This window comes from Apodemus sylvaticus, chromosome 16 (assembly GCF_947179515.1).
Source record: "Apodemus sylvaticus chromosome 16, mApoSyl1.1, whole genome shotgun sequence".
In the NCBI taxonomy this organism is placed as follows: Eukaryota; Metazoa; Chordata; class Mammalia; order Rodentia; family Muridae; genus Apodemus; species Apodemus sylvaticus.
In genome coordinates this window covers 56,886,824-57,175,181 of record NC_067487.1, presented here as the reverse complement: position 1 = coordinate 57,175,181, position 288,358 = coordinate 56,886,824, and the positions used below count along the sequence as shown (strand labels likewise).

The following is a 288,358-nucleotide window of genomic DNA, read 5'->3' as shown; positions in this document are numbered from 1 at the left end:
AGAGACTGTGAGTGCCAAGTGTTTTTAGTATCCATTGTCTCTTGGCATCCGTGTTGAGAGAATTCTGCTGTCTACCTAAACGCCATCATCTTGTAGGCAATTCCAGGGTTTTACCTTATTATTTTTGGCTCTTTTGAGAATAGTATTACTCTACTGTCAATGCTAGCTTAGAACTCATTAGGTAGCCTTAGCTAGACTGAAACTCATAGTGATCCTCCAGTCTCATCCTCTTGTATGCTGGGATTATAGGTATAAGAAACTACATTGGCCTATCTGAGGGTGTATGTTATACATTTTACCATAATGGAATTACTCAAATGATTTTTTTCCAGTCCTTTTTGACTCTCAGTTCTTTCTTCCAAATTACTAATTCTTTCCTTATCTGTATCTAAATTACACTACCACCCATCTCTGAGATTTTTAATTCAGTGATCCTACTTTCCCTTCTTTAACTTTTCTACATGAATTTTTTTTACTTTAATTAAATAATTTTTTTTCTTTTGGTATTCCTACATGACTAGGAGAGTGGCAGAGTCTCTTAGCACGTAATCAGTCTGACCTTGTGACCTGGAAGTCATCACTTTAATCTTTCACAGTAACTAAAAATAGGATTCAAGGCAGCTTGATTTGTAAAATACAGACTGGTAGAAACATAACGGAGGCACCCAGAACCTATTTATTGTTAGAATCGCCATGGAGCTAGAGAGATGGCAAAATGGTTAAGAGCACTGGCAGTTCTTCCAGAGGACCTGGGTTCAATTCCCAGCATCCACATGGCAGACAACAGTTATAACTATATCTATAACTACAGTCCAAGGGGATTCAACACCGTTTTCTGTCATCCCTGGTCATCATGCACACTGACATATGAAACACCATACAGGCAAAACACCATACATGTGAAGCAAATAAATAAATCCCAATTGAAAAGCAAAACAGAAAAGAAAGAGAAAGGCCATAACTGGGAGAGGAACAATAGGAAGCAAAAATTTGAGAAACTTCGCATGCAACAGAAACCACAATTACACTGCACTCTCTAGTCACGGGGAGAACTTGGCTTTGAAGCTCTACACTCTCAGAGAAACCTTTGCCCAGAAGGCAGAGTGTTCAATCTTGTACATAACAGTTCTGAAGGAACTATTTGAAGCAATTAAGTCAGCATACACTAAACAGCTGGATGCACAGCGGCCTGGCAAGCTCGGGACTGGCTGGCATGGAAACTGCTAATTGGAAATAGAGGACCCGTGTGGTCCTCCAGACCGGAGATGTTGAGCTGCTATTCTATTTCTCTTTCTGTTTTGTGATTTGCAGTGGAATCAAGAGAAGAGACGTTTCAGCTGGTCAGCAATGGGAAAAGGCTAACAAGATTGGCTCTCTCAGTAGCCAACAGGCCACAAAGAGAAACACGCATGGTCAGATGGCGACGTGACCGAAGGCCGCAGGCTACAAATTTGCTCATTACAAAAATAAGAGAGAGAAACCCCACTGGGATAGGTCCGCTAACATCCTAGTCTAGAGTGGCCTAGGCACTTACTCCCCGAGACGCTCTACAGCAGCTGTCAGCATGAGAATCCACCAGCATGCAGCAAACTGGCCCGTCGACGCTGGCTCCAGAGCCTCCATGTTGGCGGGCATGGAGAACATCCTATATATAAATTATAAAAAGAGGAGCCCTCTAGGGACTCAGCTCAGTTGGCAGGTCGCTCACTTAGCCTGCCAGGCCCTGGGTCTGACCCCCAGCACTGCTGAGAATCTAGCCTGCTGATGTGTTGTATTCCGTAGCTCCCTGCAGCTACTACGAACTGGTTTCCTGGAACAGAAGCTGAGGGATGGATGGGAAGCAGCGAAAAGAACGAGGCCAGGACGATAGTTTACCGATCGATCGAGGCCCCAACTTTAATCGAGGTCAGACCGTTTAACAGTTTGGGCAAATCCCTCCCCCCAGACTCCGGGCTGAGTTCTGGGGAAGTCTTCTGGTGGTCCTTGGCTCTACTGCTCAGGCAGCTGGGTGGGTCACCTGCTTAATTCAGGAATTCATAGACCTGGAGGAACAATGAACTTAACCTTCACTCTGAGCTTCTCCACCCAAGGTGGGACAGGATCCTGACTAGCAAAGGAATCCATGCTCAACGTAGGCTGGGAGAAGTTCATCTTGACCAATGTCAAGTACACTCTGAGCACTCCACCCTAGGATAAAAATTCCTGCTGTAACCTATTTCCCTATTATGCCCTAATGTCAGACTCCAGCCCAAAGCCAGGAATTTGTCCTTGGCCAATGTCAAGTTCCTACCATGTGGCATGACACCCCAATTTGGCTCTGTACACTGATGTAGAGCTATAATCCTCGCACTTGAGAGTTGGAAGCCGGAAGATTGGGAGTTCACGGAGTACATAGTTGTCCTCGGCTACATATAGAGCTCAAAGGCCAGCCTAGCATATAGCAGACCCTGTCTTGAATAATAAATAAATTATCAAAAGAATATTCTGATATTCTCAATAAATAAATATATATTTATTGAGAAATACTGCATTGTACTGTAGTACAAGTTATGTCTAAATTTATAATGGATATTTCAACTTAGCATTCAAATGAAATAATTACTGACTAGTGGAGGTTTCTCATTTCAATACATATATTACATTTCTACCACTGGGGGAAAACAAATGGAAAATGAAGCAAGGCTGGATTCCGAATTACGCACGCATGGGAAGAACTGACTAGATAAGCAACTACCTCTAAGGCTCTCAACCTTGGCCACATAGTCTGTCAACTGAGGCACTTAAAAAATACCAGTGTCTGGGCACTACCCCCAACCAATTAAACTCAAACATCCAGAGGGGGAGCTCTGGTATCAGCAAATTTTTAAACGCTTGCCAAGCAATTCTTATGTGCAGTCAAGGTCAAAACCCACCCGCTCTGATGAAAACTGAGGGGTTAGTCCTGAGAATCCACTGTCCGCCCTCAAATGGCATTCAGGCTAGACCTCAGAAGCAGTTAGGCATCTGACACAAAAACAAGGATCGAACCAAGCACCAGGAAAGCAAACTCCTCTGGGGCCCACACAGACTCTGCAGGTAGGCCTTCCTGCAGAAGCCAGAGTGGAGACATAGTTGCAGGGAAGTCCCATTCCATTCTCAGTCAAATACTGGCTAAAGCAGAAAATTAGCTTTGTCGTCATCATTGATTAGGCAGTATTTTTCAAAGCCTCCATTCATCAGAAAAGGAGTCCTACTCAACAGATTAACAGATTATTTTAGTGATTAGCTAGTGTTTTTCATTGGGTTAGCAAAGTGCCTTATAGATGCAGTGTACCCAGGCGTGAGCTGCGGCTATGACAGAGGCAATATCTCCATGCCTCTCCCTGACCTGTGCCCGATAACTCCAGGACCAGGAAGAGGATCCACAGCGCCTTCTCTCTCTCTCTCTCTCTCTCTCTCTCTCTCTCTCTCTCTCTCTCCTTTCACAAAAGAAATGAGCACAATATCGTGTAATTTGTCTTCTCTAAATCCTCTGTGGTTGGTGAAGCATTTCCCCATCTTCCTCTATACACCCCTTTTCCCATCACCGACAACAGCTTCAGCAAGCTGTACTGGCCAGGCAATTTTTCAGGTGCCAGCATTGCCTTGAATAGATGCCTTGGTGAAGTAGGTGACAGGCAGCCAAAGGACCAGGTAGGGACACTTCATTCTTGCCCTGAATTCTCTAGCACCAAATCTCTTGCCAGCCCTGCTTTAAAAAAAAAAAACAAAATCCACTCCTTGTAGCCCTTAACAATTCCCTCTGCAGGTAGCAGCTGGAGATCATGAAAGGCAGAGAGCTCAGCTCCAGGAAGCTGGAGCTGCGGGTTTTCATAGCCGGGAGACCTTGAGCGAGCCAGTTAACCTGTCTGACCTTCTGTTTTCTCTTCTGTAAAATGGAAATAAAAATATCCATCCTGTCTTCCTTAACAGATTGCAGAGAGACCGAGAGACCGGGGTGACAGGATAGATGTAGGGGCTCTGTAAAATGTTAAGTCCCAAGTTTTATCTTTCCAGCATATGATCCAGGCTCCCCTAAACACCATTCTTCATGACAAAGAGAGCCGTCAACATCAAACACACACTTGAAGGGCCCCTCTGGGGACGAAAGTTCTCCTTCCTATTGTCTGACTTACTGATGGGGATGGATATTCCCAAGGCACAGAAAATTCTGCTGGCCTTGGTCCCCTGAGAGCTGTCACAGAAAATATGACAAGAAAGCCGGCAAAAGATAAAGGGATTAAAGGGCTTCAAAGGAAGAGGTTTTGTTTTAGCAGAGGCCTTTTCCATAGAGGTTATTAGAGAGGACAGGCTTTCCTCTCACCCCAGATGTCACATGGAGGTCCCATGTGAAGGCCCATGCAGCCAGAATGACCTCTATGAAGACATCACACATCCTGAAGAGCCTAGCTACCCAGACTTCGGTTTGTCATGTTGTACTTGGACGGGCAAAACAGGCCAGAGAACATGAATTTGACTGATGTGGGAAGCAGAGTCAGGGGAGAGGGAGATGGCCTGTTAGTGACTTACCTGCTGAGCAAGCCAAAGGACCTGAGTTCAGAAACCATGTCAAAAGCCAATCAAGGTACCTGTGCCCATGATCACAGTGCGGGGGCGGGAGGGATTCTTGAAGGTTTGCTGCTCAACCTGTCTAGCCAAGCAGCAAATTCCAGTCAGCGAGAGACCCTATCTCAAAAAGTAAGAGCACAGAGGAAGATATAATAAACATTGCCCTCTGACCTGTCCCTAACTGGAGAAAGAGGGGAGAGAGAAAGAAGTAATGGGAGGGGAAATGAAGAGAGAGAGGGAAGGGGGAGGGGAAGGGGAAAGAGAGGAAAAGAGAAAGGAAGGAGAGGGAGGGGGAGAGGGAGAGGGAGATGGAGGGGATAGGGGAGGGGGAAGAGAAAGGGGAGGGGAGAGGGAGGGGAGGGAAGGGGAGAGGGAGGGGAGGGAAGAGGGAGGAGGAGGGAGAGGGGGAGGGAAGGAGGAAGATGTTGGGGGAGAGGGAGAGGGGGAGGGAAGGGGGAAGATTTGGGGGGAGGGGGAGAGGGAGAGAAAGAGGGGAGGGAAGGGGGAGGAGGTTGAGGGAGGGGGAGAGGGAGAGGGAGAGGCAGAGGCAGAGGCAGAGGCAGAGGGAGAGGATGGTCATAGGAAGGAGACAGAACCACTAGAGGAGTTATCCCAGCCAAGGGATGACTGACTTACAGTTAAAGAGTATGCAGCCGTGCTCCTAGGAATGAGTGTCGCATTAAACATAAAAGATTCAATGTGGACTCCGTAGCCAGTACAACTGCAGCTTTTAAACATTAATGGAAGGAGAGGTGCAGTGGCTGGACAAGCCTCCCACTGGTTGTTTCAAGAAGCTTGATGTGTAGTGACATCTAGTGGCATCGCACATGAAAGGCTTCTGGGTATTTTTTAAGAGGAGAAACTTGGGATTAATCAAACTTTGTCTACATCTCCAGGATGGAGTGCAGGCTTTTGTAATTCTTGGCCTCACTTGCCCATGCCCCAGGGTCCAGAACCTTGAGAAACCCCATTCAGTTTCCATCAGTAATATATGGCGGTGGAAACAAGAAAGGAACGCAGCATCTTTGGGCTTGCTGTATGTCTATTTGTATTCAGATCGGGGCTTATCATGAGTTGCATTCTTGAGACCATGAACATAGCTGCAAGAATGAGTGGCAGGTGGGCCGATGACAATCTAAGACATCATTTGGATGGAGAGAGAAAAGCACAAAAGGATGATGTCATGTGGAGAACAAGCCCCCTTTGAAATAACTCTTTTAAAATACATCTCATCTCAAACTAGCTGCCATTCTTCCTTTTACCCGTGAACTTGCAATATTTTCTTTAAAATTGTGCCATCCCAAGATGGCCAGTACACACTAAGCATTACTGTTACACGTACCATCAGCCACGAGGGTTGGCGGGAGCAAGCTAACGCTTGTCCGGGTGTCTCAGAAAGCTCAGGCTGTTCCAGCAGATAATAGTCTGCATTTCTGAGACACCCTCTCCAATCAAGAAATTAGTGAAACTGTCTGCATGAGCCAGCAGTGCCAGGATCAAGTGGACGGAGAGAAAAGCTCCCTGGAGCCTCCCTGAGGCGCAGGGAAAGAGCAACCGAACCGCTTCGGGTTCTCGTCCCTGGTTAGGCACGGTTCTCCAAAGGAATGGAACTAACAGACTATGAATGCATTATTAAAGAATTACTAGCTTGGCTTACAAACAATCTGAAGAGGAATCCGAGCCATATATGGAACCCACCATATGTTATCTTTCTCCGAGCTCTCCAACAACGGCAGCCTACATGCCAGCGAGGCTGAGATGCCCGGAGCGGTTAGGTCCATAAAGCTGGATGCCTCCATTCAAAATGAGTTCCAAATACCTACCAAGTCCCTCAAGAGCTGCGAGTACTCAGTCCACGTGGAAAAACGAAACAGCTGGAGCGTGTTGGCATCGGAAGATGGCAGCAGCAATGATAGGCAGACTCCTGACACTTTTTTTCTTGGAGGGCATGGGATGGCCCCACCCACTCCCTCTAAGACTGGGTCTTCCCCACTCAGTCCTCTCTGAAATCCTCACAAACACACCATGTCTCCTACATTGGTTCTAAGACCCATTAAATTGGCCATTAGGACCAACACACCATACCTCCCTTACTGAAAAGGCTTCCTGGGGTTTTGAAAAAGTGTATGCTCACCTATTTGTTCAACAAACAGTTCAAGACCAAGATTATTAGTACATAAAAATCGAACAAAATCTTCTCTGCAATGTTTCCTTGTCTTGGTCATTGCATTTGTCACACAATGTGGCTTTTGAGCTCAAGTTAGAAATAAAATTGGAGCTTGGTTAAGACTTCAAATCCGGGCTGGTGAGATGGCTCAGCTGGTAAGAGTTCTGACTGCTCTTTCAAAGGTCCTGAGTTCAAATCCCAGCAACCACATGTTGGCTCACAACCATCTGTAATAAGATCCGATGCCCTCTACTGGTGTGTCTGAAGACAGCTACAGTGTACTCACATATATAAAATAAATAAATCTTTGGGCTGGAGCAAGCAGGGCTGGAGCTGGAGTGAGCAGTGGTCCTGAGTTCAATTCCCAGCATCCACATGAATACTCACAACCATCTGTACAGCTATAGTTTACTCATAGACATAAAATAAATAAATAAATCTTAAAAAATACTTCAAATCTTGTGTCACATTAATGCATGAAAATATGCTTGCAGATCATCTATTCTTGGAGGCAGGATGTGGGAGGATGGGTTGAGGGTTTTGGGGGAGGGGGAACCTTTGAAATGTAAATGAAGAATAAATTCAATTAAAAAAGAAAAAAAAAGAAAAGAAAATATGGTTGCAGATCACCTTTTAGTGCTCCTAGTTCATCCAGGCTGAGCTGAGTGCCCGGGAGCGCCTCCTAGTGCTCGGTAGCAATATCTGCACCAAGGATGACCTCAGGGGCTAAACCATATAGCTACCACCCAACGTGTCTACCTGGAATGTCTCAGAACCTGATGGATTGGGGGAAGGGATAGGAGGGAGCTGGAGGCTGAAGAATCCTGTCACTGTTGCCATAAGCACACTTAACCTCAAGGCCAAAAACCCATCAGACAGACCCACCCTATAAACTCCCCCAGAAAGAGGTGTTATTCCCCTAATTGATGAGTGAGCATATTCCTCCCATGCTCAGATGCAGAGTGCTACAGCTACTAGGAAAGGCACCCCGAAGAACTGGACAACTGTATGAAGTGTGCATGAGTGGATGCATGCTGTCATGCATGCACGTATGTGAAAGTTTCCTCTTCCGAAGTAAGACATCTTAGACATCTTTCCTAGATGTCTCCTTCAAGCATCCCATCTGCCCTGCTCACCACCAGAGACCTTTCCTAACCTCTAGATCTGATCTCCAGTCCTCGACACTGCCCGACATAACATCAGATGGCCCACAAGTACTTCACCCTTGTGTACAGAACTGAATCGCCCTCCTCCCTCAGATCTACTCTACCCTCCTCCCAGACTCTCCATCGCAGTTACTGACATGCCATCACAGTTACTGCACATTTAAGCAGCCATTCTCCCACGCCTCTCTCCATCCCAGTTCTAACTAGTCCTGACCCTGCTTAGCTTAGCTTCCGGGATCTGACATGCTCAGAATGACATGGCTGTACACATGTCCTTAACCCTTGCTTCCCTCCCACCTCCCCTAACCCAGACAGTTACCAGGCCCCAATGATTCTTCCCTCCAAGTCCCCCTCTGCTGAGGCTTCCATCCTGTCTCTGTTCGAGTCCTAAGTCCCTTCCCCCTCCCCTTGGCTATAGAACAGCCACCCAGCCTTCAAACTCAACCTCTCTAATTCTCTCCCTCACAAAGCCACAGCAGCCTTTCCAATCCTGCCTTTGGCCGTCCTCCTGACTGAATTCCTCCTCCCAACAATCCCAAATCTTTCCCTAACTTGAATCCTAGGGATCGTCTCTAAACAACCCTCACACGTCCTTCATGTGCGTTACCCATGCAGATAGACTCTTGGAAGCAGGTCATCTTCCTCTCTTCTTCTGTATCCTTGTGCACGCTGCTCCCTCTGGGTGGGGTGCCCTTCCCTAGATCCCCAGATGTCCACTCACTCCCTGCTCGACCAGTGGGTCTCAACCTGTGGGTCTCAATCCCTTTGGTCACTTCAAAAGACCCTTTCATAGGAAGTCACATATCAGACATCCTGCAGATCAGACATTTACATTACAATTCATAACAATAGAAAGATGAACAGTTATGGAGTAGCAATAAAATAATTTTATGGTTGGGGGTCACCACAACATGAGGAATTGTGTTAAAGGGTTGCAGCATTAGGAAGGTTGAAAACCACAGTTCTGTACAGATTTGGTTGCTCCTTCCTCTGTGTTTAGGAAACTTTCCTTTTTATTCTGTTCACTAACTTTTTGTATTTCTCATCTTGTGTTTGCCTATTCTTCTCCACTAGAGTGTAAAATCCTTAAAGGATATGTCAGTATCTTTAATATTCGTTTTAACCTCTGGCATTTGGCATAAATTTGGCATTGATTTAATGGTTCAATAAACATTTATTGAAAGGCTGGGGAGAAAACTTTCAACTTTTAGTTGGTAAAGCGCTAGACATACAGTCATGAGAATCTGAGTTTGATCCCCAGAACCCATGTGAGAAGTCAGACTTGATGGTTCACACTTGTAACCCCGCACTGCCTGAGACAGGCAGATCCATACAGATCACGGGCCCAGCAGCCTGACCTGACCGGCTTGGTGAGCTTAAGAACAAGAGTCCCTGCCTTATCAACAAGCAGACAGCACTTTCAGAACACCCAAGCTGGACCTCTGCCCTACACACCCAGACGAATAAAATAAGCATTTGTTGAATGAGTCAAAATGATAAACAGCCAATTGCCTGGACATGGCGGAGGGCTTCTGAGTCAGAACTTGGACTTGTGAGTCCTACTGTGTGTTCCACACTTTCCTTCCTCCTCCTTCTTCCCTGATGACTGCATCCTCATTTCCCTCTGGGAAAAACCCTTCTCCATGAACCCCATATGGGAAAGTGGACTTTGTTTCCAGTTCTAGAATGTTCCAAAGGTGACAGACATATTTCTATCTTAGTGATTGGCTCCAGGAGGGCATGGCTGATTTTGGTCCCATAAGTCGTACAAAAAAAAAAAAAAAAAGATTCTCCAAGGGGCTTCTCAAAGACCCAGGAGTAACCCCCACTGCCTCTTCTGGACTCAGCAGACACAGACTGTGGTCAACTTTCAGCCTAAGAAGAAAGTAAATACCAACAGAGCTGAAAGGGTCCTGTAGTGGTGGGGTAGGAGCCTCTGCATTCAGGTATCACTTAAGTCCACACTTGATCTGGACTTCCAGTCTCATGTATCCAATAAACCTCTGATTAAATCCTTTGGTTTTATACTAATGTTATTAATAATAATGAAATGTGTCCCCTGAAACATATATCCAAGATAACATGTGTGTGCGCATGCATCTGAAAAATAAGTAACCATCACTCGTGCCCTGCTTGATTCTCTGAAAACAAACCATCTTCCCGGCGACCACTCCCTTTGCTTTTGAAATATAGTACAGATGAAGGGAAATTGGAAGCACTGCCACAGTCAGCTCAAGTTCGAGATGCATCAACAGGCAGCGTGGTCACATTTTGACAAGCTTGTCTAGAAGCTAACACTCCGATAAATAAGTTGACACGGGACTGTCAGAACTAAGTTCAGGGTCAAATTTTAACCGCTCTTTATAGCCCCACACTTTTTCCCCTGGCCTTAATCACTCCAGTTTATTGATAGACCCATCAACTTCCTAGTTGATTGTCTTTTAAAAAAAAATAAAAATAAAAAAGCTGTCAAATCCAAGTTGAAAGTTAAGGGAACATGGATGAACCCAGGCCCCATGACCGTGGCTGTGGAGCTGGCTGGAAACATCCTGCATAGATTGGTTTTTCACTCAGGGAAACAAAATTCTTGGGGACTTTTGTGGGGAGATGCAGGCAGAGTTTTAGGGTGTAGCCTAGGCTAGCCCTGAATTCCTGATCCTCCCGGGCACTAGACTGCAGGCAAGAGCTTCTTGGGGACTTTTGGAATAGGAAAGAATCAACTGAGGAGGCAGTTGTAGAAGTGACAGTGGGGTGGAGGGCACACCTGTCACAGGTGCGATTAGGCCAACGGAGCCTCCAAGGCAGGGTCAGAAAGCGAACAGGAACTGTTCATTCAGTTCTGCGGCCAGAGGAGTGATCCTGCCAATAACCAGAAGGCCACCCAGCCCAGGCCTGGCACTGGGAACCGCAGCAGCCTGTCTGACAAGGCTGCCAGCAGTTGAAATACAATAGCTCTTTACCCGATCCTAGTGTTCGTCTCCTTCCATGGAGCCCCAGGCAAACACACAGACAAAGTGCTTCTGGGCCTTTCCTTCCCTTGTCTCTAAGGCTGAGTGACACAGAAAAAGTCAATCCATTTTCTCTTGCTATAATGAAAGACCTGAGGCTGGATACCTTAAAGAAATTCATTTTATCTATTTGTTCTTAAACATCAAATAAAGGCCCGGCAGCAATGCCAAACCAAACTTGAAAAATAAGAGAGCAAAGTCATAGTTCTAGAGGTCTAAAAACATGGTGCTGGCCTCGGGTCAGCTATGGGTCTCGTGATGGATGGTGTCATGCCATGAGTACATATAGAAGAGATCATATAATAAGACTGTAGTTAGAGAGAGAGCCACAGGTCAAACTGTTATTTTGTATCCTGGAAACTAACCAGGATCCCACAAGAACTGTATTAACCCAATCCAAAGGCAATAACCTCAGTGTTTCTCTCTAGGTCCCACCTCTTAAGGTCCCAACATCATATTAGGGGCCAAGCTTCCACCAGAGGAACACATCAGGGACAAAGCACATACAAGCCACAGCAAGGGACTAGCCATGACTGTGAGAGTTTAAAGGGATATTGAATATTTAAGGTCCTTTCATGTGTCTATGCGACATCCTTGCATCTATCCATGGAAAGGAGTTCAGAGGCATGTAAGAAGGCAAGAGCTAGCTTCTGTAGGCACCCCCTAGAGCAGTGGTTCTCAACCTGAGGATTGTAACCCGTCTGGGGGTTGAATGACCTTTTCACCAGAGTGTCATATCAGATACCCTTCATGTCAGATATTTACATGACAATTCATAACAGTAGTAAATTTACAGTCATGAAGTAGCAACAAAATAATCTTATGGTCGGGGCCACCACAGCATGAGGAACTCTAGTAAAGGCTCACAACAGTAGGAAGGCAGAAAACCACTGACCTAGAGGCTGGGAAGCCATATTCCAACACTTACTCTCTGATGGCCACTCATACCCATGGGCTCCAAAGAATTTCCCACTTTTCTCCTCATATCATCGGCAAATCTACACATGTTCCTTCATTTTCTCTTAGCCTTCTCTTCTCAACATATATTATCCCAACTCCCATTGCCTACCCTATGAAACTTTTCTAGAGAACCCCTTGATGAAGCAAAGAGAAGGACAGGTCTAAGTCTTTTGAATCTCCCTAGCAAGGAAATTTGTAAAAACAAAACAACCTCTCTCCAGCTACTAGTGACCATCCTTAGAACAAAATCTAAACTAAGCTAAAACCATTTCTGCTTATTCAGGGAACAAGAGGAAGCATCCTAGAGTTTAGCAAGCCTGATTGGGAAAGATGTCAAGTGTGTACAGGATAGGTGCCACACACCGTGCATGTGTTTCTGAATGGGGTGAGTCCCCCTTCTGATCCCTTCCTACTATTGCCATGTTTGTGGACAATGGCCAGTTCCAAGCAAACACTTTCGTCATGATTCCTGTGAGAATGCTTGGTAAGTGAAGGAGAAGGCTGAGACATGCTGCTTAGGAATCCACTGCATGGGGGAGGGGGGGCTGCAGCGCTGAGATGTGGGAAATTGCATGTATTCCACTCACAGATCTTTCCCACAGGCCAACAATGGAAAAGATGACAGTAACTTACCTCTGAGAACTGGGAAATAATGCACTATCAACCTGGTGCCTTGGCTTGCTAACTATTACTATGATAAACATCATACCAAAAACAGCTTGGTGATGGATACATCTATATAAGCATACAGTTCATACTCCATCAGAATGGGAACTTGGGGCAGGAATCCAAGTCACAAGCTGAGGCAGAGGCCATGGAGGCACGCTATTTGTTGTCTTGTTCCTTCGTGACTCACTCAGCTTCCTTATTTATACAGCTTAGGACCACCTGCCCAGGGGTGGCACTAGGCACAATGGGATTGGCTCTCCTACAACAATCATTTGTCTGGAAAATCCCCCACAGCCCTGCCTAAGATCATTCTGATGAAGAAATTTTCCAAGTTGAGGTGCCCTCTCCCCCAGATAACTTTATCTTGTATCAATTTGACAACAATCATTCAATAAGTCAATAAATAAATAAATAAATAAATAAATGTATATATACATACATACACACATACATACATACATCTATACTAACCAGAACATCTAGCATCCCTCAGGATCTGGGGTCCAGACCCTCCCATCAGAATGAGCTTGGAAGTATCCATAATGGAACATAGCTTTCTAACCTTAGTTTTAACCCCAAGAGACCCAGGACAAAGAACTCAGCCATGCCAGATCCAGGCTTCTAAGCCACAGAAGCAAAACTAGCAAACAGGTGGATCTCAAGCCGTGAAACTTGTAGAAATATCACGCAATAAGAGGAACCTCAGACAAACACCAACTTTGGAAGGTCTTGTCAAGGAAGAATACAGGAGAAAGTGTTCAGCAGAGTTACTGGTTCACAACAACTGCTCGGTGAATATGCTTACCATTGGCAATGGGTCAATAGCAGACGCTGAGGGCAAAGACAATCCTTTACTGCTTTCAGTTCTTACCCTGGAGAAACTTACTTGGCCTCTAGTCTCAGCTTCTCCGCTCGTGAAATAAAGTGGTAGAGTTCAATAATGCTCAAAGCATTAGTGGGGCCTGCCACCCACGGAAGTAGCTCCATTATTAGCCCTCTGTAGAAGTCACACCAGTCATGAGAAACCAACTGACCAAATACCATCACCTGTATAGTGGCAGACTAGGGCCTTGGGCTCATCTTTCAGCCTTCCAGACTCTTGCAACCATACCTATTCCCTCAGAGAGCCCTTGTGATTTGGCAAATGTGAGATGCATACATGTTTGCAGCTGGCTGTTGCTGCCTGTGTTTGGATTTATCGAAATAACCAGCTCTGCTCCGTTCTCGTGTTGCTATCTACCTGACTGTGGCCACTGTCCTTTGCGTATCCCACGGGCCTGGCTGACTTTTCCAGGTGTGTTACAGGGTCTTCGTCACCCAGCATCCCAACACGAAGCAAGAAGAAATGAGGCTTAGGATGCCAACATGACAGCAGACAGGACTTGGGCCATTGTCTGAGAATGGTCACATTGACTGGGACAGAGGCTTCCAGAACTTTATACTCATTGGATCTCAAAAGCCAGTTTCTAACAAAACAGTGACTGTGGAGTCTTGGAAAAACAGGAACCCTGAGAGTGTAATTTTTCAGTTTATTGTCATGGCTTATCCTTTCTCCTTGGTGAAAAGGATATAGAGGTGGAAGAAGGCAGAATGAACGGTCAAGATGATCATGGTTAACAATTTGTCTTCCTGGTCCATTTAGAGATGCCATTATTCTTCAAAATGCTTTATATTTATCATTTAATTCAAAAGTAATCTCTGTAATGAAGTTCTCCCAGAAGGAACAGCTCAATTGTATTATTGCCCGGGTAACAAAAGTTACCTTCCCCTTAATAACACCACCACATCCCCACACTGGGTGTGAAACAGAAGACCCCAAAGCCTCCCTCCAGCCACTGTGCCTGAGTTAGACCCTCACACAGCCCAGGAGTGGACTGAACCAAGAACACATCGGAATAGAATACTTGTTCAGTGCCTCTAACTAAATACTCATGATGGTAGCTCAGCCATGGTGGTACCCAGGCATTATCAAATAATGTTGATAATTGGTCAACATTATTCTGGGTGCATACATGTGAGTTTGGAGTGATCAACATTCACATCAGTAGACTAAGTCCAGCAGATTGTTTTTCATAATGTAGCTGAGCCTCACCCATCAGCTGAAGGCCACCTTTGAGCAAGAAGGAATTCATTAGAAAATGCCTCTGGGTTTAAACATCAACACCAGATCTTTCCCATCTTCTGCCATTGGCCAATGCCCCAGATATGGCCTTGCCAGCCTATGGAATCAAGCAAGCAGCCAAGTTCCTTTAATAAACCCTCTCCCTTTCCTTATCACCATCTCCTACCCTTCAGCCCTGCAAACACACACACACACACACACACACACACACACACAGAGAGAGAGAGAGAGAGAGAGAGAGAGCACCCATTTCTCTGGAGAACTCTGACAATTACAATTCTCAAGATGCTGTCTTAGTTACTTTTCTATTGCTGTGAAGAGACATGACTGTACTGGCTGGTTTTGAGTGTCAGCTTGACACAGGCTGGAGTTATCACAGAGAAAGGAGCTTCAGTTGGGGAAGTGCCTCCATGAGATCCAGCTGTGAGGCATTTTCTCAATTAGTGATGGGGGGGAGGGCCCCTTGTGAGTGGTACCACCTTTGGGCTGGTGTTCTTGAGTTCTATAAGAGAACAGGCTGAGCAAGCCAGGGGAAGCAAGCCAGTAAGAAACATCCCTCCATGGCCTCTGCATCAGCTCCTGCTTCCTGACCTGCTTGAGTTCCAGTCCTGACTTCCTTTAGTGATGAACTGCAACGTGGACGTGTAAGCTCAATAAACCCTTTCCTCCCCAACTTGCTTCTTGGTCATGATGTTTGGGCAGGAATAGAAACCCTGACTAAGACAATAACCAAGGCAACTTATAAAAGAAAGCAATTAATTGGAGGCTTGCTTACAGTTTCAGAGGGTGAGTCGATGTTCTTCGTGGTAGGGAGCACAGCAGCTGGCAGGCACTGGAGCAGCAGCTGAGACTTGCCATCTTCTCTGTAAGTCGGAGGCAGATAAAGAGAGCAAGACTTGGCTTGGTATAGGCTTTTGAAACTTCAAAATCCATCCCCAGTGACATACCCCCTCCAACAAAGTCACACCAACTCCAACAAAGCCATGCCTCCTAAACCTTCCCAAAACAGTTCCACCAACTGGAAACAAAGCATTCAAACACAGGAGTCTGTGGGTACCAAGTTGACAGTTTAAGTTAACTGGGACCCCCATTTTTCCCACAGTTTTTTTTTGGGGGGGGGAGGAGGCTCTGCTATGGGTACTGAGTCAAAATATTTTAGGGAGGAAAAAGGAAGGAATGTGCTATCACACAATGGATCCTATCCCATTTGCCATGTGACCAAAGGACTCCTGTGCATATTAGAAGAAAAGATTCCAGTCAAAGAAGCCAGCTACTATATGGTTCCAACTAAATAACATTCCAGAAGGGACAAACAGAGAGACATTAAGAAGATCATTAGGAGTCTTGTGGAAGGGGGAAGGGTAAAGAGTAGGGGCTCAGGGGACTTGTGTGATAGTGAAATTTTTCTGACAGGGTGTGGGCAGCACCTGGATAATGGAACTTAAAACACAATGTAGGGATGGACAGGTGTACATGAGGGCTCCTATGTATTTTCTGTATATTTTCATAAACCTAATAAAGCTCTAAGAACAGTGTATTAATAAATATTTTTAAAGACTTGTAAGATGACTCCTATCCCATTTCCCATGTGACGAAATAGGGGTTTGGAGACATGAAAGGAAGGAAAAAAAGAGAGAAGGGGAGAGGGGGAGGGAGGGAGGGAAGGAGGGAGGGAGGGAGGGAAGGAAAGAGGGAGGGAGGGGAAGAAGGGGAAGGAAAGGGGGAAGAAACACAAGCTAACTGAGCAGTAGAAGGCCCAGGAAGCTATCTGAGGAGTTTATGAGACCTCAGCTTCTTCCTGTTCCCTTCCTGCAGGAGGCAAGTCAGTCACACAGCCCTGTCATGTCTGACACCTGCCCACATTAAACACATTCTGCTCATCATTCTTGGCCTTGTCTTTTTCTCTCTTCAGTAACTCAACTATTTCTTGCTCTTGCTCTCAATTCCTGACACCATCAGAAGACCAATAAAGGCCTGACAACTACTTGAATTCATTCAGAGGTCTAACCTGGTCAAGCTCAGACTCACAAACCTCCCCCTCACAGGGGCTGAGGAGCCGCTCACTCACAGGGCTCCGTTAGGTCTTGAAACATCAGGCATCCTGGCTGACTTTCTCATTGCCTCTTAGTTCAAGTTATCCCAAGGGACTCTGAAACAGAGGGCGCAGTCGTCAACTTTCCTGGAGTCTACAGAAACTATACTAAACTATTCACAAACAGTACAATGGGAACGACTTGGATCTCACATGCCACTGTGAAGCCACCAACATAGCCAAGATAACAACCATTTCCATGACCCCACAAATTCCCCTGTGTGCCCCATCCGCCCCTCATCCCTACCATAGGCAACCACTCCTTTGCTTTCTGCAGATTGCTTCTAGTTGCCCAGAATTCCTATACCTGGTAACTTTCACTCAGCATAATAACTCAGACACATCCATGTGCAGATTATCAGTGTATTTTCTTACACAGACGTACAGTCTCCCCATGTTTGGCTCTCTGATATTTATCCATCCATGTGCCTATTGATGGACTGTGCTTCCATCTGAAGGTTATTACCAGAAAAGCTGATATAAATAGCTCTGTTTAAATTTGATTGTAAGTGTTTCATTTATTGGGTTAAACACAGGAGTGGAGGGGGGCTCTGTCACACGGTAAGTGTACATTTAACATAAGAAACTGAGAAGCTATTTTCCCAAGTGATTGTATATTTTACATTTCCACCAGCAATGTGTAAATGCCAGGTGCCTCACATCCTTGCCAGTGCTTGGTATGGCTAATATTCTCTTGTCTGTCAGTCATTCGAAGGAGTGGGGTACAGCATATCTCATTGTTATTCTACTGTTCCCACACTGGCTTCTGGAGTAACAATACTGAATGCATTTTCATTTGTTTTCTTTGTATCTTTTTAATCTGTGCTTATGCATCTGGGTGCTTGCTGCCTTTCTGCGTGCTCAGAAGGGTGGAGATCTGCTGAACATTTTAGAAGATGGGTGGCCCCAGGCTGGGAAATGTGCGTGGAGAAGAAAGTGTGTGTCCCTGCTGCATGGCACTCAGAGGCGCTCACAGATCCATTTTGACCACGGTCATTGCCTGCCTCCTTCCAGACCCCAATGGTGCACATAGAGGGTATTCTCCTGCCTCAACTCCCTAGGACTAGGACTTGAGCAGGAGCTCTGTGATGTGGCTAAAGTCTGCAGATATCTAAAGCAGTGCTCTCAGCTGTCATGTTCATCCAAGCTCACCAGGGAGTGTACAGAGAGAGAGTCGGCGGCAAGCATGTGGGAGAGAGCCTTTCTAAGCAGCTCCCAGGGGACAGGCCGCTGTGGTCCTGGGACACAGAGATGAGAAAGGAGGATCCAATGCAATGAGTTTCAAAGTATGCCCAACTGAGCATCAGCCCCTGGAACTTTCCGGAAACACTAGCTCCTGGGTCTGACACAGGTATGACTTAGCAGGAGCTGCAGAGGTGGTCTCAGAAAATTGCAGTTCAAACTCTGCAGTGAGTGCAGGTGGGCAACACTGGAAAGGCACTTCTCTGCAGGACAAAACGGACAACAGGCTGTCTTCCTTCAGGAGGGTCTGAGCATGCTCAATGTGGGGACAGATATATTTATCTGTTGTTCCTAAGTTCTCAGTCACAGCTGCATGCCAGAGAAAATCTGTACAACTCTTGACTTGCTGGCAGCCATGGTCATCCCCACCCTGCTCTTTGACATCACCACTGAGGGTGAGCCCTTGAGCCACATCTCCTTCAAGCTGTTTGCAGACGGCGCTCCAAAAGCAGCAGAAAATGTTCATGTTTTCACTAAACAGAAAGGATTTGGATATAAGAATTTCTCCTTTCACAAAATTATTCCAGGGTTCATATGCCAGGGTAGAGACTTCACAATTATTCTTCACATACCATAGCGGCACTGTCTCCACCTACAGGGAGAAACTTGAGGGTGAGAAGGTCCTCCTAAAGCATCCAGCATCCAGGTCCTGACACCTTGTCTATGGCAAACGCTGGGCTGAACACAAATGGCTCCCAGATCTACATCTACAATGCGGGAACTGAGTGGCTACATGGCATGCATGGGGTCCCTGGAAAGGGGAGGGAAGGCATGGGTGCTGTGGAAACCACGGACGGTTTGGGGTCCAGGAATGGCAAGAGCATCAATAAGACAACCATCACCACCTGTGCACAATTCTAATTCTTTTGACTCCCATGCATCTTACCCACCAGACCATTTTCCTCTAACTCAGGAGAACGCCCCACCCCTCTCTACCCCATGTATTCACACTACCCCATAACCTTTGCTCTCACTGAAGTTCTTTGGGTTCCACAATGTCCTCATTTCCCCCTCCAAGTCTGGCTGGGTTGCAGAGCTAAGTGGATGATTATGAATAAGAACTAAAGAGAGTAACAGTGTGTGCCTCTCATCCCAGCACTCAGAAAGGCAGAAGCAGGCAGATCTCTGTGAGCTCCAGGCCAGACTGGCTTGTAAAATGGGTTCCAGGACAGTCATGGATGCACAAAGAAACCCCGTCTCAAAAACAACAAAACAGGAGAAAAAAATCTATACAACTGAGAAGTGTCAAAGTAAAAAAAAGGGGGGGGGGGGGAGAAACAGGTAAGGTGGCTCTGTGGGTAATGATGTCTACAGCCAAGCTTGGAAATCCTTGTTTGATCTCAAGGTAGGAAGAGAGAACCAGCTCCCACGAGTTGTCCTCTGAATATGCAGTACACACATTCTCAATCCCTCCCTCTCCCTCTCCTCCCTCCCCTTCCTCTTCCCTCCCCCCCCCCTTCTCTGTGTCTCAATAAATGTAACGTGTGTCTAAATGTTAGGAAAATGAGGAAAGAACTCTTAACTAGCACACTTAGGCCCAATCCCCAAAACTGCTGGAAAGAAAGAAAAAAGAGAAGCAGAAACAGCCCAGCTCCTGCTTCCTGCCTGTTGCCAGACTCTGCCCCTTCCTTTTTCTGACCTGCTTCCCCTAGGATAAAACAGTGGTTCCTGATAAACACTGCCACAACTGCCCTCTTGCTTCCAGGCCTCTTCAGAGACAGGCTTTGCCCACCCTCTGGGTCTTAGTTTAGGTTCTATTGCTGTGAGGAGATACCATGACCAGGGCAACTCTTTTTTTTTTTAAATATTTTTATTTTCTATATTCTTTGTTTACATTCCAAATGATTTCCCCTTTCCTGGATCCCCCCTCCCCATATGTCCCATAAACCTTCTTCTCTCCATCCATTCTCCAATCACCTCCCTCCTTTTTCTCTGTCCTTATATTCTCCTCCAATGCTAGATCAATCCTTTCCAAGATTAGGACCCTCTCCATACTTCTTCATGGGAGTCATTTGTTATGCGATTTGTGGGTATTCAGGGCTTCTGGGCTAATTAATATCCACTTATCAGAGATTGCATTCCATGTGTATTCTTTTGTGATTGGATTACCTCACTTAGGATGATATTTTCCAGATCAAACCATTGCCTAAAAATTTTGTGAATTCATTGTTTCTAATTGCTGAGTAGTATTCCATTGTGTAAATATACCATATTTTCGGTACCCATTCCTCCTTTGAGGGGCATCTGGGTTCTTTCCAGCTTCTGGCTATTATAAATAAGGCTGCTATGGACAAAATGGAGCATGTGTCTTTATTGCATGCCGGGGAATCCTTTGGGTATATGCCCAGGAGAGGTATAGCAGGGTCCTCCGGAAGTGTCATGTCCAGTTTTCTGAGGAACCGCCAGACTGATTTCCAAAGTGGTTGTACCATCTTACAGCCCCACCAGCAGTAGAGGAGTGTTCCTCTTTCTCCACATCCTCACCAATACCTGCTGTCTCCTGAGTTTTTGACCTTAGCCACTCTGACTGGTGTGAGGTGAAATCTCAGGGTTGTTTTGATTTGCATTTCCCTAATGACTAATGATGTTGAGCACTTAAGGTGCCTCTCGGCCAACCAAATTTCTTCAGGTGAAAATTCTTTGTTTAGATCTGTACCCCATTTTTAATAGGGTTATTTGGTTCGACCAGGGCAACTCTTACAAAGGGAAACATTTCAATGCGGCTGGCTTACAGGTTCAGAGGTTCAGTCCATTATCATCAAGGTGGGAGCATGGCAGTGTGCAGGCAGACATGGTGCTGGAGAGGTAGCTGAGAGGTCTACATCTTGATCCATAGGCAGCAAGGAAAAGACTGGGTTCCCACACTGGGCAAGGTTTGAGTGTAGATGTCAAAGCCCAACCTTATAGTGACACATTTCCTTCAAGATCACACCCATCCAACAAGTCCACTCCTCCTAATAGTGCCTCTCTCTCGAGCATTCAAGCTCATGGATCCATGGGGGCCACGCCTATTCAAACCACCACATTCTGCCTACAAAAAAATCCTAGACTACTGTAAACGTTTATCCCTCTCTTCAGTTGTAGCCACATGGAAGGGGACAAGGCCTGTTTTGCCCCACCCCAGTGTTTCACAACAGTTCAGTGCCCTGTACATATTTGTTCAAATAATGAATGGGGAGTAGCCAAGGGGTTAAATCTCTATGAAAAAGTAAAGTCATGGAGTTCTCTGCCCTTACAGAATAAGAAATTTAGATTTAGAGACACACTTAGAAAACACAGCTTTGTCTCTCCCTCCCAGGGCCAAGAGGCTTGTACCAATCAATACTAGCCTGGCCTCTCATGCCCACATGGAAGCTATACAGCCCTCACCGTCATCCAGGTGTGGTGCTTTCAAACAATGCCATAGCTCCTAAGGCTATAAACACGCTGCTGATTCCTTCAATGCCACACCTGAGGCAGCCACCCACACTGGTCCCAGCCTTTAGTCCTCTAAGGTCCTTCTAAGCCCACAATTGTAGACACTGTTCTATGCAAGCCACAATGATAACTGTTTAGCCTACTTCTAGATAGATAAGAGATGATGTAATTCTAATATAGTCCACTCAGTAAATAAGTAAGCACTTATAAATAACAGTTATGGAGTTACCAGAACTGTGGGGAATATAAAGTATATGACATAACTGATGTACACACACACACACACACACACTCACCACTCACACGCTCATACACAAACACATGTGTGTGCACACACACAGAGGGACAGAAAGACAGAGATGGAGAGGGAGAGAGGGAGGAAGGTCATCTCAGTATTCAAACTGCTGCAGAAAGGATTTTCCATGCACTAACTTCTGCAGGATTCATCAGTCACCTAATCCAGATGTCCATCCAGGCGTTAAATGGAGTTGGAGTTCTTTTAACCTAAAACCATCTGCCACATCATTCATTATACCTAGAAACCAAACACAAAGCAGGGCTTAATAAATATTTGTCATGGGCAATGAAGACTTCAATCCGAATAGCTGAGAGGTCATAGGATAATTACACAGCTTTCTCAGGCGCTGCCTCACTGTTCCTTCCTCTGCTGCCCTCCCTGCCCAGCAGGACTCCTGGCCTCTGACTTAGTGAGGAAGTTGAAGGCAGGATGCATGCAGCAGCCAGCTCTGGTTAGCAATTATTGTTTTCTGCTCTTTGTATTGGAATATCACGTGCTCAGACGGAGGGCCGGACCTTAGACCTGCAGAATAAAAAGCAGGTGTGGCAAGTGACTCAGCCTCCGACCCCATGACGGCCAGCCTACGGTGGCGGCAATCATTCCTGCCAATGATGAAGGGGAAGCATGCTGAGCAGCCAGCAACATATTAGTCGTTTTAGTTTATCTATTTATATAAATGATTTTTCACAAAGAAAATACAGGAAGCATACCCTAGAGCAGTGCTTCTCAACCTTCCGAACACTGAGATCCTTGATACAGTTGCTCATGTCGTAGTGACACCCCCAGCCATAAAATTATTTTCATAACTATAAGTTTGCTATTGTTATAAATAATAATGCAAATATCTGTGTTATCCAATGGTCTTAGGTGACCCCTGTGAAAGAATTTTTCAGTGCCCCCTCCCAAGAGGTCACGACCCAAAGAGTAAGAACCACTGACCTAGCAACACAAATAATTTTTGCATGCAAGAATTTGGAGATGAGAACTTATGTTTACAGAATCTTCCCCTGGAGCATCAAGGGCTGTAATAGAACCTCATACAGTCTGGCTCTTCAGCCTTCACAAAGTGAACTAATGATAGCTAGAAACTGGCCTTGTAGAAGCTGGAGACTAATTAAAAGGCCGCAGAAAAGAAGCCAGGATATGGTTGATATGGTCAACTCGCATCACTTAAAGGTCCAGCAATAGTTTCATGGGGTCTTGAAGTAGTCGGAGTTTTCAAAAGACTCAGGCACATATGCATAATCAAAACACTTTAAAAGACCAGGAAGGATCATGGAGACCTATATTAATTAATATGACATCTTGATACGCTGCCACATCTATGACACTTGGGCTTACATCTTACAAACAGCATCATAGAATCCCAACTTTTCTTTTGCAAAACCCAAGCACACTTATATGTGAACATATAGATGTATATCTTTCATTCCCCAATATTCTTAGGCGATTGGGTCCAGAACCTTTGAAGGATTTCAGTATTCTGGATGTCCAAGGCCTTCATATAAAATGACACAGTATTTGTATATAGCCTGCACACATGCTCCACATACTAATAATCTTTTGATTACTTATGATACCTTAACTATGTAAATAGTTATATACTGTACTGCCTGGCATACTGGCAAAAATAGCTTGGGCATAGAAATGCAATTCTTTCTGGATTTTTTTTTCAGTGCTTCAGATCTACCGGGTTCTCATTCATGCTAAACATGTTCTCTGCCCTTGGTATAGATAAATAAGCCCTAAGAATTTTCAAATAGATGTGAGGAGAATCTGCATATATGGAACCCATAGCCACAGAGAGCCAGGTATATATGTGTGTGGGGTGTGTATGTGTGTGTGTGTATGTGTGTATCAACATGTCTAAACCTGACTGTCAAAAAATATAAGCCAATGATATGAGTGTTCTTTCTCTCTACAAAGAGATTGTAAATTATCTCTAAATTTTTCATAATATTCTCTAACTTTTAAAAACAGAGACAGCTCCGTTGGTAAAATAATTGACATATAACACAAAGATCTAAGTTTAATACCTAGCACCCATTTAAAAAGTCTGGCATGATGATAATCCCAGCACCAAGGAAATGGAGACCGAGAGATCCCTGTGGTTCAGTGACCAGCTAACTTAACCTACTCGGAGAGTTGGAGGCAAGGGAAAGACTCTACCTCAAAAAGCAAGGCAAATGGTTCCTGAGGAATGACATGCAAAGTGAGCCTCTGGCATATGGGGGGGAGGGAGGAGGAGAGAAAATAGGCATAAATTTCAATTAGAGTTATCATGTTTAAAATGTAATTTTTTTTAAAAGAAAGCAAGTCAGGACAATGGGCTGGCATTGCCCTTGATGAGTTTGCTTCTAGTTTTTTTTAAAAGAATTTGCAATCTAATCTTCAGAGAATTCATTTCTTCATTTACTCACTCAGCCAGCCAGTATTTGCAGAGTGATAAACTAAATATTAAAGTGTCTTCCTGCATGGGGGACTCTGTCCTTCTGGATCACAGGGAGAAATAAAAGAGCTACAGTTATTGCTTGTGTTGTGCTGTATATAAAGTAATAAATTGGAAGCATTAACCTGAGGGCACAGTAAAAATAAAATGCAGATACTAGGGAAGATGTTAAATATTGGATTTGAATAAAACGAGTGAGAACTTTAAATAAGTCTTAAATTTCCTTCTGTGATATCACAACCATAAATTCACTGTGTCAGATTTTTAAAGCAGAAATGGCCACACATGCTTCTTGGCCAAGTGATTCTACTATGACCCTTCAAATCCATGAGAGTCACATCAGGGAGAGGGTTTTATTCAAATAATTATATTACACAAATTTTAAAACCATTCTTTGTCTTTGAAAGTTCGACAAATGCTTAAAATTCTGTTTTTAAAAGATGTAACTACTATTTCTACTCACCCACCAATATAATATTGAATTGTACAGTTTTTATAAACAATAACACTCTACTCTGCCATCCTTCAAAGGCGATCAGTGGCAAAACATACAGCGGCAGCCACCCCATTGCTGATAAATGACGCATCAAAAGCATCCGTATTGTAGTTCCTGGACATGGTATGTTTCTTCTCAGGACAAAGAGGGAACCCCACAAATGTAATTATACTAAGGGTCTTGAGATCAGGAGAAGATCCTGGTCATCCACACGGACCCAACATAATCACAAAGGTCTTGATGAGGAAAAGCGTCAGTTAGGAGGGTTGGAGAGAGAGTTGAAGATGTTCTGCTATTGCTATGCTGCCAAAAGAAGGGTTCATGAGCCAGTAAGTGCAAGTGGTCTCGAGACTCCAAAATACAACGGAACAGACTCTCCCTAGAAGCTCCAATGGAGAAGGAGCCCAGGCCAGCTGATAACTAGAACCATCAGATATTAAATCTATATTCTACTCAGATGCTAAACTTTTCGTAGTTTGTTAACATTAACTGTGTGTGTGTGTGTGTGTGTGTGTATACATATATATGCATGTGTGCATATAATTATGTGGTTATACCCTATAGACTTAAATTATGCACATATAAACATGTGTAGAACACGTATATATTTAGACAAGATCTATATATGCTAAGACAAGATCTTGAGCTTGGCCCAAAAGAAACCATATACCACATCTACTCCTTAGGCACCCAAACCACAAACTCTCCAATATTCCTGGGTACCTTGTACACAACAGGCAACATCAATGTACTTTACAGGAAGCTACTAAACTAGGTGTCCAAGTGATAGAGCTCCCTGTCTTCACACAGCCCCTCAGTCAGGCCATGAGTTTGGTGTATGTCACTGAACAAACTCAAGAGTACAGGGCACCTATGATACGAGTCTTTGCTTCCCTGAGTCGTCCGTCAAGGAGTCCATCTGAGGCTGCCTAGGAGCTCTGGCTCTGCTAGCCTCGCTCAACCTTCTTAAAGATTGAGAAAAACAATGGCATATCAATGTTTTGTGCCATCAATGACACTCTACATTTTAGTGACAAGCTACTAGAGACCTCTGGCTTCTAAGGCCACAGTCCTCAAGTCTAGGACAAAGCGATCCCTAAAGGTTTCTGGTTTCTCAACAGAATCCCACTGAAGTGAAAAAGAAGAGGGGGGTGCCCAACCTTTTTATACTGCAACATAACATTGTGATCCACAAACATGGTAGGCCACATAAGCAGCTGTTCTAGTGTGGTTCCTATTTCTGTGGCAAAACAACCTGGGGAAGCAAGCATTGGTTTGGTTTACACTTCCGGATCACAGGGCCATCACTGAAGGACATCAGGGCAGGAACGGAAGCAGGAGCTTGAAGCAGAAATCATTGAGGATCACTGTTTTCTGTCTTGCCTCCAGGATCATGCTTAGCTAGAGGTCTTATACAGCTCATGACTATCTACCTAAGCAATAGTGCCACCCACAGTGAGCTAGGCCCACCTACATAGTTAATAATCAAGATAATTCCCCAAAGACATACTCACGGCAAGCTGATTTGGACCACTCCTCAATTGAGACTCCCATCTCAGATAACTTTAGGCTTTGTCAAATTGACAGTTAACACTAATTAGGATAGTAGCTATCTAGCTAGGTGTGGTGGTGCCTGCCTTTTATCCCAGCAGTCAGGAGGGAGGGGCAGGCAGATCTCTGTGAGTTTGAGGCCAGTCTGGTCTATATAGTATGTTCTAGGACAGTCAGAACTATTACACAAAGAGACCCTGTCTCAAAAACAAAACAAAACAAAAAGATAGTAGCTATCCTGGGGGACATATGTGGTCCAAGAGAAGGTTTGACATACCCAGTACCGAAGCCTTTAGGCAGGTGTCACCTTCAGTGCCACATTCCCCACTGGACCATGAATCTAGACCTGTGCAAATGCCAATAGACTCATGCCTTCTCTTTCCTCTTTTGGATGCTATTTATTTCAAAACACAGAAAGAGTTTCCCATTTCATTGTTCTATAAGATGGCCGGGTTAATTGCATTTTTCTTTTACTTCAATATTTCAGTGCCTGTGGTGTTTCATACAAAAAAAAAAATGGCCTTTTCAAGCTGATGTATTTGCATGCTTAGACCCTAGTTGATGAACTATTTGGAAAGATTAGGTGTGGCCTTGTTGGAGGAAGAGTGTCCCTGGGGGTCAGGTTTCAGGTTTCAAAAGCCCATATCAGTTCACTCATTCTCTCTCTCTCTCTCTCTCTCTCTCTCTCTCTCTCTCTCTCTCTCTCTCTCTCTCTCTCTCTCTTTCTCTCTCTCATTTTTAGCTGTGGACAAGGATAGAAAGCTGTCAGCTACTGTATCTCCCGCCATGCCATACCTGTCTGCTTCCTCCTGTCATGATAATGGACTAACCCTCTAAAACTGTAAGCAAGTTCCCAGTTTAATGCTTTCTTCTCTAAGACTTGCCTTGGTCATGGTGGCTCTCCGCAGCAATAGAACAGTCACAAAGATGGTGCCTTTTACAGATGTTGTCTTGATGAAACTGACTGGTAATCTGGTTCTCATAAACTTTGTGTCTTTCTTATTAGAGAAAATAGCAGAAACAAACCCAGGAAAAGGCAGAAAGATAGACATAGTGTCTTCATATCTTCTCGGGAAGAAGACAAGCTAATGAAAACATCCTGAAGTTTCCAAGGTCAGCTCTGCCCTGTTATCCTCGAGTTGCCACTCAGCCAGGAGGTCCTGACACAGCCATGCCTCTGCACTGGCTCACAGGGACTCCATTTGACAAGGGGCATTGCATTGCCAGTTGTTAAATGGTTTCTCTATAACCCCTGCTGTGCCGTTTCCTCGCCATTTGGCTGTGGGCTAACACTGGGGAATCAACTTTTCAAGGGCTCTGACGTGGGTATTCAGGAAAAGGATAACCAAAGGAAAAAAAAGTTGTGAATTTGAATATATATATATGCTTAAACATACCTAGTCGTATTCATGATCACCCCCAAGGAGGTGTTTAAAAACCTCTGGATGAGTTTCTCCTTCAAATGATCAGCCATTTCTACACCCTAACATCAACCTTTGTGAGCCTTCTATAACTTGTCAAAGTCACTCCTCTACAAGGTATAAAATGACCACTTTTTATGCCTTTTTTTCCCTCTCAAAGGATAAAGAAGGAAGCAGAACATCTGTGAAACAGAAGACTGTAGCCCCATCTGTCTCCTGTCTCAGATGAGTCGTCCTTATAACAGTCTGTTGATGATTTCCAAAGCCTTTTGAGCGACTTGTTCAGGTTATGCATTAATCAGCCACCATGCCTAGAGAGGAGTCATTATTCTTGGTAACTGAGCCATAGACTGAAATTGTCTTGAGAAGTTAAGATGTCTCTGTGGCTCAAACTAAAGATGAGGCTAGCGCATAAAATACACTGTTTTGTAGAAATTTTCATGTATTCAGCTAACTGCTTTCCAAAGAATGATCAAGAGTGTAATATCCTAAGACAGTCATGCAGACAAGTTTGCAATATGATTGATCCTTGAGCAGTATAGGATTTAGAAACTCCAATTCCCAAATACTAAAAAGTCCATATATAACTTTCAACTTAACTACTAAGTACCCTATTTCTCTTCAGAAAACATTTATTTATTTTACAGTTTTGTATCTATTTGGTTTCTATGTATTAACCCATATTTGTTTTAGTTGCTCTTCTATTACTGTGATGAGACACATTACAAAGACAACTAATGAAGGAAGGTTTACTGGGGCTCGCAGCTACAGAGGGAGAAATGTCTGTCATGCAAGAAGCTGCAGGTGCGGCACCTGTGAGAGCTCACATTGTGAACAGCAAGTAGGAAGTAGAGAGACTATCCTAGGACAGACACAAGTCTTTAAATGATAAAAGCATACCTCCAGTGACGTACTTCCTTCAGCCACACAACTTACGGGAAAGATAAATGATACGCACAGTAACCATCAGCATCATGCAGAATTTCAGATGGAAACAGAGTGCCTGAGTGCTCAGTATCACCAACCAGAGGGAGCTGTGCAAGCCTCACAGGACAGGCTGGGGACGTAACTCAATGGTAGGAAAAGCACTTATCTAACATGGGGAAGACTCAGAGTTCTATTTCTAAGAAAGGAAGAAGGGAGAGAGTGGAGGACAGAGAAGAGGAAGGAAACCCGTGATGTATTATGACAGTGTGTTCCATTACGGTTTACTACTGTGAACATTGTTCATGAGTGATGCTTTATGCAGTCTCTGCATGTGTGTGCCCATGTTTCGGTGAATATTAACTCTTTATAATAGGCTTGCTTGTACTTATGGTACTAAGTAAGAAAACATGCTACTTTTTACACATGAATTTATAACATACCTGACTCTTAACTCTTTTTCAATATTTCTATATTATGCAATTCATCTGTGAGTTTTTACAAATTCTCACACATATGTATTTTTTTACTACGTGCATGGGCTCCACATAGAAGGAGCCCATGCAGTTCGCAGGGACAGGGACTCTGCTTGCTTGCCCTATCGTGCTTGCTTGCCCACCCGTGAGAACCCTGTCAGTAATCCCAGCACTCAGGAAGGAGCCGTGCAAGGAGGAGAGTTCAGGTCATCCTTAACTATACAGGAAATTCAAGGCCAGCTGAGATGCATACATATGATCCAATACATGGAATTGGCTTGAGGCCAATTAAGGTGGACTATATGCATATAGACATAAGCTAGACATATGTGTGTGATGCATGTATATATACATATTATATGTATGTATATATGTATACACACATACACACCATTATAGGAGACTATCTACCAAGCAAATAAAGAATAAAATTAGAATTTAAATAGAGCCAGGCAGTGGTGGCCCACATCTTTAATCCAATACAATGCTGATCAGTATTGGCTGCACAGAACCCTTTTTTTGGCTAAGGAAATAAATGTGACTTTCCTGCCCTGTCTGTTCTGCAACACAGCAGATCTCAGAATTTCTATTTTCTTTCCCTAGCTCCTAAATCTTAAATCAAGCAACTGAGACTAGGCTAACCATGGTGAGGGCTGACCCATGTCCTTAAGGAAAAGGAAATGTATCTCCCTAAGCCACCAGCTGAGCCCCATGGCAACCTGGCTCAGTATGTTTAAGGTCTGTCACATACTTTTTCACTGAAAACAAAATTCTATTACAAATGAAGCATTGCCTTCATTTATTCCAATGTGCATAAAATGATAAGTGAAGCATATATTTGAAACAAACTCAAATACTTCTTATAAATAGATACAAAGACCCTATTTAAAATGAGGGTGTGGCCCATTTTGAAGGAACTATTTTCCTCTGACATTCTATAAAATTTCCAAGTGATACAGTAAAAGAACACTATCTTGGATCCAGTTCCATTACTGACCTGCTAGTTCTTGGGGAGGAAAATTCTGCATTCCCAGGCATGCTGCAGTCATAGTAACTGTCTCAACTTCTTAGAATGAAGCCAACCAATGGAAATGATCACTGATGTACCTAGGAACTATATACACCTAGGATACATATAGGAACCTCAGAATTCCATCAGGAAGTGTACTGAAATCAATGAATAGTGATAATCATTGCTGGTTCTTCTTTCCATCTCTGGATTTTGCTTTAAAGGAATTTAAGAAATGTCCCTCCCAATCAAGAATCAAACAGTAATCCTTCACAAGAGTGTGGCAGGAACCTGGCAGTGGTGGCTCATGTCTTTAATCCCAGCACTTGGGAGGCAGAGGCAATGGGATCTCTGAGTTCAACCAAGAAACCCTGTCTTGAAACAAAGTTTGGCAGGTACCTATGGCAGCCTTTCCAACAAAGACTCTTTCTCTTCTTACTTCACACTATCACTGACAGCCAGCCCTGGCCCTGATGACTCTGAAAGCCAAGTTTTATGTAATGCTTCCAAAACAAAATAAAATATTAAGAATTTTTTTCTTTTGAGACAGGGTTTATCTGTGTAGCCCTGGCTGTCCTGGAACGCACTCTGTAGACCAGGCTGGCCTTGAACTCACAAATCTGCCTGCCTCTGCCTCCCAAGTGCTGGGATTAAAGGCATGCACCACCACTGCCTGGCAAATACTAAGATTCTTCATTCTTAAGCCCTGCCCTTGTTGCGGGTGGGGAGGGGACACTTGGGCATGGCTTGCCAAGGAGGTCAGGTAAATAAATAAGACATTCAACTAGTGGCAGGACCATGGCAGACTATAGATCGGGACAGGCTGTGAATTTGAAAATCATGATCTTTGCTTGGCGAGATGGGTGTTTATGTGTGTGTCTCTAAGTACATTGCATGCAGAAGCTTACAGCTGACATCAGAAGGCTCCCTCAACAACTCTCCACCTTGTTCTTAAAAGACAGAGTCTCGGAGCTGAACCCAGAGCTCAAGACTATTACTAGTCTTGCTCAGGGCCCCGTTGCTGCCATTCCTGGTGGCCTGCCCTGGCCATCCAACATTTACATGGGATCTGGGGATCTGAACTATAACCCTCCCACTGAAAGAATAGAAAACCCAGCCTGACTCCAGCCTTCTAAGGAGCCCCAAACACTTCACATTCCAGAGCCCGCTCTTTGTGCTCTTTGTTAGAAACTAGGTAAAAGGTCACATTCCAGAGTCTGCCCTTTAAGACCTAAGCAAAAAGGCCTTGAATAAATAGGTAATCCTGGCCCCACAAGGTTACTGGAAATGAGCTAAGCTTATCTTGCTTCTGTAAACTGCTTCTGCCATTACCTATCCAGGAGTTTACGCAGCTATAGACTCCAAGAAAATAGGAAACTAATTGGTCCACTGAGCATGGGCTCCGATAATTTAAACTGATTGGCCTAAAAACTATGGAGTGGTACAAATCGATTGGCTCGCATTTCGCGGGCTCTCCATGCTAAGGAATGATTGGTTTATGATTCTTGGGCTTTGTTGTAAACTTATAAAAGCTGTCCCAATTCTGCACTAGTTCTCTAGCCCTGTGCGGTGTATGGTTGTGGAACCCAGGATTCTGGAATAAAGAAATCCTCATGCTATTGCATCGAGACCGTTTCTCGCGAGTGATTTGGGTGTCGCCTTCCGGGATGTGGGTTGCTGGGGCACCCCCGGTTTTTGGGGTCTTACAGTTGGTTGGTTGAATGGGTGGGTAGACGTCTTGTTTGGTTTTGCTTCTGTTTTGCAAACTATTTTTATTTTGCTTTGTTTTCCAATTAAAAGAAGTAATATTCTTTCAATTACTTGAGGAAGGGACATATCTGTGCCCTTGTAAATGCAGGATATAGCGAGAAACCTCAGAACACTCTTCTATAAAACAATCTTAGAAAAACCATTCTCAGACTGATTGCTCAAGTGGTTTCTTTATAGTTTATCATATATTTATATTTTATTATACATTTAATGATATCTGGAGAACAGACACCACAGTTTTCTACACTGAGCATGCTAAAGCTGTGCTGGGGCTTCAGGGAGAGGCTTCTTTTGAACTTATAGTGTTCATTTTCACTTGGACTCAGAAACTATTTAGGGAAGTATTTTTATAATACTGATAATTAGTTGAATTGTGTTTTATTAATTTTATTTTCTTTTAGATGTATTTAAAGCCATTTTAGTGATAATTTTATAGCTGTTGAAGACAACTTTTTTCACTAACATATATATATATATATATATACATCTAGCAGAATTAATTATAAACTTAACAAATTATACTGATATGCATTTCAAAGCACCGGGTTTTTGTTGCTGTTGTTGGTTTTTGGTTTTTTGCTGATGTTGTTTGGGTTCTCTTTCTACATCCAACTATATTTTCTGTGTACAGATTGAAGTAATATTTAGTTTATAAGGATTAATGACAGTTACCGTATCCTGACAATTTTAACAATATAAAAATTTCCGGAATCCCATTTAAATTCTGTTTGGTCATGCTCACACTGAAGTTCTGCTTAGTCATGCTCACACTGAAGTTCTGCTTGGTCATGCTCACACTGAAGTTCTGCTTAGTCATGCTCACACTGAAGTTCTGCTTGGTCATGCTCACACTGAAGTTCTGCTTGGTCATGCTCACACTGAAGTTCTGCTTGGTCATGCTCGCACTGAAGTTCTGCTTGGTCATGCTCGCACTGAAGTTCTGCTTGGTCATGCTCGCACTGAAGTTCTGCTTGGTCATGCTCACACTGAAGTTCTGCTTGGTCATGCTCACACTGAAGTTCTGCTTGGTCATGCTCACACTGAAGTTCTGCTTGGTCATGTTCACACTGCACCTCCCTTGCTGTTGCTTTGTTTCTTCTGTTTATTTGTCTCTCCATTTACATTTAAATACCCACCTCACTTTGTTTTGGGTCAACTCTTTTTCAACAGCATGAATGTCAGATCCCCGGTTTTCTTGGTTGGTTGGTTTTTGTTTGTTTTTACCTGTTGTGAGTTGATTTCTCATAGTTTAATCTGTATTCTATGTTTTCTCAATGGTAATTTTACATCTTACTATTCGATTGGTTGGCTTTGATTTACCCTGCATGGTACCCACCCTTCTCCATGGGGGATGTGTCCCAAGACCCCCATGGAGATGCCTGTGGTGATGGGCTTTCTCCTTTTTATTGGAAAAAGCCTCTCTGTGACATATGCCAACTGCCAGAGTGGCTACTCTTGCATGGGTGGGGAACATATTATTAAATAAAATAAAGATTATCTGAACACAGGCAGTGTGTTACCGGGACAGTTAATCTAAATGTAAATGTATGTGCCCCTTAGTATCATTTTTCTCTTCCTACAGTGAAGTGTCCATCTAGACACTGTGGGAACTGCCTATCTTCCTTCACAAGGCAGTATGCCAGTCTCTCCTGTTGCTTCTAAGTTTCATGTGGGGTTTTGTCTAAGTGTCTTCTAATTTATTTACTATTTCCTTCATACATTCTCTTCCTTGTTTCCTTTACTTGAACTAATGAAGCACACCAGAGACTCCCAGCATGCACTGCTGCTAAGGTCTGTAAGTCTCTGCTCCTAACCTGGGCCTTTAGACATGGGAATTATAACTTCCTTGCTGTGCCATCATAAGGACTGGAGTCTGGATTCCTATAACCCATATCAAGGAAGCAGTGGCTCTGGAAGCAGAGATGGGGTCTGAAGCAAGCAGACTACAAGGTTAGACATGTCTACATACTGTGGGTTCAGTTGTAAGATTCTTCCTACAAGAACAAGATAGAAAACAATGGCTGGGTATATTGTACTTATATACATAATGCACACATGGATACACACACTCAGAAACTTGATCAGGTGATTGCTTTATACATATTGTCAGTCGTTGCCTAGATGGATAAAGGCTGGAAAGGGAGACACCTGAGAAATATTAATGTACTTTTGCAATCTCAAACACAGGTTATAAATCAGAGGTTCTCAACCTGTGGTTGTGACCCCTTTTGGGGTTGAATGACCCTTTTGCAGGGGTCACCTAAGACCATTGGAAAACACAGATATTTATACTGCAATTCAGAACACTAGCAAAATTACAGATATGAATAGTAATAAGATCATTTCCCTGTAACATGAGGAATTGTATTAAAGGGTCTCATTTTACCTAATCTTTCTCAAATTATACAGAACTTAGGTTCTCTTGGTGGGAGGAGCGGTGTTGGGATGCTGCGTGGTGTCTTAGTGTTTCTTTTCTGGCCATCTGCTTTGAAAACAAAGCTAAAGCTTTCCTACATTTTCCTTCCTGCCCCAGTTCCATCTGTTTTTAACTAGTCAGTCACTCTCAGATTCTTTGTTTGGATGGTACAGCGGAGTCAGTGTTTATGTCCTGCTCCAATGTAGATGATGCTGAAATTGCAACCTCCCAAGATGATGGTACCATGAAATTGGGGCCTTTTGGAAGTCACAAGGGCAAAGTACCACCTAAGGGGCCTAGTGCTCTAAGACTCCCACCAGCCAGCTCTCACCCCATCCCTGCTTATACCTTCCACCTATGAGAAGTCACCATTTAAGAACCAGGAAACGGGCCCTAGCCAGACCCTGAGTCTGCCAGTATTTTGATCTTGGGTTTTCAACTACCCTAACCTGTAAGATGTACATTTGTTTATAAGTCATCCAATCTCTGTGTTTTATTATAGCAGCCTATATGGACTAAGACAGACTGTCTAGTTGGAGATATGCTGTGAGTGTTTGATGTACTAGGCCTTAGTTTTTCAGAAAGAAATAAACCATGAGTCACCTTATCTACACGTAGTCCTTCTCCAACCACTGCTCCTCCAGGCCATACAGTTGTCTTCATTTCACTTCATAATCAAAGGCTTTACAACACATACACACACACACACACACACACACACAAATATACCACATCACACCACACCATACACACACATATCACACCACCCCACACATACCACACCACACACACACACACACACACACATCACATCATACCACACCACACCACACACCACACACACCACACATACCACACACACCACACATACCGCACACCACACACCACACACACACACACAAATACACCACATCACACCACACCACACCACACAACACATACACACACATCACATCATACCACACCACACACACACACACACCATACATACCACATATATCACACACAACACACACAACATACATGACAGATAGATAGATAGATAGATAGATAATAAACCCAATAGATAGATAGATAGATAGATAGATAGATAGATAGATAGAGTTATAATTTTTTTACATACAAATATCCCCAGGACTGGAAAGACAGCCCCATGATGAAGAGCATTGTCTGCAACTCTGCCAGACCTGAGCTCAGTTCCCAGGACCCACATTAAGCAGCTCAAAATCACCTATAAGTCGAGCTCCAGGGGGCCCAACATTCTCTCTGACCTTCATGGGCACTTGTACACGTAGTACACACGCCCACACACATACACATAAGCAACAATTTAAAAAATTGCCAATGCCATTTGAGTAACAAAGGCACCACCCACTATTGGGCACTCCTACAGTTGCCACCGTTGTGTGGTCACAGTCTTAACCTAGCCAGAAATCACTAGCTGCCCCCCCACCCCCGCCCCCAGAGAACAGGCAGTAGAGACAATACACTCAAATGTCATCTGACCTTCCAGATGCCAGGGGAAATGGTGTCTCTGAGGAGCCTGCATCATGATCCATTCAAGACATCAGTTACAGTTACACAGGTCCATGTAGCCTTATAGAAAACTGAGGAAAAGCCAGGCAGGGGGAGGGGAGCAGGTGCTGCTACAACTCAGCCACACCCCTTCCTCTTCCTCTTCTTTTTTTCTTTTGACTGCATGACAAGCAGAACAACCTGGGTTGCTGCAGATCATTCATTATTTCCAATAAAACAGAATCCAAACGGGCCAGCCTCTGTTGGGAGAAGCTGTGTTAAACTACCTGGGTGTGGCTGGTGTCTACAAAAGAGGAAAAGATTAAACCATCATCTTTATCATCATTCAACAAAGAAGAAGAAAAGCCCTTCTGTGCATTTTGAAAGCTGGACCTAGGCTCAGAGCTAAAGACCACATATGGCCGGTTCCGCTGATCAAGTGGCAGACATCAGAACATCTGGGAAGTGATGTTTATACCAGAAAAGGAGGCAGTTTACGTTAACGTGAGCAGCGAAGCTAGAGATCTCTACCACGTGGTGAAGCTTCTAAAATGGGGGTGGGAAACCCATGGAAATCCTCCTGTAACGTGGGGACAGATCACCAGCACTGTTCTGGCTCTCACCGTCTTCAACTCAACCTCATCAATCACTGCATCCCAGAGCATGAAGTCCGTATCCACCTGACTTTTTCACAGCACAAAGGTGCTTTTTTTTATCTTATTTACCTTTTTCCTTATTCACTTTACATTCTCCTCACTGACCCACCTCCCTCCAGACAGGAGCCTAGCACGGCTGTCCTCTGAGAGGCCCCATCTACCAACTGACTTAGACAGATGCAGACACCCACAGCCAAACAGTAGATGGAGCTTGGGGGCTCTTATGGAAAAAATAGGAGAAAGGATTTCAACCTCTTAAGAGGATAGGAACACCATAGGAAGACCAACAGAGTCAACTAACCTGGACCCATGGAGCTCTTAGAGACAAAAGTGTTTCTTTACCCCAATCTACCCCTTCCTCTAGGCCTCGATGTGCTCCCCTTGAAAAGGGACTTTCTCAGCAGCCAGTGAGTAGTTCAAAGGGTTTCTCCCAAGGGTTTAGTGACAGAGCAACTAGGAAACTCAGAAAGTGCTCAGGGCTTAGCTGCAGAGGAATCTTGTTGCATATTTAAATGCATGCAAGATACTCCCCCTTCCCTGAGAGGCTGGTGTGAACCCATGTCTCTGATTTATGGTCAATACTGTTGAAGAATGGTGACGTCAGCTATAAGTCACACTGAGAAAGAAAAAAGCAAGTAATCTGTTTGATAGGTGAGGGAACATGTCTTCAAATCCTCCAGACCTGATCCTCCTTTAAGGATACAGTGACCTTTGTCAGAAGAGAACTCCAGGATGACAAAAGAGATGTGACACCTGGTGTCATTTTTTTAAAAGGCCACCGAGCATGCTAGGCGTGCTTCGTGTTTTAGCACCGGAACACTGTGGCTGCTGCTACCTCTCAAAGTTTATTTTCCTTTTTATCACTTATATTTTATGGCATTTAATTTCTTCAATTTTCCAGCTTGGCTCAGGTGCGGTAATGAAATTCTGGGTCAGGGGCAATTTTCACACATGAACAGGGCCTTTTCAGAAAAGAATTGTTCACCTGAAGTAATTAGCCAGCGGTTCCTCGTATCCATTCTCATTACCACATATCTCTTCCTGCCAAAATCAGGCTAGTTCTGGAATCTGGACCTTTCCGTGGGCTCCGTTCCTGTTTGTGGGTCTGGGGACCAGCAGAGGGGCCGCTGCCTTTCATGCGCTGTGAATGAGCACTCCACAGCTGGAGTGACGCTTTCATCAGCCGGCCTCACTGGAAACCTTTCAGTGCGCACGGGTCTAGCAGACATTCATATCAAAACTCCACAGGCTTTATTTAACTCTCCCTGGAAGGAGGGATAAAGGTTACAAAATAATGAGGAAGCGCTCTGTTGAGCAGGAACCCGGGAGTCACAACCTCTTTGTTAAAACTGACAAAAAGAGTTGGAAGATAAACTCTACACGGAGCAGAATCGGGGCTATTTAACCTGCCGAAGGGGAAGCCGGGAGGGAACAAAAATCGCAGGTCTCATGCAGATGAAGGTCCATTATAATAAAGGATGTGCATCCCAGATCCTCTAAGGACAGGTAAGAAATGGGTTTTAATAGCAACAGAAAGGCGCGTGGGCATTTGAGTATCTTAGAAAGAGTGAGCATTTAGACTTGGGAAATGGGAGCTCTTTTTTTTTTTAATTGAATATATTCTTCATTTACATTTCAAATGTTATACCCTTTCACGGTTTCTCCCCTCCCCGAAAACCCCCAACCCATCCTCCCACCCCCTGCCTCCAAGAATATGCCCCTCCACCCAACCCTATTCCCACCAATCCCCCCCCCCCAATTTCCCCACGCTGGGGCATCTATGGAGCCTTCAAAGTACCAAGGATCTCTCCTCCCACTGATGCCCGACAAGGCATTCCTCTGCCACATTTTTGGCTGGAACCATGTGTACCCCTTAGTTGATGGTTTAGTCCCTGGGAGCCCTGGGGCGTCTGGTTGGCCGACATCGTTGTTCTTCCCATGGGGCTTCAAACCCCTTCAGCTCCTCCAGTTCACCCTCCAACTCTTCCATTGGGGACCCCACACTCAGTCCAATGGTTGGCTGCTAGCATCTGCCTCTGTGTCTGTCAGGCTCTGGCAGGACCCCTCCGGAGACGACCATGACAGGCTTCTTTTGGCGCGTACTTCTTGCCATCTATAATAGTGTTGGGGTTTGGTGACTGTTTATAGGATGAATCCCCAGGGATCAGAGCTCCCATTTCCATGTGCCCCTCCCTCGGCCAGCTGACAGGCCCTGCCTTGTTTCCCTGGAAAGTGGAGTAGAATGGCTACAAGAGTAAAAGGCACAAGACTGCATCTCAAGGCACAAGACTGCATCTCAGATGTAAACAGCATTTTCAAAAATGTAAGGTATTGTGACCTCTGCCTCAGCAAATGATGGGTAACAAACTCGATGTTATCTTCAAACATCTGCACTCACTCATCAGTAATCTTATTGGAGAAAACATATCCAGCTGGAAGATAATACTATTTTTCAAAAGGAAATCATGAGAGCTCAAGAGAATGCATGTGTGTGTGTGTGTGTGTGTGTGTGTGTGTGTGTGTATGAAAGAGAGTATATGTGTGTAAGAAAAAATATATGTGTATGTACATGTGTATGAGCACATGTGTGCACATGTGTGAGTATGTATGAGTATGTATATGCAAATGTGTGAGTGTGTATGCCTGTGAGTAGTGTGCACAGTGTATGTATATGAGGTTTGCATACAAGTGTACAAATGCACACACCCAGGGCTTCATGCTTGTCAGGCAAGTGATTGTCCACTGGACCACACCCCCAGCCAGTTAATAAAGTCATTGTATTAGAGCCAGAGAGAAGGCTTGGTGGGTAAAAACTACTTGCCACCAAGCCTGATGATCTGAGTTTGGTCATCAGAATCCACACAGTGGAAGGAAAGAAGCAAATCCATAGTTGTCCTCTGACTCCTGAATATACACTGCGACAGCCCACACAAAATAAATAAAGGTCATTTTAAAAATTTAAGAATATGTATATCAGTGTATTTAATGTTAACTAAGTGGCAATGCCTGTCCAGCTAAGAAAACCCTGATGCCTGTTGAAGGTGAGAAACCCTGAAGAAATCCACGAAAGCAGGGTTTCTGGAAACAGTCAATACCGAGAGCTATAAATATATGCCAAATAGACTTGATGATTGAGTTTTGCCCCTGGTGTTTTCTCCAGATGACAACAAAATCAACAAGTTCCCAGGCATGGTCTCACAAGGCTGAAATCCCAGCACTAATGTAGCTGAAGCCATCAGGCCACAAGTTCAAGGTCAGTCTGAATTACCCAGCAAGATCTGTCTCAAAAGGAACTGACAAACTACCACATCCGGGGAAACAATTATCCTGGGGCTTGGTGTCCTTAGGAGTCTTTCCTGGGACCAGCACCACAGGCAAGAACCAGGGGGTAGATGGGGAGACCACCGTGCTCCAGCCTTCATGCCTTGCAACTTTGACTTTCTGGTGGAGGGTAGAGACTGGAGATCTTCGGGTGGGAAGGCTTGGTCAGCCACATACAGGGAGCTCAGATGCCTGGTGATTGATAGCAGTCTCCACCCTTGAGTCTTCACTCCCCTGTGGATGAAGGAACTTTGCTGACTACCAGTTACAATTTAAAGCAACTCTTGGTAGACTTTTTTTTCCTTGAGCATTAAGAGGAGGGTGCTGCTTTAAATCAACAATCAAGAGCACTTGTCATACGATATTTATTCCTTCTTCGCTAGAAGCTCGCTCGGTAAGCATGGGTAAGAAGGCCTTCTATGAACTCACTGTTCCCTGGCTATGAACTCCGACTCCCTCCCCATTAAATATGGATAGTGTTGATCTCTGCCTGCTGACTCTCCAACTTTGTGCTGCTGTTTTATATTCATGGAAGCTAAGCAAGGAGTAAAATATAGAATTCAGTACCGAGCTTCTAGCCATTGGTTTTTCATTCAAAATTCAACAGGTAGACAGAACACCTGCATAAGGGAAGGATGAGGCGACTCAGGGGAGGTAAGTGGAGCTACACAGAAATGGTGCCTGATGCAGACCACCAGGGCTCTGAGAGGCAGAGATGATTTTCTCACAGAAAGTGAGTCCAGAGATGTGGCTGCACGGTGAGTTAGGCAGTGGCATGTGAGCCAGGCAAACAAAGTGTCGTCCACCACCTGGAGCCAGACTAGTATCTTGGCACTGCTTTTCTGAGATGGGGTCAAGGTGCCATGTTACCAACCGCATGTGGGTAATTTGTCCACAAAGCAGCTAGATCTAATGCATAAAAGTAAGTAGCTGGTGTGGGAAGTCAGAAAGGTTCCTAGCCTCATGGCTGACCATGCTATTGGTGAAATGGGTGTCTGTGGTTTGGATGCATCTCTCTCTCTCTCTTTCTCTCTCTCTCTCAACCTCCTGTGTTGGAAACTATCCCAAATTCATTGTGCCAATGGTATTTGAAGGTTGTTGTTTATAAGGCTGTCAGGATTAGATAAAGTCATGGTGTAGCCCCCTCCCCCACCTCTATTTATAAGATGACCTCTTATAAGACACCTGGCATGCTTGCTCTGTCCCACCCACCACATGATGCCAACACCACATTGCAATTCAGCAAAGAAGCCTCAGAAGATGCTCACATCAGACTCTTAGGCCTCTGAGGTTCTGGAACCATGAGAATTTCTATTCTCCTTAAATTATACAGTCTTAAGCTTTTGTTACATGGATGAAGACATGGTGCACTAAAACTGAAAGGCAGCATTGAGCAGCCACAAGAAAATAAACACCCCAATCAAAAACTGGCTAGGGAACTAAACAGAGTGAGAAGAAATACAAATGGCCAATAGATATTTTTCACCTTGTTCAACATCCGTAGTCATTGGGGAAATGCAGATTAGAACTACATTACCATTCTATCTCACCAGAGTCTGAATGACTATCATCAAGTAAAGAAATAACAAGGTGATGGTGAAGATGTGGGGAGAGCATCTTCGTTCACTGCTGGTAGAAGTACAAATTAGTGTACCCGTTGTGGAAATCAATGTAGAGGTTTCTCAAAAGCTGAAAAACAGAGCTACAATGGGACCTAGCCAAACCACTGCTGGGCATATACCCAAGGGACTCCATATACATACATATATACATATACATACACATATACATGTATATATATATATGTATATATATATATATATGTATATATATCACAGGATTTCACTCACATGTAACAAAAATAAAATAAAATTATGCAGGAAAGTAGATAGAACTGGAAATTATTATATTAAAGTTGTATTCCAGGCTTAGAAAGACGCTGTGCACTGGAGCACGTAGGCTAAGAGCAGGGAGAGAGTGGTCCTAGCTCCTCCCGATCTCAGGATGGGATGATTTTCAAGGTTTTCTGCGGCTCTCACTCTCCCCCTGGCTCCCCCGTGGCACGTGCCCACACGGCCTATATTCCTCTGTTACCCATCCTGGGTGCTTCACCTGCTGGATGCCTGTAGTGCAGGTATAAGAGGGTCCTCTACATGCCACGTCTTGCTTTCACGCCAGGATTAGTCACACAGCAGAAATCTGCTATAATGCAGACCTGAGCATCGCTTTCTAGGGGTGAATGCAAGGAAGAGGTGGACAGGTATTAATGATGAAGATCAGGTTTTAAAATGTCACGGTGTGGTGTGCTGGTAATTGTTATATGTCAATGATTTCCTCCCCTCACCCCATAGAAGTTTTTTTCTACCACTTGAAAATTTCTAATTCAGCAAACAAGTTGCATTTATGGCTTGTAAACAATGGCACTCTAACATGTTTATTAATGTAACTGTCCCTCAAACCATTCGTAAATGGTGGTGCTCTAGCATGCTCATTAATATAAATAAAAGCCTCTGAAATAATTTGGAAACAGTGGTACTCTAGCATCTTCATTAATGCAAATAGAAGCCAACCAATATGTAAGCCAGAACTACAGCGAGAAAGACAGTCACTGAGGAAGGGAACATCACTAAAAGCAGGCAGAGCAGAGCACTAAAATCCAAACACTCAGGAGGCTGAGGCAGGGGAATAACAAGGTGAAAGCCAGCCTGGACTGCATAACATGGCCCTGTCTCATGGGGATATCTGGGGCATTCATGGGAGGAAGAGAAAGAAAAGCCAAAAATGGCTAAGATGCTCTCAGGGGAGGGTAGAGTCCAGTGAGGATGCCATGGGCCTCAGTCCTGAGCAAAATTCCATGAGAAAATTCTACTGTGAAAACTGTTACTTTGACTTATTAGAGGTGAAAAGTTAAGCAAACTAGAAATCATTACTGAGCGTAAGTTTTTCACACATCAGATCGATGACAAAGACAAGCATACTGTGTTGTTATGGGAGCTAAAAATAAATAAATGAATGAATGAATAAATGAATGAATGAATGAATGAATGAATAAATAAATAAATAAATAAATAAATGATAGTCTTAAGTGCCCAGGACAGTGTCTGGTGCATACCAGGGCCAGGACTGATTCTGTCATTACAGCAAAATGGTTTAAACCCACAGAGAATAAACTGACTGATCAGGGACAAGCTAGGGGGTGAACAGAGCATTGGGTCTTGTGTACCAAGCAAGGTACACAGAAATTATTGAATGATTGGAGTGGGTGGTTACAGACTCCTGAGCAGGACATGAACATGGCTGAAATGGCTGGACCTGAAATGGTCCACACTTAGCATAAGAGAAGGTCAGGCTCTGATCTGCAGAGTTAGCAGTTTCCTGTAGTGTGACAACTGCTCTCGGGAAACCATGAGGCACAGAGCACCCACACAGCAGTCCAAAGGACAAACTCTTCCACTTGCGACAGCTAGTGTAGGGCTTAGCAATTGGCCCCACTATGGCTGATCCCAAATGCCTCCTGTATCAAAAAAAGATTTCATTCTATAAATGATATGCTATATTTATAGAATGTAGTTATATTACATTCTATAAATTATAAATTATGTAAGTTTGGGTTTTAAGTACACCTAAAAATATTTTGATTCTTTAGAAATTTATAACTTGTATTTAGCTATAGCAGATACTCTAGATGTATCCCATTCTTTTATGATGAAAGAAACAAACAAAAACAAAGGAGGAGGCAAGGAGGGAAGAAAGGGAGGAAGGAACGAAGGAAGGAAGGAAAGAAGGAAGGAAGGAAGAAAGAAGAAAGAAGAAAGAAGAAAAATTAATATATTTGCAAGTCAGTTATTCAAAACTGACCCCAAGTTCGGTCACACAGGAACTTTAATAAAAGCATACCCCTAGAGACTGTGGTGTAATTGATATGAACTGGAACCTGAACTCTGGGGTTCTGTAAAGTCCCAAGGGCTCACCAGGTTGTCGGCCTGATGACCTACCCCGGCCTCCCCTCCCAGGTTCAGCTCTGTAGCTCTCTTCCTTAGCCTTGAACCACCGTGATCCTATCATGCCTGTCCTGCTTAAAACCCCTCAGTAAGAGATTCTGCTGAGCCCTTTAATCCTGCCCAACCTTCTTCTCCATACACACTTGTATCCAACCCGCAGTGAGACAGGGTGTCGGGAAGTCACACATTAGACAGACATTCTGAACCAGGGAAGAAGCCTGGAAGGAGAAACCAGGCCAGGTATAAACAGCAGCAATCAACACCGTAGCCTCCTGGACTGGTATACAGCAACGGGGAATGACCACACCGTGCCACCCTCATGGGCACCATGAGTTCTGATACTCCTCCCACTTGGGAGACAATTTTAATTCACAAAAAAAAAAAAAAATCTTATCTGTAGCCGCCCTTGGCCACTGCTAATTTTTAATACGACTCATTCGCCTACAGGTTTATTATGGCAAAACTTATCCCCAAGTACCTCTGCATGCACTGAGAGGTGGCAGTTCCCAGAGGTAGTCAAGTCAAGATGACATCAGCACAGTGTCTTTTGGATACACACTTAAAGAAACAACCATGTGAAGACAACAGCAGTGATGGGGGTGGTGTCCAGAGACAGAGAGTACCCTCAGAAGCTGGAGGGGAGGCTTACAGAGCTCCTGCCTTCCCCAGAAGGGCCTGCTGACCCGTGTGGGCTTCTCATCTGGAATCTGTGAACAAACCCGTGTCCACTGTTTAAGCTACCCAGTTTGGAGTACTTTAATCTCAGAGGTTCAGAGAGGTAGCTTACCTCTGGCTTCTTGACCTGACCAGTCTGCTGCTCCTGCTATCCCTGCTTCCTCCCCAGACGCTCCTTCTAACCACACAAGCCTGCTTCAACTTCCTCAGTGTCCCAGGTCACCATGTTTGTTTCCTGCTGCCTCCTCTCACTACAGAGTCCACTCCCAGTCCCCCTCCTACTGGTCTCAGGAAGAAGCCACCATGTCTATAACAGCTGGGCTCCTAGCTCCCTATTTCCAGGTAAATTTCCACAGTTAACCATTCCTCCTGAGACATACCACCATTGGAGTCTGGGCCCAGCCTGATTCTCCACATCCTCGCAGCCTGTCTCTCAATCCCAGCCCCTGCCGCTGTGACTACTGCAACCCACCGTCACCAGCTTCAGGCAGCTGGAGCTCTCCTGAGCCCACAACCCTTTGCTTCTCTTTTTCTGCTTCCATACAGATGTGCTGGACACACCCATGGGCCACCCTCACCGCTACAAGTAAGAAACTCCTCCCCCTCTTCACCCATGCCAACTGCTCCCAATCAGATGCCATACAACAGCCTCCACAGTCCCAGCAAACTGAGAACCAAAAAAAACGATCACCCTGTGGTGGCCAGCTCCAGAAGCTTCTTAGTCACTGGTGTTCTTGCTGCCTGATTTACACCGCAGCCCCTCCCTTTACTATCGCTCCTTACACCGCGGCCCCTCCCTTACTATCGCTCTATGTATGCTCCCACATCATCATCATCATCATCATCCTAGTAACTGCTTCACCATCTTGACAGGGTACCCAAGGAAAATTAACGGAGATTGGTGATTCTTTTGCAGTAACATTAGGATAGTAAAATCAAATCGCCACCTTACGCCAAGTAGAAATGAATTAAAGATACAAACCAAAATAAAAGATGTTTTTAACAAATGAGAGAAATATTCATGTTCTGGTCCGAGAGGCAGTTACAAACCAAATGGAGTAGGAAATGTTCTGCTAGCAGAACCAGGGGCAGAGAAGAGGAATGACACTTGGGTCAGAGTAGGGCTCAGCAGCTAGCCAGGAGAGGTGATATCTAAGTTCTAGAAGATATATAGAAAGAAGCCACAAGAACTCTGAGGGCAAGGGTGTTCCAAGCAATAGGAGAAGCCTGCAGAAAGGTACAGAGTCAAAGTGGGATCAGTGACAACAGTGGCCCTGCAGTGCTCCCCAGTGACCCTTCAGTGCTTCCCAATGACCCTTCAATGCTCCCTAATGACCCTGCGGTGTTCCACAATGACCCTGAGGTGCTCCACAATGACTCTGCAGTGCTCCACATACATAATAAGCATCCATAGGAGAGTAACATTTGGTTTTCAGAAGACATGTCAAATCTGTTTGAATAGCAACTGTGATTCAGATGGAGTCCAGAAATGTCTTGGGCTGAGCTGGAATGTCGGGGCAGGGCATAGTGGTCACCTCCCTGGAGTATCAGTGGCCCTAGTCTGTGTGTGGACAATGGTTTTTGGCAAAGTTCATCAAAACTGAACTGGCCAGCCAATTAAGGGTCATCCAGATTCCAGAGGCCATGCAAAAACACTGTCCATTCTCTGATGGCATCAGAGAGAGAGAGAGAGAGAGAGATTTCAAAACTCCAGGAACACTTTGGGCTGCCTCAAACCAGCATGGATGACCCATTACTCTGCAGCCAGAGTCAGAGTGAGGGCCTCCACTGGGGCTCCAGCCGAGGGGGAGGGGGCGGGAAAGGGGGTAACCAGACGTGCCCAATGTTTTTCAGTCTTAATATCATTGTGGGCTCTGGGTACTATACATTAGGGCCTGTGACAATTGCAACATCTTTATCTGTACAAAATCTGTGTGTGTATATGTGTGTGTGTATGTGTGTGTGTGTGTGTTCTTTAGCATAGTGAATTGTTCTGAGTAATAAAAACATCCTTCTCCTCAATTCAAACTGATAGCCTAAGATAACTATGGAAACTTTCCTATTCCAAGAATCAGGCAAATTGAATCAGATGTCTTGTAACAGTCATGCAGAGTTCCACCGTGCGGTGTCCTTAACGTGCACTTATGGTCATCAAGTGCATGTTGTCATAAAATCCTTTACAACCAGAGAGGTGTAACCAGCAGGGCACACAATGCTACTCCACAGCAACAGTGACAGAGTGGACACTGAGGGGACATTTTGCTGCATCCACCATTTGTCCTGAACAGACATGTGGTAAGGCTATGTGGCTTCTGTAACTTACTGCCACTGCAGGGTCGGTACAGATACCTGTATTTTTTAAATCATCTATTTTTAAATACCTGCCTTTGGTCACCTGTCTACTTTTCCCCTCACATATCTGATAAGACAAATTTGGAGGAAGCTGATCAAATAGTATCACTGGGAACATACTCAAAGGATTTTATAGTCATATATTCTCTGCATTACAGTTTTGTTTTATTTATGACTCGTGTCATCAAAAAAAAAAGGGGGGGGGGGAATCACGCCATGGGGCTTCTGCTCTCCAGATCTCCAGCCAGTTTATCCCCCCCACCCAAATTATGCTCGGGTTTTACAGCAATAGCCATAGCAATGAAGCGAGAAATCAGAAAAATCAGCATTGGGTGGCAACAGTTTAGCGTCTTCACCACCTGGGACAACCCAGAGGCAATCAGCGAGAGGCTTTCGGTGACCTTGCCAGAGCTGCAAATCACTGTGATCTGAATGAGAATGGTCTCTTCTTCAATAATACATTACAGACTTGAGTGCATTCGCGCAGCCTCCTCCGGGGGTTCCGCAGTAGGAACTAAGATTATTCTGGCACAAACTTCATTCTTTTTATCACACAGCTTCCATCAATACATTCACAATCCCTTTGAAGCACACAACAGAGGGGGCACCCACACTTCGTGCCCACATTTATCTCTGAGCTCTCAGATAGATACATAAGCCAATAAGTTATAAAGAACTAAATAGAGGTACTAAAAAAAAAACCTCCTGCCCAGGGTGTGCATGCATGGGTAGTCACATTCAAGAACTGTCATGGTAGAATTTAACTGAGAACTGCAGACACATGCAAGCTATGCGAGGTGAATGGTCAAGCCAAGGGAGCAGAGAGGTGGCCGCCATAGGTGGTGTCAGCAGGAGACCAGAGATGACTCTTGGCATTAGCTGAGAATGACTCTCAGGTCATTCATGAAGTTTCCACAGGAGAAATCTCCAATAAAAAGCAACAAAATACAAAGAGAAGTGGCAGTGTGTCCCCTTCAGATCCAGAGAGAGCACAAGAAAGCCACACTAAAATGTCACTGCGTATTTGATACCCAGAGTCCTGCTGAGTCCTCCAGCTAGATGCCACCACCCCCATGCTACCCGGAAAACACACTTTATCCCTGGCATCCTCTTGAGCCAATTGAGTCCCACTCCATAGAAACAACTCAAATCTTCTCCCCTCCCCCCACCATGAGATGGCAAATGACTGGGCATTGTGATTGCACACATAAAGCTATAGCGAGGATTCCATGCCCTTGGTACCAAGGGTCATGCTCAGTGTGATTCACGGGCTTGTCACTTCATTTCCTCCTCAACTGAATAAAGCAAATATTGCTACCAGCACCCATCTTAAAGATGAGATGCTCAAGTTTAACACACTTGACACTGCACAGTATCTACCCGATCTACAATCATTACCCATCACTCAGCCTTTCCACGCAATGCTGGTATTAGCAATGAATGATATGGACAAGACCATAGGGGTGAGAGGCCAAGGGTAATATCTTAGCAACCAAGAAAGACTGTTTAGTAGACAGGACTTTCTGGAGAAACAGGGCCTACAGAGCATCCGTTGCTAATACCAGCATTGCAGGAAGCAGTTATATAAAACCAAGTATGCCCACTTGACTTTGCCCAGTTAGTTCTGGATTCCAGTTCTAGCCTGGACTTCTGTTGGCTGTGACATGAGGTCACTTACTCAACTTCTTTGAAACACAGCCTGCTCGGCTCTCAAAAAGGGGGACACCTGAACAGGTTGTTACAAAGTGGAGGTGCCCCTCTGAATCCCCGCTGGATGGTTCAGCCCCTGGAGTCCAGGACTCTTTTCCACGTGGAAGTGTCCTTAGGATCTACTTCTGGCATGGACATGTCAGTGTGAGCATTTCAGGATGAAATGAAAGATGTCTCCTTTCAGATAAAGCCCGGGATGTTTATGAATGCAGGATGCAGTGCAGATGTTTACACGTGACGTTTGGAGGAAGGGCATGGAAGTACTCGCTTTCATAAGCATGACCCTACCTGCCCCATGTAGAGATCCAGCCCAGTCATAAACTCTGGGCACAGCAGCATGCAACTATAATTCCAGCACTGCGGAGACAGAGACAGGCAGGTCCCAGGGGCTCACTAGCCAGCCGATCCGGCTAAATTGGTGAGCTCCACGTTTAAGGAGGCGCAGCCTCAAAAAAAAAAAAAACTAAGTGGACAGCAACTGAGGAAAACATACAACATCTATGGCCTCCACACACACACACACACAAGCACCTACACACATGTGTACACACAAACAGACCTCCGTGAACATCTGTAATACACACTCAAGTTCTAGAAGTGTTTGAATTCAAAAGACTTAAGACCATGGCGGCCTTAAAATCATGTGATATTTAGTCAACCTCCTTATTCTTGTTTTATTGATTCTTCCATGGCTCTCGGGTAGACACTGCCAACTGTCTCATGTGTTTCCATCTGAGCCACATGCAAGTCAAGCTATTTGCACGGAAGGAGACAGGTTGGATTGGGTGCCTTCTGATGGCCCAGAATTCAGACTGTACCCGGCAACCAACTCCCCCAGAGTAGAGCCACCAAACAGGTCCACAGAACTCCTGCATGGTGACTCTTCTGCTGGGGGGGTATGGGGGCATTTTTCAGATTTGGGTGCTGCTGAAGTCATGGTATGCTGACATTGAGGTGACAGTTTCCCGGGCCTCCAGCAAGGTACAGTCACCTGGATGGATTAATTCTGCAACGTTGATCTAAGAAGGTTGGAGAGCCTGCTTCTCTGGCCATCTCAATTAAATGCATGCAAGCTATTTATGTTAAAACCAGCCTCTTCAGTCATTGAGGTCTGGGGACCCAACGGGCATGGTGCCTCATCACCCAGTCCTGATTAAACCTCTTCTACAGTGTGGAAAGAGACTGAAGCTATGACCCTTGGCTGGTTCCATTCAACAGGAAAAGGGGGGTAAATCTTGTCCTCCAATCAAATGGACTATAGAAACACTATTGGAATGGGTTTAAACAAAAGTGGGCTGTGGGGTATGCGCCTGCAATGATGGTCCTCTCTAACAAGTGACCGCAAAGCAGAGCCTGGGAGCCTTAGGGCTCTGCCTGGCAACAGAGTGCACCCTAACACATAACAAGGGATGACCACAGAACTGGCTCCCCTAAAGCCTTGGGATGTTCAGAAATGCCACATGCCTATAGAAGGGTGGTGTGAAATTAACAAATGAGAAAAGAATCTGGAATGGAAAAAAATCTAGTTTCTCTGTTTTGCTTGTTTGTTTGTTTGTTTGTTTGTTTGTTTTTCCAATAGAGGGAAGGTTCATTTGGCTCTGAGTATCACCAGTCCTCATGTGTCTTCAGGTGCCTTACTGCCTTTTGGTAGAGCATCAGGGCAGTGGTGTCTGGTCAAGCCAGCTGCTAAGCTCATGGCCTCCAGGAAGCAAGAGCAAGAGAGGAAGGGACCATGGTCATGCTCTGGATGGCCCACCTTTCCTGCCTCCTAAAGGCCCTGCCTCTTCCCACTGGCCTCCCGCTAACCAAGCCTTCTGCACGTGGGCCTTCGGAGAACATTCCAAACCCTTTATTTTCCTTTCTTCCCTTTTAGTTTCTTAATCTTCTGCATGTTTTAAATTGGAGCAAGAAATACATCGGTATCCAGAACAAGCCACCTCCATGCACCTGTGGTTACTTATCTCTTCCTTTTATTTGAGAAAAACTTTAATTTATATCTTCCTATTTCATTTTTAAAAAGTTTGATTTTCTCTGGTAACACCGAGGGAAAAAAGGTTGATTTTCACTTCTATTTTACATGTATGGATGCTTTGCCTACATGTGTGTCTGTGAATCTCATGCATGCTTGGCCTGCAGAGACTATAAGAGGGGGTTGGATTCCTTGTTAGCAGCCTTGTGGGTGCTGGGACTTGACCCTGGATCCTCTGACCAAGCAGCCAATACTCTTAACTGCTAAGCCATCTCTCCAGCTTTTCATCCTCCATTTTTTACAAGAGTGTGTACGTAGATTTCCTATACTGTTGTGATTTGAATGTGAATTGACACACACACGAACCCACCTCAAGTAATTCTGCTTAAATATTTGATCTCCAATAGGTAGTTTACAGATGATGTGTTTAGAGTGATGTTGTGTTTAGAGGTGATAATTGTTTAGGTATGTAGAGATGTTGTGGCACCTTTAGGAAGTAGGGCCTGGCAGGAGGAAGCAGAGGACTGTAGGTACACCCCCACTACTACCCCCTCGCTGAAGTCCCTTTGCCACTGAGATATAATAAGCTGTTCTACAAACTCTGACTGCCAGAGACAGGGCCACCGCAGCCGTGACAGACTGTACACCCCTCAAACTGTGAACCAAAATAAGTCCCCTCCTTTAAGCTGCTTCTGCCAGATGTTGTCTCACTGTAATAAGAAGTGTAAGTACTACACACACAGCAGCCAGTTCTCCAGGATGCAATTATGACTTCAGCTGTATCACAGTGTCTTCATAACTCACACTTATTTCAGATCTCACAGATTAAGGACTCAGTCATACAAAACACCCCCACTTCAAGCACCCATCACAAATAGTGGGGTCCCAATTGCCCATGCTTAGTTACAATTTTGGGGTTCCCCTGAGTCCCTTTTCATGTTCAGTAGTTTGTTATAATACCTCGTAGATGTCATAAAGCAATTCAACTTGCAGATAAGCAGAGGAAAGGCACTATAGTGCAGGATAGGAGGCCTCTAACCTATGAGTGTCCACTGCTGTAGATTCGGGGTGGAACCTTCAAACTTCAGGGATTTTGATCAAGGCTTCTTCACACAGGTTTGAGTATTAACTCCGTCTCCACCTCCTTTCTGTTGCCCACAAGATGGGAGGTAAGCCTGGGAGATCCAAGCTTCTTCTCAGGACTTAGTCTTTCTGGTGACCAATCCTTATGAAGAGCCCAAGAGTCACTTCCCTAGGCAAAAACAAGGATGTGCCTCTACACAATCATTGAAAGAATGGGTGCTCCCATGATGTGCTCCTACAAAGAAACAACAATGTTGACTGATCTCCAAAACCATGTCCAGAATTCCATGAGTTGCTAAATGTCTAGACAAAAGCCAACATTAAGGGACTAGAGAGATGACTCAGCACTTGAGTACTTGCTGAGCAATCACAAGGCCCAGAGTTCAGATCCCAGCACCCACAGAGCAAACTGACCACTCTGCACACACCTGGAACCCCTGCTGAAGACAGGCTGGTCACTAGGGTTTTCTGGCTTTCAACCTAGCCAAGAAAATGCAAGCCCTAGCTTCACGAAGAGACCCTGACTCAAAGGAACAGGTGGAGAGTGATAAGACTGTATACTGAATATTTCATTTGGCCCTCTGTGTATGCACATGCAGACAAATATGTGCATACATTCACACAGACATAAATCAATTATAAATATTTTTGAAAACAATATAAAAACTGAGAAAATTAAAGAGTAATTTCTGACTAAGCAAATACAGTAAGTAGATAAAATCCTTCCATGAATTGTTCTTGTTGTGAGTTGTTAAAAACAACTGTGTATGTATGTGTGTAAGGATGGAAAATGGCCTAGTTTATGCTAGGCCAACCCTCCTCCACTGAGCTACATCCCACACCCTGGTACTAATAAACATTTCACAGAATCATTTCATACATGTTCATAGCTACCAATGGGTACTGTGGGTAAGACTGAGGCTAAGAAGCAGTAACTAAGCCATAGAGGGTCATACAGCTAGACACCTCAGTGGGATTACCTCAGTCTATAGGCTTGGCATCAGCCTCTACCACCCACTGACTTTATGGCCTAATAAGGCATCTTCTTGAAGAAGAAGAAACAGAAGACACAGTGAGATGGTTGGCTCCAGACGCCCATGCAAGCAGGGAGCAGTGGCTCATACTTGTATTCCCAGAACTCAGGAGGCTGGAGCAGAAGGATTGCTGTAAGTTTGACATCACCCTAGGCTACATGGTGAGCCCAGGCTAGTTTCAACTATAGAGTAAAACCTTCTCTCAAAAAAATAAATACATAATATAGAGAAAATGCTTGTGAATATACCAAAAAGATCAATTTGCCTTTGTGTAGATACAACCTTCTCTATGTGTCTGTGATGTGGCTTGTTTGAGGCAAGTTAGACAAGCCCGAGTGACTCACATTTTGTTTTGGTAGATGAAGAGCCGGTGACTTAGTTCAGATTTCTGCTGCTGTGCTGCAACACCATAACCAAAAAGCAACTTGGGGAGGAAAAGGTTTATTCAGCTTGTACTTCCACATCATAGTTCATCATCACCAAAGGAAGTCAGGACTGGAACTTACGATGGGCAGGAACCTGGGGGCGGGAGGCCATGCTGCTAATGTCCTGCTCCCAATGGCTTGCTCAGCCTTTCTTATAGAAGCCAGAACTACAGCCCAGGGGTAGCACCACCCACCATGGGCTTCTGGGCCCTCCACCATCAACCACTAATTAAGAGAATATTTAAGGCTGGATCTCATGGAGGCATTTCCTCACCTGAGACTCCTTCCTCTCTGGTGATGCTAGCTTGTGTCTAGTTGACATGCACATCCAGCCAGGACAGCCATCTATTCCCATCAGATGAGGGAAGAGCTAAGGAGTGTCTTGAAGCCAGGCCAGTCCTCATTTTTTGCCGGCTGCAGAGACTCTTCCCTGGGTCATGCCCCAAGTGCCAGTGCTGACTGCTGTGACAGGTGTGGAGAGGCCCAGGTCATTAGCCCAGAATGACAGCACACTGAGCCTGTCTGCTTTTCAATCCTGCTGTCTAGGAGGTTCATTCTTCACTGCCAGAATGACGGATTGCCTTGTGTCATTGGGGAAACACACACACACACACACATACACACACACACACACACACACACACACACACACACACACACACGATGTGCAAGGAAGAACAGCTTTACTTGAAAAGCATGAGATGGCAAAAAAAAAAAAAAATGGAAGAATCTGATTGCAAATGGACCTCCAAGTGGGAAAATAAACTAGTTCTTATGTTTGAGTCAAAGGATGGCTTTCAGTGTGGTATTGAAACAGTACCTCTCCATAGACAGGATCATCGTATAAATGCTAATCCTCAAGATGGCGAGCCTCACACAGCCCACAGGGAGACGTCAATGCTCCTGGATAAAGTGCTGAAAGTGCCCAGGCTCCTAGGAGTGCAGAGAGATGGAAACAGCCAGACAGGGGAAGGCAAGTGGCTGCGTGACTGGAAAGAAATGTCAGCTCTGTGTTGACACTGGCCTCCGAGCAAGTAATATATGATATAGCAACCACAATTGCTCAAATGCCGTAAGATAAAACCCAGCTAGGGAAACTGAACTATGGGCTGATTTCTGAGCAGTAACGGTGACAGGCTTAAAAACGTTAATTTGTTGAGGGTCTGGTCGGGAGATATTCACAGGCAGAAAGCTGACTGTTAAGGAATCACTAACTGGCACCGCTGCGGAGAAGAAGAAGCTCCCAGGGAGGTTACGTCCCATCGATGACATGTGATTACCTTCAACACACCTCACCAGCCAACAGGAGCAAAAGGCCAGCAAAATCAAAGGAAGTGGACATTGCCCCCTGGTGGGCAGGTGCAGATTTGCAAAATCATTTTGCAAAGATTATGGCTACAGGAAAGAAAGGAAAATGAGCTGATTTTCACCAATAATCGTGAAGGCTATCATCCCAGATGAGACTTTTAAATATCTTTATATTTATCTATATTTTACAAGTAGATATAAAAACAGATGTGCATAGTCTCACATACATTATTACTTATGAGGTATCCATAGCTATATATCATGTGTATGTAGATATATACCAATAATGAACAAATGAATACGCTTGCCAAATAAGTCTAGGAAAAGAAGCTCAATATCATTAGTCACCATGAAAATGTAAATTAAAACATCCAAGCATATCTACTTACCCTCCAAACTGCTACAATGTAAAAGTTGACCTCTGACCTCCACATGCATGCTATGGTAACTACATGCAAGCACACATGCACCACAAATAAATGTAGTTATTAACAAGTTGTTTTAAAACAGTTCAAATCTATGAAATGTTCACTAACAATAGAATGAAAAATAAACAGGGATTTTTTTTTCACAAAAGCCAACTGCTACAAATATCCTAAGAATCAACACATTGGCGATTCTAAGACAAGTGTTTCTGCTCTAGTTTGTATTTCTGCTGCTGTGATAAACACCATAAATAAAAGCAACTTGGAAAGGAAAGGTTTTACTCGACTCATGGGTGTATTCCATCACTGAGGGAGGCTGAGGCAGGGTCTCCACGCAAAGGCAATGGAGGGTGTCTTGGGGCTTTACTGCTGTGAACAGACACCATGGCCAATGCAGGTTTTATAAAATACAATACTTAATTGGTGCTGGCTTAGAGGCTCAGAGGTTCAGTCCATTGTCATCAAGGCAGAAACATGGCAGCATCCAGTCAGGTATGATGGGGAAGGAGCTGAGAGTTCTACATCTTCATCTGAAGGCTGCAAGTAGAAGACTGACTTCCAGGCAACTAGGGTGAGGGTCTTGAGCCCACACCCACAGTGACACACCTACTCCACCTAGGCCACACCTCCTAACAGGGTCACTCCCTGGGCCAATCCTATGCAAACCATCACAGGGGGCTTACTGACTTGCTCTCTCAGCCTTCTTTCTTATTCAGTTGAGGATCACCCGATGGAGGGGGCACCACTCACGGTGGGCTGGGCCTTCATACATCAATCAGTGGCACACACCTTTAATCCCAGCGCTGGGGAGGCAGAGGCAGGTGAATCTCTGGGAGGTCAAGGCCAGCCTGGTCTACAGAGTGAGTTCCAAGACAGACAGAGCTACAATAACAGACAGACCCTGTCTAAAGAATGGAGGGAGGGAGAGGGAGAGATGGAGGGAGGGAGTGAAGGAAAGAAAAAACAAAAGAACAAAGAACAGTAGAAGGAAGGAAGGAAGGAAGGAAGGAAGGAAGGAAGGAAGGAAGGAAGGAAGGAAGGAAAGAGAGAGGGAAGAAAGGGAGGGAGGGAGGGAAGGATGGAAGGAAGAAAGAGAAGCAAAAAAAAGAAAATGCCTATATGAACATGCCCCCAGGCCAACCTGATGCCGGCAGTTCGTCACCCGAGGATCCCTCTGCCCAGGTGACTCTGCTTTGTGTCAAATTGACAAAAACTAACCAGTACATTAATGAACAGCTAAAGCAAAAGATCTGCAAAAGTCTACTTGTATAAAATAATTCCAACACAGGGGATAGCCCCTTTGTTACAGAAACCATGACATGTTTGTCAGTAGGCAGGGTCATCCAGGCACAAGGAAGGCCTTTAGGGTTGTTGTGCTTTTAGACTGTAAACCTTCCGCTCTTATAACAAGGCCTTTTCCTGTGTGTCATACTTTATAAAGTACCAGAATAACAGGAACAATTTCGTTGGTTTCAAATTTTCTTCTATCAAAATGCAAGTGCATGCAAGAAAGGTGTGGTTTTAATCCACCCCAGGCTCTGCTGAAGACGGATTGAACGAATCAAGAGCTGTATCATTGGCTGGGCATCTGTTGGAGAGAAACAGGGGCCCGAGGCAGCCAGGACCCAGAGAAGGACGCATTGCTCCAGTCCTGACCTCACTAACGCAAACCTGGCTTGAGTCTTGGCTTGGGCAGCTCTCTCCTCCAACCGTTTCCACTCTGCTCCCTGGCCTCTGGGCATGAGGTTCTGCTTTCGTAATCTCGTTGGCCCTTTCTAATCACCACACACGATAGAACAGAGCCTTGCAAACGGGTCATGAGGTGTGGCTGTAAGTTTAGAGGGACCTGCTTGCGCCTGGCTGTAAACAGCCAGGCGGGTGGCCGCTTCTGCTTCCCTCCGAGTTCCTCCCATCTCCTGCACCTAATCCTTCACTGTCAGCACACTCTGGATTGGATCGTCTCATTGATAAAATGAGATCCTTGTTCCCTTGGCTTGAGGCTGCCTGATGGGATTTGGGACAGGCTGCTAGGACACAAGGAAGGATATAAATAAAGAGAGCAAAGTCATTTAGGATGGCTGTACCATCAGGAAGATAGTTAAAAAATAAATCACTGCATTTCCATACTCGCAGGGAATATTTATCCCTGCAATCATTCAGACTGTGCCCAGGAGTCTGGAAATAAGCGCCACAGTTTGCCCCATAGCCACATGAAGACAACTTGAGTTTAACCCAGTGAAATAGTCAGATGCGACTGGCCACTATCAAGGATGACAGTAAGCTGATCTCATTAAAATTGTAGCAAATGGGTCAACGGCAGCCTGGAAATGTTGTTTACACTAATCAAAGCACACAGGAAAATCAGAAAGTAATTTTAAAGATTTCTTTAATTGCACATATTTGTTTATTGATGTGTGGGAGGCTGACCATGGACTTCCTGAAGGAGTTCATACTCGTCATTGACCATGGGGGTCCCAGGGATCAAACTCACATAACCAGGTAGGGCAGCAGGTGCCTTTACAAGCTTTCTAGCTTTTATCTAATTTTCAGTGTGTGTGTGTGTGTGTGTGTGTGTGTGTATAGGGCTACATTTGTGTATGTATGAGTATGCTTATGTCTATGTGTGTATATATGGGGATATGTGAATGTGTGTATGTGCATATGTATATGTGGGAGTATATGTACATGCATATGATTGGGTGTATGTGTACATGTATGTATGGGGACATGTGTATATGCACATGTGGAAGTACATGTATGTGTATATAAGTGTATGTGTACATATATATATAGTATGTGTATGTGTATATATGGAGGTATATGAATATGAATAAGTATATGTTTTGTGGTATATGTATAAGTGTGGTATATGTATAAGGGGAAATATGTATGTGTATATATGGGTACATGTACATATGGAGATATGTGTGTATAAGTAGGTGTGTGGGGGTGTATATTTATATGAGTAAGTATATATTTATATGTGTGTGTATGTGCATGTGTGGGGGTATGAGCATGCCATTGTAGGTACCTACAAGAAGCCAAAAGAGGGTGCTAGATTCCCCTGAAGCTGGATTTCTGAGTGGCTATAAGCTTCCCAACACAGGGTGCTGAGGATTGAATTCCCACTGAACAGTACACACTCTTAATTGCTGTACCATCTCTCCAGCCCCTGAGAAATTAATAATGTTGGGGGTGAAAATTAAAAAGAATATGCTTTAGAGACACAGATCCATTACAAAAGTCCAATGTCCATTGGCTTTACAGCCACCAGGACCCATTCTTAGAACCGTGTATGGCTATGTCCTAGAACAATATAAACAAAACCATAAGCTGTTTGGGAAGTAGAACTGCAGGAGATTAGGTCGGTGTCCTTATGTCCAACACCACGTAAAGCAGCCAAGGCTCCAGTTAAATCCCAACCCAAACAGATGGAGGGTTAGACATATGTTTTCATAGGCCACAGTCAGAACAACTTCCCTACCTGTAGTACTTCACCTACAGTCCTCCTGCCTCCTGATAAGATGCCCTGAATGCCCTCCTGTACGATCCTGACACACTGGTTCTGAGCAGGCAGCAGGTGCAGCCTCCCTAATACCTCAGAGCTCATCTCAAAACTCCTGGAGTCCAGTGTGAGCATCCCAGATGAAGGACAACGTGTCCTCCATCAACTATGCATGTAGGGTTGGGCTCCGTACAATTTATTAGTAAGGGCGGCAGTATGGCCTGAAGCCTAGATTTAGCAGGTTTGTTTTTCTTTTTTTAGTATAAGAGCTGTATATGGAAAGAGAACAGAGAAAGACTAGAAAAAAGGAAGTCAGTAGGCGACTGTCTAAGGAATCCAACCCCATGTGCCTTTTCACACTGTGAAGTCCCAACAGCCCATGGGTTATGAGCAGCAAACTGCTGGGGTGGGCAAAATGTGGGGCCAGCTGGACAGCAAAGCAAGACCCTTCTCAAGAAGGAAAACCAAACAAAAAGAGGTCATTGCCTCTGAGCCGGCAAGTGCTGTGACAGGGGTCACAAGAATGGCTGCTGACTCAATCATGCAGTGATAGATTCTGACTCCTGGAACTTGCAAACATTTCCTTATGAGGCACAATTAAATTGAAGATCTTGACAGGGGAGATTATCTAGGCCTCTAAGTCTAAGCACAGTTGTCCATATAGGACTGAGACAGAGGAAGCCTTTTTAACATATGTGTGCGGTGAGCATGCATATGATCGTGCATGTTGGCATGTGTGTACAGGTATATATGTGGGCATGTGGAATCAGAGGCTGATGTTGGGTGTATTCCCAGTGTCTTTATTGGGTCAGGGAGTCTTGCGGGACCCAGTCCTTGCTTATTAAGTTAGTCTAGCTCAGCAGCTTGCCCAGGGGAATAACCTGGCTCTGCCTTCTGCTCCCCACTCTGTGCATGCATTAATACAGGAATGCATACTCTGCTGCTCCTATGCATACATAGCATGCACATAATCCACTGAGCCACATCCCAGCATCAAAGGTAGAAAAGCATGGAGCCAGACACTGGAATGACACAGCCAGGAAATACTGAGAGCTCAGGCTGCGACCTCCTGCAGAACCTGCGGCCACTGCACCCTGCCTGCTGCTGGGTTTCAGTCCCTGGCCTTAGAACTGCGACAGAATAAAGACATGCTGTTTAAACCACTGAGCTCTCAGTACCCTGAAACAACAGCCACTGGACAGGAAGGTTCCAAAAGTAGCCACAGCATTTTCAGGAAGAGAGACACTGAGCTATGTCGAGGGGGGAGAAAACCATCAGGAAAAAAGCTCAGGATTATGCCTAGTGGAAAAAAAAATGCAGGAAGATTGGATGAGGGAGGTGGCTCTGTCAGTAAAGCACTTTCTTTGCAAGCACAAAAGACTTGAGTTCAATCCCCAGAACCAGCCCATATTAAAACAAAATTAGCCAGGAGTGGGTGGACACACTTGTAATCCCAGTGCTGAGGAGGCTGAGACATATGGGTCCCTGGAGCTTGCTAGTCAGATAGCCCAGCCTAGTAGGTGAGTTCTAGGCCAGTAAGAGGTGCTGTCTCGACAAATATATGGTTGGTTCATGAGGAACAGCACCCAAGGTAGACCTCTAGCCTCTACATGCATTCTCACATACATGCATTCTCACATATATGCATTACACTATACAAATACACATACACACACACACACAATACAAAGGGTGACACTCGGAAAGTTCAATACAGTTTTATTGGTTTTTATTCATAGTGAACAAGGTACCAGGACCATATACATACATGTACATTCAGGCAAAATATTTATGCTCATGAAATAAGAATGAATAAAATATTTTAAAAGTCACTAGACATACATTTATGAAAGTACTATTATGTTCAGATGTGATGGTTTGTATATGCTCAGCCCAGGGAATGGCACTATTAGAAGGTGTGGCCCTGTTAGAGTAGGTATGCCACTGTGGGTGTGGGCTTTTAAGACCCTCATCTTTGATGCCTGGAAGCCAGTATTCTGCTAGCAGCCTTCAGATGAAGATGTAGAACTCTCAGCTCTGCCTGCATCATGCCTGCCTGGAAGCTGCCATGCTCCCACCTTGATGATAAAGGATTGAACCTCTGAACCTGTAAGCCAGCCCCAATTAAAAGTTGTCCTTTATAAGACTTGCTGTGGTCATGGTGTCTGTTCACAGCAGTAAAACCCTAAAAGACACCAGGTATATTCAAATGTCAAATCACAAAACTTTCAGAGTTTTAGGGATATAAGATATGTAGCAAAGAGTTCCTCGTTCCAGAAGGTATTTATTAAGTAGCCTATAGCAAGAATCTTCATTTGAATCTAGCAAACTGTAGCAGGGTAGAAAAATGGCTCTGTTAGTAAAGTGGTTGCTATGCAAGCATGAGGAACCAGGTAAAAAACTAGGCATGGGGGGCTGGAGAGATGGCTCAGTGGTTAAGAGCACCGACTGCTCTTCCGAAGATCCTGAGTTCAAATCCCAGCAACCACGTGGTGGCTCACAGCCATCCATAATGAGATCTGATGCCCTCTTCTGGTGTGTCTGAAAATAGCTACAGTGTACTTACATATAATAAATAAATAAATGTTAAAAAAAAAAAAAAAACAGGCATAGTGGTCCATGCCTATAACATAACCAGCACAGGGAGGCAGAGACGCAAAGATGCTAAACGCTCACCGGCCAGTCAGCTAAGCCCACCAGCAAGCCCCACCTTCCACTGAATCAAAACCATATGAGGAACAGTACCTGGGATTGAGCTATGAGTTCTACAAGCCTTGCACATGTACACATGTATGCACACACACACACACACACACAAACACACACACACTAGCATGTGCACACACCTATAGTCAGACACAAAAATAAGAGAGAGAGTAACAGAAGACATTTGATGTTGGCCTGTGGCTACTACATAGGTGAGTATAGGTGAGCCTTCTGTGCACACATACAGTAAAGGTTACAGCAAACTATAGAGCAGTGGTCCTCAACCTTCCTAATGTTGTGACCCTTTAATACAGTTCCTCCTATTGTGGTAACTCCCAATGATAAATATATTTTGTTGCTACATCATAACTATAATTTTGCTACTGTTATGAATCACAATGTAAATATCTGATATGCAGGATATTTGATATACAACCACTGTGAAAAGGTCATTTGACCCTCCAATGGGGTCATGACACAGACTGAGGGTCTATAGATCATGGTGAAGCAGGAATTCAAGCAACATTTCTCAGAAGCAATTTGGTGATGAATACCAATAATGTTTTCCAAACATCTAGCTGAACTAAGGAAGGGAAAAAATGTATAGATGGCTTAGTAATTAAAGGCAACTGCAGCAGGTGTGGTAGTGCACACCTTTAGTCCCAGTACATGGAGGGCAGAAGCAGGTGGATTCTGAGTTCAAAGCCAAGCTGGTCTACAGAGCTAATTCTAGGACATCCAGGGCTACACAAAGAAATCCCTTTTTGGAAAAAAAGAAACAAAAACAAACAAGCTACAAAAGCCAGACAAATGGACTTTGATCCCCCAAGAGAACTGGATTCCAAAAGATGTCCTCAGGGTGCAGTATTGGTGTGTGGCATGCAAACATGTGAACACATGCACACAAAAACACACACACAAATGATCATAATTAAAATGCATAGAAAAGTAACTAAAAATTGGATCAAAGTGTTAATAAGACTGAATCACTCACTGCACTTCTGTAATGTATCCAGATGGAGTTTCACTGCCCTATTCCTGTAGCAGGGTAACCCAGTGGCCGGCAGACGGCTCTCTCCAACTCTAGCACTAAGATCCAGACCCTCTCTCCAGCTCCAGTTCCTCGAATCCTCTAGGGCCTCATTAACAACTGCATCCTTCTAGCAGAAGAGAGGAAAGATGGCAAAGAAAATGCACCTTTAACTTCAAGGTCTTAGTCTTGAAAGGGAACTGTTTGCACCACCTTTAGTCAGATCTAGCTGCAGGTGTGGGCTGGAAAAGATATTCCCAGACTAATTATGGACAAAAGGAGCAAGATTTTTGGTGGACAGGAAGCCTTCTTTGCCACAGGGAAATTTAATCTTTATTTTATAAATGTTCTATAGTGAAAAGAGTATGTTTTAATAATCAGGAAGGGGACAGTTAACAATGTGTATAGAAAGTAAGTAACAGTGTGTGAAGTAACACTCTAGAGAGAAAACAGCTACATTTCACAGAAGATGTTCAGGGCAGACAGTGAAACTGCACAAGGTGGAAATGTAACAATGTAACAACACTTACTCCACTTTGGGAAATATCCTAGCTCAATCACCCAGTACTATTTTCAGTAGTTATGCATAAGACATAACCAAATGGACCTTTTAAATTACCTACTTTAGTCTGTCAGATTAGAGCACAGATTTTAATAGGTAATATACAATTTGATAAAAAGGCAGGTGTTTTGATACTCAGAATATAGGTATACTCTTGCTTAGGGATAAGCTGTCAGTAAGTTCAGAATGTCTTTGTCCCCACAACTAGATGCCAGAATTTGTACTAAAAGTGGGTACATATAGCCGCGTTTTTTTTGGGGGGGGGGGGTTGGCGGCAGCACGCCTTTGACAGCCAAGGCTACACAGAGAAACTCTGTTTCGAAAAACAAAAACAAAAAAACAAAAAACAAAAAGACAAAAAAAAATTGGGTACATACACACAAGAGCCACTTTACAACTCTAAGAGACTAGGAATGGTGGTTAGACTTTTCCTGGTAAAAGAAAGAATTGGGAACATTGCAATTTTGTAATTTCTGTGTATTGAAGTATACAATACAACACATTGTGTAATAGAATGCAATTCAGTTACTGGGCAAGGCCCCAGGTTCAACCTCCAGTACCAACAGAACAGAAAAACTGAGATACAGTATGATCTTGTAGAATGTACTAGAGCATGTTACTCAATGGGATAGAAAACATATGCATTTTAATGTTTATATTATTAAAACATGCATGGGTGTTTTGCCTGCATGCATTTCTGTATGCCACGTGAGTACCTGTACCCTCAGAGGCCAGAAGAGAGTATGGAGGTTAAAGATAATTGTGAGCAACCCTGTAGGTGCTAGAAATCAAACCTGGGATCTCTGCAAGAGCAGCCAGTGCTCTTAACTGCTGAGACACATCTTTAGCCCCATGTGTCAATGTTTAAAACAAATTCTCAAGTATTATGCACAGTAATTTTTTTAAGTCAGGGAGAACATACACCAATATCATGGGTATCTCTGTGTCAGGATTGGGGGGTAAATCTCTCTTTTTTCTGTTGTTTAAAAATTGTTTCTATTGTTGGAAAATTCTCTTTTCCAACATCTCAGCAATGAATGTATAATACTTTAAAGTCAGATTTAAAATAATTTACCTATATCTTATTAATACTTGGAAAATTCTCCTGATAATATGGAAAAAAGCAATCTATGAAACTATGCATAGATTCCTGATGTGTATGCGTACAGTTGCATAAACTTTCCCTATGGAGACATAAACAAACATCCAGTCACCCCAGACCAAGCAGCAATAACAGACTGAGGTGGCAGTTCCACACACGTCTAGCTTTGGGAACAAGTACAGTTACAGCACATGGATAGGGGGTTGAAGACAGGAGCGCGGGCCATTCCAAAACGTCTCACCGCAGCATGGAACAGGGCTTCCAGGGCTGCATAGACGAGTTCCCCTCTTAAGGGAGTTTCTGAAAATGTGTCTAACAGGGGAGCTGTGCACATGAGGTCACCCTATGGCTTTGTTCTCCCTGCCTTTGGGACTTTGGCCTGAATGCAGACAACAGTGAGACTAGAGGGTAGAAGGTGTAAACACAGCTCCAGCTTTCTGGTGGGAAATCCCAAAGGTCATCCCTCGGGGAACTAGAAAGACCAAAGGAGACGAATCCAGAAAGCTGTTGAACTCCGGCCTTCCTCCAGTCATGGCTCTCAACCCCACCCCTCAACAGGATAGCAATGGCTACTGGACTAAACTAAGAGACAAGCCACTGCCCCAGAGTCAGGCTGGACAACAGGGGACCTAACTGAACAGCACTGCAGACTCAGAAAGCACTCATTACCAAGACTCCAATAGGTTCTCACATTTGCAATATAAACTCAACTACCTCCTCATGAAGAAAATACCAACATGGGCACAGGGTTTAAACTACTCTTAAAAAGCTCAACAGCCCAGTGGCCTAGTGAGATGGCTCAGGGGTTAAGAAGACTGGCTGTCCTGGTTCTGGAAAGGCTCAGTGTAGCAGTGTAGGGGAATACCAGAACAGGGAAGTGGGAAGGGGTGGATGGGGGAAGAGGAGGAGGGAAGAGGGCTTATGGGACTTTCGGGGAGGGGGATCCAGTAAAGGGGAAATCATTTGTAATGTAAATAAAGAATATATTGAATAAAAAAAAAAAGAATACTGGCTGTTCTTCCCGAGGTCCTGAGTTCAAGTCCCAGCAACCACACAGTGGTTCTTGACCATCTATCAAGGGATCTGATGCCCTCTTCTGGTATACAGATGTATATGCAGCCAGAGCACTCCTACCTTTAAAAGGGAGGGCGGGGGAGGTAGAGGGGATTGGTGAATGGAAAAGATTTTTAAAACCCTGTTTAAAGTCACACTCCTGTTAAGTTTCAAAGCTGGGACAAATGGTTGAGGCTCCTATTTAACATACTGAAGAGGTCCTGGCCTCCAGGTTCCCCTGCATCCCTCAGTCCCCACTGCTCCAGGGCCGGCATGCTCTACTGCCTACATTGATCTCCCCAGCCCAGGGGGGCCCGGGTGTTCGTCCCTCTATCATCCAGCCATCTTGGTTACCTGCTCTCTTTGTACCTTTGGGCCTCCTGGCTTCTGTCCCTGGTTCCCCTCTCTTCCTTTTCCCGCTTTCCCCACGTGTTCCAGCTCAGGCTCATGTTCACTCTGAACTTTTCCAGATGTCCCTGCCTCCAGCCACGTGCTCCTGTAGATCTCCAAGGAATCTTTCCTCCACCGTATCCAGGGACAGCCGCGTCTGCTTGCCTTTCCCTTTTCTTTGTTTCATTCATCTGGGGCTAAAACCCAGGACCAGTGGAGGTCATTTCCTTTTTATTCTTTTCTTTTTTTTCTCATTCACTTAGCAGTTGAAAAGAGGTGACCGCAGCAGAAGCAGGGCTTGGAAGGACTTGCCTGGAAATGCTGCAATGAGGATGTCACAAGATGTGTGTGATGAAATACCTCCCAGAAGCAACTTGAAGAGTTGGGCTCACAGTTTGAGAGGTACAATCCGTCCGTGCCCATGAAGACTCGGCAGTGGGTAGCAGTGGGAAGAGTGAGGCTGGGCCTCCTTGTGTCCCCACATCAGCACAGTACAAAGCAGACAATAGACACCATGCTAGCTGGTTATAAAAGCTACAGCCCGCCCCATAATCCACTTCTGCCAGCAGAGTTCCACCTCCCAACAGCCCCACAGGATCACTAAACAGCATCACAAACAGGAGACCAAATCCTTTCTTTTTTAACCTTTTGTCTGGTGTGTGTGTGGGGGGGGGGGGTGCATGCATGCATACATGTTAGTGTGTGCACATGTGGGTGTAGGAGCATGCATGCCTGTGTACATGTATGTGGATGGATATGTGAGGTTGATACCGAATGTCTTCCTCAATCAATCTGCCTTAAAGTTTCTATTGCTGCAGCGAAACGCTATGACCAAAAAATCAAGTTGGAGAAGAAAGGGTTCCTTTGACTTACACTTCCATATTGCTGTTTCTCACCAAAGGAAGTCAAGAGAGGGACTCAAACAGAGCAGGAGCTGATGCAGAGGTCTTGGAGGGTGCTGCATACTAGCTTGCTTCCCGTGGCTTCCTCAGCGTGCTTTCTTATAGAACCTAGGATTACCAGCCCAAGGATGGCCCCACCCATCGTGGGCTGGTCCCTTCCCCCATCAATTGCTAATTAAGAAAATGCCCTACAGCTGGATCTTATGCAGGCTTTTTTATTTTTTTCAACTGTTCTCTCCTTTCAAATAAGTTTAGTTTGTGTGTCAAGTTAACATAAGCCTAGCACCCGCTCTCTGCCTTATTTTTCAAGACAGGGTTTCTCAAGGAATCTGAAGATCATCATTTCAACCAGGCTAGCTAGCCAGCAAGCCCCAGGGATCTCTCCGGAGCTCTCTTCAGCACTAGGATTACAGGTGTGTTCCATTATGTGGGGCTTTTAAACCTGTGCTGGGATCTGAACTCAGAGCCTCATGCTTATAAAGCAAACACTTTACCAGGTGAGCCACTGGACCAGCACAGGACCAAATGTTTAAAAACAGGAGTCCATGGAGGGCATTCATATTTAAACTACTACATATGAGAAAGACATTCATGCTATTAGTATGAGCTAAAGCAAGGAAAATATTCTCTGAAAAGTCCATGGCCAAAAGGCCTACTTGTATTCTCCCCTCTGGGACCCAAGAAGAAGAACCATCTAGTATTTTCTTTTTTCTAGATATTGTGCTGAGCATTTTACAAGCATTATCTTAATCCTAACTAAGAAGAAAATAATATTGACTCCACTTGACAAGAGATGGAGCCAGTTAAATGTGTTATAATTAGTCTTACAGTTGCTCTAATTATAATAATTGGACTTAACTGAGTTCCACAAGGTCATACGTACCCCGGAGCATCTTCTAGGTCCAAAGAATCCGAGCCGGAATGACCTTAGCAGGATGCTTGTACTAGAATCACGGATTCTATAACTGATAGACTCAGGCCGGTTGAGATTATTTTGAAATTGAGTTCAGTCTGTCAACCTTAGAGAAACACAGGACAAATAAAACGTTTGTGAATGCATAGGTCCCGGACTCGGCTCCTAAGCTGCCTCTTGGCTCCCAAATCTCATTCAAGAAAAGACCGTGAGGGTTGACGGCATTTGTTGCACGTCTAAAGCCAGTCTTGCTTCTCGCTGAGATCAAGATGAGACCATTTCTGTTTCAGACCGTCGCTGCCTTCGACCGACCTTGCTGTTAAATACTTACTGTGATTTTGTAGAATGCAGCAAAGCATTCCAAGTTCAAAGTAAGGTGGATATGTCTTAGCCATACACAGTGGAGGGAAACGATTCCTGTGATAAATGCTGAGGGTCCCGTCCTGTCCTAGGGCGCTGTTGGCAGCCCCGTCGGAGCCCAGCGTATTCCATTCCTGAAAGCCAGTGCTCCCTGGCACCCGAGTGTTTGGTCTCCCAGAAGCTTTAGGCAGTCCTGCAATGCACAGGGAAAGGCAGCACGTCGATCCATCTAGTTACAACATCCCAAAGCACTTTTGATCGGAAGACCACTGTGCTGGGCTGTGAAGGAGAAATGAGGTTGGACGGAATGGAGACAGAAGTCATTCTGGGTGTTAAATGACACAAAAGGAAAGGGGACAAGTGGGCCAGAGTCTGGAGCCCAGGGATAGGATTAAAGGAGGCAAGGGAACAGGGTTGCATCCTGAAGTACACGTGCCTTCTGTGGAGGTAAGCACAATGCCCCGCAAACTAGGTGGGTCAAAGAAAAGGCGCAGAATTCATTTCCCATTCAACTAGATGTCAGGAGATGCTGCAGGCCACCAGCACTTGTTAGACATTTCCTTCTTTTCTTTCTTTCCTCCCTGGCCTCAGCTACGCTGCCTAAGAGGCACTAGCCTTAAGCAGACTTTCTTGTAGGTAACCTGACCGAAGGACTTCCTCCAGGTAACCTGAGGGGTCAGATGACCAAAGTTCAGGGACTGCTCTCAGTCATGTTCCCATACATGCTATCTCTTGGGGTCTTTGTTCTGCAGCATTGAAAATCCACTAAATTTTATGCATGGTGAGTGGCCTTGGGTTTAGAAAGGCAACTGAGAGTGCAGCTGTTGTCTTTACGGAATCTAGCATCAGTTCAAACCGAAGAGCATCGTCAACGGCACCCTCAAGCGGCCGCCAGAGGAACAGCAGCTGTACAAGGATGACCAGCTCCTTAATGGAAAAATTCTGGGCAAGTGTGGCTACAGACCCCAGCCACTGTGAGCCTGGCCTTCCGAGCAGATGACGCCCTCTGCGCATCGAGCCCTCCCAGCCCTCCGGGGCTTCCAGATGTAATGAAGCCACAGGATTCTGGAGGCAGTGCCAGTGAACAAGCTGTGCAGTGAGGGCCCCAGCCAGGCCTACCCACTAGAGACCCATTTCCCCAAAAGACATTTTGGCTGTCGACCTGACTGACTTTTCTGTTCCCTCTTGTTCACAGGGCTCTCGCCACAAGTAAGGACTATGAACCAATAACAGGAAAGAAAGAAAAAGAAAGAAAGAAAGAAAGAAAGAAAGAAAGAAAGAAAGAAAGAAAGAAAGAAAGAAAGAAAGAAAGAAAGAAAGAAGGAAGGAAGGAAGGAAGGAAGGAAGGAAGGAAGGAAGGAAGGAAGGAAGGAAGGAAGGAAGGAAGGAAGGAAGGAAGGAAGGAAAGAAAGAGCCGGGCTGTGGTGGCGCACGCCTTTAATCCCAGGACTTGGGAGGCAGAGGCAGGTGGATTTCTGAGTTCGAGGACAGCCTGGTCTACAGAGTGAGTTCCAGGACAGCCAGGGCTACACAGAGAAACCCTGTCTCGAAAAAAATCAAAAGAAAGAAAGAAAGAAAGAAAGAAAGAAAGAAAGAAAGAAAGAAAGAAAGAAAGAAAGAAAGAAAGAAAGAAAGGCCACTGAGCAAATAAGAGGGAAGCAGATGGGAGAAAGACATCCACACATCTTGGACCACAGAAGTAGCCCAGAGCAAAGAGAAGTCTGACGGAATAAGCAATCACCAGCAGCAGGAGGTAGAAGCTGGAGCAGAAAGAGACACAGAGATTCTTGTTGGCTTTCAGGCACTGCTGCCTGGTGACGCTGCTCACTGAGAAGTGGGAAGGAGAGCTCTCTGTGAGCCACATCTAAAGGTCTATCTCTTCACACTACAGATGCTGATTCTGCCCCACCTACTTATATCCTGTATCCGCCACTGTGCACCTCTCTCTCACTGAGGTGGAAAAGCCCACTTGGTGGCAGCTTATCTCCTGTCAGTCCCCGCCTCCAGCTGTCCCTGAGCTTCCGGGAATTGTCCATCTGCTCCTTGCCAGCACATCCTGGTTTCCTGGTGAAGGATGAGTGGGTGTGCCCTCCCATTCTCTCATGAAGGCTCTCTGGCCTCAGCAAATATATCCATTCTAAAGCTGCCAGTGCCCTTAACTTCCTCCCTTGGTCCTTGGCTCAGAGCACTGTGATGTCCACCTCCAAAACATCCAGGCTCTTTCTGTGTCCATGTCTCAGAGTGCAGCCCAGCAGCCTGCAAGTCTGCCCAGGGATCTGCTGGGAGACCTTCTAGGTCAATTGTTCCCTTCCTGTCTCTACTTCTGCCCCTCCCCCCACACCATCTTCAGACCCTCCAACCAGACTCAGCCTCTCGCCAACCAAGGTTTGCTGACCCATCTTGTTAACGTCTTAGAGTCTTTCCTCTACATGCAGTGTTTTATACCTGCACAGGACTGAACATCAGCCAACTCCAGTTTAGGCCTATAGACAAATCATGGAGGAAATATATGCCATCCAGTGAGGCTGTGAATTTGGGTTTTTGTTTGGTTGGTTTTGGCTTTTTTGAGACAGAGTTTTTCTGTGTGGCCCTGGCTGTCCTGGAACTTGCTCTGTAGACCAGGCTGGCCTTGAATTTAGAGATCTGACTGCCCCTGCCTCCTGAGTGCTGGAATCAGCCTGTGCCACCACTGCCCAGGGAGGCTGTGCATGTGTAAGAGCGAGGCAGGTTCCCTCAGATACCCCAAGGCCCAAACCTGAGTCAGAGCAAAAACCTCTGCTACTGGACTCATCTGCTTGGCATTTCCTGACTTCCAGTCAGTCTTCGATTGGTAGGGACTTCTGGGACTTTGCCAATGTCTCTGGTCTCTGCTGCTGCACCAGCTAAGAGCAGGACCAGCCCTGGCTCCCTCCCACCCAGAGTCCTGTTTAAACACACTGTGCTGGAAGCTGGGCTCTGAGGCCGGACAGCGGCTAAGCCACCTTCACAGCTTGTTATGTTTGAGGCCCAGAGCTCCAGAAATGAATTCAGAAAGAAAATGAAAACCATAACAAGGCAGATAGCCGGAGCACAGTCGCCGCTAACAAAGGCCGTCAGCTGAAACCAATTTGGACAGCTCACCTCAGTCTCGGCTCATGACCTTCACTTTGCCTTAAAAAAACCTTTCAACACAGTGTGCACATAGCGTGTGTGTGTGTGTGTGTGTGTGTGTGTGTGTGTGTTGTACATGGAACAGTAAACTGGGTTTCGGGGCTATTCAACGTGAAAGCATCAGAGGAAGCTTGCTTCCTTTTATTGAAATAATATCTGTGGGTTCAACCTCAGTAACCGATAATATGATCCGTAATAAGAATGGCATCTTTTCATGGGCCACCAAGGCAGCTAAGTGGGTTAAAAGGAGCTTGCTGCCAAGCCTGATGGCCTGAGTTCAATCCTTGGGTACCATATGGTGGAAGGTAAGGACCGACTCCTCTAAGTTGTCCTTTGACCTCCACACAGGTGCTGTGACATTCTCCCTCCCATCCCCCCACAAAGATAAATAAATGTAATTTTTAAATGTTAAAGTAATATATTTCCTGGGTGTTTGTCCAGTCTCATGGCACAGACTCCTAAGACTTTTGGAATCTCTTGAGTATTCTTCTGGTTTGCTTTTTCCTTTCTTTCTCTATTGCTTTTTCTTTCTTCCTTTCTTCCTTCCTTCCTTCCTTCCTTCCTTCATTTATTTATTTATTTATTTTTCTTGTAAGAAGCACCATGGCCAAAAACAACATGGGGAGGAAAGGGTTTGTTTCATCTTACACCTGCACATTACAGTCTGTTATTGAGGTAAGTCAGGGAAGAACCTCAAGCAGGAATGGGCGCAGAAGCCATAGTAACCTCAGTAACCGATAAACAGAGGTGCCACTCTGTTTAATGGCTTGCTCCCAGGCCCCCCACTCAGCTACATTTCGTATACATCTCAGTTCACCTACCTAGGGATGGTAACACCCACAGTGGGCTAAGTTTTGCTACATCAATTAGAAATTTAGAAAATGCTCACAGATGTGCCCACAGTCCAACCAGATGGATGCAATTCCTCCGTTGAGATTCCCCCTTCCCAAGTATGTCAAGTTGACAACTAAGATCAGTCATCACAAGTACTTTAGGATGCAGAGAGAGTGAGCTCCTCGAAAGTACAAAGATGCCCAGGAAAACAACCGTGCAACACCAACCCCTATCCCCCTCAGAGAAAAAAGAGCCACTGAAGTCGAGTTGATTGTTACATCAGTTAACTCTCTGTCACTATGACAACGTGTGTCAGATAAAAACTTTACAAGGAGGAAGGTTTATTTTCACTCACAGTTTCTCAAGTTTCCGTCTCTGGTGGCAACCATTGCTTTGGAGTCTATGTCAAGGCAGTTCAGGCAGCAGTGAGTATGTAGGAAAGGGTTTCATAGTGCCCCAAAAAAGAAGGTCAGAGCAAAGGGATGGGTTCCCAATTCCTAAAGAGTTAATTTACTCCCACCTCAAAAAGGCTTCACTATCTCTCAACAGAGCCACTGCCTAGACACAACTCATTAATACTCAAGTCTTGAAATGTGTATATACAAGCCTTACATCATCAATAATCACTGTCTGCCAGGGTGTAGTAAAGAGGCCACCTGTAGTGACAATTTTGGAGTTTTGGTTTCACAGAAATATTATGGGAATGTTTTCATTTTAACCCCAAATGTGGGATGCGGAACTGCTTCAGATTGTCCACAGCAGCTGACTATGGTTTGCCTCGTGCTCTAGCAGGGGTGTGATTTTGCCAGCCACAGATAGTTTCTGCTATGGTGTAATGTTTGGAATCCTGGGGACTTTTCAGAGGGTACATAAATCCTAGGGCCCCCAGACACAGTATGGGTTGTGGGTTGATGTTTGCCTGCTGTTGGTTGCTGTTGATTGTTAAGTAGTCATGTACAAAAAAGGAAACAACATCAAGAAGAAGTTAGACATCCTGGTGAGGAAGATCAAACTTGCCCCAAGGAATTCAATTCCCCTAGTCAGCAGGAAGTAGTCTAATGATAACATTGCCCCCTTTCCCCATCTATCCTTTTTTCTCTCCTATCTAGTGTTAGGGAGTTCAAAGGGTGGAAAACAAATGGAGAAGAGTGGAAGAAAAAAGAACCTACAAAGTAGCTAAGATGTGCTACAGCCACCATAAAAATTTAAATGAGCCAGGAGGTGGTGGTGCATACCTTTAGTCACAGCACTCAGGAGGCAGAGGCAGGTAGATCTCTATGAGTCTGAGGCCAGCCCGGTCTACAAAATGAGTTCCAACCACCTCTGTATCAATTTGGGATTTACTGCTGCGTAGAGACACTATGACCAAGGCAACTCTTATAAAGAAAACATTTAATTGGAGCTAGATTACAGGTTCAGAGGTTCAGTCCATTATCATCAAGGCAGGAGGATGACAGCTTCCTGGCAGGCGTGGTACAGGAGGAGCTGAGAGTTCCACATCTTCATCTGAAGGCTGCTAGGAGAAGACTGACGTCCAGGCAGCTAGGACAAGAGTCTTAAAGCCCACGCCCACAGTGACACATTTTCTCCAACAAGGCCACACCTTCCATAGTGCCGCTCACTGGGCCAGGCATGTTCAAACCACTACAACCCACCAACCAACAAACAAAGAAACAAACAAACTCAAATGAGCAGATCTCTGAGAGTTTGTGTTGCAGAACATGTAGAAGGAAGAATGTCCAGAGAAAGCACAGAAGCTTCAAGAGCCTCCCCATACCCTGCCCTGAGTATTTCTGCATTTACAGCATCTCTGGGTCTCTTGTGATGTCCCTTACAATAGATCTATAACTGTTAAGTGTTTCCCCAAGCTTGTGGAGATGCTCCATCCAGCAAATGACTATACAAGGAGGGGCTCACGGGAACCCTTAATTTTTCAGGAGTACAAACCACCTCCTGGGATCTGAGATGGGCATTTGAAGTGAGCGATCTTGTGGGACTTCACTCTTAGCAATGAAATTTGACTCACCCAGAAGATAATATCAGATGGACTTAGAGGAATCTCCTGTGGTGTTTACACAAGATTGTTGGTGACAATCCCCTAACACGCTCTGGTGATCAGAGGTAAAAGATTACACTGAGTATTGAGTGCTCAGGAGAAAACATTCAATTTATTCTGCTCCCAACTTACTGTGACAAACACTAACCGATATCTTTACAGTCCCTCCTCAACAAGATCCTTACTGCCAAGGTTTTGTCTTTTTGAGTATTGATACCACCCTCAATCCAAATGTCCAGGCCCCGTAAGAATCACTCTAAAATTCTTCCACTTTCCCAAATATAAGCCATCTTGGTGTCCTGACAAGTCATCTGTAAAAGTGACCAAAAATTCACCATCTTCATTCTATTATCTACTGAATATACTGGCAGTGAATTAGGAGGTATTCTGAGGCTATTTTGTGTACAGTACTCAAAAATGTTTGGAAGCCATTCATTGTCCCTCAGGTTAAAGCTGGAACCCTTGGGAGTGATCAGTTTTGAGAGCAGAAGCCTATGAGGATGTGGGCTCTCAACACACATTAGATCTGCTGGGGCCTTAATTTTGGACTTCCCAGCTTCTAGAATTCTGAGCAACAAATTGCTGTTTATAGGTAACCCAACCTAAGGTATTTCATTATATTAGTTCAAACAAAGATACTCCATATGCTATTTTTTTCTAATTAAAACCTGTGGGCTGATTTGTGTATTGTTAGTTTCCCAAGAGAGTCCACAGAAAACTATGGTGATTGGTGTCAGTGGTTGTACAAAGGTGGCAAGGTTGCATACTGCAATGGGGAGAAGAATGTCCTTATGAAATTCTAGATCATAATCACTGTTAATGATGGGGTCTTATTGGAAACAAGGGCATTGTAGATGTGCCCATGCAATCAGTTAAGATGAAATCAGTTTACAGTAGGATGGTTCCTGTATGATTGTTGTCTATAAAAGTAGAGAGAAATGCAGGGGTGAAGCTAGACAGTGTGCCGAGTGTCTGCTGGACTGGCATGAGGGTCTGTGTTCAGATTCCAGCAGTCATAAAAAAAAAAAATCCAAGTGTGTATGTGTGCACGCCTGTAGTCCCAGCATTGTGAAGTGGAGGCAAGGGGATTCCAGGAACTCACCAGCCAGCCAGTCTAGCCAACTGCTGAGCTCCAGATTCACCAAGAGATTCTATCTCAGAAAATAAGGTAGAAAGGGGTTTGCAGCCCCATAGGAAGAACATCAATATCAACCAGACAGAACCCCCAGAGCTCCCAGGGACTAAGCCACCAACCAAGGAGTACATATGGCTCCGGCTGCCTATGTAGCAGAGGACGGCCTTGTCAGATATCAATGGGAGGAGAGGTCCTTGGTCCAATGAAGGTTCCATAGATGCCTCAGTGTAGGGGAATAGAGGGCGGGGAGGCAGGAGTAGGTGGGAGGGTGGGTGGATGTAGGAACACCCTCAAAGAAGCAGGAGGATGGGGTAGGGGGTTTCTGGGAGGAGGAAAAACTGGGTAGAGGATAACACTTGAAATGTAAATGTTATAAATAAATAAAATAATTTAGAGAATGATAGAGGAAGACACTGGGAGAGACTTCTGACTTCTACACATGAATTCTTCACAGGGCACTGAACATGCACACATAGTGCACATGCACACATGCATGCACATAGTACAAAGATAAATAAAATACAAAGAGAAATTTGAAGCCCTTTTTCCCACAGTGCTTTGTTTCAGCAGCCCTATTGTCCACCACTTGGGTAACACGAGAAGACGAATGTGTCTCAAGTGAAATCCACGTCTAGGATTTGTAGTGTCTGAATTGTCGGAGAGCAGAGAGTACAAGACAGCAAAGGAGCCAGGGAACCAGGACACAGCTAACGTAGGTCTCTGTGAAGGCAAAAGTAACTTAAGCAAAATACCCAGGTTTCATCTGAACCAACTTCACCCCAACCCTAGAACAAACATCAGGCCTATTTGTTTCATCAAGTAATGAAATTGCTCATTAAACTTTAGGTACCTCATTTGGGATTAGGGGGAAAAAATCACATTGCAGCAATGTCAGAGTGTGTTCTCATTGTTTATTTTAGTGTCTGTGATGCTTCTAAAAGTCAAGGGCTGGTAATGAAGTTACATCAGCCTTTCAGGAAATCTTTGAACATAAACTGCATTAGCTCTGACATCTCCATTGGTTCTCCAAGATTAATGGAATTGCCACTACCAGGAGCCCTGTCTTCCTAAGAAAACAAAGACTGTCTTTTTCCAAATGCTATCAATAATGATGCTTGAAAGCCCTGTAACGTGGCATTAGAGAATTTACATTTTTATGAGTAATTTTTACATGAGTTTTAAGTTAAGCAGCACTTTGAAAGAAAATTCTTCCGGATTTTACTTTATTAGAGAGGTGAATGTTGGGTCATGGATGGAGCACAGCCTGGGGTTGAATCCTACTCAGATGCTGCTCCTCAGCTGTTAGTGAAACACTGGCTCGCTCCCTCCTCACCCTGAGGACCTCCTCACCTGTAAAGTACTAGTAGGAAGTGAAGAATGGGGCCATTTCCATGATCCTCTCATGCCCTAAAATACTTTGCCCATGAAGAGTTCACTATTATTCCTTTGCAGTACATTTTTATGGGCTCAGTCTCATATTTTTGTGTGTTTCCTTCTTGTTTGTTTTGCTTTGTAATTTTAAGATAGGGGGTCACATAGCCTAGGATATCCTCAGATGTATTAATAGCTGAGGCTGGCCTTGATCCCTAATTCTGGGCTGACAGTCATGCACCACTGTACCCTGTAACCAGATTTCGGTTACTTTATTGGGTTCTTTTCTCTCCCACCCTCTCCACCCTTCCAACCTCCCAACACTAGGTAGGAGAGAAAGAAGGTTAGAAGGGAATGGAGGCAAGGCACTGGAATGGTTAGACTACTTCCTGCTGCGCAGGCGTGTCAAGCTCCTTGGGACAAGTCCAGTCAACATCAGGATAGAACCAGCAGCCAGCAGCCAGCAGCCAGCAGCCAGCAGGAGAAACAGCAGCCACCACCTTGGGGCTCTGGCATTTGTATATTCTCTGAAGAGTCCCCAAAATTCCAAATGTAAACTAACTTCATCTGGCAGAGTCATGCCCCTGCCAGAGCACGAGACAAATCATAGTCAGCCAACGTGGACAATCTGAAGCAGCCCCATATCCCACCCCTGGGATTAAAACAAAAACACATTCTCCTAACATTTCTGTGGTTTTATTTATTTATTTATCTAGGGTTTTTTGTTTGTTTGTTTGTTTGTTTTTTATTGTTGTTTTTGTTTTGGGGGGTTTTGTTTTTTTTTTGTTTTGCTTTTGTTTTTTGTTTTTTGTTTTTGAGACAGGGTTTCTCTGTGTAGCCCTGGCTGTCCTGGAACTCACTCTTTAGACCAGGCTGGCCCAGAACTCAGAAATCTGCCTGCCTCTACCTCCCAAGTGCTGGGATTAAAGGCGTGCACCACCATTGCCCAGTTCTGTGGTTTTAAAGAAACCAAAACTCTCACTACAACACCAGGCTCAGTTCTCCTTCTTCTTTGAGTCCTTACATCTCTTCATAAATCCTCAGAGCCTCTGCATGCTAACCAGGCTGGCAGGCCATTCCTGAAGCAGCCCTCTGCCACGGGTGCTTCTACAGTAACAGTGTGCAGGAGACAGGGGAAACTGTGCTCCACGCCGAGCTCCACTAGCCATGGCACACACCACAGAACCCCAGCACTCCGAGGCAGCACCACTTCCTGACTGCACAGGATGTCAGAGGGGCTAGCAGAAGGCTCCCCCGTACAGCCCTCAACCTCAGAATGTGGGAAGCTGCCAGCTTCCGGTTTTGCTCCAAGAAGACTGCAACAGGATATACAAAAGAGAAGACAGAAAAAAATGTACTTATTTTTACTGTCCTTGATAGAATACTGTTTATTATTGTTATTCTTAAGACCCGATGAATAACTTACAAGCACATGAATTTAGGGAACTGCCAGACCAAACAGAACAGACCAGCAATATCAAAATTCCAGTGGACTGCACTGGGGAGATAGCTAGGAGAACAGGAGCACAAGTATGAGGACTTGAGCTCAAACCCTCAGCACCACACACAAACTTCCTGCTGCACCAGCCGAGCAGGGCCAGTGGAGAGAATAAGATAGCTGTGGCTATCAGAGAGAGACCCTGTCTCAAGGGAATAAGATGGAAAGGGGACACTCAGCATCTTCCTTTGAATTCCACTTGTGTGCACTGGTACAATCACACCCCCTGCAACATATTACACACACACACACACGCACATCTACTGGGAACTGACAATAATCACAGAATCATCTAACATGCTGGTTAACGTTAAGCTTTGGTCTTTTCCTATCTATTGTAATGGTGAGTGTGGGCCCCCAAGAACTGGTTTGTCCCAGAGACAAGAGAGTTCATATATACCTTGGCCCCAAATTATTTCTGATTGTTAAAGACACTAACTAAGCAGAAGAGACATAGCTGTGGTTTAGTTTTCCCCCAGTTTGGGGGTCAGAGAGAGACCACAAAGGGTAGGTGTAGGATGAGGAATGAGAAGCAGCCATGGGTTAGGAGTCAAGAGAAAGTAGTCCTGAGGGCTGGCCAGTTGAAGTTAAGAGCAGCCCAGATGAACATATTAAGTAATAACTCAGGGTTATTGATAGGAAAGTAGATTCTAACAGCACAGAGGGTGGGCAGCTTCCCAGCTTTTGCACTGTTTGAGGCTTATTGTAAATATAATGTATGTGTGTGTGTGTGTGTGTGTGTGTGTGTGTGTGTGTGTGTGTGAATGTGAATTTTATTAGATATTTGCTTTATTTACATTTCAAATGGTATCCTCTTTCCACATTACCCCTCCAAAAACCATCTCTACCATCCCCCCTCCCCCTGCTTAACCCCAACCCAATTTCCTGACTTGCATTCCCCTATTCTGGGGTATCAAGTTGTCACAGGACCAATGGCCTCTCCTCTCATTGATGTCTGAAATGGACATCTTCTCCTACATATGTAGCTGGAGCTGTGGGTCCCTCCATGTGCACTCTTTGGTTGGTTGTTTAGTCCCTGGGAGTTCTGGAGTACTGGTTGGTTCATATTATTGTTCCTCCTGTGGGACTGCAAACCGCTTCACCTCCTTGGGTCCTCTCTCTAGCTGCTCCATTGGGGACCCTATGCTCAGTCCATTGGTTGGCTGCTAGCCATGGGTATTTTGATCCACTTTCCAATAAGGATCAAAGTATCCACACTTTGGTCTTCCTTCATCTTGAGCTTCATGTAGTCTGTGAGTTATATATTGGGTGATGTGGGACTGTATAAGGCAGTCTATTGTCTGGTTGAGCAAGGCTTACACCAGAGACCCAGTTAAACATTCTACAAGGGACAGAACCAGTGAGCGATGCTCCCAGACTGCTGACTCCTCAACTCCATAGTCCTATGACCATCAGTCACATATGGCCACACCCCAGGCCCCTAGCATTCTGGCTGGACCCCACCCCTACAGTCACCTGCCTACAGCCAGGTTTTCCCCACCCCATGATTACCTGGATGTTACCCAGTCCACTATAAAAGGAGGCTTCTTTCCCCCTCCTCGCTCTCTCTTGCCTCTCTCTCTCTCTCTCTCTCTCTCTCTCTCTCTCTCTCTCTCTCTATCTCTCTCTGTCTCTCTCTCTGTCTTTCTCTGTCTCTGTCTCTCTCTGTCTCTCTCTCTCTCTCTCTCTCTCTCTCTCTCTCTCTCTCTCTCTCTCTCGTTTTTCTCTTGTCCTTGCCCTCATCCCCCTGTTCCCCTCTCTCTCCCCATTCTTTCCCCTCTTTCCACATGACCATGGCCAGCTCTCATCCCTCTATTTTCTTTCTCTCTTCTCTATCTCCTTTGCTCTTCCTACTTTTCTATAATAGAGCCTTGAAACTATGAACTGTCTCTTCTTATCAAAACCCACCACGTAAGACCATGCAGCACACCTCAGCATTTCCAGCCACCAGGAAAGGACCCAGCCTCTTCTCAGCCAAGCTTCCTCTACAGGTACCTGGGAGGCCCATGTCAGAACGGCACCGCCTTCTGAGCAAGGCAGCCTCTCTCTATATATAGGTACTCAGGCACCTGCCGTCCCTTCCCTGGTGTTGTGTGCGGGCCTAGCCAGTTTTCCCTTTTGTGGGTATTGCCTGCCAGGTTTTCCCTATGCGAGCTCTGCCTGCCTGTTCCCCCCCCCACCCCCACCCCCGGCCACATGGTCCACACCCCTGCTTTTTTTTTTTTTCCTTCAGGTATTCCGAACTTTTAGACTAATATCTGCTTATCAGCAAGTGCATACCATGTGTGTTCTTTTGTGATTGGGCTACCTCACTCAGGATGATATTTTGTAGCTCCACCCATTTGCCTAAGAATTTCATGGATTCATTGTTTTTAATTGTTGAGTAGTATTCCATTGTGTAAATATACTACATTTCTGTATCCATTCCTCTGTTGAGGGACATCTGGGTTGTTTCCAGCTTCTGGCTATTATAAATAAGGCTTCTGTGAACATAGTGGAGCATGTGTCCTTATTACATGTTGGAGCATCTTCTAGGTATATGTCCAGGAGTGCTATAGCTGGGTCCTCAGGTAGTACTATGTCCAATTTTCTGAGGCACTGCCAGACTGACTTCCAGAGTGGTTTTACCAGCTTGCAATCCCACCAGCAATGGAGGAGTGTTCTTCTTTCTCCACATCCTCTCCAGCACTTGCTGTCCCCTGAGTTTTTTTCTTTTTCTTTTTTTTTTATTCGATATATTTTTATTTACGTTTCAAATGGTTTCCCCTTTTCTGTCCCCCCACTCCCCGAAAGTCCCATAAGCCCTCTTCCCTCCCCCTGTTCCCCCATCCACTCCTTCCCACTTCCCTATTCTGGTTTTGCCCTATACTGCTACACTGAGTCTCTCCAGAACCAGGGGCTACTCCTCCGTTCTTCTTGGACATCATTTGATGTGTGGATTATGTTTTGGGTATTCCAATTTTCTAGGCTAATATCCACTTATCAGTGAGTGCATACCATGATTGATCTTTTGAGACTGAGTTACCTCACATAGTATGATATTCTCCAGCTCCATCCATTTGTCTAAGAATTTCATGAATTCATTGTTTCTAATGGCTGAATAGTACTCCATTGTGTATATATACCACATTTTTTGTATCCATTCCTCCATTGAGGGATACCTGGGTTCTTTCCAGCTTCTGGCTATTATAAATAGGGCTGCTATGAACATAGTGGAGCGCATATCCTTATTACATGCTGGGGAATCCTCTGGGTATATGCCCAGGAGTGGTATAGCAGGATCCTCCGGAAGTGACGTGCCCAGTTTTCTGAGGAACCACCAAACTGATTTCCAGAGTGGTTGTACCAATTTGCAACCCCACCAGCAGTGGAGGAGTGTTCCTCTTTCTCCACATCCTCACCAACACCTGCTGTCGTGACTCTGACCAAACAAGTGAAAAATCTGTATGATAAGAACTTCAAGTCTCTGAAGAAGGAAATGGAAGAAGACCTCAGAAAATGGAAAAATCTCCCATGCTCATGGATTGGCAGGATTAATATAGTTAAAATGGCCATTTTGTCAAAAACAATATACAAATTCAACGCAATACCCATCAAAATCCCAACTCAGTTCTTCATAGAGTTAGAAAGAGCAATTCTCAAATTCATCTGGAATAACAAAAAACCCAGGATAGCTAAAACTATTCTCAACAACAAAAGAAATTCTGGGTGAGTCAGTAACCTCAAGCAATACTACAAAGCAATAGTGTTAAAAACTGCATGGTATTGGCACAGTGACAGACAAGTGGACCAATGGAATAGAATTGAAGATCCAGAAATGAATCCACACAACTCTGGCCACTTGATCCTTGACAAAGGGGCTGAAAACATCCAGTGGAAAAAAGATAGCCTTTTCAACAAATGGTGCTGGTTCAACTGGAGGTCAGCATGCAGAAGAATGGGAATTGATCCATCCTTATCTCCTTGTACTAAGCTCAACTCCAAATGGATCAAGGACCTCCACATAAAGCCAGACACTCTGAAGCTAATAGAAAAGAAACTGGGAAAGACCCTTGAGGACATCGGTACAGGGAGAAAGTTCCTGAACAGAACACCAATAGCGTATGCTCTAAGATCAAGAATTGACAAATGGGACCTCATAAAATTACAAAGTTTCTGTAAGGCAAAGGACACCATCAAAAGGACAAATTGGCAACCAATAAATTGGGAAAAGATCTTAACCAATCCTACTTCAGATAGAGGGCTAATATCCAATATATACAAAGAACTCAAGAAGTTAGACCCCAGAAAACCAAATAACCCCATTAAAAATGGGGTACAGAGCTAAACAAAGAATTTTCACCCCATTTTTAGCAGGTGACAGCAGGTGTCCCCTGAGTTTTTGATCCTGGCCATTCTGACTGGTGTGAGGTAAAGTCTCAGGGTTGTTTTGATTTGCATTTCCCTGATGATTAAGGGTGTTGAACATTTCTTTAGGTGTTTCTCAGCCATCTAGCATTCTTCAGTTGGGAATTCTTTGTTTAGTTCTGTACCCCAATTTTAATAGTGTTATTTGGTTCTCTGGTGTCTAACTTCTTGATTTCTTTGTATATATTGGATATTAGCCCTCTATTGGATGAAGACATTTACTGGCAAAGTTGGAAATCTTCACTCTCTTTTATACCTATAATCCTTAGGTTTGGTCTTCTCACTTTGTCCTGGATTTCCTGGATGTTTTGAGTTAGGTGCTTTTTTCATTTTTCATTTTTTTTTTTTACTGTTGTTCAGTGCTTTCTATGGTATCTTCTGCATCTGAGATTCTCTCTTCTATCTCTTGTACTCTGTTGTTGATAATTGTATCCATGACTCCTGACTTCTTTCCTAGGTTTTTTTATGTCCAGAGTTGTTTCCCTTTGTGATTTCTTTATTGTTTCTCCCTCCATTTTTAGATCCTGGATGGTTATGTTCAGTTCCTTCACCTGTTTCGTTGTGCTTTCCTGTAAATCTTTAAGGGCTTCTACCTGTTCACCTGTGTTCTTCTGTATTTCCTTAAGAGGGTTATTTATGTCCTTCTTGAAGCCCTTTATCAGCATTATAAGTTGTGATTTTAAATTCCGGTGTATTGGGGTATCCAGGACTTGCTGTTGTGGGAGAACTGGATTCGGATGGTGCCATGTTGCTTTGATTTCTGTTGGTAACGTTCCTATGTTTGCCTTTTGCCATCTGGTTATCTCTAGTGTTAGTTGGTCCTGCTATCTCTGGCTGGCACTTGTCCCTCCTGCGGCCCTGCAAGTCTGTCTCAGCACCCCTGTGTGACCGGCTCTCCCCTGGCACAGAGTGCTGTGGCGCTGCCCAGCTCCTGGGTGCAGGTGGAGCCTGGATGGACCCTGACTCAGCTTTTCTGCTGTTCCTGTGATCTTTGTGCTCCTGACTGTACCCAGCTGCTCAGTCACCAGAAAGAAAATGGCAGCCTCCAAAGCCAGGAGTCAAATCACTCCTGCAGAGCCGTTCTCCCTTGGCAGGATTGGTGCTCAGACGACTGTGATGCTGCCCAGCTCCTGGGTACAGGTAGAGCATGGATGAACCCTAGCCCGGCTGCTCTGCCACTCCTGTGATCCCTGTGCTCCTGGCTGTACCTGCACGCTCAGTCACTGGAGAGCAGATGACCTGTGTGTATATTTTTTAATCCAGGAACTAAATGGTCCTACGCAGGGCAGAAACTTAGGATTAAATATTTCTACAAGTTGGAGTAATTTAGATTGTTCATCTTAAGCAGTTAGTTTCACAGTTTGTTTCATCAGTTTAATCTCTAGTCAACATCTGCAATTTCATACCTGTATCAAGAGTACCTACTTCCATACGCTCCTGAGCCATATGCAATTCAAGTTCCCCACACTGAGACCAGCCTCTGGTTGAGCTGATTCCCTGAATCTTTTAGGAAGTGAGTTTTTGTGAGCATCCCGAAAACCACTGTAACACCCTAACCCTCGGTCAGTGGCACTTACTTCGAGATGATCCCCACCCCACTGAGATGCAGATGGATGCAAAAGCAAGAGGTTTATTTTCTGGCGCATCGAGAGTCGGCCTTCAAGTAGTCCCTCAAGGGAAGTTACTAAGAAGGCAACCCCAAATGGCTATTACAAGCAGTTTTTATAATCTTGAGGGGCACAGGTTACATCAGCAAGATTATTGGCTAAGTACATTGACCTTTAAATCTATTGGCTAGCAAGCATGGCACGCATTTGAACTCTACCTGGGAGTTTCCAGAGGGTCAGGTGACCATCAGTCAGTACATTCTGAGAATTTTTCACTCAAGAATGATCCTGTGGGTGGAGAATGGAACTTGGGCTAGCCTTGACTCCCGGTGGGAGGGGGAAGCTGATAGGAGGGTGTGGGACTGGAAAACCCCTTAGAGATCCTCATTCCCCCCCCCCTTTTTTGTACAAGCTCCAATCCTGGAGGTATACTCAGAGGTCATGTGTAACTACTCATATTCTTCAGGTTCTGTCCTCAGGGTCTCATATTGTTGGTCCAGGACCAACAGCTGCACTGTTCCTATTCTCTCTTTTATGAAGGCTATAAGCTTGTTCAGTGTGCAAGGTCCAAAGGTAAAAAATAGCAGGAGAACAATTAGGGGTCCTAACAAAGTGGGTATGAGGGTGGTTAACCAAGGGAAGGAGTTAAACCAAGACTCGGACCAGCCCTGACTGCTCTCTTTCTCTCTTCTGCTTGGCTACCCCTTCTCTCATCTTCGCCATTGAATCTTTAAAAACCCCAGAATGATCTATATAAAAAAGCAACACTCCTCAGCTAAGGCAGCACATAGCCCTCCTTGCTGGAGGAAAAGTTAAGTCTAATCCCCTCCTATTCTGTAGTACTACTTCTGATAATGAAGTCAATGATTCTTGAAGGTAACTGATGGAAATTTCTATTCTCTCTATATCTAAATCAATGGCTGCCCTCAAACTGTCATCATTTTTCCTTGAAAGACCAAAGCAGAGGTCCCTGGCTATCCCCAACCCCAACAGAAGGGAGACAGTGAGTGTTGTAACAAGTTTGGTGGACAGGAACATAGGATGGAGAAAGGAACCAGAATCCAAAGGTACCACCAGGTGGTCATGATCAAGGATGAGTGATCTTAGCTTGAGCAGATTGTACTGTCCTGCGCGGGTGCTCAGGGAGCAGGGCATCTGAAGATTTCACATGGAAAATGTGCACCCAGCTGCAATACTGTCAACTTTGAGGGCTGTGGGAGTGGTTAGCAGCACCAGTAAGGGTCTCTTCCCCTGGGGTTCCAGCCACTGTGCCTGATGATAAGGAATTGTAGACCCAGTCACCAGTCTGGAAGTGGTGAGGGGTCTCTGGTATCCCTGGAGCATTTAAGGCAGACAGTTTGGGCCAAATCTCATGTTGTATTTGTCCCTTCCCCCCACAGCATTTAGCTGTGACCCTCCTGGCTGGCAACCCCCACACTTCCTCTAGCATTATCTCCGGCCTATTCAAGCTGCGGCATTCCTGGCCTACAGCCTCCACCCTTCCCCGGCCCTAGTTCCTTGGGAACAATTCAGCCGATTTCACCTCAGCGCAGCTCCACCCGGAGACCAACAGAAAACTGCGTGACTGAAAGCAGACAACCCGCCAAGAAGAAGATCTAATGAACTCTTGGCTATTTGGGGGGCAGGGTGGTTTTTCCTAAGATTATAAATATTGGCTTAATGATAGTAAAGTCGGTCTCTATGGGCAACTGTCCTCTTGACTCATTTCTCTTTTGCCCCCTTCCCGTTAACCTCAGAATTCTCTTCCAGGTAACCCGGTTCGTATGTGGCCGCTGGCGGTCAACATATTGGCACCCAACATGGGGCAGACCTGATACGGGAGAATTTCCTGAGATGACCCTATCTGGCGAAGCTTTGCAGAAAAAGTGGAAAGAAGATGGTATCCGCACGGTAAGCAACATAGAAGTCAAATACTAGCGCTAGTGTAAAATTTTATTCCTTGAAACTATTGTTGTGAGTGCAGAGGGATACGGTTTAGCAAGCAAAATTGTGCTGTCCCGGCACAGTGGCCGCTTGGATTGAGTGATAGGGAAAAATGGGATAGGAAGTTTCGCGCGGAAACTTGTGCCCCACAGCATTCTAGGGCTGCTTCCGGCGAAAAGGGAAAGGGTTTTGACTCCCCACCCTAAGTTACAAAAACGCAGAGACAGATTAAATGAGCTAATTGTAAAAAAAGGCAGCTCATCCCAAAAAAAGAACAGCTGAATCTCATGGGCAAGAATGGGCCCCTATCGTGCCATCTGCTCCGCCTATGACTTTGATGGCAGGAGATGAGATCCAGAGAAATATACAGTTACAAAAGATAGAGCAAGAATCTTTGCCCGCTCAGGGGCTTGGGAAAGAAGGGCAAGGCACTAGAAAGTTTAAAAGCCCCAGTCAAACCTTAACTCTAGAAGTCTGGGGCATTTTCAGTAATGGCCACTATCTTGCCTGCATCCCACGCCGATAAAATTCAATGGCTTAATGATAATCCTGTGTGGGTTGATCAGTGGTCTTTATCTAAAGAAAAAATGGAAGCTGCCTCTTTGCTAGTGCAGGAACAATTGAAGGCGGGACATTTAAAAGAGTCTCTATCTCCATGGAACACGCCAATATTTGTTATTTAAAAAAAAAAAAATCCGGCAAATGGAGATTGTTACAGGATTTAAGAAAGGTTAATGAAACTATGTTGCCCATGGGAACTTTACAAGCTGGTCTTCCATCCCCCGTGGCTATTCCTAAAGGATTTCATAAAATAGTCATAGATTTAAAAGATTGTTTCTTTACTATTCCATTGCATCCTGAGGATTGCAAAAGATTCGCGTTCAGCGTTCCTTCTATTAACTTCGTAGAACCTATGAAAAGATACCAATGGACAGTTCTTCCTCAGGGCATGGCTAACAGTCCGGCTTTATGCCAGAAGTTTGTAGCACAGGCCATTCAGCCTGTAAGACAAAAATGGCCAGATATTTACTTTATCCATTTCACAGATGATTTTCTAATTGCAGGAAAAAATCCTCAGACTTTGCTTTTATGTTTTAAAGATTTACAACAAGCTTTAGCTGCTAAAGGATTGCAAATAGCACCAGAGAAGGTGCAGACCCAGGATCCGTATAATTATCTGGGTTTTAAACTTACAGACCAAGCAATTTTTTCCCAGAAGATAATTATCCGCAGGGACAATTTAAAAACTTTAAATGATTTTCAGAAGTTATTGGGTGACATTAACTGGCTTCAGCCATATTTAAAGCTTACTACAGGAGAATTACAACCTTTATTTGATATTCTAAAGGGGAACGCTGATTCTACATCCCCTAGATTATTAACTTCAGAAGGACTTTTGGCTTTACAGACAGTGGAGAAAGCTATTGAAAATCAATTTGTTACCTAAATAGATTATTCTTTACCCTTGCATCTGCTAATTTTTAATACGACTCACTCGCCTACAAGTTTATTATGGCAAAAGGCTCCTCTGATGTGGATTCATTTGAGGGTGTCTTCAAGGCGTAATATCTTGCCATATTATGAGGCAGTGGCCCAAGTAATTGTGCTTGGAAGAAAGCAGGCGCTAACTTATTTTGGCAAAGAACCAGATGTTATTATACAGCCCTACAGTGCAAATCAGGATAATTGGTTAAAACAGCATAGCACAGATTGGTTGCTTGCTCAAATAGGCTTTGAAGGGACTGTAGATAACCATTATCCTCAAGACAAATTGATAAAGTTTTTAAATATGCATGAGGTTGTATTTCCTAAAATGACATCTTTACAGCCGTTGCATAATGCTCTCTTAATTTTCACAGACGGCTCTTCCAAAGGAAGAGCTGGATATCGTATTAATAATCAACAGGTGGTCGTAGAGACCCCTGGGCTTTCTGCTCAGTTATCAGAGCTGACAGTGGTGTTGTGTGTCTTTCAATCTATAGATAGTACTTTTAATCTCTTTACTGACAGTGCTTATGTTGCATTTTCTATACAATTAGAAACTTGTGGCACATTTAATTTTAATACGCCAGCTGGATCCTTGTTTTCACAATTGCAAAGTATCATTCTTGCTAGGAAAAATCCCTTTTATATTGGCCATATACGAGCCCACTCAGGTCTTCCTGGACCTTTGGCTCAGGGTAATGAGTGCATTGACAAAGCTCTCATAGGACAAGCTTTGGTTTTAAAACCTATAGAATTGGCGAGACGTGATCATGATAAATTTCATCTTTCTAGCCATACATTGAGACTCCGTCATAAGATCACAAAGGAGCAAGCAAGAATGATTGTAAAACAATGCCCTAATTGTCTCACTTTAGCACCAGTGCCCCACTTAGGGGTTAATCCATGTGGCCTTATGCCCAATCAAATTTGGCAAATGGATGTAACTCACTATGCAGAATTTGGGAAATTAAAGTTTATACATGTTTGCATTGATACGTGCTCGGGATTCATTTTTGCCTCCCTGCATTCGGGAGAAGCCTCTAAAAATGTAATTGATCATTGTTTACAAGCTTTTAATACCATGGGATTACCCAAAGTCATTAAGACAGACAATGGACCAGCCTATACTGGTAAGAACTTTATCTCATTTTGCAAGGAATTTAATATAAAACTTAAAACTGGAATTCCTTATAATCCAATGGGTCAAGGAATCGTAGAGCGTGCTCACCGCACCCTTAAAAACTGGCTTCTTAAAACTAAGAAGGGGAACTTATACCCCTCTAGGTCCCCTAAATCACATCTTGCCTTTGTCTTATTTGTTTTAAATTTTCTCCAAACGGATGCTAAAGGTCAGTCTGCAGCAGACCGACACTGGCACCCAGCTACTTCCAATTCCTACGCCATGGTTAAGTGGCGGGACCCTTTAACTAATACATGGAATGGTCCAGACCCGTTTTAATCTGGGGGAGAGGGTCCGTCTGCTGTGGCAAAGGCAGACCTGCTACAAGTGTAGATGCTAATTTTCTTGCTGGCTCAAGTTCCAAGGTCCTGGTGAGGGCAATTAGCTCTGCTTTCTATGCTGACATGCAGGGTGTAGAGGTTCCACCCAGATGACATTTATGCTGTCCACCATGACAGTACCCACTCCTCTCTGACCAGCATGGAGAAAACTGCTTGTGTCTGTAAATCAGGTAGGCCCGGCTCCCTGCAGGGGTCAGTTGGACAGATCTTTCCTCTCCCCTTCCCCACCCATGGACTCTCCTTTTGGGCCAATTAGTTGTGGCCCATCAGGCAGGAAGTATATCTGGGCTCCCATCTTAGAAAGTAAGTCTTACCTCAACAGAGGATAGGGACAGTCTGGGATGACCATGAATGAGTGGGATACCCAGCCCATCTCTAGGTCCACTGTTCTTCAGGTAGTCCACGAATATATTTAGGTGCCAGTGGCTCCTTGGACTCAAGATTTTTTTCTTGGGAATGGTGCCATGGGCTTGGAGGACCAAATGTTGAGCCCGTGTCCACCGAGAATTGAGTGTTTTCCCCCTCCACACTCAGAGTTACTGGGCTGGGGGTGTGTGGTAAGAACCCCGTCCTCACTAGTTGCTGTCTTCCCTCAGGGCTAACACCTTCACTGTTCGGGGGCACTTTTCCCAAGGCCTGTGATTTGCCACCCTGGACTTCTCTTTGTTGGGGCATTCTTGGGCCCAGTGGTCCCTCTCCTTACACTGGTTCTTTTCAAGGGGTTTTCTGTCTCTCTTCGGTTGGAATCTCTCTTCTTTGCTTTCCCTAACTACTGCAGCCAAGATTCTCTGTAAATTTCTTCCCTGTTGCTTTTCTTTTTTTCATCTCCCTTTTATCATTCTTCCTTTTTTCCTTCTCCTCCTCTGTCTCCCTGTTATGGTAACTTTCTCAGCAACCTGCACTAAATACCTCAACGACTTATCCTGTAGTCCCTCTAACCTCTGAAGCTTTTTCCTGGTATCTCTACTAGCCCGGTCTATAAAAGCCATAGGAGCTTTGTGATCCTCACTGCTGGGGTCATAGGGTGTATACTGACAGAATGTCTCCATGAGTTGCTCTAAAAAGGCAGCAGGTGACTCATCTGATCCCTGTCTATCCTCACGTATCCTAGTCAAATTTCTGGGTCGTGGTGCGGACCCACGATCCTCCCGCCAGTGGAGCCTGTCAGTAGACCGTCAGGTCTTACTTCTCCTTACTTCCCCCTGAACCTTCTGCCGTATTAAAGTCTCAGTCAGGTCTAGTCAGGGGAAATCTGCCGTCAATGAGAGCCTGGTCAATCTATGGTGCCCCAATGTCTGAGGGGGCATTCTTTTTGGCTTCCTGCCTTATCCTCTCTCACTCTTCAGTCGTGTAAACCACTCTCATGAGTTGTTGGATATCATCCCAGGTAGGCTGATTAGTAAATAAAAGTCTCAAAGAGATTAATCAGCCCCTTGAGGTTACGTGAAAGGAGGGGGGAGCGTATGTTGAACCTTCCAGTTGTACAAGGGCCAATATTGCATAGCTTGATTGCCCTTTTCTAGAGGCCCATATGCCCTCTACGGGAGAGCCACCATGGTATCAGAGAAGGTGGCTGTCAGACTTCAGGTCCTTATGGCAGGACCAGGAAATTGGGGGTCTCTTCCTACTCTTCTATCAGGTAAAGGGGGGTACCAAGGCCCCAGGTCCATATGGGCTGAGAATCCCAGAGCCGGTGCTGGCATAGTGGGGCCATAGGGGCAAGGGAAGGGGTATATGGAGGAGGGTCTTGAAGCAACAGGTCCACTACTGAAGGGTCTTGGAGGATCGACTTCTTCTCAGGTCTGGATCCCTGCTCCCATGTTTCCTTTTTCCTGAATGCCAGAACCTGTGAGGTGGGTCTTGGAAAAAGAAAGGCTTTTATTGATGAAGGGGGTTGGGGGATGTCCTCTACTAGATTCTTCCAGGTAACTATATAGGTCACTTGGTCTGGGTATCCAAGGTATCCTGGCCTAAAGACTTTTTCTTCTACTGCTTTGAATACCTCCAAGTCAAAGGTCCATACAGGTGGCCACCCTACTCTGAAAGTAGACCATTCAGTGGGAAGCAAGTCAGAGAACAAAGCAGAGCGTAAATAACTTTCCTTTTTATTTTTATTTTTGAAAAGCATGTTATTTTATTGACAAAAGTAAAAACATTTTATGATAAAATTGAAGATTTAAATGGAAATATTGATAAAATAGAAGAGATATATAGAAAAACACATTAAAATTGAAACTTTTCATGGAAAATTAAAGAGTAAAAGTGGTAGACATAAAAAACATTGTTAAATTAATTGAAAAAGGAAGTAAAAACATTTTATGATAGATTTGAAGATTTATGTGGAAAATATTTCTGATAAAATTGTAGAAAAATATATAGAAACATGTTAAAATTGAAGATTATCATAGAAAATTTTATATAAATATAATAATGGTAGGCATAAAAATTTTCCTAAGTTAATTGAAAGTGGAATTATAAACATTTTCTGATAAATTTGAAAATTTACATGGAAAATATTTCTGATAAAATTCAAGAAATATATAGAAAAACATGTTAAAATTGAAGATTATCATGGAAAATTATACAGATAGAATGGTAGGCATAAAAATCTAAGTTGATTGAAAGTGGAATTATAAACATTCTCAGGTAAAATTGTAGATTTACATAGAAAATATTTCTGATAAAATTCAAGAAATATATGGAAAACACATTAAAATTGACTATTTCATGGAAAATTATACAGATAAAATGATAGACATAAAAACCTTTCTAAATTAATTAAAGGTGGAATTAAAAACATTTTGTGATAAAATCAGATTTACATGCAAAAGAGTTCTGATAAAGTAGAATATATAGAAAAACATGTTAAAATTAAAGATTATCATGAAAAATAATGCAGATAAAATGGTAGACATAAAAACATTACTAAATTGAAAGAGGCTGATAAAATTAAAGATTTACATGAAAAATATTTCTGTTAGTCTATGTCTTTTTATTGGGGGAATTGAGTCCATTGATGTTAAGAGATATTAAGGAATAGTGGTTGTTGCTTCTTGTTATTTTTTATGTTATTTTTATGTTTATGTGGATATCTTCTTTTGGGTTTGTTGGAAGATTACTTTCTTGCTTTTTCTAGGGTGTAGTTTCTCTCCCTGCACTGGTGTTTTCCATCTATTATCCTTTGTAGGGCTAGATTTGTGGGAAGATACTGTGTAAATTTGGTTTTATCATGGAATATCTTGGTTTCTCCATCTTTGGTGATTGAGAGTTTTGCTGGGTATAGTAGTCTGGGCTGGCATTTGTGTTCTCTTAGAGTCTGTATGAGATTTGCCCAGGATCTTCTAGTTTTCAGGTGAGAAGTATGGTGTGATTCTGATAGGTCTGCCTTTATAAGTTACTTGGTCTTTTACCCTTACTGCTTTTAATATTCTTTGTTTAGTGAATTTGGTATTTTGATTATTATGTTCTGGGAGGACTTTCTAGTCTGGTCAAGTCTGTTTGGAGTTCTGTAGGCTTCTTGTATGTTCATAGGCATCTCTTTAGGTTAGGGAAGTTTCCTTCTATAATTTTGTTGAAGGTATTTACTAAGTTGGAAATCTTCGCTCTCTTCTATACCTATAATCCTTAGGTTTGGTGTTCTCATTGTGTCCTGGATTTCCTGGATGTTTTGGGTTACAAGCTTTATGCAGTTTGCATTTTGACTGTTGAGTCAATGCTTTCTATGGTATCTTCATTACCTGAGATTATTTCTTCTCTCTTGTATTCTGTTGTTGATGCTTTCATCTATAACTCCTGAATTCTTTCCAAGGTTTTCTATCTCCAGAGATGTCTCACTTTGTGATTTCTTTGTAGTTTCTACTTCTACTTTTAGATCCTGGATGGTTTTGTTCAGTTCCTTCACTTGATTGTTTGTTTTCCTGTAATTCTTTAAGGGATTGTTGTGTTTCTCTTTAAGGGCTTCTGCCTGTTGACCCATGTTCTCTTGTATTTCTTTAAGTTATTTAAGTCCTTCTTGAAGCCCTCTGTCATGAGATACAATTTTAAAATCCAACTCTTACTTTTCTGGTTTGTTGTGGTATCCAGAACTTGCTGTGGTGGGATAACTGGGTTCTGATGTTGCCATGTGACCTTGGTGTCTGTTGGTAAGGTTCTTGCACTTGCCTTTCACCATCTGGTTATCTCTGGTTAGTTGATCTTGCTGTCTCTGGCTGGAGCTTGTCCCTCCTGTGGGCCTGTAAGCCTGTGTCAGTACTCCTAGGAGACCAACTCTCTTCTGGCAGGGTTTGTGCACAGAAGGCTGTGGAGACACCTGACTCCCTGGTGCAAATGGTGGCAGGAAGACTTCCATCCCAGCTGCTCCACTGATTGTATGCCCTGTTCGCTTCTAGCTGGTCCCCTCCAGAAAGAAGGTATAGGTCTCACCTTCGTGCTCAGAAGTGAAAGCGCTGCTAGGAGATCTCTCTCTCCTGGTGGGCTGTGCACAGAAGGCTGTGGAGCCACCCAGCTCCCTGGTGCAAATGCTAACTTTCCCTTCTTACTACTGCCGACAAGTTTTTTCCTCTAGTGGTTAACTAGGATGTTTAACGGGGTAGATTCAGTCTGTCCAATGTCCAAAAATGCCGTCAGTCCAAGACCAAGAACACAGAACAAGATAACCAACACCAACAAACACAGAGAAAGACAACACATAGACAGTTCACCTCTGCCACAGACCTAGAATGTCCAAGAACACAGAGAAAGACAATCAGCACAGTTCGCCCCTTCCAAGGGAGCTGAAACCAGGTTATCAAAAGACTCAGCTCCCACCAATACTGTCTTGCCATTTCCAAAAGGAGCAGAGTCTCCCCTCTGAGGGGCCTGAAGCATCCTCCAGACTCCCCAGTCAAGGTCACGAAGTTAAGGTACATCTACCCGCTTCAATTGACCGCACTAGACCAGAGGCTTTCTAGCTGACACCGTGAGCCGAAAAGTGAAAAAGACAAAGAGACAAACACTGACACATACTTACAAGTTGGCGCCTGTTGCTGAGCTTGGTCTTTTTTCCTCCAATCAGTCTAGTAGCTACCCTGGGGGCAGGAGGTCTCCTCAAATCCCAGATGAGCCCCCAAATGTAATACCACCCACGATGGTCAGTGGTACTTCGAGATGCCTCCTCACCTCCCACCTCAAGTGAGACACGGAGATGCAGATGGATGCAAAAGCAAGAGATTTATTTTCTGGCACATCGGGGGTTGACCTTCAACTAGTCCCTCAAGGCAAGTTACTAAGGAGGCAAACCCAAATGACTATTACAAGCAGTTTTTATACTCGAGGGGCACAGGTTACATCAGCAAGGTTACAGTTCAAACTTACTGGTTAAGCACATTGACCTTTAAATCTATTGGCTAGCAAGCATGACACGCATTTGAACCCTACCTGGGACTTTCCAGAGGGTCAGGTAACTATCAGTCAGTACATTCTGAAAATTTTTCACTCAAGAATGTTCCTGTGGGAGGTCAAAGGGATACAAATTGGAAAGGAAGAAGTCAAACTATCATTATTTGCAGACGACATGATCGTCTACCTAAGTGACCCAAAGAACTCCACTAGAGAGCTCCTACAGCTGATAAACAACTTCAGCAAAGTGGCAGGTTATAAAATCAACTCAAGCAAATCAGTGGCCTTCCTATACTCAAAGGATAAGCAGACTGAGAAAGAAATTAGGGAAATGACCCCCTTCACAATAGCCACAAACAGTATAAAGTATCTTGGGGTGACTCTTACCAAACATGTGAAAGATCTGTATGACAAGAACTTCAAGACTCTGAAGAAGGAAATGGAAGAAGACCTCAAAAAATGGGAAAACCTCCCATGCTCATGGATCGGTAGAATCAAAATAGTTAAAATGGCCATTTTGCCTAAAGCACTATACCCATCAAAATCCCAACTCAATTCTTCACAGAGTTAGAAAGAGCAATTATCAAATTCATCTGGAACAACAAAAAACCCAGGATAGCTAAAACTATTCTCAGCAACAAAAGGAAATCTGGGGGAATCAGTATCCCTGACCTCAAGCAATACTACAGAGCAATAGTGTTAAAAACTGCATGGTATTGGTACAGTGACAGGCAGGAGGATCAATGGAACAGGATTGAAGATCCAGAAATGAACCCACACACCTATGGCCACTTAATCCTCGACAAAGAGGCTGAAAACATCCAATGGAAAAAAGATAGCCTTTTCAACAAATGGTGCTGGTTCAACTGGAGGTCAGCATGCAGAAGAATGCGAATTGATCCATCCTTGTCTCCTTGTACTAAGCTCAAATCCAAATGGATCAAGGACCTCCACATAAAGCCAGACACTCTGAAGCTAATAGAAAAGAAACTGGGGAAGACCCTTGAGGACATCGGTACAGGGAGAAAGTTTCTGAACAGAACACCAATAGCGTATGCTCTAAGAGCAAGAATTGACAAATGGGACCTCATAAAATTACAAAGTTTCTGTAAGGCAAAGGATACCATCAAGAGGACAAATCAGCAACCAACAAATTGGGAAAAGATCTTCACCAATCCTACATCAGATAGAGGGCTAATATCCAATATATATAAAGAACTCAAGAAGTTAGACTCCAGAAAACCAAACAACCCTATTAAAAAATGGGGTACAGAGTTAAACAAAGAATTCTCACCTGAAGAACTTCGGATGGCGGAGAAGCATCTTAAAAAATGCTCAACTTCATTAGTCATTAGGGAAATGCAAATCAAAACAACCCTAAGATTTCATCTTACACCAGTCAGAATGGCTAAGATTAAAAATTCAGGAGACAGCAGGTGTTGGAGAGGGTGTGGAGAAAGAGGAACACTCCTCCACTGCTGGTGGGGTTGCAAATTGGTACAACCACTCTGGAAATCAGTCTGGCGGTTCCTCCGAAAACTGGGCACCTTACTTCCAGAAGATCCTGCTATACCACTCCTGGGCATATACCCAGAAGACTCCCCACCATGTAATAAGGATACATGTTCTACTATGTTCATAGCAGCCCTATTTGTAATTGCCAGATGCTGGAAAGAACCCAGGTATCCCTCAACAGAAGAGTGGATGCAAAAAATGTGGTATATCTACACAATGGAGTACTATTCAGCCATTAGAAACAATGAATTCATGAAATTCTTAGGCAAATGGATGGAGCTAGAGAATATCATACTAAGTGAGGTAACCCAGACTCAAAAGGTGAATCATGGTATGCACTCACTAATAAGTGGATATTAACCTAGAAAACTGGAATACCCAAAACATAATCCACACATCAAATGAGGTACAAGAAGAAAGGAGGAGTGGCCCCTGGTTCTGGAAAGACTCAGTGAAACAGTATTCAGCAAAACCAGAACGGGGAAGTGGGAAGGGGTGGGTGGGAGGACAGGGGAAGAGAAGGGGGCTTGCGGGACTTTCGGGGAGTGGGGGGGCTAGAAAAGGGGAAATCATTTGAAATGTAAATAAATTATATCGAATAAAAAAAAAAAAAAAAAAAAGAGAACTCACCCCAGAAATTGTGCTCTGATATCAATGTGCACACCATGGCACATATATTATACAGACACACAATAATAATAAATTAACTAATATTTCAAAAATTAAAAAAAAAAAAAAAGAATGTTCCTGTGGGTGGAGAATGGAACTTGACTCCAGACAGGAGGGGGAGCTGTAAGGAGGGTATGGGACTGGAAAACCCTTTAGGGACCCTCACCACTCCTTATAAATCCAGCTTCTTCAAGAATCAAATGCAAGAGTTTCTAGAGGCTGGGCTGAGGCTTCAATCCTGCCAATATCTGGTTCTTCCTCTTTTCTTAAGACCTAAGAAGGATTCACTGTGATGCCTCTGAAGTCTAAGCCTATCTTCTTCCGATCCTTTTAATCCTTCCCAAGGGAGTCTGGAAATATGTAAAATCTGCACAGCGCATTTTTTTTGTTGCTGTTGTTTGTTTTTAGACAGAATTATATAAAGCACAGATTGGCCTTCTTCTTGCTATGTATCTTAAGATGGCCTTGAACTAATAGCAATCTTCTGCTTTAACTTCCTAAGGGCTAGAATCACAAATACACCTCCAGACCCTCACTCCCCCCCACCCCCTTTTTACTGGTAGAATGAGAAAGACTAGGCAGATTCCATGACAGACTTCAAATTGGCAGTTCAGGAGACTAGGCCTAAAACTGTTTTCAAGAACTGGGCAAGTCCATGCAAGTCCAGGCCTCAGAAGCTACCCTGCCTCCTAGCCAGAGGCAAGAACAAAGGGCCAACAATAGTTTCTAGCCTTCACTAGCGAGTTTCTAGCCACCTCCCCCAACACCCCAGCAATGGTCCTGGGGTGTTGTCCCTAGAGATAAAGCCAACAGAATAAGATAGAGGTCACCTACTCCTTCCCGGAAATCCCATAATGTGCTTTAAATCAGACCTGCGAGCTCACTGGGGAGCCTCCATCTTGGAAGATGGTAGACCCCAGCCTGCTGAACATCTGCAGAATAAAACGCTCTTTGCTTCTGCATGCTATTTGAATCCAGGGCATCATTCTTCTGCAATCACGGACCCTTAAAGAAAGTAACTTTTTGATTTCAAAAAAAAAAAAAAAAAAACACAAGTATGCAGTGTGTGTACGTGTGTGGGCTCAGAGAACACCAAGGACAGGGTTCAAATCCTCATTACCCACATAAAAAGCCAGAATGGCTGCATGCGCCTGTAACTAATCCCAGCACTGAGGAGCAGAAAGGGGTAGATCCAGATAGTTCGTTAGCCAGCTAATTCAGCTGAAGCAGTGAGCTTCCAGTTCAGCAGGAGACCCAGTCTTGGAGGCAGTAAGACTGTGAGCAAGAGGAAGATACCTGCAATCTTTCTCTGGACAGTGCATTCTTCTGAAAAGGCGTACACAAGCACAGCTGCACACCACATACAATATAACCATACACAAGCACATGCATGTACACACACACACACAGCATACAGCCTAAAACTATAGACTAAAACTTATGACAGCAGATTTCTACTTATGGCTAAAATAAAGTAACAAGAATTAAAAACTACATTTACTGTTATATTTGTTATAGAAAAAAAAATATGTATAACAATTGTGACATGGTAGGTAGGTAGGTAGGTAGGTAGGTAGGTAGGTAGAAATCAGAAACTGAACACCAGGCATTGCAGGTCAGTGAGCCTGCTATCAAGAAACAATGTAGATATTGCCTGTCCCAGATTACTGTAGAAAGGTTACAGCTAAGGTCAAGGGAGGGTAATTCTGGCCCAACCTAGCATCTGCATGAAGGAGATGAAGTTAGGAACCACTAATGTCAAGGAGGCCAGAGATTACAGAACAGAATGTGGAGAGAAGAGCAGCACAGAGCAAGCTCTGATGATCTGCACACAACCACAGGACCATTCATGTTGTCAGCCGAAGAACAGCCAAGATAGTAGCCAAGGCCCAAACAGGGGAAAAGTAATAATCAATCAGTGTGCAGTTACAAGCATTAGGCTCTGAGTCCAAGAAGCCCCAGTGCCCAAGGAAAAGCCTGGTGTGGTTGTGTGTGCTTATGATCCCAGCACTGAGGATGCAGACACAAGGAAAAATCCCTAGGGCTCACTGCCCAGCCACCCTAGCTGAATCAACAAGTGCCAGGTCCCACTGGAAGACCATGTCTCCGGTTAACCTCTGAGCTCCATGTCAGACACACGGACACACCTGCACACATGAATTTCAGTATGAACATGCACAAACTTCTGCAATGCCACCCCCCCAAACCTCTCCAACCAAATACCCCTCAAAAACTCCTCTGAACAATCACAAAGTTTCCCCAGAGTATAATAGGGCTGATAATTGTACTCCTGGGAGCAGGGGAGTTGGGCAGGAAAGACAATTCCCAGCACAGCAGGTGCTTGGAAGAGTTATCACCTCAGTAATGGAATAAAATGAGCCCTAGAGAAAACACTGATCAGGGCCTCCCTAACAACTTACAAAACCAAGTTGTGAAAGAAAGTCCCTGAGGAAACTCAGGGGGTTGGGGATAAGCTCAAGATTATCCACAAGATACAAAAGTTCTTATAAAGTATATTACTGCATTTTACATTTAAGCCTGTTAAAGAGGTAAAGAAAACAGAATATTGAGTTGGGAGTTGCACTAACGCAGTATCTGAGGTTTCGGTCTTTAGCTTTAAGACACATTAGATGAGATTAGTAGCAAATAAGAAACCATAATCATGGGCTCAGGATGTAACTCTGTGGTAGAATGCTTACCCAGCATGCACAGGGTTCAATGTTCAACCCCCAGTACTGCAAACAGTAAAAGACAAAACAAACAAAAAACTATAAGCATGTGCCCCTCCACAACATTCTGGTTCGTGATGGACCATGTATATGATGTCTCTTGCCTAAGAGTGCTTTGCTTAGTATCGGAGTTACTGAGCACATGCCCCTCTGATGTCTGCACACTAGTAGGAAAAGCCACACTTTGATCAGCCTTGTTAATCAGAGTATTAGTAAACTCAGAAAGAGAACAACATAACTCTCCAAGAAAGAGAGATTAAGGGCCAAGTTTTTTTGATGCTGGTTTGGTTTGGTTTTCGAGACAGGGTTTCTTTCTACACATCTGGCTGTACAGGAACTCACATTGTATGGTAGGCTGGCCTTGAACTCAGGGATCTCCTTGCCTTCTGCCTCCCAAGTGCTGTAACTAAAGGTGGGCTCTGATGCCCACACCACAAGCCTTGTTAAAATTTAAACAAGCAAATTTTATGCTTCTCATAAATGAATAACTTAAACATCAACATGCTAAAAGTTTAAAGTAAAATAATGGTAAAATATGCAAAAGCTAACAAAAATCCTCACACACAGAAACTGTTAGTATCAGGCAAAGATTTCAAAGCACATTACTAGGAATAAGAAAGACAATAATGATATAAGGGTCAACTCAAAGTAAATTATTTAACAGTACTAAACATTTACAAGCCAAAGAACAGAACTTCAAATTACATAAAACAAAAGTAAAACTAAAGACCTCTTACTGACAGAAAACAAACAAAATTAACAAGAATATAAAAGAAAAAAAAAGAATATAAAAGAAACGAAGTTAAAAGTTACATTCTTTTTAACAGGTGTACAAAGAAGACTTACCAGATGGAATTTATGGACCACTAAACAAGAATAATTAAAAGTAATAAAATCATTCAGATGTTTCCTAACTACAAGGAATTAAAATTTTTAAAAAAAGGAAAAGAAAGATCTTTGGAAATTTCCAAATATTTAGACACTAAATAACACACATTTAAATAACTCATGAATAAAAAAACCCAAGGGAATTATGAAGTGTTTTGAATTGGTTGAAAACAAACCCCATCAGGATTTGTGGGGATACAGAACATTAAAATGTCTGTATAGAAAACGTTTCAAATCAAGGGCTCCGATTCATAGTTTAGGGGGAGAAAATAAAGATAAAAAATAGCAAAACTGCTAAATCTGCAACACAAAATTACAAAAAGAAAACAAAAGCAATTTGAAAAACTTTTAAAATGTTAAGACACTACAACAGACCTTATATGTTTACAGGAAATACAAACAATTTCACACAAATAAGTTCATCAACTTCATAAAAGTTTAAAAAGAATACATAACAGTTTATTTAGAAACACAAATAAGTCTACTTGTTAACATTGATTTTGCAGTAATACACGCGCCCGCGCACGCGCGCACACACACACACACACACTCAAACTGGCTTCGCTAGGGAATTACAACTAACAATACAAATTTCCTCTGAAAATTAAAATGATGGAACACTTTTTTAAATTATGCAATTTGATTAGCATGACCCTTTTACCAAATTGAGAAGGTACGGTCAGTTTAAAGTTAATTAAGTAGCAACATAAACTGAAATAACACAGAGACTAAGTGTCTACAGAAATGGACTTCCCTCCAGGATTACAATTACCTTTGTGCTAGAGGAATTTATCCCATGTATCTACAATCATTCCTGATAAAGAGCAGGTAGATACTGAGGGGGTGGCACAGGCCTGATAGTGCAACAGTTGGGTAGGTAAAGTCAGAAGATCAGGAGTTCAAATTCAGCCAGGATAAAAAAAAAACACAACAGTTAACTAGGACATTTAGCATCAGGAGTTAGCAAAGGTGAACGAGGGTAGTGTCAAGTCAGAAACTAGTGTGGCAGAGAGAACTAGAATGGATGGTGGTGTTGGTGAATTGAAGAGCTGGGACACACACTTATGCTCATAAATTGTAGAAAGAACAGCTTATGATACTAATAAACTATCCAGTATTATAACTAAGATTCAGTGACTTCTTTGAATCAAACAGTTGTAGACTGGAGCTCTGGAAAGGAAGGTAAAGTGGGTATGTATGCATGTCTGCCTGCCTGCCTGCCTGCCTATGTAACTGACCTCACTCACCACCTCCAGTGGGCATACTGTTATTGTGGCTGATACATTAAACACCGGCACACTGTGAGAAGTGGCTGCTCCAACCTGGACTCCCTATATGCAGCCATGTGAAAGGGCCACACACTGTGGTCTCTCTCTGCTCTCAGCAAGCTTCTCAGGCAGCCTCTCCAGCCCAGCACATGCAACGCAGCCCTTTAGAAAACCAAACTGGTGAGCTTTATCTGAGAGGACAGCTAAGCCTGGGGCCTCACTCACGACGGATGGGCCAGGCAAGCCACAAGGTCAGACTAAGTCCTAAATCCACAGCTTGCCCACACACTATGGCAGACAAGGTTAGAGGATGACTTTTGGGAGTCAGTTCTCTCCTGCCATTTTTGGGGCTTCTTGGCATTTGCCTTTACTTGCTGAACCATCTCACCAGCCCTTGTTAATTTATTTTTAAGGGCGTAGTTTTGGCTAACTGCTTCATCTGACTTCAGTGGCCTTCCTAAGCAAATACACTGACTGAACTCATGGAGAACTGTACTTCTCAACAAAACAAAACAAAACAAAACAAAACAAAACAAAACAAAACAAACAAACAAACAAAAAGAGAAAGCATTTCACTTGCTGTCCAGACATGGTGGCAGTTATCACTCGACAAAAGTCTCCCAGAAGCTGACGCCATGAACTAATTGGATTCCCAGGGGCTGCCACTTAGAGCCACCAAAGGCTGGGGATGCAAAGCCTCTGTTAGCCAACAGCCACGACAGGATTGCCCAATACACAAAAACATGTCTGGGTGGTCATATTTCAGCTATGAAAACAAACTATAAAATGCCAATATCTGTCTCAGAAGATGAAATTACTACTCAACAGTGGAAGGATTTCAAGATTTTCATTTTATTAAAAATATAGCAACATAATAGCAGCATCATTTAGTACCTTTTTACTAATAGCATGTAAAAGTAGTTGTAATCAGACTCACACCTAGGCAGTACTTTCTGCTTGCACTAACTTTCCTTTTGATGACCTATAGTACCATTCTATTAAACTACAAAACTGACCTATACAGTTACTTAGTATAATCTTGTATGGAAATAAGTTCTCCGAGTTATTCCTCAATCATGAGTGGCCTACTGGTACCATTTACTTGTAGAATTTGACAATTCTCTCAGTATGAGTTTGATGAATCTGAACTTATGTAGTCAGGAATGTCAAAAATTAACCAAGACTCCATTTTGACCCTGGAATTTAAATGTCATCTCTCTCAAACTGGCAAGTTTCCAAGTTTAAATGTTAGTCAGCAGTAAACTTAAACACAGGAAAGATTAAAAACCTACTTTTAAAATACATTGTTATGGGTTGGGCTGCAGTTCAGTGATAGAGAGCACTGTCAGGTGTGAAGCCTTGGGTTCAATCCTTAACAGCAAGGAAAAAAGATAAAGGAAATATTAACTATATACAAATAGAAACTATAAGCATATCTTAGCCTGGAATATGAAAACATTCTATTTACTAAATCTAACCTAACTGGACCAGAGGCCGTAGTGGCTTTAAATTTATCACTCACTCCCCAGGTGAATCACTTACAATAAAAGACAGAAGGAATTGAAAGGCTAACCTACAAACTAAGTAGGAAATGAATTTTATTTTACAAGATTATTTTGTTTTATTTTTATTAGATTCCTGCTTCTAGAAATAATAATAAAGCCCTTTGAAGGGCTTACATATGAGAATTTGAAAATAATTTAAGTGCCTATTAACAAATAAACATGAGAATACATTCCATGGGGGAAACAAACACAGTGAGCAGTCACTGCACTTCTGTGGCATGGTCAACTTTATAGCCCACTCAATCAAATCCTCTTTTCCATGGCTCAGAGATACCCTGTGACTCAATGCATCCCTCCAAAAAGACTGATTCTAGCTGCTGACTCAAGTAACATAAAGTGAAATCATACTCTACCTGTGATGCGTAGTAAACTGAAAATATCTTAAAGCCTGCCTAAGAGTGATCTCCAGAATCCTCAAGCTTAAATATTTCATAGGTTAAGGCTGGTCTAGAGAAAAGGCTGGATCTTCTCTGAATTTTAAATGAAATCACAAAGACAGAAGGATGACAATATTAGTATCTTAAATTTTTCCTGACCAAATAAATAAATAAATAAACCATCTTGATTATAAACATTGGTTTTTTTTTATTTGTAATTAAGTATATCAAAATCTAAGCCTCTAAGACAAAGATAAATATGTAATAAACACTGAATGTATTTCTTTTTTTTTTTTTCTTTTCTTCCCCCCCCCCCCCCCCCCAGACAGGGTTTCTCTGTGTAGCCCTGGCTGTCCTGGAACTTACTCTGTAGACCAGGCTGGCCTCGAACTCAGAGATCCGCCTGCCTCTGCCTCCCAGAGTGCTGAGATTACAGGCGTGAGCCACCACCGCCCGGCACTGAATGTATTTCTAAAAAAGAATTCTAACCATGGAGAAGATTACAGGCTGAATAATGTCTCTCAGTTCGAGCTAACTAGATTAAGATGGAAACATCAACTACAGAGACAGTCATTAGCAATTAAAAACCTGCTAAGGTTCTTAACTGTAAAGCCACCAGACTGGTGCTTATATCAGCTCAGTGTGCATACAGAAGCTATCCACAGTATCAGACTGTCTAAAAAGAGAGAGAGACTAGCCACACTAGCAGGAGACAATTCTGCCCCCTCCCCACAACATCTATCTTAGGCGACAGTAAAGGAATAAAACCAAAGACCAGGAGTGCCTCCCCCCCCCCCAGTGCCTCACTCCCACACAACTGACAGACCAATCCCACAGCGTCTGACTTCACTTTCTCTGGTATCCCTACGCATTTTGAGTTTTAAAACCATTTTCTACATTAATGATTATTTGAGCAAATAAATACCTGAATGAAAGGTAATTAGCAGTAGGAATTAAGTGTTAATTTCCACCTCAAAAACATTTTAACAGTCGTCCAGAGGGAAGGAAACATCCTAACTTTCAACGGCTGCTCTAGACTGCAAAGGTTTGCTCAGGCCATGCCGACACCCTCCACACGGCAAACAAACTCAGAGCAGAATGGAAACTGAAGACTCTTTCCGCTAAAATACTCAACTTTATTAGAGAAATGGTACTAAAAAATAACAACAGTTCCAACATTTGCTCTAGTCTACTTACATTTCATAAATAAGACAGCGGTTGAAGTGAGACACTCCTTCACAATCTCTCCACAGGTGTCCAAGTATTTCTGTATCAGAATAAGCTGTTTATCAGCCAACCGTATGTGGCTAAATGATTAAAATGGCCATCTATACTTTACATAGTAAAGCATTTTCCAAAAGTTTAATGTACACAGTGACAAAAAAGAAAACACACACATACACACAGTAATTCTGAACACCTGAAGATGATTAAGCAGCTTCATAATCGAACCAGGCTTTATGATTTGCAGAAAGGGCTTTTCTAGTCTTCAGATTATAGTTTCGACAGTATTTAATGTGGAAAAAAGACTCAAGTTGAAACCAAGGAACTAAAGTGCTACTTGGCTTTTTAAATCTGTGAAAGTAACTCTTCATGAGGTAAGGCAACTGAGTAATTTGATTGTATTAGGTTCTGCTAAAATAATTACACTTGATTTTCAAATAGCCTTTGCAAATTAAAAGTGGGGTTTTGTTTTGGCAATGTAACAATAATGAACAGTGCATTAACTAGAATGTATAGTTTTGGAGAAAACACTAACACAGATGCTGTTTTACAACTTGCATACCTTCTGTAAAAAGCTGAGCCTAAGACTGATGGGTGACCGACTCTTAAACTCATGTAAGCATATCATTAAATACAAATTTACCTCTCCATATGTTCCTAGTCCTTCCTTTAAGAATAATTTCTGCATCATTGGGAGAAAATGACTGCAAGGTAATAGTAAGGCCATCCAATGAAGTCAACTCGTAGGTCTCCTCTGATCATGTAAGAGCATGTCTCCTGTTTAATCATTGCAGTAAAACTGGTGGTCCCCAAACTACATGGTGGTTTGAACCTCCATGTGTCTTGTAAACAGGACTTCCTTTTCTTATCTGAATAAACAAGTGCTTCTGACACACCACTTGAACACTTCCCAATGGGTGTGACTAGAATACAGCCACCTAGATGCCATATGAATTAAGAATGACTAGCACATATAAATCCTAGAAAACAGTGTACCACACATTGTAGAAGGCACTAAAGCTTCAGCTTGTGCTCCAATAGCCGCCCACTTTTGAAAGCTCAGTTTCCTCTTTATAAGGGCATCTTTGCCACCTACAGTTGACAAGACACACTGCAATATTATTCATGAGCTTGGAAATGTTAAGGAAGTTTAAGAAGAAATGCTCATTTCATGGCAGACCCAATGACTCTAAACACTGAATACATTATTAGTATTCAACACAGATGCTCTTCTTCTGAAGAACAGTAGCATGCATTGTCAGTTGGTTTTTAATCACTTATTTAAGCAATGTTAATCTGTAAAACTGTTTTAAAGAAAAACTGATGTCCAAAACAGTGAGCAAGAGAAAACCCAATAGTGCGATTTACCACAATCACTGTAATCCCTGTGAAGTAAATGTTAAAACTTCTTACATAATTTGCACTTTACAAGAGTGTATGGATATTTGCACAAATTTCAAGCACATCATCAAACTGTATATATTGAAATTTTTTTTTTAAAAAAGTAAAACAATACAAAATTCAGTAACTAGCATTTTGTTAAGAGCCTCCCCTGCTCATCTCTGTGGACAGTTCTGCTCTGGATCTCTGCCTTTCTGGCAAAAACGGATGCATCCACCACATGAGAAATGTGGCAGCCACCATGGAAATGCAGACTTCAGAAGATGGTCAGTTTGAATAACATCTGGTGTTTCATGATGTCCATGCTCAGTAACAAGATGTTCGCAATGTCACCTCATAGCTTTAAAAGCTTTAGTTACCATATATGTGTTTCTGTCTTCATTTACACCTTGTTCTGAACTGAGAGCTTTGGGTTGGAGCCCGCCGTGGAGGAGGTGGACGGGGAGGCCTACACGGCGTCGGCCTTGCTGCACAGACTCTCTTCATTTGGCTGGCAATTCCCATTGTGCTGCACTTTATTCTCCTCCTCAGTCCTTGGAGAGCCCTTCTCACCTGCATCTTTGCTCACAGTTGAATCTGCCTCTTTACTATGTTCCTTCTCCTGCAAAACACATCATGTGCATGTTTACTATCTTATACAATAATCACCTACAGTTGTGCCTAAATGACATGTCTTTTGTGAATAAAACACATTGTTTTCTTTTATTAAAAAAACATGCAAGCACATGCATCAACTTGTCCTTTGTATACTATTGCTATTCCCCACAAAAGATGGTTAACAAAATCAGAATACAACAAGTAAACAGAAATTGTAGCTCTTCAAAATCAGAAATCAGCCTTGTAAAACAAAAGAAGCCAAATAACTTTCCAATAAACTACAAGAAATAAATGTGAACATGTACAAAAAGTCCCTCTTCCTCCTTGAAAAGCAGTCCAAATTCTGCCCTAAGGCTAAGGAAGGATCAGAGAACAATGAATGCCCTAGTCATAATTCATGCTAAAGAAATACTGCTGATGTCACTGATGATGACAAACGCTGTCAGTATCAAAGTTCCAGAATCATATTTCCAACAGAATTAAAGAAGACAAGATAGCAAAGAGTGAACTGTCATAATTCACAAGTACTTACAATTTCCAAGGAAAAGCTAACTAGGGAGTTTAGTTTTCAATTCTGTATTAGGAAATTTGGTTTCAATTATGTATTACACATCAAGCCTAGTTTTAGCTATACATTTCAAAACCAATGACGAAAAGGCCCATCAATTTTGTTCAAATGTGTCCTGAGATTATCAAAGACACGTGTTACCCAGAGATAACAAACTCTTCCCCTTGTATGTTCTACTGATTCTCTACAACAGGCTCTCATCTCTTCAAGGCAGCTAGAGCGGACAGCAAGAGCACGCACGGGCACCGCTCCCCTCTCCTGCAGGCCCTGGCTGAGTGGCTTACCTTAGCTGGTGTGCTAGTCTTCTCCACCTTCTCCTTCCCGTCTCGGTCACTAGAACTCTTTTTTGTGGAGGTGGAACGCTCTCTTTCTCTCCTGTCACTGATGTGGTCCCGTTCTTTTTCTCTCTTCTTATCTTTCTTATTTCGGCTATATTGAAAATGCAAGAGTTGTCTTTAAGAATTTGAGGACCTATACTCTCTATACTCTTGACAGCAATCCTTATCTAACAGGCCATGCAAGACAATGCAATGTAAATAGGCATGCTAGTAAATTGGCTTGGCAAAGTAACAAAACCAGGTCCTCCACCCCACCCTTCGCTTCACTCGGGGTTAAAGTGATTTAAGCAGTAGCCACCACATGTTCCTTTAAAACACAACTTGGTACCATCAATTTATTACATTTTAAATGCTCAAGATATACTTATATCTTATACTTATATAATATACTTATATACTGAAATAAGGATGAGACTAAAAACCAACTACAATCAGCCTAAACTATATACAATAGCTCCTCATACACAGATCAACATCATGTAGGAAGATGCTGCCCTAAACCAGACACTGTTTTCTAGTAAAGCGAACTCTCCTACTGAATCCCTAACCCTACAAACTTCCTTGTTTTCATATTCTCCAAATGTACCACGTATTAGTGTGTAATGTTTTCACAGGCTAATGTGTGAACATTCAAGAGGGAATAAAAAGAGATCAGTAAGATGGCTTAGCTGACACCAAGCATAATGACCTGAGTTTGATTTCTGAGACTTACTTGATTTTTAACAGAGAAGGCAAAAGAAAAAAGAAAAACAAACAGAGAAGCAGAAGCAGAAGAGCTTCAGTAAATGCTAGAACTTCAGGTAATTCATTACACTCCTTGCCCATCTCATCTACCGTTAGAAACAGGAACCAACAATTCAAAGCCAAACCTAAAACACACAAAAGGCACTACTAAAAGAAAATCACAAACCCCTAAGATCATAGGGGGAAAATTATGCATATCATTTGAAAAGCATAACAGCACATGGTCAGGCCAAGATGGCTCTAACATGGAAATATGAGCAGTTCCCTCTTTGAGTAGCTTAAAGGTAGACTCAAAATTAATGAAAATACTGAGGACAACTAGGAAGCAGATCCAAAGCAAATGACAATCTGTTGCAACAAAGGTATCATTTCAGGTCGCTGGGGAAAATGGTATTTTATAAGAGGTTTGGGGGTCACCGGCTAATCATTTGGCAAGGTGATAAAACAAGATGCACATGCCATTCTAAATAACAGAAACAAACCAAATTGGCTTAGAGACCCAGCTTATTTTTAAATGAAATGACTACATACTAAAAGTAAATATGGGTGAGTTCTAGGTTAAAAGAAATTTCTAGCCAGGCGGTGGTGGCACATGCCTTTAATCCTAGCACTTGGGAGGCAGAGGCAGGCGGATTTCTGAGTTCCAGGCCAGCCTAGCCTGGTCTACAGAGTGAGTTCCAGGACAGCCAGGGCTACACAAAGAAACCCTGTCTCAAAAAAAAAAAAAAAAAACAAAAACCAAAAAACCCAAACCAAACCAATATAAAACAAAACCAAGAAATTTCTAGCCACACCTACAATTCTAAATACATAAAACAAAAAAAATTGTAAATTTATTTGCAAGAAACTTTACAAAACAAAAGAAAAAACCCTCAAGTACCTCAAAACAAAGCAACATCATGTCTGTTATATGTCTTTATATATGACTTAAAAAAAATAAATCCAAAGAATGATAGAAAGGAGTGTCATAAATAATAAAAAGAAGGCTCACAAGCATGCGCAGCCTTAAGTTCAGTCCCAGCACACCAGGCAGGTCACAACCACCTGTGTCTCCCCTGCCCACTTCTGCAGGTATTGTGCTCACATGCACAAACCCACACACAAACATATAATTACAAATAAAACAACAATAACATTTTTAAGAAAATACAATCAATTTAACCAAAGATAACAAAACCAAACCACCAATTCCTATATTAACCAGCACAGCCAGCAATGAAAGAGTGTGCAGAAGGCACCGCGGCAGGCGAGACTGGACGCCATAAAGAGCACCAGCCGAGACAACACACAGACGCAATATGGTCCTACAGACACCATTAACAGCATCAGCAGCAGACATACCAAAAATATGTATGAAACTTGTGTGACACCTTCAAGGCTCACCATATAGCCAAAATGATTTTTACAAGAACAAAGCAGATGCTGGAGAGATGGCACAGCTGTTAAGAGCACTCAATGCACTTTTAGAACCCCCAGTTCAGGGAATCTGACATCTTCTTACCTCCACAGGCTCCTATAATATACACCTTGTGAACATATATACACTCGGGCACACACACACACAAAATAAACAAATATATAAATATTTTAAAATCAAAGTAAAAAACATGATTAAATGACTCCCAATTTCTGATTTCACAGTGACTACAAAACTACAATACCTGAAAACATGGTACTTGCCTCAGGACAAGCATGTAAGCCTGTGGAATAGCCTAGAATAAACTCTTGGATACCAGGTCAGATGATTTTCAAGATGGGGGCCAAGATCATCATTCAGTGATAAAATGGCTGTTTTCAACAGTGATGCTGAGAAAACTTAAAATCCAAATGCCAAAGAATGAAGTCGGAACTCTACCACTAAGCATATACAAAAATTATTTCAAAATACATCAAAGAGTTGACTAAATGGCTCAGAGTAACAGTGTACACTGTGTGACCTGAACCACAAGTTCCATTTCTGGAACCCACATATAAGTAGGAGAGAACTAATTTGAAAAAGATGGCTTTCAGCCTCCACACACATACATGCCCCTCCATGCACATACACACGCACACACACTAATAATAATAAATTTAAAACACAAAAATAGATGAACAGACGTAGTACATCACCACAAGTTCAAGGGTCATCTGGTCTACTGGTGTGTAAACACCAATGAGACTCGGGCATAGTCACTGACTACACAAATACATAAGAGTATGCGATTCTTTGTGTGAAACAAAATTAGAAAATGCCTATTTGCCTAATTATGTAAAAAGGAACAGACAAAAGCTGAAATAAACAGTACATGGGAAGAAGACAGAATATGGGAGCGTGTAAGGCAGTCTGTGGCCTGGTTGAGCAAGGCTTACTCCAGAGACCTAGTAGAACATCCTACAAGGGATGGAACCAGTGAGCCATGCTCCCAGACTCCTGACTCCTCAACTCCATAACCCTGCGGCCATTGTTCTGGCTGGACTCCACCCCTACAGTCACCTGGCTACAGCCAGGTTTCCACTGCCCCACTATAAAAGGAGGCTTCTTGACCCCCCCTCGCTCTCTCTTGCCCCTCCTCGCTCTCTTGCCCCTCCTCGCTCTCTCTTGCCCCCACATTCTTGTCCCTGTTTCCCTTTTCTCCCCTTTCTTTTTCCCCTCTTTCCACGTGGTCATGGCCAGCTTTCATCTATCTTTTCTTTCTCTCTCTATCTCCTTTTCTCTTCCTACTTTCCTATATTAAAGCTTTGAAACGATGTCTTTTATCAAAACCCGCCACGTAGGAGCATGGATCAGGCCTCAGCATCTCCAGCCCCCAGGAAAGGACCCAACCTCTTCTTAGCCATGCTTCCTCAACAGGTACCCGGGGCCAAACAGGTACCTTCTGGGCAGAGACCTCCCCGCTAGCCAGGCAGCCAGCCTCTCTCCATAGCTTTCTCCTATGCGGAACTTGCCTGCCAGTTTTCCCGCCACATTTTTTCCCCACAGCAGAAGGAAAACAGCACTGTCACAGAACCAATGTCCCAGCCAGCATAATCAAAAGGAACAGAGAGATTCCCTCACCACTGCGGACATATTTTTTATAGTGAAGAATGGCAAAAGGTATGACCCCTATCTGTTCTGTGATACTTTTTAATCTAAGTAAAACAATTATACACCTCCATTTCTAACTATATAAACCCGGGGGTGGGGAGGGATTTGCAATGGTAAGTTCCTATATGGACAGACTGGATGAGCACATGGATGGTTTTAAAAACTATTCTGAAGAAGACAAATATATTTGCCATTCAAAAACCAAAACATAAAAAAGAGATTGAAAAAGAAACTCATTTTTATTTCCTGCTCCCTCTTTCCGTTATACCAGATACATCCACCTACCCTCTGGGAGATGGAGACCTAGAAGACTTTCTTTTTACAGTCTTTGATGTTCTTGGTGATCTGGAAGAACTCCTGCTCCTCCTCCGCCGCCTTTCCCTAAAAGACAAATGAAATCACTTTTCTAAATTCAGCAACTGAAATTAAGGACAGTTCAAACTATAAAGTTTGATTTTTTTTTTTTTTAATGTTTTTTAAGTTCCTTAGTGTTGAGACTCTGGGCTTGTACTACAGCCTAGCTTGTTTCTATTTTCACTGGGAGAGGTTAGTTAAAGGATCCTGGAGATCAGACCCAGACCCCCCACGGCTGACGGTGCTGTGCCCTGAGCCACTCCCTTACAGGCCCATTAAACTCTTTTTTAAAAGCATGTTTTATTACCTGATTTTAGTGTAGATCAAATTATGAACCATACATTTATCGTTGGCAAAACCATCATGTAAAATTTCAGGAGAAAATAGAGGACAACCTCCTTTTCATTGACATACTTTAAATTCTTTTAAAATCTTCAAGTTAGTATACAAAGTGATGGGTTTCACTAGAACAATTTTTCAAATGGAAAAAATATCAAGGATGGCTCAGACTCCAGTATCTTCTCTCTTAGTAACTAAAATCTTTCCCATCATTGTGCTTCTGCTCCTCTTGCATCACTGCAAAGGTTTTCTAACAAAGTAACAAAGTCTGGAAAAATTGTAAAATAAGTTATCTTGCTAAGGCTTAGATGTATCAGAATGAAAAAGCATTTAAGTAACTTATGGAGAAACTGTTTCCCCTCTAGATTACTATCATCACTGTTGTTCCAGTCATTTAAAATTAATGCGCAAATTTACGCGAGTAGTTAAAATCTGAAATTTAGATAAGGAAATAATAAGCAAAAAGAAAAAAATTAACAGATAATACATATTCTAAACTACATCATATTTAAGAGTGACTAACTTAGAATCAATGAACTTCACCACATCCACAACTCAAGGGACGAGGTATGAAGACATATTTATCAAATTATTAGTATAGCCAATAATCTTATATATAAGAAGTTCTGACAAGGGCTGGGGGCAACTGCTCTGTAAATAAGTACTTGCTGCCCAAACACCCCTGGGAAAGGCCTGGCAGAGAGGCACATACCTGTAGTCCTGCACCAAGAGGCAGAGACAGGAGCATCTGGGAGACTTGCTAGCCAGCCTGGGTAGTCACTGAGTTTCAAGTTCAGTGAGACTTTGTCTCAAAAACCTCAGGTGGAGAATGACAGAGAAGACAGAGACTGCCCTCTAACCGTGATGCATGCCAACATCCATGCACACACTGCACACACACATCCCACATACAAGAGCAGCAGCTCTCAGATCCACTGACCACACCACCAAAACATCAATCTTCTGAAATTCAAGTTCTCCTTGCTAAAACAAAGAAAACCCAAAGTCAGTAACTCCAGGCGTCCTGGGTTGTGCTGGGGCTAGAGGATAACACCAGTAATGTGTTAGGAATAGAGCCTGGCACATGGCAGGTGCTCAACTGATGAAGAGTCTATTTCTTTGTGGGAGGCAGAAACAGAATATTGGAGAAACCAAACCCTACTCACACATGGTAGAAAAGCACTGAGTAACACTCTGCCTTTCCTTGCCTTTCATAATAGTAATTTTTAAGCAATCAACATTTTTTAAGTATCAAATCTTTCTTTGAAAATATAGATTAGGAGACAATGTTGAAATAAAAGCATGAAGTAGATTGTTTTGAGCAGTTAGAATGTTTCCTACTCAGTGAGCAACTCAGAACATTAGAAAAAGAAGGGTCTACTAAAGCGTAATAACTATAGCTGCTGATCCTGACAGAATTCGCAGACAATCAGTTTCTGTACACACTAACTAAACTAACTAACTAACTAACTAACTAACTAACTAACTAACTAACTCTCCCCAGCTCATTTGGTCTCTAGGTCCCAGAGTTCTAAGAATCAAAATCAGAACTGGATTTGAACCCTTTAGTTCCCTTAAACATAAAAGGAGTCAGGCGCCTTTAATCCAAGCATTTTGGAAAGTCACATGATCTTTCTTAGTTTGAGGCCAGCTAGGTCTACATATTGAGAGCTACACAAACTCTGTTGAGAAGAATGAGAGCAGGAGCAAGAGAAAGTAAGAGAGAAAGAGAGTAAGCGAGCAAGCAGGAGAGCAAGCAGGAGAGCGAGCACACGGGCGGGCGGGCGAGCGGGCGGGCAGGCACGAGCTGAGCATGCAGCGGAAAAAAGCCAGCAAGCATTTCAGTGTTACTGGAAAAATGAGTTTATGTTACTAATTAAAAAGGAATCAAATCATTTGATGCTGTGAAGCAAAGTATCTGAATGGCACAATAACATGAAGGCGCCCACAGCATGACCAACAAAATCACTTGCAACCAGGGTGCAGTCACAGGTTAGGCTGATACCCAGGGAAAAGGCTGTTTAAATGTGTTTCAATGTTTCTATGTTGAGCCTGCTGTGACCAGTGTTACTGTTTTCAACTTCATGGTTCTGAGCCAGTTTTAAGTTCCACAGTCTAGGAGTCTCACAACCTTGCTGGAAAAAGTAAATAAGGTGAAAGATTCAAGTCAACTAAGAACTAGATTTGGCTTGTTATTCCAGAACCCAATGAACACTACAATTAGCTTTTATTATCTTTTAATAGGCTAGCGTAAAAAAATAAGCTGTAGAATAACATTTTTCAAAATAGGAAATATATTCATTTATCTACTCATATGCAATGAAAAACAAACTTCAAAATTTATTGAAACATTTATTTAGTTTAAAAGACTAGGCTTAAGTTATCATAATAGAATCTTCTGGAATCAGGGATAAAGGGTTTAAACAACCTTGAGGAAGAGTCTCATTTTGTACCTGCTACCATAGCAACATGCTGCCACCTGGTGGCAGTATATCTATTAATAAGTGGAAAAAATAGTCCTAAGAGAAAAAGATCTAATGTTTAAAACTAACCAATGAGAATACTTAAACATCATACATAAAGCATAATGGAAGTTAAAGCTAACTTAGTTGACAGACGGGAATCACACTACAACTATGGAAATCACGTAACATGCTAAGATTTACCATACCACTCCAGAGAGACAACAAAGTCTCAAAGATCAGCTATCAGACAAGAATTTTTACATAGGCATCTTAAAAACATTGTCCCATCATATGCCTTTCTCTAAGAAAAATAGTAAGTAAAAATTAACCAGACTTAAATATTACATTATGAAAGACAGCTAAGTGTGTCCAAATATTTCATCCAGAAGATTCAATGATGTAGTAATCCCTCTGCTGAAGAAAAGCTGACTTGCTAATTAAGGTTAAATGTTACTAATTACTGTGCTTGCATACAGTATTCCCCCTCAGTTAAAAATGTACGCATCAGTCCCTCTTGGCTAAAGTTTAAGCAAGGTGCAGTGATAGCTCAGTCAGTGAAGCATTTGTCATGCAAGCATGAGGCCCCGAGTTCTGCGTCCAGAACCCATGTGGGAAAGCACAACACATGATTAACAGAAACAGACTTGGTAGCATGCATCTTTAATGCCAGTACTGGCAAGGCAGAAACAAGCAGATCCCCAGGGCTAACTGGCCAATCAGTCTAGCCTACTGTGTCGTGGCCAATGAACCACATCCAATGTCACCCTATGACCTCCACACATCAGCACCCACAGGCATGTGCACTTGCACGCACACACAGAAGTTATGTATCACCAAACCTGCTGGCACTACGAGACCGTCGTGATGCATTGTAACTTCGGGGTGGTGTTCTGGACTTCTTCTCCTTCTTCCGCTTTTCATCCGTCTCTTTGGATCTGTCTTTGTCCCGCTCCTTGTCTTTATCTAGTTCCTTCTCCTTCTCCTTCTCCTTGTCGCGCTCCTTTTCATGGTCCTTTTCCTTCTCACGGTCTTTGTCTTTGTTTTTACCCCGTTCCTTGTCTTTTTCACGGTCCTTTTCCCTCTCTCTCTCCTTTTCCTTCTCTTTATCCTTCACTCTTTCCTTCACCTTTTCTCGGGTATCTTTTCTCTTGTCCCTTAAAAAAAATACATTTTTGGCTAAAATAATTCTCTCTCAGAAAGAGGTCTCTCTACACAAATACCAATAAAAATCATCTGCATTGACTGCAAACAAAGTAGAAATTTCTGTGTAACTCAGGAGTAGAGCTGAGCTGAGATACAGCAGGCTGAGCTAAACCACACTGGCCATAGTTGCATCAGAGGCAATCAATATTAATCTTAAGACGCTAAAGCAACAAGAAAGCCTTATTTCTACTAAACCTGAACCACAATTTCGCATGAGTGAAAACAATGATAAGATTTAAACTCTCTGTGATTGCTCACTAACTCACCGAGACCGCGACCGGCTCCGTGACTTCCGCCTCTCCCCAGACTTTGAGCGTTTCTTATGTGGGCTCTTGGATCTACGTCTATCTTTCTGTCTTGAACGGGACCTATTATGGGATCTACTCCTAAAGGAAAATAAATTGTAAAGATGTCAAAAGATATTCTTAGAATTTCAACTCCAAAAAAAGCTAAGAATTCTTATATTCAAATAAAATCATTTAGAAAAACTTTTCTATTTAGTAAGATCTTAAATGACCCCTCTATAATGTTCTCATTATAATAGCAAAATAAATTACTGGAAAGTTTGCCAGCTATGTTATATCGTGCAAAACAAAAATAATTTAATAGTTATTTTCTCTGTCAGGGATAGCTTTCCTTTTCATCAGAATATCACATGCCTCAAATCTGCAGACTGTTCCGTTGGCCCAAGTTTTCACATCACAGATTGTCTCTAATTCCTGGCTTCCTTGTAAGCTAGCTGTGATTCATCCTGAGGGGAGCAGGTGTATACTTCAACAATTTCTATAAGTGGCCATGCACTGTTTGTCGCAACAAATGTTAGGAAAAAAGTAATAAAGTTGTCAAAGAACACATTTATAAAAAATATTTTAATCAAATATATATGGAAGGATAGTATTGATGATAGTAATAGTGTAACAAACGAAGCATGAGAAATCAGATATTCAAACGTCAGATGTGGTGTCTTGATCTTATAACTCTAATTATAATCAACTATTAAAAGAAACCTTTATTACTCTATTATCCCCCCCAGAAAAACATAACTTGTTATTTCAGTTCTGAGGAGGCCCCATTGAAATAAACTGAGAATATTTTAGTGTTATTTTTTTCTTAATAAAATATCCTAGGTACTATTTACTGAAATATAAAATAGGGTTGCCAATGTAACTCAATGCAAGTTTGTAGAAAATACAATGCCCTGGATTTGATTCCCAACGCTACAGCAAAACAAAAGGACAAATTCCTTTAAAGTGTAGCAGAACACACTTACACAGCTTAAATACGGAAGTGGTGAGGTATTGAGTCTGCCACAGTGACTGTGAGCTCCGGCTAAGTCCCTGGTCTGTACTAGAAGTCCATGTTCCTCTGCAATCTGAATCCCACCTACACTTGCCAACGTTTATCATGAGGACTCAATCAGATGATGTTTGCAAAGTGCCTTACAGCCCCTAGCAGAATGCTTAAATTAGCATACAGGTTAACTGTCTTCTTTCTTCCAAAGAGGCCAGGAATATGTAAGCTTTTCATAGTATGCTTTATATACGCAAAATTCATCATCATGGTTATGGTTTTGTTTTAGTTACATTACTGTGTGTGTGTGTGTGTGTGTGTGTGTGTGTGTGTGTCAAAGTACATGTGAAGGTCCGACAACAACTTGTAGAGTGGGTTCTTCTTTTTAACACGTGGGTCCTTCTTTTTAACACGTGGGTCCCAGGGATTGAATTCAGGTTCCAGGCTTAGTGGAAATAATCTTTACCTGCTAAGCTGTCTCACCAGCCCCATTGATAGTCATGTTTTAATAAAATAAATCAGAACAAATTCTACAAAAAAGGATTTAAAAAAAAAAAAAAAAGTCCGAGGTGGGCTTTGAGGCCAGATGCATCCCTAGACTACCTACCCCCAATTGCTAACATAATCTTAACATAATCTTACTAGCAATACACTTTCATTTATCCAAAATTTATGTATAGTTCATTTTAAACTGTCTAAAAATTATTTTCAAATTAAATGACAAATAGCAACTTACTGGTACACTGTATCAAAGCTCAATTGTACATCAATGTTTCCATTCAAACACTATTTCATAGAGTTACTAATCTGATCTGTCAAGTTTATGTAACTTAAAATACAATAATCATGTTCCCAACACTAACTCTGTGAATAAAACAGCAAAATCTGGGCAAAGCAGAAATATACTCCTCAAATCCTAGCCAAGGACAGCCACTCCTTTCTCCCTCCCTCTCACCATCAAAGGAGATGCAAAAGAAGGAGAGGGACGGTTGACGAAACTGGCACCACTCCCCTTTAATGATCACACACAGGAAATGTATCTACTTCTGCGGGACAGAATGATAGCTGCATATATGTGTACAAAGTATAGTCATCAGACTCAGTGTCACCCACACTCTTCTCCTTAAGTATGGAATATTCCTTTATTAACAGCAGATTTTTAACTCCTTTCTTCTAGCTCTAAAATATATGATAAATTGCTACAAACTCTAAGCACCCTATGTGTTGTAGCAGGTGAGAACTTAATCTGTTTCCTTTATGTACTTTGGCACCCACTGTCCAATCTCTTCTGCTCCCCAAAAATTGACTGGAACGCAACTCAACTTTAAAAACTTTCATGGGAATAGTTTTCTGCCTGAGATGCAAAATTCTAGAAACATGTAACATTATAATCTACTCTGCCCTATTAAGTCAGCTGGGGAATGGGGTAAAGTGTCGGAAGATTCTTTCAGGTCAAACTCAAGTCTTATGTCTTTAATTAAAGATTTCCATGCCTCTATTTAAAGGTAACTCATTTTCTCTTGTAGTTAGCCTATGTGTATTTCAATATGCATGTGTAAAGCACATTTAGCACATTTATTTCTGAGTGTACATGTGTGCCAAGAGCCACTGATTTCTAATTTTAGCCTCAGATACATCTATATGAAAATACATTCACTAATAATAAGAACTGACAAAATTTCATTTTAAACTTTTAGAAGACATAATAAACTCTTAGAGGAAGAAAACAGTATGTGAACTAAAAGACTTTAAAGTGGGCAGTAGACAAAGCAGACAACTCAGCTATTGACCTAATTGTTAAAAGCACATAAAGCTTCACATATTATCAAATAAACCACTGTTAATGGAAAAGTTTTACTTTTTCTCAGCCTAAGAGCTTCGTTGTCCTTTACAGCCACTGAAGTCGAGTCAGGAAATGAGTCTTCATTTACTCCTCTTGGGCACTTTCAGACTTTCCTGACCTCCACTCTCCTGCCACCACGTGCAGTCCATCCACCCTGGTTTCCACACTGCTCTATCTGTTCTACTTTCTGCTCTAGCCTTGGTTCCTACTGCACTTATATTCTGGGTGATTTTGAGACAATGTCTTACTATGGTAGGTCTAGTTGATTTGTATTTACTATGTACACCAGGCTGGCTTAAACTTGAGGGACCTGATTTTGAGCTTGCCAAACTAAGAGCTTAGAGACACCAAAGTCCCCAAAGAAGATTTTGCAAACTATGTATGGACCATACCATTAAGGGGGGTAGAAGTATAGTTTACAAAAGTCAAAGAAAAATCTCTCTGTTTTGCTATTTCATCTTAGAATCTCCTTGATCACCACAGACAAAGTAGACTGGAGGTCCTAGGGAGGCTTCCCTTGAGACCTCCTCCTTTAACTCCCCCACCTTACACATGCATGTACACATCTCTGTGCCATTCTCTCAAGACATAGTAACTCAGCATGCAACAAGAACGTACTACACTTCAGGCAAAATTCTCAAGGAACTTCCAATCAAATCAGGACATGCTGCAATCTACACTCTAAGATATCCTTTGCACCAAACACAAAGCAATTACATAGAAAAGGAAAAAATTAAAATACTGAAATTATGATCAAAACAGGACAAAAAGAACTTGAGGACAGCACTAGAGCTTGGGCCAGAGGGTGGCTGGAGAGAACTGCGGTCAGCATTAGCTTTTCTCAGGACAGAATCAAACACCTTGTCACATATGCGGAAAAGGCTAGTTTGAAAAAAATTCAAGTATAAAACACATGCAAATAGAAAACTTTCTAAAACTAAAGATTATTGAAAATATTAAAAATTATCAATTAGAAAAAATGCTTTCTTTTGAGCATACAGAAAGAGAGAATCGGGCTGGGCAGCACTGGTATAGCCCTTAACTGCAATATTTTCATCAGAGCAAGAGTTTGGAACAATAGGCACACTACCAGATAAGCAAACACTAATGAGATTTCTGAGTTCTGATACTTTGGCATCGTAACTATTTGAAATACAAACTGAGAGAACATTGAGCATTGACAGTAGAGTCTCACCTGTGCTTTGACTGTGATCTCTTCCTTCTAGAGTGGGATTTTGAGCTAGACCTGGACTTTGAGCGAGTGTGGGAACGGGATCGACCGCCTTTCCTTTCATTGCTCTTTCCAGACTCTGGGAGGAAAAAACCACTTTGCAGCGTAAGCTCAGAACAATTAAAGATCCCAGTTAATAATTAGGCACAAGTGGAATATACCACATATAGTGCAAGGGGCCTACTCTCTGTACATCCTCCTCCTGTGCAATTATCCTTCAGAAACATCCAAGAAAGTCATTGCACAAACTCGTTGAGTGCAGCCACCCTGCAGCAGTACATATAAACCACATGATTATAAACAGCTGTTCGTAGTATTTTGTTGCTGCCATAACGTCAGATCAAAACATGTCTGCAATTCCTATGACAGTGAGGCTAAGACCTTCCTACATTTATTTTGTTAGAACTGAACCTAAATTCCAAGTATTAATTTAGGAAATCTAATGAAAGATAAATCACACAGACATTTTAGAGTGGAGTTTAAAGTATTTAGCAACACAAATATTTGAGTAAGTTTTCCTTTAATCTGGCAAAACTGGGTATGCTGTTTCTAAGTTAGATGCACTTTCTCTTATCTTAAAATTAAAACTTTGAGGGAAAGGCAACCTGCCTCCATTTAACATTTTAAACATTTCTTCTTTCCTCTTGGGCTTCACAGAAACATTCACACTCTGCTTTCAGTAAACCAGCCTCCACACTGACTTGTTCCACAGACTACTCACTGACTACGGCTAAAGTGCATCAGTTCGGTATCAGGGCAAAGCTGGTTTGTGCTGAGTCGCTCTGAGTAAACCACTTACTCTGTCTTGAGTTTCAGTCTTCTGATCTGTACAATGAGGGAACTGAGCAGTGTAATCCTACAATCCCTTGCAGTTCTGAGTCTATGGTCTTTAGACTACGTCCTGTACAACAACACTGTGGCCTTACCTGGTTCAATGGCTGCTGAGATAAATGACTGAGCCTCCCGCACTCGCTTCATTACTTCTTCTAACTCCTTAGCTGCAGCCTGAGGTGTCATCTCAGGAGGCTTTACTATTGCATTGTTGGAGTGATTTATTCTAAATTAAAAATATTAGTATATCACAAACACACACCATAGTTTATAAAGCATGAAACAAATGTTAGTATGATATACATGTTTATAAATCTGAGGACATCTGAAAAGCACATAAGGAAATAAAAATAGCTAAATACAGAATAGCCAAAAGTAACCATAGAAAATGATCTCATCTCCACCTAACACTTTTTTGCTAAACAAAGAAACAAAAGCAGGAAAAACTGAAGTCTACCTTACTCTACAACTAAATAGGCAGTTATAAGTTTGCAAGTGCTTCTGCACATACCTTAGAAAAGTGTGACTGACAATGCTGGTGGTCAGGACTAAAATGGACCGCTTCTACTCTTAGTTACATTGTGCTAATGCCCTGCATGTACCAGCAGGATGAAGGGGAAGCTGACTACATGGTCATTTTATTCACTACTGTCCTATCTATGTCTGAGTCAGACCTGAAGGGCATCTGGTAAACTTCACTTTTTTAGGCACAGTGGCTTCTGTGACACACAGACACACCTGCTGTGTTTATCTTACACAGTCCACAGAGAAGACTGAGCACCCAACAATAGGGACTGATCATTTAAGAGTAAAATCCAAAACTATTAAGAGATCCACCTACAAAACTCAAAGCCAACTTAATAATCTGCATAAATTACAATTTCTGGACTTGAGAATCTAAAAGGTGATATGAATTTTTTGCAAACAAGGATGGCCATGAGCAGATAAACTCCCAATGTCTGATTTAAAACACTTCTAAATACTTAACACTATTTTCTTCCTAGGATTTGGAATCTATTCAAATTCTTATTATAAGCAATTCTGCAGTTCAATTTTAAGTTAAGCTGCTCTTAATCTGCAACCACAAAACAAACCTGACTTACAGAACTGAACAGAAACATGCCTAAAGCCATGATGTATCATATGCGAACAATTAGCAGTCAACTCCATATTAAAGAGCAACAGGTCTTAAGGTTACAGTGTCATGATTTCACTTATACTTAACACAGTCTTCTTTTCCACAAATTACCAATTACTGTTTTTTTTAAAGTCTTAATTAAATCAAACACTTTACAGCTTTTTCTAAGTCATTAAAATTTCTTTGTTGAAGATTTCTTACTTCAGTGGCCTGTCTCCAAACATAACTCCATTAAAAGCAAGGGCCCTTGGTACAGAATTTTGGTCTGCAAATTCCACAAAAGCAAACCGAGTTGGCTGGGTCTCATCACCTGCCATCCGAACAAATTTCACTTCTCCAACTTGTTTAAAAAATTCAAGTAGTTGATCAGCTGTTGTTGTCTGAGGAAGCAGAATGACATTTTAATACAATATACTGTTTTTCCCTTTTTAAATCAGGTAAGTAAAGCAGTTAATGCTTGCAGGGTGAGGGGTACATTTTCTTTAGTGACAAGGCAACTGTCCCCATGTTCCTGTCAACAACCCTTGCCTGTGCTCCTAATATCCAATCCCCATTAAACTTACTGGGCCCCAAGAGAGACATGAATGTAGAAGAGGGCTTGCTGGGAGAATGGGGATCAGTGGGAGTGGGAAGAGGCCACAGGATGGGGGAAATGAATAGGATCAAAATACATATGAAAACATCATAATGAAACCCATTATATAATATATGCTAATAACCATAATTAAAAACAAGTAAATAATACTTTATCAACAGAATTTTTAAAAATAAGCAGCTATCACCACCCAATTTCTTCTCAGTTACCTGTGAATTCAAATTTCCAACATAAACTGTTCTCCTAATTTCATCAATTTTGGAAGGATCCACATTTCCCATAAGTGGCGGCTGTGGGATCTCTCCAAGCGTTGTAATATTTGGGTCCAGTGCTGCTGCCGGTATAGCTCCCAAACTGCTTAGTGAAACACCAAGCTACAAAAAACAAAAGTAAGCTATGAAGCAGTTTTCACTGGTGTCCAAAGCACTGTCCTCTCATCTTGCTACAGTAGATCAATCCAGCGTGAATGGAAGGAGAAGGGGGACGCCTTGCTTTAAGCTACATGTATCTGAACATTAGGTTTTAAGATAACAAACATTTCTTTAATTGCCTGGATATTTACCTACCTTTAAACTGATACTGAAAATGAACAGTACTTTTCAATGTTCAGTGTAGTTACATTCTGTGATCACCATAAGCATTATTGTACACTGGGCCAATGTCTCAGAAAGAAGGGAGGTTAGGTTCCTGGGAGTCTGTCATGACAATATCCCTGTCCATCAAGCATTCAGTACAGAACTTTCTGATGCGTCTTTCTATCTAAGAGTCCCTCAGTTAATATATGTTGATTTCTCAACACTGAATACACGGCCAACAAAACAACAAATGAAACTTTTCTACATTTCCATAATACTGACTAAGCTTTTTTTTTTAAAGCACCATGTGTGAGGAACTATCTAAGAGTAAATTATATACAAAAAGAGAATTCCAAAGTGTGCAAAATGAGAACTGAAACACAGCAGAAGATGCTTAGCTTCATCTGGAAATTTACACATCATGGGACTCAAGTTCATCATTACTCTAGAGTATGTGCACACTGCCAACAGTGCTTTGGAGATTCCAAAGCCTTTTACTAAGTGAATGAATTCATAAATACAGAATTTGCAAATGTTACCTGTATTTTAGTGATTCAAAAAACAACAACTGGGTGAGTTTGTAATCATTACTACAACATTTAAGTTTACTGAATCCTTGTTATCAGCACTAGGACAGTGTTATTACAGAATCCAATTTTTAAAAATTTAAGGTAGAAATGGTGGCACACAATGGTAATCTACACACATCAGAGACAGGCAGACCAAGAAGAGTTTCTAGGTTATTTTCTCAGTACAGAGCTGAAAGGAAGCCTAAGCTATATGAGACCCTGACTAAAGGAAAGACCAAGAGGAGGGAAGGATCGTGGAGAAATTAAATGATCTGGTAACGCAAGGCATCAACATGAACAAAAGAAAGCTGAAGTAGACAAAAGTTCAAGAAAAATCTGGAATTGGTAAGCTATTTTAATGTGACAACAAAAGGGGGAAAAAAAAACCCAAAAACCACAAAACCATCTTTTTTAAATTTTAAATTTTATGTTTATGTGTGTACCACAAAGACCCAGGTACCTGCAGAGAGCAAAAAGAGGGTATGGCGTACCCCAGAAGTGGAGTTCTAGAAGATTGTAAGCCACCTCACAAAGGTGCTGAGAACCAACCCAGGTCCTGGGCATGAGCAGTAAGTGCTCTTAACTGCTGAACCATTTATCTGGGCCCCATCGGATAAGCTTTCTAGAACATCAGTAAATATGTGTTAGAACACACATTAGGAGACATGCTCATTTTAAAGTATATTTAAAGAGATAGCAGAATTTTAAAACACGTTCTGCATTTGGCAGAAGTAACAAAAAAAGGTTTTGAAAGAAAAAAATACAATCATTTTCATTTCTACTTGTGCTACTCCATAAAAGTGATCACTGACAATATGTGCAAATATATTGTAAATGACTAAGATTTAACAACTGCTAAATAAGAGCAGTTTCTAAAGATGAAAAACAAGCTTACAAAAACCACTGTCACTTCCTCTTGTCATAGGGGTCAGACTCACTGTTTTAAAAACATGTGAGGTCATGTAGCTTCTAATCACCCTAAAAATAAAATTCAAATACCTCTCTATGATCTAAAAAGCAGTACCAAGTCATTGTCCTATCCAATCTTACACCCTAGTTCTCTCCCTTCCCTGTCCCAGCCAAACTGAGCAGCATTAGTTCCCCAAGCACAGACATTCAACTAAAGATCATCTCGTTCACGGTCTCCTGCAGTAGGATGTTGTACAATCGTCAATCTCAGAAGCCACTTCTTCACAGTCCTTGCCCGACAAATGGTCCTCCTTTAAATGGAGTATGACCAGACACTTTCTCACGGTTCTATCTTTCCTTTACTGAGAAATCACAAGCTATTAATAACTGTTTAATTCTACACAGCAAAAATGTAAGGATTCTGTCGTATTTTCATCTTGTTCCACCTTCTCAATCATCTCTAAAATGCTTTTTCCATTACCGAAGTTTATCTCCCTTAAAATGAATTTAAGTCATCCTGATTTTCTTGAACTGAGAACTGATCTTGGGCCTCCAAGTCTGTGTTACCTAAAGCACCGAGTTTCCTATCTGAATTTTCAAATGTGAACAAGCCCCCAATTATTTCAGAATAATTCCCAAAGCAACATCGACTGAGATGATGTGGGGTAAATTTTTAAGCATGGACTTTGAGTGGTTGCCACCAAACAAAACAAAGTAAGACTAATTCCTCCTCCATATTCAGTCTACACACAAATGTAGCCCCACACCATCACGAAGACTTACGCTGCTCACGGCCGTCAGAGGGTTGGAGGTCGGTATGGGAAGCAAGCCTGCCCCGGGCACCAGGCTTGTCATGGTTGGAGCAGGAGCCAGTAGAGAAAGGGCTTTGGCTTCTTCTGGGATTTTACCTGCAGAGGCAAGTTCCAAATATTATGAAAAGCAGAAACACCACACCAACTTTACACTATGATTTTACAATTACCCTTGCACTTAAAAAATAATAATAATAAATGAATCTATCTATTAGATCCGTACAAAGAAACAAATAAGAACATAAGGCTTTCCTTTTATCCTGCTCTATTAGGAAAAATAAAAGTGAGCAAAACTTCAAAGACTAACAATCTCATTAATGGAACATTATTTTAAAAACTGAATAATGTAGACAATTATTTAACACTTTGAGCTATGGGTCACCTGTACTGGAAACTTAATGTTCATGAACCAAACGATATCAAGCATGGACGCTTTCCCAGGACGCTGTTTTCGCGGTGATCGAAAGTTGTGTTACACATGACAACCGTTCGTGTTGGCTGCGTCACTAATAGCACACAGAACATCAGATACAGAAAAGAAGAACATTTTTTAAAGTTTAATCCCCAGAAATGGCAAATAACCAAATTAGTCAAAAAAAAAAAAAAGAAAAAAAAAAGAAAAGAAAAGAAAAAGAAAAAAAAACCAAATATGTGCGAATTGAAATTTGCTCCATAATGAGAGTCTCTATCCTGTAACTGAAGCTAACTACTTGAGAAGCAAACAATTCTGATTACCCTCCAAAGACTCCAGTCAATCTCAAATAAACAGAAGAAAACAGAAAACTTGAACACATAATCAGCTTGAATTAAAAAGGCCCATACCCATTCATCAATGAGGCACCTCACCCTCTAACACCTACAGAGAATCCAATCCCAAAGATGCCTTAGGCAATTGAGAAAAAAAATTAGGGTCTGAATCAACAAAAATTTCCCTCGTCTCAGGAAACTTCTTAAACTACTAACTAGATGTAGTTTTGTATACTTATCTGAGAACAGTGACTAATGCTTACAAATGCTTTTCTCATAAAGCCTGTGATTTTCTAACAGGAATAATAGTAAAATCATTTTTTTAGTAAAACTATTTAAGAAAAATGCCTGCAACTTAAAAAACAAAAAAATTATTCTAAAATTCATTATCTGCCATATTTGGCTTCTAAATTTAAAACAATTTGACTAAGACTAAAACTTTTACATTTTTCCTATCTTCTTAGCAAAAAAAGGGGGGTAGGTATATTTCTCAAACTTGATTCCATATATAAATTACCATTTCTGTTAATTCATTATGAGTGCATTAAAACTGCATTTTCAAAAATCACACAAGCTGAAATCTATGTGGTAGATTTTCAAAAGCATTATGCCTTGTTTCAATGGTAAATCCTATTTACAACAACCAGATGCACAGAGATAAACAAAAATCTCTCCAAAAGACCTCAAAGCCCAGATGGAATTCAAGTTGTAATTTAAAACTTTAGATAATGATCTTAGCTTATCTATAGAAAAAAATTATTTATTATATTATACAGTTTAGTGGCTTTGGCAAATGCATACTTTCTAATTTTACAGCATCTAAATTTAACTAATTTTAAAAAATGAGATTATTACTTTAAATTCTGGAGAACAAATTTCTTAACATGCAGAATGATAACAAGTTAAGCCTTTCTGAAGATATAAAAATAACAATGAACTACTAATATTGCTACTTATCTATATATGCCCATATATGTATATATACTATACTATTTATATTAGTTATCACATTTGTTTTATCTATTAAACACACAGTTATTTTTTAAGGTTTAAAACCTGAAACCCTTCAGTGAATGACTGCCATCCTGAGGTCTACACTTTATGCTTAGGTGCCCTAATTTATTTACCTGAATTACAATCTAGTAATGTGCCAAATTTAGTATTTGTCAATAACCAAACCCAGTTATCCATACAGTATAGAGACTACACAAACAATAAGGTATTCAACATGAACCAAGCTTATCACTTAGCACTGTGAGGTCTCAGTTCTGTCTTAAGTATTAGTGGGCTATCGGCTACCTCATGACAATAAACTATTAAAAATCAGTAACTTTAAGCTCATATTATTTCTGTCTTATTCTATTAAAGATACTCTTAAGAAAAATTCCGTTGTGCTATTTCCAAACTATAATTCTGTAAAATGTATCCTCTAAAGATCCCCTAGAGCATATAGAAGTGTAACACAAGCAAGCATTTAGCATTTTCCCCAAACTACACTTCCAAACTGAGGCAGAGATCTCTCATACTACTTGAGTCCTCACTCAGAATCCACTTAAAAAGCTAGTAACCTCTGAAGAGTTTTCAACAACAAAAAAAAAAAAAAAAAAAAAAAAAAATCAAGCAAACAAGCAAACAAAAAAATACATGCAAATAAATAATGAACAGTTTTCTTCAATTTCCCCAGAAGCAACAAAAGGCTTCATAAGACCAAGGTAATAAAAGACAAAGACCACCCCCTACCTTCAGATGGTAAAAGAAATGCACTTATTTTCCTTGATGGTTTTATATGCCTACAGTTATAGGGGAAGGACAAAAATTATAAGCCATCAGTTGGTTTTTATGAGAGATGTAGACTTGGGGAAAAAATAAGCACTGAGCCCATCAGAAAATGTTCCTAAGAGTCTCATAAGTGTTTTAATGTTTGAAGATCAAAATGTACCTCATTAACCCACAAGACCAGTCAGAAGGCCTGAGCATTCTCACAGCACTGTACTCTAACTTACTGCAGGACAGTTTGGTTCATCTCAAGGTTGAGCTCTGTTAATCATTCCCCATAAATTTGTAACATATTACAACCTCTTAATGGAATACCATTCACAAAGAACTGGAAAACCAGCTAGTAAGTTAAAAGTGAAAGATTTAACAAAACAAAAACAAAACAAAACAAAACAAAAAGGGACAAAAGAAAAAGAAATGAAATCAAAGCAAAACAATAAAAACAGAGACAGGGCGTCCATCTTCTGCGGTTCAGACTCCGATCTCATTTCCCCAATGAAGGTTTCACTTGGCGGCAGGTTTAGTGGCATGGCAAACAATGCCTAACTCAGGCAAGTGTAACAGGTCTGCCTTGGCCAGTCTAGTCATCTAATAATGCACAAATATCACATAGAGAAAACATACAAAACCAAATTAATAGTCAAAATCCATCTACCAGAAAATGTGGACATAAAGTTATGACTGACGATTAGGCTCACACCTGTTACGTTGATCTTACTTTTTCTAAATGTTAACATTTATAAAAAGAAATCTGCAATGCACATAACAACAAGAAGGTCATATCTAGACAAGTATAATGAAGGTATACTTTATTCAAAATGGCACATTTTTGAACAGTAGTACCTGCTTAATGGGTATCAACATTTTTCCAGCCTCGACTCACATCACTGTCTGAACTAAACACAGCACACTAAAGGAAACTGAAAACGTGGGTAAACGTTTCTTCGTTTACTCCCTGGGCCTGCTTCCCCGGCGCTGAAGCATGTAACTGTCGACTGTCCAGAGCACACACAGCCCCACACCTCTCTCTCTGAGCTCCTCCACTGCAGACTGCCTTCATCTGCTTCTCTCTCTCACTGTGCTCTTTTCTGCTTGTTTAATACAGCAATGTGTTACTTCTTTGCTGGAAGTGCATAATCAGGCTTAACAGCTGTAAAAGTAATCAGCTATATTTGAAAAACCTAATTTAAAAAGATGCATTGGTTTTTCCTGATATCTTATTAAGGTACCTTAAGATACTTTATTAAGGTACAGATTAAAAAAATGCAATGGAATTTTAGATTCGAATGTCCAAAAATGGTGAAGTGTTCTTGCAAAATGGTAGCATTAGAAATGCTTAAAGTTATAGTTGTTTTAATCAACCAAGTAAAACAAACTAAAATAAGGACTCCCATATTCCATTACTGTGAAAGTTTCTTACAAATCAGTTTCTCTGACTCTATGGGATTATAGCAAGGTTCCAACAATGATTTAAAATTCTTCCTTCAAAATCAGTACTGATAAAAGCCTACACTATGTACTTTCAAGCTGGTTCTTGTTTAAGGCTGTTTTTCCTGTGCATTTTCATAGCACGGAACTTTGCAGAATTAAACGTCTTGCTCTCTCACCTTACTCCCCAACTCTGAGCTCACTGTGCTCTTAAGACCAAATAAGAATATACTGATAAATAATTTACTTTTCACCACATTTATCTTCCCTATCTACTCTAACCCTTAAACACAAGAAATATGCTGCTGAATTTATCTGGAGGGGGAAAAAAGAAACCAGAACTTCTTGTTCTAGGATTTCAAAATTACCATTCTGGGAGGAGCTTTATTTTATAATGCTCTTAACATTCCAAAACAGGCATTCTGAAACAAGCATAAAACTCCCAAAGTGCAGCAAACTCTAGATGAACTAATGATTTTAACGTAAATCCAGTAACTACAAGTTTTTAAAATTACATATAAAAAGCCCATTAAATCATTTCAAGCATACTTTTATGCTATAGTTATTATTATCTAGAAAAAAAATTAAATGTATGGATATAAGCCAGTCAGTACTCTAAGTTAATTGTACATTAAAACTGTCAAAAATCAATAGCCAATTATATATGAATGTCACTGGAAAAACATAAAATTTTTAAAAAATAATTAGCTCTTAAAGCAAGGTGAGACGTAAAATTTAACAAGTAACAAGAAGGCTTTGGGCCTCATTCCCATGTCTGACATCACTCCCTGATGGAGGTTTAAAAACCAGTTACCCTCCCCAATAAAAGCCAATCGAAGAAAAACGTTCCAGGTGTATAACAAAAATTACACTGAATATGAAACAATAGTCTCGAAACAATTGAGAGAAACCACCTTAAGAGGATATTTGAAAGAATAAACTGAGTATTTTCGAATACATATAAAAAGTCCCAGCCCCAATCTGACTGGACAGACACAGGCTCTACCTGGGAACCCCTACTGTCCTCAGGAGCACATGCTTACACAGACATTTAAAATAGGTGTTCACACCAACTGAAGTTTTTAAATTCTAAGGTTTTTTTTTGTTGTTGTTGTTTTTTTATAATCTGCGAATTGGCTACAGAAAACCCAAAGCCAACTATAAAATGCAAATATTTGATACATTTTCTAAATGTTCAGTTGTAAAATCTCAAATATCCATAAATAATAAACTAACCACTTCAGTATAATTTTCTACAGGTGTTTTTTTTTCTTCTTCCAATTTTATTCTCATTTTCACACACACGAATGTGAGTGTGCACAAACAGACTCACAAAGAGTACTGGCCAATTTCCAGGAAAGCTAAAGGCTATAGTAACAGACAGGACAGATATTAAAACAATAAGGAAAAAACCATAAGATACCAACCTTCAGCACAAGGGACTACTATCAGAGCTCTGTCAATAAAAACCGTATTAGTTAGATGCTGGGCCACACCAACACTTGATGGGTCACGAAACTTAATATAACATACTTTGGAGGAAAAAGCAAGAGGTGTATTGCTGCAAAATAAAAAGAAAACAAATAGATTAATAAACATTTGCATGGTTTTATAATTTTCATTTGAAATTTGTACATCAGACTTAAAATAATTTTTGTTGCTAAAAATGACTAACACATGAAATAACAAATTTCAGTCATTTAATACTGACTTGTCTGAAAAAAACAGAGGTCACTCTATAGGTGCCTACAAATCAGACAGTCCTTGAATGAAATTCAAAACAGCTAACATGCTAACAGTCAAAATCCCTTTACAGAAGTTCCCATCCTCAAGACTTCAAATTGTAGCCTCTCTTACTGCTAACTGATTCCCCAACATCTCCATGACTAAAACTGTGCTAAACCCATAGCTAGTGCATGGAGTCCTGGGTCAATGCCACCAATTCAAAAAAGAAAAAGAAAAAAAAAAATCACTGAAAACTTCAGTGAACATACAATTCAATTAGGTAATATAGAACCAAACAAGAGTTTTTGCATGGCTTCAGGCTAGCAAAACCAAAAAGGTTTTACAAACAAAATATTAAGTAATATAATTTGCAAAATATTAGACAGTCTAGTCTATTTAATTCATTATCTATGCTATTTCTCATTAAGTCTCTGAGTAATTTCAAAGTCACATTTTAAAAAAGATTTTAAGTATAGACATGCACATGTGAATGCTAGTGACCAATGAGTCCAGAAGAAGATATCAGAGCCCCTGTGCTGCAGTTATGACAAGTGAGCTGCCTAACACGGGTGTTGGGAACCTGACAGGAGTGTGCATCTCTCCAGCCTTTCCAGTCACTTTTTTCACTAAATTTGTTCTCTGTGATCCAAAATATATAGCAATAAATCTACCTTTAAAACAATGTAGAATAACACTAAATGGTTAAAGTTACAGCTACACTATCAACCTATGATGGTTAATATTGCTAGTCAAATGGACTGGATCCACAACCACCAAAAAGACAATTCTATTAGATACTATCTAGATCAGAGTAACTGAAGTGGGAAGACCCACACTAATATGGTTGGTACTATTCCCCAGGCTACATAAAAAGAGAAAGCTGTGTGAACATCATACTGAGGACTCTCTCTGCTCCTAAGAGACCCCAAATGGGATTGCAACCCACAGGTTGAGGATCATTGATTCAGTACTTCAGTGTTCAGTAATTTTCATTTTGTGGTACACTTGTACATGCTAGGCAGGTATCTGCCACTGAACTACATGTACCCCCGAGTCCTTACGCAATTTTCTTAATTTTCATTTCCCACCAAGCACAACTTCACAATTACTTTATAACATGTAAATATTTCAGCTTTGAGAATAGTTATATTGAATATTATAGATTTCATATAGATGGTAACTAACAAACAAAAGTTTATCATTATTATTAATTATTACTTTGTATTATTATATTATTTTCAATATAGGGCTTCCCTGGATATCCCTGGCTGTCCTGGAACATAGAGATCTGCCTGCCTTTGCCTCCTGAGTACTAAGGTTAAAGGCAGGCATTACCACTGCCAAGTATCAAAACTGTATTATTAAAAAATTAGTTATGTTTATAAATTATGCTTAGGTCTTTTCTAGTATATCTGAACTATCTAATAGAACTACTGTTCTGTATCACCACTTCGATGATTTTGTGATACTAGGACACTACACTCAGGGTCTCAAACATGCCAGACAAGTTCTCTTAACTATGAAGTGTTTCCTTCCTCCAGCTCCTTGCACTTTAAAATCTAATTTTGATCTACAAGGTCTCCTATGTTACACGGGCTTACTGAAGTTCAAATCCTCCTCTCTCGGGCTTACAGGTAGCTGGAATTACACACACATACCACCAGAACTCATGACCACAGTTTTACTTTTCAAAAAGTTACATACTCTGTTTTATCTAAAAGTAACCTTCTGTAGAAAGTAGCTGTCTGCTCATCAGTGAGGTGATGCACAGTGTACATCCCAGCTTTTGGGAGACAAAGCTAGCCTTGTCTACAAATCTAAAGAAACCCTGTCTCAATAAACCAAATTTAAAAAAAGAAAGAAAAAAAAAAAAGCAGTGTCTAAAAGTAGTAGATTTTGACCTCATTTGTTGAATCAAGTTTTAGGGTTTTTTTTTTAAGAATATAAGACTTCTGCGTTTTAAGTGGAAACATTTAAAATCAAAACAAACAAACCCCACCTCTAGGGACAGGTTAAATTTCTGGGGTCATAACTGGGTATTTTTTCATGAAACATGGTAATGTTACTTTACAAATGCCAATGTAGTACTAGAGAGATGGTTCAGCAGTTAAGAGCACTGGCTGCTCATCCAGAGATCCTGAGTTCAATTCCCAGCACCCACATGGTGGCTCACAACCATCTGTAATGGGATCCAATGCCCTCTTCTGGTGTGTCTAAAGACAGCTATGGTATACTCATACATAAAATAAATCTTTAAAAAAAACACAAAAACAAATGCCAGTGTAGTTCCCAATACGTCTACTATTTTATTAAACATTTTAGGTACATCTAGATATACCTAAAGCTGTATCTAAAGATGTAAAGTGGCTCTCACCCTTCCTGATGCGTCAACTCTTTGACACAGTCCCTCATGTTGTGGTGACCCTCAACCATAAAATTATTTTTGTTGCTACTTCACAACTGTAATTTTGCTGTTTGAATGTTAATGTAAATACCTGTATTTTCCAATAATCTTAGGTGATCCCTGTGAAAGGGTCATTTGACACCCCCAAAAAGGATGTGACCCACCTGTGAGAACACCTGCTTCAGAAGATCCTTCAAAATGTCCAAAACAAATGGACAAATAGTTTTATGTATGCAATTATTGACCAACATAGCATTTACTTAAGGACTCCAAAAGTACTTTGGATGGCCCAAATTTCCAAGGCTTTCTTATGAAGTGCTGACACTGCCTGCAGACCTACCAATCACTGTTGATGATCAACATCTCTAAATGCATCTAGCTTAAACATATTCATTTATAATTAAAAATTATAAAGATAACCAACATATAACGACAGAATTTCAAAAACACTCAACACAGCACATGTCTAAATATTACTTTAAAGCACAGCAATATGAAAAGTGCTTATTTCAGATTAAGTAAAAAAAAGTTTATAATCATAGTGTATGACTCCTTTGATTACACTGTATTATAAATAGGAACATATAGAGGACTAGAAGAAAAAACATGCTAATGAAAGGAGTTTGGTGGAGGAATGGTAAGATCACAGACTTTCTTGTTCTCCATTCTATAAAGAAAGGCTGCTATAGTTAGGTTACGAAGTAACCCAAGAAGGCCCTAGTTGTGTTGAAGGCTTGGTCCTCAGCTACTGTTGTTGTTGTTTCTGAGGTGGGGCAGGCTACAGCACCAGAGTGGACCTTGGAGATTTTATCTTGTCCCTGGCTCCTTCCCGGGGTCTGTCTATTTCCTAACCACCTTATCTGTCTATTTCCTAACCATCTTATTTCTGCTTGACCAAAGGCTGAACCATCAGAGCCAGCCAACACATTATGAAGCCTCTGAAATCCTGAGCCAAGGAACTCCCTGTTTGATGAGCTTCGGTGTTTGTCAGAGCAACAAAAAAATTGACAGAGCATGTAATTTTTTAAAGTTAACTGAGTTACTTTAAGTAACTAAGTTACTTAAGTAAACAGACTTTTAGTTTGGTTCTTGGAGCTTCAAAAACCAGAAAAGTAGGACCCCAGAGCAAGCAAGAAAAACTGCACAGGTGAAAATCTCCCTAGTGTTAGAAATCAAAATAGAATTATCCTAGGAGAGGTTAGTGACCTGAAGGAAGGCACAGGGGACTTTAGCATACACAGCCCCACCCACCTGTGTTGCTTGCTGCAATGCTATATTTAAAGCTGTAAAAATTCATTGATCTCCACACCATGATGTTCATTTTTCTGTATAAACATTACATCACAATGATGTTTACTGAAAAAAGCAATTTATATAAATATGTATTCAGGAACTATGAAACTCAATTATTGTGCGAAAAGTTGGAGAGTAATTCTGGATATTTAACTATTTGGCAACAGGAAAAATGTCAACTAATTCTTAGTATGTTCAATGAATGTCTACATATATCCTTTTTTTAATATTCTGTATTATCTATGCAGTGTATGCACAGGTGTACCTGTAGAGGGAGGTCAGAAGACAACTTTCAGCAACTGAATTCTCTCCTTTCACAGTGGGTTCTAGGACTCATGCTATCAACCTGGACCCACATTATTGGCCTGTTTACACGAATGTTTAATGTTTAAAAATAAAATGACCCCTCCCCATCTGTAGGATCCTGGCACTCACATAAAAGCAGGGTGTGGGGAGGGGGTGTGGCTGAGGCACCAGCACTCCAGGGAGATCCCCAGTGAGCCAGCTAAGCCAAGCTATCGGAGCTTCAGATCAGAGAAAGACTCAAAAAATAAAGTGGAGAGCAAAAAAGGAAGACTCCTGATGTGATCTATTTTCACATTTCACTAGTATCTCCAATTTTAAATCAAACAACTGCTCGACGTCTAAATAGTAATCACAAAGCAATGTTTTTATGATAATCAAAACAACTATCATTTTCTTTGACAACAGTTCTACTGACTGAATTTTTATACACTTCAGCCCCAAACTACAAGTATATCCTTAAGGACCAGCTAGCATAACTGCATTATGGAGAGGAAAACCTGCTAATAAAGTTTATCAGTATCACTACAAAATCAGAATGAGGCTGTACTCCTAAACTTATGAAAACTAGGAGCAAGGCGGTAGTGGTGCAGGCCTTTGATTCCAGCACTTGGGAGGCAGAGGCAGGCAGATTTCTGAGTTTGAGGCCAGCCTGGTCTACAAAGTGAGTTCCAGGACAGCCAGGGCTACACAGAGAAACCCTGTCTCAAAAAAACCAAAAAAAAGAGAGAGAGAGAGAGAGAGAGAGAGAAGAGAAGAGAAGAGAAGAGAAGAGAAGAGAAGAGAAGAGAAGAGAAGAGAAGAGAAGAGAAGAGAAGAGAAGAGAAGAGAAGAGAAGAAAAGAAAAGAAAAGAAAAGAAAAGAAAAGAAAAGAAAAGAAAAGAAAAGAAAAGAAAAGAAAAGAAAAGAAAAGAGAAAAACTAGGTAAGGGTTTTTGTCTGGCAACAACATTGCCAAAGGAATTATTGTGACATACTGATGACTCTATTTTAACATAAACAGCTTTTTACCCCTTTGATCTTTAATCCCCAAATAATAACACTTTTTTCATGCAGGAAGAAAAATTGGATTTATTCAATAAGACCAGCCCTGAAGACGACAAGGGATACTCTTTAAGATGCATCTTCCCAAATGCCAGTTAATACCTGGCAGTGTGTTACCATCACAAACGGCATTTCATTGGGAGTGAAGAACATTCTATATTTCTTCAGACCCTCTGTCATCCCAAAGTTAATTTACAAGAGTTCATCGGCAGAGTATTTCACCGACTGGCTTCCAAGCCTTCCAAGACACAGTCCTCCTTACTCGGCCTTCATTACTAAGCACTGGGCATGGAGGATGAGAGCTGAAAGCCTCTTTGAGACACTACAGATGTTAGCGCCACAGTGACATCAGATGTTAGTGCCACAGTGACATCAACCCTTATGCTCCTGCACTTCTGCAGGATTCTTGTAAAAAATACACAGCTTGAATCTCAGCATGTAATTTCAGACTGTATGTCATTCTCCTAACCTACATCACAAAATGTCAACTTCATTAAAGATTTTTTTAAGGGAAGAAGGGGCCTGTTCTAGTCTGGAGATCACTAAGTATCATGGTATTCTCCGAACATATACTAGGTAAAGGGGGAGGGGAGAACTATTAAAACATTGAGTTTTCTTTCTTTTTTCCTATCTTTTGTTTTTTTGAGACAGTTTCACTTCGCCCAGAGAGCACTGGCTATCCTGAACCTCACCAGGGTGAGCTCGAACTCAAGAGATCCCCGTCTCTGCCTTCTAGAGTGCTGGAAAAAAGTGTGTGACACCACGCCCAGCTAGAATAAATGAAAATTTAATAATCAACTGCACCGAGTGAAAAGAATACAGAGGGGCAGTCACTATTTTATTTCAGCTTTTCTGAATGCATGAAATATTTACAAGAACAAAGGAATTAGCATTAAATATCCACATTCATAAGAAATCAATTTGTAGCGGCTCTGCTACTGGCAGAGAGTAGGGAGAGATATTGTTCTGTGTGCATGACTATGAAATAAGCCAAAATCTTTTCCCCCCCAAATCGAAACTTTTTCTTTAAATAATTTTAACATCAAGAACAAAATACTGTGAACCTTAGTATTTTCTTAAAGTTTATGAGTGCGAGAATGTTAAGAACGGTAAAACCATTACGAGTTTTCCGATTAGTTAATATTGCATAAGGGAAATTTACCACTTCAAGTACACTTATATGTCAACATAAAAATGCCAGTTAGGCGCTGGGTTTTAAACACATGTACACAGTAGCGATAATTCTGTACCGACTTATACTTTTTGAAACGTCTGAGCCAATGCGACCTTTTTGGAGAAAAATTCAGGCTGTTGCCAAAAGGAGAGATTGAGATCCTTAAGATCGCGATTATGGGCTCGGGTAGAAAAACCAAACGATGGTAAATGTCTAAGATCAAGGCGGAGAACAACAGCCCCGATCCCATGTTGTCATCCGCACTCTCTCTCATCAGCACTAGAAGCCTGACACTAAGACCTAGAGGTCCGGGCGTTGGCGTTGCTGGAGTTCTCCACGATTCTCCCAGTTCAAAAACGTTATAAGCATTTGCCATGAGGACTACTACCGCCGGCCCACCTGCGGCCATCTTAAGTTCGGGGGAAACCAAAGGCCCGGGGCGCCCAATTCGAAGACCCGGTATCAACCACAGTCCTGGGGGCTCGGTAGGGGAAGGCACTCCTAAATCCTTTGCAGGAACCCCGCGTGGAGCCCAATCAACAAAACCCCAAGTCGAGAGCCCCGCAGCCGGCCTAGTGCCCTCATCAAACATGGCCGCCTAGGTAAGCGCGCGGTCACGTGACGCCCCCCCCCCCAGCCGAGGTCTCGATGGCGGCGCGCCCCTCCCCCCGCCGGGCTCCAGCACTCACTCTGGGGGGTAGAGCCGGAGCTCCTCGATTTCTCCTAGGAAGGAAAAGAGCGTCCGCATCTGCTCGCTGGTCACCGCCGACGAGAGGTTCGTCACCTGAATCACCGTCGTAGGGAAGAGGCCGAAGCCTAAGCCCAAACCGAAGCCGCCGCCGCTGTTCATCCCGGCCTCGCTGCCGCTGCCTTCCCGCTCCCCAACGTCCACGACGCGTCAGCGACGGAGCCTGGGAAGCGAATGCGCGCGGCCGGCAGCGCGTTCCCGCGAGCTAATTCTCGGCGCCGGGCAAGTCTAGCCGCTCACCGCGCAACTCTCCTGCTCCGGGGGCTGCGCGCGCCGGCCGGAAGCGTCGCCCTGGCAACGCGGCGGCTCCCTGCGGGTCCTGGCCGGCGCAGCCTTGGAGTCTGGTCGCTGAGGTTGTTGCTAGGCTTCACCAGGTCTTCAGAGAGGTTTACCCGCTGCTGCAGTGAGGGTCGCGGAGGTTGTGCCTACAAACTCCATCACTTCTCTATGCCCTGTCAGTTAGGAGGCCCCGGCTGTTTCTCCAAATCAAGCGGAGGAACTCAGAGGCCTGGGCTGCAGTGGTGAAGGGATAATGACATCTGGACATTGTAAATAAATACCTGACCAAACTATAGCTTCGTTATTAAATACAGGCTGCAACTCCACTTAACCTATTTTCAAAATTGGCAAGCACCCTAATATGAGAATTCTTGGAAATTTTCACACCAAATTGGGGTAAATGAGTGAGTGAAAGGCTTTGCTGTCAATTCATAATATGCAGTTTATTCACTAGCGGGCCCAAATATCTATACTAGTAGGCAAACGACAGGCAAAAGACGCAGACGGTCTACATACAACTTGCACCTTAATACGGTGCGATCGTTTTCAACCAGAGCATCTATATCCAAAGTTCACGGTTCAAGTCCATTTCTGTGGGCCCACAATATAAAAACATATTTGGGGTCCTGGAGTTGCTCCACAAATCACACGAACACTAAACTCAGTTAAACAGGAATTATTTATTGAACTCACACCCCAAGACTGATTGACCAGGGCAGCAGCTCAAAGCTGAGCACCGGACATTTCCTAACAGCAGTCTTATAAAGGTTAAAACCGAAAAAACAACAATGAACTCAAATGTAGGAGCTGGAAGAGCTACCTGGTGGTCAGTTCTCACTCAAGCTAGTTTAGACATACTGACCTTTAATTTGACAGGTCCTACAGGAAGCGTACAGTTGTGGAATTTCTTAAGATTAACAAACCTCATAACATATAGAACACCACAGGGTATGTGATTGGCATGACCCTGCTCTGAGTCAAATTTTTTTTTCTGTCAATGACTTCCAAGCATGTTCTAGCAAAAATATGAACTAGCTGGCAGGCATGGAACAAAATGGCTACACCTATGCTGGGGTGAGGGGAGGCTGCAACACGTGTACTATTATTAAGACTCTGTGCCCTTTTCACATTTGTACAGCTGGCCTTAAAGCAACAGTAGAGTTGAGGGTGTAGTTACATGGGTAAATGTTCACCTTGTGTACTTGAAAGCCCAGTGTTGATACCATAGACCTGAAACTGGCATAAACCTGTAATCTTAGTGCTGGAGAGATCAATGGATGGTTGGATGGATGGATGGATGGATGGTTGGATAGATGGATGGATGGATGGATGGTTGGATGGATGGATGGATAGATAGTTGTATGGGTGGATGGATGGATGGATGGATGGATGGATGGATGGATGGATGGGTGGATGGGTGGATGTATGAATGGGTGGTTGGATGGATGGATGGGTGGATGGTTGGATATAATGGTAGGTTAAAGGGCTGACACCTGATTGGGAAGCAAGGCAATGTTTCGAAACTCCTGAGTTACTGTTGTTTATATTCTTCACCTGTTATCTACTCACACTGCACTAAATGTAACTTTAAAGAAGTTTGGAAAAAGTAAAAAAGAAGGAAGATTCACTCTTCTTCGCTCGCTTGCCTTGTGGGACTGAACAACTGCTAGATCCTTGGATTTCCATTCACAGCTTCAGCTAACCATTGCTGGGAGTTCGACTACAGACTGTAAGTCATCAGTGAATTCTCTTACTATATAGAGACAACCCATACATTCTGTGATTCTAGTGAACCCTAACTAAAACACCCTCCCAGGAGTGAAGCAGGAAGTTTTCACTGTTTCTTCTAAACCACAAGACATTTTCTATTCAGGATCCAGAAGTCTACTTGTCTGTGATGGGCTAGCTGAGGGTTTATGTTTGTTTGCTCCTCTTGCTGCAAACCCAGGGTCTCTTGCACACCAGGCAAGCACTTAACCCCCAGCCATAAGCATTTTGGGGTTTGTTAGTCTTTCCAAGATTAATTCTAACATAAGAAAGTTCCCTTATATTCCTAGACTTTATGTTTTACTTTTTGTCATAAATATAGTATTTTTCAAATCCCTTTTTTCACTTACTGATATAATTATATGGTATTTCTAGGAAAAATTTCACATAGGCATAATGTATGATCCTTGTATTTTATTGAAATTCTTATCTTCGTGTTGAATGTGTGTGTGTGTGTGTAATTTATCATGCATTGGTAGAAGTATTCAAATGATACATTGGTTTTGCTTTGTTTGAGGCAGGCTCTTGATATATAGCCCTGGCTGGCTTCAAACTCATGATTTCCTAACTGGGCCTCCTATGAGTTGAGATTACAGGTAAGTGAAATGGAAGCTTAAGGGTTTTTTGGAAAGTTGTTTGGATGGTGTTTTGCTGGGGCAAACACATGAAGGAACATTTCATTAAAGTGGACACAGGTGTGAAAGGCTAAGGCAGACACGTGAAGGAGCATTTCACTGAAGCAGACACAGGAGAGAGGATGTTCTGCTAAAGCAAACACGTGAAAGGACACGTGGTGAAGGATTCTTTGCTAACATTACGCATGTATTGGTCTGCCTTACACTGCGTAGGTGAGCTGCATTTGTCTGGACTCTGCAGACTCAGGCTGATTGGATGCATGTTCTGAGGTAAGACCGTGCTGAGGCAAGGCACGTGGAGGACATGATGCCTGGAGGGTATAAATAGGACTCCACAAAGTGACAGAGACTGAGCTTGGCTTGCTGGTACAGCTAGCTGTGCAATGATTGTGGGTCTCGAGTCTTCACTGATCTTCGCTTCCCTGAGAGAGGCACAGCTGAGAACTTCTCCTGCTGACTGAAGCCAAGGCTGAGGCCTGGCTGTCTCTCTGCTTGGTCCTGTCACCACTGTTACTAACTGGACTCTACCGAACTGGACTGCTGGTATATGTGTAAGGTGTTTTCCAGTGGATTGAGCTGCTGCTGCTTGCTGACCTGTGAATTGAACTGCTGATTTCCAGACAACACAGATGGGAGTAGTTCCAAAAAAAACTCTCTGAACAGGTCCACTCTTCCCCTTCCCGCCCCCCATTCTTTCTTGTCCATTACCTCTGATGGGCAGTGGACTAAAAGAGAGGTTAAAGTGTTTAAGAACCATCATTAAAAATAATATTTGAAAAAATTAAAGTTACATGTAAGCATCACCAAGTCTGGCTTCAAGGGATATCTTGACATTTTTTTCAATTTCTGTAAGGTTCACTCTTTCAATCCTGACATTAGACCTTTCTAACACTTTTTATTTATGGGGTTAGGGTTCAGTGGCTAAGAACACTTACTATTCTCCCAGAGGACCCTGGATCAGTTGCCAACACCCACAGGTGATGTGTGTGCGTGTGTATCTCTAGCTCCATGGCATTGCATGCTATCTTCTGTCTTCCTCAAGCTCCTGCACACATATGAGGCACATGAAACCATTCACATACACATAAATGGAAAAAATAACTCCCTAACATTTTTATTACCATCGTGTGCCTGCACACACATATACATGCACATACATATATGCCACGATGTGTGTGGAGATCAGAGGACAACTTTGTGGTCAGTTTTCTCCTACTCCACCTTTATGCAGGTTCCAGGAATCACTCAAGTTTTCAGGTTCACTGTGCACACCTTCAGTGGATGAACCGTCTTGCCAGGTCTACCCTTAGTCATTTACCTCCTTAGAGCAGTTGGTTTCCAACCTTCCTAATGCTGTGAGCCTTTAATACAGTTCCTCCTGTTGTATTTTGTTGTTACTTCATAACTTAATTTTGTAATTTCCATGTAGGAACTCTGACTTGCTCATGGTTCAGTTACCTTTCTTACACACCCCAAGCCTACCTGCCTAGGGATAGTACCACCCACAGTGGACTGGGCTGTCCCATGTCAATTAACAATGAAGAAAATACCCACAGGCTTTTCCCCAGGTCAATCTGGTTGAAGTGACTCCCCAGTTAAGGCTCCCTCTTCCCAGATGTGCAATGATGATAGTTAAAGTATGCCATCCTGTCACGTAGGTCCAGCTGGTTGATAATATTGCTCAAGACTTGTTTGTTTGGCATGCTCTGCAGGACCCTAGACCAAAGACGCTTCCCATGCTCTGAATTAATGGTGGTGTATAACCACATACACTGCTGATTTTGATGAAACCATACAGTTACAGAAAGAGTGAAAGCCCACCTGAATGGGGCCGGGAAAGATCTTTTTCTGCAGTATTGATTCTTTAGCACTCTCTACTGACAATGTTTAGTATTGCACTGTCAGGTGTCCATTTTCACCAAGCTGAAAATCAAGGATGAATCTGGTGATGTGCAGCAACTAAATGTAAACTCTCTGTATCTGTTTAAAATTCTGACCTGGGAAAGTGCCTTCACAGTTAAGAGCACACTCTGCTCTTTCAGAGGACTTGAGTTAGACACCCATCACCCATGTCAGGCTGCTCAGAACCTCCGTGTAACTCCAGTCCTAGGGTGATCCAACATCTCTGGTTTCTGTATGCCTTGTTCTCAGATGCACACACCTATAAGCCTACATACACTTAAAAATAACAAAAACTTAAGATTCTTAATTTAACTTGTTAGTTTGCTTCTTGGATTTGACTCTCTGTCTGCATAGTCAAATAGCAAAATGGATTGAGAAAAAACTAACACAGCTCAAGCCAGTCATTGCCATGGCTGTAAGAGACGCTGAAAATTTAAGCAGTTTTCAAGTCTGTCCCAAGGGTAACTTTTTAAAAAGATTTGTTTTTATTTGTTTATTTCCCTGAATGTATGGATATACCACACATATGCCTGGTGTCCAGAAGCCAGAGTTGCATTCAATTCCCAACACAACAACAACAAAAAAGGAAAAAAAAATGTTTCAAAATAAAAACATAATCCAAATGATGTAGCATCTTACTTTTCTCATCACTGTGATGAAATACTCTTGACAAATAAACTTGAAGGAAGGACTTATGTTGGCTCACAGTTCTGGGTTACACAGTTGTGGGGAAGTCACAGCAGCAGGCATCAAAGCAGCTGCTCTCCTTACATCTGCAGTCCAGGAGCAGAGAGGCGTGAGTTCTGTGTTCATTTCACTTCTTATATAGTTGAAGATCAAGTCCAGGGAATGCAGTTAACTTAAGCTAGGGAGTCCTTCACAGGCATGCCCAAGGCCTGTGTCTAGGGCCATTCCATACCTCATTAACTTATAATGAGACAATAATGCCTAGTGTATAAGACATTACAGTTTAATTCATTGTGTTTATTCAAAAAACAAAGGAGCAATAAAAGCCATAATTTAAATTTTCTATGAATTGAGAATACGGGGGTCCCCCTCTCAGGTGCTTGGGATTAAACTCAGAGCCTCTTTCATGTCTTAAGACTCTATTTAGCTGCACCCCAAAAATTATGCTTAGTTTACAAGAAGGACTTTATATGACATAATTTCCTTTAAAAACACAGTTTCTGTTGGCAAAGAGAAAAAGAGTTTTCTCCAATGGAGTGACACAACCACATTCCAAGGCAGTACACAGCCCAGATGTAGTTAGCCACCAGTAAAAGGACTCTGTATTTTCATGTGCTTTTTTTGCATTATTGTTTTGATTTTTGTTTTTTACTTCAGAGGAGAAAACATGAAGTTGGGTTAGTATAGAGGTGGGGCGAATCTGGGAAGAGTTAGGGAGGAAATAGAATATGATCAAAATATAATATATGAAAAAAATAAAAATATAAAATAAAAGCCAAACTTCTTATATATACATACATTCATTTATGCAAAACACATGCTGGCTTTAGTGAGGTGGGCATTCCAGATCCTTTTCTGTCTGTGAACTTGTTTTGTATTTTTTTAAGTGCTTTATATTATCATTTTATGTGTATAGGTGTCTTGCCTATGTGCATGTTTGTGTAGCACCTATGTGCCCCATAATCCCCCCTGGATAGGGATAGTGAAGAAGAGACCATTAAATGGAGTTGTAGATGATTTCAAGCCACCCCAAGCATTCTGGGAACTAAACACCACTCCTCTGCTGCCAGCGCACTTAACAACAGAGGCATCCCTCTAGTCTGTTTTGCTCTTTGAAAGTGGGAGGTTGTTATCTAGCACAGACTAGTTTCCATCTCTATTTCCTCTCCTTTAACCTACCAGGTGCTGGGACTCCAGGCAGGCCCCACCAGGTCTAGCTAGTAACCTAGTTGTTATAAAATAGGAATTTTAAAAGTAATCTGTAAATAAATTTCATATGTTCTTTTCCCTTTGTAATATAAGGACATGGAAACTATTTGATAAATCAGAATTAAGTTTTGCTACATTTAGAGGTAAGCCGGGTGTTGTTGGCATATTGTTTTACTGTTTTGCTGGGTTCTTATATTTCTCCATCCCTGCCAGCCCCACACAGTAGGGAGAAGAGAAAGAAGGTTAGAGGGGAAGGGGGGGCATAGATCTCCTTCAGCTAACAAAATAGACTCCTCCCTGATGGTTAGGGATGTTGGGTTCCATGGGGAAAGTCCAGACTTTGTGATCTAACTTCTCTTTTTGCTCTCAAACACAACAGCAGCCAAGAGCAGCAGTGTTCTTGGAGCACGCTCTGGGGGTGGGGACAGGGGCTCCCTCATTTGCACCCTCTTCAGCGTCCCCAGAATTAAACTATCTGCAGGTGTTAAAGATCACGCCCCTGTTAAAGAACAAGGCAACTCATAATCATCTGCTGTGAAGGAGCCTCTTATCCCACACCTGGGGTTAAAACAAAAACACATTCACATAACATAACTAGGTTTTTAAAGAAAGCAAAACTCTTAACTACACGGGGTGGCAGTGTACGCCTTTAATCCAGCACTCAAGAGTCAAAGGCAGGTGGATCTATGAGTTCCAGCCGAGCCTGATCTACAGTGAGTTCCAGGATGTTACACAGAGAATCCCTTTCTCGATAAACAAAATAAAATAACAAAAAAGTAATAGATTCTTAGAATTCATAAAATATACAGAAATAAAATTCATAAAATATACAGAAGCATAAAACAGTTCATTTACTACCATTCATTTACTTACCATTCACAGTATGGCCTGCATAAATAAATGCATATTTTCCCAAAATGGCACTGCCGGCCCCCAGCTTGAGTTTTGTTTCTTGAATTCTGTTTTGCTTGCTTTCTCCTCACTGTGCTAAAGTCTATCCTTAAATGTCTTTCTAAAAGGATATGTCACTTAGAAACCCGAGTCTTACATACCTCAGCACGCTCTCTGGGTGGCCAATAGGAAACATAGATACCAAGGGATTTGCTCTCTAGTAGTCAGCACTACTGACACCTAAAATCTTCAGTGGGCTGGAGAGCCTCGGCTGGTGAAATACCTGCTGTGCCAGCATGAGATCTGAGTTCCTATCCCCAGTGCCTATGTACAAAGCCAGGTGTGGGCCAGTGGCACGGCTTAGGAGCCAAAATGCCCTGCCGCTTGAGCCTGCTGGACTGTGTTCAGTTCCCAGAGCCCACCTGAAAGGGAGAAGACAGCACTCAGTGAGCTCCCTGATCGTCAGTGAGAAACCCTGTCTGTCTCAAAGTACAAGGTGAAGAGCAAGTGGGAAAGACACCTAACCTCGGCCTCTGACCTCCACACAGGTGTACACATGTACACAAGCATCTATATACCCGTGCACTCTTTCATGCAGATAAAATCAAAGTATCAGTTACACATCCATCAGTGATCAATTGTTCTTCTCTACAGCCTTTAGAATTCAGTAGAAACGCCATCTAAAGTCTCTTTCTTTCTCCCTCCCTCCCTCCCTGCCCTCCTCCTCTTTCTTCACCTTCTCTCTCTCCCTCCCTCCCTTCCTCCTTCTTTCTCTCCCTCACTCTGTATTGTGCTTGTGGATAAAGATGTGAGCTCTGGCTCCTGTCCTAGCGCCAGGCCCGCCTCCTCTCCTCACCGTGTGCACCAACACTCTGGAACTGTGAGCCCCAAGTTTAATGCTTTCTTTTATAAGTTGCCTTGGTATTTTATAACAGCAATAAAAAATAACTAAGCCAGAAGTGCACGTATTTGTACATGTGTGCACATGTTTCAAGAATAAGCTTATATGTATTTTTAATTAAAATAGAATTACATTGTTTCCCTCTTCCTTTCCTTCTTCAGTTTCTCCCTCAAACTCCTTCAGGCCTCCCACTCTCAAGGTGATATTCTCTTTTCCTGTTTTTGTTTTGTTTTGGTTTGGTTTGGTTTGGTTTTGGGTGGGTTTTTTTTGTTTTGTTTTTTTGTTTTTGTTTTTGTTTTTGTTTTGTTTTGTTTTATTAGATGGTCTCTTTTAGTCCTAGCTGTCCTGGAGTTCACTATGTAGAACAGCGTAGACCAGACTGGCCTTTAACTCACAGATCCTGACACTTCTAAAAGGTGAACCACCATGCCTGGCTTTTTCTTTGGATGTTATTGTTATATAGAGAGGTATGTATATGCATAACCTATTGAGTTTGTTTTTACTATTTGTGTGTATGTGTTTTTAGGGCTGACTGCTTTGTATTAGACAACCAATAAGGAGTTTATTTCTGATCGTGAATTTCCAGTAGTCCTTAACCAAGGAGTAGGACCCCATGAGTTTTTTTTTTTTACCCCCTCTGTGTTGGCATATCTATTATGTTTGTTCTGGTCTTGGGGGGTGGGGGAGTTACAAGTGTGTGCCACAAGTGGAGGTTACAAGTGTGGAGCCATTTCTAGGAGAGACCATTTAACAGCAGTCTTCCTGGTCTTCTGGCTTTTACTATCTCTCTGCTCCCTCTTTTGCGATGTTTCTTGAGCCACAGATTCAAGAAATATATAAATGTGTCCATTGGGGCCTGGCTACCATGATCTCTGCATTATATCTTCTCATGGTTTATATGATGGCCCTCCTTTGCTGTAATGAGAAGTTTCTTCTGGGGGGGGTAGCTACACCTATCTGTGGGTATAATGATAAGATTTAAAATAAAGTTAGGAACTATGCTGAAACAGCAGCGTGTTAATGGTAAAATCTAAGATCCATGACCTCACTAGCCCCAGGAAGTTGGCTGTATTTCTGGTACCAGGCTTGATTCCCTCCTGTTGAGTGCGCCCTGTGTCTGTTTAGACAGCAGATGGTTACAGATGCATTATTGCACCTTTATGGATGTCTTGCCATGCTGGTCTCTTTGGTTCGTAGGTGTCACAGCTTCCCTCGGCACCTTACATAGTATTTTCCGGTCCCATGGAAGGCAGACTGCAGTAAGGAGGCTTCCGGGTTAGAATGGGCGGAATCATCTGAGTCTTGTGCCCGAAGTGTGTGGTATCCTCAGCAGTGGGCCCCTTCAGCCTCCGAGAAGCAACTAAGGGAAACAGCAATACTCTATATTTTGGGAGTGGCTTGGACCCTCACCAGCCACTTGAAAGGAGGTTGCTTGTGCCTGGTACTGGGGTTTCTGTTAGTCTCTAATTCTTACAGGAAACACTGTGAGCCCAGGTGTCATAAATTCCCTTATATGCATGCATGTGCATTTGTGTGTGTTGAGATTACTTTTATAAAATGATTTCTTGGAGCGTTATCACACAACTTTGGCATTATTTGCCCCTCCTCTCTCCTCCTCCTCCTCCTCCTTCTGTATTGGCCGCCCCTAGTTGGAATGCCCTCCCATTTTTCCATTTCTCACTTCAATCCCCTGTACCCTTTAACTCCCTTCTAATGGCCATCCCCATGTTCCCTTTATATTTCCTGGTTTCTGCGGCTACTCCCAGTTCTGTCCTCATGCCTGAAGATATGGAGCTAGGGACCACAGATGAGAGAGAACATGTGACATTTATCTTTCTGGGTCTGGGGTCTATCACTCAGTGTAGTCTTCTCTGGGTTCAACCATTTACTTGCAAACTCCATGATTTCACTTTTTCATTCATACTGGAATGGTATCCCAGCATGACATGTACCATATTTTCATTATTCATTTACCAGGTGAAGGACATTTAGGTTGTTTCCATTTACTGGCTATTGTGAGTAGGGCAGCAATAAACATTGCTGAGCAAGCGTCTGTGGAGCAGGTCATGCAGTGCTTTGGGAAAGTGCCCAGGAGCACAGAGTTGGGCCCTATGTAGATTGATTGTTAGGTTTTTGAGAATTCTCCATACTGATTTCCAGAATGGGTGCACCAGATTTATACACCCCCAACAATGAATGACAGGTTCCTTTTCCCTAGAACCTTGGCATTTGTTGTCAGTTGTTTTGTCAATCATAGCCACTCTGACTAGGTTAAGATGAAATCTCAAAGCTTTAGTTTGCATTTCTCTAATTACTAAGGATGAACACTTTTTGAGGTATTTCTTAGCTATTTTTATTTCCTCTATTGAGAACTCTGTTTAGATCTCTAGTCCATTTTTAATCGGATCATTTGTTTCCTTGACTCCTTGATTTTTTTTTTTTTAGTTCTTTGTATATTTTAGATATTAATCCTCTGCCAGATGTATAGCTTTTCTATACAGATTTTCTTTCTTCTCGGGTTTCTTATCCTTTAGATTGTTTCTTTAAATGTAAAAAGGCTTTTAGTTTTATGAGGTCCCATTTGTCAATTGTTGGTCTTAATTCTTGGGTAAATGCTGTCCTATTCAGAAAGCCTTTTCTTATGGGCTGGTAAGATAGCTCAGTTGTTAAGAGCACCGTCTGCTCTTCCAGAGGTCCTAAGATCAGTTCCGAGCAATCACATGGTGACTCACAACCATCTGTAATGGGATTTGAGTCCTTCTTCTATCATGCAGACATATATGCAAATTGAATACTCATATACATAAATAAATGTCTTAAAAAAACAAACAGAAAGTCCTTTCTCATACCTGCATCTGGTATGTTTTCTTCTAGTACTTTTAGCATTTTATGTTTCAAAGTGAGGTCTTTGATCCACTTGGAGCTATCTTTTGTCCAAGGTGATAGATACATGTGTCAAATGATGAGACAGAAATCAAGAGAGAAACTTGAGTCAACCAACTTACCTTATACCAACCCATTCTTGTGTGACTTCATCCACTTCTCAAGCCTAGCATTAGTTACTTTTGAGAAGTGCATGCCCCTGACCTAATTAATTAGTCTTAATTAGGACTTCTACCACTTCCATATTATCACAGTGGGGACCAAGCTTCTAGAACTTGACCTTTTGGGGCACACCTTTCACCCATATCCAAACCATGGCAAGTAGTTCTGGATATCTATAAACATATACTGAATATAAAATAGAGGGACAGACAGCTAAAAGCAACAACTCACTGACAGAAAGCAAAGGCCAAGGTGTTTGCATGGGTCAAGCCTGAATCCAAACAAGAAGCAAGCAGTGTGTCACTGCTCTGTTCTTTATGAGCACACAGGCTTTAAATATCTTTGAAGAAACAACTTAAAGTTTTTAATGTCATCATTCCCCTTTTGTTGGTTATTTTACTCTTTTTCTTTAAAAACACTGGCATATATCTTGTGATCGTCAGCAGCTTATGTTAAGGAAGGACTGGAACTGGTTGTGATTTTAACCTATTGTTAAGTGGTCCTATTTCTCCATGGGTCTCTCCCCAGATTGGAAAGTCTTCTTAGAGTTCTTTACATGCAGAAGGTATCTTCTGTAAGGTCACCAATGTTTGAAGGCAGTGAGCCAACAGTCAGACTAAATGCTAGAAGGAGAAACATCTTTGTTCCTGAAATAAACACACGGCTGCTGGCACGTATGGCCCAAGTCAGAGATGGGTGAGATCAATTAGTCTTACAGACCCTAGTTCATTTAAATCATAATGAGGTAATCTGATAGCGTGGTGTTACCATGGCGATTGAGCACAGAGCAGCAGGTCCAAACATTTGGTGTATGTGCATGGCTGAGGAGCCAATGGAGTGAAGCCTGCCATCTGTGAAACTGTAACTGAGTTCTCCCCAGTCAGAATCCTGTAGGTGGGAAAATGGTTTCCACTGACAGGAAGCAGGAATTTGAATCCCAAGGGAATCAATTTCATTTCTGGAACTAAGTACCTGATTGCAGCAGCTGGCCAGAAATTGCTACATAGACAGTGCCAGATGGGTAACTCTGTACCTACAAAACAACAGAGAGATGACACACAAAAACCGTAAAATAGTGTGGGGTTTTGTCGAAAGATTTTTCTAGATCAGTCTCCAGGAATGCAAGGGTGGCTCAAAATTATTATCTTTTTACTCTGCTTCTGGATCCAATTTGCTAGTGTTTTTGCTAGAGGTTTTTTTTTTTTTTGCATCTATATTAACAATGATATTGGTCAGTAGTTTTCTTATAATGCCTTCGTGGTTTTAGAATAGGCATCAGAGTATTGACAAGTGGGAAGTGCCATGAACCTACCATTTTAACCAACACGCAAAGTGTCTCCTTCACCCAAAGCCTTCTACCAGGCACCCATCCGCAGTGAACACCACTCCCATCTCTCCTCTACCTCCTGTCTCCGCAGGTCCATCTTCTCTAAGATGTCATAGCATTGAAACCAAGTAGCACGCAGCGTGTTGAGACCGCTTGCATCGGTTGATGTGTTTGAGACTCGCCTGTTGTGTTGTGTATGCTGGCAGTTTGTTTCTTGTAGCGCTGTAGATTTCTATTGTTGTTTGTTTTGTGTCAGTCTTGCTATGGGGTTCATTGATTTTTTTTATTTAGAAAAAGGCAGCTGTATATTGAACTATGGCTTTGAAGGTGACTTTTTTAAATGCTAGTTTTAATACTTTTTAATCTTTAGCTTCAGTTGTTTTGAGGTTTCACCATGAGTTTTCTGTGAATTTATTACTTTTCCTCCCTCAGAGCAGTTGATGTCCTAAATGTGGATGTTGGAGCCATGCCTTAGTCCCTGAAGTTTCAGCTTTCGAGACAAGAATTTAGTCAAATGCAGCATGAGCCCCATTTTCTCTGATTCGTGGTTCCTGCTTTATTTCTGGAAGTTGTTAATTGCTATTCTCTCTCTCTCTCTCTCTCTCTCTCTCTCTCTCTCTCTCTGTGTGTGTGTGTGTGTGTGTGTGTGTGTGTGCCTGCCCCGTGGACAGAGAGAACAGAGGGATGGGTCTTTGATAAGCATTTATCATATTTGATGTTGTGCATCAACTCTAGAGTTTGTAATAAGCCGTTTTCAATTTCTTCATAGTCCCCAATATTTGCAGTACTTGGACCCTGCTTTCCCCTCTTCCTTTAGGTTGTCTTTAAGGACCCATTGTGTCACAGAAGGACTGTCCCCCAGGCCCCCTCACTGCTCTTTTCAGATAATGACAGACATGCTCACTCTGCAGGGCTGGCAACGCTCACCGCTCACCACTGTAGTTTTCTGTCCTCAGAGTCTTCTTGCCACTTTCAGTCCTTCTCTTCCCTGTTCTTTCCTCTTTGTCTTTTCCTTTCTGTCTCTATCCTTGTGTGGGCCACTTTTTGTTTTCCTTTTTACCTGATCCTATTTGTCTTTAATTTTGGAATTTATACAAGCATCCACCAATCTGTGCTTTCGACTCAGACATGTACCCCAAGCCAGATTTGAATACTGAAGATACCCCAATCACCTCCTCTAGATATATAAAGTTATTAATATTCAAAGCACCTCCACAAATATCTCTTGTCATTCCCCACTCCTCCCGTGAAGCCTCCTGCTCTTTGCCCATGACAGTTCCCAGTTGTAGGTCTTCTTTCACGCCTCATCTGCAGGTCATGCTCTGCTTCGGGCTTCTTAGGCTGCTAGCTGCTCCAATGTGCTGCGATATTAGTCATATCTGTTGTCCAGTGATATCTGCTACATAAGTGTGATGGGTAATATTATCAATGTGATAGGATCTATTAGACAAGATCCATTACACAAATCTTTGCCTGGGAGGGCATATCTAGATTAAATAAACCTCAGGGCATAGCTGTGAGGGACTTTTTTTATGATTACTTTGCTGAAGGGGGAGACTCACCCTGAATGTGGGTGGCACCTTCCAGCAGCCTAGATACCCGGAGATTCAATGGAAAAGGTTTTTGGTTTTGCTTTTGTTCTGTTTTTCTGGTCTTCTCAGCTTTGCATCTTGCAGTTGAGTTCAGCTCTGTTGCCCTTGTGTCAGTGGCTGTCTCCACTGCTGTCTGTCTACCTTCTAAATGCACTGAGGACCCAGGACTCCCCAGGGATCATTAGGCCTCCAGAGCAGATGAGGTTTGCTGAGGCACACCTGGTGATGAGCGGGTACCAGGTGCTCGGTGTGAAGACAGCCATGGTGAGACCACCCAGACTGTACCCTGGACACCAGCCTACTAAATGTCCCTTCAGCATGTGTCCATTGATGCTGTCAGTTTGTTCCTCCAGAGAAGCCTGTCTAAAGCCATGTGAGAACTGACACCGTCCACGGCTCACTGCTCATAACTTGTTCCTAGGCATCAATTAGCACCTGGAACAAAGGAAACGTTTCTATAGAGAAGGCTACTTGGGGCTGGCAAGTCTTCTTCTGGTATTGTTCTTGGTTCTTCTCAGACTCTGACTTGGTTGCTCTGGCCCTAATCTCTTCCTCCGTGGTAATAAATGGAGAATGAGGTTGGAACTTGGGCTGCCATCCTACCACGAGGAGCTCTGTTCTAAGTGTGACTTCCATCCCAGCTTCTGCTCAGGGGCTCCCTCCCCAAAGGTTGCCACATAAGGAACAGTGTACCTGGGGAAGTTATTACTGCCTTAAATATTTCATTCTAGGAAGACAAGATTAATAAGCAAAAAGTTTTATCTAATTGATTTGGGATGGCCAGTAAGCATTTATTTTTATTTAAACAGAACATTTTTTTGGCAGTCACATGTGTATTTAATTTGCAGTATAACATGCTTTGAACAATGTCAGAGCCAATTCTTTTGTCTAAACAGGACATTTTAAAAGCAGAACATTGTCCTCTGTGTTTAAGGTGGCCTGTACTGAATTCATCTATCAACCTACAAATAACTGTTTGTCATTAATTATGTCTGTGTATGCTGTTGCATGCCAGGGCATAGGTTATGAAGACCTTTAAACAGAAGTCCTTCAGTCTGACTTTGAAATATAGCCTCAGCTTTTTACTTTACTTTATTTTTAATTTTTTAAAAAAGATTTATTTATTTTATGAGTGAATGCTCTATCTGCATATACACCTGCTTGCCAGAAGAGGGCATCAGATCCCATTACAGATGGTTGTGAGCCACCATGTGGTTGCTTAGAATTGAACTCAGGACCTTTGCGAGAGCACTCAGTGCTCTTAATCACTGAGCCATCTCTCCAGGCCCCTCAGCTTTTGATTTTTTTTAAAAGATTTATTTATTTATTATATGTAAGTACACTGTAGCTGTCTTCAGACACTCCAGAAGAGGGCGTCAGATCTCATTATGGATGGTTGTGAGCCACCATGTGGTTGCTGGGATTTGAACTCAGGACCTTTGGAAGAGCAGTTGGTGCTCTTAACCACTGAGCCATCTCTCCAGCCCCAGGTTTTGATTTTTAAGGCTAGAAAAACATTTGTAATGTTTCATTATCAGGCTAAGGCTTACTTTGTTTCCTTCCTGGAGTTTCCCAAGGAAGACAGTTATAAAATAGAACTTGAGTGAACATCTTCTTTGCAGTTTTGCCTTACTTTTCTAGCACTGGTCTGGGCTGCTCTATCGGGTTGCTCAGGTTGCTTAGATCTGTAACAAAGCTCTATGAATAAACCAGTTTAAATAACGGAACTTTGCTGTCTCAGAGTTCTGGAGTATAGAGTCTAAGAGCAAAGTGCCAGTCATATCACACTGCCTATAAAGGTACCAAAGAAGGAACTGTTCCAGGACCCACAACCTCACTTCTGGTAATCCCCGACTTGTGTGTATGCATGCATGTATGTGTATATGTACATGTATGTGTATGTGTGTATATGTATATATGTATATACATGTATATATTTGTACATGTTTCTAAATTTCTCCCTTGTATGAACCTCAACCAATGATATGTTCAATTACTTTATTTTCTTTTTTCTTTTTCTTTTCTTCTTCTTCTTTTTTTTTTTTTCCGAGACAGGGTTTCTCTGTGTAGCCCTGGCTGTCCTGGACTCACTTTGTAGACCAGGCTGGCCCGGAACTCAGAAATCCGCCTGCCTATGCCTTCTAAGTGCTGGGATTAAAGGCGTGCACCACCTCCTGGCAACTTTATTTTCAAATAAGGTCTCACTGTGACATAATGGAGATCAGGAGTCCAATATATAAATGAGGAGTTGTGCATAATTTAATCCATTTAATCCATTATTTGTTTATCTAGAAATGCCTATTCATTGGTGCTGATCCCTGCCGCCCTTGGATCATTCAGAGACTCTGCATGATCCTTCTCTTTCCAGCCATCTGAGAAATACCCAGTACCATCTCTATTTATTTACTAGCCTTTCCTCAACAATTGGAATCTAAGTTACTTGGGAGACAGACTTGTTCATTTTCTGTATCTCTAGTTTCTAGCACAGTGCCCAATGTATAATTACTGATAAATGTTTGTAGGCTGAATGGTCGAGTTGGCCACAAGCCAATTTAAATATGTAGATCGAAGATACATCCTTAAACACTGTTTATGGCATGCTTTCATTACTCTTTTAATGCCGTGAAGAGGCGCCATAACCGAGGTGACTTACAGGAGAAAGCACTTCGTTGAGGCTTGCTTACAGTTTCAGAGGGTGAGTCCATGATCACCATGGTGGGAAGCATGGCAGAAGGCAGGCAGACCCAGCACTAGAGCAGTAGCTGTGAGCTCACATCTTGAGACAATAACCACTAGGCAGAAAGAGAGAATTAACTGGGGCCAGAATGGACTTTTGAAACCTCAAAGCCTACCCCCAGCAACACCTCTATCTCCTCCTCCAATATAGCCACACCTCCAAATCCTTCCTAAATAGTTCCACCAACAGGAACCAAACATCCCAATATCTGAGCCTTTGAGAGCCATTCTCACCCAGATCACCACATAGCATTTTCCAGGCAGGTTCAGCATTTGGGAGAGTTCTTCTGTTCACAAGGGCTGAACCGCCCAATGTAGGTACCACTGGCCACAAATTTAAGTTAATTCACATCTAATGTAATTTTAAAATACAGCTTCTCACACTAGCCACATTTCAACGTTCAGCTGTCACATGCAGCTGCCAGCTACCACACTGTACAGCACAGACAAAGAACCTGCCCATAGAATCTCTAACTCCTACCAGAAGGTGGCAGGGTAGATAGCAGCATGCCTTCAAAAGTTTGTGTTTATTCATACATGTGTGAATGAGTGCCATTTGGATTCAGCTGTTTGAAGATATAAAAACATTACCTTACATACTTTGAACTGGACTTACAAGCAGTTGTGGGCCACTGTGTGCATGCTAGCACTAACGGGTCCTGCACAAGAGCAGCAAACCCTCTCAACTCCTGAGCCATCTCTTCAGCCACAGAAACATTGTCCTTAAGGAACTAAACCTTTTTCAAAGACACACTCCAGCTTAGAATGAACTAACGCTTTCAAGACATAAGAGTGGAGTAAGTTAACGATCTGGTCCCAAGCTCTCTATTTAGTAACTTCCCCTTTTATGATCACAACTTAACCCATTTCAGTACATCTGTTGGAACATATTTTGTTAAAGGAATGTTTATTACATTTGAAAATCGCCTACCAAACTGAAAGGTAAGAAAAAAAAAAACCCAAAATGTCTTCATATTTATTCTCCAGGAAGGAGTCACACCGTCTCTCTTATTATTGACATGAAGTGAAATGAAAGTAGACTCCATGTTCCCACCGTACCTGTGAAGGTCATGGTTATTGTGCACACACGTTGATTCCACTACTGAGAGACAGAAGAGTGCCACAGTTTACCCTGACACACAAGCTGTTAACTTAAGCCTTTTTAGCGTTCAGCACATAGTTTAGTGTTTAGCTATGTTATAAATTCCTGTGGAAACATGATTAAATCAAACAAAATTACCTTTTTCTGTTTAGAAACTTCTCCATAGCATTTTCCTCCTAACTGTCAGATCAGCAGACTCTGAATCTCATAGAAAACAAGGGAGAAACAACTTTGCAGTGACATATGGCAAAGCCCCCTCAGGCTTCCAATTAGAATGTAAAAGACTGAAGGTCACCTTATGCATCAGAGGGCATGTGTGCAAACACTTGAGATGCTCCTGTTAATCTGAAATAGATATATGGATTAGCCTGCAACAAAGTAAAAAGAGTGGCAAAATAAAGTAAACCGATTTCGTATGAAAATAACTTTCAGGTGTAGTGAATTGAGTGGAGTGCTTATGGGGTACTTCAAGCTTTTTAAATGTCATACTTGGTTATATGCAATGTCTGCATCTAAACTTTTCTGCTGGGCCAGCAAGATAGCTCAGTGGCTGAAAGCCCCTGCTGCCTTGTTTGACGATCTAAGCTCAATACTTGCACCCCATATGGTAGAAGGTTGGAAAAACAGTTCTCTGTTCTTATGCATGCTGTGTAATATGTGTGTCTTAAAAAAATAAACTTCCCCGGCAGTTGCTGGTAGGTAAAGATTTGCTATCATTTTAGGGAGTGACTGACTTATGTTTACTTCTTCTTAAAATTAGGAAGTGTGATGTTTAGAAAGGCTTTGGAGGCCGGTATAATGGCACGCAGCTAGTATGGAGTGTGTTGGGGTAGGGAGAGAGAAAATGAGATGATGAACCACAGAGTACCTATGCTTGTACAACATGCAGTTTCCTGGCTGCTAAGGTTCCTCTGTGTGGCAAGCATTGCTATAGAAGCAGAGGCCTTAGCCTTGGAGGCAGCGCCCACAAAAGGCTGGATTCAGAAACATGCATCTACAACTCCACAGCTCCTCTGGAGAAATGGAGATGGAAACAAGTGAGTCCTGGGACACCCAGGGTCCGCGAGCCCTGTGCATGCAGCCCTGCGCAGCAAAGGGCGATCTTCCCAAGGTCCAAGGCAGGGGCTCACACCCAAGGTTGTCCTTTAGCCTCCACAGGTATTCCGTTACCGCCACACCCTTCACCAGCACAGCACACAAAGAATAAACAGACAGAATGCTGACCTTGTTCTTTTTCACAGCATAACACACAAAGAATAAACAGATAGTTTTCACTTGACCTTGTTCTTTTTCACATTGTTCTATATTGCCTTTTTACTTCCCTAATTTTCATTTAGAATTTTCATACAATAGACCAAATATCTGACTTAATTATTTTCATATCATTATCTAGTTGTGAGGTTACCAGTTTGGGAGGTTTTAAATATAGTACTACTATGGACTGAAAACTAAAATAATTTTGTAAGACTTAGAGACAACACAAATTTGTTGTTGTTTTTTTCTGATTATAACTAATTCAAAAGTTAGTATTCTGGACTAGTTATATAGCTCAAAGGTGGATTGTTTATTGAGCATACCCAGGCCCTGGGTTTAATTCCCAGAACCATAAAATTTAAAAAGAAACCAAAATTCTAGCGTACATCTCATCTTACCTCTTTTACACTTTAGTAGAGTTTAAAACAATTTAGACAACACTGAGTTTAAAATTTGTCTAGTTTTAAATATATAATTGCTTTATAAAGCTTAAGGTTTTTCTGAATGAAGGAAATTTTTATTAGTTTTACTACTGAGCAAAATTAAAAGCTGTCTGGTCATTATTAAGGTCAAATAATCAATTAGTACTTAATTTTCCTAGTGTACTACTCAGTGAAACCCTTCCCTTTTTTAAGAGTTTCACCAGAGATTGACTTTTCCGAGTGACTTATGCACGTGTACATGTGAACACGGAGTCCAGGACAGTGTAGGCATTTTTCCTTAGGTACAGCCTAGTGTTGGGGATTTGCTTTTGAGACAGACTCAAAGCCTGTAGCTCACCACCTAGGCTAGGCTGGCTGGCCAGTGAGTCCCTGGGATCTGCCTGCCTCTTGTTGTTGTTGTTTTAATTTGTTTTTGTTTTTGCCAGTAGTGGAATTACAAGCATGCACCACCATACCCCACCCCCTCAACATGGTTTCTGGGTGACCAAACTCGGGTCCTTGTTTTTGCAAGGCAAACCTATCAACTGAGCTATCTCCTTGGCTCCTGCCAATGTATTTTATAATTCAAACAAATGCTTTGTAAGTCAAATTCTTAGCTTGTTAGCAACACATCCAAAACATAGTACAAATAGTGAGAGCAAAAGAGAAGACTGCATACATCTACCTACATACATCTGTCAGTGCAGTACCAAGGGTGTCAAAAATATTCAGGGGCGTCAAAAAATGTTGTATGTTTCATTGATCAATAAGCATTACACGAAACACACAACTACAACTTATTTTAAGATAAATTTAAAAAGTGTATTTAAAGCAGAGATCATTGTGTCTTTGTTCCTAAAAATAATCAGCATGGTACTGAGATGTGAGGAAACTGAGGATGGGAAGCAGATGGGATTCCTGGCAGTCATGGGGCAAGCCTGACTGTTGGCAACAGCAGCTACCTAGTGCTCTAGCATATGCTGCTCAAAATACCTCAAGCAATTAAAGAAGTGCCACCCCGAGTCTGCCAGGCAGGGGACATCTTAACTACTGTTTCGGAAGCCAAGAATAGCTCCTGTATAACCTGTGGGCCATGCAGCCAGATTAGGATTCACTTCTGATTTGCTGATGACAGTGAATTTTCACGTCCCTGCCTAGACAGCACTGTTGTGAGACACGGCGGATGCCTATAAGAGCATGCTGCTGGCTGAAGAGCACAGGCATAATTTGCTCACTCATTCACAAATTGTATTGAATATGGAAGCTGAGTGCTTTAGCACACATGTAACAAGTCTTATTTTGAAAGCAAGTTAGTGTGGGGCTCTTTGTGAACATGCACAGGTCTTTGTACCGCCACTCTCCTGATTATCACCCTCCTTCTATGTTCTAGCCGTCCTTGCAGCGTCCTGGAGGATAGAACTCAGTATGTGTCTGCTATGACCTCTCCTCTTCTCTTTTCTCTCCCTTGGTCTCTCTGGCCCTCATTTTCCCTTGTCTACAGAGGTAAGTTAAAAGTCCATCACAGGGGAGCAAAGAGTCCTTGGAGAGCACTGAGAACTTAGCATATATCCAGTGCATCCAAGTAGACACAGGAGTTTCCAGTACCTTCCTCAGACTAAACAGTATTTGAATAACAGTAAGAGCAGGTAGCAGTTTCTTTTCCTCTTTTTTTATTAGATATATTCTTTATTTACATTTCAAATGATTTCCCCTTTCCTGGTTTGCTCCTACCCCTGAAAGTTCCATGAGCCATCTCCCCTCCTTGTTCCCCGATCAAACCCCTCCCGCTTCTCTGTCCTGGTATTCCCCTATGGCAGTTTCTTTCAAATTTGACTTTTGGAGGCAGTCTCATTATGTAGCCCACACTGGCCTTGGATCTTCCTGCCTCAGTTTTTCAAATGCTAGGATTATATTTGTGTATTAAGCTTGGCCAGTATAAATTTATTTTTATTTTTTATTTTTATTTATTTATTTATTTATTTATTTATTTTTGAGATGGAGCTTCTTTGTTTAACAGCCTTGGCTGTCTAGGACTTGCTCTATAGACCGTACTGGCAGGGATCTGCCTGTCTCTGCCTCTGAGCACTGGGACTAAAGGTGTGTGCCACCATTGCCCAGCATATAGCTTAAGTATCAAGAAATGAGGAAGTTCTGAGTTCAGAAAATATATGGTTGATAGGAATAAGCAAAAGAAACTTGTTCTAAGTACTTCCATTTTGTTTTCAGACTCCATTTAATCACAGGGGGAAACTAAGCTCAAGGTCCCAGGCCCTAGGGAGGCTGGGGACTTTCCAATAGCTAAACAGCTCCAGTAGCAAGGAGACAGTTGTCTGAGTCCAGCTATCTCAAGTTCAACTTCTCTGTCTTGCTCTCAAGGTCAAACTAAGTTTATGTTCCCAGGCCCAGGAGCCAACTCCTACCTCCCTTTCTCAACCCCTATGTGTTTAGACAATGCTACAGCTCCCCGCCCCCCGCCCTGTCCCTCTCCCTGTCACCTTATGGTTTTCTCCTTTAAAAGTGCTCACAACTTCCCTTCAGATAGCAGTTTTGTCATCTGCATTGACCCAGTGTTTGAGTCAAATTGGAACTAAGCAGACCCCCATAACATGGTGAGCACTATCTTTCTGTATCCAGGTCACACCATGACCTTTGAATTCAGGTAAAGTGTTATCTTTGCCCTTTCCTTCCTCTCATCTTTTTTTTTTTTTTTTTTTTTTTTTTTTTTTGGTTTTTCAAGACAGGGTTTCTCTGTGTAGCCCTGGCTGTCCTGGAACTCACTCTGTAGACCAGGCTGGCCTCGAACTCAGAAATCCGCCTGCCTCTGCCTCCCAAGTGCTGGGATTAAAGGCGTGCGCCACCACTGCCCGGCACCTTCCTCTCATCTTTAAGCATCTGGTCAACATGTTTAAACATTCCAAACTAAACAAGCCCAATAGCAATTTCTTATTCTTGATCTCAATTTACAATGCCACCACCCACTCCTGATCCTTCCCCATCACTGTGTGCATCTTACATGCCTATCTTGGCTACGGATGCCCCTTTCCCAAACTCCCAGCTCCATACCTTAGCTGGTGCTGGTTACCCTTCTGCTGACTTGCTGTGGCAGCCTGCTAAGTCACTAAAACTGATTTTTATACCGTCCTCCTGCTTCAGCCTCTCAATTGCTGGGACCACAGGAGTAAGCCACTGTGCCTATCGTTTGTTCTGTTTTTTAAAGTCTTTAGAATTGTTGGCTCTCAGTCATGCTGTATATGAGTAATACAGATTTACGTGCTTTTTTGTTCCTTTCTTTAAGATCTGTATGCATTTAGTTTCTTTCTCTTTTCTCACTGCTCTGCTCAGAACTTCTCATCCATGTGGAGTAAGAGGGAGAGCATAACCAGAATCAGACACATCTGGGAGAGTCCAGAGTGGTCGTGACCCTAAGCCATGTGAGGACATGGGGAAGAGGAAAGGTGTAGCATCCAGGATGCCAAAAGTACAAAAGGGGCAGGTAACCAAAATGGCTGGGTTATATAGGAAGGAGCCCCTAGGGGAAGGGCAGCCCAGCCCCTGGCTGGAGAGTGGGAAGGGAAGAATGAGTAGAGGGTGGGGTATGCCAGCCTTATCCTGAACAGGTAGGAACTGAGGGATGCTGGGAACCTGGAGGGTTTGTCCACTTTAATATGTTAAATAGGCACCTCACCACTCAGGTTTGAAATTTAACGTTATGAAAACTGGCCTGGTGCTCACTTCGGCTGCACATATACTAAAATTGGAAGGATACAGAGAAGATTAGCATGGCCCCTGTGCAAGGATGACTCGCAAATTCGTGAAGTGGTCCATATTTTTATCCAGGAAAGGGGAAATGATTTGAAATGTAAATAAAGAATATATCTAATAAAAAATAAATAAAAAACAAGACAAAACAAAACAACAACAAAAAAAGAAAACTGGCCTGAGTTAGTTCTCTTTTTCCACCATGTGGATCCTAGAGATGGAACTTAGGTGTCAGGCATAGAGACAAGCACCTTTTCCTGCTGAGCCATCCTCCCTAGACTAGTTTTCGTTTTTCTTTTTAACTTTATACTTGTGGCAGTTTTAATAATTTCTCAGCCAGGGTCTCATATACCCCAGGACTGGAACCCCTGTGTAGGCAAGGATGATGCCTCCTGCTAATACGCATGTGATACACACCAGGTTTATTTAGGAGAGTTGTTCAGATAGGTTATTGAATTTAGTTATGATTGGTTGCCATATTCTATTTGCTTTGATATGCCTACAGGATTTAAATGCTAATGCCTCTCTTTAATGATGTGGGTAAAGTATACCTTTTTTCTGTTGTTCCTTACCAGTCTGGCTAAAAGTTTATCAATTTTATTAATCATTTCAATAAATTTGCTTTTAGTCTCAAAAAGAAGAAGAGGAAGAGGAGGAGGAAGAGGAAGAGGAGGAGGAGGAGGAGGAGGAGGAGGAGGAGGAGGAGGAGGAGAAAATGGGAAAGAGCCTTGAACTCACTGCACAGGGGAGAATTTCTTAAACAGAACTCCAATGTCTCATGCTTTAAGATCAAGAATTGATAAATAGGACCTCTTGAAATTGGAAAGCTTCTGTAAGACAAAGGACATAGTCAATAAGACAAATTGGCAACCTACAGACTGGGAAAAAAATCTTCACTAATTCCACATCTGATAGAGGGCTAATATTCAAAATATATAAAGAACTTAAGAAACTAATCACTAAAGAACCAAACAACCCAATTAAAAAAATTGGATATAGAACTGAAATTTCACAATTGAGGAATCTCAAATGGCTGAGAAGTACCTAAATAAATGTTCAAAGTCCTTAGTGATCAGAGAAATGCAAATCAAAATGATCCTGAGATTCCACCTTACACCTATCAGAATGGCTAAGATCAAAAGCTCTGGAGACAACACATATTGGAAAGAATGTGGAAAAGGAGGAACACTTCTCTGTTGATGGTGGGATTACAAACTGGTACAACCACTCTGGAAATCAGTCTGGAGGTTTCTCAGATAATTAGAAATAGATCTATCTGAAGACCCAGAAATAACACTCTTGAGAATATACCCAAAAGATGCCCCACACCATGTCACAGGGGCACATGTTCTGCTTTGTTCATAGCAGCCTTATTTGTGATAGCCAGAAGCTGGAAACAACCCAGATATCCTAAGACAGAAGAATGGATATAGAAAATTTACACAATGTAATACTAGTCAGCTATTAAAAATGAGGACATCCTGAGTTTTGCAGGCAAATGGATGGATCTAGAAGATATCACTCTGAGTGAGGTACTCAGACACAAAAGTACATGGTATGTACTCATTGAGTGGATGTTAGCCCCATCCGCACCCGAATAAGTACAAAGTACCCAAGATACAGTCCACAGAACTCAAAAAGGTCAACAAGCTGAAGTGCCCAAGTGAAGATGCCTCAGTCCCACTTGGGAGGCAGAACAAAGCAATCACAAGTGGGGAGGGAGGGAGGGACCTGGGAGGGAAAGTGGACAGGGGAGGGAGAGGGAGGGGAGGGGAACCTGATCTGGTATTGGGTGAGGGAAAAGGGCTGAAGACCTGAGGGCCAGCAGAAAGAATGGAAACAGGCAACCTCTGGGGAGACAGGAGGTTGCGGGGACTCTCCAGAATGCACCAGAGACCTGGGAGGTGGGAGACACTCAGGACTCAAAGGGAGGGACCTTAGATGAAATGCCTGACAGTAGGGAGAGGGAACTTTATAGAGCCCACCTCCAGCAGGAGGACAGGGCATCAAATGAGGGAGAGGGAGGCCATCCCAAAGTCACAACTCTGACCCATAATTGTTCCTGTCTGAAAGAATTACAGGGATGGAAATGGAGAAGAGCCTGAGGAAAAGAAGGTCCAGCAACAGGCCCAAAGTGGGATCCAGCTCAAGGGGAGGTCCTAAGGCCTGACACTATTCTGAGGCTGTGGAGTGCTCACAACAAGGGACCTAGCATGACCATACTCCAGAAGACCCAACAAGCAGCTGAAAAAGTCGGATGCGGATTATTTGCACCCAACCAATGGACAGAAGCAGCTGACCCCTGCTATTGAATTAGGGAAGGATGAATGAAGCTGAGGGTGACCCTGTAGGAGGACCAGCAGTCTCAATTCACCTGGACCCCCGGGATCTCTCAAACACTGGACCACTAAACAGGCAGCATACACCAGCTGACATGAGGCCCCCAACACACATACAGTAAAGGACTGCTGGGTCTGTGTTCATTCAGAGATGATGCACCTAACCCTCAAGAGACTGAAGGCCCCAGGGAATTTAGAGGTCAGGTGGGGTAGAGGGGTAGGGAAGAGTCAGATGTGGAACAGTCAGAGGGTGGATTAATTAATTAACATGGGGACTTTTGAAGTTGGACTAAATGCATTTCCTACTGTACTATAGTGACAATTCTCTGAAGCCATGTGGGGTTAGAGTGAGAATGGTCCCCACAAGGCTCAGATATTTGGCTGTCTCAGTTCCAGCTGGTGGAACCACTTGGGAAGGATTAGGTGTATGCCTAGGGCATGGGCTTTGAGGTTTTAAAAACTGTTTCCATTCCAAATTGCTCTCTTTTCCTCCTGCACCCGCACCTTCTGGTTGCTTGAGGGTGTGAGGTCTCAGGTATTGCTCCAGTGCCATTCCTGCCTGCCCGCTGCCATGGCCCCAGTGATGGACATGGACTCTGAAACTGTGAGCCCCAAATTAAATACATTTCCTCATAAGTGGCCTTGGTCACAATGTTTTGTTATGGCAACAGAAAAGTAACGGAGACAACCACCAGGCCTGAAAAGTTTGCTTTTTTTTTAAGCTTTCATACTGTTTTCCATAATGGTTATTTGACATTTTGCCAATAGCACATCAGAATTCTACCTTCTCTGTATCCTCACAATACATTGTTTTCTGTTCTTCTGATAGGTTATCAGGGCAGTTAACTCATTGTAGCTTTATTGCATTTCATTGATAATTACTGGTGTTAATATCTTTCCTGTGCTTACTGGACATTTATACAGCCTTTGGAGAAAAATGTCTATCCAAGTCATGTTGTTCAGTGGTAGATGTTCTTTATATCTGAATATTGACCTCTTAGGTTGCATTTTTAACTTTGTTGATAGTTCTCTTAAATGATCAAGTCTTTAAGATTAATGTGATTCCTTGGGCCTATTTTTTCATAGGCATACACCTAATCCTAATGTCAGAGTGAACAGGTAACACCCCTCCTTTCCAATGTGGCTCTTTTTTTTTCTTGTTGTGGTTTGAAGTTTCAGTATTATCAGTGACAAAAATGAGTGTCCTCATCTCTAATCTTAGATAAAAAGCTCTCAGCCTTCTATCATTGAACAGTGGAATGTTCATATCCAGTTTTCTTCTATTGAAGGGGCATGTGTGTGTAGGTGAGGGCCACCAGGAAGCCCCTCTAGTGTTCTCTGACTTACTCTCCTGAGACAGGAGCTCACTGAACCTGGGATGGAAGCTCCCATCTCCATCCCCAGTGCTGGGATTATAGAAGCCTGGCCATCCCTGGTGCTTCCTACATAGATGCTGGGGACTCAAACATGGTTGTCATGTTTGCACAGCAAGTGATCGTAGCTGCTGAACCCAGCAACATTCATGTGTGTGTGATTGTTGCTGTTTTAATGATGAGAAGGTGTGAAATTTTGTACTTGTCTGTATTGATTTTAATGACCATATGGTTATTTTTTATAATGTAGTCTTTTTATTCTTTGATTTTGTATGCTGAATTTCAGGTATAAATATTCATTAGGGTGAATAAATCTTTAGTGTAAGGTTGAATTTGGCTTGTTAGTATTATATTTGGGATTATGTGTGTGTCACCAAATGAGCTTAATTAGTTGGCTACAAGAGCACGACAGAGGGGTTATTTACAGAATTGTGCATAGAAGTAATTACAGATGCCAAGACTCAAAGCTGCAATGGCCATCTTATCACCTTGAGTCCTAACACTACAGCACTCCACTTTCTTGCTCTTGCCCTTACATTCTTTCTGCTCCCTTTTAATTAGGATTTTTGTATCAAGGATATTGGCCTATGGCTCTATGCTATCTTTGCCTAGTTTTGATATAAGGGTAATCTAGCCTCATTGTGTTTGAAAGTATCCTGTCTTCTTAGTTTTGTTTATAGACAAGCTCTATCTGTAGCCCTAACTAACCTGGAACTTGCTATGTGGACTAGGCTGGTCTCTGCCTATAGAGTGCTGGGATTATACATGGTGATTCCAGTTTTAATTCTTAAAGGAGTTTGTGCGTGTATGCACAAATACTCAAATGTGTCCTGGTGCTCATGTGAAGCCCTGAGGACAACTTGTAGGAACTAGCTTCTCCCACCATGGGATTCCAGGAAGTGAACTCAGGCCCTCAGGCATGGGGTCAGATGCCTTTTCCATCTTTCCATCTTTTCCATCTTTGAGGCTTTCTCCTCTCTAACTTTCAGAACAGCTTTAGACGGACTGATGTTTAAAGTTTTCAGGGATAGATACAATGTGCATTTCTGGGCCTTTTGTTGTTAGGTTTTTGACTATTGATTCAATCTCTTTACTAATAACAAGTCTATTAAGATTTTTTAAATTTCAGCCAGGGTGGTGGTGGCCCATGCCTTTAGACCCTCACTCAGGAGGCAGAGGCAGATGATCTTCTCTGTATCGCCCTGAAATACAGAGAAAACCTAAAAAGACATTTGTATTTACTAGTGTTATACAAGTGTTTCACATGTGTATATATATTTCTTTTCCTTTGTGTTCTGTTGCAATGTCTCTTTTGTTAATTTTTACTTATTATATTTGAAAGTTTGTCAGTTTTGACTTTCAAGTAAGTAAATGCTTTTGGAAATGAAACTTTTTATTTATATTTGCTCTAATCTTTAGCACTTCCTAATACTGGGTTTTAGATCTTTAAGTTAGAGTTATTTCTGCCTAAGCAGCTAATGCTATAAATTTTCCTCAATTCTGATTCTGTTGCAGTCTTTAGTTTGATGCATTGGTGTACAAGTATGTGCATTGTTATATGTTTGTAGATTTTTTCCAGGTTACTTCAGTTATTTTCAGTTTCATCCTATTGTAGTCACTGAAGATATTTGGAATGGTACCAATCTTAAGTTTTGTTATGGTCTCAAGTTGGTGGAGCTGCTGGGGAAGGATGAGTGTGGTGGGCCTTGTTGGGGGTGTGTCACTACCACATCATTTCCAGTTAGTACTCTCTGCCTCACGGCTGTTGTGTCTCTCTGCTCTCTGCTACTGCTCCAGTGCCATGCTCCCTGCCAGGGTCACGGACTGACTCAAGCTGTAAGCACACCCCCATTAAATGCTTTATTTTGGTCATGATGTTTCTTCACAGCAATAGAAAAGCAGCTAAGACAAGTATGCAACTTAAGAATAATATATTCTCTATTATTCTGATGTGGATTGCTTTATATATGTAATTTAAGTTCAAGTTCTCTTTCCTCACTGACCACATTTCCTCAATGACAATGAAAACTGAGGACTGCCTTCTCCTACTGTTTTGCTACTTCTTACATTTCTGTAAATGCTTGTTTCTATTTGGAAGCTCTATTATGTGTTTGTATGTATACATTGATAACTGATGTAGTCTTCTACTGATTAACATCTTTATCATTCCATCTCCTTGCTTGTCTCTCACAAATTATCTTAAACAATCTAGTCTTTCTGCTCCTCTACTGCTCACTCTCATTCTTTCTTCCTCTCTTGTTTCCTAAAATACTGCTATGCTGCTCTAACTCTCCTGTCTCAGTCTTCAAAGCATCCTGGGGCTGCAGGCACGTACCACTATGTCTGGCTTTACTTTGTACTGAGAGTCCAGTTTACATGGGCTGTCGTTTTCTATTCCACTTTTAGTCCATGTATACTCTTAAGGTCTCAAGCCTTTTGCAGACAACATATAGTTTTGTTTTAAAACCATAAATTCAGCAATTATCCATTTTCTTGGTATCTGACTGAGTTACAATGAAGTCACTGCAGCAGGGAAGAGTGCATCAAGTTGGCATTTTTTGAGTTGCAGCTTTGCTCTTGGCCGCCTTCTTTTGTGTGTGTGAAATGTGTGAACTCCCTAATCATTTCCCATCTGTACTGTAGACATCTTTGTGGTTATCACTGCATTTACATAAATATCTTAAAGTTATTGCAATCTACTTTGAATTAACTTCAACCACAAATAAGCTTATTCCTGTGTATTTTTGCCACTTACATGTTACAAATTAACTTCATTACATACACATTAAGATAGCCTTATACTTTAAAATCCTTTGCCTCATTTGAAAATGAATTACATGACCATATTATGACACAAGATTCTGTATTTACCTGTATGCTTACCTATACTGAGTTCAGCAGTTTAATCTGGCTTTGTATTGCTGTTTATGACTCATTTGCTTTAACTTGAAGAACTCTTCAGAACTGTTAAGCATTCCTTGGAGGATGGGTTTAGTAGTGAAATACTTGACCTTTCTCTTACCTGGGAAAACTTTAATTTCAACTTCATTTTCGAGGAGTTTTCCAGATACTGTTTTCCTGGCCGATAGGGATATATATTAGCTTCATCTCTTCTAGCCTAGGTTTCCACTGAGAAATCTGATGATAATAGCAGGTGCTTTGCACATAATAATTCATTTTTTTTCCTTTTCATTCTTGAAACAGGGCTTCTCTCTGTACCCTTGGCTTCTGAAATTCCATACACCAGGCAGGCCTCAAATTCAGAAAATTGCCTGCTGTTGCCTCCCCAAGTGCTGAGATTAAGGGTATGCACCACCATGCCTGGCTATAATGGCTTAGTTTTCTCATCATCATCATTTTGGTGGCAGAATCTTATGAAACCCAGACTGGACTCCCAATTTGCTAAATTAACACCTAATACTTTTTGAATTCTTGAATCTCATATGCCACCATACCCAGTTTTTGAGGTGCTAGGAATTGAATCAGCCTCTGTGCATCCTAGCAAGTGTCATGCCAGCGGACTCCATCATCTTTGTGATCTCTTATTATGGCACACCTCAACACTGGTCTCTCGAGACTTTTTAGTTGGTGTAATCTGAACTTTGTACATTTGAATATACATTCTTGTCCTAAGATTATGTGGAGTTTTGTTTTTTCCTTCAAATAGGATCTCTGCTTCCCTCTTAATTCTTCTGGAAGATAGAATAAAGACTAGTGAGTTTCATGAGGACGCATCTTTCCCTACTTCATTTCCTATTAAGTTATTTATATTTAAAAAATATATTTAAAAGTAGTTATTGGGTGGCCAAGATGGCTCAGTGAGTAACTTGGTGCCTAGATAACAAGAATTCAATACATAGAATTCACACATGGAAGAAGAATGGACTCCTGCCAGTTGTCTTTTGATCTGTATAACCTTGCTATGCTATCTACATGAACAAAACAACAATGCAAAAATAAAAATTAATCTCAGGGAGTAAAAAAATAGTCAAAACTATTGACTCATTGATTTACTCATTTAAGCAAAATCAGTCACATGCTGTGATGGTTATCAAACTTGACCACTTCTGACTTGTATCTTATCTAATTGACACTATCCATCAGGTTTGTTGGAACATCTATAATCCCAGCACTCAGCATCCTGAGACAGGAGAACTGCTGTGAGCACAAAGTCAGTCTGAACAAGATACTGAGTTCCAGAACAACCTGGGTTAAAGAGAGTCCTTCTCTCAAAAATGAAAGTTTTTATATTTAGTTATTTCTGTTCTTTCGTGAACACATAAAACTTACCATGCAAACAGCCGGGCATGGCATGCATGCCTGTAATTCCAGCAGTTGTGAGGCTGAAGCAGGACTGCAGTGAGTCCCATGTCAGCAATGGCTTTACAGCAAGATGGTTTGAAATAACCAGAATAAAGAGCTAGCATTTCTTCTCTTTAGATGATTTTTAGTGATGCAATTGCAGTGTGAACATTTTATAGGGCTGTAACTTAAGGGACGTTCATAGGAAACGTGAAGGTATGCCAAAACATGTGTAAGATACCAGGCAGGGAAAATTCTTAGCAATTGTCACTTTTAAAAGTTCTGCCTAGGCCCTCCTTTCTGCTCCCACAGCTCATGACACTTCCTCAAGGGCATAGCCCGGGATGGTTGTAGTTCATCCCTTACTTCCCCTCCCTCAGCATCACTATTCTTCACCATCCTATGCTCAGCACTACCAAAGTCATCATTTCATATTCTGCCTGATTCTGCCATTATTGATCATAACTAAAAAATGAAATGTCAAAAACTTACCATGAAATTTACAGGAGGCGGGAGGAGCAAAAAACGGGAGCAAAGATCAATTACCCTTAAGGCAGTGAAGTCTGGTATCTCTAGACTACAGGCAACAACAGCACCTGAGAACGTGCTTTGAATGTAAATTCTTGGGCATCTTGCAGGAGACTGACAGATGCTGAGGCTTGAGGAGAAATGCTAGTATAAAATACTAAAATACATGCAGGTTTTATGTCATACATAAAGGCAAGTACTAAAGTCAGTTATTAATGGAATACAGACATAGGTATTCAATATAAACTTAACAACTTTGCTGGAACAATATAAGGCAGATGCTCAGAAAGTCCTGTATACATAGGTGCATGACATGTGACAGACTTTACATTGCACATAGTAAGAAAGTGGGCTGAGGCTGGGGAGACGGCTCACAGGTCAAGTGGGCTGGGGCTGGAGAGACGGCTCATAGGTCAAGAGCACGGATTGTTCTTGATCTTCCACAAGGTTTGGCCTCAATTCCGAGTATTTACAGGAGGCTTAAAACTGTAACAAAAGTGCCAGGAGATCAGTGCCCCATTTTGTCTTTTGGGCACTGCATGCATGGTATTCTGGCATGTAAGCAGGTAAACACCACATATATACAATTAAAAATTTTAAAAGTGGGCTTTTACAGTTGATGCAGGAGACCATGTAGGTGGATCTCCACCTGACACAACAGTCAGTGATAAACTCAAGATAGATGGACTAAGGGTTTCAACCACAGAGAAAATCTACACGGTTAACAGAAGGAAACATGGAAGAGGAGCTCTGTGACTCGGGCATGGAGACTTTACTAAGAATAATGAAGCACAAATGAGAATTGATCACATACATGCTAAACCTAACAAGATACTATCAACAGCTGTGGACTAGGCAACGTTTGTAATGTCTAAAGTAAACAATTCAGGCACTGAGCTACAAGCCTGTAATGCCAGCAGTAGGAGAGCTGAGGCAGGAGGATTCAGAGTTCTAGCTACACAGTGAGTCTGAATACTTTCTGTGCTACATAGCAAAAACTTGTCTCAAGACTTCCTATGCCAAAATATAAAACAGTGTTTAAAACATGTAGGAAACTCGTGCAATTTTATCTTTAAAACTTCCAAGAGTCCACATGCAGATTTTGTGGGCTTGAGCGGATGGAGGAACATGCAGGAGAAATGAAAAGCTGCCAAGGGTTAGCTGAGCCGGAATGTGGTCCTGAGGGCTGTCCAATTGGAGGTAAGAGCAGCCCAGGTGGAGCATAGTAAACAGGAAGTAATAACGGGGTTATCAATAGCAAAGTAGATTTGAACAGCATTGGAGGGCAGGCACCTGCCCAGGTATTATGCGGCTTAAGGCTTATTGTAAATATAAAGGCTGCCAATGAGTCTTTCATCAGGGAACTCAATAACCAACATAAAATGAGAATAAAGGGAACACCGAGACTCATATTAAAGAAGCTGTTTGTCATTCTTTGTTTAAGAGATTACAACACATACAAGTGAATTTTATCAAAATACAGCACATTTCTTCTACTATATTCATAAAAATCAATTCCTATGTAAATAGTACTGAAAATCAACTAAAAATGAGTTAAAATTTACAAAGAGTTGTTAAAGGGTTTCAATCAAAATTATTAAAACTATACAGTACAATACCCAATTGATAACAGCTTGAAAGAAGTGCAATATTTAACTTTAAGTTCAAATATTTTTAAAAGTGCTGACTATTTTGACTAGAAATGGAAATGAGTCCAACTCATTTTGTAAAAATAATGTAGGTGGTGCTTTAGCTAGTCCTATAAGAATCTCAACTAATCAAGGCTGAAGAGCATAACACATTAAAATTACCCAAATTATGCTTCTCAGAAATTAAAAAAATTAAGAACTGAGTATTGCTTTAATAAAAATTTCAGACTAGCCTCAACTAAAAACAGTTGCTGGTCTCCTATGGCACTTTCCTCTGGTCCAAATAATCATGCATTTTCTTACCACTGCATGTTACCCAAATTTTATTTGATTATATAGAACGAAAGCAAATAAAATTAATGGTTTGAATAAACAAAATTAATAGACTTCTATCATCAATACTTGTTACAGTAACTAGGAACAAAGGCAATTGGTGGTAAAATGCTATCATACCAGGACATTTAGAAACCCTTTAAAGACTCTGGTGTGTGGAGTTCACATTGAATGTTATCTGTAGAACAGCCCTTTTCTGAACACCACACTGGCAGGCAGGCAGGCAGGCAGGCAGGCAGGCCAGCCAGCCTCGGGACCACCCTTTGCTCTCCGCTCTCCTCAGCAATGCTCCATCGCTGTGCCAGGCTCACACTTGCTTTGGTTTCCTAGCTCCATGCACACTCACATTTCCTCTCACTCTACCAAGGCAAGGCCAGGCCAACAAAACCAGGAGGCTTTCTGAAACCTTCAGACATTTTGTATTATGGGTGACACACAAAACTTAAAACTGGCTTTTTAGTTTCATCTGCTTTTTAAAACAAAAATTATAGATTAGATTATGATGGAGTGCTAATTATAAAAATTAGGTTGCAAGTACCACCATTTATCAAAGAAAAAAGTATTGGGACTTCATAGTATGAGAAATGCGTGGACATGCATCTACATTAGAGTTAAAAACCTCAGTAACTAAAAAAATTAAAAATTGAATCACCAGTAGCAAATGTATATGCTATGACAAGAATCGATCTTGTAGAGCTCATAAAATGCAATTATTGTCTTTTAAAAAGACGTTACATATTTTATTGCATTATTCTATTAATAAAAATACATTATCAGGTAACTTTTTTTCACCGTTTGCCTCAGATTTTTATAGGAAATAATGCTTTAATCTGGCCTTGAAAAGTGAGCCCACCAGCACCAACTTCATCTACCTGCTCCTCAGTACGCACACAGCAAAAGCCAACACTTCAAACCTCTCACCCACAAGGAAAAAGTAGTTCGGCAGAAAAAACATTAATACCAGTTGAATAAAAGTAAGGACACAAAAGCTATGAGATAGACAGCTCTGCCATCTGTCTCTGGGCTACATCAAGGCTAACTATTGCCTTGCATACAGTCAGTCGTGTGTATGAAATCCAAAAATAAACCTACAATCTATACAAAAACAACATAATTTTGTTTTTGTAGCCTTGATTTGCTAAGTTTAAAAACCTAACAACAAATTTTATATGATTTGAATCCAACAGTCTCTTTTATCTTCTGTACAGTGGTTCTTCCCTCTAACCACAAGGTCCATTATTTCAGTAATGTACAAGTTCCAAGCCAACAGTTTGAGTTCTTCTTTATATATAAAAATAAGCAAAATAGTCATTTTCCTTGCAAGTATCTTCCATAAATCTTGTTATCTTCCCCCATTTTTTTTGTTATAGTGCTTATGAAGAAACTTCTCGTACAATGATGAGTTCTACTGCATTATGGAAAGTTTTTAACAAGGACACTGCTTGCCCATGTTCAATGTTGATAAAACTGTAGCCATTAGCCTAGAAGAAAATGGGAAAAAACCTTTTAGAAAAAATTTTAGAAATGTATTTGTAATTTTAGATGTAATTTTCTGACAGTTCACAAATCTCTAATTTGTCTAGCAATTTAAAAGAGCGTACTGGTGGATGAAGTGGCTCAGAGAGGAAGCCACTTAATTGCGTGTGGGAAGCCTTGAGCTTGATTCTGGGGACCACCATCAGGAGAAAACTGACTCCTTCAAGTTGTTGTCTGACCTCTACACTCATGAAGTGCAGCACATATCTGTACACACACATATAAAATAAAAAACACAAATAGACTAATGGTCCCTACACTGTATACTGGGAAATATGGAAATATATGGAAATATAATCTCTGAAGAACTAACCCAGAAGCTTTTAGTTTGTATGTGTATGGGGATTCTGCCTTCATATGAGTCAGGCTACCAAAACGAAGGTAACTGAAGTCAGTGTCTGGACTTTTGGTACCCAAGGAGGCCAGAAGAGGGTGTCAGATGCCCTGACACTGAGGGCTGTTCCTGGGAACCCACCCTGTATCCTCTGGAAGAACAGTTAGTACACTTAGCCACTGAGCCTCCTACTCAGCCCCTTAGATAGTTTTAGTATAGTGAACAGATGTTGGGAGGTACTTGTCTAAGACAGGATCAGGTTGTTGTGTGTATGTGTTAAGGTACGCCCAGCCTTACCAAACTGTGAGGTTACCTGAAGGCAATGTCTAAACTTCTCATATAAGGAACCAATGGTTCAAGACCAGCATACAGGTTATATAAAGGTTAGCTATTATTTATTGAGCTCTTATTCTGCAACCAGATTCCTATCAGAATAACCTCTCCTCTCTCCCCACCTAGTGTGTGTGTGTGTGTGTATAAGGAAAATAATACTGGATACTATGTTAGACGGTTCTTGTCAGTTTTTGGAGTTAGAAAATTATTTAAAAATAAAAAAATTAAAAATTAAAAGTTGTACTAACATGAATGTGCCTGACATTGTTTGAATCACTTCAATTTTATTCTATGTATTACTGATGCAGTCGCTAAGTTAACATTTAAGAAGGGTTGAGCAGGATTCAATTTGAAATCTCTACTTTCAGCTATTAAACTCTAATGTCTCTATCATTTTTGGTTTGAAGGTTACTTCTTGTTATCTGAACTAACAATGGTGGAGTAGGAGGAAGTGACCATAACTTATGTATTTAGGTAAAACGAATGGTTGAAGTAACAGGAAAAAAGTGCAAATGCAAAAAGGTTTCTCAAATTTTGAAATTTTATTATTTGATATTAATTCACCTCCAAGTAGATCCCCTAAATTACTAAATATGAACATTTCTAAACTTAAAATGATATATCAAACATATAATCATGATTTTCAATGTATAAAGTAGAACTATTTAAAAATAAAAGGTATATAAACACTAAAAAGTATTATAAAATAAAATTATTGAAAAATGAAAATGAAAAACTTAATAAAGGTGGTTGATTTAATTACCTGAATAATTTTATCTCCTGGCTGTAGTAATTTTGATGCTGGTCCTTCAGGCTGTACCCTTGTTACAAATATACCCTTTAATGAACAATAACAAAAAATAATTATTTATTGCCAAACTACAAAATGAAATCATGAATCGATAACAAAGAAAACCTTTTTTCAATACATGCTAATATGTGAGTATAGTAGAAACTGTCTCGACTTTTCAGAAAAAACACTCTGACAGATCAAAATAATTTCTGCTTCTGACTTTATCAACATAGCAATATCACTTCTGTGGATTTTTGGAGAAACAATAACGAAACTAGAAATAGCTTGGTAATATCATCAATATTCACATTTTTGGTTAAATTCTTTCCTTCAAACAACATGGAATGATCAAATTTCAAAGACCAAAGGAAATAAAGAAATAGAATGAGAGCCATATAGATTTACATTTTCACTTAAGTATGGGATCAATATGTGGCACCTTATGAATGTTCAAGGACATATTAAAAAACAACTTACGTCATCATCAGGTCTGAAAGGGTTTCCTCTACCCCCAACACCTCCTGATATGCTAAATCCAAGTTCTGGATCCTTTTCTACTCTTACTCGAATCTGATTTAATATGAAAATAAAGGAAATATTACTATATCAGAAAAATATACAATACTATCCTATTTATATCCTGGTGAATTATATTCGAGCAGAATATTCAAGGATTCATCAAAAATAGACATTTGGGCAGATGAGGTGGCATGACAACACAGAACAGTATTAATGTTAATGAGTTAGTGAGTTAAAGGCACAGTGGGATTACCAAGTGTAGCTTCTAACTTTACCACTTATGAGCTTAGTCAATCAATTGACATTGGCCCTATTTTAACTTTTAGCCAGTATGAATTTTAATGGCATGGTGCATAGCTACAGAAAACATGGACATATTTCCATCAGTTTTCACTTACAGATCATTGCCATATGTCATAATAAGGTAATTATGATGTTCAGAGCTGTTTTTAAGAAATCAACATCTCATTCTCTCTATCTGTTTATATGCTTCAGGGGGGTTAGGCTTTTAAGATCAGATCAATTGACAGCAGTTTTAATAAACAGCTATAAAATGAGAATCCAGAAACATTTTCTTGAGATAGGGTCTCACCATGCAGTCCTGGATGACTTGGAATCTGCTGTGTAGACCAGGTTGGCTTAAACTCACAGAGATCCTCCTTCCTCTGGCCCTTAAGTGCTGTCTTGTATTAGGACACAGGGTCTCTCACTAAACAGCCTAAGCTAATCTAGATTGTCTGATGCATCCAAGTTGGCTTTGACTACACTACTCTCCAGCTTCAGCCTTCAGGGTGCTGTATATTGTGGGTGACAGAAGCTAAATTTCTGTTATAGGATGCTCCTATTTACATAGATTCAGTCAAAACAAAATGTGATCCCTACCAAAGGTTTCAATACTATCACCATCATCTCATACATAAAGCACTAAGGCATATGAAACTAAGACCTATACATCTTCAAGACTAAACCTTCAACCCACTCTGCAGACTAGCTGAATTTCCAACTGTAAGAGCCAAGATTCTAGTGTAGAACGGAGACTAAAAGGTCTACTATTTACAGTCCTAGAAGAAAATCTACTGGAGCACCATCAATTCATCTTGTACAAGCAATAGCCTTAGAATTAAAAAAACCCAAACAAACCTTATTTTACATGATCACGAAGCCAAGTTAAAAACTACAACGTTTAATACTTTAGAAAACTAAAGTTTATAAACAAAATGTAAAAACTGCTGTTAAAATTCTATATGGAGTTATTGCTATTCACCTATAAGGATATATGCAAAGTTTAATTTCATATTTCAAACAGTCGTGATGAGTCTTACCTCTTGCCTTGCCAGTTCATGGCCTTGTCTAGGAGAACAATGGGGATGTGTATGTGGAGGCTGGTGGGCCACTTTCAGCATCAAATAATCAATTAGTTGTTCTCTAGAGGGATGCCTTGCCACAGAAGCCTGAGGGGGATGATGTGTTTGACTATAATTTGCCTGAGGCCTGAGAGGCTGGCCCATTTGTCCATTACTCAAAGGCATCTAAGAAAAACATGAATTATCTTAATATTCTCCTTAGATTAATACAAAAGTACTAGAGTTTTAACATTATATACCATTCAACACTGAGTTACTATAGTCTTCTAAACCATTTTATAAAACCACTATATTCTTGTAAACCACTATATTTTTCTAAAACTATTTTTCCAAAAGAAAAGTTATTACTGTCTTAATTATAAATTTGCTTGGATGTTTAATGATCGAATCTAATGGCAAACTTCTAAAAGAAGGCCTCATCTATATTTTAAATGAATTGCTTTTTCTGTTAGATATAAATCTGTTACTTTGACCAAATGTTAAAATAGGAAACAAGTATATTGAAAAACCTTAACATAAAACAAAACAAATCTTTATATATTGAAAAAAAATCCCTTTAAATTTATTTGCCTATTAGAAGGGTATCTTTTCATAGCAGATCATAATACACATACACAAAAGGTGTATTTTGTTTGTTTGTCTTTCGAGATAAGGTTTCTCTCCCTGGCTGTCCTGGAACTTAACTCAGTAGACCAGGCTGGCCTCAAACTCAAGAGATCTACCTGCCTCTGCCTCCTTAATGCTGGGATTAAAGACACGTACCACTACTGCTCACCTAAAAAGGTAGATTTTTTTTTCTGTTTTTCCTCTGGGGGAAAATAAATCAGGAGTGCAGCTTTTTCTTAATTTGAATATATTTGCTACCTTTATTTCTTCCTTTTCAGAAGAAACAAGTCAATTCAGCTATCTACATAGGAATTAAGTGATTTGTTGTGTATGTATGCGTGCATGTATCAACAATTTTTAAGCTCTCTAAATATTAGCTCTGTGGAACATTAAAAATCCAAGCCTCAAGTACTGATATTCTACTTTATTTTCCTCAATATGAGAAAAAAAAAACATCACCAGATTTAAACAATCTTTAATACCACCCATGTGTTAAGAAACTGACCCTGGATTTAGATTTGGGATTACATTAGTAGCAAATAACTTATTCTGTTCTATGAAGAAACTAGCTAAAAATTAAGTCCACATTTATATTATAAATGTTCATATGTAAAAAGACTTTAGACAGAAGAGGAAATAAATGCTTCAGTTATTTAATCACTTAAAATTTCCTTGCTGGCTAACAGAAAAGTGTTTTTTGAGCAGAAAACAAAATTTCCTTAAAATTATCTAAAATGAGAAGTTTGGCAAAAGTTTAAGAATTGTATGTTGTGAACTCTATCTTGCTAAAAATACAAAAAAGTTTGTTTAGTAAGAAAACTTATTCTAAAAGGACACTTTTTGTCACTGTTATACTAAAACTTTAGTTAATTCTGAAGTCTAGGACAATATATGTGTAGTTTATGACAGTGGGGAAAAATGACAATATTTTGTGACAAATCTTATATTGGGTTAGGTACTATGTTATGGTTACATGTCTGGAAAAATCTATTAAAGTTATCTGTCACTGGATAACTATAAATTTAAAGCTACAAATCTATTAAAAGGTGCTCTACCTAGCTGTGCTACTATTTTACTATTTACAGAAAAATCTACAGGGCCCCCACTTTTTCCTCTGTTTATATCATTTATTCCATATGCAGATTTCATTATCCTCCTCTGACAAAAAACCAAGATAAGGCCTTCTTTATGCCAGGTAAATGCTCTGTCCTAGTTACAACTCCACATCCCAGACATCTGAATGGCTCTTTTGGTTGCTGTTGTTGTTAAGTAACACTTATTTATGTGTGTATATATGCAAATGTGTAGGTGCATGCATGGCCATGACACGTGTGCAAAGTCAGACAACAACTTTCATGAATCTATTCTCCCTTTCCACCATGTAGGCTCCCTTTGTCAGACTTGAGGACACATGCCCCTCCCACCAAGCCATCTTGCTTGCTTGCTCCCTGATTAGCTCAGGCTAGTGTCAAACTCTTGATCTTCCAATCTTGGGCTTCAAGTGCTAAGAGACATGTGCTTACTTTACTAAGCTTGTCCTATTCTTAGGAACTGCTATTTGGTTTTGTCTAATCAACATTAAATATAAGAAATATATTAGTCTTTGTTTAGCCAATGTCTCATGAAATTAAAAAAGTTAAGAACTAAGTTATAAAGATGCATGTTGAAAAGAAAAGAACTGGATGATAACTTTGAATTAAAAGAAAAAGGGATAAAATAAATAAGCGTGTATCAGTTTATATATGGTATGGCTAGATGCCTATATTTAAGAGCAAATTAAGTTTTAGATAATAAACATGACTCATAGTTGTATCTGATTACACTAGAGGTATATAATTGGTTAAAACAAGAAAGAGTGGCTGAGAGAGAATGCAAATTACCTCTGACATTTTCAAAATAATTTATCTGTAAGTTTTTATCTACAAAATACTAAAAATCACAATGATCACCTGCTCTATTATATAAAAATGTCTTTCAAGATGATTTCTAATTATATCTAAATATTTTCAAATGGTTTTAGTTTAACAGTAAGAGATTCTAAAATGCAGAATTTAAAATAAAGTCATCTTCTAACTTCCCAAGTAGGTTTATTATCAAGAACACTAAAAACTTCTTAATCAAATGAATACTAAAATAAGTAGGTGGAACTACAGAAACCAATGTAACCATACAATTATTCTCTAGCATGAAATATCACAGAATAAACTGGGAAACAGCAGAGCCGAATTCTATCTTGTATTTATGAATCATTTAAAAATAACCCTACATAATGAACACAAGAGAGGTCTCATAAAATATTTTTAGTCAAAGAACATAAGATTTCAAATTCAAACACTGCAAACCGTAGCAAGCTCACTTCTCTGGCGGGAGCACCTACTTTCATCAAGCTGTCTGGAAGATCTCTGTGACTAAGTGCACCTGATGGGAGGGTCTGCTCTCCTGACATGAATCTATCATCTTGGCAACAATCTCCTGGACTGGATGTCTGGGGATGCTTAAAATGCAGAAGGAAAAAAGTAAACAAATAATATACTTTAAGATGTGAAACAAAACAATGATGGCACATGAGAGAAGGAGAGAAACACTGCTAGACTGTAGAGTGAGACAGACTCAGGTCAGATGCTGTCATCACCACTGCTTTCTGCACCTTTAACTGTCTTCAAACGTATATAGCAAGACATTTGTTCCTGTAATCCTTAAAATTTCATAATATATACCAATTTTTCTTTTTATTTATACTCCTAAGTTAATATCTCTTATCAAGAAATGTAGTCAGTGGTTAAATTCTCTCCAATTTTAAAAGCAACTAATACATTACTGTTAAGCACTAAGGAAAGTGTTTTTTATTAAAACAAAATGAACTGCTCTTGTTTTGACCTCACAGTTCTACATAGAAATTCCTCTCAATTTCAATGATGTGCAATCCCAGTAAGCTAACTGTATAAAACTTGTGCTGTAATCCTGCCACATTAACATTAGCTCAATATTTTAAAGTCACTGTTTTACAGAAATTCTTTAAAAATCATTTCATGGGGGCTGGAGAGACGGCTCAGCGGTTAAGAGCACTGACTGTTCCTCCAGAGATCCCGAGTTCAATTCCCAGCAAGCACATGGTGGCTCACAACCATCTGTAATGGGAGCCAATGCCTTCTTCTAGTGTGCCTGAAGATAGCTAGAGTGTACACATACATAAAATAGATAATTCTTTAAAAAATTAATTCATATTATTTGTATACTCATAATATTTACTCACTATAGTTTAACTTAATGATAACCTTAAAGGAAAAAAAACAGCTCAATGTCATTTTTTTCTGAATATTTATTATTACAAATATGTAAATAAAATATCAATATTTACTTTAAGCCAATGCTAAGCACACCTAATTTAGAAATTAAAACACAGTATGTTTTACTTTTTTTAAACTTTCAAAATAGCATATTCCTAGCAGCAAATAATTAACAATTTTATATTGAAAAATAATTCAAAATATACTCTACTATACCATGAAACATATATAATTTTAAGGATTTGGAATTTTGTTTGTTTGTTTTTTTCAAGACAGAGTTTCTCTGTGTAGCCCTGGCTGTCCTGGTCACTCTGTAGACCAGGTTGACCTCGAACTCAGAAATCTGCCTGCCTCTGCTCCCAAGTGCTGGGATTAAAGGCGTGCACCACCACAGCCTGGCTAGGATTTTGAATTTAATCTTAAAAAAAAAAAAAAAAACAACAGACCTATCATGTCCGGTTAGTTGCTATTTCAACGCATAGCTAAGCACTTTATTGTGTGGTCTGATCTAATTTTGTCTAACAGTATGTATTTCATTTTTCTTCTCTTATTATAACCTATTTCTCAAATAGATAATGATCAACATAGCTCAATGCTTAACACTTAAACTCCTGCCTGAAGAGACAGTTATGCTCATGCACTCTTCAAACAGCAAGGAGATCATAGTGAAAAGCTAACCTTCAGGCCATATAGGCTTTAAATTTAATGAAAATGAAGGCAAAACGTTAATGTAAAACAAATTTGGAAGGAACAATTGTTCTAGATGACTATGAATGCCATTCATGATTTACTGAAATCAAAGGCTGGCTCAGCCTTTTCTTCCTCTTTTAAACTAAGATGCTCCAATGACTGCTGCTATTATATAGCAAAGAGACCAAGTCATAGCTAATGACAGAGCACAGGCCAAGACAAGCTCAGAGCAGCCACAATAAACTGACTCTGGGACACAGCTCCTCCTCTGGAACATAACAGCACAGCCAGGGCTGAAGACAGAGGAGGACTGACAAAAAAGTCAAGAGCCTAGAACAAGAGCCCAGGTGGAAGTTACTTACAAGAAAGAATTAATACGTCTGTAGAGAGGAAAGAGCTTTCATAGCACGGGGAGGACTCATGGAGAGCTCTGTCACCTCTTTATGTCCTTCCTGAGCCATGACAGACCTGTATTTACTCTTAAACTGTCACTGGAATAATAAATCACCACTAAGGACCATGATGAAATGTGTTCAAGTAAGTATTTGGATTTTTCCTTTACGCTGATACTTTTACAACTTCTCCAGTCTCATATTTAACCATATCCTGTGAAATATGATTAAACCCTGGTATATATAGTGCTTATTACTAGACTTATAAATCTAGCTGGCTAGATCATTAACATATGACCAAGGAAACAGGGACAGAAACTGTAGAACTAAGTCATAAAGAACTCAGAAAATACAAAGATTTCTAAGTCACAGAAGTTCTCCCCCTAGAAATGCTAAAACGAGATCTGAATTCTCTCACTATGTGCTAAAGCATGGCCCTACTGTAGGTACTCACTCGGAAAATGTGCCCACCAGAACCTCTTCCGTCTGCCACACTCAGGGCCAGGCTGCCCTGGCTGCCATGCAGATCCCTAGAGCTGCCATAGTGAGAGCTGCTTACAGCAGTAAGATTGGAATTAAAGGACCGTGACAGCATACTCTGAATAAAGAGAGGGTAATTTGCAGAGATTAGTATAGCATGCAAAATCCACAGGACGTGTTATATACACAGATTTACTTACAAGTAACCCCACCCACACCACGAACAAATATCATGCAACACTGGAATTCAGAGCCCAAGAGAAATTGGTACATACGACTACAGAACAACAAACATATACATGAAGAACATGTATAATCACAACCATTCAGATGTTTAAGGATCAAAGAAGTACAGATGTATAGTTGCTTTTGTTTATTAAATATTACCATTTCTTTTATGCCTAATATATATGTCAGAAATAGAAACTGGGCACATACCCAAATTCATTTATTATGTATTTATTGATATACAATAGTATATAAGCAACTTTTTAATATTAGATGAATTTACCAACAATTAGTAATTCTGAGCCAAATCTCTGAAGGCTCTATTTCATTCTATAAAAATTCTCTTGTTGAATAATGTCAACGTCTAAACATTCATATTACAGCCAAATGTATTTGTGATAAACACCTGGATATCAGCCATTTCACTCTTTCAAAATTTATTTTCCACATTTAAAAAAATATTTTAAGTTTTAAGATGCAACTTAAAGATTTTCAATTTTTTATTTGTATATATGTCTGTGTATATATGTATATTTAGCCATGTATGTAGGTTCCCACAGAGACCAGAAAGAAGAGTCAGATCCCCTGAAGCGGGACTTATGGGGCTTGATGGCTAAACTAGGGAAACCACAGTTAAGGAATAGACTGTTACTACTAAAATAAGGAAATGAAACAATAATCATTTACATATTGCTTTTAGGAAACATATAGCTTCTCTAGATTTGAAGCTGATAATACCAAGAAGTGATAAATAACTGCAAAAGGAAAAAGAACTATAAAATGATTACTCCTTATTTTGTGGACTTAACATGGTTTCGTTTTTTTGAGACAGGGTTTCTCTCTGTAGCTCTGGCTCACTCTGGAGACCAGGCTGGCCTTGAACTCAGAAATTCACCTGCCTCTGCCTCTAAAGTGCTGGGATTAAAGGTGTGAGCCACCACCACCTGGCTTGTTTTAACATGCTATCTTGAGTAAATGCTAAGCACAATGTCCTAGGCACTGCTGTTCAATGCTGCTGATGGTTATCTAATAGCACAGAAACAGGGCTGAGTAAGTACTCTGGAGTCAGTAACACTCTAGATCAGAGGTTCTTAACCTTCTAATGCTGAAATCCTCATGTTGTGGTAGGTGATCCCTGTAAGTTTTCCTCTGACCGCTGTGCATGTGCATGTACACACACACACACAAACACCACTAAATGTAATTTAAACATTTAAAGTGGGGGTAATTTCAGCACTTTCAGGGGGTGGAAACAGGGGGTTGGTTCTAGGTCAACTATAGAATGAAGGGAAAAAGAAACAAAATCTAAAGAACACAATCTAGAAAGAACCCAGCAGACCTACAGTAACAGCAAGCTATTTTGGTATTTGCTAGAAATATTTCCTAACCAGTGAGCTGACCTATACTCCTGCATACTCACTAGTCACTTAATCCTCTGTGAGGCAGGGGTATGGCCAGTGTAAGGACAGCTCCACTTAACAAAGTAAGCAGTATGTATCTCAGGAAAGAGAGCTATCCTGTCAGCTATGGATTTGTATCCAGTGTCACCGTTTCTGTTCTCACCAGTTTTCTATTTCATTAATTCACTGAATTAGTTTTTGACTTTCAGGACACAACTACAAAACTACTGTCATATTTTCTAAGAAACTGTGTATCAATTTCTAAATTCATATTCTATACAATAGGAAACAGAAAAGCTAAAAAGCTCACTCAATAATGAGCTAGGTGTTAGTTGCTTCATATTTCCTTAAGTCCAAACACACTCCTGTCAAACAGAACAGTGAGAGAACAGCTACTTAAACTGTAAACTACACCACATAAAAACCTTCAACCACATAAAAAAAATGCCTCCTTTATATCTGGTAATAGTAGAATTCCTAACAACCACTTACAGAAAGCACAAACCTTCAAGTTCTGCCCCTTATTCACAGCGACTAAAGGAATATTCAACCAGAAACAAATACTAAGGATGTCTACTCTACTTCCAAAGCCTCTTGAACTCATCCTGTATCTCAATAAACTGATAAACACTTCATTCATTCTTACCTGTTGTCTCTGCAAAAGCCTCCTGTTTGACAATAACTTTTTCCTTCTAAAATCCATTTCTATATGTGCAACAAGTTTATTATACATTAGAGCTGTGCTCCACCTCTCAGTGTAAGAAAATTTAAAATTCCCAACAAAATGAACACAGCCTCAACAGTGTGCTATAAGTTACAGCAAACAGTAGCGAAAAACTAACAATGTCAGAGATTTAATACAACTGGATAATAATCACATTTTAGGCATTTTTTTTCTCAAAAATATTTAAGGAATTTAAAAATAATAGGCTAGAAATGTTCAGCTGAATTTAAAATTTATCACATATTTAATAAGTAAAGAAATTATAATTTTAAAATAAAATCCATATATGTGCATATCCATGTGATGAGTTTTAATAAAAAGTACTTTGGAGGGGGTGCGCAGGGAACCATGGTCTCACTGTGTAGCAGAGGCTGGCTTCAAACTGGTGGTCTTCCTGCAGCCTCCCAAGAGCTGCAGTTACAGATGTCATAATGCCATGCCTGCTTAAAGAGTGCTTTTATACATCTGAACCACATGGCAATGTAGTGACATCAACTTTACAGGATTTTGTTTCTTAATTCCTTTCAAAAGACATAATTAACCAATAAGGTTGTAAAGAACACAGCATTAGTTATTTTGCCAACATGTTCCAGTTGCATTACAGTCACAAAACATTCAACTGCCTTGTTCAAGTGCACCAGAAATGCAGTCTAGCAATGTCAAGAATAAATACCATGTCAGAGTCATCTGTGTCAGTGATGATGTTAGTTCATTTAATACAAACTGGAGAGGAAAAAGGGTTATTGATAAAATATTTACACTTGGAAATACATTTTCTGTTATTTTAGTAATTATACACTAAACTGGTATTTTCTTAGAATATTTACATAATCACTGGTAGTGAGCAGAAGGCAGTGAACATAGTTGGTATGCATACTGTATCTAGTATGTGTGTACTAGCTACAAGAGACATACAAGCATGTCCATGGAAGACTTTGACGAGTTCGAAAGCAGCTTGTATAACCATAACCAACTCACCTGTTCTGGCTTCAGTTAAAATATAGAACTATATTCCCAACAACAGGGGAAAACAGATTGTTAAGTAGATAATAACTCAGAGTGTCTTATTTCACTGATTAAAAACAAAGGCTGAAACATTTCTAAGAAAAATAAATTCATAAAGAGAATGAAAAGCTCATGTTCAATTACCTTTTCTAATTTTTTGGCCTCAATGTGTCGAAGTACTTGTTCCCGCCAGTCATGAGGAACTTTACTTTTTCCAGGAGGATCTAACAAAGAATGTTCGGAACCAACCCTTGCATTTGGTCTTTTTGAAGGACTAGTCCGTGAGTAATTGAAATCACTAACCGACATAGTTCTCTCTGGTATTTCATTAATAGAGGGCCGGGCACTCTGAGGCCTTGATGTATTTGGGCCATCAATGCTGTATGCTCGTGCAGAAAGAGGTCTCTGTGATCCTGACATGACTGGAGTTCTTCCCATTGAATGTAACTCTCTGTACGATAAATAATCTCCTTCAGCACGCCTTGTGGGATCACCAAGATTTACAGAAGCCGTTGAAGACACACTACTCTGTCTCTGAATAGTAGTCCGAGTTACCGCTGGCCCTAGCCGGTCATTAGGGGAAATAGCCCACATTTCTCCATGTCTGGCTGGGGTAAGTCTCTGATGTAAGTGGTATGCAGTATTGGCTCTAACATTGTTATGGTTAGAGAAATTCATATTGGCAGAATGCTTTGCATAACTGTGATTTTCTGCACTCTCAGATCTTGGAAGGCGCTGAGGAGGAAAACTGACAGGATCTATTTGTGGATTCTGTTTAGGGTGCCACAAAGTGTCTTTTACTGTAGCACTGCCACTGTACTGGACATTATACTGTGGAGGACCATACGGTTGAGGTGTAGACTGTGGGCCAGGTACTGTGGGGGCTCTTACTATATCTGGCTCTTCAGGGTTATGATTTGAATCAAACTTGAAAACTGCCTTTGTACCTGACAGTAACTCAGAGGATGAGGAAGAAGCAGTGAACACCTGCAGGGGCTGATCATACAGCAGTGTGGCAGACTTGCTTCTGACTATGTTTTTCCCATCCACAGTAGAAGCCATTTTAACTGCTGGACTCGGTGGCTGGGGGCCATCATCACCAAGAATGTCATAGATTTTTAAGCCTCCAGTCTCCATGTTAGTTATACTATGAGATTTCACAACAGATCCAGTTGGACCACTTCTCTGAGGAGATAGATCTTCTGTGCTTTTAGAAATACCCATGTCAGAAGAACTGATATTCTGTGGTTCAATCCTACCAGGAAAGTGTGGAGTGTCCTCAGAAAGACCGTTTACCTTATTTATGGGCTCCAAATTTGGAAACTTATTTCCATTTTCTATGTGCTCAGCCTCATTTTTAGGATGAATACTTAAAAAGCCTGTTCCAAGCACTATATCCTGCATCTTTGATCTTTCCATTATTTCTGGTTGAAAAATATTATTGGTCACAAGTTTATTAAGATTCATGTTGATATGGTCTAACTGGTGAGAGTCATCAGATGTGGCTTTTGAATCAACATCTTTTTCAATCAGAACTAACTGTTCTTCAATATTCAAATCATACTCAGGTAACTTAAAATCCTTTTTATCATTAATTTTGAATTTTTCTTCTGGTGAATTGTTTAAATTAATTCCATTTTGTATAAGGCTGTTAAAATTTTCATCTTCTTGCCTAAAATAAAAGAGAATTTTATGAGAAAGTAAAAAACAAAACAAAAAAACAAAAGCAACAAGTTTTCTTGGTAACAGAAGATCATTAGTAACTATTAATTATAAGTAACACAGGTAAAAGAATTGCTGGATCTCCTGAAGAAAATCTTTATCACAATATACAAGTATCAAAACAATACCCCATCGATATGTACAAATTTTATGTTAAATATCAGTTAAAGTTAATCAAAAATTTTGTCAAGTAGAGATTTTTATTGTTAGAGAAACAAGTAAAGCAGTTAAAAGTCATCAATAACATCAAGATTAATTCTTATCAACCTATTCAATACAGCCTGTTACCGAATAGGTTACAGCGACTACACTAAGAACAAATGTAGAATGATGTTATCTTCTGTGTCTTTTCACAGATGTGTTGAAACTTTAACTGTTTCAAGGTAGGAAAAATACACTGAGAGTCAGACAGTAACTCAAGTAAGGAAGTAACTGGCACAGGGCCATTTACAAGTAATTCTGAAGCTTTGCATCAACTGTACTAATCACAGGCTGCTCAAGTGGTTATTACAACTATATAAATAATTAAGTTAAGCTAAACCAAAACTGCCTAAACACCTGAGTTTATAAAGTGATCAAAAGAGAAACTATGCCTGAACATTACTCTGTGGTACAATTTGGCAAATATTTTATAATTTGTCATTATAAAACTATAGAAACTATTTTATTTCTATTTAGTGGTATAGAATCTATTTAGTGGTATCTAGATCTTGACACTATACAAAAATTATAGTTCATTACTAAAACATATAAAAGTTACTGTGATACTCCTTGCTTAACACTCTTACTTTGTTATATGAAAGAATGATTTGTACCATACTGGTTTCCAACAATAACATTAAGAAAGTTTTCTAATTCAACAAATTAAGCATTTTCTTTAACACGTAATTATGAAATCAGTATTTTACTAAGTCTATAGCATAAAATTTAGCATAAAATTAAGAGAACATGTAATATCTGAACTCATATTCAGACAAAATTAGTATTCTTTTTATAGTAAGACAAGTAACAGCTTTTACTTAAATTAAGTCTGCAACTTAAGATCAATTTACTCTAGTTATGGTTTAAAATATCTGTAAAACCAGCATGTGATTCAGAGGTACCCTAAACCTTCCCTCAAGCAGACTCCTAGTCAATAGACTGAATCCACAAAATGGCATGTGTGGCATGGCCTCATTCTGACCTTATTCTGGTGACTAAGTATCTTTGAAACTTAATAATAAAATTACTTTTAAACTTCTACTAAACCCAGAGTAAAATAATTTAAGTTTACGCAGTTTTCTCTCAAAAGATTTTTCCTACAAAATTGAGGCCAAATATGTAGCATCAAATAAGAGTATCTGAATGGACACTTTAATGGCATCACCCTAGAATGATCCAGCATTTCTATGGTGGTCTGAATGAGAATGTCCCATGTAGGCTCGTGTATGGGAACACTTGGTCTCTAGTCCATGGTGCTATCTTGGGGAATGTTTAGGGCATGGGGATCTTGCTGGAAAGAGAATATTCCTTAGAGGCCAGCTTTAAAGGTTTATAGCTTTGCCTCATTTCAATTTGCTTGCTACTTCCTAGCTGTGGTTGGAGATGGGATCTTTCAACTGCCTGCTGCCACTACTTTCCCACCATAGAACCTTTTCCTTTGCAACCATAACCAAAATAAACTTTCCTCAAAAGTCTCACTTGGTCATGGTACATTATCACAGCAACAAAAAGAAGGTAAGCCAGAAACTGGCACCAGAGACTGGGGTCATTGCTGCAAAAAATCTGACCAGGTTCACTTTTGGGAGGAATTTGGAAGACCTTTGAAGGCTACACTGAAAATGTAAGCAGAGCTTCTAGGCCACTCTAGTAGAAATCTGGAAGACAGCAGCGCTGCAAGTAAAGAGGCCGGGAGAGGTCCTGATCAACAAGTTTCAGAGGGAATTAAAAAATGGTCTTAGCAACTATGCTACATGCCATTCGTTGATATGTAGGCAAAAATTTGACCATGACCGTGGCCGTCTGGCAAGGCTGAAGACGCTATAAAGTGAAGTACGTGAAGTTTTAAAAGCAAAGCCTGGGATGTAGCAGAAAACCCAAACTGTTAGATCCCAGAGCCACGAGACGTCTGCTGAGAGCTGACTATCGAGTGGAACCAGCCCAGGAATGGATGCACAGGCCTCAAAGCTAAATGGGCAGTTGACACTGGACATGGAGTTTATAGGATCTGGACTTTGCTCTGCTGGGTTTTGGTTCAGTATTCTCTATGTCCTCACTGTTCCCTTTTGGAATGGTAATGTATATGCCACACCGTAATATCCTGGAAGTATACTTTTTAAAAATATTTTATGGGTCGGGAGGTCACAGGTAAGAGACTGTTTTGAGTTTGAGAAGAGGCTTCTGACCTTTGAATAGTGTTCAGACGTTAAAGATCATGAGTACTTTCAACACCGATTTAAAAGCATTTTACATCATGATATGGCTATGAGCCGATGAGAACAGGGACAGAGCATTGCAGGAGAAAGTCATCACAGGGAGTGGGCTTGTGAATTTATAACCTCGCCCTACCACATGTTGCCCTCCCTGCTTTCTGCATGTGGTTGGAGTGTGTAGTATGATTTACTTTCTGTGCCTGGCCCTTTCAAGGATCCCATCCTCTTCAGTGTCGGTTGCCTCTTGGAATTCTGGGAACAGGAAAGGATATTAAACAAAACCCAGCAGAGGCTGAGAGAGTATTTGGATTTAGTAGGTTCCAGGTGGCAGAAGAGCTGGGTCAGAGAGTAGGGTTAGAAAAGACAGTTGGGGACAGTTAAGATAGGAGAAGCTGCACTGAGCCAGAGAAGATATTGGTAAGAGAGTTAGGAGAAGAATCCACACAAAGTAGCTAAAAGAAAAAATAAAGCAAAGCTCCAGAGTTGTGGTTTCTCGGTGTCCTGCTGCCATGTCTCCTTTACCATTATGCACCGTCCCTCTAGAATTGTAAGCCAAAAATGCCCTGTTCCTTCCTTAAGTTGTTTTTGGCCACTGTGTGTTATCACTGCAATGATAAGTAATTAGCATGGTTTCTAAGTATAAAAATAACTCTTTTAATCTGAACTTCTTCAAATGACCTGTTTATATGTTTTGACACCTAGAAATATTTGTATTTTTGCTCATTTCGTTTAAAGATTAAGAATCTATTGTATTTTGTTGTTTCTTTCTCTACAACAACAACAAAAGGGTTTTAAAACAACTTTATAATCACTGTAGACCCTGAGCCACATTACCACAAGAGCTGTCAAAGCTATGGCTGATCCTTTTCTCCCCAGCCTGTGGCCACCTCTACTGTAAAATACTGCCATGGGAGCTGTCAAAATGGTGACATCAGTCAAAACAGTGACACGTCCTCCGCTTGTTACTGGCATGAGGTGCCATCATAGGAGCTACCTCCTCTCCAGCCTCCCCAACCAGCTCAAAAATGGCACCTTAGCCAAAGGTGACTGTAGTTTTCCCATCCCAACCCACTGACTGATTTAGGGAAAGGTATGGGGGGGAAAAAGCCACCAATCCCTGAGCTTTCCACAAAATCCTACCACTCCCTGAGCAGAAAAACTCATCAATCCTTGTCCCACAAAACTTCACCTCCCTGTGTTCTCAAAGTCAGGGCTTAAAATCCTCACCTCACCAATTCTTACTCTGGAAATCTGTCCCAAAAAGCTCCACCCCCTGTATAAACCCTGCCCTTTGTTCAGTTCCTTGCTGTGCACTCCTGGGAACAGAGGCAGCCAGGGCTGGATTCATTTTTCCATACCCTGGACCCTCCCAATGAATCTCTTTATGAGATTTGCTGCCTGGTGTGACTTTCTCATGGTACTTTAAAACTGAAGTAAAGAAATTTATTGCATAAGCCACTTATATACTTGTGAAACCATTTATATTTAGCCCTATATTTATTATTTGTATTATTCTTTCTATTTATTGTAGAAGTAAATACATTTGTTCAAATAGTCACAAACCTGACTTTGGAGTTACTATCAACAGGAGTCTGTTTCACTGGAGAACACAGCGAGGTGTCTTGACTGCTGTCAGTATTAAGAGACACTGAATCAGACATCCGAGATGGAGAAGAACAGTTGCTGTTATTCTGATTACTGTTGTGTGTGACTTCATCTGATAAAGAATCTGTATCCTTTGCATCATCTGAAATAAGAAAAAAGTATTTAAGCGCAATGATAAATTCACTAAGAATTTACGGAAAGCTTTTTGCACTGATTCTTTGTCTGGGGTGATAAATTAAGTAGGTGAGATAATCAGAGGTATCTCTGAAAATTAAACCCTAAAATATAGAAAAATTCAAAAATTTAAAAGCTGCAATAGCATTTTTAAAAATAGATTTTATTATATATAAGTACATTGTACTTCAGACACACCAGAAGAGGGCATCAGATCTTATTACATGTGAGGCACCATGTGGTTGTTGGGATTTGAACTCAGGACCTCTGGAAGAGCAGTCAGCTGAGCCATCTCTCCAGCCCATTTTAGCATTTTTAATGTAATAAAGGGTACCCAAAATTTGATTTAGCTTACTGCACAGTTTTCAAAGGCTACCAATTCATTCTGGTGAATGACTGTCCCTTTAAGAACTCATACTAAAAATATATGTTTACAACCTCCTACAGTTCATCTGGACAAGAAATTATTTCATATGAATGTGAGGTTTTTTTTTCAGCCTATCTTGATAATAAAATTGAGTAATATAATCAATACATTAACAAAATAAAAATTTCAAGGGTCGGTTCCTTTATTTCAAATGTAAAGATTTACTTCTATACGAAAATCTGTTGTGTATATGTGCATCTGATTGAAGGTACCCAGAAGCCAAAGGTATCATATCCCCTGGAGCTGAAATTTCAGAGTAAACTGCCCAATGTGGGTGCTGGGAAGAAAGCATGGGTCCTTTATATCTCTCCACCTCAAAGACCTGCATATAAAGTGGGAATCTCTCCATGTGTGAGGTGGCTGTTTAGAACAATGAAGAGAAAATTGTTTATATCCACTAAAGCACAAATTTAAAAGGAATTTGAAAATAGTCATAAAAAAGCTCTTTTTAAAGAACTCAATTCTAGCCAATTCAAGGATCTAGTATACCCAGACATATCCACATATGGATTAAAGATACGTTTATCAATTTTAGAAACAGGGCCCAAAAGGCTTAGTAACCCCAACCCTAAAGTACTTGAGTCTTGGTTTCTTAATTTGTAAAAAATACCATTAGACAGCCTTTGAAGTACTTTTTATGGGGCTATTACAACAACCAACTGTTCAGCAGCTAAGTAACAACTGCCCAGTACCTAAGCAACTGTTAAATAAAGCACTCAATAGCCTCTTAGTATCATTATAAACCCAAGTTAACCAAGTGCTACCTTGGTAGCATCATTATCTCTATGAGAGCCAGCGGTCTGGATAAGTATTTGGTAGAGATAATGCAAAGCTAATCAGGCACAAGATGACATAGGTATTCTTTACAACTTACTTTATTTCTAAGAGTCTAATATTTTGTTACATGAAAATTGTTTGACAAAAGTTGTGGAAAAGCACTTAATATCTACCATTCTGGAACAGACAAGAATAAAATAATGTGTGTGTATGTGTGTGTGTATGTATATGTATGTGTATATATATATGTGTGCATATATACACATATATATATACACATATACACCTGAGACATACATTCGATAGAATACTATTCATATATATATGTATTATGCTATGTATTATATGTAAAATCCTTCATTAGCCTCACTGCAATTCAAATTTGTCATATATAAATGAATAAAATTAAGCACACAAGAATAATAATGTATCTAGAAGATACTCAATAGAAATGGAATCCTGACCTAGAATTATACCCCGTAAATGTCCATGCTCTTACAAATAAACTCTGCATGGAAGTAGGGACAACCTAACAATCTCTTTCTTTAAAAATAGGAAATAAGGAGAACATTTCAGAAAGGCAGCTATAAATTTTGTTTTCAAAATGTTTCAATAATGTGACATTCAATAAAATTTACTCCCACAAAGTTAATACATCTTACTTAGGCTATTTCTAGTCTTAATACCACCCCCACCCCTTAACATCTAACCTTTTTATTATTACTAACCCTTTTTATTACTACTAAGTGCTACAACTTTAGGCTGATTAATGGAGGTTTCAATTAATGGAGGTCGCATCTCTGCCATTTTCATTTCTTCATCAGAAGAAAGTTCTTCAGATTCCTAGTTTAAAGAAAACAGGGATAAGAATTAAACTTTGGACTCTTTAGATGAATAAATGTATCATAAAAATATCACAGGGAAAACAAAGCAACTATTAAGACCATGTATAAACGTGCCTTTTAATGGTAATAGTTAACAAAACTGCATGGCTCAACTTTTTCAAGTGTAGCAATAAACGTACAGTAGTAGTGTAACAACATATTAAACCTTCTCATGCTATCATTTTTGGTGCTAAGCCTTATGAAGTATATTAGTAGTTATTATGTGTCAGAGTGCAAGATTACTGGCAAACAAAACAACCAAACCATAATCCTGTTTTTGAAAAATTCAACTTATGGAGTCCCCCAAAAGAACCTTTTCCTAACTGTTGAGAAGTCTCAATAATTTGGCTTCTACGATGGACTACTATTAGTGTGAACAAAAAATTTCACCTATTTTGAAAGCAGAATTGTTATTTTCCATGTTTATTTCCTTTAATATGCCACTGTTGTTCCAGATTACCTACTACTGAGTAGTGTCAGCAAAGAAAATGACTTGTTAGTCATTAACTGTTAATAGAAATTTTAATATCATATGGCATGCAGGAAATGAACACACACTCTCTTGATTTCTCAAGGAAATATCTCTTGCCAGTTCAATCATTCCTATATACTAAGATGAAACTAAAGCAAATGCTTTACAAAACTTGCTCCCCTAAAAAGGAAACAAATAGCACTAAGGACTGTCATGTGTTTATAAGTGCCATAATAAAGATATGAATAGTGGAGAGTTCACTCAGCAATTAAGAGCACTTGTAGAGGACAAAGGTTTGTTTTCCAGCACCCACATGATAGCTCTATTTCTTGGTGCACAAAAATACTATTTTAATGAATTAGTTTGCAATTTCTATTAATATATTTATAGATTTATTTATTTTATTTCTCGTGTATGAATGTTTTGCTTGAGTACTGTGTGTGTGTGTGTGTGTGTGTGTGTGTGTGTGTGTGTGTAATATCCATGGAGGTTAAAAGAGGGTGTTGAGCCTCTGAAACTGGACTTGAGGGAGAACTAGAGCCATCATGGAGTTCCAGCTAGGCATAATAGTTCACACTTACACACCTAGAATGTAAGAGGCTAAGACAGGAGGAATACCAGGAGATATACTAGCTTGGGCTGCACAGTGAGCTCCAGACCATCTGGGCTACAGAGATCTAGTCTCAGAAAACTGAAAGTTCTATGTTTAGCAGTCTCACTTACACCTGAGACACACATTCGATAGAATGCTATTCAGACACCGTAGAAATAAGATGCAGAACTGAGAGATACCACAGTATGAACTTGAAGAGAATATGCCAAGTGAAGGAAATGATAAAAGATCACTTATTAGACCAATAATAGGCAAATCTATACAGGCGAAGCACATACTAGTTGCTTAGAATTGACAGGGATGCAAAGCCTTAAGAGGGACAGAAAGTATGAAATTTCTCTTTCTGTGGCTATAAAAATATTCTGCAAGTAACTGCAAAGTTGTGAAAAATATTCACAACTTTGAGAATTGTTTAAGCCACTGAAATATACACTTTGAATCAGTAAACTGTAGAGTTTCAGCTTTCTCTTTTCAAAAAAGCCTCCTGCCTTAAAAAACAAAACAAAAAACTACAACTTTTTACTTATTCAATAGTAGAAATTGTATCTAGGTACAACAACAAGGGTAACAACCAATGATGAAGGCTTACATTAGTTAAATGATTGGGTGTATCCATAATAGGCACTTTCTCTTGTCCCTGCCTTTTTTCATAGTGCTGGGGATAGAATCCAGAGCCTTAATGCGAGTTGGGACAGTACTCTACCACTGATCTACATCTTCAATTTTCATTATCATGTTACAGAAATAAAAGCAAGAACTGAGGATGCAAAAGCAACTGTAACTATTCACTTTACATAACACATAATCTATCTACTAGTCGTTTACTTACAAAGAGTAAAAAAAAATTAAATTTCAAGTGATGAGTGATATTTTGACAGTTTGAAATTTCTCAAGGATACCTCAATATAAATACCTGTTAGTATTTTCTGTGGTCATACTACCAGGCTTCTGTTGTTTACAGCAATGAAATTCTACACAGAAAACTCTCATGATTATGTCAGAATGAAGTTATACCTCAAAAACATCATCATGGTTAACAATGTGCTTCAGGTTCCCAGACGATTTCATATTTGCAGTCCCTGGTGAATTTCCAGCATTGGCCTCAGCTTCTGGCTCACTCATTTTCTGTACAGAATTCATATACTTTTCTCTTTCATCAAGTTTGCTTTTTGTTGTAGTACTTTCTGAAGTCTACATAAAAGATAAAGATTTCATATAAGTCTTATGTCTATTCTTATATTAAATATTATATAAGATGTAAGCAATTGACTTCCAATTCTAAATTAATATTAAAGAAACTATGAATATGCAAATTGGACTCACAGGTAGAGAGACATAACTATATTAAAGTATATCATTTAGCAAGTTACTTTCCTACAAGAAGATTGGAAGGTTTGTGTCGAGTGAATCAATTACTTTGGCATACTGAAAAAGGACAGATGGTAAACCATTTTTGCCTTCTGTGGAATGTACAGTAATTCTAATGGCAAAACATAACTTTTGTTTGGGGGACGAGCACTAAGAAAGTTCAATAAATAAATGCATAACTTAAGAAATTTGTGAATGCTTCTGAAACATTCCAGGGAAGTATCAAATATCTATAATATCAATTAATTGAAAGCTCAAATAAAGCAGATCAGTATCATTGAAATATGTGGAAAAGAACATTTATAGAATAACTGTAATAATCATATCTTATTATTTGTTCAGATTTTTTAAGACAAGGTTTCTCGGGGTAGTCCTGGCTGTCCTGAAACTCATTCTGCAGACCAGGTTGGCCTTGAACTCAGAGATATGACAGCCTCTGGCTCCTGAGTGCTAGGATTAAAGGCATGTGCCATCACCCAGAAAATAAAGTTCAAAGCCTTGGAGTGTTTTTGGTTTGGTTTGGTTTTTGCTTTTTGACAGGGTTTTTCTGTGTAGTCCTGTTCTAGAACATGCTCTGTAGATCAGACTGGCCTCAAAATCAGAGATCTACCTGCCTTTGCCTCTCAAGTGCTGGGATTAGAGGCAATGCCACCACTGACCAGCAGCCAATGATTTTTTTAACAGCTATCTTGATATTATCCTTATATAAGATGAGCAATGGGGAAATTCAAAAAGTTCACAATTTAGTCATCTGAAAACAAACTACAAATCAAGTAGTATATAATTAAGATCATTATATTAATTATCTCAAAAAACTTCAGGAAACTGTAAATACTTTAGATCATTGCTTGGAATTGAGTTTTCTAACCTTCACACCATTATCCTTATTTACAACTTGCTGATCTTCATGTTGTTTCAAATCTCTCCCCGACTCTTCATTAGTCTCTTCATCTTTTAATCTATGTACAATGGTTTGAACAGTCTTGACCATATTCTTAAGCTCATCTGGGTATGGTGTTGGATATCTCTTTAAGTTTCCCTCCTAGAGAAATAAGAGAAACATGAAATATTAGTATTTCTTTCTTTTTTTGTGTGTGTGTTTTCTGGATTTTTTTTGTTGTTGTTGTTTTGGGTTTCTTTTGTTTTGTTTTTTTTTTTGTTTTTTCGAGACAGGGTTTCTCTGTATAACCTTGGCTGTACTGAAACTCACTCTATAGACCAGACTGGCCTCGAACTCAGAAATCCACCTGCCTCTGCCTCCTAGAGTGCTGGGATTACAAGCGTGTGCCACCACTGCCCGGCAATATTAGTATTTCTAACATCAATCTCAGAACTTGATGTTTTCCATCTGAACTGTGAAGACAGATGTGTTTTTAAAAAATTCTATTTTTTCATATATATATATATATATATATATATATATATATATATATATATATATATATATATATATAATTTTTATTTTTTCCAAATCAGGCTGTTTTGTTTATTTTTGTCTTTCTCCGAGTACTAGAGATCAAACTCTGAGCCTTTACATGATAGACAAGAGCTCCAATAGTGAGTTCTGTCTCTCCCTGAAATATACCTTGTAATGGTGGATTTAGATTTATCTCAAATTTTTTTGTAGTGAAATAATTTGGATTAGTATGTGCTTTTAGGGTAAGCAATGAATCTAATACTTCTCTATAACCACAAATAGCATCCTATAGGTATATAGTACCAACTTTAGCCAGCACACCTGAAATAAAAGCTAACAGACTCACCCTGGGAGGTGCCTCTCTTTCATCTTTGTCTTCATCACATTCAAATGCCACTTGAGCACGCTGTTTTCTCTGTTCTTCCCACAATGCAGGATTAAAACTTTCATTATCTGATATGAACATAACTAGAGGAAAGTAAGAGAAAAGCACCTATATTTTACAATAATACAGAAAACTATTACTCATAATCTTCATTATAAAAATAAGTCTAAGGGGAGGTGATAATGCATGCCTTTAATTCCAGCACTCAGAAGGCAGAGGCAGGTTGATCTCTGTGAGTTCGAGGCCAGCCTGGTCTACACAGCAAGTTCTAGGACAGCCAAGGCTACACAGAGAAACTCTAAGAAACAAAACAAAACAAAAAACCCAGAAACAAATGAAAACAAGTCTAGGGCAGGTAAAACTGGTCCACAACAACAGCGACAAATTCCAGGTAAGAAACAGCCTTTGGCTTTAAGATTTTTTTCACAATGACCAGTGTAACTTTTATTTCTTAGAAGCTGATTTGGTTTTTGTTCCTAGAAGGAGTCATGAAGTTGCCAATTTAAACACTGCAAATATACAGGTTTTGTGTAGGACCCTAAAAACTTAAGACAATAAGACTATCACATCTTCCAATTTCAGAATTCAATTTATCATTAATTTATTCTATTTTAGAATTCTGTTTAGCATTAATAACTCAACATGATGGAGAAATAAAAGAGTTCAATGATATAATGAGCTGTTTTGTTATAAAATAAAATGAATTACTTTGATGGAGATTATATACAATATAGATTACACTAAGTACACAAAATACATATTCCACATAAAACATAAGGAAACTTTATATTTAATGTAAACTCAATCATTCTTTATCCAATCAGATATATAATGTTAAACTTCAAAGACTTCTGCAGGTTTTCTGGAATGGCTTAAAGTGATTCATTCAACTACTATATACCACTCTATGAAAGTTGTACAATACAAAATATTAAAAACAGAAGACTCTTACTTAAAATAAAAGAAATTATAGAGTGGGAAAGTAAGGCAAATGTTTCAACATGTCTCTCTCTCTCTCTCTCTCACACATACACACACACACACATACACACACACTTAAGTTCCTAAAACATACAAACATGGATGATATAAGTGTGTGTGCAAATATGATTTCTATCAGATCCTTGTTTGGGTTTTCCTTTCCTTTGTAAATTGCCATGAAGAGACTAAAAATGCCATAAAACAAAAAGGACATTTTGTGAGTGTAGTTGTATATCTTGTTATGTGTTTTGTTTAGACAGAATATTAAGTTCCCTATGTAGCTAAGGATAAATGTCGAATTTCTGATCCTCTCACCTTCCCTTCTAAGTGCTGAGACTATAACACAGGGCTTCTTGAATGCTAGACACTCTACAACTGAATTAAAACCCCAGACCACCGTGAGCTAGTTGTTGGTTTGTTTTGTTTGTTTTGGTTTTCAGTGTGTCTTTGAGAGTAAAATTAAATAACTTTATTATCAAGATAGATACATGATTATAAAACTGGCATTTTCTAAAATATAAAAAAAGGGAAATATTTTAAAACTAAAATTATGGAGGTCTGAATTATGTATGAATGTAGACTTGTGAAAATTGATATTTTTTTTAAATTTACAATGAGAAAAGGGATATTTAGGCAATAAAATTTCTTCTAAATTTCCTAGGATCTAACAATAATTGTTATACTTTAAAAACTTTTCATTTGGCCAGGCGGTGGTGGCACATGCCTGTAATCCCAGCACTTGGGAGGCAGAGGCAGGTGGATTTCTGAGTTCATGGCCAGCCTGGTCTACAGAGTGAGTTCCAGGACAGCCGGGGCTATACAGAAAAACCCTGTCTCGAAAAAACAAAAAACAAAAAACAACAACAAAAAAACAAAACAAACAAAAAATCTTTTCATTAAAAAAAACTATACACTTATAAAAATGTTTTAAAATACAAGGTACACTTGCAAATCCTTCTTCCAGCCTCTCAACAGTTTGCACTTTATCCCAAAGTAGTACAATGGTAAAAATCAGGAAATTAATATTGAGATAGTACTATTAAATCATATAATTGTATCAACTGTTCCAGGTTTTCATGTTGTGTTTTTTTTAATTAGGTATATTCTTTGTTTACATTTCAAATGTCCCCTTTCCTGGTTCCCCACTCCCCCCAAAATCCTATAAGCCATCTCCCCTCCCCCAATCAACTCCCCTACCCCCCCACTTCCCTCTCCTGGTATTCTTCTACACTATGCCATCAAGTCTTTCCACGATCAAGGGCCTCTCTTCCCTTTGGTGTCTAACAAAATCATCTTCTGCTACTCATGTGTGTGGGGCCATGGGTAACTCCATGTGTACTCTTTGGCTGATGGTTTTGTCCCTGGGAGCTCTGGGAGTACTGGGTGACTCATATTGTTGTTCTTCCTTTGGCGCTGCAAACCCCTTCAGCTCCTTGGGTCCTTTCTCTAGCTCTCCTATTGGGGACCATGTGCTCATTTCAATGGCTAGCTGAGAGTGTCCCCCTCTGTATTTGTCATGCACTAGGAGAGCCTCCCCAGGTGACAGCTATATCCAGTTCTGGTCAGCCAGCACTTGTGGGCATCCACAATAGTGTCTGGGTTTTATAACTGTATATAGAATGCATCTCTGGGTGGGGTAGTCTCTGGATGGTCTTTCCCTTAGACTCTGCTCAACCTTTTGTCTTTGTATCTCCTTCTGTGGGAATTTGTTTTTTCTTTCAACAAAGGACCCAAGGATCCACACTTCTTCCTCCTTCTTGGGCATCATTTGATATGTGAATTGTGTTTTGGGTATTCCAAGCCTCACTGATATTTGGTTTTTAGTTTTATAAGATTTGTTTATTTATATATTTTATATCATGAGTGTTCTATCTGCATCTACACCTGTGTGCCAGAAGAGGGCATCAGAAGCCATTATAGATGCTTGTGGGCCACCATATGGTTGCTGGAAATTGAACTCAGGACCTCTAGAAGAGAGTTATTAGGCTTAGACATCTCTCCAGAACAATGCACTAGTTTTCAAACAGGGTCTCATGATATAGTTCATGCTGCTTCTATAACATGCAATCCTCTGCTTGATTTTTTTTCTGAATGCTGGGATTATAAGTATGTTTTTGCTTTCATGATTAAGTTCAAGATTTTTATTCTAACTACTTTGTGAGTTGCTTAGTATTTACTTAATCGACTATTTTTGTTCAAACAAATGTGGACTATGGTTCATTGTTGATATTTCTTTGTGTTATCATTAGAAAGTTAACAGATGTATTTCAGTTGGTACAGTGCCTCCCTGAGTTCAATTGCTAGCACTAAATGAACCCCAAGCCAGGCATAGGAGCATTATGACTGCAATCACAGTAATATGGAGTCCAAGGTGTGACATCAGATGTTCAAGCTCATCCTCCCAGACACAATGAGTTGGAGGTCAACTGGGCCTACAGGAAACCCTGGCCCAGAAGATAAGTAGGTAACTAGAGCCAGGCAGTTTTCAATAATCTATTTCTAGGATTCCTAAGTAACTCACTTAGGTCTGGTAGTAATTTTTAAAAAATTAAATTTTTAATTTAATTAAAAACTTAATTTAAACATTAAATTTTTAAATTAAAAAATATATAATTCGCATGTGTATACATGTTTATGAGAAGGAAACTTTGTGGGTCATTTCTCTCCTTCCACCTTTACATGGATTCTGAGAATGAAACTCTGATTACCATTCTTGGGTGGCAAATATTTTTTACTCACTCACTGAGCCATGTTGATAGACCCTGGGTAGCAACTGCAATCACCAGGCAGCCTCCAAATGCTTAACAGAGCATTTTATACAAGAATATACTTAGATTCCCAGAGTTACATTTAGTAACTCTATTATTCTCATTCTCAAAAGTTTCTGGTTAATTACATGTCTTATTATTTTGAATAAATTCCTTATCATTGAAGGTTCAGGGTACCAAGTAGTATTATTTCCTACCATTACTTTAGAGTCTAAGAAATTTGAATGTTGAAATACATTCAACACTCTAGTATCTAACTACAGGTCTTCTCTTTAAAGACTTGCTCATATACCGACTAATTCAAATGTGTGATGCCACTCTACTGTATAGTTTTATAGTTCCTAGACATCTTTAATCCTAATGTTAATGTTCATGTCACCTAAGGGATTCATAACTATTGTCACACTCAAAACTTTCCCACTGCTTTGCCACTGAATCCTCCTTCTAAATATGAAATCACATCCCTGATTGTTGGTAAATGCTCAGGGGTTTAGCCATCTTTTATTTCCAACCTGTAAAGCCACTCTAAGTTTTACTTCCTTCTTTAATGAACCTTCCACTTCATGATACAGTAGTCTTTATCACTTCCTTCAAATGCCCTTTCTCCAATACCAGAAGCAAATTTCTTCCCTAGCACTGTTTTACCTTCATGTCACTATGGAGGGAAAATGTAATAAAAAGTTCCAAAGAGGCATTCCAGCCTAATATTCCCCCACATACTGTTTTCCACACTACCTATATAAAACAAGTAACTTAGAAATAATTAGATATTTCCTTCTCCCTGTTTGAAACTAATCCCACTAGGACAAGAATGGTAGTACTCAGCTTTAACCCCAGCACTCAGGAAACAGATGCAGCTGATTCACCGTGTTTGAGGAACTCTAGGTCAGCCAGGGCTACAAAGTGAAACCCTCCACCTAGACTGAGACTCTTATTTCTATTCTTTCAAATTTCCTCACCATTATCTACTTTTGAAGTATAAAACAGAAGGGGTTTTACTCAGCTCTATAAGTACCCGTCACACAGGCCGGCAAAACCAGAGTAAGCTCAATGTAAACAAAGTATGTTTCTCTCAAGTTGGTGTAAAACTACAACTGAACAGTATCACTCACTATCTTGATTCACTGGTTTCTTAGAAGTAATAAATAAAGAAAACTAGCTCTTTGACATTCAAAGGAAACGGATCATCTTGACAACACTGTGAATACTTGGTTCCTAAGTGGTACTACTTTGGAGTCTGAAATGTTAGGAGCTGGGCTGTGCAGGAAAAGCATGCCTCTAAAGGTAACACCATGTCCCAGTCATCCACTCTGCTTCTGTGATGCTTGGCATGTACTTCTCTGGATCTACTTCTGTCTGCCTCATTAAGACAAAATAAGACCTCAAACTATGAACTAAGACAAAGCTTTCTTCCTCTGTTTCTCCTGATTCTTTAGTCATAACAATGCAAAAGCCTGGCTGATACAGTAAGAACCTGTAAGAGTCCTATAAATAATATCAATATGCAATATGACCAAATAATTATTCTTTTGGTAGTGAAGAATGTTAGTACTTAAAATATTTGTAAGACATGAAATGATTTCCTATTTTAATGTGACAGACTGAAATACTATTTCAGTAAAGGGCCATATAATAAGATATTTCTGTTGCTAGCACTGAAGAATAGTATAGAAGTAGTCATAGACAGCATGTAAGTAACTGGCTGGTTCAAATGGAACTTCTTATTTAAAGAAGAGGAAACAGAAGGTTAACCACCTAACTTGCCATGGCATATTTTACTTTTTTGTGTATGTGTTTTACCTACATGTATGTCTGTGTACTATATGCATGCCTGGGCCCACAGAGTCCAGAAGATGGATTAATCACCTTGAACTGGAATTACCATCAGCTGTAAGCTGCCAAGTGGATGCTGAGGACAGCATCTGGGTCCAATGGAAGAATAGAAAATTTTAAACACTGAGCCATCTTTCCAGCCTCTTTGCAGAATGTGTGTTAAGACTAACAATGAATTATATTTTTCTTCAACATTATATATTGAGTTAATATGTAGTAACTTCAGACCACAGCTATTTGCACTGTCTTAAAGAAAGAAAGAAAAAAAGAAAGAGAGAAAGAAAAGGAAGAAAGGAAGAAAGGAAGAAAGGAAGAAAGGAAGAAAGGAAGGAAGAAAGAAAGAAAGAAAGAAAGAAAGAAAGAAAGAAAGAAAGAAAGAAAGAAAGAAAGAAAAAAGGAAGAAAGGAAAGAAAGAAGGAAAAAAGGAAGAAAAGAAAGAAAGAAAGAAAGAAAGAAAGGAAGGAAGGAAGGAAGGAAGGAAGAAAGGAAGAAAGGAAGGAAATGAAGAAAGGAAGAAAGGAAGGAAATGAAGAAAAAGAAAAAAGGAAACATACACAAAAGACATTTCGAGTATAATTTTAAAAATGGTATATTCACAGACAGAAAAACATATGAATATATGAGGGTGGAGAAACTGCTCAGGACTGAGGACTGGATGCTCTTCTAGAGGTCCTGGCTCATAACAATATATAATGGGATCTGATGATCTCTTCTGATATATATTATAGAAATAATTTGGTCCTCTGTCTTCACATACTAATCTACAAGTACACACTTGTGGCCAGTATGAGATAATATATTCTCTTTTGCTGGGCAAAATTTAGGAAGTAACTTAGCAGTGACATATTGTCAAAGACTATAGATTCACAGATGACCTTTATCTAGTGTGTAGACTTCAAGGGCATTATATATTTTAGTACAAATTTCTAATCACACAATGTTAACAAGCATTCCTAACATTTGGTTAAATACTATTTGAAATAAAGCTACAATTAATAACATTATCAAAGTAACTTAAAGAAAACACACCTCTAATTTCAACTCAGAGATGTTACTTATCATCCAACTATTTACTAAAAACTTTCTGATCAATTTTCCAAACCTTCAATGAAATAATATAAGTTTTGGAGCTAAGAATTCTCTTGGTGCTTAGTTAAAGAGAAGGGAAAAGTCATTTTCAGTTCCTACCATCTTCAGTCCTTGGCTGCTGAGGGAACATGTAATTAGTAAGCACCGTTTCCTGAGTCTCTGAATCAGTTTCTTTTTGAAGAGGTATCAGAGGTTTGGACTAGGGAAAAGAAATGAATGGTTAAAAATTTAAAAACCTATAAAAATAATACATATCTAAAAATTCTTATAATTAATCACCACCAACTTTTTAAAGTATCAAGGTGCAAGCTAGAAAAACAAATTTGTGTGTATATATATATATATATATATATATATATATATATGTATATATATATATATGCAATAGCACTATGAACACTCATTTGAAACCAGAGAAATCTAAAAATTGCAACTTAAATACCAGTAAAAGACAAATTCAATATATCCTAATTATCACTGAAAAAAATTTAAAAGATATCAATAAATCAAGACTACCTACGACATACAAATTCTTTATTATACAGTAATTTTACCAATAAAGTTATAAAACACATTTTCCATCTTACATCATTTTGTCTTCAGTATTTCCTTTTGCAATACTTTTAATAGAAAAAATATTTACAAGGCTTAGTTAACTAAACATGTATTCCAGTCAATCGCTAAACAAACAGCAAAGTGAAAACTGTTCTCTCTTTCTCTCTGGCAACAGTACCAATAAGACAATTGTTGGAGGTGCTAGGTATTTTGGACTTCATTCTTTTCTTAGTATCTTTATTCTAATGGTTAGCAAATAGTGTCAATTCTTATTTTAAATATGCACATCTAAAATTCTACCAGTAACAGCCTTAAGTGAGTCCATGTAGTTATATAATAACTACCCAGTCTTGTCTCCTGTCTCATCTCGGTCTCTGTCTCTTTCAGCTTTATTTATTTATTTATTTATTTGTTTGTTTGTTTGTTTATTATATGTAGGTACACTGTAGCTGTCTTCAGACACCCCAGAAGAGGGCATCAGATCCCATTACAGATGGTTGTGAGCCCCCACGTGGTTGCTGGGAACTGAACTCAGGACCTCTGGGAGAGCAGTCGGTGCTCTTAACCTGCTGAGCCATCTCTCCAGGCCTCCCAGTCTTCTCTTCTATTTCCTTATCAGCCACTCTTTAGACAAACTCTTATGAAAACATGATTTCATCCTCAACTCTTACTCCCAAATATTTTAAAATTCTGTGGCCTCCATCGTGTTAAAAAAATACACTGTTCTATGTTTTCAAATTCTGATCATTTTACTTGATTTCCTCAAATAATGGAACTGGTATCCTTACTCTTTCCTAAAGATCTGATTTCTTGACATCTCAAGTCCAGGTTGAATCTTCTTCCGAGCTTTGTTTCCACAAGCCTGACAGTGATGCTTTGGGTACATCCTGGTCTATATTCAATATAAGCTCACACCCCTGCAGCACCGTTATATCATCTGCTTCCTGAATTCAGTCTCTTTCTTAGCACTATCAATTCCCTGCATCCCCTGAACTTATCATCCAGGAGACGCATGCTTAATTAAAAATTTTTAAATATTCCAAAAATTTGAAAACACTGAGCACAGATATGATTGTCACAAGTAGAAAAGAACACATTTGACCTCAAGAGACAATATGATAAAAACACAGAAAATTAATTTTAAATGTTATATAAAATCATTTTCAGGTTATATAGGTAAGCAATGCATGAAACACTAATAAAGTTTATATTTAGACTTTGAGTCTTATCTCATTAATTGCTGATTATTAAAAGAAAAATTTAAATCTCCAAAATATGTCATCCTAAGCATGTCAGTCAGTCTGCATTCTCACCTTTCCTATACCAATTGATTCCACAGTCATAGGGAGTAGTTCAGCTGATACAAAGTATAAATAACACAGACATACTTTTGGCCCAGAAGTTTCTTAGTGTGCAGAGAAGAAAAGAAGATCCCAGTAAACGGCATTAACAAGATTATCTAATGTATTTTTAAAAACCAGTTTCCCTGAAAGTATTTTGCTATAATTTTTTATTACATGACCCACTATATATCCCAAACCAACACATTTAAAAACGGGCGAACTAAATGGCATATGAATGTAAACCTCATAAATTATCACTATTACTATGTATGGAGTAAATGGTCAGAGAAAATAATCTAATCAAGCTTTTCTAGTTTCTTGAATGCCTAATTATTCATCTGTAATTTCATTTAATTTCAGATATTCGGTTCTCTTCCCCTAACATTTAGGACGCCGGTATGCTTGCCCTAAATCTAAAAATCACTCATTCACCAAATACTTATTAATTTTAAAGCATTTTATTTTAAAGCACTATGCACTAGACACAGAAGGCAGCAAAACAAATATCTACACTTCTTTCTTGAGTTTGCAGTATACAAGAGGGATGATACACCTAACAATGATAACTGCTACAAATGATGTGGTCAAAGGCTGGCAGGGTGTGAGGTTCTAGAGGACAGAAGACTGGCGCTCACTTACTGCTTTGACAAGCAGGGTAGCATGTCTAAGAGGGTTAAGGTGAGAAGAGAGAATAAGGTGGGTACAAAGAATGTTCTCAAAAAGAGAACGAACTCATTTGGTGGAAAGAATGAATGTGTAAGAGGTAAAGAAATAGCTACAGCATGAACGAGACCTTGAGGCCTATGATATGCAGAAAACCACCAACATAATTTAAGGAGGTTAGTGCGAGGATAAGACTGAGAGAACACGTGACTTACAGTATTAGGGTGATACAGGGCTAGACAGAGGAGGCAGTGGTTACGTATCGAATATAAGGTTATGTCAACATCTGAGACAGCACTGTCCATTTTGTAATTATCCAGTAGTTATACTTTTTTTTTTAAGGCAAAAAGATGATATAGTGCTTGGCTAGTATAGAGGAGGTTCTGGGTTTGAGTCTTATTAGGGTAGGGGAAGCTGGGCAAGAGAGCATATGCCTGTAATCTGAGCATCCCATATACCAAGACAAGGGGATTTTCAGTTCAAGGGGCCAACCTGGGCTACATAGCAAGTTCTCAAGAGAAAAAGTGAGGGCAGGGAGAGCTCAAAAGAAATGAAAAATAATTTCAATAATGCTCTCAGTTTAATCTTATTAAAAACATTACAATTTTCAGCACAGAATCCAAATCCAGCATTCCCACCTTGCTTACTAGTCATCATCTCAGAAAAACTGTTCAGTTTTCATCTTTTGATTCTCTTCCATTTGCTTGTTTCTTTACTACGTGGTAGCGTTTCATTTCAACCACTGTCTTCTCAATAACCAAGATCTCCTTCCTGTAATGTCTTTCTCCTAAACCTAGGTTGGCAGTTCTATTCACAGACCAGTCATAATGGTATACACCTTTAATCCCAGCATGCAGGAGGCATAGGCACAGGTATAGGCTGCAGGCATAGGTATAGGCAGAGGCAAAGGGGTCAAGGGGCCAGGGCAGAGGCAGAGGTAGAGGCAAAGGCAGGAGGATCTCTATGAATTCATGTCTAGCCTGGTCTACATAAGCAAGTGCCAGGCAAATCAAAGCTGAACAGACACCTCCCTACCCCTGTCTCAAAACACCAAGCAAAATAAAAGTGTTTGTGTCACAAAACTAAGCAAACTAGTATCATTCCTACTCTGATCTTTAGGACTGTCTCAAAATTAATCATAAAAGTATTAGTTCCTTTTTCCACTACTATTACAGATTTTTGCTTAATTACATCACAAAAAATCTTCAATATTATTCTTAATAGTCAAGATAAGAAACCAGTCTAATGGGGCTATAAAGACGGCTCAGAAGTTAACAGCTCCTACAATGGACCTGGGTTTGGTTCCCAGCTCCCACATGACACCTTACAACCACCTGTCACTCTAACTCCAGTTCTAGGGATTCCTATGTCTTCTGACTTCTCAGGTACTACTCACACAAAGATACATTCATGAAAAACACTTCAAACAAACAAAATAAAACATCTTTAAGAAAATAGAAATCAACCTAAGTGTTCATTAATAAATGACTGGCTAGACATATACACATAATGAAATACAAGTAAGCCTTTAAAGGAAAGGATATCTTGTGACACAGAATGATAACTATCGTATAATGTCATTGAAAGGGGAAAACTCACAGAAAGAGAGAATCAAATGTTCTAACAGGGACTTGGAATGGGAGTGTACTGGGACATACTTGTTCAAGCACATAAAACTGATAGAATAATTTCAAGAGCTCTACTGTAGACTATGATAATTTCAGTCAGAAATTATATATATGAAAAATACATACTATATATATGAAAAAATATATAATTGGAATTCCAGCCAAATTTAATAGGTCAGAATGCCCACCTGATTATCTGACAGCCACATAGCAGTCAACTGTTGTAGCTTTGTAAAGCTAAAAGGCAAATTCTTTAACCTGAATGGAAAAAAAAAACAAAAATTATACTTTAAAATGGAAATATTTAAATGATAAGAGATTACGTCAGAAACAGTGGTATAGCACTTACCTAGCATAGACCCTATCTTTCTACCTCCTAGCACCAAAAATAAATAAATAAATAAATAAAAATAAAAATGAAAATACAATCATCTGAACAATGGTACAGAATGGTATAATCAGGTAAGATAAAAAGTGAAAGTAAAGCCAAATGCAGACTTTTATATAGGAGAAAGGATAAAAACATTATCTAGTCTTAAACATCATATGCACCAGCCAAATGGAGGCTGTATTTCCTGAGGGTGAGGAGTACCTTTGTCACCAATGTGAGACAAGAAAAGCAACCTTCAATACTCTATAAAACCATTCTAGATATGTCTTGACAACTTTGTTCTAGGACTGAAACATTAACTTGTCTAATAGTAGCTTCTCTATTTTTTTTTAATAAACTGAAAAATCCAATCTGTTCATTCCATAAAGAGAGGCCAGGCCATACTGAGTACTCACTCACAAACTGCTTGTGGTTTTGTATGGAAAGAACCAAAGCTGTAGTAAGAAGTCTTGGAGAGATGGTTTTTAGAAACATTGCACTGTTCTGTAGTTTAGTGGTCCATCACTATTTTACAATGATAATATGTAAAAACAAAGTGACATAAGTGCTTATTAGTGTCCAATTAAAACAGGATTGTAGTGGCTTAAAAGAAAATGGCCTCCATAGGCTCATAGGGAGGGGCACTATCAGGCCACTATCATGGCCTTGCTGAAGTAGATGTGACTTTGTTGAAGTGGGCTGCTGGGCTTGGGTACTGAGGTCTCAGAACCTCCAGTTAGGCCGAGTGCTCCGCGCTGCATGCTGCCATGCTTCATGCCATGATGACAATGGACTGAAGCTCCTAACCGCAAGCCAGCCCAATTAAATGCTTTCCTTTGTAAGACTCGCCATGGTTACAGTGTGGTTTTATGAACCCTAAGACAAGGATCCTATTTAAAATAAATTCTTACTTCATCATTGCTAACTTAGGCCTAGCTAGTCTTCTGTGCACCCCTCTGAAGACAGTGTTTGAGCACCTAGTGCTCTAGTTTGGAATGGAAAATTGTGACATGAAAAAGTTTTTTACACAGGCATAAATTCTTTTTAAATAAATGCAGCTAATAGAATATTGCTAGCAAGTCAGAATACTATACTAAATGCTCTACTTTAAAATTTTTTACATGAGCTTCAAACTTCCCCTATATAAAAAAGAAATACCTACTATACTATTCCAAAGGATGGTCTATATTTTGTCAAGTACTACAGAATATAAAGCACTCTACAACTGTTCTTTAATTAGCTTCAATCTGTGGTAGTTTAAATATGCTTGGCCCTTGGGGAATGGCACTGTTGGAAGGTGTTAGAGGAAGTGCTTCTCTGTGAAGGCTTTGAGGTCTCACATACATGCTGCCTTCAGATCAAGACGGAGGACTCTCAGCTCTCCAACACTATGGCTGCAGCCAGGCTGCCATGCTTCCCTCCATGATAATGGTAAGCCAGCCCCAACTAAATGCTTCTTTTATAAGTGGTGCTGTCGTCATGGTCTCTTCACAGAAATGAAACCCTTATTAAGACAGGGTCTCAACCTCAGCAATCACTGTTCCAGTCTAACAATCTCAATCGGTCAATCTGCTCTGTACTTTGGTTTTTATGGCTCAAGCTGTGTGAGTAAATCTCAACCCAGGAAAACATAAACCAAGATTAGATTAAAAAGTTGCTTTGTTCAGCAGCAGTATTAAGATGAATTTGGGACTTTAGGAGGTGAAAGGTCATATAATAACAACAGAAATTGTGTAGTTAGGTTGGCTCAAAATGAATCATGAAAATCATGTTAAGTAACATCATATAATTTTCATACATTCTTTAAGTTAAAAATGTAAATATATGTAAAGAGAAATAAACATCAACTAGTGTAATGAATGTAGTTCATAAGAAACTTTAACTTCATTCAATATATTCTACAAGTCAACTAAAGATTACAAACCTATTATCACTTAAATTGATGACTTTTAATTTTTGCATATCACCCATTTCCTCTGGAAGTGTCTCTAGTTTATTAGAATGGAGAAACAGCACAGTTATATTTTTCCAGTTTCCAATCTGAAAGAGAAACAAACTGGAGATCACAAACCTGGGATATAGACTGATAAACAAAGGAATATTAATATATCTGAAAGGTGTAAAAATAGTCTTTATATTTATAAAAATATAACTTTTGTAGTAACTAACTATCCCTTTTTGGTTTTGGTTTTGGTTTTGTTTTTTTTTCCGAGACAGGGTTTCTCTGTGTAGCCCTGGCTGTCCTAGAACTCACTTTGTAGACCAGGCTGTCCTCGAACTCAGAAATCCGCCTGCCTCTGCCTCCCAAGTGCTGGGATTAAAGGTATGTGCCACCACCGCCTGGCCTAACTATCCCTTTTAAATTAAAAGGAAAGTGTTTAGGAACATCTTCAAAGTTATATAGCATCTTATTATTCAGATAATATATAACTTGATTAATAAACTATCTTAAAAAGAAATAAAACACCAACATACTTAAGATATTTAAAAAGCATATAAAAATCTAAAATAAAGTAACTCTTGTACCTCTGGGGGTAACTGCTGTAAGTAATTGTGATCTGCAGCAAATGTTCTCATGTTCGTGAGCTGTCCAATTGATGAAGGCAAAGCTTCGATTTCATTGAAACTGCAATCCAGTTCTTCTATTGACCTCAACCTTTAATTGTAAATGGAAACACATGGTTTTTAAAATCTGTACTATACTTAAAATTTAAGACCATATTAATAGGAACTTTAGCAAACAAACATAATGCAATTTAATAAATTGCTGAATGTTAGCAATAATAACTATATGCCAATTATTTATTTTTAATGTTTGTGGAATCTGCTTTAGATGTTCTTTCTGTGAATATCTGTAAATATCTGAAATGCATGTGAGATGCATGCTGAGTTAACAGTAACATTTTCCAGGGTGTACATGATCACACAAAACTCACCCTCCTATTGAGTCTGGTAGATACATTAATTGGTTTTCATCTATTTTAAGAGTTGTGACATTTTTCAAAGAACCTATTGAGAAAAAATAAATCATTTTCAGCTTAGATCAGAAAGCAAGTTCATCAATAGCCAATGTGAAACACTTTAGATTTGATAAGGATTAGAAAACATTATCAATAAATCTATCTATAGAGATAACTACCCCAACATCATCCACTCTTACTCTCTTGCCTAACACTTTTTAACTTCACATACTTCATCTTTGTGTGTGTGTGTGTGTGTTGCACATGTGCACTTCTGGAGGGAAGAGGTAAACCCTGGGCATCCTTCCACAGGAACTGTCCTCCTTGTTTTGTGAGCCAGGATTTTGTACTGGGACCTGGAGCTCATATTAGGTTACACTGGCAGGCTAAAGAGCCCAGGGATATGTCTTCTCAGTGCTGGCTGAGAACAGAAGTGCATCCATCACCAATGCCGGCTTTTAATGTTAGGGCATGAAAATCAAACTCAAGTCCTTATGCTTGCCAGGTAAGCCCTTTGCTGATTTTCTCTCCAGCCCCACTGCATTGTTTAACTTAACCTGACTAACAAGTTTACTACCCACCCCCAAACTAAAATACAAGCTCCACAAGAAGATATTTTATCTCCACTGTTCACTTTGTCTGCATCATTCACATTCTTAAAGACAGAATCATGGCATGGAGAGGGATTAACTCCAATTGGCTGAATTAATAAAGAAACAGCAATATGAAGATGGTTTGTCAGTAATAAGAAAATAGCATATGTACATAAATATATTTCAATTTGAACACTGAAAGTACTGATTAAATGAGAATAGAATTCTAAAATGTAAATATATTTGACTTTAAAACAACTGGTACATTTCAACTGAGAAATATTTTAGTTTTTTTTTTAAATCACATCACCTTGAAGATTTAAGTTTTTAGACTTTTCATCAAAGTTATCTAGCTTCCTAATAATTCATCCACCAAACAATTTTGAAATAGATTTAACACAAATTGTAGATCCCTTGCAAATTTTTAAAAGTCCTTCTTCATTTTCTTATCTGTCCGTAAATAGAGAAGTAACTACGTTTCTAAGAATCCAAGAAAATTGAGGAGGCTAGCTTTGTTGTGAACAATCTACTAAAGTTATGAAAATGGAATCTCCTTAGGATAAATAAAAATAGCAACAACAGTAGTAAACTGTGTAATAGAGCACATCAGGGAAACTTCCAAGTAATATTTATATGTGGTACTAAAGTAAAACATTAACAGTAATACTGAGTTTCTATGGAAGTCTTGAGTAAAAAAAAAAAAAAGAAAAAACTGTTTGAAAGCAATACAGACCAATAGTCTCAGGCAGTTGCTGAAGGGAATTACTTGATAAGAGAAAGTCCTGGAGGTTTTCACATGTTGAAATTCCTTCTTCAACCATTTCAATATTATTTTTAGAAACATCCAAGTATGTGAGCTGTCTCAAACTACCAATAAACTATAAGTAAAAGACAAAAAAATACCATTATTATATCAAATGAATTTTAAAATTTAGATGGTAAGAATTTAAAGCTTCAGTTAATAATTAAATGTGTATGTTTTCTAAATATAACCAGACCTGTTTAATAATTAAGGATTAATTTTAGTCAAGCAGTTATGGTTTCCTTGGGGAAATATTCATCACCTCCTATGGAATGGAGATGCTGTTATATCTTCTTTAGATATGAGAGCATGTAATTTTTCAGTTGACATGGCAACAATCATTTTAGTTTAACTATTTCTAGAAAGACTGAATTGGTACTAATAGAAATGTGGTTTTTTTTTGTTTTTTTTGTTTTTTTTAGTAAAGGCCATTTTTAATAAAATTTGTTATGGAAGTTTTTAGATTTTAATCAAGAATGTGTACATGGTTTTTAAAAATTACAATTTGTTTCAAACTGCTTAACAACAAATTAAACAAAAAATCCACTGAATTATTAAAAATAACTTTAAAATATACAATTCAAATACTGAAAAAGAAACACAATAATAAATGAAGAACCAATGAGATTTTCATATACATACCCCTGGAATAAAAGTCAGTCTATTGCCATCCATCCAAAATTCTCTCAGTCCACTTAGTTGTTCAAGTACTTCAGGCTGTTTACACAGGAAGGGAAGAATTCAATTACTTGACATGACCATGTGTCTGGCTGAAGAAGCCTGCAGAATTCCCACGGGGATCTTTAGTTACAACAGCAACGGAGGGAAGAGAGGGAAGCACTGCCAAGGTGTGCACTTGTCCACTGTCATCAATGGGAAGGGCAACGTTTTCAAAGTACAGGATACAACATTTGTTTAAGCTCTGAATTACCAAATTGGGTAATATATAACTAATAATTAAATAGGATCTACTATTTAAAACTATATAATTAAAATATTACTATTTATTATCAAGAGATATAGCCTTTTAAAAAAACTTTAGGAAAAAAGGTCAAAAAGCTAAAGCGATTCATTTTCATTCTCTCTCCCGCCCCACCCCCATGTGTGTGTTTGCGTGCATGCTCGCACTTTCACATGTGTGTGTGCATGAATGTGAGTACATATGTGCATGCAGGAGGCTAGAAGAGGGATCCAGATCCCCAGAACTACAGTTACAAGTTGTGAGCTGTCCAATGCGGATGCTGCGAACTAAATACTACGAGTCCTTTGACTGAAAGAGGAACATGACAACAATACTTTATGCAAACTCCTAGCAGAAAATCAGAATTCGTAAAGGGAGATTATATAGAACACTGAAGAACTAAACTCACTACCCTCTTATATTGCTGTGAACCTTGGTATTCAGGTAAACTTGATCTTGGGCACTGGCCACTTAAGCTCCTTGAAATTGTTATATCCCTTAGCCCAAAGACCCATGTGTAAGTATGCAATGGAAAGGGTACTATCACATCCAACCAGAACAGCAAGAGTCGTAAGTTAAATCCATATAGTTTGTTAACAAATATAGGTAAGTCTTCTAGGTATAGTAGTACATTTTGTGGGCTTAAGTTTAGCTGCCCTCCCACATGTTGGGATTACTAGCGTCCACCTGGCCTATCCTCCCAATATTAAGGTTCCTTTTTGTTTTATTCTGAGTATAACACTAAAACAGATTCTTTCTTTTTTTTTAAAGGATGATTCTGAAAGCTAATAGGATTCACAAAATAAGGACAAAAAAAGGTAACTTAGAAACCAAAGTGTGCACTTTTCATAAGTGCAAGTGTGCAAATATAGGAAATCCTTCAGAAATCATCTTCAATTAGAACATGAAGCAGTAAGCCGACCAGCGGGTAAGTAGTAAAGTGGATGGCTCAGTGGGTAAGAGAACTACGGCTCTTTCAGAGGACCTGAGTTTGATTTGCAGAATATGCTGGCTCACAAATATCCATAACTCCAGTCCCGGGGACCCAGCATTCTCTTCTAACCTCTTCAGGTGCCAAGCATACAAGTGGTGTACAAACAAACACACATGAAGGTAAAATTAAAATACATTATGCAAAAGTACTTTAGAGAAAGTAGAAGGTATTCCAAATACCACTGAACTTTACTGACTCTAGCTGAAATGCAGAAAACCCACAAGAAAGATTCTTGGTCTCAACTCTATTATTTGAAAACTGCCATAATTTTGAACTAAATTGTAAACACAAATTTTACATATGATTTTCAGTTATTGAATACCCCTTTTTTAAAAAAGGGTATATGGTTTATTTTCTGAGGTATTTTTAAAAACTTATTTAAATACAAAAACTGCATACTTACGCCATTCTTTACAGATTCAGCAATATAGTTCACTTAGAATACAGGAACAAACTCAACTGACAGATCTCATGCAAACTCAAAAATAATAGTTTTCCCCTCAATAATCTTCCTTTTAACTAGTAAGTAAAAGTTGGAGCTATGTCACATAAGCTGCATTCGATGGCTCCCCAACACACACACACACACACACACACACACACACACACACACACACACACACACAAACTGTCAGATTTTCTACTTACACTAAAATATTTTTGGTATCTTTTCCATAGACTTCTCTTCAATTTCCTATTTTGTCTAACCATTTGTCAGATAAGTCTTTGGCTAATTTTTTACCGGATTAAAGAGTTCAGGTTAAGATTTTAAAACACTAGTGCATTTTCACCTAATTTTTAACAGAACTGTTTCTACTTTCACATTGTATTCCTGATCAAATGGCTGGACTCATGGCCTGCGAAACTCAAGAGGACTTACCACTTCTGTGAATTCATTACTTCCCAAATCCAGTCTTTCCAGCTGGGTCAGTCTATTCATGGTTCTATTGACAAACAAAAAATTAACCACACAAAAATATCAATTACACAGAAATTTATATTCAAATTTTATGGTTTAAAATATATCCATATAATGTAGAAACCTTTAAGAGGTTTTGTTAAGAATATAAGCAGAATTAGATACTAAGCATAAAAGCAACAGGGGTTGTAGAGATGCAGTCCTTACAAGTACTTGTTCTTCCCCCAGAGGACTTGCTGTTCGGTTCTTAGCACACACATGGTAGTTCCAACCATTCACAACTGTAGTTCCAGGGGATCTAATGCCCTCTTCTGAGCTCCACAGGCACCAAACATACATATGGTGCACATACATATATGCAGGCACAAATACTCAACACGTGAAATGGGTACATCAAACAAAAAAATTTAAGTTAAAGCAGTAATATATCATGTTCAACATTCCCCCAAGATGTCAATATTTCTTTATAAAAAAGTAAAATCAAATTAAAACAACATCAGGGGAGTTGGTTTAGAGAATCTACAGTCAGTTCCCAGCACCTACATGGTGGCTCACAATCATACCTAACTCCAGTTTCAAGAAATCTGCAGCCATTTTCTAACCTCTGCAGGCACAGTCAGGCAAAAAATTCATATACATTAAGTAAAATAAATAAATCTAAAAACAAATTAAAAATAAATTAGAAAAATACAGATTCTGAAATGGAAGAAATTATGCCATAATTTTGTCTACAAAATGTGTTTTAAATACAATTAATTGCAAATTCATTCAAATGTGTTTATGTCTTGAACTGTTTAATTAGAAAAACATCTCTTTATATACACTGAGGCACTATCACCTTCCAGATAAGAAAGACCGTGTTTTTTACACACTAAGACTTTGCAGTGTAAGATAAAATAATATGGTAAGTTCACTGAGCTACCATTAGTATTACACATTCAAATATTATTGTATTAAAAATAAAACCTTAAAAAAATAAGGGACCTTAAAATTTTAAGAAAATATGTAAGAATGAACAGTAAACTCTGTTAATACATTTTCCAGCTTTTAAGCAAAGAATATAACAACACACATAGCAAATATAATGGAATTAACTTATGGGCCCAAACTGAATAAAGCCATTTTTCTCCAATATGTATATTTTAAACATGACATACAATCACAACCTCTTTAATTCATTTCACAACTTGATAAAAGTAACTTTTAAATAAAAGTGGCTTTGTTAAAGATTACATAAGAGTGCCTAACCTCTGGAACTACAGTTCTATTTCCCTTATTCATGTCTATCTTTGTCTATGAAGCCTATTAGTTCAAAATTTCCTTCCTAAAATATTACAAAGTCTATCTAGGGTCTTTATCAAATGTATGTAGTCACATGCTGTGCCATCACACTGATATCTTCAAACTATTATAAAGGTAAATGGGGATAAGAGAAAAGTGAAGTGGGTAGTGAGGAGAAATAACTGAAGAAACACAGACACACATTCTTGTTTTGACACTGTTAAACTAACAGGATGGCAGACATGTACTTGGAGCAATGAATACATAATAAACAGCTGGGTGCTTTGAAGAAATGTAACCTCACTTTTGGGCCAGGGTACAAAATGAAAAGCAAAGTATCGGAAAAGCTCAATCACAGATAGTGTCCTGGAAACAGTTTAAAGCACACTTGAAAACACAGAGTGATATGGGTGTGGCGAAGGGAGCAAACCCATTGCAAGTACTCAGCATTTAACTCTGTCGATCTGAGCAGCTTTGGTTCTATTTGTACACTTCAGAAACCTCAGGGGGGATAAATGCATACTAGAATAAGAATGTGCTGCCTAATTCAAGGAGGAATTAGACTGCTCCTCAAAACTTATAAGTGCCCTTCAGAATCCTTCAGACAATATTAAGTTTCACTTAACTGTATATGTAAAACAAGTTTTTCCACTGTTTTAATCACACACAAAAACCTAGAGTCTACAAGATGGCTCAGTGGATAAAGACGCTTGCTGCTAACAGTCTTAGTTCTATTCCCAGAAAAGAACTGACTCCCTCTCACACTATCCACATATGCATGTATGCATGCATGCTTGTATTCTAACATATAAATCTGGTCACACAACCTAAATATATATATATATATATATATAAATAATATTTAATATATAATATTAAAAAACATGGCCTCTGTATTTATATATTATAAAGTTACAAAGATTTTAATTATGCAGCTTTTTAAAAAAGGAAAAAAATGTATTTACAAATTCATTTATATAACCGTGTGAATCTCTGAAGCGTTAAAAGTCACTGAATTGTCTATGGTATCAGAAGGCCTGTGGGCTACAATTAGCATCTTCTACGTCCCTATGGGGACATATGTTGTAACTTGGTTCCTAGCCTGTAGTATATTTAGAAGTGGTGGAACCTGTAGAAAAGGCGTCCAGTGTTAGAAAGTTAGACCAGGGGAAGGTAAAGAAGGGGCCATAGAAACTTGACCACTTGACTCTTGCTTTTCTCTTTACTTCCAAAATGTCACACAGTGATCGCTTTTTTCTACCTCACCAGAGTGTGCTGTTTTCTACAAGGCCAAAAGCCAGGGGATCAGCCAACTACAAGAAACATAGGTCATTATAAGCTACAATAAATCTTTCCTCAAACTCTGTATCAGAGCAACAAGATGTCAGCAGGGAGACACTACTATGCATGACTCGAGATTGATTCCCAGAGCCCACATGGTGAAAGAACAGACTCTGGTAAGTCATCTTCTTACTTTAACAATGAAATCATGACATGAGCAACACACACACACACACACACACACACACACACACACACACACACACACACACACAGAGAGAGAGAGAGAGAGAGAGAGAGAGAGAGAGAGAGAGAGAGAGAGAGAGAAAGCAATAAATGCAAACTGCACTTCTGTTTTCTATCAAAGTTTTGGGGTTGAAAGTATCTGTATTAGTTAGGTTTCTCATTACTATGATAAAATACTTGAATACAGCAAAACAACTTTTAATCAGGTATTTTGTCACAGTGAAAGAAAGCTACCTTTTTGGCATTAGTCATTACAATAAACGCTTTTGGATTTTTTTGTTTTGTTTTGTTTTTTAGCTTTTTCACATCTCTTCATACTCAGGAAACCTTTGAACTAAGCCAGTACCAAATCAGTAATACATACCTCATAAACTCATAATATAATTGTCTACTTATCAGCACAACTACAAGCTCCATCCATATGATAAAGCATACTACTAGGCTTAAGAGTCACTTGTACCTCAAATCAAATACGGTCTTTGCCTCCAAAGACATATGATCATGTAGGGGCATACACACCTGATGTGTACATGGAATCAGAGAAGAGTATAACAGAAAAAAGATACATTAAAATGATTTAGTATCTATTATAAAACAAGAGCAGCAGAGAAAACTTAACAACTCAGGATATGTTCTCCTAAAATTTTATTTGTAAGTATGTACGGTAAATCATATTTAACCATAGACTAATTACTAAACTTTATAGTGATGCATTCAAAATTCTATTTTTTGTTTAGTAAATGGCCAAAGACTACAGTCTATTTTGAATTAGAAGTTCTGCCTTTTAAATGCTTTAATATTAATATTTGCTCTTAAAAACTTCTAAGTTGATGTTAGTTTGTATTAAAGAACCAATTACTCATTTCTAGTTTTACAAAACTATAAAGCTATACAAAAAGTTCTGTGGTGTGGTGGCTTGAACAGGTTTGGCCCCTAGTCTTATGTGTTTGAATGCTTGACCGACAGCTAGTGGCATTATGAGGAAGAGTGGCCTTGCTGGAGGAAGTGTGTCACTGTGGAGGTGGGCTTTGAGTTTTCCTATGCTCAGGCTCTGCCCAGTGTGGAACAAGAGTTTCCTCAGGCTGCCTTTGGATAAAGATACAGAATTACTGGCTCCTTCAGCACCATTTCTGCCTGGATACTACCATGCTTCCCACCATGAGGATAATGGACAGAACCTCAGAAACCGTAAGCCAGCCCTAATTAATGTTTTAGGTATGAGAATTGCCTTGGCACGGTGTCTCTTCACAGCAAAAGAACCCTAAAAAGGCATGTAGTTACAAAACTTCATATGAACATTTCGTGAATTACTCTGAATAACGTATATGAGCTCTAGCATAGATTCTGAGATTCAGATTTTCTTAAGATTTTCTGTGTCACATATAAGACTGTGGTTCAAGAGGTACTTAACACCAATAGGCCCATATATTTTTTTATATTTAATAGAAAAAATTATATAAAAACACATCTTTCAAAATAACATAAACTTGTATTTTAAATAAAAATACTTCAGGGACTAAGAATGAAAAACTCTAAACTGGATTTGGAAGAGCAACACTCTGACTTACTTAGGCAACATTTTCAACTGGTTTTCTCTAAGTTCTAGTATCTGGAGTTTAGTCAATCTGTAAAATAAAGAACACATCAAGACAAAAGAATCAAATACAAGGAATTTCATTAACAAGTGCCACATTTTAAAGTAGCAGCATCTTCTGTATAAGAACTACATGTAATGTTAAATGTGAAAGAGGGAAAGAAAAGAATTTTAATAGAGTACATCTTTTAATCCCAGCACTCTGGAGGCAGAGACAGGTGGCTGGATAAGTAAGCCAGCCTAAGTTACAGAGAGTTCTACACCAGCAGGCGTTACATATTAAAATCTTGATAAAAACAAACAAATAAGTAACACTGTATTCCTCACATTTAAAATGAGAGAGAAAAACATGAACACAATTTTTTTTCTTTTTTTCTTTTTTTTTTTTTTTTTGCTTTTTCTTTTCTTCTTTTTTTTTTTTTCCTTCTCCCCCCAAGTAAGACAGGGTTTCTCTGTGTAACAGCACTGGGTGTCCTGGAACTTGATTTTTAGATCAGGCTGACCTCAAACTCAGAGACACACCTGCCTCTGCCTGTGAAGTACTCAGATTAAAGGTGTGCACCACCACAACTGTTGAGCACAATTTAAAAATCATTTTTTTAAATTATTGTATGTGTGGGCGTTCATGTGCCACAGCATAAATGTACAGGTTAAAGAACAACTTTATGCAGTCTGTTCTTTCTTTCCACCTTTTTTAAGTTTCCAGGGCCCAGCTCAGGATGCAAGGCTTTTACTGACTGTGTCTGTTCACTGTTCCCAGGCAGACTACTTTAATGTATTTTCAAAGGACAAAGTGTTTATTCCTAATTTTCAATTCTAGAATAAATTGTATGCCTTTTACTAAAATATACCTAAAAAACTGCTTACCACTCTTAGTATTATAGGAAAATATTACAAATGTCTAAGAAGAAATAAATTAAGAAAACATCAAGGTTCATAAAAAAATTACTCAGACACTTGAGGGTGGGCACATGAAAGAGACCTCAGAAAGAGAACCTCTCTTTTAAGAACTTTAATTCTGAAAAGGAAAACAGCTAATTGTTAAGTCACTTTAGAATTCTGTAACTGCTAACACAGCATTCAGTGTCTGAAACACAGATGTACTGCTCACAACGAAATACCTGATCTTGCCAGTTTAAATAGCCTTTTATTCAACTGGCATTTACTGTTTATTTGGAGTTGTAAATCTGAGTAGAAATAAGTCAAAGTAGCTATAAAATTTGATATGCTTGGAAAAATTACAGAAGAAATTCCTATAGACTGTAATAAGTGTTACTATTTTAAAGTTGTGTGAACATTATAGAAGCTAACAATATAAATATCTTTAAAATAATCTGTAATTTACCTGCCAAAATTAGCTGGTAAGAATTCAAGGAAAGCATCATTCAGATATAACTGGGTTAGGTTTAGCAGCTGAGAAAACCCATCAGGGAGCCTATATAAAATATAAAAGAATTAAATTAAGTACATGTTTAAGATGTCAGTCAGTCTCTTGCCAAAAATCATTCTCAGAGTTTGTTTAATAAAGATAGCTTCTCAACATAAAAAAGTTACATTTTTACTATTATCTTTAAATTAAGCTGTCTTTTTCTAACAACTTACTTGCTATAAAAATGGTAACAGCATGCCTTTGTAAAAAGGAAGATAAAATGTCTTAGTATCATAAATCTGCACAAAGTATTACTTTAAAATGAGCCACAAACACAGAATTGACTAACTATGAAAGAGTAGGCTCCTTTTAATATATCTCATCCAACACAAATAAAAAGGATTATATAAGGAATTTCTAAACACCTAAATGTAGTAAGACCAATGGTTCTTTGTTGTGAAAACTGGTCCTGCACGATGTTAAGCTATAAGTTAGATACCAGTAGCATTAGTATACATACATACATACATACACACACACACACACACACACACACACACACACACCACTACCACCATCACCACACATACAAACTCACATGCCCACTATGAAAAGCAAAATCTCCAGAACTGCTACATGTCCCCAAAAACTGAAGAGCCAACAGTCAAGGATCACTGGGTTGCTATTATTTTCAGCTTCAGCTTTTGGGTCTGTAAATGATTCAGAATGTAGAGCATCATAATGAGCAGAGGAGAACTGAACACGTGAATGACAGATTAAGGCCAGGTAAGAGCATGTTCTTATTTTATACTTCTAGTCACATCTGCTCAGAAAGCAAATTACACACGTCAAACTTTGATATAATCCAAATACATACCTATTTCATCTTTAGATAATTGTTCTAGATTATTACAGGCATAAAATTCCCATTCAGTAAGATATGTCAGACTTTGACTTGTTTATTTTTCCTTTACCTCACAACATTCCACCATCTTCAAAACCAAGTAACCTAACCAAAGTAAAGTTTTGGTAAAACTTCTCATATTCTAGATATTCTTTCAAAATGGTTGTACTAAGCTGTGCTTCATTCTACTTACCGCTAGCATTAACATTTCAGTGTGCAACATTTAACAGCTTTTGTGTAAGAAAACCTTTGTTTACAGACATTACTATTATTAAAGAACACAAACCCTCAGGTATATGTTGTAACCAATTAATCTGCCTTTTTCTTCAGTTTTCTTTCTTTGTTTTGAAAGTGCCCCAACTGATGGCATGTTCAAATTTTAGTCTCACTTTTTACACTGACAATGAGCTCTAGAGCACTCACATTCTCTCTTTAGATCTCGAATTTGTATCTGAGGTATATGAGTTAAGAAGACCATTAGAAAGAACCTAAAACGAAATCTCTGTGGGGCTGGAGAGATGGCTTGGTGTATAAGAGATGGCTGCTCTTCCAGAGACTCCAGGTTTGATTCCCAGAACCCACAGGTGGTTCAAAGGTGCCTGTTGTTTCAGTTCCAGGGATGCAGAGCCATCTTCCAGCCTCTTCAAGTACCATGCACACACAGGGTACAGAGACATGCATGCAAGCAACACCCACCTTTTTTTCATGCACACACACACACACACACACACACACACACACACACACGCATACACATACTCCGTCACAAACACACACATGCACACTACACACACAATGTGTGTAAGAGAGTGCACACATGTGGCACACAGACATACATGAAGACCTAGCACCCATTCATATATATTCATTCACACACACACACACACACACACACACACACACACACACACACACACACACACAAAACAAGCCTGAATCTCTTTGTAACTTTAAGAATGATAACAATCTTTTTCTTAAAGTAGCTAAGAAATATCCTATACTCTACTACTAAATTGTTATTTCTCTTTCTTATGTTAAAAAGGCAGCTTATAGTTCAGCTGAAAGACTTACTTAGAAATAGGGTTTACACTGGCCTCCACAATTGTCAAAACTTTACAATTTTTAATATTTTCTGGAAATTCTTGTATTCCTAGAAAACAATCAAATTATTAGAATATATTAGAGAGAGATCAGTCTTGAAAAAGAGGTATATTATGAAGGTCATAATAATAATAGTCATTGTGGAGATTGAGAAACTAATTACCAACTAAAGAACTCAGGACATTGACACACACCAATGTGAATCAAGCCACTTCCACAACAATCTATCTCTCTTTTAACTTCTTTTCATTTGCCTCTTTATAACTAACTACTTTAGTTTTCCTTCCCTTTCTCAGCACTTCTGAAAATTAATACCTTTTTTATGAACTGGTGAATGATAAAGACACAAAATGCAGAACATTTAACATTCTGGCTTTTTCCTTAGGTAAAAAGAAAATTGCCTTTTTTTTTTTCTTTTTCTGCATGTTCTTCAGACCAAGTAAGATAAAGAATTGCTTTTTAATTTCCAATCTGTTATACACCTGGGTATTTGAAATAGGCCTTTAAGTTATTTTCATAATGATAAAAGATTCTAAGCACATAATCATTTCCATAGCTCATCACACCAAAAATATCTGTGCATTGGAACAAATAATCTGTGCATTGGAAGCAGGCCACAAACTAATTTTAAGTACTAACATCACTGTATTCTGAATGAACACTAATTAGGAAACCTTTGAAAAGCATCCCCCAAATGACTTTATATAGTTTCAACTATTAACACAATATCATTATCCAATAAAGTTGTCACTATAGTGTTATTTAAGATCATATCAATTTCATCACAAAAAGATTCTACACTAAAAATAAAACTTGCTGTAACACTAATCACAGAGTTCCACATGACAAATGAATGATGCAAACTTATATCCAGCAAATGACTTTGGTCAAGACTCACTAATAAAGTGGGTGTGGCAGAATGTGTACGTAACATATGCAAGGTCCTGGGTTAATTCCCAGCACCATTAAAGAAAACAACTCACCTACAGATGCCAAAATTAGTAGATTAAAGAGTATACTAGTAATATTGTCAGAGAGATTCCTTCTACAAGCTACTGCTGGAAGAACAAAGAATAACTGAATCTGATGAGGACCAAAATGATGCAGGGCAATGGTTCTCAGCCTCCCTAATGCTGTGACCCTTTAACATAGTTCCTCATGTCATGGTGACCTCCCAATCATAAAATTATTTCATTACTACTTCACAGCTGTAAACTTGCTAATGTAATGAATTGCAGCATAATATCTAATATGCAGCGCCTATGGGATTGCAACCCACAGGTTGAAAAGCGCTGCTTTAGAGTTACAGGAAGTTAGTGACCAGTTAGCCTCATCATAGGGCAAAAGCACACAACTTGAACTTAAATGATGGGAAGCATCAAACAAACTCCTATTAAAAGTATTGTTAAAGAAATGGCCAGATGGTAAAAGTTAATTATCAAGAAGGAGCAGACTGAGAAACTAGGTGGAGACATCTATTGTAAGAGACCTGACTAAATATAGTACATGAAAGTAACAGACTCCAGCATGGATATTGAGAATATGTATTGCTGGTAAGAGCACATAGCTATTGTGGAAAATAATATGATGGTTCCTCAACACATTACATGTAGAATTACAAATGACCCAGCAACTCTCTGCTACTAGGTATGTATCTAAACGCATGTAAAACACACATTCAAATAAAATGTTGTACATGAACGTTCATGTTATTTATAATAGCCCAGATGTTCATCAATAACAACTGAATATATAAACATAATAAACAGAATATAGTATATTCACACTGTGGAATATCAATATATGGTACACCATGAATGAGTCCTGAAAATATTATGCTAAGAGAAAGTAGCCAGACAAAAGGCCATATAATATATGGTTTTATTGATATGAAAAATCCACAATAAACATTTTTTGTTATCTGCAGAAAGAAAGCAAATATGAGGTTTTCTGGTATTGTGAAGCTATTCCCTCCAAATCGAAACTTTCAATTAAAGCTCACCAAACTTTGAAGAGTCTCATAGATTCTCCTCAAGATTGTGTAAGAAGAGTAAACAATCACTGGAGAGGAGGAGCCTCCAGGGCAACTTCTCTACAAGCTGGGCAGGAAGCCATGTGATGAACCTTTCACGAGTTGTCACCAGCTTCGGGATAATGGAGCTGCCCTGGTATCCACACTTCTACAAGCAACCCCAAGAAATGCACTGCCTCAGAACACTAGACCTTAGGGTTCATTTCTGGATCTTCAATCCTATTCCATTGATCCGCCTGCCTGTCACTGTACCAATACCATGCAGTTTTTAACACTATTGCTCTGTAGTATTGCTTGAGGTCAGGGATCCTGGTTCCCCCAGAGTTTCTTTTGTTGTTGAGAATAGTTTTAGCTATCCTGGGTTTTTTGTTATTCCAGATGAATTTGAGAATTGCTCTTTCTAACTCTATGAAGAATTGAGTTGGGATTTTGATGGGTATTGTGTTGAATCTGTATATTGCTTTTGGCAAAATGGCCATTTTAACTATATTAATCCTGCCGATCCATGAGCATGGGAGGTTTTTCCATTTTTTGAAGTCTTCTTCCATTTCCTTCTTCAGAGTCTTGAAGTTCTTGTCATAAAGATCTTTCACATGTTTGGTAAGAGTCACCCCAAGATACTTTATACTGTTTGTAGCTATTGTGAAGGGTGTCATTTCCCTAATTTCTTTCTCAGCCTGCTTATCCGTTGAGTATAGGAAGGCTACTGATTTGCTTGAGTTGATTTTATAACCTGCCACTTTGCTGAAGTTGTTTATCAGCTGTAGGAATTCTCTAGTGGAGTTTTTTGGGTCACTTAGGTAAACTATCATATCATCTGCAAATAATGATAGTTTGACTTCTTCCTTTCCAATTTGTATCCCTTTGACCTCCTTATGTTGTCAAATTGCCCGAGTTAGTACCTCAAGTACAATATTGAAAAGATAAGGAGAAAGGGGGCAGCCCTGTCTAGTCCCTGATTTTAGTGGGATTGCTTCAAGTTTCTCTCCATTTAGTTTGATGCTGGCTACTGGTTTGCTCTATATTGCTTTTACTATGTTTAGTTATGGGCCTTGAATTCCTGTTCTTTCCAAGACTTTAAGCATGAAAGGATGCTGAATTTTGTCAAATGCTTTTTCAGCAACCAATGAAATGACCATGTGTTTTTTTCTTTGAGTTTGTTTATATAGTGGATTCACCTATGGCCACTTGATCCTCGACAAAGGGGCTGAAAACATCCAATGGAAAAAAGATAGCCTTTTCAACAAATGGTGCTGGTTCAACTAGAGGTCAGCATGCAGTAAAATGTGAACTGATCCATCCTTGTCTCCTTGTACTAAACTCAACTCCAAATGGATCAAGGACCATCACATAAAGCCAGAAACTCTGAAGTTAATAGAAAAGAAACCGGGGAAGACCCTTGAGGACATTGGTACAGGGGGAAAGTTTCTGAACAGATCACCAATAGCATATGCTCTAAGATCAAGAATTGACAAATGGGACCTCATAAAATTATAAAGTTTCTGTACGGCAAAGGACACCATCAAAAGGACAAATCGGCAACCAACAAATTGGGAAAAGATCTTCACCAATCCTACATCAGATAGAGGGCTAATATCCAATATATACAAAGAACTTAAGAGGTTAGACCACAGAAAGCCAAATAACCCTATTAAAAAATGGGGTACAGAGTTAAAGAATTTTCACCTGAAGAACTTCGGATGGCAGAGAAACATCTTAAAAATGCTGAACTTCATTATTCATTAGGGAAATGCAAACCAAAACAACCCTGAGATTTCACCTTATACCAGTCAGAATGGCTAAGATTAAAAATTCAGGAGACAGCAGGTGTTGGCAAGGATGTGGAGAAAGAGGAACACTCCTCCACTGCTGGTGGGGTTGCAAATTGGTACAACCACTCTGGAAATCAGCCTGGCGGTTCCTCAGAAAACTGGGCATGTCACTTCCAGAAGATCCTGCTATACCACTCCTGGGCATATACCCAGAGGATTCCCCAGCATGTAATAAGGATACATGCTCCACTATGTTCATAGCAGCCCAATTTATAATAGCCAGAAGCTGGAAAGAACCCAGGTATCCCTCAACAGAAGAATTGGTGCAAAAAATGTGGTATATCTACACAATGGAGTACTATTCAGCCATTAGAAACAATGAATTCATGAAATTCTTAGGCAAATGGAGGGAGTTGGAGAACATCATACTAAGTGAGGTAACCCAGTCTCAAAAGATCAATCATGGTATGCACTCACTAATAAGTGGATCTTAGCCTAGAAAATTAGAATACCCAAAACATAATCCACACATCAAATGAGGTACAAGAAGAACGGAGGAGTTGCCCCTTGTTCTGGAAAGACTCAGTGTAGCAGTATAGGGCAAAACCAGAATAGGGAAGTGGGAAGGGGTGGGTGGGAGGACAGGGGGAGGGAAGGGAGCTTATGGGACTTTTGGGGAGTGAGGGGCCAGAAAAGGGGAAATCATTTGAAATGTAAATAAAAATATATTGAATAAAAATAACTAAAAACAAACAAACAAACAAACAAAAACACTAGACCTTGGAATAATTTCTTTGATCTGACCTTGATGCTCTCTCTGATATGGGGAAAAAAAAGGTTGCCCACATCTCCAAAGGTTGCCTAGGAGCTACTAGGCAAGGGTACAGAATTCTCTAGGATGACAAAAGCATTCTATGTAAGTATTGGTAATGCTGGAATAGAACTAGAACTATGCTAAATTCTACAAAAATGTACAAAGTAAAAGCTCTTTTTAGTTTTCAAACCTCTATTATTCCTTCCCTATTCTAAACTTCACATAGCACTTTTTAAATACTAGGTTTTGTTCAGGTACCTCAAATTCAAACACATCTTTATTGTATTATTCAGCAAAAATATACCAAATACAAAGTGGAAGACATGTTATGAACTACAAATACCTGGACTTTACCGACAGTTAAAACGTAGAGTGTGGTCTGGAAGACGACTCAGTCTGTAAAGTGCTTACAGTGTAAGAATGAAGGCCTGAATTATGATCTGTAGCACTCATGTAAAAAAGCTGGGTGTGGAACTACATGCCTGTAACCCCAGCTCTGGGGAGGTAGAGAAAGGAAGAAGCTACGGGCTTTCCAACTAGCTATTTTAGCCAAATCAGTCAGGTCTAGGCTCAGTTAAATGCCTTATCTTAAAGAAATACGTAGACATCAACTGAGAACACTATCATTCAACCTATGGCCTCTACACAAGTATATGTGTACAAATACAGACAGACAAACAGCACCTCTCCCCCATGTGTAGAAAAGAAAATGATTCTACCGTACTTCACAGGGCCCTTGCCTAGGAAGGGACCAAGGCAACAGAACAAGAGATAATCAATGTGGAAGGGAAATACTGTGGACAGTAGAATGTAGATGGGGAGAAGGATGGGCAGAGAGATGAAAGGGTATCTTAAGGTGGGGGAATCAGACAAAACAAAAAGATTTATGAAAATGATACAAGGAAACTTGTTCCTTAGTGAACTAATTGAAAATCATTCCTGACTTATCCCTTGAAATTGCCCTGCCTACCAATCTCTCCATCTCAGCTAATAGCACTCCTGCCTTTCCAGTTGCATGATACAATCAACAAGATCATTTACACTTCTCACACTCACATGCAAGTCTGTGGATCTCACATAACGAAAAGGAGGGGAGAATGGGAAGATGATTCATTTGCCACATAAGCACAAAGACCTGAGTTCAGATGCCCCAAATCAACATCGAAACAAACAAACAAACAAACAAACCCCCTGTATGCACACCTGCAATCCTTTGCTGGGGAGCAGGAGCCAAGAAGACCTCTGGGAGTTTGTTGGCCAGACAGCCATCCTAGTCACATCAGTTCAGTTGGAGAAGGTGTCTCAAAAAATGAAAGACAGAGCCAAGTGTGTTGACACACAGCTTTATTCCCAGAACTCAGGAGGCAAAGGCAGGCAGATTTCTGAGTTCTAGGTTAGACTGGACTATATAATAGTAAGTTCCAGGGAAGCTAAGGCTACAGAAAAGACCCTGTCTTAATAAAATAAGATTAAAACACTGAAGATTAAATGGCTGAAGATATCTGACACTGATCTCCACATATACATGCACCATGAACATATAAACACAATGCACAATAAAATAAGGAGGGGGAGGTCCCTCCACAACCTTTTGAAATAAAACTTCAGAAGTTACTGACATTTTATGTCTTCGGCAACTGCTAATGCAATTAAGGGTTCTGGGGAAACCTATGTCCACACTTAGGTATATTCCATCTTTTTTGAGTGCTTCTCTTTCTATTAATCAGTGTGCTTGAATCTAGGTTTAACCTCCTGCCCTCCAGGTTTCTCTGTGAAGTCTTCAATGGCCTGGAACTCAGAGATCTGAATGTCTCTTCCTTCTAAGTGCTGGGATTAAAGGTATGCACCACAAGTACTGGGCTACCAATTTCTTCTTAATAAACTCTTAACTTTTTTCTTCATACTAGGTTGTTCTGAATGAAATTCCATTGTGGGATACACTGAAGAACCAAGGCTTCACATGCGTACAGGTCTTGTATAGAATTCCCTAGCCCCACTGCCAATGATACAGAGTCAGCTCATTTTGCTCTTATAAGTGCAAAATAATTGGAATTTTGTCATAACCTAATTCTCGTAGGGTTTCAACCATCAACAGATTGTTGGTCATAGTAAAACTAGCCAGGTATTCAGAAAGAGAAATTAATGTTTTGCTAAACTATTTCCCAGGACATCATTATCAGAGTAGGCAACTCTTTAACGATGACATAGCAAGACAGAAACAAATCTGCAATCAATTCCAAATAAGGACAAAGCACGATTGCAGTCCAAACTAAGAAGTATCACAAGCATCCCACACTTCAGTGAAGACATGATTACTGTATCTTAACCAATGACAACTTAATCCTTATTGTAGTCTGTCCTACAGTAAAGTTTAAGACAGCCAGTCACAGCATTGCTCCTGGTAGCACTTCACTGAGAAAACACTCTTTTTCTTAAACTGAAATCTAAAGCCTAGATCCTCTAAATCTTAATGTTCTATGAGACTTGATTAAATTGTCTTGTATGGAGTTTTACTTTCTAAAAGCTCAAATTCTTTAATTACATGAGTCCCCTTTCTAGTTTAAATGTATACAAACTGACAGTCCTCATGCCTGCAGAGCACACATGTTATCTAATCAAGCCATCTCCCCAACCACACTCCCAAGTACTTTAATCATAATCCATACTACTTGGTCAACTGAAACACAGAAAAAAAAAATGTAAAAGACCAACAATTTCGACAATAAATGTCTAAAATCTTTTAGTTTTTAAATAAATTAATACAACCTGCTGAAGTTATTAATAATGAAGTACCAGCAAAGTTTTCTGAATCCTTCCAAATAGGGAATAAGAGCTAATGAGCTCAAAATGGTACCTGGTATATTACGATACACCTCAAATATTAAACTTAACTGATATGAAAGTTAAAAGAACACTGTATCTTTCATATAAAGAACTTCTTATCCCAAGATTTAGTGTGCTAAAACGGAAAAAACTTCTCAGACTATAAAATATACCTGAATCTATCATGGTAGTCAAGTAAATCCTAAATGAAATTTTAACAGCTTTAACATAATGTACTAGTTTGTGTTTATCAACTTCACACAGACCTGAGTCTCATCTGGAAAGAGGTAACCACAATTAAAAACCTGTCTCCACCAGATTGGCCTACTGTGTCTGTGGGCATTTTCTTAATTAATGATTGCCATGATAGGGCTGAGCCACTGTGGGCAGAGCCCCCTTGCACAGGTAGTCCTGGGGAATATAAAAAGAAGGTTGAGCAAGTCAATAAGCAGCCATCTCCAGGTTCCAGCTGGCTTCCTTTGATGATGGGTTAGAACTGCGAACTTCCTTTTGGTCATAGTGATTATCAAAGTAATAGAAAGCAAACTAGGATACATAACTAACTAACCTTTCATTTACACAAAATATCTTGTAATCAAAAATCCAACTACAGGCGGTGGTGGCACATACCTTTAATCCTAGCACTTGGCAGGCAGAGGCAGGCAGATTTCTGAGTTAGAGGCCAGCCTGGTCTACAGAGTGTGTTCCAGGACAGCCAGGGCTACACAGAGAAACCCTGTCTTAAAAAAAACAAAAACAAAAACAAACAAACAAAAAAAACCTCCAACTAACAAAAGTCACATTTTTCACAACAACCCACACTGGTTTACTCCAAAATACATGTTATTGTCACTTTAATAAAATGAACTTGTCCTAAGCAGCACATTTAGGGTTAAACATTAAAGGCTTATCAAAAAATCACCTTGGTTCCCATATATAAAATTTTTAATTACATCACTTAAAATGATGAGCATAAAGAATGAGAATGACTAGAATTTATTAAGCAAGGTGCCAGCTCTAACATTTTCACAGTCTCCTCTCTTCCTCAACTTTATTCACCAACAATAAACAGGAACTTCCTTCAGGTGTCAGTTAAAGAGGAAAAGAAGGGGGCTTGGAACAGAGCCAGACCCCTGTCACCCAGCTTCAAGAGGAAGGTAAAGGACTTGCCACATGATGGAAGTTCTTAGATGAAATGCCCAACAGTGGGGAGAGGAAACCTGTAACTTGTAGAGCCCACCTCCAGTAGGAAAACGGTATCAAGTAGATGGATGAGGTTGCCAACCCACAGTCAAAAACTCTGACCCAGAATTGTCCCTATCTAAAAATTGCAGGGACAAAAAATGGAGAAGAGACAGGGAAAGGAGGTCCAGTGACTGGCCTAAATTGGGATCCAGCTCATGGTGAAGCTCCAAGGCCTGACACTTTTACTGATGCTATGGTGGTCCTCCAAGAGGCCCAAAAAGCAGCCGAGAAAGAGTTAGATGCAGACACTTACACCCAATGGATGGACAGAAGCAGGGGAAGCCTGTGGTTGACTTAGGGAAGCTAGAAGAAGCTGAGGAGAAGGGCGACCCCATAGGAAGACAAGCAGTCTCAACTAACCTGGATCCAGGCGCTCTCTCAAATACTGAGCCACTAACCAAGCAGCATACACCAGCTGATATGAGGCCCCTGACTTATACACAGCAGAGGGCTGCCTCAGTGAGAAAAGACGCACCTAAACTGTAAGAGACTTGAGGTCCCAGGGAGTGGAGAGGTCTGGTGGAATTGGAAGGGTGGGGACCTCTTGGAGACCAAGGGGAAGGGAGAATGAGAAGGGGAGGAGAAATGGGATAAGGAACTATTGGAAGGTGGACCAGGAGGGAAATAACAATTGGACTGCAAAAAGGTATTAAAGAATACTAATAATTTTTTAAAAAAAGGAAGTAATTAAAAAAAACACATTAAAAAAAAAGATAGAGCATTAAAGTTTGGGCCATAAAGTTAAATGACTATAGGAAAAAAGTAAACAGCACTTCACTCTGCATGTAGGTGTGAGGGGAGTGTCTACTATGAGTGCGGGTTAGGTGTGTGTCCACTATGAATGTGGGTATGGTTATGTGTCCACAGTGAGTGTGGGTGTGGTTATAAGTCCACTGTAGGTGTGGACATGGGTGTGTGTTGCCTTTGTTTTGCTTTGTTTAGACAGTCCCAGTAATCCACCTGTCTGTAAGTCCCCTGTGTTGGGACTTACACCCAGTACCAGGCTTTTTTACAAAGGTACTGGGGATGGAACTCAGGTCTGTGTGCTCATGCAGCAAAAACTTTACTGACTGATCTATTCCTCAACACAGACAAAATACTTTCTTTACAGCTTATGATGGTTTGAATGGGAATGGCTCCCAGATCATCCGTTTGAATGTCTGGTCCCTAGTTGGTGGAAGGATTCAAAGGTAAGGTCTTCTTGGAGTAGCTATGTCACTGGGGTGGGCTTTGAGGTTTTAAAAGCTCACTGAAGGCCCAGTGTTAACCTATCTGCCTGCTGTCTGAGAACCAGGATGCAATGCTCTCAGCCACTATTCCAGAGTCCTGACTGCTTACATACCTCCAAGTTGCCCGCCACGCTCACACCTCCAATTAAATACTTTCATTTATAAGGTGCCTTGGTCTGGTGTCTCCTCAAAGTACCACAACAGTAACTAAGATACAGCTTAAATTTACTGGCTATACTGCAGAACATTTAACCACTAGAAACTTCACCGATACCTAAGGTGATTGAATAAACCAAAGTCTTAAAATAGATTTATTATTGAAAACAATATAATAATAATCACTTTTGCTATGATAAAACCTAAATGCTTTATATGGACTGTTCATATGGACTACATATAGAATGATTTACATAGCTTGCATTTAGTAAATAAGTGAATATTTATATAAAGTAAAAATATGTTTTTATTTTAAAGCTGTTTTTCTTCTTTTCTTTTTTTGTGTGTAGGAAAATACTTAATTACTGACTTGCCAAAGTTAACTGTTAAATATGAATACAAGATAAATGACAATTCTGATTCATCGTAAAATAAAGCACAGTAAGTCCTAAAGTTTATGAGAGCCAGTGCAAAGGTTGTCTGTAGCCACACGCTCATGTCAGACAGCACGACCTTGGGGCTGGGCAATGGAACAGAACTACTGTGTACTGTCACGGGCACAGCTGCACTCATTTGGTGGAATTTGTTTCTAAAGATTTTTTTCTGAGTGTTGAAAAGAAATACTTTAAAACAATTTATTTAGAGCTTATTGAATGTTGTATTTTGGGGTAGGACATTAAAAAGTTATCCTCATGTGATTTATTCTTTTTTATAATTGTAAAATATATGCTGCTTTAAAATTTTTTAAGAGCTCCTTTTTCTGCCCCCCCCCCATCTCTCTGAAGTTTTAAAAATTTAAAATACTGCCTCCTGTGATAGGTACAGACTTCTAAGCAAAAAAAATCCTTATCTGTTAATTCATTATTCAGGAATCTATGCCTCAGTAGAATGTAGAACAAAAAAAAAATCTTTCAAATGCAATAATAATTAGCATCTTTTTGTAACTTCAAAAGAAGCCACACAAATTATGGAAAGAAGTTCTATTTTTCAACATAATAAAGACCCAATATAAATTCACAACAGCATATACAACAGTGAAAAGTTCAAAGCTTTCCTCCTACAATAAAAAATAAGACAAAAATCCTACTGTCACTATGTCTATTCAGCATAGTAGAGTCATGCATCACAAGATATTTCTGTCAACTATCAACCACACAAGCAATAGTAATCAATTATCAAGGAGTTGAGAAATCCCTGCTCTCAATGCTGAAGTAGGCAACAGTGTCTGATATATGTTACTCGTGAATATGTGGAGATACTGATATAAACTAACTTGTGCTGCCAGAGAAAGCTCTGCCTGACAATTACAAACAGCCTATAATGCCAGATTAATGTTACTGGTTTATATATCTACTGTGTTATATACTGTTACTTTCTGTAATAAGTTTAAAGAAAGCTTGTTATAATTTGGGCCTTACATTATTTACACAGGCCTATATTTTAAAAGTTTTATTGACAGCTTCTATGGTTGTTAGTTGAACCTTTACATAGGTAGGGTCTGGTGAAAAAAAGCCAGGTAGTTGGGGCACAGTTGAAAGAAGTATTATAACAGTCTCCCTTTCTCTGTTTGCTGGCTGGCTGCCAATGGATGTGTGTTCCTGCTGCACTGTGCCACCACCATCCGAAAGTAATGAGACAAGAACCATGTATCCCAAACAGTACAACTGCATCAGTCTAAGGCTTTGATCCTTATGACAGTATTTTCTCAGGTATCTTGTGACTGTAGTGAAAAACTCAGCACAGAGCTTCCTCCTACTTAACACACTTACTGTGTTATAATCCAAGTAGCATTCCCATACACTCCACATTTACTACTGCTTGATTAGATCAACCACCATGGCAGATAACTTTAAGGGTGCATTAGTGGCACTTACACCTCTGAGATAAGGACTCTCTGATTGAACCTGCTCAACAAGATAAAGGAAAGTCAGCCAACTACTCAGGGCTAGTTAAGTCATGGATCGTGAAGGAGAATCTACATCTGCCACTTGAATAAACTAGCATGAACTCTAACTACACTCTAAATATTTGTCTCTATGCCTATAGGTAGTACAGTCCTCATTCCCCATCAAAAGAAGCTTCTCTTTGCAAGAGACCATTATTTAAAAAAAACACAACTGATAAAAATGTAAAGAAAAGGTGATCGTGTGGTCCCCAGTATCAACATATACAACACAACTCCTGCACAGACAGTTCAGGGATCACTGCAGAAGAGGGGACAGAAGGGCTGTAAGAGCCAGAGGACTCAGAGTCACCTAACAGAGATTCTGACTCCTAGACATGTAAAACTAGCTACACCCATAAAGTCTCAATGTGGCTACCCAGACAAGACCTGAACCCCCTAAACACACACACACACACACACACACACACACACACACACACACACACACGCATGCACACACACTAAAAATAATTAAGAAATACGGAGAGTGGGAGAAATTGTATTCCCAAGGAAGAGCACCCAAATTGATTAACCAATACTAAATGGTTGGCCCCAAAGTCATGTATTTATATTTATATAAGAACAATTAAGAAAAAGAGGCCATAAATTTGAGAGAGGAGGATTATATGGGTAGGGCTGGAGAGAGAAAACTATATAATTATAATTTCAAAAAAATAAATTATTTTTTAAAAAGACCACATGCTATAATACTCATTACAACAAAACTACCTGAGATATATTTCTGGTGATATAAACTACCTGTGATTCAGAGGAAGTTGTAAGTAAATATATAGCCATTAAGCTACTTATAATAGCTGTACTAAGTCCTAACTAGAAAAATCAGGCAACAAAAAAAAAATGGAAAGTGTCCATATTAAAACTGAACATATAGAACTCAGTTACATGTCTTTATGCTAAAAACAATCTATCGATTTTTTTCTTTTGAAGCAATCCTATTAAATCCTATTTAACTAACAAAAAAACTAAATACATGGAAAACAACAAAGCTCTGAGAAACAAACTAGAATATATAAATAAATAGAAAGAACGACACCCTGTATTTCTAGATTAGAAGGAGCAGAACTGTTAAAATGTCCTAACCATCTAGTGTCCTGTTGAGCTAATATACTAACAAAATTCAAATGACATTTTTCACAAAAATAGAAGAAAATAATCCTAACAGAAGACTTTGAAGAAACAGCAATCTTAACTAAAAAGAACAAAGCTATGGACCTTATATCATTTAACTTCAAAATCTACTTGAAAGTTCTAGTAATCAAAGAATCTGGTGCTGGTCAAAGAGACAAGTGCCGATGGAATGAAACAGAAGGCCAGAACACACACACACACACACACACACACACACACACACACACACACACACAATATATATGATTACAACAAAGGTACCAGGAACATATCACAAGGAGAGGAGGATAGGACTGGAGAAAACAGATGATCCTGTAGAGACCAAAGGATTCAAAGCATGAGACCAGATAACTGGAAACCTACTTATTAAGGAGAGGAAGCCCAGACAATGATTTTCTAAAAATATATACCAAAAAGATAGACAACAAATACAAAAATAAATGAGTTATATAAAACTAGAAAGCTGTGCACAACCAAGCAAGCAATGGATAGAATGAATCTGAGGGGGAGAAATGTTTGCAAGCCATGGATTTCTGAGGGAAAGAGAAGAAACGTCTGCACTACTGCACTCACTGCAGTACTGTTTACAATAGCTAAGATGTGGGGTTAACCTAAGCTTCCATAAATAAATGAGTCAATAAAGGAAACAGTATATATGTATAGTGAAATACTCTTCATTTTAAAAATGGAGACCTAGTCGTTTATAAGAGGATTGAAAAACCTAAAGGACATCATGTTAAGTAAAATAAATCAGAAACAAGAGACTAAACATCCCATGATCCCCAACACTGACTATTAAAAGGCAAACTCACACAAGCAGAATGTAAAATAATCGTTAGAAGCTAGGCAGGGTGAGGGAAGCAGTGACAATTAAGATGTTGATCCGGATATAAACTTTCAGTTGGGAGAAATAAATCTGAGAGGGCCAATACTCAATGTGGACTGTAATAATATATTTAAAATCTACCTATTTTCCAGCTGTTTTGAGGTATCATAAACTTTATATTTATAAATACATTCTAAACTGAGGATATGATGCTCAATTTTATTATATTATAAAACTTCTGAAATGGGAAATATTTTTATATTTATGTAGAATAGATTCTATATGACACTAATATATTGCAATCTGACTTTTTAAACATTTGGAAAACTGAAATCCTACCAAAGAAATAAGTCCCCAAGGACAAGAATTTCAAGGACTTACCATTTTTGCTGACATCCAGTTCCCTGAGGTTAATAAGATTTGCAATGGAGGCTGGCAATGTTGTTAAATCATTGTCTGGCAAACTTAGTTTATGTAGAGACTGACAATTAAAAAGTTGCTAGGAAAAAAGAGAAAAGGGATTCTGATTATCTTTCACATTTCCCTGGGTATTTAATGGACTAATTTTTAATCTAATAAATATTGTCCAAATTAAATATATATGACTATGTTCTCAATTGAAGCTGTCAAAGGGTAAGTGGCTGTTACATATTGTAAGCTCTGAAGCTTGTCTTTCAAACAAGCTTATTCCAAAATGAAAGCCATACTGAAGAGCATCCCTTGAAAAATGTATAACTGTTAGGTCTGAGATAGGTACATGTTAGGTTACTTGCACTACTACAGTCAACATCTCTCTTGTACAGGCCTCCAGACTGTCTAACTATGACTATGACTAACAGATATTTTTCATATTCTCTCAGAGCTAGTTATAAAAGATAACATATTTGTTGGAGTACACAGTGCATTACAAGTACACTACAATCACAGGATAGGTATGATTCCCAATCATGTTAACTGGAGACCTTTAATATTTTTCCAAAGCTGTTCTAGACTTCTCCACAACATTATCAAGAATAAACTGGGCATAGTGGCCCAAGCCTATAATTCCTAGATCTGGGAAACTGAGGCAGGAGGATTGCAATGAAGTTTGAAGTTTGTTTAGATCACAAAGTGAGATCCTGTCTCAATAAGTTTTTTTTTTTAATTTCATTACCTAGGGTAGCAATGGGTTTCAAATGCTTTTAAATACTGTCATTCAGAATGTTCACAAACATAATATTGAAAACAACTATTTCATGAAATAAGATCTATATGCAACAAGTTATATTATCTGTTACATTACAGTTAGGGTTGCTGCATTAAATAAAAGACCCAATTAAATGTGAATTTCAGATAAACAATTTTTTAGTTTATCTATCCTATATACTGAGTACTTATACTATTTCTTTTTCATCATAAGTTCTAAGTATCCTGTGATTTTGTTTTCTAAATCTCATAGTCCAAATTACAGTTTAATTATTTTTCAGAATTTTGATAATACCTATTAAATTGTTTGTTGGTGACCGAGATCAGTTGGTTTTGAAACCAAGGTTTCATTATATTTATGATCCAGGCCATGGCAGAACTCACTGTGTAGGTCAGACTGGCTTTGAACTAGAAATCTTTCTGGATTAGGTACCATCATGCCAAACTCTAACCTGTTTTTTAAGCCATCAATTTCAAGTCTCCATTTACAGTTTCAAAGGGCATGGTGGTGCACACCTTCAACCACCAGCCTTTGAAAGCAAGGGCAGAGCTCTGAGACTTGAGGACAGTCTAATCTACAAGGTAAGACCCTGCCATTCAGAGAGTTAGACTCTAATAAACAATTTAAAGCTCTGCAACTTTTTTCATACGCAGGAAAACAAATATAGATAATAAGAGAAAAAGAAGAGCTTACTAAAATAACAACAATAATAATAGCTATCTGAGAAAGAACGTCACAGCAGCAATCTTTCCCCTACTAGTTGTTACTAGACTTCAGAGATGCACTCACTCCAAATCAATTCCATACAAAAGGGAAAAAAGCAGAATCCCACCTCTAAGAAGTTATAGAACCATAAAACCAAGATGTGGCAATGGAAATAACAATTTTAACAATATATAAAAGGGCTTATAGAAATTATGATATGATAGTAAAAGTTCACTTTTCTTAGTCTAGTTAAATCTAATGGCTCCAGAAGTCAAATATACTGATTATTTAATTTCTATTTTAAAATTCTATTTAAAATTTAAATTGTTATAAGTAAAAATAAAATTATCCACACAAGTACTTAAACAACTTGAAAAAAGTTTTAAAATCTACATCATTTTAAGTTGTGCTTACAGTAAAACTAAACCAATAAATGGAAACACATATATATAACAATGTAAGAATGTAAACTTCTATGCATAGACATTCTCTAATATAATTTTGACAGTATTAACATACCTTTGGAAGCTCTTCAATCTGATTAGCATCTAAATAAAGCTCCTCTAAAGTTTTTTCAAAGGTGAAAATCTCTTTGGGAACTTGTTCCAAGCTACAATGAGAATAATCTAGAGTAGTGACTGTCTCCTCTTCCCCTCGTAGGCAGCGACATGGTACCAACCGCACAAACAAACTTCGTTTTGTAGTCATTTTAAATGCTGCAGCATATATATAAAAACAAATCAGAATACATACAATATAACAAACAACCTTTCCAACAAATGACTATCCATATAGCACAATTCAACATGCCACAGACAATACTTCCCCACCACCACATACACCCAATGGAACCTATTAATACCTACATTTATATATTTACTGAACTTCAAATCAAATTCAGGCTCTCCAGTACTTTACAAAATAATCCAAGAACACAAAACAAAGCAAAGTGCTCTCATGTTTTTATAAAACCATGCTTTGTGAAGTCTGCTTAGCTGTTAAGAACAGTTAAGGATTTCCCTCTAATTTCCAGCTCTAAGAGTTCTGTCTCTTAATCAAGAACCAGACTAGTGCCATTTCTGAAAAGAAAGTGAGTGTGCAGACATTTTCAGGTCTTCTTAACCATCTATCAGAGACCAACCACCATTTAACTTTCCTAAGATTCTTCTACATTAAAAAGTCCCGGGCTGGAGAGATGGTTCAGCGGGTAAGAGCACTGACTGTTCTTCCAAAGGTTCTGAGTTCAAATCCCAGCAACCACATGGTGGCTCACAACCATCTGTAAAGAAAGCTGACGCCCTCTTCTGGTGACAGCTACAGTGTACTTAGATATAACAATAAATAAATCTTTAAAAAAAAAAAAAAAAGGGCTGGAGAGATGGCTCAGCGGTTAAGAGCACCGACTGCTCTTCCAAAGGTCCTGAGTTCAAATCCCAGCAACCACATGGTGGCTCACAACCATCCATAATGAGATCTGACCTAATGCCTCTTCTGGAATGTCTGAAGACAGTTACAGTGTACTCACATATAATAAATAAATAAATAAATCTTAAAAAAAAATGTCCCACCTACTCTAAGTATAATTTTGTTTTAATCAAATACTAGCTTATAGTTTTTGAAAGACCTTGCATGGTCTAAATTGTTTAAGATTAAGGAGAAAAAGCCAGCTTTGAATTAATAAAAATTCACAAGACCAACTTTATTAAGAACTTGTGTATAAATTCTAACTAGGCTAAGATTAAACTAGCAGAGAAATTACTTAAGAAAATGAGAATGAATACCAATTGGTTATGAATACAGTTCTTGCCTTAGGTACAGAAACAGTACTTTTAAACAGCATTAAGCAAGAGTTAAAATCTGTAAGACCTCAGGCACAAATTATAAGAAAGTAACAAAAACTAAGTAAGTAAATACTTTAAATACTCTAATTTCTGAAAAAAAGTAATCATTTATGAACAAAATGCCCATGTTTAAATAAAGTGTACACAATCAATACTGGTTTTGCCTTGCCTCAGGATACACTGTGGCTAGGCAAGGTACTACACTAAAGGCTCTACTTCCCACTTTATGATACTTCGGTGTGTGATCCTAGACAGGTAAATGCTCCCCAGGACAACTGTTTCTACCCTGAAACAGTTCAATCATCGATATTATGCTGAAATTCTTTGGATAATGCTTATAAATATTTTCTTTATCTTCATTAAAATTTTCTAGAGAATGCCCTACTGTTTTCATAGAGAACCAGAGTTTCTTAACTACAGACAACAATCAGAAATAAAGATCTTTAACATGGTAGTTAGAGTTGCTTTTTAGAACTACACAGACTCATAGAATAGGTTTTTGAAAAAGCATGTAATATACATTTGAACTAGAACCTCAAAACCTAGTATCAATAGGTCTATTTATACACTACTTAAAGATTAAAAAAAAAAAATCCTAGTAGGTAAAGCATCAGTTGTTTTCATCTGAGGTTGAAGGCAAAGTGTACTGATAACAGGCCTGCTTATTGACCATGTACCGCTCACCCTGGCTTAGAATCCCATCATCACACACACAGTAAGAATTCCATTCTTTTTTGTATATTTATTTCTAGATAAGTATTTTAGAGGGAAGCATTGTGCTTATAAAAACTTAATGTTTATAAAAATAGGAATAAAGAGTTCATTCAATAAGGAATGCAACTGATAAAAATGAGTTAAGCTTACCGTTGTATGAGATAAATTTTAAAATCCTCAAAATAAATATAAAATCCCTCATTTAAAATGATAGTTAGGCCATTTAAAAATTTGCTACCTGCTGTGTAGTATGGTAACCAGTACATAGACATGTATAATATTACATTTAATATTAAGGTTAAATCAAAATTTAAAATGCCATTTCCTTATTCCCTACTAGGGATACAAAGTGGATCAAATAGTTACATAATATTTCCATCATTACAGAAAGTTCAATTTCAAGCCAAGTGGTGGTGGCCCACACCTTTAATCCCAGCACTTGAGAGGGGCAGAGGCAGGTGGATTTCTGAGTTCAAGGCGTACAGAGTGAGTTCCAGGACAGCCAGGGCTACTACACAGAGAAACCCTGTCTCGAAAAACCAAAAAAAAAGGAAAGGGGAAGGGGAGAAGGGGGGAAGGGGGAAAGGGGAAGGGGAAGGGGAAAGGGGAAGGGGGAAGGGGAAGGAGGGAAGGGGGGAAGAGGAAGGGGAAGGGGAAGGGGGGAAGGGGGGAAGAGGGGAAGGGGAGAAGGGGGGAAGGGGGAAGGGGAAGGGGAAGGGGAAGGGGAAGGGGAAGGGAAAGGAAAAGGGAAAGGGAAAGGGAAAAGGAAAGGAAAGAAAAGGAAAGAAAAGAAAAGAAAAAAGAAAAGAAAAGAAAAGAAAAAAGAAAAGAAAAGAAAAAAGAAAAGAAAAGAAAAGAAAAGAAAAGAAAAGAAAAAGTTCAATTGCATAGAATTACTTCAGTGATTAAAATTATAATTCTCACATACCATACCATACATTAACAAACATGTCTGAACAAATAATTTGACAGTGTATAAGAACCTGTATGATATGGCTTTTTTAAAAATGCATTTTCCAGAAACCATTCCAGATTTAGAAATATAATGAATGAATGGCATGGGATGTTATTACCTAATGTATGTAATCTAAAAGATACTGTATTTTGGATATGATGTAGGAAACTTGAGGTACAGGGTAACCTATAAATAATTGTTAAATTGAAAGTTTCTAATAATTTGTCTTCACAGAATAAATAGATAAAAATTTCTAACAGGACAATTAATGGAGAAAAAGGATTATTAAATATGTGCTTTGTTCTAGGAAGTCACATAGCATGCACACTCAAAAGAAAGCTTCTGTAGATGAAGGCTACAAAAAGTTATTCAAATGTCAGATTAAATTCAAGTTTCTCTTTACTTCCTATCTGAGACAAGGTCTCATGCTGCCCTAGGCTGGCTTCCTGGAGGCAAGTGAGCCTCCTTGCCCAGCCTGGGAAGTTAGGACTACAAGCCTGAGCCATCATTCCAGATTCTTGGTCCTCAAATTAAACTGAGTGGGCACAGAGCCAATAGAAGAATAGACATGAATGCTACAAAGGTCTGAAGGTAAAATAGCATGGAATGAAAGCCGCTTACTGATTTAAAAGAAGAACTAAACCTTAATCCTTGAGAGGAGGGAACACACGTACTACAAAGAGAAAGTTAAAGAATAAAATCACCTAAAGCAAGGTCTTCCCAAACATAATAACACAAAACAGTCAAATTGATGGACTGCTAATTAGAATTTTAGGAAAAGCTACTATACAAGCCAGAAGTGACACTAGAGTTAAGAGTCTTCTAATCATAATGGAAGAAAAGTGGTCAACCCAGAAAAGGAACATAATAAACTGACAACTTTCTAACAAAAATTAAATCTAGTCAAGCATGGTGGTACATGCCTTTTATCCCAGCACTTGGCAGGTAGGATTAGGCTGACCTCTTTGAGGCCAGCCTGGTCTACATAGTGAGTTTTAGACAAGCAAAATGCTGGATAAGTGAAATAAAACAAAACAAAAAAAAATCATACAAACAAAAAAGATATTAAATCTACTTACCGCTGAGTTGAATTTATCTCCCTGATGTTTCTTAATTGAGCCAACATTCTATGAAAAGAAAACAAACAATAAAAATATATCTTCATAACATCTCTCCTAATTCCTAATTTACAACACAAGTGTTTACTGTCTTCATTTATTCTTCCTGTTGTGTTTTTTTAATTTATTTATTATTATTTTTAAAATTTATGTGTGTGTGCATGCATGTCCAGAGGATGTCAGATCCCAGAAGCTGGATTACGACCAATTGTGAGGCACCCAGTGTGGGTGCTGGGAAATGAACTCACATCCTCTAGAACAGCACTAACAACTCTTTGCCACTGAGCCATCTCTGTAGTCCCCCTGCCATTTCCCTTGGCTAAGCACACATCCCAGATCTGTCATTACGCGGGCATGCTGCTCCCCTTCCTTCGATCGTCGACATGCTCTCTGTCCAGCACCCTCTCAACACCTAACACAGACCTTAATTCTCTTTACACACCTAAACCCACTCCAGTGATTGCTCAATTTAGCCAGAACAAAGAATTTTTAAAGTTTTTACCATACATAATGAAATTACAAATGCTTGGAGACAGATATGTTTAACCTGACTTAAAGATTATACAGTGTATCCATATCAAAAAAACTATATTATTCCATTACCATGTACAATTAATTGTATGCTTTTAGGTAACAGTCAAAAGAAATTTAATTGAAAAATTTCCAAACTAAACAGATACAATATTAAGTATGATAAGTGAATGCATTCTTAGTTTGGGTTCCAACTTGTCCCCCAAATTGGCTGAAGGCAGGACATGTTTAAAGATAGGTGTTTTGAGAAATCAGCTGGAAGAGCCAGAAGAGTAATACAGGGATAGAGCAAATCCCAATAATAGGAATGATATATTATCTAAGTCTTCCATATGATGTAAGTAACAGGAGTGTGCTCCTCGAACCTGCTGAGAAGAACACAAAGGCAACTCTAAAGCTCTTCCTATAGGATGAAGGAGGAGCTTTTATCCACTGCTCTTCTCAGTGGGAGACAGGAGCGGAACAGCTTCTATGGGCATTAAGTCTTCCTCACTGCCACCTCCATGCTTTCTATCTAGAAAGCCTCCCATAGCTAAGAAGTCACTGAGGGGAAAAAAAAGAAAAGAAAAGAAAAAGAAAAAGAAAAAAGTCACCGAATCTCTGCTTGAGACTGTAAGTCCGTCCAGTCTCAGGTGAGCTCAGTTCTCATAGTCCCAATCACTATTAAAAACCAAAGGTGAGCTAACAGAGTGGAATGCAGTCCACAAGCCATGCCAACTACACTGAAGGGAGTCATTCACTAAACTCAGACTTGTCTCTAACTCTCTACCAAATAGTACCATTTAATAAAGGGAATAAAACAATTAGGAGAGAAAGGATTGGGAACAGGCTTAGATGTTCAGGAGATAGAGACAGGAAGAACCCAGCTGCCTGGGTTACAAACCACTTCAGGTCAGGATGCAAGTTAACAGCACTGTCTAAAGTTTAAAAAAAATGTCTTTAAAGATAGATCCAAGGACACAGCTCGGAGCACTTGCCTGGAATATGTGAAGCTCTACATTCAATCGCCAGTGCTGTTGGAAAGAAAAAAGGAAGGGAAAGGGGAAATGAAAGAGGAGGAAAGAAAAGAGCGAGGACAGAATAAAAGCAATGAATGGCTCTGGTTAAGATAGGAGAATATAAACATTAGACTAGAAGTGGGGAGTCTGAAGAGGGTTCAGGAGGTCAAGCCCTTGCTGCAAGAGCATGAGGACATGAACTGTGATACCAGCATCCACGTTAAAAGCCAGGTGGCCATGCACACCTTAAGTGCTGCGGGAGGTGGAGAAAGGAGGGCCACCGAGGCTTGCTGACCACTACCTCTGTCCAAGCTCAGTTGAAGACCTGTCTCAAGTGAGCAAGTAAGGCAGAGAATGATACAAAGAGCAAAAAAGACAACATCTTCCTCTGGTCTCATAAATAACCCTTCCTTTCCCATCCACCCACACTAGAACACACAACAAGCTCACAAAAACAGAGAAGGACGGAGAGAAGGGCCAGGAGTGTAACCAAGGAGTACAATGCCTACTCCAGCACTCCCAACACACACAAGCACACAAATACTTTTGTGGGTGTGTGTGCAGGAAGTGGGAGCATGTACCTTACGGATTCCCAATCCCAGATAGGACAAAGCAGGAAAAATTTGAGTTGAGCCAACTTATGATTCCTTGCAAGTTCAAAAGGTAGACAATTTCTCAGAAAACTCAACAAACACAAAGCACATCGGAGGAAATGAGAATGTGCATTTATCAGTACAGAGAAAAAAATTATAAACTGCTAGATTCAAATAGTAGTTTGAAAATATGCATAGCTTTTTATAAAAATGTTTTAACATTAAATCTCATGTTCTAATTCATTATTATAAATTCAATATCAAGTATCAATATAACTTTGATACTGATATCTATCAAAGTTAGCGTAAATTACTGTTTTAACATGCAGACTCAATGCTTCAAAAGATCTTTGAGGATGACAAGTTCAAGGCCAATCAGGATTATTCAAGGAGACTTTGTATTTAAAAAAAAAAATCAGAAAATCCTAAATTACAACCTGGCCTAGTACATATATCCCAGCTCTCAAGAAAACAACCAAAAGTATCATTTGGGTTCAGATGTTAAAAGTCACCCAAAGCACCACGGAAGACACTGTATTTGTCAATGCTTGTTTTTCGTTTTAAATCCTACATCATAGGACAACAGTAAAGTCTAACTAAGGAGTGCCAAGATGAATGAAGAAAGTATAGAGATCTCAAAATCAGACGAAGGAAAATGAACTTTCTCTCTAACATAAACAAAAACTAATATTTATTCTTGGTTACAAACAGAAATATCTTCTCATTTAAGAAACTAATTTAACCATCAAATATCACCTCCAAGAATAAAACAAACACTAGAGACACGTTTGATAATTTAAAAGAATAGTATTATTACAAGAAAGTTGAAAAGACACCCCACAGAACTAGAGATATACCTTTAAATCATCTATATGATAGTGAATTTGTAGCTATATTATAAAGAACTCCTAAAATTCAGCCAACTGGAATCACAACTTGGGCAGAGACCCATCTCTACTGATGAAGTATCTGTTTAGCGTGAGGCCCTGGGCCTACTCAACACCATAAACTGAGCACGGCAGCACAGCCTTGTAGTAGATTACAAATGTAAATTAACCCTTGGCGATGTAAGAATACTGACCAGTAGTTAGAACTCCTGTCTCAAAGACAGACAGACAGACAGACAGACAGACAGGGATAAAGAGACACAAAAACAAAGAGAATTCCAACAGGTTTTTCTCCAAAGTAAACAAACAAACAAACAAACAAAAACCAGAGCACATAAAAATGCTAGCATCTTTAGTCATTAGGAAAAATACAAATCAAAACCCCCAGTAACTCAACATTATGCCAGTAGTAGAAGACAGAATAATGTTTCAGAGGATGTGGAGAAATAAGAATTCTTATACATTACTGATATAAATATAAAAATAGTACAGCCAATTTAGAAAACAGATTAGCAGATTCAAAGCATGAAACAGTTACTCCTGGGCATGGCTGCACACCTTTATTCCCAGGTAAAAAAAAAAAAAAGAAAAAGAAAAAGGGGTGGGGTGGCAAAGAGGCAAGTGGATTTCTTCAAGTTTGAGGCCAGCATAGTCTACATATTAAGTTCCAGGACAGCCAGGGCTACAGAGAAACCCTGTCTCAAAAAACCAAATACACAGTTACTAAATAACACTAAACAAATATTCTCAAAAAAACAAAACAAAACAAAACAAAACAAAACAAAAAAACCCAAAAACTGTAGTGTAACAGCATTATACAGGGAGCAAATTGTTCAAGCAGCCCAAAGACTCACCAATAACCTAAGATAAAACAGATTTCACATCCACACAATGAAGTATCATTTAGCTATTGTTTAAAAAAAAAAATAAAATATAATGTACTGGTACATGCTATAGCAGGGATAAACCCTGGAGACATTACGCTATATTCAAAAAAACATACCAGGCCTCTTTAGAAGATCTTCCTACTTCACAGTGACTTCTCTAAAAGAATGTCACCACAAACTCATAGCATGCCTCTATGCAAATACTAAGGCAGAGTATGGCTTGGCAAGAAGATATGTATGACAAGCAGCCTGCCCAATAGAGCAGCCCTGCTCTCAGCCCGGTCCTCCCACCTGAAGGGGTGCTCCCCAGACCCACTGTAACAGTAACACTGCTGCACACCACACAGCTAATCAAGCATCTTCTCTCTTCAAAATACAGTAGGACTAGAAAACAGGATCCGTGGAATGAGCAGCTCAGATCAAAAAGCTCTCATTAATGAAAAATGAATTCCTAATAACTTTCTAATTATTTATTCTAATTCCTTTCAGAAACTAACAGTTTAGTCCACAAGAACAATTATATCCTTCATATAATCTCATTTTTCTAGTTACTATTTCATAAAGTCATAAAGACCCTTCATAAAGGGTCAGTCATATTGACAGTTTTATACCAAAAATTCTGAATTCAAAATTTATAAAAAAAAAATCAAACACATGAAAAAAAATCTACTATAAATATTTTCAGTTACTTTGTATATCACTGTCTCTTCCCTTCCATCCACACTAAAGGACTCATAAGTTTTGTACCAGAACCTAGGTAAACACCAAGTGAGTATAGTAGCCTACTTTCCAGTTCAGTCCCCAGAAAGTACAGACAGGGGATCCCTGGAGAAAGCTGGCTATCTGGACAAGTTTATTATAGAGCTCAATGAATAAGGTGGGAAATGATCAACCTTGGACCTCTACATCACATGTACCTATGTGCACCCACATACACATGAATGTGTGAACAAGCAAACATTCCACACAAACATGCAAAAAAAAAAATTCAGTAAAGGAGTTACAACAGTAAGAGTACTTGCTGTGCAGTTATGAGACCCAGAGCTTAGATTCTAACTTACTTATCAAGTAGGGTATTGATGCCTGTCACTCCAACTCTGGGGTGCAAAACAAAAAAACATGAGAATTACTGTGGCTTTTTGGCTTCCATTTTAGCCTAGAAAACATGAGCTCTAGGTTTAGGGAAAGACCCTGCTTCAAAGGAAGAGGCATAGAGTAATAGTGATTTTTTAAAAATAAGCTGGAGAACAACAGAAAAAGCTATCTAAACCAACCTTCTGCCTTCTATGTTCATGAAAGGCTATACTCCTGGACACATACATATACCACATGTATGTTCACAAACAGAAAATAACTGTTTTATGCTGTCCTTTATTGAATCACAGTAATTTGAATATTGATCCACCCCAATAAATTATAGTTTTACAGTCTTCTAAATTTCGATCTTATGTATTTTCTTTCTCCTCTATACCCCCAGCACCCCATGTGTGCACATGCAAACAAAAATAATATGCTACTTTAAAGGTAAATAATGTTTATGTAAAACTGTGTTTAGTAACAAAATTTTGAAGCAGGTATATTTGATTTTATTTATGAATGATTTGCATTTTGGGTGGAACTTTTTTTAAAAAGGTAGGTTAAATAGTTATGTAGCAAATAAGAAATCTCTTATTATTCAAGTAGTAACAATTTTACCAATTATCATTTATCTTCTTAAGTTCAGTATGAATTGTTTTTGAAGAAAATTGTAGACTTTGATGAAAATGTTTTAAACAGAGATTAAGAGTATAGCTCAGGAGTAAAGTGCTTACCTAGAATACATAGTCTCCTAGTTAAATCAGTTAATATACATTCTTAAAATGGGGGGAAATAAAGAACTAAACCTAAAACTATGATTATAAAACACCATTATTTAGAACATGCTTACATATAGATATACCTTCTTCATGTTTTATGCTACAGTTATGGAAGCTTAAGCAAATCCAAGTACACAAGAGTATTGTTCCCTCTGCCATATTGTTTGAATACTAATACTAGCTTTATATTGTCTACATAAAAATTACCTACAATAGAAACAGATCTATAGTACACAAATCATCTATACACTGTATTTTAAAGTCTAAAGCTTTACAGATGGGCATCATTTTTCCTAGTAGCTTAAATTCTTCATGTTCCCAGTAAAATTCTACAAGTAGTAATTAACTAGGAAAACAGGATTTGTACTCTAATCAAATTTCATACAAATAAAGACTAATGAAGTCACTGATTTCTCAAATAGACAATCAGTTGAGTTTCTTCAATATCATTTTTGATATACTATACGTTTACAAAATAAACACTCTTCCATTCACATGACTTTAAAAATAAAAGGGACATGTCTCAGCATTTCATTAAAGTTACAACGTATTTAGTTTAAATATGTGTAACTTGTTAGCTGTCTTTCTTGGGTCTTAAAACTCTTCTCTGGTTGTGGTGGTTTGAATATACTTGGCCCAGGGAGTGGCACTATTAGGAGGTGTGGCCTTGTTGGAGGTGTGACCTTGTTGGAGGAAGTGGGTTATGTGGGGGTAGGCAATGAGACCCTACTTCTAATCACATGAGAGCCAGTCTTCTAGCAGCCTTCAGATGAAGATGTACAACTCTCAGCTCCTCCTGCACCATGCCTGCCTGGACACTGCCATGCTCCCACCCTGGTGATAATGGACTGAACCTCTAAAACTGAGCCAGCCCCAATTAAATGTTGTCCTTATTAAGAGTTGCCTTGGTCATGGTGTCTCTTCATAGCAATGGAAATCCTAACTAAGATACCAGTCAAATGCTAGATCATTAGTTTTCTGAAACACAATAATAATAATAATAATTAATAATAAAAAGACACTCAAAGAGACCTCCCCACTGATGTGCATTGCCTCTCCTGATACCAGCAAATTCAAGAGTACCAAACTGGCTGGTTGCTCTCAATACCAACAAAAACCCTTTAGTTCCGTGGTTAAAGAGCACTTGCCGCTCTTCATAGGACCAGATTTCAGTTCCCAGCACTGTTACCTGGTTGCTTACAACTCCACTTCCAAGGAATCAGACCCCCTCTTGTAGATTCTGTATGCATTTACATCAGCAGCTGTGGATAGCACAGCCCCTCTGGGTTAGAACAACCCTTCCCCAGGGGTCACCTAAGACCATATGGAAGCACAGATATTACATTATAATTCATTACAGTAGCAAAATTAGTTATGAAGTAGCAAAAAAAAAAAAAGTAATTTTTTTAAATGGTTGGAGGTCACCACAACATGAGGAACAACATTAGGGTCATAAAGGGTCACAGCATTAGGAAGGTTGAGAACCACTGCTCTACAGAAACCCACAGACACAGACACCACCCCACACCCACACACTCAATTTTCAAAAGTTTTAGATTACTCTCCCCAGCAAAGATACCTAAAACTCATTTTCACATATTATCTAACTCAAATGGAGAAGTCCAAGTCCTTACAGAATAAGGAACTGGCACAGTAAAACACCACATTTGAGTAGTTCTCACAGATCGGATAGTAAATGGATTAGTCAGCAGCCAGGGATGAGTGATATCCTGTAATTCAGGAGTCAATCCCACACAACTTTCAACTTCCTTTAGTCATAAATCTGGGAAATCACAAATGTGTGTATTTGGAAAGGCTAGATTGTTTGGTTTTGTTTTTTTTTTACAAAATATTTTATGGACTTTAAACAACCAGTAAATTATGGACTATCAAGATTTTGTTTTAAAATGTATCAAGGATTTTTGCCATCAAATCTGAGCACAATCAGCAATGTCTCTTCTAATTGTAGTTTATTTGGCAATATAATATACCTGTATCAATCTACACTTATAACAAGTGCATTCAGGATGGGACTATATCCAAAGACAAGTTATCTGTAACCAATGATTCTTACTACTGAACTCCAAGTTCTTAATTACGACAGTACATCAGAATCCATGCGCAAGCCATCATCTACACAAGTTAAATCAGAATCTCTGGCATGCAGGATCTAAACGTGCATATTTTTGTTACTAAAAAATTCTCACTATATTCATGTACTGGTGGATGAACACATCGTATCACATAGAGGCAGAGAAAAATTTGCAGGAATAAAACTCATTTGTTTGGATTGGTAGCAGATGCCTTTACCTTCTGAGACATTTCACCTGCTCTGTTTGCTGGTTGGTTTTGTTGTTTGTTTTTGACAAAGTTTCTATACAATGAAATGAACACTTCTTAGAATATATGTTGAGGTTTCAAGACATTTTCATTGCCTGGAAAATTCCCTTATACCCCTTACTTCCCTTAATGCCCCTACTATCCAGGGGCAATCTATTCACATCTAAGATTAGAACTGGGTTTTACATTTCATAATAAATAGAATCATACAATATATACTCTTTTGTCTGGCTTCTTTCAGAAGCCATGTTTCATTAAACAATGTTTATGAGATTCATCTGTGCTGTATCAATAATTCACTCTAAGTGCGGAGTGGCATCTCAACTCTTTTAATTAATCCATTCTTTTGATTAATCAACATCTGAATTGGCATCATTGAGGGTCTACACAGCTGTCCCCAACATATTCTGAAGGCAGGTTTTAGTTCTCTTGGGCAGATGGGAGTGTAACTGCAATAGGTATATATTTCATTTTAGAAGGAGTAAGCTTCATTTTAGAAGGAGTAAGCTTCATTTTTTTCAAGTTCTCCACAGAATACTAATAGGCACCTTTAAAATACTCAATGACAGCCTGGTGGTGGTATGCACCTTAATCCCAGCACTCAAGGAGGCAGATGCAGGCAGGTCTCTGTGGGTTCAAGTCCAGCATGGTCTATACAGAGTGAGTTCCAAGACAGTTAAGGCTACACAGAGAAATCGTATCTTGAAACATGCCCCCCCCCCAAGAAAAAAACCCAACACTTAATGACATTTTCTAACAAGATCATGGCAAACTATATAGTTATAACAATAGTATTGCATCTATTCTTTGTTCTAGTTAGTAGAAAAATAGATCACCCCCTCCCTTTTCAAACCTTGTATGTGGTTTGGAAAATTAAAGTACCTATGATTTTCATTTCAAATGAAGTATATTAATCAATTTTCCATTGCTATCAAGTAAGACTGGTACTTTTTAAATGAAAAGTGGCTTTGTTAGCTCAAATGTAGAATTGTCTTGCATGTATTTTCTCCGTGTGTGTGTGTGTGTGTGTGTGTGTGTGTGTAAAAGAGACGGACAGATGGATGGACAGAGGCAGAGAGAGATAAAAGACCCACCTTGTAGCTTAGAAGCAGAGACAAGGAATTTCATTATGTAATTCAAATAGTCTCAAACTTGTAATACTCCTGTCTCAGGATATGGAATGTTGAGATTATAGGAATGTACTACCATATAGGGCTCAGCTCAGTTTTGAATGTTGAAATCCAAGTGACAGAATATCTTAAGTAGAAAAGACATAAATGCAGGCTCACAACTACAAATTACATCTATGGAGATGTATTATCCAAAATTTATAACATAGTAGAATTATTACAAGGTATAAAACATACATAAGTCACACAGCCATGATGACATCTCCACTAACTGGGTTGGCAAAATGCCACATCAGTTAAAAGCCCTTGAGGTCAAGCCTGATGAACTGAGTTCAAGCCCCAGGACCCACAGTCTCAAAGTAGAGACCCAACAAGGTAGCCTTTGATCATCACAAACACTCAGTGGTATCTGCAACCACACACATATATGAAAAAACTGATATAATAAAAATACTTACAACCTATAAAGGCTGAGGAGATAGTTCAGTGAAGTGCAACCCTTCAGCATAAGGATCAAGTTAGATCCCACATAAAAAGCCAGACATGGTAGCACATGCTCCTAGCAATGGGGATGTAGACAGGAGCTTGGTGGCCAGCCAGTTTAGCCGTATCAAAGAGCCACAGGTCCCAGAGAAACCTTGTCTCAGCAAGATGGAGGACAGCTTAGGCTACATAGACAGCCTGTTTCAAAAGAAAAAAACTGGACCCTGTAACATTATATAGATCAAACAAATTTTAAAAGTTTAAACTAACATTTAATTGCCTCTTTTTGCTACTAAGATACTTACATTTTTAAATTAATGATATAAGCCTTCCTTGCTATGTCATAGTGTCCTATGGCAGGGATTACAAAAGTTATGGTAGCATGCTGTGAAAACCTTTATGAAGAAGTATCTACAAAGTATCCAAACGTTTTTCATAATATCTGTATTATGCCCTATGATGTCTTGATATTTATATTAACATATGCCTTGATACTTAACTCTCTCCCAAAAGTCGAACTTAAGTAGTCCCAATTTCCCTGAAGACAGGCCGGACTTCTAACAAAAGATTACAATAGATACACTTGACAGATATTACCCTAACCAAGTAATCAAAGTTACATCATGGTAAGATTATGTATCTTTCCTAATATTGTAGGTGCTCCCTTGTATAATTCTTAAAACCTCATTCTGGGGGCCGGGGGGTAAGGAGATAGAGGACCTTCATTTATTTAGGATCACTACAAAAATGCCGAAGCAGAACGCTTTTAAAAAAAAAAAGGTAAAAACAATGACAATCTGAGTTGTCACAATCTGGAGGACACTTTTGAGAGATTAAAAACTAAATGCTGCGATGAAATGAAACTGGCAATTTTAATTCTTCAATACACTAATATAAAACATCACTAAGGTAAACTGAATCCCAGAACTTGGGAGGCAGAGGCAGGCGGATTTCTGAGTTCGAGGCCAGCCTGGTCTACAAAGTGAGTTCCAGGACAGCTACACAGAGAAACTCTGTCTCGAAAAAACCAAAAATATACTAAAAAACTCTATGTGACTATACAAGTATTTAAAAATAGAAAACTTAATTCAAAATCTGAAACAAAGCATTTTTATAAGCGGAGAAAACTCCTGCCCTTCCCACACCATATCTAAACTCCAGGCCCTGCCTGGGGAGGCCAGCTCATCTTCCATTCTACCAAAAGCCATTTGCAGATTCAATACAATCCCCAGCAAGATCTCCATCTTATTCTACACAGAAATACAAAAGACTATCTGTAATTCATATGGAATTATGAGACCCTAGATAGGCAAAGCAATCCTGAGCAAAACAACCAATGTCTGACATGTTCCCATTCCAGATGTCAAGCTCTATGAGAACCGTAGTAGTAGTAACAGTATGGTACTGTCATAAAAAACTGACAACAGACCAAAGGAACAAAATTTCAATCTTCCAGATGCAAATTGCCAAATGTTTATTATTGTATTTTTCCAAAACTACAGATAAGGTAGGGGTGGGGGTGAAGAACTCTTAGAGGGGGGACCAGGAATCAGGGGCAACATTTGGAATTTAAATAAATAAAACATTTTTTTTTAAAACTATAAGTAACTTTCACGTATCAGTCAGTAAAATTCAACTGGATCTCAAGTAAAATACTGTCTTATAACAAGAGTATCACCATTCCTCACTCCCATTTTTAATATCAATGCTGCCATTCCTTTTATTTAATAGACATCACTGCATCCATTATTGCTATTTTTAGCAATACTGATAGATCAAAGTCATTATATATTTGTCAAAACCCATAGTACAACATAAAGAGCAAAGGTGACTTTGGTTAGTAACAATGTAACGGTATTACCTTAATTGCAAGGAATGTGTCACATGAATACAAGTTGGTAATAACATAGGGAATAAAGAAGATAGCATGGCACTTAAGCTAATGGCAATTTTTTTTTTGCAAGCCTGATACTACACAAAGAGTTTAAGTATACTTGGAAAAACAAAAATCTGAAATCATGTTGCAGAACTGCATACTGCTTTAAGATAAACTTCTTTATGGAATTTACTGGCTCAAATACTAATACTAACATTTCTTAGAAACTGAACTGTATTCCAAGTATTTCTAAAATTTAAAAGCCATATGATAAACTGGTATTCACCAAAAAGGAAAAAAGGTTTATTAGACCATAATTTCCTGACTTATGTGAGCCCAAACATTTTTTCTCTAATACTTATTTAAATCTTTAGAGATTAGCTCTATGCTAAGAAAACCAGATTTGTCAAACATACTTTTAAAAAAACACTAATATAAGAGTGAAAGCGACAGAGTTGGAAAAACTAGACTTATATTTCTAATCTCAATGTCACTGAGAAACTAAAATTCCTTCAGAATGTCAATTCCTGCACTGAGCTCACAATTTCTTTTTGTTAATCAAAAGAGAAAGGAGAAGGCTTATTCAAACTAGACCACTTCCAAGTCAGTAGTGATGAGACAGGAAAACAAGCATCCTAAGAAGCAGGCCTTTGGTTTATAAATTATCTAAGAAATACATTAGGAGAAAGTTAATATCATGATCAAGAAAACATGTAAATTGACAGAAATTAACTCTAAAGTATAACAAGCCAAGGTCCTTTGTGAAACACTATTTGAGTAAACTACATTAAGAAGTGGAATTATATAAAGGTCAAATAAAGGACTAAAATAACTATCACTTGATGATTTACTAAAGGAGTTCAAAAACATGTTTACAGACCATTGGTGCGGTGTAGTTTTGTTTTTAAGAGAGTAAGAATCAGTGTAGAAACAATGTTCAAGAAGTCCTCAGATGACTGAAGATTTCTTCAAACCCAAAGGAAGAGACAAAAGGGACTAATTATTAAAAGAATCAATCTAAAGATCTTTGTTTCTTTAATAACTTTTAGAGTTTAATAAGTTTCCTTTTAGTACTACTCATTTTCATAGCTGACAAATGCTAGAGACAGCAAGTATGAAATGGTACAATGGAAGCCCCTAGGCAGCAATAAAACCTTCCTATGGGGATTTGGAGACATAGCGTCAATTGATAATGTCCTTGCCTTGAATAGACATTGCTCTGGATTTGATACTTAGCACACCAAAATAAGAAAGTAAGTAAATAACTAAAAAAGTAAATAAAGCAAACAAGCTTCAGGAGGAATTAAGGAATATTTTTATAGTTAAACATATGGTCAGGACTATGTAACAATCAATGAATTTCAGTTCTGTCTGAACTACCCAGTGAAACTGGCCCCTTCCCAATATAGACAAAGAACACTGTATAATAAGATAACAACTGTTTTGTTAGCATGTGTATTAAATTAAATCATAAAATATTAGGATAAAGTTTAATTTATGGTTCAATTAAAAATAGAAAGACTATTATTAAATTTCATAAGGATACACTTTGAAAAGCATATCACAAAAATTCTATTTGAAAGCTTTTGTGTTTATACAGAGACATAAACCCAGGGTTCATTACATTCTAAGCAAGCAATCTAGCTAGCACAGAGCTACAGACCCATTGTTTCCCTTCATTTCAGGAGCCAGATAAATGTTTGCCTAATGGACAAGGGCCCTGGGTTCAATCCCCAGTACTGGAAAAAGAGAGAGAGAGAGAGAGAGAGAGAGAGAGAGAGAGAGAGAGAGAGAGAAAGCAAAAAAGGCAAAACTGATAATACTAGAAACAATTTCAATAACTAAGAATGATGATTAAAAAATATGACTACAGATGACTATTAAGGGGTGGGTGAGGTGGCTCAGCAGGTAGCACTTGCTGCAAAACCAGAGACCACACAGTAGTTGGAAGGAATCAACACCCATAAGTTGTCCTCTGACCTTCATATGTTCACTGTGGTACTTGTATGCTGACAGACACACACACAGACAGACGAACATTCGTGCACAAGTGGCGCAATACATACATACGTATCTGCTATTTATGAACCCCTCCTAGCACATAGTACCAAAACAATAAATAAACTACACTTCATGGAGGCCCCAAACAGGACATCTAACCCATGAGATACTTTCAAGATGCTTGCTTGGCCTTTCCTTCAAGCTTAAAAGTAGATAGTAAAGACCAACCTATTAACTATCATCTATCTATGGTAGATGATAGTTCCATGGTGGGGGGTGGGGGTGGGGGGTGTAAATAGGATTCATTTTTTAGATTACAGGTTTCTCACACAGGTCCCAATGCAAAACCTCTCTACTCCAGGGTTTAAAACTGACCTATGGTTTGAAAATGGAGGGTATCCTTATCAGGTAGATGTAAAGCTCTGAACTTTGGAATGATATAAACAACAGAATTTCAACATGGGGATTTAGGGAGAAGCTCCATGAGTGAGACTACTTCTCCACAATCCCGTTCCTCTCTTCAGAACTGGGGTTAGAGCCAGCCACAAGCTCCTTAGCCAGCCAGCCTAGCCCAGAAGGTAAGTTTCCAGTTCAGTAAAAGAACCCACCTCTGGCTTCCCAAACACACTCACATGCTCGAATCAATTATACACTACACACATACACACATACACACAGACACATACAACCAAGGCGGGGATTACTTTTCACTGTCAGAGATGAGTTACAAATACTTGACAAAATCCAACAAAAATGATCAGGACCTAATGATACAGAGGTCTGTAATTCCAGCTGCTGGGGGTGGGGTGGGGTGGGGTGGGGTGGGGTGGGGGTGGGGGTGGAGAGTCTTTGAGAAAGCTGAGGCAGGAATAGTGAATGTCCAAGACTGAGCTACATAGTGAATTCAAGACTCTGCTGGGCAACTAAAAAGAAGACTAAAGATACAAGTCAATAGCAGAGACCCAATCCCCAGTAAAGCAAAAAACAATTTTTAAGTCAGACAGTGTTGGTGCACACCTTTAATCCCAGCACTCAAGAGGCAGAGGCGGGTGGATCTCTGAGTTCCAGGCCAGCCTGGTCAAGCGAGCAAGTTCCAGGACAGTCAGGGCTACACATTACTGTTCTCAAAAAAAAAAAAAAAAAAAAAAAAAAAAAAATTTTTAAATAACTTAAAACCCTGTTTGTATAGATTAGAATTGGTGTTGTTGTAAACTCATAGTTTTCTCACATAGATATAAATACAAATATGTGTTCATAAAGACTCCCTGGAAGGCCTAGGGCAGTAGCCCTAGAGAAATAAACACCAGTACCCAGGCACTGCTTCCTAACTACCATTTCCTCTTAAAATAACCAAGGAGGGTCTAGAGAGAGGTCTCAATAATTAAAAGTACTTGCTACACAAATCAAGGGGGGTAGAGTTCAGATCCCAGTACCCACATAACAAGTCAGGTATAGTGCACAAGCCTGAAACCCGTAAACCCATCCCAGTTGGTGGAGACAGGATTACTGAAGCTTGCTGGATTCCAGCCTAGGGGGGAAAAAAGAAAGAAAGAGAAACAAGAGCTCTGGGTTCAGAGAGTAGGATACCAACTAAGGATACCTTCTGACCTCTGCACCTGCACAAGTAAGCACTCCCACACAGACAGCTAAATCTCTAAAACAATACCCAAGATAGGAGCAGATTAGTTTAGAACATTTAAAAAGCATAGTTATATTCTAAAATTGATTTTTAAAAAGCCGAGTGGAAGAAGTGCTCACTAGCTAAACAGTAACGGGAGGCTGGGAGCCCAGGGTGGAGTGAGCTAGTCTACCACGCTCCAGCACAGCCCCACATTAAAACAGTGAGCATAACCATTAATGAGAATGAATTCTAACCCTGTGAATAGGAAACTGACTCTAAACTAATTTAAGTGAATTAAAAATATAATGAAGAAAAAATTTACATGTTTCAAAACACCTATCTTCAAAATACTAGTTACAAATAGAAAAAATACCTTGAAAAACCTAGGCAGTGGTAGCACATGCCTTTAACCCTAGCACTTGGGATGAAGAGGCAGGAGGAGCTCTGAATGCAAGACCAACCTGGTATACAGAGTGAATTCCAGGACAGCCCAGGGCTGTTAATACAGAAAACCCCTGTCTCAAAAAGCCAAAAACCAAAAATCAAACCAACCAACCCAACAAACAAAAAACTTGAAAAAAGAAGTTTGGCAGTCACAACCTTCGTCACTTAAGAGGAATGTCAACAGCAGACAAACTACAATTGCTGGGTGCCTGGTAAGATGCCATTAAGAAGACAAGACAGACTGATAAAGATGCTGAGTTGATCATAATACTCTAATTACAAAATTTGTAAGAAATAAATATGAAAAACAACGGACACTGAAAATGATGGAATATTCAACAAAACAAGGAAGCTTGCAGTTTTCAAACATACCAGTGCCTTGAAAGGCACTGGTCCAGACTTCTGGGGCAGAATAACAAGCCACTACAGCACATAAAGACAACTGATAGGGTTTAGCAGGTAGTGCTAAATTCTACCTCTGATAGTCTTGATGTGATTGTGTGAATGAGACTTCATTATAAGAAAGAAACATGGGAGTATTTCAGAGTAATAAGGCATCAGATGGGCAATTTATTGACAAACAAGTTAAAGGATAGATTCAATTTTTATGTCTTACCTCAAAACTTAAGACAAACACTAGGGATATAATTCAGGTGAAAGTTTGTTGAACTTCCTCAAAGCCCTTGATTGGATTCCCAGTACCGTATAAAACTGTCCTGGGAACAAACAATGGCCTGTTCCTATAAGCACAACACTCAGGAGGTGGAGACAGATGGGAAGAGCAATCAGGCGGTCAGGGCCATCTTTAGCTACCATGTGAATTTGGGGTCAGACTCTTACACACTCAAAAAAACCTCAAACAAGAGAAAACTGTTCAAAAAGTCTATAGCCATTTTAAAAACCTGGGAAGAGCAATCTGAGACAACCAAGAATTGGGGAGGGAAGGCACCATCAAATAAAATCTAATAGTCCTGGCTATCCAGTTACATGGCTTACAATCAGTTCCCCAAAGTCAGCCATAGTCTAAAACTATTTGACAGGAAATTCCAGAAAAAAACAATTCTAAAGTAAAATTGCATACTATGCCTTTGTACAATGCATACACACTGTGTACACACCCTACCAGTCAGTCACTTCATAGCCATCTAGGGCATCAAACACATGGTAGAGGGATTGCAGCACTATTTTACTTAATGGGCTCAAAACGTAAATAGACTAGTAAGCCCCCCCCCTCAAAAAATCCATCTCCTTTCAGTAAAAAGGTATAAGTTCTCAGTAATAAATGTACTAAAATCCACATTAAGAATCCATCTTATTGTCAGGCGTAGTATTACACACCTATAATCCCAAGCACTTTAAAAGCAGAAGCAGGGGAATCAAAGTCCAGGGTGAACCTTAGCTACACAGTGAATGAATTCACAGTTAGCCTAGGCTATATAAGACCCCGTCTTCAAGTCAACAACAAAGAATGTTCCTTCTATCTATACAATTGTGAAGATATTTACACTAGTTTTGTTATTCCACCTTAAACAGGAAAGGTTATAGCCACTGGAGCTGGGGTTAGTTACCTAATAGCCTACCAGCCTGGCAGCAGAGACCCTCAAAGCCATTATTTACTACTTGAAAAAATAGAATTAAAAAAAAGTTACAGCCACACTATGTAGCAAGTGATTAGTTAAGATGGAAAAGGTATACAATTACAGGGCTTGGTACTATCAGTGGTTACAGGCATCCACTCAGTCTTAAACCTTTTATAGCCAAAAGATAAGTGCAGTTGTCGCTACACATACAAGGGGCAGGTGCTGAAAACAAGCACAAAATGTTATCTCCAAAGATACGAAGTTTTCTAAGCAAGGATTAGGACAATTATGTCTGAGCAGTCAGCTTGTAGACAGAATTATAGTAGAATGTTCTGAAGCTCCAATATAGCTATCTGTCCTGTGGGAAAGCTGACAAGCAGCAGGGTATCTCCTGAAGGACAGGAAGCACCTGTACCAAGAAGGCAAGTGGTCACATAGCCTAAAGCTGAACACATTAACACAACACTCCTCATCTAAGCAAGTACCAAAGCAAACAAGTATTCACATGTGCTGGGAAAATACGTCTAAATGATCAAGAGGCACCAAGTAGGCCATTAATAAAAACTTTAGCCCTAGAAAAAAAGAAAAAGAAACATAATATTTGAAGAAAACCTAGAACCACAACAGATGTACCAAGCACAAGATCAAATTTCAAGTAGAAAACAGAAGAAAATATTTAAAAAAATTAATAACTCAGAGAGTCTAGGCTACATGTAGACCAAAATACTGCTGAACAATAAAAACCAACTTCTTTGGAAAAAAAAGTTCTTAGGAACTGTATTTAAAAAACAAATTATTAAGAACTGAAAACCAAGGAATGAGCTGAAAGATTAAGCCTTAAGACTCTGCCATAACTCAGAGTACCTCATAAGTATCTCAAAGTTTGAAAACATTCTTCCCCTTCCTAGAAATGTAGCTGGATGGGGTAGTTTTCATATATTTCAGTCAAAACAACATATTGCAACAGATGAAAGAAACTGATATGAGACTTGAGATGCTTTACATTAAGCCGAGCATTACTTACAAAAATGCAAAAACATCCTCTTTTTGCTTTATTAATTAGTCAGTTCTCCAAATCCCTAAGTTCAACCATGGTGAAGATATTCAGGGGAAATTGCATCTGTACTGAAGACATGCAGACTTTTCTTCCTTGTCATGACTTCTCAAACAATTCATCATTTGCTTAGTATTTACACTGGATTTAGTATTACAAGTCATCTAAAGTCATCTTAAAATATTTCTAGTGCTCGCTTCGGCAGCACATATACTAAAATTGGAACGATACAGAGAAGATTAGCATGGCCCCTGCGCAAGGATGACACGCAAATTCGTGAAGCGTTCCATATTTTTTCATAGCAGCCCTATTTGTAATTGCCAGATGCTGGAAAGAACCCAGGTATCCCTCAACAGAAGAGTGGATGCAAAAAATGTGGTATATCTACACAATGGAGTACTATTCAGCCATTAGAAACAATGAATTCATGAAATTCTTAGGCAAATGGATGGAGCTAGAGAATATCATACTAAGTGAGGTAACCCAGACTCAAAAGGTGAATCATGGTATGCACTCACTAATAAGTGGATATTAACCTAGAAAACTGGAATACCCAAAACATAATCCACACATCAAATGAGGTACAAGAAGAAAGGAGGAGTGGCCCCTGGTTCTGGAAAGACTCAGTGAAACAGTATTCAGCAAAACCAGAAGGGGGAAGTGGGAAGGGATGGGTGGGAGGACAGGGGAAGAGAAGGGGGCTTGCGGGACTTTCGGGGAGTGGGGGGGCTAGAAAAGGGGAAATCATTTGAAATGTAAATAAATTATATCGAATAATAAAAAAAATTAAAAAAAATATTTCTAGCAGATGGGCTTAGAGTTATACAATTAAAATATATACAATATATTACTATGTCATTTTATATAAGGGACCTAAATATCTATTTTATATAAGTGAACTAAAACAATCCGCCATGTCACAACTATGTTTGTTTTGGAAAATAATTATTTTTTTTTCTTTTTGTGAGAACGATGTTAGCATGCAATGGTTTACTGTTATTTTTAAATTTTATTTTAATTTCTAACAAGATTAGTAATCAATAGCTGGCAAAAACCCAAACTTGTAGAGGATCTCAATTTGTACAAGTATTGGGAATTCCAATATCAAAACACCAAATAATCTTAAAACTGCTACTATTTCTCATAATCATACATTACAACTCTGCCAACCTGCAAATGAAATGTGAAGACAGCATTCTGTCCCAAAACATGTAAGTTCAGACTACAACTGGCCTCTGAAAAAACAAGGTTCAATTCATAGCTGTTTCACTTTACAAGGCATAAAAGTGATACACACTCAGCAGAAGCTATTCAAAATCTTGATCACTTCTTCAACCAGTAATCCAAGGAATGGTATTTTTCAGGAGCCACAAGAAAGAATTAGGAGAATAAACAATACCTATAGTGAACGAAGTTGCCAAAGTTTTTTAGATACAGGTACTGTACTCAATAAATTACAGGAGATATTGAACACCTGCTATAAATTAAGCTTTGTGTGCAATGATTCTGCAGGATTAGGAAGTGTTCTGAGCACGGGTAAGGTAGTCTACTTAAGTAGGTGTGCTAAAGTGAGTACATTCTTGACTAGTTCCAGCTATAATCAGTTTATCAGTATGCAATGCAATCCCATCATAAGTTCAGAACATCTGTACTTTCTAACTTATTCAATCGTCTTTCCATTTTCCCATTCTCTCACTGTAATACTCATTAGTCATAATTTCATGGTGCTGTCTTATGTGCCTTTCTCAATCATTCTAGTACGCCAAGAAGCCAAGAAATAGTTCACTGTGCACAAAGATCTGAATAAGGATGTCCCCATGAATAAACTTCACAGGCCGCATTATACCTATTTTGATTATATAATGCCATTTTTGTTGTTTTCTAGGGTTTCTTAAAACATACTATACAATTAAATTCATAGTTGGATACAGTTCATATTGAGTAGAGTTTTATTTTACTGTTTACTTTTAGATGCTCTTATTTTCTATTCTCTTTCACACTATCATTTACGAAGCAAGTCAAGGACTTTATGCAGTGGAACAAAAGTGGAAGTGACAAAAACAATGCAACTATCGATCAAGACAGACGAATATACACAACTGGAAAAGTCTGACTGACTGCAGAGACACTGAGGGAGGGAAACCGATGAGACAGCATAAAACAAAGTGGTAAACTACCAAACATGATATGCCATGGGCACTGAGCTGGGATGCAAACATTATCAGAATTAAACAGGCGGATCAAAACAATTATTTTGTTTCATACTTCAAACACTTTGAGGAGAAATATGCATGGACTAAGGAACTTTGGGAAAAAGAGGCAAAGCAAAATATAACTAAATATTTGATGAATGTGGAAAAATCGGATAAACTAGTACATTAATGAAAGAAAATAAAAAATTAAAGGAATTACAAGAGAAAGTTGAGTAACAGCAGGCTTTAAAAACCCCAACAGAGGAGAAGACAAACTGTAAACCTGAAAACTGGAGTACACTGAAGAGGAGGTGAGCCCTGAGCTGAGAGAGGAGAGACCACCACCGGTGTGAAGGGGAAAGGAAGCTCCCCTAGCTAATTCAAAAGGAGGAAGCACAGAACAGAATTCATATATACATTTTTTTTATTCCAACAAAAATAATGTGCATTCAAGAATTAATCTATTATGAACAGTTCAGAAAGTGTAACACTGCTGTCAAGAAGGGAAGTGAGAAAGCCATTCTGTGTTGTGGGTGGTTGTTCAACACAAACAAAAGAGAAAAAAATGGATGAATAAGACAGAATCAAGATTAAGATGGAAGCAACAAAGTAGGTATATTTAAAGAAACTCTAATTATCAACAATTATTAAGAAATGTATTTGCTATCCAACTCACTATATTCTGTATAATCCCAAATATTTTGTAAATATTGCCATAATCTCTTTCTACAACAAAAAGCAACTTAAACTCTAAAATCATATTATTGATAAGAAATTATTTCAAGTAAATGCCCAAATAAGTACCTAATTTTCTCAAAATTTAAAGTATGATCTTTGCCAGATGGTGTTTACTATATTTTTAAATGAAAAAAGTCAAAAGTAAAAAAATATAAAATGTCTAAAACAACCAAATTTCAGAGGTTTACTACCAATGATAAATGTAAAATACCTCTACAATTATTACCTGGTTAAAAAAAGCACAATAAGAACTGTTTGCATTCTTTAAGCTCTCTAAGCATTTTATACATGACACTGACATGAATAGCTTGCTTTTAAATGGCAAGGAATCATCACAATACTGAATCAGGTGGAACTTTGAAAGCTCTCGGGAAGGAGGGCTTTCCCTCACACAATGCTGAAAACATAAATTTTAAGGCCATTCAGAAAGACTTCAAATCACTGTCTTTTAAGTAAGAAATAGCTTTTCAAAACGCTGCTTCATTTTAAACAAGACTCCAAAAATATTTAGTATAAATATTTAGTAAAAAAATTTATAATAGTATAAAACCTAAAACTCATTAAACTAATTTGATGCTAAATTTACCCAACTTTAACTGCAAAATAAATGCCTTGTTGAGGAAAAAGGGGGAATCAAAGGTTCACAAAGGTGGAACATGTCATTTTCAACATGTCAAAATCTAAACACACTACTCTTTCAAAAATAACCTACTTCTTTCAAGGGTGGGAGTGTTAAATAGACATTTTCAAGTGACATAATACTTTATACAAAACGGAATGACACAAAAACATCTTTGCAAAGTATTAATTTTCTAAAAGACTTGCTCTATTAAGGCTCTGAGGCTGAAGCCAAACAGAAGCCATAAAAGGAGAGCGAACTTCAATGTCATTTATTTTGTTCCCCTCTTTCATACGCTCAAGATTAACCTCTTTCGCTGTCTAATTATATGTCCCCAAATCATAAAGTCCACCAGTTATGCACTTTAAACTCCTTCATAAAGCAATCTGACTTTTAACAGGAATAACTTGATGGTTCACAAATGTCACCAATAAAATAAAAATGAAAACAAAAACTCCAGAGACCAGACCCAGGCCCTAATAACACAACAACATAAATACTGGAACTATTATCCTTTTGAAATAAAAACTTAATAAAGGCCAAAAAGCCAAGAACAAGTTGTGAACTCACTTGATCCTGATCTTTAAAAACCTACCTTTCCTCTTTCAACTAAAGAAAGTCAACTCTTTTTCCTCAGGTTTCTAGTAATTATTTTGGTAACATCTGTTAAATATCAATTTAAGCTTAAGCTATATCTACCTATAGTTAATATTTATTTAAAATACAATATTATCTGCCATCTCCCTTACCCCAAAAGTACTTGGGGGGCGGAGGAGAGCAAACAAACTAAACTTTTTAAAAGACACACAATTGAAACACTACTAAGGGAAACGACAGCAAGGTTTACTGCAACCAAAACTAGTTCTACCCATAAAGAAGACTCCGCTGGTTCAGAAGCGTTAAGTCTGCTTGGTGGAATGTCTGCCACGCTTCACAAATTCCTGCCCGAACAGTCCGTACCTATCACTTATTAGACAGAACCAAACAAAAACAGATGGGCCAACGCACAAGCGCGCGCGCGCGCGCGCACACACACACACACACACACACACACACACACAAATATGAGGACCACAACTGCAAAACAGCGCCGCTTTTTCGCACAATGTGACTCTCCTGAAAATCTTAATGGTTTTATTTCTCTTCCCTTCCAATGTTGTTCCTAATCGGAACTGCATACAAGTCCTAACCCATCAACTCCTTGCAGGTGTTTGGGGTTTTGTTTTGGTTTCGTAGCCATATCCTTCTCCGTCTTTATCCATAATCTTTACGACATTCTGTTTCCTAGAACGGCAGTTTCAAGAAAAAATCTAGCAGCCACTCATCTTCAATCAAGTAACCAAACAAGCCCTGTAAGCTACTGGCTGGAGAGAACGCATGACTCTACAAGGAGCGCCTTAGCCGTCCAGAAAAAGCAACCGAGAAAAGCGGGCAGACGGTTTCCGAAGTCCAAAGAAACAGCCGTGTTTTAACAAAAAGACCTCCCCGTAGGATTAACGCGAAAACCAAAACAATCGGCACCAACACAAACTCAAGTGGAAGCCATCTCAGTGAGAGCAAATCAGTCTCTCCCAGCAGCCAGAGACTCAACTTTCTTCCGAAACAAAAGTTGCCAGACTCAGCAACTTGATATACATTGTATACGTCCCGGAACACTAAAACTTGTGGCCCTTCGGCTCAACAAAGGAACTCTTTCTTCCGATGGCTGAAAAACTTTTCGTCCCACCGCATTCTTACAATCCCATCTTAAAAAGAAAGGAATCCAGACGGTACACGGGGCCAGGGGGAGAAATCAGTTCTGCTACTCAGCTGCTAAAACGCCAGGCACTCCGACCCCAGAGACACAAGTGAGACCACTCGGAGAGCGAGGTGGACTAAAGTGCCGTCGCTTCCGGCCCACGGACCTGGCTCGACGCTTCCCGTAAAAAAATTACCTCTCCGGGTGTCTCAGGGCAGCCGTCCCGAGACTCGGCTTGACATGGTTCCTTGCTCTTCCTCAGTGGCTGCTCCGGGTCCCGCCGAGGCTCCCGCGAGGGCGAGGCGGATGTGGAGCTGCCGCCCGCAGCAGTGCGGCTGCTCCGGTGGGGGGCTGGGGTGCGGGCCGGCTTCCTGCTCGCGACTTCTGTCAGGAGTTTCCCAGCCCCGGCTAGGCTCTCCGCCGGAGGAAAAAACTTTTCACTCGTGACACCGCCCGGAATGGCCGTGCGAAACTCACTTCCTGCCTGGGTGAAAAGCAGGATCCAGCTCGGTGCCCGGGAACCCGGAACCCCAGGGCGGCGCGCCGCCGAGGGGGAGGGGACGGCGCCCGCCCCGAGCCGCGGGACCTCGCGCGGCCCACGGGGGCGAGGACGCGGAGCTCGGCCGGCCTGGGCCGCACTAGGCCTCCGCCCCCACAGCCGCGCCGCGCGGGTATTGTCTCGAGTGCGCCGGCCGCGCCCTGCGCCCGCCCGGCCCCCGCCACCCCGAGCCGGAGCCGACCGGCCGCGCAGGCTGGAAGGCGTCCTTCCGTCGGGTAGTCCGACCGGCCGGCCCTGTCTCTGCCACTCGCGCTCGAGCCCTTCGGTCTTCCCGCCGCGGTCCCTGCGCTCTCCTCAGTCCTCCTTCCCCGCGGCCGCGGCGGCGCGGTCTCCTCAGGAGCTCGCGGGCCCGCGCCGGGGGCCCAGGCTGCGTCGCGCGCCGCCGCGCTACCTTCACTCGAGCGGGAGACGGGGATGGGAGGCGAGGCGGAGGAGAGAAAGGAGGAGGAGGCGGACCCGGGCCGGGCCGGGCCGGGCCGGGCCGGGGGTGGAGGGAGTTTCTGCCTCACAGGCCGCGGCGGCAACAGCGCCACCGCCCCGGCGGCTAGGGGGCCGAGGCTGCGCGCGGCAGCGGCGGCGGCGGCGACGGGGGCGGGGCGGCCTCCCGCGGGGGCGCCCCAACCGCCCACAGCCGGGCGAAGGCCGGCGCGAGCCAGTCAGCGCGCACGGGGTCTACGCGGCCGACGTCGGCGGCGGGGGGCGCGGGCTGGGGGCCGCGGGCTGGCGAGGAGGTGCACGGCGGGAGGCCCGCCCCCCGAGGCCCGGGCCGCCGGGCTGTCCCCGCGACCCCGCGAGGCCTCCGCCGCCCCGGCCGATCGAGTTTCTTTGTAAGACCGTAATTGGTGCAAAGAGGTTGTTCAAGTGCAGCCCCGATTTCCAGGCAGCAGGTATCTCTTTCAGCTGCTGCACTCCGACATCCTCTAATGGCACGCTCAGGTTGCAGGAAACCACCGCCGCTGCTCCGTGCAGCTTCTTCCCACGCCGGACCGGCCTCCGAGCTTGCTGGAAGCGGCGACGAGGCTGGGGCCCCCTCCGAGGAGACAAAGCTGGTGCTGGGAGGGGGAGCGTGGCCCGCGAAATTGCCTCAAGTCGGTGCCTTTGTTAGAGGAAACATTGGATGCACTCCGAGCGCCGCGCAGCCTTCCAGCCCCTACGCTTTCGGGCGTGCAGTCGTTCAGTCGCGCTGGCCCTGGTAGTTCTGCCTGGCAGGGTTTGCGTTTATTGCAGAGAGAGTCTTAAGCATTCTGTCAACACATATGGCTTAGAATGCTTCAACCATAACATTGCCGTTTTTACAGTTACTGCTTTAAGTATGTTAGCAGACAGAACATCCTTGTTTTACCCGAGGGAATGGAATAGATTCTGGGCAAACCATGGTCCACCCCCACTCTGCTGTATTAACTATGCACAGAGATGGTAATTAGCCCCTAGGTCCTTCAATCCACTGGTTCAGTTCTTCTGTCTGTAGCCCAGAGATAATTATTCATCACCAACTTTGAATAAAAAGCTATATGCCTTACAGATGAGTTTTGGCTTGTATCCAAGGGAAAGAGTTCACGAAGTCCTCCAAAGAATTATTTACTAAAGTGAGTTCTACGCCAGAGACAAATACTTGGAATAACTCCAAAGATATTCAAGTCATTTTGAATTGAAGTGGAAGCATTTTAACTTCTAAAACTGCTAGAATGAACCGACACGAGCATTAGATTTTTAGCATAGAGGACACTAATACCAGGGTTTCAGAGCTGCCTCTGAAAACATTCGATAACAGCCCCAGGAATGGTAGATCTAGTCATTTCAACTTGGATATCTATTTTACACTAATAGGGATCTATAACCATTGTATATTTGAAAAACAGAACAAAACGGTGTATTTGTTCAGACTGTTTCAACGGACATGAGAAAGTTTTGTTTTACACCATCTTTGGAAAATGTTTGGAGTTTGGTCAAACAAAGCTCAGTAGCAAGGCTGTGTGACCTAAAGTGTCCTGGATGAAGCAGCATCTCTCCAGTGAGAACTCGGTTGACTCCTGGGATTCCAGGAGTACTACCACCTCCTGTAGATTTAGACCCTATTAAATGTAATTCCCTATGTAGCTCAGTAGTAGAACCATGCCCTGGATTTGATCCCCGGAATGTGAGAAAGAGAGAAGTACAAGAAAATGCATTGAAACAAACCTAACCCCAGCCTAAGTAACTGAGGAAACTCTATCTCTAGGTTAAAACTTGCCCTAGTCCTAGCCTTTTTAAATGTAAATACCTGCTGGGGACTACCACCCTGACTAAAAGTAGCCATAACTCACCTGAAACTCTGTCAGTTGCATTTATTCCCTCGGGGTTTATTTCTCTAGAGCAAAGCCATAATCCCAGGAAAGGTAATATTTTAAGCCTTAACAGTAGTCATTTATACCTAATTCATCAGATTGATCTCTAAAGCAGCTTTTAGTGGAAGGAGAAAATGAAGACGGCATATGTCGATGCTGAGTGAATAGAGAGTGAGCCTCCCTCCTTAGAACAAGCAGTACAGGAGACCAGGAATACAGGCGACAACATGGTCCCCATTCAACTGCTACAGAAGTTCTGATTATGCTGAACAAGGAGTCCCGAGAGGGATGCACATTTTAGTCCTGTACAGCGGAGACAGAGCTATAATAACATTGCTTATAATTTTAAGGAAAATATTCAACTAGTTCATGTGTTTGAAGTCAGGATACACTTTACCTATTTGGTCAAACGTTTCATTAATAATCCCTTAGGAAGTGTTCCCCAGAAATTCTGTATCTGTGAAATGGCTGCTCCATGAATGATCAGGCATTCAGCAATCACAAAGAACCAGGCTTTGTTACTCAGCACTGTTTAGTTCTAACGCGAACAGACACACAGAAATAGCCAAATCTTCTATCTGGACTTTCTCATAAACACTCGTGTTCTTTGCCTTAGCGATTAGTTTTCATTGAAAATCCTCTCACAGGACCTTGAACTAAAAAAGGACCGACTATGCCTTTCACTTATGATTGAACTGAGAACTAAAATATCATCTTTCTTAGCAAGACTGCCTTGCTGTGGCTCTGTGGGGATAAAGTGTCCTCTAGGACCACCTTCGAGAGTAAGCTGTTGATAGGAGCTCAGCTTCCCCATTGTCATTGTCTGAGAAACACAGGGCTCCCCCTTCTCACCCAGAACTGAGGAGCAGAACACTGATGGAGATAAGCCACCTCATTAAAATAACATTTGTGAGGCCTCGAGCATTCCAAAGAATGCTTACACAGCCCACCAGAAAAATGAGCCAGAGAGAGGGCATTGGCACTGGTATTTATTTGTTTGTTTGATTTTTAAAGACTCTCTGCCAAAGTGCCATGCCAGCCGAGCAGTTGTAATATGCAAGCACCGGAGGAGAAGCGACACTGGCAGACTGCAAGGAGACGCTTGAGATGATCATTCTTCTTTTCTCAGCCTTTGACACAGAATTAGTCATCTAAAGCCAAAGTTTTCTTACATACCTGTGTGTGTGTGTGTGTGTGTGTGTGTGTGTGTGTGTGTGTATACTGATATATATCACGAGTTTAGGAGAATGAATCTTCTGGCTACCAAGGAAGTAGATTAAAATCACGTCTAGAAGCTTTAGATGGCCTAGGTCAACTTGGATCATGACTTTTTTTAAAATAGAGATTCAAGTTTCCTCTTTTCACTTCCCTCTTGGCCCCTTGAGGGCTGGCAAGGGCCGGAGGTCAGGGTGGCAGCCCCAGGACCTGCAGGAACCAATACTAGGAGTTGTTAATAATACTTTGGAAATAGAATTCCCCTTCCCATAACAACAACAACAACAACAAAGACCTATTAATATTTTATGATTTACAGGGAAAGACTATTAGTGAAAAGGTTTCCATAAAAGTTTTTGGAGTTTCCCCACCAATACAATGCACAGCAACATTCCCAAAATCTTAGCACCGCCTAAAGCACATACCAACCTTAAATGTATTGCTTTTCATATCCATACATACTGATGAGAAAGTCTGCCTTATAAATTAAGTGCATTAAAAGATCAGGAACAACAAGATAATAGCGACAATCCATAACAATGAAAATCATGTAAGGTCCGGCGAGATGGCTCTAAGAGTAAATGTGCCTGTCACCAAGCCTGGTTGGTGGCTCCCATCCAACCCCCAGGACTCACATGGAAGACACAGCTCTCAAACATTGTCCTTGGGCCTCTACACACATGTACACTGGCAGAGGCACACAAATAGAGTGTAATTTTACTTTTTTAAGTTATGTGAATGAAGTTTCTCTAAATGTCTTGTGTTACATTTGTGATGATGGAAGAAGATGATGAAATTCCTACAAGATAGTCTAGGGTGGCAGGTCACTCCTATAACCCCAGACTCACAAGGCAAAAGCAGGATTAAGGCCACTTAGGGCTATGTAACAGGACTCCATGTCAACAAACAAACAACAACAACAAACTCAACACATAAAGCCAGCATGGTGAGATAAAGTGAGATAAACGACATGACTGTGATGGCCTGTCTATCCGACAAGGCTTCCTTGAACACGAGTGCTGAGAACCCATGACAAGTCAGTGGAATCACTAAAGTAGCTAATGGGTGGACACTGCATATTATGGGGATGCACTGGGCGAAAGACTGATTTATATGCCCATCAGGACAAAGCAGAACAGCACACGGTTGAAAATGTAAGAGCTTAGGTCCCCTTAGGAATCCCATCAGTATTTCCGTATTTGACTACGGATAACTGAAACTGGGAAAGAGAACGTGCGGATGGGGGCAACCGTTACACACACTTGCTAACCCTTTTTCTTCTATTCGTTTGTAAGTTACAAGTCTAAATTTCAGATACCTATGAATATTTTTAGTGTGAGGAGACTATAGTCAGTGCCTAAGGATTGTCTGTGTGGCTTCTGAAACAGAACTAAATCAGAATCATGCCTATTGGGTGGTTGGGGCCAAGTTCCTTCAATAGCTGCCAACATAAACTTGAGTGTTCCCTTTGAAGTGGGGACTCAGATATCGACTACATGGTTGACGATCGATCGATCAATCGATCGATCAATCGGCAGTGCTAAGTGGACTAGTTAGTCCAGTGCTTTGCCCGTTACCTGGCAGAGTCGGGGGTGTTAGCTAGAGTTAGTGGCGGTTTATTTTAAAATAAACCGGTAACGTACCACGGTCCCACCTTTGCTAAGACCACCTGTCTATCTTCCAAAGTAGAAGGACACTTGGAGAATGAAAGCAGACAAATGATTCTATAGGGTGACAAATGTGAAACATAAACTGTCCTTGGTGCTGGAGCCATCATTCTAATCATTTCCACTTCTGCTTCCTTTCTAACCTTCCTTTCTAGTAGACTATGAATCATGGTCTACTTCTTCCACATTACTGTATGAATGTCTTTGCAAATTTCAGCAATATTAAAGCAATAAAAGCTTAAATACTGATATGCATTGCCCACCATATAGGCTTGCAATTCTAAGCAAGGCGGAAAAATAATAAATCTTTCTTTAAGCAACAAAATTACTCTTTTCCTACTTAAATCTACTTTTCATGAATTAAAAGTTTTCCTATAGCATTTTATTCTAAAAAAAAAAAATCTTAGCATTAAAATACCAGGAAAACAGCAAATGCTTAGGCAATAAAAATAATTTGAAGTGTAGTAAGTGGCTAAATGTTCTGCTCTAAAATACCAGGTAAATTTTCTAAAGCTATTTTGTAGTTAAGCCTTATATCATGCCTCTCTCAGAAAGGGTAAATCCTCTACACTGTCAGAGGCTGGCATGCCATAATTGTAAGACTGAATAAATCTCATCAAAATCTGGCTTAATCAGTGTCTGGAAAATGATATCTCTCGATTGGGTCTTCTAAAATCATTCTGACTATGCTTTACTAAACTTACTTTCTTCTCTGACAGATAAATGTAGTTTCTGGAAATAGCAACAGAATTTTCAGTGTTTCATTTCTTTCCTGCTTTCCCCATCCAATCTCATTTCTGTTTTAAATTAATGTCAGCCATTCCACCAACCGTATATTTTAGCTTTCTTAGCTTTTAATTAATTACTCTTATTTTTCCCCTGGTTTCCTTCTATGACAGATGCTTAATTTCTTTCTACCTCCTGTTACTCCCTTACAGGTTTTGTATTTTCTTACATAGATCTTTGCATAGTATATCATTCATTTTCCTGCTATGCAGCATATTAGTAGAGACGCCACTTCCCTTCCACAGGATATTTGTTCATACTTCTGTATGTAAATGCAAACATGTGGAGAAGAAATGGTTCTCAGGATTTTCAAGTACTCTGTCTATGAATTTCAACTAATATATTTCTTTTTATATATTTCTTCCCTTTTAGGTGGGGCGGGTCGGTTTCACTGTGTAGCACAGACTGGCTTCAAACCCTCCATGCGTTTGCCTCAGCCTCCTGAGAGCTAGAAGCTCTTTTCTATATGGTTCTTATTTCGTTTACTTTTTTGTTTTGTTTTATGGTTTTTGAGACCTTAGCCCTGGCTGTCTTGGAACTTGCTGTGTAAACCAGACTGGCCTTGAACTCACAGAGATCCACCTACTTATGCCTCCCAAGTGCTGGGGCTAAAGGTGTACACCATCACTACCTTTCGACAGCTGATATTTCTATTTCATCTGCTGTAGTAAAGTAACCAATAAAAATTTTCTTGTCAATATGGTCATCTTGCATAAAAGTTCAGAGATTGTCCCCAACACTTACTAGTTGAGAGCCACAGAAAAGTCCCTTAATTTCCTCATGTGTGGAATTTAAATGGGAAAACAGGCCTTGTTTATATAGACGTTATACAGGCATTGCAAATGCCAAATTAAATAGTGGACATTAAAGCAGACTGTAAACACCACATGAGTAAACTACCACTGTTGTTGTATTTAGAGTAGCATAAGCCATATTAAACACTCATTGACTTACAGATACATAATATTGTGTTAGCATCTGACTCTCAAAGGCTTGTGTGTTAAAAGTGTATCTGTCAGATGATGGGCTTTTGACATGTAATGGATTCGGGGGCTCTGTCAATGGTTAACTCCCCAGAGGTAGGGCCTGGCTGAAGTCACTAGGCCATGAGAGAGTGTTTAAGGAGTATATCTGGTCCCTGGACTCTTTTCCTTGTCTGTCTCTGATTCCCAGTGGCCATGAGGTAAGGATATTTCCTGCAACACATGTCTCTGCCACGATGTTCTGCCTGCCCTCAGGCCCAAAGCAATGGAATCAACTGACTATGGACTCTGAATTAAATGATTCTTAGTCGAGTAAGTTGTTTATCTCAAATATTGGTCCCAATGACTAAAAGGGACTAATACAGTATGGACATTTTCAATTCTATATTAAAAGCAGGGCTTATTGTTTTGTTTTGTTTTGTTTTTTAAAAGAAAGTCTATCACTTACAGGAGAAGGTATTAACTCATCATGTTTTATATAAAAATTTAATTTTTAAATTCAGAGATTAAAAATTTAGTAGACTTGATATTTCAGGCAGTAACTAGATATTACACTTTACAAATGCTAATAGGGAAATAAGAAACATTTGTTTTATGGAGACTATCTGGTCTACTGAAAGAGAATGTCTGGTCTGCTCTTTTTTTTGTTTGTTTGTTTTTTCGAGACAGGATTTCTCTGTGTGGTCCTGGCTGTCCTAGAACTCACTCTGTAGACCAGGCTGGCCTCGAACTCAGAAATCTGCCGGCCTCTGCCTCCCAAGTGCTAGGACCACAGGCATGCGCCACCACGCCTGGCTGTCTGGTCTGCTCTTAAGCAAAGCAGTAGTGGTGCACACCTTTAATCTCAGCACTCAGGAGGCAGAGGCAGGCAGATTTCTGAGTTTGAGGCCAGCCTAATATACAGAGTGAGTTCTAGGACAGCCAAGGCTACACAAGAAACCTCTTTTATTTTTCTGTTGGCTTATCTGATCCAACTTCAATACAATGGTTTTCATTTTATCTTACTGTATTTTATTTTTGTTATGTTAAAAAAGGAAAAATAAACACTATCTTTTTAAAAAAAAAAACAAAAGAATTTTAAAAATCAAGAGCTCTCCAGCACTCAGGAGGCAGATACAGGTAGATCTCTATGAGTTTGAGGCCAGCCTGGTCTACAAAGTGAGTTCCAGGACAGGCAGGACTACACAGACAAACCCTGTCTGGAAAAAGCCCAACAGGGAGGGTAGGGAGTACAATCTGTGAACTGTCAATAATCAGGAAGAAGTCATCTCACTTCAAGCTCAACTAATGTTATACGTGGAAAAAAAAAAACCCATAAACAGGAAGACTGGCCCAGAATCCCACTACTACTTAGTTAAACCCCAGTTCTCTAGGGGTGGAGACACAGCTCTGGGGTAGTGTGTTTGTCTAGTGTGGGTAAGGTCATGAGTTCAATTCCTAGAACTGCATAGGGGACAAAGAAGAATGAAGGAGGAGGAAGAAGAGGAAAGGAAAAAAGGAGAAGAAGAGGAAGAGGAAAAAGAAGAGAAAGAGGAAGAGGCCAGTCTGCTCAGTTCCTAACCCTTCCACCACATTGCCATCACATAGGAATCCAAACAAAGAACAACCCGGAAAACACCAAAGAAAAGATGGACAGATACAACTACTTAAAAATTTCAAACTCATTTTGGCAAAAGATACCATAAACAAAGTTCAAAGATAAATGGCAGACTAAGACAAAAAAATGGTATAAGAAAAAGAAGTTAATGATAACTTCAGTAATATATATATGCATATATATAATATTAGCAGTAGTGATATATATATCACTGAGGGCCTGAGGGCAGACAGAACATCGTGGCAGAGACGTGTGTTACAGGAAATATCCTTATTCCCTCATGGCCACTGGGAATCAGAGATAGACAAGGAAAAGAGTCCAGGGACCATTTATACCCCTTAAACACTCTTTCATGGCCTAGTGACTTCAGCCAGAATATATATAATATAATATAATATAATATAATATAATATAATATAATATAATATAATATATTTATAATATATAATATAAATATCAGTGTATATATATATATATATATATATATATAATCTCTTAAGTCAAGAGAGAATAAAAATCCAACTAAACTGTTTACAAAAGACATAAGCTGCACACAGGTGCACACACACACACACACACACACAGCTTAAAGAGCCAATGAACATTTGAAAACATGCAAAGGCATTGAAAGTACAGTTGGAGGCTAGGAGGGTAACTCACAGGGTGCAATGTGAGCCTAGCAGGCCAGAAACACTGGCTTCCATCCAGCACCCCATAAATGGGGCATGTGACCATAACACTCAGGAACTCAGGAGGAAGAGAAAAGAAGATTAGAAGTTCAAGGTCATCTTCAGCCACATAGTGAGTTTGAGGCCACCCTGGGATACATGAGACCCTGTCTCACTAAAATAACATTAACAATACCTATAGTAATGGAAACAGAAGTCCAGTTGGAGCCGCCCCAATCTACCACAAGTGAAAACGTTGCTGGCTTTTGCCCTGAAGTTGGGATAACTATTGCTTTTCAGTCTTGATGGGCAAAAAGGACAATGAAAGGGCATTCCTATGACATGGACACAAAGGGAAGGAAACCAAGCTGATGACAAGCAGACCACAGTTACAGTGCCTAACTCTGGCCCTAGAATGTGAACTACCAGCTTCCATGAGCACAGACTGTCCTTGGTGTACCCAAGTTCCAATGCTATATACATTGGAAAAAGTTGGTTTTAAGACACAGTGGCCCTCAGCATATGAGTTTCACCGATCACAGACTGGAAATATCTGAAAGAAAAGCATAGCATCTGTTTTGAACATTTGCAGACTTTTTCTTTCATTCCCTAAATAATACAATATAATCATTTACACAGAATGCACATTTTATTATATATTATGTCACCTAGAGGTGATTTAAAGTATGTGGGAGGATGTGTGCAGGTTACCTGCAAATACTGTGCTAGTAGAAAGGGGACTTGAGCACCTGGGGACTTTGATATTTGAAGAAATTTCTGAAGCCCATCCCTGACAAGTATATGAGGTGGTCCCAACTATGGGCTGAACGAACAGGATGAGATGGTAGCAAATAGTTATAGCAGATCACAAGAGGTGGTCACATAGTGGCCTTCTAGGAGAGAGGTATGAGGTGGGATTGAGTCTTTAGGGAAAATAACTTTGCAATCCCCTGCAAGGCTGGCAGAGCACAGTTCTGTGAATCCTGGAGAATCCTGTGGGAAGATCTGAGGAAGCAAGTGCTGGATCTGAGGTAGGGAGGGGTGGGGAGGAGGCAAAGTCTCTTCTTGTTAACGTGAACTTTCACCGCTCTCCACACGCCCTTGGGTTTGCTTCCTGCCAATCATCAACACAACTAAGAGAGCAAGCACACGGATCCGAACAGAAAACAAACCTCACTTTAAAATAAACTAAAGGAGCTGGAGAAATGGCTCAACTGTTGAAAACACTGTTCTTCTAGAAGACCCAGGTTCAATTCCCACCACCCACATGGCAGCTCACAACTGTCTGTAACTCCAGTTCCAGGGAATCGAATGCCTGCTTCTGAGCTCTGCAGGCACCAGGAACATTTGTGAGACCCACACATACATGTGAACAAAGCACAGATTTTAAAATAGACTAAAGCAAACCCAAAGAGAGCTTGAATTTAAACGCATTTTCTTCTTTCTTTCTTTTTAGAAATGGGATCTCACATAGCCCAGGGGTTTCTCAAAAATCACTATATTTTTTATTTGTTTGTTCGTTTTAAGATTTATTTTTTAATTTATGTTTATGTGTGTTTGTGTTTCTGTGAATGTCACATGTGTACAGGTGCCCATGAAGACTAAAAGAGGGTGTCAGATGCCCTGGAGCTATGAGTACTTGCGAGTTGTGCAGTGCATCTGTGTGGGACTGAATCCAGTCCTGCAGAAGAGCAGCACTCTCTGCCTGCAGAGCGACCTAGCCAGTCCCTCAGACACACTAGTCACACAGCCACGGTTGGCCTTCAATTTCTGATCCTCACAGCCCTGTCCCCAAAGAGCTTCCTGTAGCATCATGACCAGCAGGATGAAATCTCTTGAAAAACTGAAGTAAGTTTGTCGAGAACAGTATATGAGCAGCAGAGAGTTAAAATTTGCTAAATAAATCAAGCAGAAGGGAAGAAATTTAGCATTATATTCTTCATAAAAATCAGAAAACTATTTCTGATACATATATCCACCACATATATAATATATATTTTCCTGTATATATGATATATTTCCCCAAATATATATGTGTATGTATATATATGTGTGTATATATGTGTATGTGTATATATATATATATATGTATATGTATATATATATATATATATATATACATATACATATATATATATATATATGTAGTGATTTAAGGTCCTCTTCTCTCTGAACAGAATGTTTGTCTTGAACTGTTGCAATTGCTAAGGTTCAAGGATAAAGATTGTCTTTAGCTATGTATCAGAAGTATCTGTTTGAGGCAAGCCCCTGGCATACATGAGACCCTGTCTCAAAACAATGAAAATACATTTTACATGACTGGCTTGGCATCAAATGTGGTAATTTTTCATCTATAATATAAAACATAACAATGCTACGGACATAGTTCACTGGTAGAACACTTGACTACTATGCACCAAGCCCTGGGTTCCATCCCCAGCAGAATACATTCCCTCATTCATACAGTTCTGAATCCGCTAGAAATAAAGAAAACTACTTAGAGACCATTCAGTTCCTAAGTTGTCTGGTTTCACCAGGAGACAAGGTCCAGCTTCCTGAGCAGAGAAGTAAAGAACCCGAAGGCCTTTCTGCTCATGTCCTTGGCCTCTCAGGTTCACAGCTCCTGATGTTCTCTGCGTTCTCAGGAAGTGTCTAACTTACGTCTGCAGCTGACACGGCAGAACAGCCTGCCCTTTACACAGCCCTTTACTCCACTCTCCTCTTCAGTTCATCCTTGTTAGAGCAGTAAGTTATGACGCCAGTTAATAGATAACTAGCCTGCAAACGCTTATGTCGCTAGGAAACTACAGAGCTTATGAAGCATACAAAGGAAGTAGATCCAGCCACCAGGGATCAACCCCGGCGCTCCAGCTATTAAACTACACGTAACCTTTAACTACTTTCAGTTCTGACACCAGTATGTTTTCTATACCACAAATAAGCAAGCGCCTCACTTCTAAAGCATTGTTTTGTTTGTTTATTTATTTTGGCATAATTTATAATCTATTAAATGAAAGCAAAGGAGTTTGAATTTTATTTTCATATATGTCCTATATCATTATCTTCCTCTTATGTCCCCTCTGAACAAAAATCCCTTTCTTTCTTTCTTTCTTTCTTTCTTTCTTTCTTTCTTTCTTTCTTTCTTTCTTTCTTCCTTTCTTTCTTTCCTTCTTTGTTTCTTTGTTTCTTTGTTTCTCTCTTCCTGATATAAGGCAATAATTATTTATGCATTGCAGTAAATGGGCAGCTTATGAAGTATATAAAAGGATGTATACAGAAACATTACATCCAAAGCAACTAAAATTAGGACCTTATTAACAGTGTTATTCAATACCCCAGTGAATCTGGGTGGACAGTGATTCAAGGTCCTCTTCTCTCTGAACAGAATGTTCATCTTGAACTGTAGCAATTGCTAAGTGTAGAAGCTCATAGCTAAGCCTAGGTCTCCTCGCCCTCAACGCACTCCCATTCCAATCTGCTGTTGCTGTTGGTTACCTATTGTGTTTGTCTGGTTTTGCTTTTGTTCTCTTGAGGTAGTGGCTCCCCACAGCCCAGACCAGCCTGGAACTGTGACAGGCAAGTCTGGTCTCAAATTCATGACATTCTTCCCACCTCAGCCTCGGAAGTCCTGGGTTTGCACACCTGAGCCACCATGCTCACTTTGAAATCAGTACTTGCACTTTCTCTTATTATTGTTGTGTGTGCCTGATATAAATAGAAGGAGAGGTGCACATGCCACAGTAGAGATGCCTGTGCCACAGTGCACATGTGGCAGTCAAAGGACACCTTTGTGGAGTCAGTTCTCTTCATTTACCTTTATTGTGAATTTCATGGATCAAACACGGGTCACCAGACTTGTGTGGCAGGTACCTTTACCCACTGTCAGCCAGTTTTTTTTTGTTTTTTAAGATTATTTTTAATCTCTACTTTATTTAATAATTTCACCTTATTAAACCAACTATCACTGCACTGGAACATTGCTAGTAACCATTTCCCACACTTGTGCAATGTATCCTGAGCAGGGCTCCGTTGATAGTTACTTTTAAAAGTGACATCTATGTCCTTGGTTTCCCTTCCTTCCGCATATTTAGGACTCATTGCTGATTCACAGCCCTGAGGGAGAAGGTGGCTGAAATTCATTACCAAAGTAAACCTCCATTCATTGTTGCCACTTTATACTTTCTCGCATCACCCGGTTTAAGGTCTCTGTGTTTAGAGATACAAAATAGCCCTGAAAGAAGGCATTGTGTGTCTCAACTGCTGCTCCAAAAGAAGCAGAAAAACTAGCTTGTTAACCTGCTGCCTAATCCCTGCACAGACCACAGGTCCTTTCTCTGGGAAGCCAGGCTGTGCGGAGAGCAGGCAGAGTTGCAGTTTAAACACTACAGGGTCAAGTTCAGTGTTTGTTCCATTCTCAGAATTCCCAGTGGCATCAATGGGACTCCTGGGCAGAGCAGGATTTCTCTCTCCGTTCGATGAGTTCTGGAAGGACACCTATTTTGCCAGAGAGTACTCACAAAGAATGTAGTAAAGAAAACATATGCTATACTCATCTTTTTTCCTTTAAAAAAAAAAGCCTATTCTTGATTTCCACAAAATGCATCTACAGAAAAGCCTTCTTCTTACCAGACAAGATTTCTAAGCCATGTTGTAGCAATTGTAAAGAAGAAGCTATAGTATCATTTCAGACTCTTCTGTTTGCAATTTGTAAGTTTTTGTTTTTATTATTCACTTATTTTTGTTTTTGTTTTGAGACAGGGTTTTCTTTCTCAATCTGTAGACCAGGCTAGCCTTGAACTCACAGAGACCTACCTGCTTCTTCCTCCTGAGTGCTGGGATTAAAGGACTACACCACCACACCCGGCACACTTTTATTTTTTTACTTGCAACATAAAAAGCACAATTACATCTAGCCAGCAGCCTTTAAACCTCTAAATGTTTTGCCCTAAACTATATCACAATTGGCTAATTTGTAACATAGGATCCTTAAGCCTATTAAACCAAAATATCTGGATTTTAATTTCAGTTCCGCAAAGACCCCTGTGTAAGTAAAGTTTGCTTAATAGAAAAAGCAAAAGCACTGAATCTGTCTAAGTGCTGGAAGGGCCCAGAATGCTATTACATAGCTTTATTGTGAAGTTATATCATGGCACCAAGGAAAACTAATTACTTGATAAGGTAATCATAATCTATATTTAACTCCCTGCTTATGTGACATGTTTTAGAAAACCTGTGTTTTAATTTTTAAATGTGTATTTATTTATGGAAATGGCACATGTGAACTAGAGCAGTCCTTTCTTTCCACAATGAGGGTTCTGGGATGTAAGGAAGGTAGTGACTGTCAGTGGTTAGCATCTTCACCTCCTGAGTTTTCTCACCAGTGCAAAGATCTGTAGTTTGAAATACAGATTTTTTTAAAAATATTTATTTATTTATTTATTTATTTTATATGAGTACACTGTAGCTGTCTTCAGACACACCAGAAGAGGGCATCTGATCCAATTGCAGATGGTTGTGAGCCACCATGTGGGTGCTGGGAATTGAACTCAGGACCTCTGGAAGAGTATTCAGTGCTCTCAACCGCTGAGCCATCTCTCCAGCCCTGAAATACAGATTTTATTTCTTTGAATAGGTATAGGTGTTATCTAATTCACATTATGACTGGGGGAGAGTACACATAATTTTTTACTACAAATGAATTACAGTGTCAAACAACGTGTTTAAGGGTTTTTAAGGTTTCAAAAGAACATCCGAAGTTTCTTTGAGGCCAAGCACATACTGTAGACTCAAAAATCTGGTGTGTTTTGCTTCATCTTCAGAAATATTTTTAAACAGATTGGATTTCAAGCTTCATTAGTTTTCTCTAAAAAGCTTTGGCATGATTTATTCACATTTCAAATAAGGGAATGCTGTAGCTTTTAAAAACAGCAACCTAGGAGCCTGGGAGACACTTCAGGCAGTGGAGGGGCTGGGTTCTTGTCAGTTGCAGGTTGGGGGAGAATTAGTATTCAGATAAAGCAGTCTAAGTGAAAACCCGTGTTTGTATTTTTCTTCCCTCAGGGCTTCCCCCATCAAAACCTTTTTAAACCCAAGCAGTGGTTTTTTGATTGCTCTCCATGGCCTTTTATCAACTTTACTGAATTATGCTCACCCAATAAAGAACTTTTAATGGTTAGGAAAGAAAATTAATAATATACACACATTTACATGGAGAAGATACATTTTTTACTAGATTTATAATTACATATACATATATGCTTATAAAAGGACAGTTAGTTACAACTATCTACCAAAATATTGACACTAATTGTTTAGGTTCTTTCATTAGTATTGTTATGTGTATTTTCTAAGTGATGATTTGAAGACAGAAATATGCTTCCTCTTATGTAAAAATATGAAATAGGGGGTTGAAGAGATGGCTCAGGCAGTGAGAGTATTCTGTACTTGCAGAGGATCCAAGCTGAGTTCCTCGAACCCATATCAAGGAGGTTGCCACCGAGTCTCCTTCCAGCTCCGTGGGCTCCGACAGCCTCCCCTCCCTTCCATAGGTCCCTGCACTCACATCCCCTCCAGATATACATAACTTAAACATAAATGTTAGGGGGGTGAAGGAGATGAAGGCTGGAGGAGAGGTTCCTAAGCTCAAGGCCTGTGTTCCTTAGTGTGAACAAGAAGAAGAAGGGAGGAGGGGAGGAGGAAGAAGAGGAGGAAGAGGAGGAAGAGGAGGAAGAGGAGGAAGAGGAGGAAGAAGAATTGGGAGGGAGGGTAAGAAGGAAGAGGAAGAGGGTCGTGTTAAAATAACATGAATCAAAATTTTTATTATTTAATAGAAAAAATAGTTATGGCAAAACTATTTTTGTATTTGTACAAAAGCAAGTTGTAGGGGGGTTTTGTTTGTTTTTTTTTGTTTTTTGTATTTAGTAAATGTACTTACTGGGATACAGAGTTAAAATGGTTAAAGTCATACTGAACATGTGTACTTTACCATGACAAAAATAAGAGATGTGGGAGTGCCACAGCTTGGAATAGTGCCTTTCAAAGCTCATGTATTAAAGGCTTGGGGACAAGCTTGTGGCCCTATTGGAAAATAGTAAAAACTTTAAGAGGTGAGCTTAGTGCGAAAAGCTGGGTCATTGGCGGTGTCCCCTTGAAGGGAATACTGAGGCTCTGTCCCGCTGCTGCTTGTCTTTGCAGCTTCATGGCTGCCATGAGCTGTACCTTCTGCTACACGGGCTCATCATGAGGGTTTGCTAGAGACCCCAAAGCAATGGGCCAGCCAGCCAAGGGCTGAGACCTCCAACACTGTAAGCCAGGGAACCTTCTTCTCTTATAACTTCATTTATCTCAAGTGTTTCATTATAGCGACGGGAAACTAGCACAAGGTAGTAAATATTCTCATTACAGTCCAACCCAGCTATTAATGGCCACGATTTTGCTGTGTTCACTTGTATCCTTTGGCCAAATATCTAAACTGTTTTTCCTTGCTTGATAAATAATACAAATAAATATAACGGGTAGATTGCTCACGTAGCATATGTAAAGGCCAGGATTTCTTCTCTGAAGCCAAAAAGAAATAGGTAAATAAAAAAGAATAAATATTTATATTTATTGAGAATTTGAATAAGCATTTACATACAATGTACCACTTCATATTTCTAAAAGGTAAATCCCATTATTTTTTCTTTTTTTTTTAATATGAAAAAAACTGAGGCTAAGAAAGTTTGTTGTTGGTCAACAGGTAACTGCTGAGGGGGTAGAATTGGGGTTTGATTGGATGCCTGTTTGACATCAGATCACTGTCCCTTATCATCTTGCTTTCAAGAGTTTGAATACACCAGCTCTATATTGCCATATGTGAACTTTTTATACACTATCCCTGTGTTTATAAAAAATTCTTAGCTAACTTTCCAGCTTTGGGTTTACATAAGAAGCAGTTATGTTTACATTTCAACTTTTGAGTTTCTGCTATATTTTTTAAAAACTGATTAATAGAGCTTTCATGCAGATTACTCTCATTATTATTAATTTTCCAGTCTTATGAAATAATATTAGCTGTCTCCCTTTACTCTAGGTTGGTTAGAGACAAAGTCAACATGAAGATGTAATTAATGATGCTTTTTGAAAACCGTTTTCCAAGGTGAAGTTAACAACTTTCTGGAAACGCTGGAAATAAAGTCACCCAATTATCTTCCTAGACTTCAATAAAGAGTCTGAAGGAGAAGATGGGGCTTTGGGTGATGCCCATGTGTAAGAGGCACACCCATCATTTCCACCAGTGTGGAAGCTTAAAAAAATACATTAAAAGTCTGTGGTGGACTGAATTTTGGACCCGCTCTTCTGGTTGGATGTTAGAAGGATTTTCGCCTTGTAGCATCTTCTGGTTTCGTTTATAGCCCCCACAAAGATCCTAGAACCACTCTATACTCCTTTACAAACCAGTAGGCTTTAAATTCTGAACAGCACCTGGTCTCGTTCATAGATGTATAGTCAATAGGAGTATGCTTCTTTGAGCCATTTGAGCCAACCCTTCAGACTTGTTGTAGAAGAGCTGTATAGGAATCCTGCTCACACAGCCGTAGATCATTGATGCTATCCTCTATCCTCCTAAATAAAATGTAATAATAAATCTATTTAAAATGAAGAATGCTGTTTCAAGAACTGTCAAACCAAATGGAAATTTGGAAATACTAAAAGCTCACTGTTGGAAGAAATGTGAAAAACAATGAAAAATTAACAGTATTAGGGCCAGCAAGGTGCTCATGGAGTATAGGCATTTGCCCCCATGCCTGATGACCTGAGCAGGATTCCTCAGGACCCTTGTGGTAGGAGAGAACTGACTCACGCAAGTGGTTTTCTGACCTCTGCGTAGAAGCTGTAGCACATGCTTGTACACACACACTAAGTAAATGCATACCATTTAAATGTTTTAAAAATTGAAAAACATTTAAATTAGGTATATATGTGTGTTCTGGGTGTAGGCACATGCACCTGAGACACTCCCTTCAGAATACAGATGAGAGTGTTGGATCCCCTGGATCTGGAGTTACAGCCAGCTAGCTATGAGCCACCTGATGTGGGTGCTGGGAACTGAATTTGAGTCTTTACAGGAGCAGTAGGCACCCTTAACCACTGAGCCATTTCTCAATTTAAATTTTTAAAAACAGTAGTATTAACTACAATTGCTGAATGCAATAGCACAATTCTGTGTTTCTAGCACTTGGGAAGTTAAGGCAAAAGGACCTAGCATTCAAGTTTATACAGGCTTGGATTATACGAGCCCTATCCAAAAAAGAAAAAAAAACCCAAAATGCAAATAAGCAAAATTAATCACAGTTTTAGTATGAGGTCAAACAAGGAAAGTCTATGCCAAGAATTTGTCCAGTCATGCAGAACCAAGCATGCAAGTAGCTCAGTTCATCAGAGGCAAACAAGGACAGCAAGGCAGGCCTTTGGTACACTTGTAGAATATATACAAGTAAAATAAAAATGTAAAAACCCATAGGCTGACCCTCTTACAATTCAAATGACCTGACATTGGAGTTATTTTCCACACCCTAGTCAAGACTCTCTAAGATCTTTACATGGTTGTCCATGGCTCACTGTAGGAAGTGTTAGCCTTCCTACAATGGCAGCCTAGTCCCACTTGAAAAGTGGGGTAGGCTTATCATAATTTGAAGGTTACACATCCTTAAATAATGATTAGAAGACATGCACAGAGATGGATAAACACACATGCAATGTCCATTTTCCTTGTCCGTGGAGAGCATCTCTGGACCAGAGGGTCTAAATCCATTCCCTATTTTATCTCTACCTCTACCAGAGGATTCCCAAACTTAATACTATATCCACTTTGGACCGGGTAATTTTCATAATGGGGATGTCTTGTAAACGATACAACCGGCATCTCTGGCTTCTGTCAAATGAAGAAAGCATGTCCCACAACCATGACAACCAAATATGTCCAGATGCTGCCAAATGTCTCCCCCTTGAAAGATACTGACTTATACCAATATCAAAATGAGTTTGGCTTTGCGGCGTGGTACACACCAGCTGGGTAGTAAGAAAAGTAGCCTGAAAGAGTACAAGAAGAAGCTGGCTCAGGACAAAGAAAATTTATTGCAGATAATCTGCAGTGCACATAATCAACAAGTAATTCATGGGAAATAAATAGAGGGCTCAGAGCATCTTATTAGAGCCAGTTGGGAGACAGTGAGTGATTGAGGTTGATATAAATACCGGACACTGTATAATCACCTTCCGGGCACCAGAGCCTGGCGACTGAAGATCAAATCAAGTATTCCGTTTATAGAACTGCATGACTTCATACACATTGTGCAACTGAGCAACTGCTTGTTGTTCAATCAGTGACAGCTGGGCTCACAGAAAGGCTGCCAGACGCTTGGGCCTTGCAACCGATCTCACAAAACATATTGGGATGGAGGAAGTTATAAGGTGATGACTATGGAGTTTAAGACGGGATCCTTTCTAATTTAAGAATAACGTTGATAAGGCCTCTGCTGGTTTTGGCTTATTACATATGCCCATAAATGTTTTGTGGATTAGACACTTATTTCAACAAGAAAGCCTTGGGTCTTGTTTTTTTCTTTGAGATAGAGTATCAGGTAGCCTGGGCAGGCCTCGAACTCACTTTGCAGTTGAGGATGAGGGTGAACAGCCTTTTGCTTCAGCTCTGGCTGCTGGGGTTACAAGTGTGGATGGGCCACCACACCTGGCCCCACGAGAAAGTTGCTTGAAGGATAAAGACCTGGGAACTTAGGAATTGCTACTCTGAAGACAAGTATCACAAGAGGCAAGCTAAGGCTGAGTCTGGGTCTGAATGCCAGAGGGCTAGAGGGTTTGCCTAGTGTAAATGAGGTCAGGGCAAGCATCTGCATTGAGAGA

At 40.3% G+C, this 288,358-nt stretch overlaps 2 protein-coding genes and 2 non-coding genes across 9 annotated transcripts; 2 read left to right on the top strand and 2 right to left on the bottom strand.

The window, feature by feature from the left end:
* Nucleotides 1–102,941: 102,941 nt before the first annotated feature.
* Nucleotides 102,942–137,572, bottom strand: Srek1 (splicing regulatory glutamic acid and lysine rich protein 1). Of its 2 annotated transcripts, XM_052159402.1 has the most exons (12): nucleotides 137,308–137,572; nucleotides 130,104–130,237; nucleotides 124,697–124,821; nucleotides 122,070–122,234; nucleotides 121,467–121,645; nucleotides 120,223–120,353; nucleotides 119,261–119,375; nucleotides 115,199–115,318; nucleotides 114,569–114,883; nucleotides 110,857–110,952; nucleotides 106,707–106,851; nucleotides 102,942–105,858 (listed from the first exon to the last, which is right to left on the bottom strand). In XM_052159402.1, exons 1-12 carry the CDS (start codon nucleotides 137,466–137,468, stop codon nucleotides 105,706–105,708), a joined length of 1,839 nt encoding a protein of 612 aa, XP_052015362.1. In that variant the 5' UTR covers nucleotides 137,469–137,572; the 3' UTR covers nucleotides 102,942–105,705. The 2 variants fall into 2 exon arrangements, with proteins under 2 accessions (XP_052015362.1, XP_052015363.1); XM_052159403.1 differs by lacking the exons at nucleotides 130,104–130,237; nucleotides 137,308–137,572 and adding an exon at nucleotides 125,108–125,221.
* Nucleotides 137,573–160,839: 23,267 nt separating this feature from the next.
* On the top strand, nucleotides 160,840–160,946 carry LOC127667196 (U6 spliceosomal RNA). The gene has a single exon (XR_007973835.1). It is a non-coding gene; the product is annotated as a U6 spliceosomal RNA (small nuclear RNA).
* A 9,225-nt stretch (nucleotides 160,947–170,171) lies between these two features.
* Erbin (erbb2 interacting protein) lies at nucleotides 170,172–267,904 on the bottom strand. 5 transcript variants are annotated; one of them, XM_052160016.1, is made up of 27 exons: nucleotides 267,854–267,904; nucleotides 244,051–244,098; nucleotides 239,981–240,177; nucleotides 237,952–238,069; nucleotides 223,550–223,628; nucleotides 221,551–221,640; nucleotides 220,180–220,236; nucleotides 215,765–215,828; nucleotides 213,572–213,646; nucleotides 212,861–213,005; nucleotides 211,511–211,583; nucleotides 211,101–211,230; nucleotides 210,499–210,614; nucleotides 208,393–208,462; nucleotides 204,115–204,214; nucleotides 197,306–197,427; nucleotides 196,411–196,584; nucleotides 195,189–195,365; nucleotides 192,934–193,048; nucleotides 190,786–190,969; nucleotides 185,234–186,761; nucleotides 181,707–181,850; nucleotides 179,261–179,377; nucleotides 176,236–176,442; nucleotides 174,872–174,964; nucleotides 174,365–174,439; nucleotides 170,172–172,879 (listed from the first exon to the last, which is right to left on the bottom strand). In XM_052160016.1, the coding sequence occupies exons 3-27, from the start codon at nucleotides 240,167–240,169 to the stop codon at nucleotides 172,772–172,774; spliced, it is 4,350 nt and encodes a 1,449-aa protein (XP_052015976.1). In that variant the 5' UTR covers nucleotides 240,170–240,177; nucleotides 244,051–244,098; nucleotides 267,854–267,904; the 3' UTR covers nucleotides 170,172–172,771. The 5 variants fall into 5 exon arrangements, with proteins under 5 accessions (XP_052015976.1, XP_052015977.1, XP_052015978.1 ...); XM_052160017.1 differs by lacking the exon at nucleotides 179,261–179,377; XM_052160018.1 differs by lacking the exon at nucleotides 181,707–181,850.
* Nucleotides 262,560–262,666, top strand: LOC127667186 (U6 spliceosomal RNA). The gene has a single exon (XR_007973826.1). It is a non-coding gene; the product is annotated as a U6 spliceosomal RNA (small nuclear RNA).
* Nucleotides 267,905–288,358: the final 20,454 nt, after the last annotated feature.

What these genes read in the sequence shown, in the direction of transcription:
- Srek1 (XM_052159402.1), bottom strand. Translation starts at nt 137,468, where the DNA reads ATGAACAGCGGCGGCGGCTTCGGTTTGGGCTTAGGCTTCGGCCTCTTC. An exon ending in CTCCGGCTCTACCCCCCAGA is followed by an intron (nt 130,238 to 137,307) that starts GTGAGTGCTGGA and finishes TTTATTTTGCAG; the next exon opens with CAATACACCTCTTGCTTTTT. An exon ending in AGGTCTCCATCTCCCAGAGG is followed by an intron (nt 106,852 to 110,856) that starts GTAGGTGGATGT and finishes TTTTCAATATAG; the next exon opens with CCGAAATAAGAAAGATAAGA.
- Erbin (XM_052160016.1), bottom strand. Translation starts at nt 240,169, where the DNA reads ATGACTACAAAACGAAGTTTGTTTGTGCGGTTGGTACCATGTCGCTGC. An exon ending in ACCATGATGATGTTTTTGAG is followed by an intron (nt 193,049 to 195,188) that starts GTATAACTTCAT and finishes TCTTTAAACTAG; the next exon opens with GAATCTGAAGAACTTTCTTC. An exon ending in CAGGAGATAAAATTATTCAG is followed by an intron (nt 172,880 to 174,364) that starts GTAATTAAATCA and finishes ATTTTCTTCTAG; the next exon opens with GCTAATGGCTACAGTTTTAT.